The sequence below is a fragment of the Microtus pennsylvanicus genome, chromosome 4 (genome assembly GCF_037038515.1).
Source record: "Microtus pennsylvanicus isolate mMicPen1 chromosome 4, mMicPen1.hap1, whole genome shotgun sequence".
Classification (NCBI taxonomy): domain Eukaryota; kingdom Metazoa; phylum Chordata; class Mammalia; order Rodentia; family Cricetidae; genus Microtus; species Microtus pennsylvanicus.
This window is the reverse complement of record NC_134582.1, coordinates 68355349-68563680: the sequence shown is the minus strand read 5'-3', so window position 1 is coordinate 68563680 and position 208332 is coordinate 68355349. Positions and strand designations below refer to the sequence as shown.

At 44.8% G+C, this 208332-nt stretch overlaps 2 protein-coding genes across 6 annotated transcripts; one reads left to right on the top strand and one right to left on the bottom strand.

The window, feature by feature from the left end:
- Positions 1-18085: 18085 nt before the first annotated feature.
- Positions 18086-162635, bottom strand: Slc35d4 (solute carrier family 35 member D4). Of its 4 annotated transcripts, XR_012910330.1 has the most exons (16): positions 162472-162627; positions 158915-158961; positions 152293-152370; positions 143143-143224; positions 133571-133648; positions 127269-127294; positions 123502-123553; positions 121785-121833; positions 118921-118966; positions 115089-115124; positions 108664-108698; positions 97802-97871; positions 93861-93954; positions 44222-44286; positions 21603-25511; positions 18086-18178 (listed from the first exon to the last, which is right to left on the bottom strand). XR_012910330.1 is itself a non-coding variant. In XM_075969289.1 (15 exons), exons 1-15 carry the CDS (start codon positions 162541-162543, stop codon positions 25451-25453), a joined length of 891 nt encoding a protein of 296 aa, XP_075825404.1. In that variant the 5' UTR covers positions 162544-162627; the 3' UTR covers positions 21297-25450. The 4 variants fall into 4 exon arrangements, 2 of the variants coding, with proteins under 2 accessions (XP_075825404.1, XP_075825405.1); XR_012910331.1 differs by lacking the exon at positions 152293-152370 and having other exon boundaries at positions 162472-162635; XM_075969289.1 differs by lacking the exon at positions 18086-18178 and having other exon boundaries at positions 21297-25511.
- A 15414-nt stretch (positions 162636-178049) lies between these two features.
- Riok3 (RIO kinase 3) lies at positions 178050-198953 on the top strand. Of its 2 annotated transcripts, XR_012910329.1 has the most exons (14): positions 178050-178474; positions 181938-182053; positions 182731-182876; positions 182963-183070; positions 183271-183380; positions 185822-185965; positions 189271-189398; positions 192734-192931; positions 193460-193619; positions 194788-194868; positions 194960-195049; positions 195822-195929; positions 196965-198381; positions 198742-198953. XR_012910329.1 is itself a non-coding variant. In XM_075969288.1 (13 exons), the coding sequence occupies exons 1-13, from the start codon at positions 178412-178414 to the stop codon at positions 197070-197072; spliced, it is 1560 nt and encodes a 519-aa protein (XP_075825403.1). In that variant the 5' UTR covers positions 178056-178411; the 3' UTR covers positions 197073-198953. The 2 variants fall into 2 exon arrangements, 1 of the variants encoding a protein (XP_075825403.1); XM_075969288.1 differs by having other exon boundaries at positions 178056-178474; positions 196965-198953.
- The last annotated feature ends 9379 nt before the right edge of the window (positions 198954-208332 follow it).

The window sequence follows — 208332 nt, the reverse complement described above, 5'->3', positions numbered from 1 at the left end:
CCCATCTTAGTGACTAGGGAGCAGGACCAGACTGAGGTTCCTTCCCCTCCTTGTTATTCCTTCCTGTTCCCATCATCCCTGCAACAGCAAATCAAACAGCTCCAATTCCTTATCTGTGGCTCTCTGACATTTCCTGTTCAGTGTTCAACTGCCAAGGCCTTTGCCCTCCAGGCCTGGTGGCCTCCGGTAACTCAGAAGAAGCCAGGCTGCCTGCTGCTCCTTTGCAAGAATCAAACAGGAAGAGAAGAGAAGAGGGGTGAGCTCAGGTGTTGTGCCCCTAGGGAAGCAGGGGGCTTGCAGAGGACACCCATGGGCGGGGCAGCCTGCAGTCATTACCCTGGGACTGATAAAGACAATGCTACCAGGTGAGGGCTCCTGCAGACAGGAGGAGAAAGCAAACACCAGTTTAGATAGGGATTCCCATAATTCAGACAAACGCTAGCTCAAACAAAAGGCGGCTTCCAGAAGTGCAATAGAAAGCAGAGCTGATAAGAGCTGCAAAGGATGAGCTGTCTGAGTTAAATGCTGCCTGGGGTGGGTGGTTCAATAGAACACTGAGCTGTTGCTGGGGATTAGAAGGTATGTCAGTAACACCATGGACAGACAGACAGACAGACAGACAGACAGACAGACAGACGGGGGTATGGCATGCCTGTAAGTGGCAGAGTCGCTCATGAGAATCAGAGCTCCCTGTGGATGAGACTTCCTCCTTGGTGACAGACAGGGAAGCTGGAACTACCTGAACAGCTGTCCTCCGGAAGCCCTTGGGTGGCGCCTGCCAGCTGAGTTGCCTGTGGCTTCTCTTTCTCTGTTCCCATGCAGAGAGTTGAGAGCCGGCCCTTGGCTTACTAATGCCAAGGCCCTCCACTTCCCCTCTGCCCAGCCAAGGAATCAGAGACAGCTTGAATACATGAAACCTCTCCCTGTCTGACACTTGGAAGAAGAGGTTCCCCATTCTGCCCTTTGTTCCCGAACACTCATCAAAGCTCCCAGCATGCTGTCTGTCTGTCTGTAAGTCTGTATGCGCATGGCATCAGTAACTCTTAAAAAAAAAAAAACCTCTTACCCAAGAGGACAATCTGCCTCAGTGTTCCCCTTGAGCCCAAAACCTGAAACCTTTTGATAGAGGTTTGCTGAAAGCCGGGTTTGAACCAGGGATCTTCACCATGTACAAGACAGTCAGCCCGACACAGTGACTGAAGCACCACCCTCATGGGGCGTCTAAGTCAGAGCCAGGTGGAGAATGCTGCCAGTCTGCCCTTGCTCACCCTGGAGAGCCTGGGATGGACTGGGAAGAGACATGACCCAGTAAGACCCAACTCTGCCCACTAAGGAGAGATGGTGGCCTGGCTGTTAGTTCAGGATTGATGGGGGCCAACTTGGAAATAAAAGAAACAGCTTGACATCAGCAGAGACAGATTGTCCCTTTATAGAACACCTGAAGGGCCACAGTCTTTCTGCAGAGTAGAGACTATGCCCACATGGTATGTTTGTGGGGTAGGGGTTGGGGGTTTTATAGGGTGGAAAGAGGACTTTGGGGATGGAAGATTCCACCTGCAGGCCAGTGACCTTGCAGTCTCAAGGAGGAAGACATCACTCAGAGATGTGTGAGCTTCCTACCAGGCACTGGCAGTCACAGGTGCCACCAGGGAAGCCAACTTTCCTGTCCAGAAAGTCTCCGTCTGCCTGAGGTCTTTAGATCATTAACCCCTCAGGGGTTGCCCCAGTCTTCCACTCTGCTGCCTGGTATACGTGGTCTCAGGACATTAAGTTTCATCCCTACCTAAGCTGTAGATGAACCTCAGACTGGGTATTATTACATGCAACCGGGTCAAGGGACCTTTTAGGTTCAGGTTCAAATCCCAGTTAAGCTCTTCTGGATGGGCACCCTAGCGACTCTCTAAGTCTGGGTCGCCTGGCAGTTCCACTCTACCCCAGAACGTCCCTGTCACACCCCAGGGCATGCCTCTGTCTACAGGACCAACATCACCCTGCTTCACTGGCTTCTTCCAGCTGTTTTGTCACTCGCTCCCCAGGCTGCTTGTCCCCTATGCTGGCAACCCACAGCCTGCTTCCCACCTAATCCCTCTTCCTCTCTACCTTACTCCGTTTCATTTCTTTGCACCTGCTTTAAGCCTGGGATTTCTTGTCCCATCTCTTGTCCTTCCTCAGTCTCTTTCTGGTCCTTGGCTTCTACCAGGCGTGGGAGTCCATTGAGGGTGATGTGTTCCCCACTGTCATGTCCTTCCCCTGTCCACAGTCCCACATCATACTCATCGGACCCACTAAATGCAAACTGACAGGCTGGACACTCTGAGCACACAGACACCTGTGGTCTCAACTGCACAGAGAGTCCTTTGGCCACTCACTTGGGAAGTCCCTACAAGGCCTTATTGTCTTTGGTGGTTAGGTGATTTCCATTGCCCTCTGAACATGTAAACATTTGGGTTTAACACACTTTCTCTGAATGGTCCCTAGAGTTCTCATGCTGCCACAGCCTGGCCTCAGTGAGATACCCAGGAAGGTGTGCAAACCCAGCCTGGCCTCAGTGAGATACCCAGGAAGGTGTGCAAACCCAGCCTGGCCTCAGTGAGATACCCAGGAAGGTGTGCAAACCCAGCCTGGCCTCAGTGAGATACCCAGGAAGGTGTGCAAACCCAGCCTGGCCTCAGTGAGACACCCAGGAAGGTGTGCAAACGCCGCCTGGCCTCAGTGAGACACCCCAAAAGGTGCTCTAACCCAGCCTGGCCTCAGTGAGACACCTGTGTGAACCCAGCTGTTCCAGGATGCTTAGACTCTGCTCTCAGTTTTCCACAGAGACTGAATATGATTCTTCAGAAAGCCTTTAAAAAAAAAAGACACGAAATCAAGACCTACAGGGGAAAGAATGGGAAGAGATGATTATTCATTCTCAATACTTTTTCTCATTGAAAAATTTCATCTCTAGATCCTATTGGCCTAAAATCTGAGCTAAGAGATATGGTTCTTACTGTAGCCAAAAGAAGCTTCCACAGGAGGCTGGGGAGCTGGCCCAACTGTTAAAAATGTTAGTTGTTTTTGCAGGGGACCCAGGTACTGTTTCTAGTACCCACAAGGTGCCTCACAACCATCTATGACTCCAGTACCAGGAGGTCCGATGCCGCCTTCTGACATCTAACCTGGCGTACATATGGTATACATACATGTAGGCAAAATACTCATGCACATAAAATAAATCTAAAAACAAAGTTTCCAGAGACCAGTTTACTCTTCTAGAGCAGACCCTTTGCTGGGCGATAAGGAGGCATTTGATGAGCACATGTCAATGTGGTCCTCAGAGTCACCTGGGGACTTGTAGAAAGCAGGCTTCTATGACCCCAGACTCTCTGGAGGTGCCATCTGGATATTTGTCGTCCCCAGGCGGCATTTTTCCCTTCCCAAGCTTGACAACCATAGCCATAAAGGTGTTGAGGTGTCCTAACAAAACTCACAGAAGGCAGTCAGAGACTCTGATGTCAGCAGGGCTTCTCATGTATGCCAGAAGTCAGAGCACCCAAGTTGGAACCCAAGATTCCAAGGAGCCAGGCTCCTAGCCCACAAGTCACAGTTTGTATTTTTAGAAGCAATGCAGATGAGTTGCTTCTCTGACATTAATCTCTGTAGCAGGGCATATGGGGGTGGGGTAACAGATTCTATACCTCTTTTCTCCCTGAGTACTGGAGGATGGAGGGAGAAGAAAAATCATAGGCAAAATAGATTTTGGTACCTAATATGCCACATAGGGAGACACAACCAGCCAAACAGAAAAAAAAAAGCCAATGGGAAATAAATCCTTTTGTCCTAGACTGGGAGTTTGTTTTTTTGTTTTTTGTTGTTTTTTTTTTTTTGGTTATAATGCTAATGCTAAAGTCTCCAGAACCCAAACTCTGAGCCTTTGGAAGCCTCTCAGAGGGGATGGAGATACTCTGGGTCCAGAGCTCCAGACTGTACGAGAGATGCATGGCTGAAGCAGTGTGAATGCACACCCGTGCCCAGGAGAAGGGAGCCTGCAGGGGCAGTGCGGGAATGCAGTGACTGAGCACAGCCAATCAAAGTTGACTATGGGTTCATACCCAGAACCATTGCTCTAGAAACCCAGCCCCCAGCCAGGAGCAACCATTGCCCAGGGCCTTTATTTGCACACCTAACCTCTGAAGGACAGCTGCACATGGGAACAGCCATAGCCTGCCATCTCACAGTCTGTGCTACAGCTGGCTGCCCTGGCTGCTGCTCCCTTACAGTGCACACAGTGACTGGAGAGCTGGCTTAGCAGTTAAGAGCACCAGCTGCTCTTCCAGCGGACCCAAGGTCCAATTTCCAGCATCCACATAAGCTAACAATTATCTGTAACTCCAAGATCTGACACCCTTACACAGACATACATGCAGGCAAAACACCAATGCACATAAAATAAAAATAAATTATAAAACAAAAAAAGAAACAAAAAGAACTTGCTCTCTTCTTCTCTGATTTGACTTGGATGAATCCTTCCATGGTCAGTGAGTCCGCCCACCACAGAAAGAAGGGGCAGTTAAGAGAAGACCCAGCCCCAAGTCTTGAGAGACAGTAATGTCTTATGATAGGGCAGACATGAAGGCATCAGCAAAGAAGAGAACGAGTGGGGAGAACGGGGGAGAGTGACGGGGACAATGAGTGAGAGGGTCACAGAAGCCAGGAGGAGAAAGCTGGAGAGATGCGGTCAAGAGATGAGGGAGTCTCAACTTGAGTCAAAGCTGAGAACACTGCTAAGGATTTTCATGAACACTACCCTAGAGGTGTGAACCCAAACCACAGCATGTGGGACGGAACTAGGGACGGAGGAGTGAGGTCAGCAAACAGAGCTACCGCTCTTGGGGCAAAGTTTTCTGTGGACAGGAGAAAGCTGGAGAATAAGTTTGAAGCTGGGAACCAAACTTCAACTTTCACTATCAGTCTGGACACAGAGAAGGGAAACTTCCGCCCATACGAACCTGGCTTTGCAGTTCTGCAGTCTTAGCTCACGTGACTTTACTGCTGTCTTAGCTCATATTGCTTTATAGTTCGGAACTGGCCTATTAAGTACACGGTGTACTTGTCTACTTCAGACACTCACCAAAGATCCATCAACTCATCAATGAAACTAGCAGACAGTCTGCACCCAAAGAAACTTTGAATCCATGAGTTACAGTCCCCAATCCTGAATTCCTGCTTTGAAAGATTTACCTAGAACCAGACCCAAATCTTACCTCTCTTTCCCACTCTGAACCAAGCCCAAACTTTGCTGTTCTTTTCTACTCCTGAACAACTCAAACTTCATCTTGTTGATGTGGCTACTGGGGACTTGAAGGGCCACATACAACAAAGGTGAATGGAGAGAAAGCTTCTGTGTTTTCTAAACAGGGCAGATGGGAGGGTTTTTAAATCCAATGGAGAAGCAGGTTAAGTAACTTAAAAAGATATCCCTGGAGTTCTGAGGAGAGAGAAGACTTGGAATCGAGATGATCCAAAGCAGGGGGTTAATGTCAAAGAGGGAAGATGGCACTCCTCAGCCATGAACAGAGGAAATGGGGTGGAGGCATTCATCTGACACCTTCTGCTCTTCTTTCAGCAAAGTGTGAGGCCCCTCTGAGCAGAAGAGAGCCAAGGCCTGAGACACAGAGAACACCTGTCATAATTAGGGGGAAGGGGGTTATGGGCTCCTAAGAAGGTGTGTATTCCTAGAGCTGGTGTGGGACAATTCTGTATTCTGTCAATTATGTTTTAAATAAATGCTGATTGGCCAGTAGACAGGCAGGAAGTATAGGTGGGACAACCAGACAGGAAGTAGAGGCGGGGCAATGAGAACAGGAGTATTCTGGGAAGAAGGAAGCTTCCTCCGCTGTCCTGCCCAGACCACTGAAGAAGCAGGATGTGACCTGCCCCGCTGAAAAAAGTACTGAGCCATGTGACTAACATAGATAAGAATAATGGGTTAATATAAGCTACAAGAGCTAATAAAAAGCCTGAACTAATGGGCCAATCAGTTTATAGTCTTATGGAGACCTCTGTGTGATTTTCTTGGGACTTGATGGCTATGGGAACAGGGCAGGACAAAAACCCCAACAAGCCTGGCCCTCATATTACATAGAGGTGCTGGAGACAGCATGTCCTGTTCTAGAACTTCCTGAGTTAACAGATAACAAGGGCTTCTGGGTTACTACGTTCCCATCTTGCCTTGGATATAGCATTTCCAATAGATTTTAAAGATATTAAATACATTATTAGTGTTGGGATGATCCAATGCCAAGCATTCTGCAACCAACCTGTAGTCCCAGCCCTTGGTTTTCTGAGACACTTCCACACCTGTCTAAAGTCACCTTACACACAATTTACTCTGTCTCCTAAAGCCAATCATGAGGATGAGTGTCACAGGGACAACAGTGGCATTTGCTGTTTGGTTCCTGTAGTGGTTTGAATGACAAATATCCCCTCAGGTATTTGAACACTACCCTCTAAGTTGGTAGCACTATTTAGGGAGGTTGTACCTTGCTGGAGGAAACCCATCAGTGGGGACAGTGAAATGATTAAAAAACGAGAGGCGAAGAGAGTACCTTTGCCAGCCTCCCACGGTATGCCCCTAAGAGACACACAATAGAGTTAGTGCATGAGGTTTACTGGGGGAGGGGGGGAAGGAGTGGGGACATGAGAGAGGCAGACAGACAGGGAAGAGGCAAGAAATAAGAAAGTCAAGAGAAGCAAGTGACTGAGCTGTGCCTGGTGGACCCTTCAAAGGGGTGTGCATGTCACGCAGCTGCTGGTGGAGGCAGAGGCAGGCTGGGAAACTCATTCTTCCCCTTTGATTATTATAAAAAGATGAGGAAATAGGAAGGGGTGGTGGGTGGTGAGGCGGAAATGGGGGCACCATGTTCTTTAGAGTGCTTCCAGTTGTCTGGGGGTGTCAGCATCTTTGAGGGACCTGAGAAAGCTAGGATGCTGGGTACTTCCTGGGATAGCTGGCTATTCTAGTCACTGTCCAGGCTCTGTGAGACCACCCAGTACTAGAAAACTGCCGGCTTGGTTCAGCAGTCTGGGCCACCTGGGGCAGCCTCTCTGAAGCTGTCCTGGATGAAGATTTTGAGGAGACGCTTGGATTTGGTAGGATGCTGGCAGGACAGAAGATAAAGTTAAGTTTAGGAGGAAATTTTTTCTTAGGTCCTGGAAATTGAGGCAGAAGAGTCCCAAGACCAAGGAAAAGTGGGAAGGCTTTGAACATGCACAGCCTCACCCCACTTCCAGTTCGCTCTCTCTGTTTTCTGATCTCTCAGCTCCCTGCTCTGGCTGCATGCTGCCATTTCTCCTCACCATTATGGTTGTGGTGTTAATCACAGCAGAAGAACTAATACAGTTACTGTGTGCAGGTAAAAAGGCAAAGTGCCACACACACACACACACACACACACACACACACACACACACACACTTTCTCCACTTAATTCTCTCAATAAAGCAAAGAGGGAAAATTACCTTCCCCCCTTTGACAGTGTAAACTCAGTGAGTTTAGACTCTATGCCAAAGCAGATGCCCAGGAAGCTGCTCACCCCCAGAGGCAGCCCTGGCCTCACTTGATCAAGACAACCGGCAAAGACCATGGAGGATGAGGAGACAGAAAATTCTTAAGGAGGAAATTCTGCTTTGCTACTGAATAAAAATGAATTCTTTGCCTAGGGACAAGGCAGAATTTACTCCCACAGAGTTCCCCCAAAAGGGGTAGGGAGTTGGCTAACTATAACCCAAGCTTCCCCAGGCGAGTCTGAGCAGACACTGCCCTTCCTCTGGCTGTCAAGCAGCTTTCTTTCAACTTACCCACACTCTTAGGGTCCCCGTCTCTAAGGCTTCTTGAGGTGTCCTCCCCAGCTTTAACTGGCACTCAGTGTTTTCTGTAAATAATGTTGCTTCCATACTTGGCTCTACAAGGCAACTAAATACAGGATGAAAGCCTGGAATCTCTGCTTCTATTTGTATCTGCCTCCTGTACTCTGGTCCACCTGTTCCCTCTGCATGGAGGAACCTTACTCACTCAAGGTGTAGATACCCAGTGCACTTGGGCAAGTCACTGTTCTAACCCTGCAGTCACCTTTATCCTAGAGATAGCAGGGTCTATAGGCAATACAGCCTACACTCAACAACAATTTACAGTGGAAAGGCTAGCCCTGCATAGATCGTCCTGTAAGACCCTAGGCTAGCCCTTGGTGAGATGGTCCTGTAAGACTCTCTGGTGCCCTCTGGGAAAGACAGATTACCTGAAGGTCTACAACACAGGATCAAGGCAGAGACAATGGCAGGCAAGGCCACACCTTGGCCATAGCAGAATTTAAACACACCATTTGGCCTGCCCTGATTCTTGTTAGTACACAGGTCTGACCCAAAAGACAGTGATCGCTTTAAAAGGCCAGATCCCACAGTCTGAAGAGACCAGGCCATGCCTCCTGGCAGCTCTCCCTGGAAAAGAGTCAGGAAGCTGTCAGTGCATAGCCTACAGCAGCCCCTGATTTGTGGTCCTAACCTCTCCCTGGTTCCTCCATGCTCTTCTTCACCTACCCTACGTTATACTAAATCACATGGTGTGAAGATTCTGGCCACCCCAAAAAGGTCATGAAAGGCCAGATTTCTTTATTTTGGGGAATTGATATAGAGATTATGGAGAATTTGGTGGGGGGGGTCCCCCAAAGTTAGTCCACTCTCCCACACCCATGCTTACTTCTAATTAAGCTCTTTTTCAGCCTTTAACGGGAAAAGTCTCCTTCGTAGATATAGTGGCTCAAGTACTGAAAGCAAGTAATTGTTCTGTTTGTCCTTTGTGTCATGTTACAGCAGTCTTTTGCCTTCTTCCCCCATTTTTGGATTGGGGTGTATAAGCATATGGAAAATAAATGTAGGTGTACTCTTCAGTATTCACTGGATTGCCCTCCCGGCTCTATCCTATGTCTCTGTATTTCTATCTCCATTCCTCCTATCTAATTTTTCTAATCCACATGCCCACCCTGACATTGTGAACCCTGCTGAGTATGGACCCCAACAGATGTCACCTCAATGTCACACCACAACAGGGTAGTGTGAGTGTGTGTGTGATGTGCGTGCTGTATGTGGTGTTTGTATAGTGGGTGTGTGATGTGCACACATGTGTGTATGGGGTGTGAAGGGGCAGCAGAATGTGGAAAGTTGGTGATATCTACAGGCACCTCATCTTCTCACAGCCCTCATGCATGGGCAGCTACCTACAGACCCTCTGACTCCTCCAGGGTTTTTCTGGTCCTCAGGGAATGATTGGATTCCAAGTTGCTCACAACTCAGCAATTAAAACAGTGATTATATAAGGAGCTTTGGAAGACAGATTGGGTGGGACACTGTTTAAGGTTCCTCAAAGAAGAGGAAGAGTGTGTCTTGGGGCTGTTAAGACATACTTGAGGAAGCCACCTGACAGCCATGGTTAGTCAGGGGTGCCTGACTACAGGATAAATTATTAAGAACAAGTCGAGTGAAAAGTCAGAAAAGAATGAAGGGGTTCTGGAAACCTCTCCTGGAGAAGAAGAGAGGAGTTAATTAGAATAAGTTGATTTGATGGTAAGAAGGGATGAATGCATCCCAAGGTCAGGGTATGTGGTCCAACTCTTGACATGTGACAAAGGAAACAGGTTGGACATTACTGTAAGTGCAACTCCCCTGTCCTCCGTGGACAGCTTCTCTGATGTCTGCAACTCCCTTGTCCTCCATTGACATCTTCTCTGATGTCGGCAACTCCCCTGTCCTCCATTGACAGCTTCTCTGATGTGTGGAAACACTTGGTAAGAATAAGGAAAAGGGCAGGACCCTATCTGTGTGTGGTGTCTGGAGTTAAAGTAGAATACTGATCACCTGGAGAGGGGAGGAGAAGGGCAAAAAGAAGTACTATTCGGTGTGTGTAGAGCTCTGTCTGGGATTCTGGAAATGGTGATGGCTGTGTAATATTTTATGTACACCTAGTGCCACTGCACTGTACTAAATTCTGAATTAAGAACTAAGGGCCACTCCCCCCAGTAACGGAGGAGTATTCCCCTTACTCCATATCCTCTCCAGCATAAGATTTCATTAGAGTTTTTGATCTTAGCCATTCTGACAGGTGTTTTGATTTGCCTTTCCCTGATGACTAAGGATGCTGAACAATTCTTTAAGCGCCTTTAAGCCATTTGAAATTCTTCTGTTGAGAATTCTGTTTAGATCAGTACCCTGTTTTTAAATTGGATTATTTGTTATTTTGATGTTTAGTTTCTTGAGTTCTTTGTATATTTTGGAGATTGGCCATCTGTCAGATGTTGGGTTGGTGAAAATTTTTTTTTCAATTCTGTAGGTTGCCATTTTCTCTTGTTGACTGTGTCATGTGCCTTACAGGAGCTTCTCAGTTTCAGGAGATCCCATTTATTTATTGTTGATCTCAGTGTCTATGCTACTGGTGTTTAGGACGTGGTCTTCTGTGCCCATGTGTTGAAGGGTACTTCCCACTTTCTCTTCTATGAGGCTCAGTGTGGTTGGATTTACGTTGAGGTCTTTGATCCTTTTGGACTTGAGTTTTGTGCATGGGATTAGATATGGATCTATTTTCATTCTTCTACATGTTGACATCCAGTTATGTCAGCACCATTTGTTGAAGATGCTTTCTTTTTCCCATTGCTAGTGGGAGTGCAAACTTGTTAAGCCTCTTTAGAAAGCAGTATGGTGGTTTCTCAGAAAATTGGGAATCAATCTACTTTAAAACCGAGCAATGTCACTCTTGGGCATCTACCCAAAGAATGCACACTCATACCACACCACAAGGTCATTTGCTGAACTATGTTCATAGCAGCATTATTTGTAATAGCCAGAACCTAGAAACAACCTAGATGCCCCTCAACCAAAGAATGGATAAAGAAAATGTGGTACATTTACACAATGGAATACTACTCAGTGGTAAAAAAAAAAACAATGACACCTTGAAATTTGCAGGCAAATGGATGGAACTAGAAAAAGAAAACCACCCTGAATGAGGTAACCCAGACACAGACAAAAACACAGTATGTACTCACTCATAAGTGGATATTAGACATAAAGCAAACGATAACTAGCCTACAATTCACAACCCCAGAGAAGCCAAGAAACAAGGAGGACACTAAGAGAGACATACATGGATCCCCCTGGGTAGAGAAAGTAGACAAGATCTTCTCAGTAAATTGGGAGTGCAGAAGAAGCAGGGAGTGTGGAAGTGGAGTGGGGATAGGAGAAGGGGTGGTGGGAGGAGAACATGAGGGATTGGAAAGGTCAAGCTGGGGGAAGGACAGAGAGGGAGAGCAAGGAAAAATATATCTTGATAAAGGAAGCCATTATGGGGCTAGCAAGAAACCTGGCACTAGGGAAATTCCCAGAAATACACAAGGATGACCCTCAGCTAAGAAGCTAAGCAATAGATTAAGCTGTAAGGGGAACCTTAACTTCTCCTGTAGTCAGATTGATGACTACCTTAATTGTCATCATAGAATCTACATCCAGTAACTGATGCAGAGCTCCACAGCTAAGCACTGGGTCAAGTTCCTGGAGTCCAGTTGAAGAGAGGAGGGAGGAGCAATATGAGCAAAGGGGTCAAGACCATGATGGGGAAGACCACAGAAACAGCTGACCTGAGCTCACTGACTCTGGACTGGCAGCAGGAGAACTTGCATATGAACAAACTAGGCCCTCTGAATATGGGTGACAGTCGTGTGGCTTGGGCAGGACAGCCTGAGGGATCAGGATTTATCCCTAGTGCATGAACTGGTTTTTTGGAACCTTGGAGAGATACCTTGCTCAGCCTAGATTCAGGAGGAGGGCGTTGGTCCTGCCTCAAGTGGATGGGGGTGGCGCGAGGGAAAGGTGGGAAGAGTGTGAGAAGGGGAGGGAGTGGGAACTAGGATTGGTATGAAAAATAAGAGTGTTTTAAAAATAAAAAAAAGAACTCAGGATCAATGAGATGGTTCAAGGGATAAGAGCACCCACTGCCAAGTGTGATGACATGAGTTCAGTCCCAGGAACCCATATGGTAGGAGGAGAGAATCAATTCCCAAGAAGTTGTTCTCTGATCTCCACATGTGAGCATACACATAGACACAGGTTTGTGCGCATGCACACATGCATGTACACACACATATACAGTAAATAAATATAAAAACATTTTTAAAGGGGCTAGAGAGATGGCTCAGTGGTTAAGTGCTTGCTGTTCTTCAAAAGAAACTGACTTCATGTCCCAGCATTCACACTACCCAAAGTTTACACTACCCAGTGCTCACACCACCCAGCACTCACACTACCCAAGTAGCTCATAGGTGTTGCCTATGACTCCAGCTTCAGGATCTGAAACCTTCTTCTGGCATCCATAGGCATCTACATATATCACATATACTTGCAAAACCATAAAAAACAAACAGGAAAAAGATAATAAAAAGGCTGAGATACATCTTAGTAGTAGAAAGCTTTGCTTAGCATGTACAAGGCTATGAATTCATACTCCAATACTTCAAAACAAATAAAACATAAATGGCTGAGCTGCCAGAGAAGCTGCATGGGACAGCAATAAGTTCAGGAGCAGCATGGGCTCCAGACAGAAGAGCATCGCAGGCTGGTGTTCCGTGTCCCATGCTGGGTTTTGATGGATCAGCATCGCAGGCTGGTGTTCCATGTCCCGTGTTGTAGAGTTCTGATGGATCAGACCAGCAGTTGCAGCTCAGCCTCACATGTGGTCACTTTGCAAAACTTGGAATGTAGGACTCAATTGTTGTCCAGTGTGAAATATACTGTGTGAAAAAATGTCGCTGTGATTAGTTTACTAAAGAAGTTGATTGGCTAATAGCTCAAAGGATAAGGTTATGGGGAAAGCCAAACATAGAATTCTAGGAAGAAGAAGATTGTAGTCTAGAGTCACCAGCAGATGCAGAGAGAAGCAAAATGGCATGCCATGCTGAGAAAAGGTACCATGAACACAGCAAAGCATAGATAAGAAATATGGGTTAATTTAAAATTTAAGAGTTAGCTAATAACAAACCTGAGCTATTGACTAAGCATTTGTAATTAATAGTAAGTCTCCAGGTCAGTTATTATTTGGGAACTGACAGGTGGGAAAGAAATGTCTGCCAACAGCCTAGCTGAAGCAAACTGCTAAGTCTTGGTTGCTGTCTGGTGGCTGAGGGGGTAACACAGACAGCTTGCAAACCTACACCTTTCTTAACTGTTTTCAGGGCTGGCCATGAAAGAGAGATGCGAGGCAGTGAGGAAGTGTGTGAGAGGCCTTGGGTTTGACACCCCCCCAACACTGCACAGGTACACACATGCCTGCATGAGGTCTGGAAAACACACATGTATACTCTGTACTTAACTCTGAGTAGAGTTTTTTAACAGTCCTCTGCTGCCCTTAACCTTTATTCTTCCTATGTATTGCCAATCAGAATGCTACAATCCCAGCCTTCTAAATCTTAGTTGCTTAAACTAAAAGTCATCTTATTTCCCATGAGTCTTGGACAGGCCCAGTCACAGGTCTTTTGTCTGCTGAGGGTTGGCTGAGCTAGGTTAGCGTTGGCTTGGAGGCTGTTCTGCTCCTTTCCACAGGGCCTCTCACCCTCCACCTAATGCAGGCAACAGGTTTTCCTTTCTGTTCAGAGAGAGTAGGAAGTCACCCGGAAAGGCAGATCTAGTTTCCCACCCTTTTCTCTTATTTCCTCGGTTCCCATGATGGTTTCATCACTCTGGGTGGATTGGCCTTCTAGGTAATCTGGCCAGTAACTGGGATGAAAGTCATACTGCCCACCTTGAATCTCGATGCTAAGTAACTTCATATAATTCCATGTGTTCTTGTTGACTTAGCCAGCTGTAGCCTTAATGACCATGGTTGGGGATATCTCTGCTTCTAAGAGTACTAGAGGGGTGCTGGACACTCAAGAGTCACTTTCTCAGACCCAGGGAAATGTTCACAGTGACCAAAGGGGGAACTCACCTAGTTGACGCTGTTGGATGGAATGCTGAGTGGTCAGTTAACTGGAAGATGAGTCTATTGCAGATGGACTAGAGATAAGGGATAGGGTCCTAGTGTGGCTCAGACCAGAAGGGAAGAGCACAGGCACCAAGGGAGTATATCCCAGGTTTTTGCACCAAAATACAAGTCTCCTGTATCACTGACCACTTGACCTGGTCAAGCATGGAAGCCTTCACTGCATGTGAGGGGACAGCCTGGAAAGAGTCATCACTGACACAGCCATCTAGAGACACGGGCCTGGTGAGGTTCTCGAAACCCAAAGAAACGAAGAATATGATATGGAGCCCCAAAAACTAATACACACATCAAAGTCAAGACTCAGGAAAAAGCAGGAGACTGGGAATTTATTAGAAAGGACAGGGTAAGACCTATCCTTTCCTGAGTCTAAATGCTCGAAGCAGCAGCCACCATCTTAGCCACCCACCCTGCATCTGTGGACTGACTGCTTATGAGGCTCTACCTATGCAGATGCAGTGTGAAATGACTGAGCTGCATCTTTGTTGCAAGATATCTGATCACACTGTGAAACCTGAGACTGTATCAGGGGGCAGAGCCAGCATCCAGCAGACAAGAATTAGCCATAGAGAGTATGGAGGGGCCAGGAAGATAAGCAATCACAGAGAAATCCACCAGAGCAGTGAATGAGAGACCAAGGCTCGAAACCCTGGCCTGGTGAGTGATGCTCAGAAAGAAGCCAGCTGCTAGCTTCCCACTTAGAGCCTTTTAAAGACCCAGTGCTGATACTTAGCTTCTGTCCTGCAGATCAACCAGGCAAACAGTGCCTGGATAAGGCTCTGAAACCTTGCTCTCCCTGAGGCCGAGTCTCCAGTGTGAAGACAAATGGGAGCAGAAGCCTAGCCTTGGAAGCCAGCCCTCAACAGAAAGCAGGAAATAAATGACTCAAATGTTCCCTCTGGCTCAGGCAATTGTTCAAATGAGCTCTGCCCACAGCTGCCAAGGGAGGAGAGGGGTGCCCCTCAGACCTGTCCTGGCTGAGGGGAGGGTGTCCCTCAGGGCTGTCCTGGCTGAGGGGAGGGTGTCCCTCAGGCCTGTCCTGGCTGAGAAGAGGTGTCCCTCAGGCCTGTCCTGGCTGAGGGGAGGGTGCCCCTCAGGCCTGTCCTGGCTGAGGGGAGGGTGTCCCTCAGGCCTGTCCTGGCTGAGGAGATGGTGTCCCTCAGGCCTGTCCTAGCTGAGGAGAGGGTATCCCTCAGGCCTGTCCTGGCTGAGGGGAGGGGTGTCCCTCAGGCCTGTCCTGGCTGACGGGAGGGTGTCCCTCAGGGCTATTGTGGCTGATGGGAGGGTGTCCCTCAGGGCTATTGTGGCTGATGGGAGGGTGTCCCTCAGGGCTATTGTGGCTGAGGGGAGGGTGTCCCTCAGGCCTGTCCTGGCTGAACACATAGTGAATAGAGGAAGAGGTGAACCAATCTGCTTCATCCACAGTAGTCCACTGCCAGTCAGACAGACAGAAGGAAGAAGCCAACTCCTAGCAAAAGCACAGAATCCCCAGCTCACTGGGGATGAGGAATGTCTCTACCAGGACCTGCCCCTGGTGTGCTATCCAGGTCAGAGGCCTGCAGATGCCCCACAGGTTGCAGGAATCCAAGGTCGACTGTATGTTTGTTCAGGATGCAGCCATACAGGGTCTCAGAAACAACCTGAAGCATGGGAAGTTCCTTTGGCTGACTGCTTTCATGTGTGACTCTAATCTCGGCCTACTAGTATATAACATGAATTCCAATTGAAATCTCAAGGTCCAAATCAGGAGCAGAAGGAGAGAGAGCACGAGCAAGGAACTCAGGACCGGGAGGGGTGCACCCACACACTGAGACAATGGGGATGTTCTATCGGGAACTCACCAAGGCCTTCTGGCCTGGGTCTGAAAAAGCCTGGGATAAAACCGGACTCACTGAACATAGCAGACAATGAGGACTACTGAGAACTCAAGAACAATGGCAATGGGGTTTTTATCCTACTGCACGTACTGGCTTTGTGGGAGCCTAGGCAGTTTGGATGCTCACCTTACTAGACCTGGATGGAGGTGGGTGGTCCTTGGACTTCCCACAGGGCAGGGAACCCTGACTGCTCTTTGGGCTGATGAGGGAGGGGAACTTGATTGGGGGAGGGGGAGGGAAATGGGAGGCGGTGTCGGGGAAGAGACAGAAATCTTAAATAAATAAATAAATAAATAGGAAAAAACAAAAAAAATAATAAAAGCTCAGAGTCAGCTATGGGGTGAAAGCTGAAGGATCAGAGAAGCAGAGCAGTCAGTCACTGGAGTTCTTACCTGCTGTGAGACAATGCTCCTGTACACTGTAAAGATTTGTCACTCATATTGGTTTAATAAAATGGTGATTGGCCAGTAGCCAGGCAGGAAGTATAGCCAGGCAGGTGGGGTGACTAGAGTAAGAGAATTCTGGGAAGAGGAAAGGCAGAGATGCAGTCATCAGTTAGACACAGAGGAAACAAGACGAGAATGCCTTACTGAGAAAAGATACCAAGTCACGTGCCCAAACGTAGACAAGAATTATGGGTTAATTTAAGTTATAAGAACTAGTCATTAATAAGGCTGAGCTAATAGGACAAACAATTTACAATTAATATCAGCCCCTGTGTGTGGGACCAGGCAGAACAGAACCTTTCATCTACACTTATCTCTACCAATTTTTTCATCAAGATCACTCAATTTCTGGTCCAGATTTTTCATAGATGCTTTATACTTTTGAACATTTGCTTTCCGGGAAGTTTTCAGCTCCTTCAATGATATCAGATGATTCAGCTCTTTTTCTTTTTCTTGCTCCAAGCTTGCAATCTGTTCATTTAATGCTTTGTTTTCTGGTGCTAATGACTCCACCTTGGATGCATCTACCTTATATAAATCCTTCAGTTTCTACTGCAGCTCTGCATTCATCTCTTCAAAGCTGTCAGCACTGGTCATGAAACTCTCATGGAATTTTATGGTGTAGTTCAAAAACTATGTTTAATTATGTATAATTCCATCTTTAGCTTCTTCTCCCCAAGGCTGCCCATCATCAAATAAAGGTGAGCTTCCTTTCATGGCACAATAAATCTTGATACAGTCTACTAGCCACACCAAGGCTGCCACAATTTGAGGCCAGGTATGAGGGGCTCCCACTGTATACATGGAACTCTTAGACAGTGCAAAGGGATGCCCAAGGTTTTTAAAAATTCTTGGAACCTCTTTTTCAAATTTTGTAATAGAAAACTAATAGGCACAGGAAGCCATAAAGAAAGGCAAAGATCTCCAGAAGATCTTTAGATGATGGGGCTTGTTGAGACTTCATGAATACACTACATACATTACCATTTTCTGTAAGAAACGCACAGTGCCATCAAATACATTGTTGAATGAACACTTTATCATTAAGTAGTCTTGAATCTTTGATTTTTCTAGAAAATATACCAAGTTGACTGAAGAAGGACACTAAAAAGAAATCCCACACTAGCTCAGAATTGAGTATAATAAAGGGTTATTTATTTAGGGGTAGACTCACAGATTACAGTTCTGTGCATGAACGGGGAACAAGAACTGAATCACACTGCCAAAGAGAGGGCAAACACATGCTTTACATAGGCATATATAGTATAAGAGGCCACGCCCAAGAGGGCGGGTAACTTAAAGGCTACTGGCTGTAGGAATTCCTACAACAGTTGACTATTCCTGGATCCATGTCCACTAGTTCTTTTACAAAATATAAAGACTTTTCTTTCAGATGTAGGTTTATTTGTACTCAGCTTTCCAAAGGTTGTTCTCTCTTTGTTTTGAGGGGGGTATGAAGGTTTATCAAGGTTTAGGGATCTTAACTCCTATAGAGAGAGACAGCCAGCACCACTGGTGAAAACTTCATGCCTATAAGGTTTCTCCTGGCTTCTTAATGAGACCTAGCACCCAACTTTCTGCAAACTGCACAACTGAACACAAGTATGGTAACCAAAATAAGAGGTTCTCCACCAACCAAGGGTCATTTCCATTTTAAAATTTCCGCTAGCTTAACAAAACATGGAAACCTGGATATTCTTCCACTTCTCTTCTTTCTTCTTCAAAGAACTCAGATTGGATGCAATGATAGTCATACCAAAACTTGCTGGCCTCGGGGTGACTCCAACGTGGGGGACTACCTGCCATTAAAAAACATGAAAACACATATCAACAACAAAGGTTTTAAAAGACTTTTTATAATGTGGCAACAAGCCAAGGAAATTATAAGGAAATGTTCTACTTGTTCTTTACACAACCAAACAACACTACCTGTAGGAAGTAATGCAAAGGGTACTCAAAGAAATGAAATATGGCAGATGGATGTGTTCCATTTTGTAGAATTTGATAAATTAAAATATGTACATAACACCACTGGTACCTATTCAGGTTTCCAATGGGCAACTGCTTTGAGCTTGGAAAAAGCTGATTTGGTAATCACATATTTGCTAGAAGTTATGGACATCTTATATATACTTGTACAAACAAAGACAGACAGTGTCCAGCATTTGTCACTAAGAAAATGAAGCAGGTTGTTGCTTATTATACTATAAAGCATATTACAGGTATACCACACAATCCTACAGGGCAGGCAATTACAGAAAGATCAAATCAAACTCTATAGGATATGCTAAATAAACATAAAGGAGTAATAAAGATCCCCAGAAATATATTGTATAATGCTTTATTAACTGTGAATTTTCTAAATACTAATGAGAAAGGAACAACAGGTGCCGAGAGACATTGGATAATAGGAAAAACTAAGGAATTAAATCAGATATACTTTAAAGACATCTGAAGAAAAGGGACAAATCATCCAGAAAAAAATATCCAATGAAAAAGAGTAAAATGTCCTGTTAGTATATCACATTTTCAACAGGATAAAACTACATAAATCCTCCCAAATGTTTGTGTCTGCTATTCTCTATAGACACAAAAAGCAAATGATCTTTATGTAGTCCTAGTCCAATTAAAGATTAAAGCTGGATTTAGAGTTGGAGTGTGGCTCTCTCCTTCTCTAAACCCAAGTGTGCTTGTTAAAGTAAGATTCAAAATCTATCTCATATCAGAACTACCTGATATGAAACAGAAGAAAAACCAAAATTAAGGGACTATTATTGCCACTAATCTCATAATTCTTTTGGTTTCAATTTGACTCTTTAACAGCTTTTCTTAAAGTATAAGTATTATCTCAAAATTTATAACTAGATGAGATAATACAGTCTCACAAACTACTCTAGCCAGGACTTGAGACAAGCTCTGAACTTTCCTATTACTCAGAGACTGGACAACAAATGATATAGCTGCTTCTTCCAGGACTTGACAATTAACTCAAATTTTTTTTCAAGATTCTCTAAATATGCCATCACCCCCAGACAGTAGGAAGTAAAATTAAGAAGATGTCATCACCCCCAGACAACAGGAAGTAAATTAAGAATATAACACCCACATTCCCAAAGGGCAGGATGGATAGTTTTTGGTCTTTTATTGGATTATGGATATTTTTCATTAACCAAACCAAGGGGATTGGTTACAAGTTGCTATTGGTAATGATCAGGAAAAAAGCTAAACAAGGGAGATTAGATTCAGGGTTCTTGTTTTGAAAAGGAAAAAAAAGGGGATACAGATATGATAGGATAAAAGGTTAGATTATTGAATCGACTCTGAAAAGAAAAAAGGGAGGATATAGATATGATAAGATAAAAAGGTAGATTATTTAATCTATTTTTTAAAAAGCAACTACTAGTTTTAAATATTTTACATTGTATTTTGTATTCTGTAAATAAATTTTGCATATGATACAAATTTGAGATTAATTTTGTTAAAACATATTGTACATACATTTCTATTCTTGTTCAAGGTATTATACCTATACAGCTCAACTAACAATGTAATGCAAATGTCTAGTTCTTGAAAGTTATTATTATCAACTGTTTAGGATGATAATGAAATGTAGGCTAGTAATTAGTCACCTATTATAATCAAACTTGTAGTCACATTGGGTTTGCTTTCAAGGTCAAACAGAGACATATATTAAATAGACAGATCATCTTCAAAAACTTAAGAGATCTACAGAATACGGCATTTAATATGTTTTAATAACATAATTGTTTATGACAATGAGACATTTTCTGCTCCTGATAGTACCAATCTACTACAGAGACAATGATGAGCATTAAAGAAATTCCACATGAATTTATTTTCTTTGTGGCAAAAGTATGCCACTGGGCAAGAAAATGTCATTGCTTTGACATTATGCTGTTCTAATTGGGGCAAGCAGGGCAAAGCAGTGGCTACCAAACCTTGCCAAGATAAGATAGGACAGTCTTTCAGAACTCCTACTTCATGAAAAATTCTGTCGAATATCCTAATCCTGTAGTCTGAAGATGGATGCCCCAACATTGCAGTGGAATGACTGTCCAGGCAATAAGCTGTTTCTGTCATTTCTCACATTTTTTTTAGAAGTTTCTTGCTTATACTTTCTGCTTATTCAGTTAATATTATTTCCTTTTTGGGTCTCTCATGGAGTTGAAGACTAGATAGTTATAGTTTTCCTTGTTTACCAGACTCAGAAAAGAAATTTATTAAAGAAATGTAAAGTATATAAGGTTGAGAGACATAAAAAGATAATTTTGAGGTGATAATGCAAGTTAGAATAGAAAGTGAATTAGGTATAAGACTATGGACTCACCAACATAGGGCAGATAATGGAACACTTTCTCCGAATTTATCAAATGCAGATGAACTAGACATTGTTGATGCATTTATTGTATATAATTATTATGTTTATTGTATATAGTTTTTCTTATAATAGCTATAGCCTCTCTTTTAATTTTAGACAAAAAAGGAAAAAGTGATATTTTGTGTTTTAACAAAATAAAGCTTGCCTGAATATCAGAGTGCAAAGTTAAGCCACTAGAGGCCAGGGAGTGATGATGCACACCTTCAATCCCAGGACTCAGGAAACAGAGGCAGAGGGATCTCTGTTAGTTTTAGGCTACACTGGACCACCCAAGATTGAATCTGTCAAAAAGAAAAACAGAGCTCACATAAAGGTGATCCCAGCACTTGGGATCCCATACCTTTAATGCCAGCACTAGGGAGGAGTAATATGGCTGAGCAGAGAGAGGAATATAAGGTGGGAGGAGACAGGAGCAGTGTGGTCTGAGTGAGGCAGCAGTCTGAGGACAGGATCGCCCCTTTGGTCTGAGCATTAGTAGAGAATTCGCGCTACAGTAGCAGCTGGCCTTGTGGAGATTTCCTGTTCAGGCTGGGACAAGAAGTCTTGTCAGTGTTGGGAAGAGCAGACACATAACACATGCTTGCCCTGAAGCCTGATAGACAGACAGACAGACAGACAGACACACACACACACACATACACACACACAAACACATACACGATTTATCATTTCCCATCCCTATACTCAGATCACAGCAGCCAACACTGCCCTCCCTTGAGTATACACTCCAGATAAGTAACTTTAGTTTGACAGATTTGGACCTTTTTAGCTGATGCCCAGTACCCCAGAGTTCCCAAGGCAGTAAGCAAATAACCAGTGCTTACCTTGCAGTATTCTTCAGTGTCCGCTGCTGTTAGGAGGTCATCCACCTACTGCAGGAGAGTGACTGTGAGTGTGTCCTCCAGTATTCCCTTCGTCAAAGATGGTTGGGGAGTTTTTGAACCCTTGAGGGACCTGAACCAAGTCAGTTGTCCATTGTATCCCTTCACTGGAGTTAGTCAGCCACAAGGCCCTGAAAGTGGTGGAAGGGCCTAAGCTGGAGCTCAAGTCATTTGCATCCAGCAGTCTGAGACGAGAAGACCGGCTTGACTTCAGGGCCAATCTGAGCTACAGTAGGAGACCCGTTTAAAAACAAGGTGCAGCAGCAAAAACCCTAAGAACTCAGCTCCCAGGGACGCCATCAATCATTTCTACAGTTGTCCCCTGTTGATTTTTTTTTTAAAAAAAGGAAAAAATAGGCAAATTATCAAGAAAATAAGTGGTTTATTTTTCTTTATAGCCATATTAGTGCAGTTTAATACACAACCACACAGAATCTTGCCTTTCTCAAAAGAAAGCATATTCTTTATTGGTGCAATTCAAATAAAATCCACACTGGCTTTTCAATGGAGCTGGAGTCAGGGATGATAGTGTGCCCCTTTATTACAGTACTGGGGAGGCAGAAGCTTAGTTCAAAGCTAGCCTGGCCTGGACCTCCAGCAGGACAACCATGGCTACATAGCAGAGACCCTGCCTCAATAAACAAACAAATAAAGCTGGTAAGGATTAAGAACTAAATAGGCATGATGACATAAGGACTGTGGATACTACGGAGCCCTGGGCCAGACAGCCGCAGTAGAGCTCTAGGGGTAATGCAGTGTAGGGAAGCCCCACCTGGGTCACTGAGCATGAGAATGGGGCTACACAGATGGAAGCTGGGGGTCGGTGTGCTGAAGGAGCAACTGGTCCTCTGTCTCTCTCTGTCATCACAGTACAAACATACTCAAGGAAGAAGACACAATGGGACTCCGGAATGTGATTTCAGTGAGGCTGAGTGCTTTATGATTGGAGCTGAGGACTCTCCAACCGCTTAGCTGACATTTAGAAGGACGGGCATAGGATGACGTTTGGACAGCCACCGTTTGCAAACTGGGGGTAGAGGTGGCAAGCAGAGAATTTTAGGGGAATTAAAATGAGGAAAATTCTAAGCCCAGATTCTCCATTTGATGTACATGATATTACTACATACTTCCTAGTTGCTACACTAGATGAAGAGCAGAAATGAGTTCTAGACTGGAAACATGCTCGGCAGGTAAGAGCATGTGACACTCATGCAGAGGGCAAAAGTTTGTCTCCCAGCACCCACGTCAAGCAGCTCACACCTTCCTGTAATTCCATCTGCCTTGGATGGATATTCTCTTCCAGCCTCTTTGGGGCACCTGCACTCACTGTGCACACACTTATTGTAATGATCTGTCCTGTCCCTTTAAGAGACAAGCCATGCCCACTTCCTCCCCTGTCCACTGAGGCAGGCAGATCTTCCTTCCTGCTTGCAGCCTGAGTCTCTTCCTTTTCCATTTCCCTCTCCCTTCTGTCTCTCCCCATTTCTCCCGTCCCCCTCTGTTTCTCTCTCTCCCTCTCTGCTCTTCCCCCCTCCTTTCCCCCTCCATAACCCACTAAATAAATATCCAACCTCGCTCTGCATGGCATGCCTATCCATGTCTCTGTGTCTTGCCTTGCCGCATGGCTTCCTGCCCGGGACCAGCGCCTTCAGAGGCCTGCTTGGAGAACTGTGCTGTCCTGCCTAGGACTGGCTGTTCTCAGGACCTGCTGCCTGCTGCAGTCACTAAGGAACCTGTAGCATTTTTACTTAATCCATTACATACATAATTTAAAATAAAATTGTATTTTAAAAGCAGGTTGTAGGCCTTGAGTGTTGGCTCAGCGGTTAAGGGCACTTGTTGTGCTTGCACAGCACACAGGTCACACATGGCAGCTCACTACTGTGTGTGACACTACTTTAGGCATACACATGGTACACAGCACACATACAACAACAGAATAAATAAATCTAAAAAATACTCTAGGAAAGTGAATTGCAAACCACATAAGCATCAAGTCTTGGGACATTTTCACCTTAAGTGATAAGCTAAGACCAGAACAAGATGAACTAAAGATTCTCACATCCTGAATACATAAATCCATCCTATTGTTTCATTTTATTGTTTTCCAACAAACTGGAAAAAACATTCAGTGATAATGGAGTTGGCTTCACTCTTCCTGGGACTGAGCCTAGGACAAGGAGTAGGTTTTCAGAGCCCCAGGGGGTAGGATCTCCTACACTCCAGGGCTGGCGAAGTGACTTCAGTATGACCCAAACTCTCTGACACTTGCCAGAATCAAGTATCTGTAAAAAATCATCTGATCTACATGGGAAGTAGAAAAAAACAAGATCTCCTGAGTAAACTGGGAGCATGGGGATAAGGGGAGAGGGCAGATGGGGAAGAAAAGAAGGGAGTAAAGAAAAACATATAGCTCAATAAAAACAATAAATTTTTTTAAAAAAATCAGGATCAGAATCAGAAACCTGGTTTTGTTTCATTTTAAACAAGGTCTCATTTTATAGCCTTGGCTGGCCTGGAATTTTCTGTGTAGACAAAACTGACCGCAAATTCACAGAAATCCTCCTGCCTCTGCTTCCCAACACCTGGTACTAAAGGTGTGTGTGCCACCAAACCTGGTCAGAACCAAAACTTGGAATCAGTGTCAGCAATGTAAGTTTTAATGAGCCTTCTGGATGATTCTGTTGTACACTAAAGTTTGAGAACACTGCAAAAAACTAATAAATGACAATTTTATTGATCCTATAAAAAAGTATTTGTAAAATCAGTGAGAAGAAATATCTAGATTGAAGCATTATTTTCTTAAGCCTTAGTAGATTCAGAGTCAAGCGACTATTTTGTGTAAAATAGCTTCTCCTCAGTAGTAAGGTGTGGGACTTTACTCCAATCATTAATCTGGTGTGAGAGATAAAATCCAGTAGTCAATGCCTTGAGATCTCATCTGTGATATGAAGGAATTGCATTATTGTTCATTAAAAAACTTTAAGGAACAAAACCTAGGCATAGGAATGCATGCTTACAGTCTCAGCCCTCAGAACACAGAGCAGGTAAGACATTGGAGACCCACCTGGGCCACCAAGGACTCAGAAGGCTTCAGGTAATTGATTTAATCACCAGCCTAACCTAACAGATTCTACAGAACTCACCACATTCTGACAAATTCACAAGAACCAAAAGAAATTTAGAAACCAGAAGTAAATCTGCATCAACCACAAAAGCCCTCCACTCACAACACTGTCTAAAGATCTTTCTTGGTATCTCACTTGGTCCAGAACTCTGCTCAGCCCCCAACCCTGCCCTGCCCTACATGACTCTCAGGAGCATTCATGCCTTGTTTTCTGTGGGTGGGCATGGGCTCCAGGTAAACCAGAAAAAATCAAGGGGGAAAGAGACTCCAAAATGGAAAGACATAAAACACCACAAAAAAAATGCAATAAGACTCCATGGGGCTGTAACCTCATATTCAGGACAGTGTTTGCTGGAAGTCCTGGTGTCCAGACGCTGTGTCCATCCAGACGACACGGCCGTCCCATTAAGATCCCCTGCCTCCTGATTCTGCAGAACTGGGTCCTGCATGAGAAGATGTAAGATGGGTCCTTTCTCTGCAGCGGTGCAGAGCCCCTGTGAAATCCTTCCCTCGGTAATGAGAAAGTGGGGTGTTTGAGTCCTCAGCAAACACCGAGTTCAGCTTGGTTCCACTCTCTGAGTTCTTTCTATGTTCCTTAAGAGGGAGGCCCGAGTGCTGTGTTCTTCTGCAGCAGATGAGTGTTCCCTTTCCTTGACCATCTCCATCAGGAACTTCTCCGCTCTGAGAAAACCAGCAGGGCCTCGCCAAGTCCACCAAGCAGGAAGCTGCAAACAGTAGCATACGGTCAGTTTCCTCACCCTGTGCCCTACTAAAACTGCCTGGCACCCATAAACAGCTAGGAAAAGTGATGTGCCCCACGACTACCAGCCCAGGCAAGCCTGGCTCCAGGCACAGCCCAGGAACCATCATACCACATAAGGGGAAAACATCAGTTACATGGTGAGAGGTAAGAGGTCTGGCAGGCCTCCTCAGGGAAGGGAGGGTACCCACATATCCTGACCAGTCAACACTCTGAAGGAAAACCATGAGAAGGACTTCTCATGACTCCTTGGATGCTAGAAGCTAAAGGGCATGGGGGAATGTGAAATTATGTACACAAAGCCTTACACTAGGAAGGGCGTGGCTTCTGAACTTAGGCTAACAACAGTTACAGATGAGCACATACATGGGAATCATGACCTTCCCACCAGCACAGAAAGAGATGTATGTAGGGCTGGAGACATGGCTCAGTGGTTAAGAGCATTGCCTGCTCTTCCAAAGGTCCTGAGTTCAATTCCCAGCAACCACATGGTGGCTCACAACCATCTGTAAAGAGGTCTGGTGCCCTCTTCTGGCCTTCAGGCATACAGACAGATTATTGTATACATAATAAATAAATAAATAAATAAATAAATGAATAAATAAATAAATAATTTTAAAAAAGAGAGAGATGTATGTAGTCAGCAATGAAAGCCAAGACACATGAGCAAGTCAGCCAGGAGAAGAGTGAATATTTAACATGCCTAAAATTTAATACAGCCAGAGATCTCTCAATTTTCTATTTTAAACTTGTTGGTAGACAATCTGGTATCTGTTGCTCTTCTGGGGACTGGGCTGGGGCACTGCTAAGGGATTACAATGGTGGGTCCTGGCAGAGAAAGGCTTTTCAGAGGTGCCTGCCAACCTTCAGTTACACCATTTCTTCTGTCCTTCCTTTCTATCTTCTCAGCCGATATCCCAGCTATCTTATACAAATTCAGCACACACATACTCATCATGGTACCTTTATATTTCTAACGTGTCTGGGGTGCTGAGTACATGAAACACATTACTGTTATGGTAAAAACCTATATGGTGATGCTGACACACAGGGAATCTGTACCACTTTGCACTTTTAGAACAAGAATGAACTATGTAAGAGAATGTAGAAGCAATAAACTTATAATCACACAGACATGAGTTCAGATTTATTTAAGCCTTCATTTCCCTACCTGGTCTATGGGAGCAGACCACACAGGACAGTGTAAAGACTTGAAGATAACATTTGAAGCTATATACCCCTGTGCTTGGCCTATAATAGACTACCAATAACACATGGCTTCTCCTGGAGCAGTAATCCCTGCCTTGGTGGCAGTATGCTACCCAATTTCTGCTGGAAATATCTAATGAGGGACATGCATGTTGCACAAGTGAGTGGCCATGGGTACATCACTGAACTCAACCTCTATGGACCTCTTTCCTAGGGGAGACACTGGGTCAGCTCTAAAAACCAAGACATGGCACCTCCTCACATTGTTGTACCTCACAATGAGTCTGCTCTGCAAGGCAAGAGAAAAAAGGACTACTCTTTTACCACATTAGAGACTGGGAAAATTCCTCTCGCTCTGGGTTAGCACATAGGAGTACTGGCCCAGGAGCCAGTCACACCCCTCTATGAGACAAATGGTAGAGATGGAGCAGAAGAGGAAGATGTTCCGAGTGGGAATATTATGTCCCTCTTTCCTGCAGACACCATCTTAAATAGTGAGAAAAACGCAAACACTTTATTTACCTCACAGAAATAGAGCTGGAACTGGTGTCTTAGTAACCGTGTACACCTATGAAGACTTTCATAATCACCACTATAGGACTGCTTTAGTAACCCAGAAATGGTCTAACTTTCAAAAGACCATACCTAGAAATACCTATTTGTGAACATAGGGAGCTTGTTTGGATCTTATCTAGTTTGAGGCCATAGAAGCTATAAAGATTCTGTATAGTGATATTTTATTTATGTTTTAACAAATAAAGCTTGCCTGAAGATCAGAGTGCAGAGCTAAGCCACTAGAGGCCAGGGAGTGGTGGCATACACCTTTAATCCCAGGACTCAGGAAACAGAGGCAGAGGGATCCCTGTTAGTTTTAGGCTAGCCTGGACCACACAAGATCGAATCCGTCAAAAAGAGAAACAGAGTTCACACAAAAGTGATCCCAGCACTTGGGATCCCACACCTTTAATCCCAGCATTAGGGAGGTGGAAACCAATGTGATATGGCTGGGCAGAGAGGGGACTATAAGGCAGGAGGAGACAGGAGCTCAGTGCAGTGTGAGGTTTGGTGGAGAACGATGGAGTCTGGAGATGCAGTCTGAGGACAGGATCACCAGTTTGGTCTAAGCATTGGTGGAGGTAAAAGAATTCTCTAGTGGCTGGCTGCTCTGCTTCTCTATCTTCAGCATTAACCCCTATATATGGCTCTGAGTTTTCATTATTAATATCAATTAGAATTCGGGCTACATCTGACATACAACTTTGGGGGCACAAATTCATGAAAAAAAAAGCCACTTGCCTGTGGCCTTGCGGTCACCAGCATAGGCCAGAGCTCTACATGGCCAGAGTCACCACCCTGCTACTTAGGTTTTCATTTCCCCTCTTCTGGTGGACTTTCCCTGGACCCTTTTCTTGGCTGCCAAACTACGTAGCTGCCGTGAAATCCAGTCAGGCTTTCACTGTTCTATGCAGCAGCAGCACTCAGTCACAAGTCCATCAACATCATTGGAAGATTTGGAGAAAATTTAGAATTCTTAAAGGGAGGAATTAGTTAAAAGAGTTTTTCCCATATTTAAAAATGGAAAAGACAATTACGTTAAAGAAAGTTATGTCTATGTATAATTATGCAATGCATGACTTAAAAATAGAACAATTAAATGAAGGTATAATCAACTTAACTGGGATTGACATACTGTTAATTATCAGTTTGATAATCCTCGTTGTCGTTTTGATAATTCTTGGTTTATCTCTTATAACATTGTTTGGTATGAGTGCCAAGATAAAAGCCTTTAAAAAACTTAATAAAACAGATCATAAAGATATTCAAACAAAGACAGAGGAATTTAATAGAGAACCAATTTCAGCATTGCATCATAAGATTAGAGAAGACCAGCCTAAGGTTTTCAAACAACCAACCTCATTATATCCAGAACTTTATAGGAATTGCCAAATGATAGAGGCTCTATAAGAGCTGATTGGACTCCTGTGGCAATGCCAGATTTAAGGAGATTCAAGGATGTGATAATCTCATATAGCATGCATTTACCATTTGTGAAGAAGCAAATGTTAAACTCATGGTCAACCTGTAATAGAATTATCCCTAAAGACTAGAGAGACTTGGCTATAGCAGTCTTGAAGCCTGGTCCACAATTACAATGGAGGACCTGGTTCAAAGATGAGGCTAAGACCATTGAAGAACAGAGTAGAGCTAGAAGTATGGAAATCCCCCAAGATCAACTTCTTGGAGGAGATTATGCTAAAGAAAAGCAATCCCTATATGATGGCCACATCCACATCCTGGCTTTATGCTGTGCAGCAGCTTGGAACGCTGGGGGCAGAATTGAAGAAGTAGGAAAGAAGATTGAGTCGATTACCAAGGTTACACAGGGCCCAAAAGAAACCTTCGCTGATTTCTTGCTGGGGGCAGAATTGAAGAAGTAGGAAAGAAGATTGAGTCGATTACCAAGGTCACACAGGGCCCAAAAGAAACCTTTGCTGATTTCTTACAAAGACTGACATCAGTAGTATAATAGAATAATAACAAATTCAGAAGCTAGACAAATAATAATTGAATCTCTGGCTTTTGAAAATTCTAATTCTCAATGCAAAAGTATAATTAGGCCTTTAAAGGCAAGATCAGTGCCCCTGGAGGAAATGGATCATTTGAATCTAATGACAATGATCATGTTTGGATAGGAGAGGTGATTTTCAGAAGTTTGAGGAAAAATCAAAATGTCAAGTGTTTCCATTGTGGCAAACAAGGTCACCTTAAAAGGGACTGTAAACAGAATGTTCCTAGAAAAAAAATGTTTTTATTAAGCATAATCCAAACAGAACACCCCTCCTTTCTGAATTATGCAGAAGGTGTGGCAAAGGCAGATATTGTATTAATGAATGTATATCAACAAAAGGCATTCAAGGTAATCCATTGCTGTTGGAAAACTCATTAACGGGCCTCTTGCAGGCCCCTATGCTAAATCCGGTTCAGTTGCTTCTTGTCATCAGGGAGGAAACTCCTTCTCAGAGCAATTAAAGAACCTAATGAAAATTGGGAACTTGGGGTAGGGGTGGAATGGGTGTAAGGGGAGATGGGGAGAGAGAAATGAGAAGGGGAGGATGGGGAGAGCTTGGGGGAATTGGATGGTTGGGATAGAGGAAGGGTAGATATGGGAGCAGGGAAGTATATATCTTAATTAAGGGAGACATTTTAGGGTTGGTGAGAGACTTGACTCTAGAGGGGTTCCCAGGTGTCTAAGGAGATGTCCCCAGTTTGTTCCTTGGGCAGCTGAAGAGAGGGCACCTGAAATGACCCTATCCTATAGCCACACTGATGAATATCTTGCATATCACCATAGAACCTTTATCTGCAATGGATGGAGATAGAGACAGAGACCCACATTGGAGCACTGGACTGAGCTCCCAAGGTCCAAATGAGGAGCAGAGGAGGGAGAACATGAGCAAGGAAGTCAGGACACTGAGACAGTGGGGCTTATCTAATGGGAGCTCACCAAGGCCAGCTGGACTGGGACTGATGGAGCATGTGATCAAACCGGACTCTCTGGATGTGGCTGACAATAAGGGCTGACTGAGAAGCCAAGGACAATGGCACTGGGTTTTGCTTCTATTGCATGTACTGGCTTTGTGGGAGCCTAGTCTGTTTGGGTGCTCACCTTCCTAGACCTGGATGGAGGGGGGAGGACCTTGAACTTCCCACAGGGCAGGGAACCCTGACTGCTCTTTGGACTGGAAGGGGAAGGTAGGGGAACTGGGGGGAGGGGGAGGGACATGGGAGGAGGTGGAAATTTTTAATAAAAAAAAAAGAACCTAATGCCTATTGTAGGAAACCATACTGCTCTGGATGATAGAAAAGCTACAGAAGAGAGAACAAAAACTTTAGGAAAAACCATAAAGTGGGTATTTTGGCAAATTTCAATAAATGAACAAAAACCAAAATTAAAATTACAAATAAACCGCATTGTCATTGAAGGTCTGATAGACACAGGTGCAGATGTAAGAATAAATGCACCATAATCTTGGCATTCAAATTGGCCTCTTCAGGAAGTAAATGTTTAGCTTTTAGGGATTAGAAGTTTATCTCAGGTAAAACAACATGAGATGGCTGGAATGTATTGGACCAGAAGCACAGAGAGGAATATTAAAGACAATGTTACTAACATAGCAATAAATATGTGGGGACATGATTTGTTATAGAAATAGAATACTCACAGGCCGGGCGGTGGTGGCGCACGCCTTTAATCCCAGCACTCGGGAGACAGAGGCAGGCGGATCTCTGTGAGTTTGAGACCAGCCTGGTCTACAAGAGCTAGTTCCAGGACAGGCTCCAAAACCACAGAGAAACCCTGTCTCGAAAAACAAACAAACAAACAAAAAAGAATACTCACATTAACATTCCCCCAATTTTAGAAACAAACCATAAATTAATGTATGTTTCTGGGAAAAATATTTGTAGGTATTATAAAGAATAGCCACTGACCGTTCAGAGCACAACAGCTGCTAATCTTTCAAAGACATCAACAGCCCTATCTTTAAAATGGCTGACAGTTAAGCCTGTATAGGTTACACAATGGCTTTAACAACAGAGAAAATGCACACTGTAGAACAGCTGGTACAGGAGCAGTTAAATGCTCAGCATATTGAAGAATTAATCAGCCCTGTAATTTTCCTGTATGTGTTTTTAAAAAGAAATCTGGAAAATAGAGTGGTAACATATCTAAGAGCTGTTAACAAGGTGATTCAGCCAATGGGCTCTCTACAGTCTGACATTCCTTTGCCTTCTCTATTGCCTGAAGGATGACCTCTTATAGTTACTGACTCAAAAGATTGTTTCTTCACTAAACCTTTACAAGAAAAAGACAGAAAACTTTGCCTTCACCATGCCTACTTACAATAATTCTCAGCCTGCTAAGAGATATAAATGGAAGTTTCTCACACGTGGAATGTTAAGTAGTACCACCCTGTGTCAATATTTTGTAAGTTAGCCATAGGGAATGATAAATAAACAATTTTCTGGATGTATAGTTTACCATTACATGGACAACATTTTATTATCTGATTCAAATGTACATCCTTTAGAATGAATGTTTCAAGAGGTAAAGAAAAATTTGTCTTGTAGGGGATTATAAATTGCTCCTAAAAATTTCTATTCATTATTTAGGCTATAAAATAGGTTTACAGAAAATTAGCTCCAAAAAGTGTAAATTAGGAGAGATCAATTGCAGACTCTTAATGACTTTGAAAGATTGGCAGGAAAAATTTCCTATCTACGGTTCACTTTTGGAATAGCTCCTAATGAACTGATGAGTACTTTGGTCAAAACCTTAGATGGTGACAAGGACTTAAACAGTCCTGGAAATTATCAGCAGAAGCTGACAGAGAATTGACTTTGGTGGACGAAAAATTACAGAATGCACATGTGGATCATGTGGATCCAAAGCTTACCTGCATTCTGGTCATATTTCCCTGTAAGCATTCCACTACAGGAATTTTAATGCAGAGGGAAGATATTATCTTAGAGTGTATTTTTTTTACCACACAAGCCAAGTAAAGAATTAAAAACTTATGTGGAAAAAAGTCTCTGAGTTAATTCTGAAAGAAAAACTGAGACTTCGTCAATTAGCAGAAAATGTAGTACGGTATGGGCAGAAAGTGAACCCTGACAATGAGCTTGCAGTCATCTTTGGGGAGAGATCAACAACAAATATCCCCAAAGCAAGAAAGCACAACTTATAAAGAGAGCTAACTGGGATCCTTCCTCACATTGTACAGGGAACACCAATATCTGGAGCCCCTACAGTCTATACTGATGCAAATAAATCAGGAAAGGCAGATTATAAATCAGAAAACTTAAGTAAAGTGGATCTAAGCCCTTATGATTCTGTCTAAAAGTCAGAATTTTATTATATTCTCATGGTACTAATAGATTTTATGGAACCTCTCAACATAGTTACTGATTCACAATATGCAGAAAGATTTGTTTTGCATATTGAAAGCACCGAAATTATGCCAGAGGATATAGAATTGACTTTATTATTTTTCCAGTTATAAGAAATAATCAAGAATAGGAACCATCCCATATATACAGAGAGAGAGTATATATTCCATCATATAGTACAAGGTCATATAGTACAAGTAATGCAGAAATTGATCAATTATTGATTACAATTATGCTGAAGGCTGTTGAACTAGGAGTGACGGGCTGCTTTCCCGGCACCCGGCCGCCCTCATGGCTAAGAGCAGCGGGTCAGGCTGCGTCCCACCACCCGGCTAGCTTTACCTGAAATAATTACATGGAAACTGTATTCTTTTAAACACCGCTTGGCCTATTTCTATCTAGCCTCTTCTAGGCTTGCTCTCGCACCTGGACTAGCCCATTTCTAATAATCTGCTGTAGCCCACGAGCTGGCTTACCAGGAATGATCTTAACCTGCATCTGCCTGGAGTGGGAGAATCATGGCGACTCCTGACTCAGCTTCTTTCTCCCAGCCTTCTGTTCTGTTTACTCCACATACCTATGTTTTAACCTATGAGGGACAGCCAAGCAGTTTCTTTATTGCTTAACCAATGAAATCAACAGATTGATATATGACACTCCCACATCAGAAGGCCACAGAATTTCATTTAAAAATCATGTCAATAACAAAGGTTTTAAAAAAGACTTTTCTATCATGTGGCAACAAGCCAAGGAAATTATAAGGAAATGCCCTATTTGTTCTTCATACAACCAAACTCTACTACCTGCAGAAAATAACCCAAAGAGTACTCAAAGGAATGAAGTATGGCAGATGGATGTGTTACATTTTGTAGAATTTGGAAAACTAAAATATATACACTACACCATTGATACCTATTCAGGTTTTCAATGGGCATCTGCTTTGAATTTGGAAAAGGCTGATTTGGTATCACACATTTGCTAGAAGTTATGGTCATCCAAAGGTCTGATCTCCAAAATATATAAAGAAATCAAGAAACTAGACCGTAAAAGGCTAATCAATCCAATTATAAAATGGGGCACTGAGCTGAACAGAGAATTCTCAACAGAAGAACTTCAAATGGCCAAAAGACACTTAAGGTCATGCTCAACTTCCCTAGCGATCAGGGAAATGCAAATCAAGACAACTTTAAGATATCATCTTACACCTGTCAGAATGGCTAAAATAAAAAACACCAATGATAGCCTTTGCTGGAGAGGTTGTGGAGAAAGGGGGACACTCACCCATTGCTGGTGGGAATGCAAACTTGTGCAACCACTCTGGAAAGCAGTGTTTCAGTTTCTCAGGAAATTCGGAATCAACCTACCCCTGGATCCAGCAATACCACTCTTGGGAATATACCCAAGAGAGGCCCTAACATACAACAAAAGTATATGCTCAACTATGTTCATGGCAGCATTGTTTGTAATAGCCAGAACCTGGAAACAACCTAGATGCCCTTCAACGGAAGAATGGATGAAGAAAGTATGGAATATATACATATTAGAGTATTACTCAGCAGTAAAAAACAATGACTTCTTGAATTTTGCATACAAATGGATGGAAATAGAAAACACTATCCTGAGTGAGGTAAGCCAGACCCAAAAAGATGAACATGGGATGTACTCACTCATATTTGGTTTCTAGCCATAAATAAAGGACATTGGGCTTATAATGCATGTTCCTAGAGAAGCTAAGTAAGAAGGTGAACCCAAAGACAAACACATAGGCATCCTCATGAATATTAACCTTCATCAGGCAATGAAAGGAGACAGAGACAGAGGAGCACGGGACAGAAATCTCAAGGTCCAAATCAGGAGCAGAAGGAGACGGAGCACGAGCAAGGAACTCAGGACCGCGAGGGGTGCACCCACACACTGAGACAATGGGGATGTTCTATCGGGAACTCACCAAGGCCAGCTGGCCTGGGTCTGAAAAAGCATGGGACAAATCCGGACTGGCTGAACATAGAGGACAATGAGGAATACTGAGAACTCAAGAACAATCGCAGTGGGGTTTTGATCCTACTACATGTACTGGCTTTGTGGGAGCCTAGGCAGTTTGGATGCTCACCTTACTAGACCTGGATAGAGGTGGGCGGTCCTTGGGGTTCCCACAGGTTAGGGAACCCTGATTGCTCGTCGAGCAGATGAGGGAGGGTGACTTGATCGGGGGAGGGGGAGGGAAATGGGAGGCGGTTGCGGGGAGGAAGCAGAAATCCTTAATAAATAAATAAATTTTAAAAAAAAGAAGTTATGGTCATCATAGGTATACCTGTACAAATAAAGACACACAATGCTCCAGCATATATCACTAAGAAAATGAAACAGGTTTTTGCTTATTATAATATAAAGCACATCAATATATATCACACAATCCTACAGGACAGGCAGTTATAGAAAGATCAAATCAAACTCTAAAAGATATGTTAAATAAACATAAATGGATGATAAAGACCCCCCAGAAACAGATTTCAAATGCAATTATAAATTACTAACTTTGAATTTTCTAAATGTTAATGAGTAAGGAACAACAGCTGCTGAGAGACATTGAATAATAAAAAAAAAACAGAATTAAAACAGCCGATATACTTTAAAGACGTGTTGAGGTCAGAATGGAAACCAGAACATGTATTATGTTGTGGAAGAGTTTTGCTTTTGTTTCCAAGATAGAGATAAAGGAAAAGAAGAGATATAGAGACAATAAAAACTGATAAAGGTTTAGATTGAAACAAGAGATACCTCTGAATTAGAAGAGATGATACTTCATCCACAGCATGGCTGTTAATTTAAACTAACCTATAAAACTAACAAATGCTTTTCATTTGATCAGATATAACTTGCCAAAAGAGAACTGCTCCAAAATTAGGGTTGGGGAAGAGTTTTGTTTCTGTCTTTTGAGGAGAATAAAGGTATCCAGCTAAGGAATCTGAAGATCACTGAACAAATGAGACATCTGAAGAAAAAGACAAATCATTCAGAAAAAGTAACTCAGGGAGCAAATTGGCCTATTGGTATATCACATCTCTAACAGGATAAAATTTCATAAATCTTTCCACGTGTGTGTCTGATGTTCTCTGCAGACATATAATGTAAATGCTGTTTTTGTAGTTCCAGCCCAATTAAAAATTAAAACTGGCTTAGAGTTGGAATGTGGCTCTCTTCTTCTCTAAACCCAAGCTTGCTTATTAGAATAAAATCCAAAATCTCTGTTTCATGTCAGAAGAGCCACCTGATATGGGACAGAAGAAAAACAAAAATTTAAGGACTATTTTATTGCCACTAATCTTATAATCCTTTGGTTTTATATTTGACTCTTTGACAGATTTTCTTAAGATATAATTATTATATCAAAATTTATTAGATTAATATATATAGGTTTTAAAGTTTTTGTCATGATATTAATGGTCATATAGAGCACTAACTATTTCTAGAAAAAGACTTCATCTACCTTCTTGTACATGATTTCATGTTTAAGTCTCTGTCAGGTTTTTTTTTTTCAGTGAAACATGATTATACCTAATAGCAACCTTAGAAATCTCAAAAAGGAGGATGGGGTCCCACAACAACAATTCCACCAGGAATATGATAACACCAACAAGCTGAAAAATACCACCTAAAGATTATCTTTGGACTACAAACTGCTCAGAACAATTTCAAGGTGGCTAGCTGAGATGATCCAGCCTCACAGGCTACTCTAGCCAGGATTGGAGACAAGTCCTATTCTTTCCCATTATGAAGAGACTGGACAACAAATGACAGAACTGCCTCTCCCAGAACTTCACAATTAACCCAAAATTTTTCTTTACAAGATCCTTAAAAAATGTCATTGCCCCCAGACAGCTGGAAGTGAATTTAAGAATATGATGCCCACATTCCCAAGTAGTGGGTTGGGTGGTTTTTGGTCATTCAATGGATTATGGATATTTGTCATTGTTTAAGGGGACTGGTTACATGTTGCTATTGGTAATGGTCAGGAAAAGAGCTAAACAAAGGAGATTAGATTCAGGGTTCCTGTTGTGAAAATAAAAGAGGAAGCTACAGATATGATAGGATAAAAAAGTAAATTATTGAATCTACTTTTAAAAAGCAACTACTAGTTTTAAATATTTTACATTGGATTGGACTTTTGTATATTATATGTAAATTTTGTATATTGATACAAATTCAAGATTAGTTTTGTTAGAACATACTGTACCTACTGTACCTACATTTCTATTCTTGTTCAAGGTTTTGTACCTATACAGCTCTATTAACAATGAAATGCAAATTTCTAGTTCTTGGAAGTTATTATTAACAACTATTTAGAATAATAAGGAAATACAGGTTAGTAATTAGCCACCTATTATAACTGAACTTGTAGACATATTAGGTATGTCCCCAAGGTCAAATAGAGATATATCAGAGATCTACAGAATATGGCATTTAAGATGTTTTAATAATATAGGTTCTTTTTTTTTTATAATAATGAGACAGATCTTCTCCTGGCAGCACCAGTCTACTTCAGAGAATATAATGGGCACTGAAGAAACTCCACATGGAGTTTACTTTCTTTGTGACATAAGTTAGCCACTGGGCAAGAAAATCCCTTGCCTCGACTGCTGACGTTATGCTGTCCAAACTGGACAAGCAGGACACTAAAGAAAGTGACTACAAAATACTGTCAAGACAAAGCAGAACAGTCCTTCCAAAATTCTGCTTTATAGGAAAGTCTATTAATTATTCTAGGCCCGTAGGCTGAGGATGGACGCCCCAATGTTGCAGAAGAACCTTGGGTGACTGACCAGGCGGCCAGCTGTTTCTGTCATTACTCACAGTTTTTGGAAGTTGATTGCTTGCACTTCCTGTTTACTCAGTTAATATTGTTTCCTTCTCAGGTCTCTTAAGGAGTTAAAGACTAAATAGTTATCATTATAGTTTTCCTTATTTACCAGACTCAGAAAAGAAACTCACTAAAGAGGTGTAAAGTGTATAATGTTGAGAGACATCAAAAGATAGTTTTGGATGGTGATGCAAGTTATCATAGAAAGTAAATTAGGTACAAGACTTTGGGCTCACTATGATAGGATAGATAATGGAGTATTTTCTCTCAATTTGTCAAATGCAAATGGACTAGACATTGTTGATGTACTTATTGCCTATATATATTACATATAGTTATAGTATTTATTGTATATAGTTTTTCTTTTATTAGTTATATCCTTTTTTATTTTAGACAAAAAGGGGGAATGCAGTGATATTCTGTTTGTGTTTTAACAAATAAAGCTTGCCTGAAGATCAGAGTGCAGAGTTAAGCCACTAGAGGCCAGGGAGTGATGACACACACCTTTAATCCCAGAACTCAGGAAACAGAGGAAAGTTTAAGGCTACCCTGGACCATACAAGACTGGATCTGTCGAAAAGAGAAACAGAGCTCACACAAAGGTGATCCCAGCACTTGGGATCCCACATCTTTAATCCCAGCACTAGGGAGGTAGAAACAGGAGTAATATGGCTAGACAGAGAGAGGATTATAAGGCAGAAGGAGACAGGAGCTCAGTGCAGTCTGAGGTTTGGTAGAGATAGATGGAGTCTGGAGATGCAGTCTGAGGTACAGTCTGAAACAGTTAGCCAGAGGAGACAGTCTGAGGACAGGATCACCCCTTCGGTCTGAGCATTGGTAGAAATAAAAGAATTCTCTAGTGGCTGGCTGCTCTGCTTCTTTGATATGTGACTCTGGGCTTTTATTATTAGTAGCAATTAGAATTCGTACTACAATTCTGTCACTTGTCCACTTTGGTAAATGAAGGGGGCAGGAAGCCCTTCTTTGCCCTCGTGAGCTCTTCTTGAAAGCCCTTTCTTCACCTGAAGTAGTTCTGCTGTTCCTCCCATTCAAGAACATACACATTACCTCCTGTCCCTGGACAAGCACACACACACAGCAGCCTGACAGAAAGGCTGCATGGAGCTCTGTTGGGGGACAATTTCATTTTAAACACTTCTCACTAATCCTCCTTAATCACCAGGAATGAACCAAGGCAGTGCTGGCCCTTGGCCAGCTGTTCTCCTACAGCCCGGGAACAAAGCCCGAGTCTAATAACCTCACATTCCTCCCTTTGGCAGAGAGACTTTATGAAGCACCCAAGGAGCTTAGTGATTGGTAAAATGAAAACAAACCTTGCTTCATTTACTGTGCAGAGAGCAAAGAGGTGGACTTTGATGCTGTGTTCTAACCAGCAGGAGCAGCTCACACGGGGTCCTGGAGTCTTCATGGCATTAAAACTATTTAAGTCAAAGCTTGAGGGAAGTGTTTGCAAACCTTGTAATCCTCACCATTCCTGAAATAAACTCGCTTCACTGAGTAAACGCATAACCTCAGGCTGTAGAGCACACACGGCCAGAAACGCCCATTCCAAGTGTCTCTTCCAGAGCGTTGTTTCAGATGCTTTCCAGACTTTCCCCTGTGGGTATCAAAGGCCTTGTCTCATCTTACAACTATTATTGTGGCTACCTGGCTAGTTCCTACTAAACTCAACAGACAGACAATATTTTCCATCAGATACAAACCCAGCACAAAGATATATCTCCAATGAATCACCAAATTGTTAAACATGTTCCCCATCTCACATCTATACTCCAACTACTTGGTTTTTCCTCCCTTCTACCCTACTAAAATGTATTTCCCTAACATCTCATTCCCTTGCAAATAAAATTCACAACCTGATAAAGTATTATACATGTGAAAAAATAATGGACTTTTTTTTTTTGACAGTGTGTTATGTAGCCCAAACTTCAAGTCACGACATAGGCAAGAATACAGCATACCTAGTTTAACGTAGCACTGGGGATGGAACCCAGGGTTTTGCTTAAGCTTAGGCAGGCACACTACTGATGGAGACACATCCGTAGCCCTTAATTTTACCTTTTTAAATGAAATGCCAACATTAATTCAAACGGGAAACTGATGTTTCATTCACTATAGTCCTAAAGGGTTTAGAGAATAGACATTCTCCCCTGGCTCCTAAATTCATTTTCTGTTTACCAAGGCTTGAGTAGTCTCCAGGAAGGGGATCTAAAATCAGAGGGAGAGCATGTCTTGATTCAAAGATAACTGAAAACATTTTCTTTCTTTCTTTTTAGACAGGCTTTCTCTATGTAGTCCTGGCTGTCCTGGAACTCACTCGGTAGACCAGGCTGGTCTCGAACTCAGAGATCTGCCTGCCTCTGGAGTGCTGGGATTAAAGGTGAGCGCCATCGATGCCTGGCTGAAAATCCTTTTCTTTGTTTTGGGTCTGAATAAGTCTCCAAGGCTAGTCTCAGTTTGTAATCTTCCTGTGTCGGCCACCCGAGTGTTGGGGTTTTTGAGCATGTGCATAACGTCACACCCAGCTCTTTCCAATCATTTTCTGAATATCCTTGATGTTCATGAGGTTTGTACTGAGATAAAGTCTGAGCCATTGTCATGACTGGCAGCCTGGGAGAGATGGCAGCCCCAGGGAATGACAGGCAGAAGTGAAGGGTTGTCATGGAATCCTTGGAAGGAAGCAGGTACACTGTGGTCATTCCGCACAGTCTTACACTCGAATCATTCCAACGAGCACTGCACACATCTGGGGGCAGGTGGGAGGGACAAGATACACATCTGGCTGTCATACAAAGCCACACCCAGGGTGCCTGGGTGATGCTGCCAAGAACTTGGGCTGATTCAGTCCCCTAATGAGGAGATGGGCAAATTCCTTAGCATCGTGTTGAAAAGTCAGATATTCATTTGCAGGAACCTTGAGACCGGTGATTCTGTCTCCAGGGAGCACTGCCCAGTGCCCTAAAAACATTCTCCATTATAAATGAGAGGTGCTACTAGCTCTAGTAGGGTAGAGGTCAGGTTTGCTTTATGACATCCAACAAGGCACAGGATGGTACCTCACAACAAAGAATTATGTGGCCCCAAACACCAATAGTGCCAAGAGTGAACATTTTGATTTTATTTATTTATTTATTTTGGTTTTGCAAGGCAGGATTTCTCTGTGTAACTTTAGAGCCTGTCCTGGAACTCGCCCTGTAGACCAGGCTGGCCTTGAATTCACAGAGATCCACCTGCCTCTGCCTCCTAAATGCTGGGATTAAAGACATACACCACCACAACCTGGCCTGATCTTATTTTTAGTTTTTTACATTAATGTATCTATTCTGTGCGTGTGAGCATGAGTGCATGCATGCTATGGCACACGTGTGAATGTCAGAGACAATGTGTGGCAGCTGGATCGGCACCTCTGTTCACCAAGCTGTCTTGCCAACCCAGAAACCCTGCTCTAGATGGCCTAATCTGAGCAGCTAAGATGCTGCCCTCGCAGGAGAAGAGACTAGCCCTGCTCACCAGAGAGCACCTTCCTGCCCGTGCTCACCAGAGAGCACCTTCCTGCCCATGCTCCCCAGAGAGCACCTTCCTGCCCATGCTCAACAGAGAGCACCTTCCAGGCCAATTATCCGTGCACTCCAGCGGCTGCAGCTCATTGCGGGCTACCATTTCCAAAGGAGTATGGGAATCTGGATTTGCAGGAAGAAAACACCTAATTTCTAAAATTTGATAATCAATCAAAACATAAGAAACAACAACTGTACAGGAAAATGCATAGATCTAAAACATTTTAAAAATCCAAGCCCTGTAACCCCTGCCCTTCATGACTTTGGATTAGTTTAAATTTCCAGGGGACAAAGACTAGCCAGTCCCATCTGGAAACCCAGAGCTGGCCTAGCACTGGGCCATGCTTGAACTCACACAATGTGTGGACCAACCGCCCGGGTGAGAGGCAGAAGGCAGAATTACAGCTTGACATTCTCCTTCTGGAGGTTCACTTTGTGGCTGGAAAATTCTTTGCGGCTAAAAACCAACCCTAATCTCAAGAGTTGTAACAACCCAGGGATTTTCAAAGCCAAGGTTCCTTTTGCAATAGATACACATATTGCTTCCTTGATTGGGTCCAAATGACCTTTCTTTTCATTTTGCCCAGGGTATAACCTCAATTCCACAGACAGAAGCAGCCTGGAGACAGAGTTCCTTCCAGACAACCGCCTTGCTGCTTGCCGGAGAGCAACTGGTTTCTCACTGAACTCAGCCTCACTCTGATTTCTCGCACTCAGCTCAACACCCAGGTTTCTTTGGTTCATTGAAATTCTATACAAAATATGAAGGTGTGCACGTAAGAAAGAAAAATACTGTCAAGAATTTCGGCTAGCACCATGGAGACAGAAAGATAAACACTTATGCCAGCTTCCCTGGGTCTCCTTTATGGGCTTTAACCTTGCAGACTGACTTGTACTGATGACAAGGCTTTGCCTGTGCTTGCTGGTCCCAGAGTCTGGGGAACTTTGGACACACTAAGGTCTGAGTTTGAATTCCAGTATGATATCACCTTATCTATAAAGCTCTGAGGAAAATCGGTTAAATACCACGCTGCCCTATCTACTGTCCATGTCCAACCATCACCGAAGAAACACTCCACTGCCCAACCACCACGTTCTTTATGGTTGGCTGTTACTATCACCGAATAAGTAGCCCCTATGTTTAAACACTGTCACTAATCTATGGCAGTACTGGGAAGGGCAGGAACCTTTCAGAAGCAGGGTCTCCCAGCACTCGGGGGGCAGAGGCAGGTGGATCTCTGTGAGTTTGATGCCAGTCTGGGCTACAAAGCAAGTATCAGGACAGGAGCCAAGGCTACACAGAGAAATCCTGTCTCAAAACAACAGTAACAATGTGTGAACAAGTAAGAATAAAATAAAGAGGAAAAGAAGAAGGAAGGCGGAGGAGTGTTTCCTCATTTTTACCCTTCTGTTATTGTCCAGACAGGAAATGTCACTGAGAAAGGACAAGAATTCCTTACCCTGTGTGCTCACTTTTGTCTGCCTAGGGTGACTCAGGCAGGGATTTGCCATTGGACAGGGGAACGAGTATCTGTGGACACCACAGAAGTAGCAAGTCTGGCTGTCACTGAAGGACAGTTCCTAACCCATACACAAGGCAAAGCCAGCAAGGTGGCCAGGACAGACCAATTTATCAGGATTACTTTGGTACCAACAAGAGAAAAACTTTCCCGCCCACCCAGAATGGGACTGTGCTTAGGTAAGGCTCAGTAACCTAAAGATGATGTAAGACTACACAAGAGGATATGAATAGGTTAAATGGAAACACCGCACCACTTTATGTAGGAGACATGGACACCAGCTCCCAGATCATGATACAGAGACTCATTATTAGTTTTGAATGCTTGGGCTAGCTTAGGCTCATATCTGGCTAGCTATTTTAACTTAAATTAGCCCGTATCAAAATCTCCTGAGTAAATTGGGAGCATGGGGACCGTGAAAGAGGGTAGAAGGGGAGGGGAGAGAATGGAAAGGGAGTGGAGAAAAAAGTATGGCTCAATTAAAAAAATATAATACATTACATACATACATACATACATACATACATACATTAGCCTGTCTCTCTTTATCTACCTTTTGCATTGGGGCTTTTTGCCTTTCTTCCTTTTGTGTATCTTACTTTCATTGCTTCTCATGTCTGTCTGGCAACTGCCTTGCTTCTGGCCCCAGGCATGTTGCCCTCTCTCCTCATTCTCTTCTCTCTCTATTCTTGCTCTTCCTCTCTCGAGTCTAGATTTCTCCTCCTATGTATCCTTCCTGCTTGCCAGCCCTGCCTATCCATTTCCTGCCTAGCTAATGGCCCTGTTCATTTCTCATTAGACCAATCAGATGCCTTAGGCAGGCAAGGTGAAACAATGCAATATTTCTTTACGTAATTAGACACACATCCTTACATTGTTAAACAAATGCAGCATAAACAAATGTAACACATCTTTACATAGTTAAATATTCCACAACAGGTATTTGTAAAGGCTTCTGGGACAGCCAATTATTCCCTTCTTAGACACCAAGGTATCAATGATGGCAACCCTGAGATAGATGAGTGGCTAACAGGCATTCTGGTGATATGCTGAGCTTAATAGTAGTTATCTAGATATAGAATCTTCATTTGAAAATGTTGATATATAAGAACATGCTGTTTAAGTGTACAATACTGTGTACAATACTGTATATCATGAGTTGTGCAAGAGTAAGAGTGTGCTCTTTTGAATGTCAATTCACACACTGATAACAGTTGAAAAATAAAGAATCAGGGCTTGCTTTCTCATTTCTGCCACCCCAGCATCTGATAGACTGAGACAGGAGGATTAATGCTAGTTCAAGGCCAACCTGGGCTACAGTATGAGATGTAGGTTAGAGAAGAGTGCTTGCCTAGCACATGAGTACTCCCTAGTACTGCAATCAATCAATCAATCAATCAATCAACCAACCAATAATTCAATGACTAAATAAAAGAGGGAAGGCTTTACTAACATAAAACTTTTCTCAGGATAAGATATCTACTTAGCACACATTCTTGCTTCATTTGAGCAGAAATCAATACCGTGATGAATGTGTGTCTTCTCTCTGCAGAGAACTTACCAGCCCACAGTTGCACTGGTTAGGACCACATCAAACAGCAAGAGTGACAAGCCAGCTGTGATGACCTGCAATACAACAAACGCCATCAGATCAGTAGGAGTCTGGGAGGCTCCCATGTCATTTCTCCCACGCTTTGAAAGGACTGTCTCTGACATCAGTCACCCCTGTCCATAGGCCTCTGCATTTAGCACGGCCTCTAGTCGAAAAGCATGATGTGGAAATGCTATGTCCTGTAGTCTACTGGAATCCCCAAAGAAGCACTGAGTTTTAAACCACTCAGAAGAGAGGTGCAGTTGCCAAAGTCACAGAGAAGCTGCATCAACAGTATTTCCCTTGTCTCAACGCACAGCACCCAGCTCCAGGGTCATGACGATCACAAGCCTGTGCCCAGATCCTCAGGGAAACACTCATCTGTCCACACAGCTTCAGCTCTCTTCCCCTTCTAATACCCTGGTCTTTCTAGACTGCGACATGCTTTCTTAGAACCCAGGTGCTTCATGGCAGAAGAGAGCAGTTGAATCTGTAATTATCTGGATCACAGAAGCCAAGGTAGAAGGGAGAGGTTAGGCCTACACCTTTTAGAGCAAGGAGACTCAGGAATGGCGGCCATGGGGTCCAGACTCTGGAGTGTGTCTCGGAACAGTTGTCATGGAATGAGTGTGAACCAATGACCCAACTCAGTCCACACTTAGAATGTCTGTGTGAAGCCAGTTCTGAATTCTGAAGGTCAGAGGAGTTACTTGGAGGAAAGTAACCCTAAGGGACCTGCTTTCTTGCAGTGAGAGAGTGGGGTGCAGCTGCTGCTGAGAGCCATGCAAGCTGGGAGTGCTCAGAAATCTCAGCTACACCCCCATCCCCACCATGGGGATGCCCTGCATGTTCCAGAGGCCTTTTTGGGTGTCACAGTTGGGAACAAGGCAGAAAGAAGATGGCCAGGGTGGGTTTAATAAGCCCCTCCTCGTGCACTGTCTTACATTTGACATGGTTCTTCTCCATGTGTGGTCAAAATTCAAAACTGAGCTATCTTGCAGGTGAGATGTCTGATTTTGGAAATAAGGCATGCTACCTGTACAAATGTGTTTACCACCTCCCCACTTTCCAGTAGAGGACAAAGCTGAGGACGGTAAAGGCTAGCCCTAACCTGGAACCCTGGACCTAGAGTTTCTGAAGGCAGTGACCTTTAAGGACCACAGTCCCACCATGCCCTCCATTTCTACCTACCAAAAGTGTTTCATTTGCACATTCCCCAAATATATTTCATCTAGGTTTTCCCATGTATCTGTTTGGAGAAATATAGTTTTATACGGTGTATGTCTGCTTTTGCTCTCTTCCTTTTTATTCACACTTTTATTGCCATTTTCTCTCCATTTGTTTTCATTCCACAATCTTGAACAAAATTAACAATCCTGATAATCCCTCTTTTCTTTCAAAACATTTATTATTTCCCGGAACAGTGCTAACAAGGACATGTTTCCCGGCACTGACAGGAGGGGAAACTGCAGTCTGCAATGGTTATCAGCTACACTGTCAGTTGGTACACTGCAGTCTGCGATGGTTATCAGCTACGCTTCAGCTTGGGACACTGCAGTCTGTGATGGCTCTCAGCTTGGGACACTGCAGTCTGCGATGGTTATCAGCTACGCTTCAGCTTGGGACACTGCAGTCTGCGATGGTTATCAGCTACGCTTCAGCTTGGGACACTGCAGTCTGCGATGGTTATCAGCTACACTGTCAGTTGGTACACTGCAGTCTGCGATGGTTATCAGCTACGCTTCAGCTTGGGACACTGCAGTCTGCAATGGTTATTAGCTACACTGTCAGTTGGTACACTGCAGTCTGCGATGGTTATCAGCTACACTGTCAGCCTGGGACACTGCAGTCTGCGATGGTTATCAGCTACACTGTCAGCCTGGGACACTGCAGTCTGCGATGGTTATCAGCTACACTGTCAGCCTGGGACACTGCAGTCTGCGATGGTTATCAGCTACACTGTCAGCCTGGGACACTGCAGTCTGCGATGGCTCTCAGCTACGCTGTCAGCTTGGGACACTGCAGTCTGCGATGGCTGTTCCACTGCAGCAGTGGAACCCAGCTTACATCTGTTTTCCCTCTTTCTCCACTACTGCCTGCACCTCATTTTCCTCTTTTCAGAAAAAAGTACATTTATTGAGTACAGTGTGTATGTATGTATGTATGTATGTGGGCATCACAGTCCATGTATAAAGTGGATGGTTCTGGGGTCTGAACTTAGGTGGCCAGGCATGGCAGCAAGTGGTTCTGCCCTCTGAGCCATCTTGCTGGTCTTCCAGCCGTCTTTATCACCTCTTGGAGGCTTCCTTTGCCCATCTTCTCTGCCTGTTCTCTGATCTACTCTTCATGTGACTTAGTCATGACTAAGAAAAGGGAGGCATCCCTTGTCAGGGAATATTTTCCACTAGGTCTGTGCCTGGCACCTCCACACAGTTCTGGAGCTGAGCAGCAGTCCTGTCTGCTGGGACTTGGGCAGCTGGCCTGACTGTGCCTGTGAACTGTGCCTTTTGCCAAGAAAAACATGGCTTAAAATTTTAAAACCAGTCCTGACTTGAAAATCAGTCTGCTCTAACAGCCATACTGGTGCCCTTGCCCCTGCTCCTTCCTGGAAATGTTTGTGCAACCTCCCGGCTTCCTCTTGAGCCACATTTCCAGGCTCCCCCTAAGTTTTCTTTTTCAATAAGCAAGACCGCTGATGGCTGTGATGTGCGCTGACATGCCATAAATCAGTGTGGCTTGTTTCTGTCAAGACTGCAGTGGCAGGCTTGCCTGGCAGGCTACTGTGGAGCTGAGCAGGCTGCTTTCCCATCCACTCCATAAGAACCATCAGGGCTTGGTTCTCACACCTTCTTTTCCTTCCATCACTAATCCTAGCAGGGCAACCTCTCAGAAAGGTGGATGCTGGCAGCCAGGTAGTTGGGCCTGTGTGACCAGTGAACAGTTCCCAAAGCCTGACCTCTCCATGACTGAGGGTCAAATTCATGTCTGCTCAATGTGATATGTTTCTGTACACAGGGCTGCTCACTCCTAATCCTACCTATGAGGAAGTAAACGCCAGTAGCTGAATGCTCTATGCCAGAATATAAAATGGCTCAAGTGTAGTCACTAAGGGCAATACCTAAGCAACAGAAGGACCTCCCTTGACTGATGGATGGAGGGCCTGTAACTCAGAGGTAGCGTGTGACTTGCCCCAGGGACTTTGAGGCTTGTGGCAGTGAGAGTAAAACCAAAGCCTTGTCTCCTAGCTCAACCTTCTCTCATAGCTAGGAACTCAAGAAAGGCTCACACAAGTCACATGTGGCTTTAAGAAACCGCTGAAAGGTTGGGGAGACACTAAATTGATAAAACGCCTCACAAGCATGTGGATCTTACTGAAGTCCACAGGATCCATGTAAAAGCTGGCATGGTTGGCATAGTGGTAGATGCTTGTAAACCCAGTGGTCTTGAGATAGGCACACACAGGCAGGTTCCCTAGAGCTCACACACCAGCCTGCTTGACCTACCTGGTGAGTTCCAGGTCAATAAGAGATCGTGTCTCAAATAAATAATAGAAAAGCACTTGAAAAATGACACCTGAGGTTGTTCTCAGATCTACACACCCATATCCACAAGCACACAATACATGTGAGCATCTACATACACATATGAACACACAAGAGTTCATTGAAAGCAAATTCTCATTTCCACACATGATGTTTACAGTGACATCATTCACAAAAGGCAGAGTCAGGAGCAACCAAAATGTCTGTTGAGAGATGATGACCAGGTAAAGAAAGTAACTCACAATAGAGAATCACTCAGCTTTGAAAAAGAGAAAAAAAATGTGATGCATATTTCAATGTGGATATTAGGCCAAGTGAAATCAGAATCCACTCAAAGTTATCTGTCATAAAACTCATGAAGGCAGAAAGGAGAATGATAGTTTCCATGGCCTAGAGGAGCCCAGAAGGGAGAGTTACTGTTGAATTAGCCATTATAAATAAATAATATATAATATGTATATTATATATAATAAATAAATAATTCATTCAGAATTTTAGTTTGGAAAGAAGAAAAATTATTGAGAAAGATAGTAGTGATGGTCATACAATAGTATAAATCTATTTAATGCTATTGGACTAGTCAGTCATTCATGGTGGTTTTAATAAGAATGGCTCCATAGGCTCATGTTTGAATACTTGATTACTAGAGAGTAGCATTATTTGAAAGGATTAGAAGGATTAGGAGTTGTGTTCTTGTTAAAGCAAGTGTGTCACTGGGGGTATGAGAGTTCAAAAGTCCATGTCAAGTCCCGAGTCTCTTTCTAAGCCTGCTTCCCAGGTTGTAGCTCTCAGCCACTGCTACCGTGCCATGGGTGTGGCCATGTTCCCCGCCATGACGATAATGGGCTAACTTCCTGACACTGTAAGCAAGTCCCACTTAAATGCTTTCTTTTGTAAGAGCTGCCTTGGCCCTGGAGTCTCTTCACAGCAACAACAGTAATGAGAATGGTTAAGTTACAGAAGGCAGGCTCAGCAGTCAAAGCGTTTACTGTGCAAGTGTAGGGATCTGAGCTCAGATCCCCAGAACCCACGTAATTGTCAGGTGAACATATCATCCTGCCTGTACTTCCATACAAACGGTGACACAGATCCCCAGAACCCACATAATTGTCAGGTGAACATGTCATCCTGCCTGTACTTCCATACAAACGGTGACACAGATCCCCAGAACCCACATAATTGTCAGGTGAACATATCATCCTGCCTGTACTTCCATACAAACGGTGACACAGATCCCCAGAACCCACGTAATTGTCAGGTGAACATATCATCCTGCCTGTACTTCCATACAAACGGTGACACAGGATCCCCAGAACCCACGTAATTGTCAGGTGAACATATCATCCTGCCTGTACTTCCATACAAACGGTGACACAGGATCCCCAAAACCCACATAATTGTCAGGTGAACATATCATCCTGCCTGTACTTCCATACAAACGGTGACACAGGATCCCCAAAACCCACATAATTGTCAGGTGAACATATCATCCTGCCTGTACTTCCATACAAACGGTGACACAGATCCCCAGAACCCACATAATTTTCAGGTGAACATATCATCCTGCCTGTGCTTCCATACAAACGGTGACACAGATCCCCAGAACCCACGTAATTGTCAGGTGAACATGTCATCCTGCCTGTACTTCCATACAAACGGTGACACAGATCCCCAGAACCCATGTAATTGTCAGGTGAACATATCATCCTGCCTGTACTTCCATACAAACAGTGACACAGGATCCCCAGAACCCACGTAATTGTCAGGTGAACATATCATCCTGCCTGTACTTCCATACAAACAGTGACACAGGATCCCCAGAACCCATGTAATTGTCAGGTGAACATATCATCCTGCCTGTACTTCCATACAAACGGTGACACGGGATCCCCAGAACAAGCTGGCTGGCACGATCAGCCTCGAGGTTGACTGAGAGACCTTGCCTCTGTGAATAAGGGGAAAATGCAGTAGAGGATGACTTCCCACGTTGCCCTTGGCCCTCTACATGTTCAGGCACACACATATACATGAACAATGGAAAGAAAAAGAAAGGCTAAGACAATAAATCTATGTTTATCAGAGAGACAACAGAGAATTTAGTTCCCAGCTCCGCAGTGCCAACCTGTCACAGAGCAGTCATGCTAACAGACAGCAAGCACAATTTTTCTTGCCCCTCTCCTATTGTTTGCTAAGTACCAGTTGTGGGAAGGCATTGATTCTGATGCCTGCTTGTACCAGGGGCATCTTGAATGTCTTGATTTTTTTCTGCTATAACAGAATGTGTAATTTACAAAGAAAAAAATTAAGAAGGATATGGTGGCACACGCCTGCAATCAAACTTGGCCATGGTAGTTGAAGGCAAACAAAACCCATGGTTTAATATCTATCTATCTATCTATCTATCTATCTATCTATCTATCTATCTATCATCTATCTATCTATCTATCTATCTATCTATCTATCTATCTATCTATCTATCTTCAGGGTGGAGGAACATGTGCCACAGTTCACTTGTGGGCGTCAGAGGACAAGTTGCAGGAGTTGACTCTCTTCTTCCACCATGTAGGTTTTGGGAATTAATTCAAGTTGTCAGCCTTTTCAGAAGCAAGCATTTTTTGTTTGTTTGTTTTTTAAGAAACAGGGTTGTAGCCATGCCTTTACTGGAACTTACTTTATAGACCAGGCTGGCCTTGAACTCACAGAGATCCCCCTGCCTCTGCCTCCTGAGTGCTGGGATAAAAGGTGTGTGCCACGACAACTGCAGAAGCAAGTACCTTTACCAGTTATGACCGTTAGTTTTAACTATTACTTGATACAAGGCCTGGGTTAGGTTAGCCTGTGGGCATGTCTGTGGGGTCTTATGTTAACTAAGATGGGAAAACCTGCCCACTTGTTGGGGGCACCATTCTCTGGGCAAGGATTGGAAAGGAACACAAGTAGGCACACATTCATTCTTTTCTGTTCTTGAGTGTGGACACAATGTGGCTGGCTATCTCAAGACACCCGTGCGGTCTCACAGGCAATAACCTGAAATCATGGTTTATAAACCCTTTCCCTCCAAGTGGCTTTTATCAGAGTATTCTATCACAGCATCATGAAATGAAACTGAGACACCCAGTGGGCTCTGTCACTAGTTCCCATAACCTGCCATAAAAATCTAAAACTAAGGCCAGGGTTAGTGGATAAAGCACTTGCTGTGCAAGACTGGAGTTCAGATTCCCATAACCCATGGAAAGCCAGGAAAGCGTGATGACCACCTTTAATCCTAGTATCTGGTGGGTAAAGATGGCATCCTTGGGGCAGACTGGCTACTCAACTAAGCAAGCCAGAATTGGTAAGCTCACGGTTCAGCAAGAGACCATGACTGAACAAAAAAGTGGGAATGAATGAGGAAGACAGCATCAGCCTCTGACTACCACACATACACATAAGTATGCGTATACACCCTCCTCTCTCTCTCTCTCTCTCTCTCTCTCTCTCTCTCTCTCTCTCTCTCTCTCTCTCTCTCTCTCTCTGTCACACACACACACACACACACACACGCAAAACGAACACAAAACCCAGAGCACAGACCTGTTTGGTTCACAGTGGGCCTGGAGGTTAGGGGGTTCAAGAATGTGCCAACAGCATCTAGAGTGGCCTCCATGCTATGCCATGATATGACATAAGGGCAATCAAGACAGGGCAAAGAAACTGAATCAAATTCAACCTTTTTCTCAAGAGCCCATGATAACCACTTCCAGAACAGCATCACCTATGAGGGAAAGCCTTGTGAACCTGCAATGGCATTAAATTTTATCATGCATTTGGAGGGGACTGTCAAACTACAGAGCTAGTGACCTGGGGAGTTATCACTGGGGCTGAGAACATGGGGGTGTTCCTCATGCTCCATCTTATACTGTGCGTCCCCAGGCTACCTGGTCCATAGAATGGGATGCATCCTTTACAGTGACTCTAGAGCCGCCTCAGTTTCCCTCCTAGTACTCCACACTTTCTCTGTTCTCCAACCCAGAGGAGACGCTTTCTAGCCTGCTTGGCTCTGGTCAGTCCTTGGTCTCTGGATTACAATCATAAACCAGAATCCTGGGACTGAACTCCTAGAAGGGCACCCAATCTGAGTTCTAATCATGACTACTTGACTACATCTGAAATGAGGGATTTTTTTTTCTTGCTTAACTTGAAGTAGGAAGCTCCACTTCTAATCCTGATCTTGAGATGGGAAGACACAAGCCGTTAATCACACCTTTCTTCTGGGCCACACCTTCTGCTCAAAGCCTATATAAGGACATGGAAGAAGGGAGGCTCTTGCTCTTTGTCTGCTGGCCCTAGCCTTGTTAGCAAGTGCACTCCTTCACTGACGTTAGAGCCTACATCTTCGGGACTCAGCATCTACTGAAGATCCCGAGACATCCAGCTTGTGGACTGAGCAACTTCTGGATTCTTGGACTTTCTGTTCACAGGCAACCATGGTTGGATTAGCTGGACCACAGCCTGTGAGTCATTCAAATAAATCCTCCTTCTATATACAGAGAGTCACTCTGTTCTGTTACTCTAGAGAACCCTAGATTTCTGACCCTATATCCTACCTGCTATTTTCAGAAATAATGAAACTCTTATCCGTTTTGGATCTCCCAAATTTCACTGTCTCTGCTCTTTCCTTGCCCTGGACTTTAGGAAAGCACAGGTCTCATGTCCAGGGCTAGGTAAGTTGTCCATGTTCCTTATTGAACAGTTGGTTGGTCTCCAGCTACATCAGGGAAACCTTTCACCTGAGCAGCAGGCAGTTCCTGTGCCGTTCACACACAGTCGTGATTAGAACTGAGCTTCCGATATTCCTGAGCTGAGTTCAGAGGTTAAGGACCCTACTGGAGTAACCATCTTTCAACCTTTTCAATACCTCCAGTCACCTTTCATGCAATAATATGGCTGAAGTTACAAGAAAGCACCTCAAATGAACTACATTCTGTCCTTCAAAAGTGTCAGGAAAAGCATCTGCCTTCCTCTAAGAGCTCCTGAAGTGGCTAAAGCTGCCCCTTGCGGAAGGCTTTCAGCTGCTCTCAGAATTTGCCATCTAGAAGATGTAAGAAATGGTCATTAATGCTAATTGCTGTTCCTGCTTTTAAAAAGCAGTTTTAGAGACACGGGTTTTTTCCCAAAGAAGAAAGGATCTTGTCAGCTGTGCATGTCCCTGAAGCCCTGAGTAATAAGCACCACGTCCCACCTCAGGCGCAGCCCGAGCCAGCAGCAGCAGGACTCACTGCAACACACAGCGTCAGGCTTTGATCTTCTTGGCTTTGTCAATGGATATCATAACTTTTGTGTTATTTAAACAAATTTTGCTATTTAAAGTGGATCAAGTTTGTTTTTCAAACATTCATTTCAAACCCAAGGTGGGGTGGGGTTAGGGAAGATCAGTGAGATAATTGGGGGAAAAGTTGGAGATTCCGAGTCCCTGTCTGTTGTTACTTAGATACACATGACTCCTTTGGCTGTTGTTTTTGAGACAAGATCTCACTATGTAGCAGGCTGACCTGGAACTCACTATGTAGATAAGGCTGGCTGTGAACTCCCGAGGGTCAGGCTGCCTCTGCCTCCTGAGAGCTGAGGTTAAAGGTGCGTGTACTATGCCCAGCTGTCACAACTCTGAAGAAGAAAAGTAATACACACATTGCCTGCTTCTATCCCAGACACCCCTCAGCTAGTTCCCCAGACAGTTTCTGGGCATCACGCTTTCCTCAGTATGTTCCCCTGCTGAAGCCATCTCAAAGCCCTCCCTACGCAATTCCTGCTCACCTCCCAAGAGTCCATCCCTAGAGAGCCTTTCCTGAACTTGACCCCATGCATGTGTCGTTTCTTCTCTGGGTTTCCATGGTCCCTTGTCACACACATGCCATACACATACCAACATGGTCTGCTCCCCCTAAGCAGTGTGTGTGCTAATCAGCTGTGTATTCTCAGATGCTAACAACAGAGATCTGCATGGGACAGACGCCTCGTGAGCTTCGTGTGACTGCACTGGATCATCAGAGCCGGGAGAATAGTCTGTGACGTCACAACACTGATCAGTTAAAATCCTTCACAGATGTGGGGTGACTAAGATACCCCCGGTCCCTCACTGCTGACTAATTATCTCCACAGAAAGGGTTGAGATCACCCTAATGCCAAGTCAAACATGGCAGGAAAGGTTCTTACGGAGTCCTGGACTAACTGTGGCAGCGGGATGCAGGAATGCAGTCTCACTGTTGGGTTTCATGGGTGCAAACTAGGAGGGAGCATTTCTCAAAGGAAGGCATGGAAAGTTCTGACAGATGGACAGACAGAACAAAAGGTATCTTTGTCTTCTTTCCATGTATATTTTACATATGTCTGTCCATGTGTGTATGTGTGTGTCTGTGCGTGTGTCCATGTGTGTGTGTGTGCAGGCCAGAGACTGATATCATGTATTTTCCTCTTTCACCTTATTCTTTGAGGCAGTGTCTCTTAACCAAACAGAGCTCGCCAGTATAGCCAGTTGCTGGACAGTTTGTTCTTGGGATCCCCTGCCTCTGCCTTCTGAGGTTAGAAATACAGGTGAGCTATCATGATCACCTAGCATATATGGGAATCCAATGCTTGTCCTCATGATGTGTGGCAAGTGCTTTAACCCCCGAGACATTTCCCCAGTTCCAAAGTGTAGTTCCAGACAAGCTGCACCAGTGTCATCTGAGAGCTTGCAGGAAGTGCAGCAGTTTAGACCCCATCCCTACAGAACGTGCTCAGGGGACAGTACGCACACTCAGAATGGGAGTCTGTTCCAACGGCCTCCAGCTGCTCTGCCACACCTCCAGGGACAAGATGAGCATTCTCAAAGCATCTGTCCAGGGCTGCAGAGCCTTAAAGGTCACTGACAAACAGTCCTGGAGTCTGTCCTGCTGAGTCACATAGGAATGCCCCAAATCAAGCTTATTGCTAAGTTCAAGTGGAAATCTAATATGATATTAATAACTTTCTGGGCAGCAGTGGCACATGTCTTTAATCTCAGCACTGGGGAGACAGAGGCAGACAGATTTCTGAGTTCAAGGCCAGCCTGGTCTACAAAGCAAGTTCTAGGACAGCCAAGGCTACACAGAGAAACCCTGTCTTTAAAAAAAAATATTTAATGTGCCAGAATTTGTTGACTCCCCATGAGAGCCCTTACCCACTGGGAGGAGTGGACGGAGCGTGGGCAGAGGGAGAGGTGATGGGGTGGGAGGAGGAGTGGACGGAGCGTGGGCAGAGGGAGAGGTGATGGGGTGGGAGGAGTGGACGGAGCGTGGGCAGAGGGAGAGGTGATGGGGTGGGAGGAGTGGACGGAGCGTGGGCAGAGGGAGAGGTGATGGGGTGGGGTGGGAGGAGTGGACGGAGCGTGGGCAGAGGGAGAGGTGATGGGGTGGGGTGGGAGGAGTGGACGGAGCATGGGCAGAGGGAGAGGTGATGGGGTGGGAGGAGGAGTGGACGGAGTGTGGGCAGAGGGAGAGGTGATGGGGTGGGGTGGGAGGAGTGGACGGAGCGTGGGCAGAGGGAGAGGTGATGGGGTGGGAGGAGTGGACGGAGCATGGGCAGAGGGAGAGGTGATGGGGTGGGAGGAGGAGTGGACGGAGTGTGGGCAGAGGGAGAGGTGATGGGGTGGGGTGGGAGGAGTGGACGGAGCGTGGGCAGAGGGAGAGGTGATGGGGTGGGAGGAGTGGACGGAGCATGGGCAGAGGGAGAGGTGATGGGGTGGGAGGAGTGGACGGAGCGTGGGCAGAGGGAGAGGTGATGGGGTGGGAGGAGTGGACGGAGTGTGGGCAGAGGGAGAGGTGATGGGGTGGGAGGAGGAGTGGACGGAGTGTGGGCAGAGGGACAGGTGATGGGGTGGGAGGAGTGGACGGAGTGTGGGCAGAGGGAGAGGTGATGGGGTGGGAGGAGTGGACGGAGTGTGGGCAGAGGGAGAGGTGATGGGGTGGGGTGGGAGGAGTGGACGGAGTGTGGGCAGAGGGACAGGTGATGGGGTGGGAGGAGTGGACGGAGTGTGGGCAGAGGGAGAGGTGATGGGGTGGGGTGGGAGGAGTGGACGGAGTGTGGGCAGAGGGAGAGGTGATGGGGTGGGGTGGGAGGAGTGGACGGAGAGTGGGCAGAGGGAGAGGTGATGGGGTGGGAGGAGTGGACGGAGCATGGGCAGAGGGAGAGGTGATGGGGTGGGAGGAGTGGACGGAGCGTGGGCAGAGGGACAGGTGATGGGGTGGGGTGGGAGGAGTGGACGGAGTGTGGGCAGAGGGAGAGGTGATGGGGTGGGAGGAGTGGACGGAGTGTGGGCAGAGGGACAGGTGATGGGGTGGGAGGAGTGGACGGAGTGTGGGCAGAGGGAGAGGTGATGGGGTGGGAGGAGGAGCAGGGGAAGAGCTGTGGTTGGAATGTAAAATAAAATTTAAAAAAATAAAGAAAATTTAAAAAGAAATTCAAACTATTCAGAATAACCAAAAAACTAATACTTTAAATTTTAAAAACTAATAATAAATTACAAAATAACTTAAGAGCAGGCTTTTTGCACCCCCACAGAGACACCCAAGGAATTCTTCTATGTTCTCCAGATGGAACCATAGCTAAGACTAGGAAATTATTTGACATTCATTAAATATCCAAATAATCCTTACTATTCACCCTGTGACTATTACTATGGCCAGTATTAACTATTAATGAGCAACAACTCTCACTAACTTGCAGACCTGACTATTAATAGTACTTGATATTGTTCACTAAAATATATGGGTTGTTCACTTCACCAACCTTGTAAGCACAGTGGTGTTGAGAACAGAGATGAACAAAATGAGGTTGAGCCAATGAAGGGGAGACAATTTTACTGCAGAGAAACATTTTTCAAATGCCTGTATTTTATAAGAGAAGAAATCAAAGAACAGAACTGGGGAAATGTGGTATGGATTTCTAGGTTGAGGTGAGGAAGAAAGCAACCAATGTAAGGGGAGTGAAATGCCCAGGAGAACCAGGGTCAGGACCCTGTTCCAGTCCTATGGTGGAGGGAGGGGACCCCACTGTACAGATGAACAAACTGGGTCCACAGCAGACAACCACCCCAGATCACAGCACAGTTTCTTGAGTCCTGGGCCAAGCTCCCTCTGCTTGCAGCAGCAAGGTGACCTTCCATGGTAGCTTTGTTTAACCCTAATAATATCAACGTGCCTGGGCGTTCTCAATCTTTGCTATCTACGCAAAATATTATGGAAAGTCAAAAAAAATGAAATCCCAGTGTACCCTGTCCTTTTCCTTTGGAACTGTTGTTGCTTTTCAAGACAGTGTTCTCCCTGTAGCCCTGGTTCTCAGACTCACAGAGATCCGCCTGCCTCTGCCTCCTGAGTGCTGGGATTAAAGGTGTGTGCCACCACTGCCTGGCTTCATCAGGACTTTTTAGGGCCAGGTTTGACAATCTTAAGAAATTCTTCTATGAGTCTTATAACGAGATAGAGGTAGATTCCTGATTACTGATATATTACTAATTTAAGTGTTGCTATATTAGTAATTTGAGTAAAAGATCCATACAGTTGTCAACAGCACAGAACCACTTGGTAACACAGATGTGTAAGGCAGACTTGGTAAGACAAGCCATCATGAGTACTGTCCCTGTCAATGCTGTGGGCTCCCTCACTACACCCTTTTATCCCAGGCTTTTTCAGACCCAGGCCAGCTGGCCTTGGTGAGTTCCCGAGAGAACATCCCCATTGTCTCAGTGTGTGGGTGCACCCCTCCCGGTCCTGAGTTCCTTGCTCGTGCTCTCTCTCCTTCTGCTCCTGATTTGGACCTTGAGATTTCAGTCCGGTGCTCCAATGTGGGTCTCTGTCTCTGTCTCCTTTCATCGCCTGCTGGAGGTTAATATCCAGAAGGATGTCTATATGTTTTTCTTTGGGTTCACCTTCTTATTTAGGTTCTCTAGGATCACTAATTATAGGCTCAATGTCCTTTATTTATGGCTAGAAATCAAATATAGTGAGTACATCCCATGTTCCTCTTTTTGGGTCTGGCTTACCTCACTCAGGATAGTGTTTTCTATTTCCGTCCATTTGCATGCAAAAATCAAGAAGTCCTTGTTTTTTACTGCTGAGTAATACTCTAATATGTATATATTCCATACTTTCTTCATCCATTCTCCCATTGAAGGGCATCTAGGTTGTTTTCAGGTTCTGGCTATTACAAACAATGCTGCTATGAACATAGTTGAGCATATACTTTTGTTGTATGATAGGGCCTCTCTTGGGTATATTCCCAAGAGTGGTATTGCTGGGTCCAGGGGTAGGTTGATCCCGAATTTCCTGAGAAACCGCCATACTGCTTTTCAGAGTGGTTGCACAAGTTTGCATTCCCACCAGCAATGGATGAGTGTACCCCTTTCTCCACAACCTCTCCAGCAAAGGCTATCATTGGTGTTTTTTATTTTAGCCATTCTGACAGGTGTAAGATGGTATCTTAAAGTTGTCTTGATTTGCATTTCCCTGATCGCTAAGGAAGTTGAGCATGACCTTAAGTGTCTTTTGGCCAATTGAACTTCTTCTGTTGAGAATTCTCTGTTCAGCTCATTGCCCCATTTTATAATTGGGTTGATTAGCCTTTTACGTCTAGTTTCTTGAGTTCTTTATATATTTTGGAGATCAGACCTTTGTCAGTTACGGGGTTGGTGAAGATCTTCTCTCAGTCAGTAGGTTGCCTTTTTATCTTAGTGATAGTGTCCTTTGCTTTACAGAAGCTTCTCAGTTTCAGTAGGTCCCATTTATTCAATTTGTTAAAAAAAAAATCAGGAGAACAACTCCCAAGATGGACCCTTGGGCTCCACATGCGTATTCACACTCACCCCATGCCGGAGTCTCTGGCAGAAAGGGTGGGGACAGAGCTCCTGAGGAGACTCACACACTGAGTCAGGAATATGTCCAAGCAGGATCTCATTTTATTGCATCAGGCAGGAACTTACATAGGGCTGAGGTAGAGGGTGGGAATCTTGAAATGGGCTGAGGAGGAGTAAGGAAAAAGGACCAATAATATCTGTCACGTTAGCAGTGGCTGGGCAGAGGCAGTTTTGGTTCAAACAAACGCACCCATTTTCTCGACACTTACAAGATATATTGAACCTGTACTCTACTTTTCCAAATGTATCTTAAGGCAGTGATAAATCATGGTTTTGAAACAAACAAAAACTATAAAAATACATACAGCAGAGTGTCCCCCTCCCTGTCTGCCCAGTTCTCACTTCTTGCCACAGACAATCGTGTTTATTACTTAAGGTTTTTTTCTGTGCATATAATTCAGTATAAACACAAATTATGGGTTTGCTTTTGTTTTTGTTTATACAAAGAAAGCTGGCATGGTACACATATGGCTTGACTTGCTGTTTATACTTGGGGGTTTTCTCTTGGCAATTTGCTGAGAGTATCCATATGTTTTCTTTTTTCTTATTCACATAATTTATAAGTTTTAAAAGATGGACTATTCTGAGAAGCTTGATGAACTCGTGAGTTCTTCTGCTGGGGACACGAATCATGCCCCACCCCAGCATGTCTCCACCACCCTCCCATCTACACGCCTGTTAGTAACTGTCTCAGTTAACAGATGCATGGTCATAGCGTTTCCATCCTTACATTCAATTTGCTATTATTTACAGAATAGTGGCTCCAAAGCAAAAGTATAGTGATGCTGGCAATTTTATTGAGATATATTTTAATAATTGTCCTGTATATTACTGTTGTTATTACTTCCTGCTGCTAACTAATAATAGTTTAATTTATTCAGCTTTACATGAGGTATGTATGGATAGGAAACAATGTAGTATATGAGGTTTGGTACTATCTGTGGCTTCAGGTTATATTCTGGGGGTCTTGAGATGTATCCCCACAAATAAGGGGGAGGCTACTGTACCAGGGCAAAGAGCATACACATTTGCAAGTATAAAATGTCACTTCAGTGGGCATTGATGGCATATGCCTTTAATCCCAGCACTTGGGAGGCCGAGGTAGGTGGATCTCTGTGAGTTAGAGAACAGCCTGGTCTACACAGCGAGTTCCAGGACAGGCTCCAAAGCTACACAGAGAAACTCTGTCCCCAAAAAACAAACAAAAAACATCACTTCAGAGTTTTGTGGAGATAAATCAATACCCCTAAAATACAATGGATTAACTCTTGGGTTTGTTCCCTATTAAGCATGTATAAAACCATGGTATTGCCAACAGCTAACACATCTATCTGTCTAGACTTTCTGGGACTTTGTGACATACTTATGAAATCCAAAAAGAGCACTGGCACTGGAATGGCCGGTGCAGGTCTAGTCTGTCTGTAGCTGACGAGAAGACAACGTAACACTGGAGGCTCTCAGTACGCATGCCAACTCGTTTCCTGCCTGCCGTGAGGATTTGAAAGTACAGACCTGGTACGGAACACAAGGCAGCTGCTAAGCATTAACTGCCAGTCAGAGACCTCCAAATAACACAGGGTATGGCCATGCTCTTAGTTACCCCAGGACTAATGGTAAGACCCTACAGTCTGATTTCAGGGCATAGAGAAGTCAAGCAAACCGGTATTGAAACTTTCCTTCCTGCTGACTGGCTTTCACAACGCTGGAAGGTGACAGCGGAGGCCACTAGGGAGAAAAGACACCACCAGTGTTACTCAGCAGTGCGGCCTGTACAATACCCTGCCAGACAAGGTGTGCCTGCCAGTGTCACAGTGGCATGAAGTGATGGCTTCACCAACTGTTCTGTATTGAATCTCAGGCCTGTTACAAAGAAAGAAATTCAGGCTTCATACTATAAGCCTGGTCAAAAGCTTGTAGCTTACAAGGGAGGAAGCTACTACAGTTGTTTTGCTTCCTAAATATTTGTGCTTATGCCCATAGGTCAGTGCTGCCTTCAGCCTTGGCCAGAGAAGCTTCTCTTGGCAATGACCCAAGTTAATGCAGAGACTCCTAGCTAGTCAAAGTGCTGAGAATTAAGGGTCTATTGAGTACCCAGCCCTTACTGGGACATCTCTATCAACTCTCCACTCCTAAGGCTCAGGGGACACCACAGAAGAGGGGCAGAAAGAATGTAAGAGCCACCGGATGGGAAGCAACACTGTGAAATGCTGTCTTTGGGCAGGGACATGGCCACTGCACCCACAGACACACTGTAGCTGTGATTTAACCAGAACAGGGTAAGTCAACAAGACAGTCCACATTCCCACGGGCAACATGGCTGGACTCAGTAAGTAGTAGCTAAACAAAGACACGAAGGGGTGAGGAGGAAGTGTAGGGGTATCTGGGGCATCAGGAGAGCACGTGTATAAAACTGTCAAAGAATTAAAAAAACATTTTAAAAGATATTCTTTAAAAAATAAAACAAAAGAGCTAACAGAGCTGGAGAGATGACTCAGAGGTTAGAAAGCACTGGCTGCAAGTCCCAGCATTTTGGAGGCAGAGGCAGGTGGATCTCTGTGAGTTGGCAGCCAGCCTAGTCTACAAAGAGAGCTCTAGGAGAGCCAGGGCTACACAGAGAAAACCCTGTCTCTGGGAGTGGGGTGGGGGCTAACTGTTGGACAGCTTGTCATGCAGACAGGGAAGGTGGGAAAGAGGTCTCAGGTGATACAGTCAGTTTCTTTCTTTCCTTCTATTCTACCGAGGTGTGTATGCAGTGCCAGACATTGTGCCTAATACCCAGCAAAGCCTGGTGCACTGGACATACTAGTCTCAAGCCATCACTTGCCTGGTCTGGCCTCTGATAAGCAAAGAACCCCTTGGGCTGAGTGAATGTACAGACTTTCCCATCTCAGGCCAGTCACTGAGTGCTGTGAACAAGTCATTCACTGAGCTAGGCTTCCATTTCTTCAACCACGCTAAGACAGATGGAAAGTCCCCAAAGTCACATAAAAACCAGCAGGTAAATATGGATATAACACAGTTGCAGAATGCTTGCCTGGCATGCATTTGATTACAAGTATTGCAAAAATAAAAGCAATCAGACAAATAAACAGAGTGGCAGAGAATAAAGTTACAAAGGAAAGCTCAGTGTTTGGAACACTCAAATTCCAGTTCTCAGAATGCTAAGACAGGAGAATCATGAGTTTGAGGCCAGTTTGGGCCACACAGAAAGACTCTGTATCTGAAAAACAAAAACAACAAAGCAAAACTAGAGATATGGGGCTGGAGCCATGAGTGCACCCTTGCAGAGGACCTGAGTTCAACTCCTGGCGTCCATTTCACAGGGGGTAGTGATGTGGCTACTGCATGCTTGTTTCTCACTGGCCTTAGATGTCTGAGTTTGCATGTTCCACGTGTCTTGGTAGTAGCTCAGCTGTTATTACAACTAGCTGCCTGGGCTCAGAACGTGCCCTGGGCTTCACTGAATCTAGTATGACAAAAAGTTATTTTATGCTGTTCTACCTTATTAAACAAAAACAGCTAAGGTATTTGGCATGGCTAAAATCTGTAACAAAAGTTAACTTTGAATTAGTGACTCCAAATTGTAACTGCTCTGAGAAACAACATGTGGGCAGAAGCCACTAAGTACAAACACAGCAGTCAACATTTTTACTAAGGACAAAGAAGAGGGAGGTCATATGACTTCAGTGTCATGATGTAGCATCCTTCTGTATATGTGTTGCTTTCATTAGTTGATGAATAAAGCTGTTTCAGTCACTGGCTTAGCTGAGTAAAGCTAGGTGGGAAGCTCAACCAGAGATAGAGAGTGTAGGCAGAGTCAAGGAGATACCATGTAGCCACTAAAGGAGTAACATACCATTCTGGTAAGCCACAGCTTTGTGGCAATACACAATGGGTTAAGATGTAAGGGCTAGCTAGGAATATGCCTGAGTCATTGTCCAAACAGTGTTGCAATTAATATAATTTCTGTGTGATTATTCAGGTCTGGAAAGCTGGGGGCAAAAAGCACAGACACCATTTACATAATGGTGCTCAACATGGGGCTCGAACCCATGACCCTGAGATTAAGCGTCTCATGCTGGATGTTTTTAGCATGTGTTTTTTGCTTGGCGTTGTTCATGTTGGTTGCAGTTCTATTTTTGTGTGTTTTCGCCTTTTCTTTTTCCTGGACAATACTTGATATTTGTTCTTATGGTATATAGTTCTATATTAGGTTTAGAACCCTCTTATTCAGACAAAAGGGAGAGGTTGTGGGAATTAATTCAGCCAACAGCCTTTTGGGTATCAGCCCATTAGGGTGTGGTCTGAGGTGCCATAAGAGCAGACAAGAAGAGTGCTCATGCTCTCTCTTTCTTGGTTGGTGGTCAGAGTTCGGTTTGCAGCTTCCAGTGCCCACAGAGGACCATGGCTCTCTACCCTTACTGTGAGTTTTTTTCCCCAAACAAATAAATACTTGTTACCCTTTATTATAGGCTCTTGTGGATGTCCTTAATTACACCTACACCACCATCTTTAATGAAGGCGACCACATGGAGGGGGCCCCACCAAGAAGACATTAGCTCTCTGTTATATTTTAGATTAGGATGTAAGTCTGTATGATAATTCCTGTCCTGTCCTAAAATCAAGGTTTATGAAAGACAGGATTTAAAACAATGCTGGTTTACTGAGGCCAACTATTTACAATGTGAAACCTTGGTTTTGCCTTCCATGGATTATGATTATGCTCTGTCTCAGGACCACAGCTGAACATTAGAGACTGAGATACCCCCATTTTATGATGCCTAAACAGTCTGACAAAAGGGTCTCTCCTTATCTAAGGTCTATTCAGGCTAACAAAGACCAATTTAAAACTATATACCTTGGTATATTGTGCTTAACATTAGTAAGCTGTAGCTTATTTGACAAACTAAGTCATGCAAAAAACTGATAGATTTCCCAGTTTAACACACCCCAATGTTACAACCACCCTGCAGCTCATTAGTTCATTAGTTAAGTTTCTGTTAAAAATGCAGGCAGGTTTGCCTCATTCACAGACTTCATAGTACAGAATAGACAGGTTTCAGATGTAACTTAGGAGGTTCAGAGTTTAACACCAATAAATGCAGTTTTGATAAACTGATAGAGCGCTGACCAGAGCTTTAAGCTTCTGTGGGTTTTACTGGCCCAGCCTTTAGGGCTGCATACGGGCTTTTTCAGCATGACTGTGTTGTCTGCAGCCACATATAACAGAACTCAACTGAAATGCCAGCTCCTCCCCCTCTGAAACAAGTTAGCATCTGAGAGGGTATGGAAGCCTGAAGGCGTGTTCAACTCTGTTCCTGCTCCCCTGCACCTCAACATCCTTCCCTCCCCCTCCTTTGTGTGTTCTACCTCTTTTGTTCAGTAAATTTCCTCCAGCTGTCTTCTAAGCATAGATTTAAAGGTGTGTTTCATCAGGCTAAAGCCAGGCCGATTTAGGAATCATTTTCATGCCTTTTAACCCAAAGACATAGCCTTTTGCTATGACAACAAGATGTAAATCTGTTAGAGCTGTTTTGCAGGTACCTGCATGTTCCTGGGGAAAGAGATCTGCTACTATATCAAGAAATCTGGTCTTACGTATCAGTCTCTAGACAGATCCATTCCTCCCGCCAGAGAGTGTCAAGGCCAACCCACAGGGGGTCCTCCAGATACACCAACCCCTGTACCAGCTCTGACGACACCAACCGGGCAAGGATTGGCAGGTTGACTTCCCTCACATGCCCACTCATAAAAAGCTTCATTATCTTTTAACTCTTGCTGATAGCTTTACAGGATGAATAGAGGCATTCCCCACCTCCAGGGAAACAGCAGATGTGACTCCTGGAACACACCATCCCTCGATTTGGCATGCCATTTTCCCAAGCTCCTGGGACATTAGTGCTGGTACCACCTCTCCAGGCTCAAGCAGACACGTATCCAGCAACTGGGACCTGGTTTTCCAGGACGTTCCAGTAAAGGGCAAATCTGCTCCTGTGTCTTGCTCGTTCACCCTTGCCTCTTCGGCACAATTCTTTCTGGCAGTCTTCATTGTAGGGGGCGGGTTTGCCTCGGGCAAATGTATACTGATAAATCGGCTCGTCTTTTTTTTTCCTGCCTCCTGTGCTACACGGGAACCTTGGTTCTGTAAGTTTATTTAACCATTAAAGCTGTATATATTCTTTAATATTTGCCTGCATTTATTTACGCCGATACACTTCACTCTTCCCATGGCTAGCCTTGTTCATAGGGCCCGTGTTAATAATCTGTTTTCTCTCCCAGCAACCTGCCTTCTCTGCTTCCTCAAGAAACAGATTCCTGAGGTCTCCAAGGTGATAGCTAACTGAATGCTTCTTCACCCAAAACTCTTGCTAAGTAAGCATGAGCTCCCCAACTTCCCATCCCCATGCTGTCCCATGCCTGCAGGAAATAGCCAGACTTGAACCCAAGGAGTCTGGGATGTTAGGGTGGAAGGTCCTCCTCACCCCCTCCTCCCTCTCTCCAAGCCCTGCCCCCTTTCAAAAAAGCCAACCAAGAGGCAGCTCCTCCCTCAAGATGCTGAAGATCAAGACCTACAGGGTATTTAAACTGCCTTCTAGAGAACAGTCTCCTTTCTGGGGACCTAAAAATCACCCGGGAGCATATTACTCTTTAAGCCTGGACTTTTAATTCTTAATTCCATTTGATTTGGATTACTATGTCAGCAGAGGGGCTTAATATTGGGGTACAGAAACCTTTTGGGTAGCTTAAGGCTACCTGTAACTCTAGCTGCAGGAGGACTGGATGCCTCTGGCCCATGCAGGCACTGCACTCAGGTGCACACACCCACACAGAGGAACAGGACTAAGAATAATAACTTACACTGGTGTGGAGGCACACACCTCCAATCTCAGCACTCAGGTGGAAGAGGCAAGTGGATCTCTGTAGCCTGGCCTACAGAGTGAGTTCTGGGACAGCCAAAGCTACATAGTGAGACCCTATCTCAAAACAAATAAAACAATAAAATAAGCCATTAAAAAAAAGCAGATAGGAAAGACAGATGACAGACAGGTAGATGACAGGTCAGTAGATAGATAGGACAATAAGTGTTCTCTAAAATATCGATTGTGGTGAAATCAATAAGCTTCATCTTCTTGTCACTGGGTCTCTACATTTCTCATCAGTTTTAGGGGTTCTCCTTTTTAAATTGTACATTAGGTTCTGGCTTTGGTCTAGTTTTTGTTTTCTGTTTAATTTTATGTATATGGGTGTTTTGCCTGTGTGTGTGCACCGCCATGTTTGTGCCTGGTGTCAGGCATCCTTAAGAGGCCAGAAGATGCCATGAATCCCCTTGAACTGGAGCTACAGATGGTTGTAAGCCACCATGTGGGTGCTAGGAATTGAACCCAGCTCCTCCGGGGGTGAAGCCAGGGCTCTTATTGCTCCGGCTCCTTGTTTTCATTTTTGTGAGACAGAGTCTCACACATCCTGAGCTGGCCTAGACCTTGCCACGCAGCAAGTTCTGAGAATGACCTTGAATTGACCCTCTTTGTCTCCACCTTCCAAATGCTGGGATCACCGTGTACAGCCATCTTCTTCAGTGCAAGTTTTCCCTTTTAATAAAGGGAGTAATTCCTTTCTAAAGCTTTTTCCCACACATCATGGTTCAAAATTAAGTCATAAAAGTTATCTGTTTCAGTAATGGATAACATACCCTATGGCATACTATACCGATGGGAAAATTCAAAGCCTAGGAAGGAACCACACGATCTGCACTCTGATGCTTAACCCTGTCGGGGCATACTGACACGATACTGAGTGAAGGATGGCTGGGTCCCGTAGCTGCGTGGGTACAGGATGTGCTCCTGGATCCCGTGGCAGGCTCTTTCTTTCCACCAGCTTCCACCAGCTCTTGGCTTTCTAGAGTATTTTCTACATCATATAGCTATGTACAAAAGAATTTCAACAACCAGGTGCAGGCATCCATGACAAGTCTTCCCTCCACCAGACCCACATGGCAGTCTCACCAGGTCCCCTCCACCAGACCCACACGGCAGTCTCACCAGGTCCCCTCCACCAGACCCACACGGCAGTCTCACCAGGTCCCCTCCACCAGACCACATGGCAGTCTCACCAGGTCCCCTCCACCAGACCACATGGCAGTCTCACCAGGTCCCCTCCACCAGACCCACATGGCAGTCTCACCAGGTCCCCTCTCTCCAATGTCACTCACAGCTTGGTGAGGGAGAATTGTTTGTATTTTGTCAATCATGTTTTAAATAAACACTGATTGGCCAGGCAGGAAGTATAGGCGGGTCAACCAGACAGAAAGTAGAGGCAGGGTGATGAGAACAGGAGAATTCTAGGAAGGAAGAATTCCATCCCACCACTCCTGCCCAGACCACCGAAGAAGCAAGATGTGATACCCTGCTGAGAAAGGTGCCGAGCCATGTGGCTAACATAGACTAGAATAATGGGCCGACATAAGTTATAAGAACTAATATGAAGCCTGAGCAAATGGGCCAATCAGTTTATAACCTAATGTAGACTCTCTGTGTGATTTTTCTTGGGACCTAATGACTGTGGGAACCAGGCAGGACAGAAACCCCAACAAGCAGGCCCTACATGTTACAGAATGGCACCCAACGTCCGACCTGCATGTTACAACAGCTCACAGGATAGAGCAGAACCAACACTGAGTACTTCAAGGAGAGCCACAGGATTTAAGTCTTGAGACCTGGTTTCAAGTCTGAGCGCCTTCATCCAAATGCATACAAACTATGTGACATCTTCCTATCTCCATCCCCAAAAGGGGTACAAGGTTTGAACCACACAACTATAATTAAAATCAAATAAGAAAGGTGTGTTAAAGCACCTGTCACACAGCCTAGCCAAAAGTGAGACCTAGTGAGTGGCAGTTGTGATAGTTCCTTGTAACTTCATCTTATATTCCAAAAGTGGGAGGTGGACCTGAGGGAACATCTGCTTTGGGTTCAGGCAGTGGTTAGGTATTCCTATCTATGGAGCTAAAAAATCCTCTTATGTTTCGCCCATAGGCAGAAGGCCCTAGGATGTCTGTTTATTAGGGAACACAAGAAAGATGTCATCTCGAATATCTTGCATATCACCATAGAACCTTCATCTGGCGATGGATGGAGATAGAGACAGAGACCCACACTGGAGCACTGGACTGAGCTCCCAAGGTCCCAATGAGGAGCGGAAGGAGGGAGAAGATGAGCAAGGAAGTCAGGACCACGAGGGGTGCACCCACCCACTGAGACAGTGGGGCTGATCTATTTGGAGCTCACCAAGGCCAGCTGGACTATGACTGAAAAAGCATGGGATAAAACCGGACTCTCTGAACATGGCGAGCAATGAGGGCTGATGAGAAGCCAAGGACAATGGCATGGGGTTTTGATCCTACTTCATGTTCTGGCTTTGTGGGAGCCTAGCCAGTTTGGATGCTCACCTTCCTAGACACGGACGGAGGGGGGAGGACCTTGGACTTTCCACAGGGCAGGGAACCCTGACTGCTCTTTGGACTGGAGAGGGAGGGGGAGAGGAGTGGGGGGAGGGGAAGAAGGGTGGGAGGAGGGGGAGGGAAATGGGAGGCTGGGAGGAGGCTGAAACTTTTTTTTCCTTTTCTCAATAAAATAAAAAAAAAAGAAAGATGTCATCAATCTTCATATGGCAGGGAGGTGCTAAAGAGCAAAGCCCCTGCCCCTTCCTAAAAGGAAAATCAATAACTTGTAGAATGGATCCAAACTGCGGAGCAGAAGTTGGATTTCAGGCTTGCCTTGATTGGTCATTCCCCATATCCTCAGGGGGTCTTGTCCCCTTCCCATTTCTCCTACAAAAGCTGGCAGGCCACCTCTCGTTGACATCATTACCCAAACACATCATGATGTGTGCCGACAGCCCAGCAGGCTGGGGCTAGGAGAGTTGTCAACGAAAAAGCTTGTTTTACAAAGAATCTGATCCTAACTCCAAAGCACAGAAGCCTGAGAGGCAGGAGAAGAGCACTCTGACCACACAGCAAGCCTGAGGCCACCCCAGGGAGGTGCACCAGGGAGAGGCACCACCGGGAACACGGTGTTTGCTTTGTTAACCACTGAGCCTGAGAGAATGGCAGGCAAGCAGCATTCTTTAAGCAACCCCAGCCCCCGACAGAAGAGTGTGCCTGCCATCCCAGCTCTGCACCTGTGCAGCTGAGCCAAACAACACACATTTCTGCCATGCCATGGGAACTCTGAGCTCACCTCTTCACCTTAGACCTGAGTTATTTGTTAGAGACATTTTCCAGTCATGGCATTTGGAAGACATGGTGGTGAGTAGCCAGACTAGCAAGGCTCCAACCTAAAATACCTTCCTTTCCCCAACAGGAAACACCCAGACGGCAATGTCAAAACAAGAGGTAGGAGTTAGTTGTTAAGGAGCCGGGCTACAGAACAAGTGTGGCAAAGGCTTCAGGGCAGGAGAGCACAAGGAGGGCAGCACATGTGAAAATGTCAGAATGAAACCTAATACTTTACATGCTAATTTAAATATATGTTCAGCTGGGCGGTGGTGGCACACGCCTTAATCCCAGCACTCAGGAGGCAGAGGCAGGAGGATCTCTGTGAGTTTGAGGCCAGCTTGGTCTACAAGTTCCAGGACAGGCTCCAAAGCTACAGGGAAACCCTGTCTCAAAAACAACAACAAAATTCAAAACAGCTTTTTTGAAATATAATGAACTTGTCATAAAATTCCCCCTGTGAAAGGGCACAGTTCAAACATGTCCATTGTCCTGAGTTGTGTGGCCAACACAGTCTCACTGCACAGCGCTGGACTTGTCTTCCCTTTGCCTGTGTATGCACTCGGGGTGTGGCAGCTGGCTTACAATGGAAACGCTGTTGGGTATTACCACATCCTACCCAGCACGCTGGTCTTTCCCACTGCATCAGTGTCTGTGTCCCGTCTTGGCTCCCACTTCCTCAGCACCAGCTTACAGGAATAAAAGCTGATTCCCACTAGGGAATCCAAGCATATTTAGAGACAAGGAAGCATGTTCTTAAACATTAGGGAAAGAGATTGTAGGAGAGACCCAGCCAATCACTTTACTTGGGGGCAAGTACCCCCGAGACTATTTTTTACTTATAAAGATTGTGGGCGTGCTCCCAGCCACCCCTTCTGCTTTCCTGTTCACCCTGGGAACCTCTGGTTCTGTAAGTCTATTTCCCCATTAAAGCTGTATATATTTTTACAATATGTCTGCATTCATTTTACGCCAATAAGAGATAAATTAGGTCCCTGAGTTACTTGAAAAAAATTAATGTATTTTAAAACTGTATAGTACGGCTTGGAATTTCCTTGGTAATTTTTGGTAGTTTTAAACCCTCAGACACTAGAGTGGTGCTAGGACAGGGTGGCAACTTCCTACATACATAAGGCTCCAAAGCATAATCCAAAATGTAAGCCAGCATTTCAAACCTCAGATGAGGGGAAATCTCATTTTCTTCAAATAACAAAAACAGTTTACTTCTCTAATTCTTGCAACATTTCCATGAAGTATACACAATTATTTCTACTTTGCAGATGAGAAAACTGGTGTATGCAGAACGTAATTTTTTGTTGTTGTTTGTTAACGTGTTTTTCTGCTTCTAAGCTATGGGCTATAGGCTACTCTCTCCTGTGTCCTCACCCTGGCCTGGAATATGAGAGGCCACTTCTGGTGGTCTGAATAAGAATGGCCCTCACAGGCTCAGATATTTGAATGCTTAGTCATCAGGAAGCGAAGAAGGGTTAAGAAGTGCGCCCTTGTTGGAAGAAGTGTGTAACGGGGGTGGGGGGTGGGGGGTGGGGGGTGGACTTTGGGATCACTCTCCACCTGCTGCCCACAGATCCAAATGCAGGACTCTCAGCCTTCTCTGGCACAGTGTCTGCCTGTGTGCTGCCATGCCCCGCTATGATGACGATGAACAAACACCACCCAATCAGATGCTTTCCGTTCTTAGAGCTGCTGTGGTCATGGTATCTCTTCACAGCAACAGAACACTGACTAAGACAGCTGGATGAGCTTGTCGATAGAACACTTTTCCAACGAGCTACCTGAGAAATAAAACTTACTCTCCTGAGAATCAGGAGCTGGGAAGTGCCAGACCAGCTTCAGCTGTGTCTTAGTGCACTATGACCATGGCAACTAAAAAGAAAGGAGAGCAGTTAACTGGGGCTTGCTTACAGTTTAGAGGCTTATTGCATCACTGTCATGGCAGGGAGCATGGCAACATCCAGGGAGACACGGTGCTGGAGAAGAATGACAGTTCTATACCCGGATCCACAGGCAGAGAGAGACACTGGGCTTGGCTTGAGTATTTGAAACCTTGAAGCCTATCCCCAGTGACACACTTCTGTCAACAAGGCCACACCTACTTCAGCAAGACCACACCTACTCCAACAAGGCCACACCCACTCCAACAAGGCCACACCCACTCCAACAAGGCCACACCTACTCCAACAAGGCCACATCTACTCCAACAAGGCCACACCCACTCCAACAAGGCCACACCTACTCCAACAAGACCACATCTCTTAATCCCTGTCAAATAACACCACTCCCTAATAATCAAGTAAGCATTCAAATGTATGAGTCTATGTGGGCCATTTCTAGTCACACCACCAAAGCCTGTCTCAACAAAACAAAACAAAACATCACAAAGCAGAGTGGGCACTGAAACCAGCTGGGCGTTGTCTGAGGGGGAGAAGAGCCACTAGACAACTCAGGAAAGGAGGTAAGGGAAATGGAAGCCAAGTGACCACAACCAGCTTCATGGAAGTTTCAGAAAGAATCCCACAGGGCAGGGGTACTCCAGAAGAGGAAACATCTGCTATCATCAGCTCAAGACAGGCTGGGCATCACAGGGATCCAAGACAGTGCTTCCTCGCTGCAGTGGGGCGAGCCCCTCTTCTGCCTGCTAGAGTGCACAAGACAAAGAAAGGCAACACGTGACACCTGTGCGGGATGAGACTCAATCACTGCCAGGAGCTTTTCCCTTGAATCCTAACATTCTAAAGGTGCAAAGAAGAAAGGGGAGGGCTCAAAGTGGCCCACCAAATGGCGGCAAATGTGTGGCAATCTGGAAGAGCAAGGCAGATACAGACGCAATAAGATTTCTAAGGAGGGCAAGCCTGTAAGATGTCTCAGTGGACAAAGATGCTTGCCAACCAACCAGAGAACCTGAATTCAGTCCCTGGGACAGTATGGGAAGAGCAGAGTACTGACTCCTGTGGGCTGTCCCTCACCTTCATAGGAGAGCCATGGCATGTACCTTCACACATACACAAATAAATAATTAAAATATATGATTCTATTTTTATAGGGGGAGAACAAGGCCTGGCATGAGAACCTCCTTCAAAGACGACAAACCCTCCTGCTGGGGGCTAAGACAGGAACAAAGTTAATGACAGATGGGGGAGTCTCTAAGATGACAGACTCCACGTGCTGAGAAATAATCTAACCCAGTGTGGTTAACATGCACACACTGAGAAATAATCTAACCCAGTGTGGTTAACATGCACACACTGAGAAATAATCTAACCCAGTGTGGTTAACATGCACACACTGAGAAATAATCTAACACACTGTGGCAGATGTGCACACACTGAGAAATAATCTAACCCAGTGTGGTTAACATGCACACACTGAGAAATAATCTAACCCAGTGTGGTTAACATGCACACACTGAGAAATAATCTAACACATTGTGGCAGATGTGCACACACTGAGAAATAATCTAACACATTGTGGCAGATGTGCACACACTGAGAAATAATCTAACACACTGTGGCAGATGTGCACACACTGAGAAATAATCTAACCCAGTGTGGCTAACATGCACACACTGAGAAATAATCTAACACACTGTGGCAGATGTGCACACACTGAGAAATAATCTAACACATTGTGGCAGATGTCCACACACTGAGAAATAATCTAACCCAGTGTGGCTAACATGCACACACTGAGAAATAATCTAACACAGTGTGGCAGATGTGCACACACTGAGAAATAATCTAACACAGTGTGGCAGATGTGCACACACTGAGAAATAATCTAACACAGTGTGGCAGATGTGCACACACTGAGAAATAATCTAACACACTGTGTCACATGTCCACACACTGAGAAATAATCTAACACACTGTGTCACATGTCCACACACTGAGAAATAATCTAACACACTGTGTCACATGTCCACACACTGAGAAATAATCTAACACACTGTGTCACATGTCCACACACTGAGAAATAATCTAACACATTGTGTCACATGTCCACACACTGAGAAATAATCTAACCCAGTGTGGTTAACATGCACACACTGAGAAATAATCTAACACATTGTGGCAGATGTGCACACACTGAGAAATAATCTAACACATTGTGGCAGATGTGCACACACTGAGAAATAATCTAACACACTGTGGCAGATGTGCACACACTGAGAAATAATCTAACCCAGTGTGGCTAACATGCACACACTGAGAAATAATCTAACACACTGTGGCAGATGTGCACACACTGAGAAATAATCTAACACATTGTGGCAGATGTCCACACACTGAGAAATAATCTAACCCAGTGTGGCTAACATGCACACACTGAGAAATAATCTAACACAGTGTGGCAGATGTGCACACACTGAGAAATAATCTAACACAGTGTGGCAGATGTGCACACACTGAGAAATAATCTAACACAGTGTGGCAGATGTGCACACACTGAGAAATAATCTAACACACTGTGTCACATGTCCACACACTGAGAAATAATCTAACACACTGTGTCACATGTCCACACACTGAGAAATAATCTAACACACTGTGTCACATGTCCACACACTGAGAAATAATCTAACACACTGTGTCACATGTCCACACACTGAGAAATAATCTAACACATTGTGTCACATGTCCACACACTGAGAAATAATCTAACCCAGTGTGGTTAACATGCACACACTGAGAAATAATCTAACACATTGTGTCACATGTCCACACACTGAGAAATAATCTAACCCAGTGTGGTTAACATGCACACACTGAGAAATAATCTAACACAGTGTGGCAGATGTGCACACACTGAGAAATAATCTAACACACTGTGGCAGATGTGCACACACTGAGAAATAATCTAACACATTGTGGCAGATGTGCACACACTGAGAAATAATCTAACCCAGTGTGGTTAACATGCACACACTGAGAAATAATCTAACACACGGTGGCAGATGTCACATATTTTGCTCCTTTTCAGAGAAAAGCGAGGAAATTGTGTAAGGACTGGCTTAACCAATGGCTCCTGACCCCATTTTCGCCAGAGGAGTCCAAGAGTGCTCAATCGGCTTATTTCGACACTGCTCCCTGGAAGCTTGTTTGTTTGGTACTCTTTGATGATTAATCACAGCCCCCACCCCACGATGGGAAGTTTCACAAATGTATCAAAATAAAAGACCAGTGTTGTTATTTTAAGTTATCTAGGATATGAGGCCCACCCAGAGAAACCTCACAGTCAGGACATTTACAAAATTAACTGTCTTCCTTAGTAAATAAGAAGCGAATTCCTTCAGGTCAAAAGTTGTGAAACCCAGAATTGCCATCATACTTTTGCAACACAGAACCCTGAGAAGATGGATGGCACTAAAAATAGCCTGGGGGAGGGTGTAAAGCACAGAAGATAAACAGCCACCTTACCCAGAGCACCAAACACCGCAAATTGGCACCCACTTCTGCAGATACATTTGACAATAGGAAACAGAACCTGGCTTTTTTTTTTTTTTCTCAAATCCAGAACAGTATTTCCCTCCCAGGGATTCTCTTGGAAAATCTTGCTCATAAGCAAATGATTCCTAGGTAACTGGCCACGGTGCTGAGTGTTTCCATACGCTTCCCCACGAAGAGTCCCTCCCTAACATGCCACTCCACATTCCTGTGCCTCCCTGGCAATGTCATGGAAAGGTTTCGACAGGCTGCTGGTATTGCCGAGCTAGAGACTGCAAAGGAAATTATGCCGCTGCCTCTAGGCTTAAATTTTCCATGAAAAACTGTTCTCATTGCCACGGAGGCTTAGCCAGTGAACAAGAAAGATGATTTAATTAAGAGACAGCCATAATTAGATTTTTTTTTTCAGTACACTCTTTCAACATAAAAGTTACATTACAGCAGAGCTTCATTTTACTGCATGGCTTATTTTCATCAGAGCATTCCAGAACACACAGAAATGGTGACTTAAACTCAAAGGAACAGAAGAAAAGGAATATTAGAGTAAGAACACCCATCGTCAAATAAGCTTTGAAATGTGGTGTAAGCGGGGAGATATGCTTGAAAAAACTGAGGAAGCAAGAAGAGCCATAAACACATGGGCACAGGAAGAATAAACCTCACTTGTGATGACACCTGAGGTGAGGAAAGACAGAGCTAGCCTGGTCAACTGACAGACAGTGGAGGAAAGACAGAGCTAGCCTGGTCAACTGACAGACAGTGGAGGAAAGACAGAGCTAGCCTGGTCAACTGACAGACAGCAGAGGAAAGACAGAGCTAGCCTGGTCAACTGACAGACAGCGGAAGACATAGGAGGATAACAAAAAAAGTAACAGTGGTAACTCACACAGTGGGTGGAAGAGAGTGCTTCAAACCTAAGAACCAACTCAGAACCTGAAGACATGGCTGCTTGTCATTTCCTCGGACATGCCAAGAATAAGGTAACAGCCAAGAATAAAGCTTGGGACTTCCTATAAACACCTCAGGTAGAAACTAAAACATCAGGGGCTGAGGAGACAGCTCAGTGGGTAATGGACCTGGGTTCAGATCTCCAGTGCTCATGTGAAGTTGGCTGTGGCAGGGCATACCTATAACGCCAGTACTTACGTATGTAAATACTGAGAGCTGCCGGCCAGCTGGTCAGCTGAGTGAGAGAGGGAGTGACCTGGGCCAGAGCAGGCCTCGGACAGTGAACTCCACCAGAGCAGGAGCAGATCCAGACGAGGGTCATTAGGGAAGCAGGACTGGGCCAGCAACCTAGGCCAGTGTGGGCCTGAGGTGGTGATCTCCATGGGAGCAGGAGCAGATCCAGACAAGGAACATTTGTGGACCAGGACTGAGCCAGCAACCTGGGCCAGAGCAGACCTGAGACAGCGAACTCCACAGGAGCAGGTACAGAAAAGAACCACTGAGCAAGTGAGCCAGAGCCAGAGACCACTGTGGGCCTGGACCTTCAAGGGAATAGACCCCTGTGAGTCTGGGTGTGAGTCTGGGACCTCTGAGGGAGTAGTTCTGAGCACAGACCTCTGTGGGTCCAGGCGTCAGTCTGGGATGTCAAAGGGAGTAGTCAGGAACCAGAAACCTCTGTGGGTCCCAGGGAGAGTCTGGGACCTCTGAGGAAGTGGGCCTGAGCCAGGCCCTCCACAGGTCTGGGTGCCTGTGAGCCTGGGACCTCCAAGGGAGTAAATCAAAACCAGAAACCTTTACAGGACCAACCCCAAGCCAGGGACCTCTGCAGTAATGGATCCAGATCAGGAACATTTACAGAAACAGGTATAAGCCAACAATCTAGGCTAGAGCAGGCCTGAGACAGCAAACTCCAAGGGAGTGGAGCAAAACCCGGGAATGCTAAGCAATCTCCAGGAATAAGAAGTGAGCAACAGGGTAACTAGAACTGTGGCAATGACTGTACCCCAAGGAACAACCATCTGAGCCTTGGATTCACTGGCACCTAGAAGATTAATCAACAGAATCACAGACAGCCACAACCACACCTATCAGAGGAAAACATGAGTAAAAAAAGGTAAGAACACACACTACACCACAAAGAGCAACACGACACCAGTAAAACCTAAAGACCCTACAACAGCAAGACTTGAACAACCAAATATAGATAAAGTGAAGAAAATGACCTTAAAAAATAACTTCAGGAGAATGTTTGGAACTCTTAAAGAGGAAATGAGAAATTCCCTCAAAGAAATGGAGGGAAAGACAAACAAAAATTGGAAGCCATCAGCAAATCCCTTAAGAAAACCAAGAAAATTCAATCAAACATATGAAAGAAACTATTTAGGACTTGAAAGCTGAAATAGAGACAATAAAGAAAACACAAGCCGAGGGGATTATAGAAACAGAAATCATGAGAAAACAAACAGGAACCACAAACGCAAGAATGAACAGCAGAATACAAGAGATGGAAGAGAGAATCTCAAATACTGAAGATACAATAGATGAAATATTGAAAAGAAAACATGAAATGTATGAAAAGCTTAACCCAAAATATCCAGGAAATATGGGACACCATGAAAAGGCCAAACCTAAGAATAATAGGTATAGAAGAAGGAGAAGTTCAACTCAAAAGCACAAAAAATATATTTAACAAAATCATAGAAAACCACTTTCCCAACCTAAAGAAAGATATGCCTATGAAGATACAAGAAGCTTACAGAACACTAAACAGACTGGATCAAAAAAAAAAGTCTCCTTGAAACATAATAATCAAAATACTATGTCTGATGCAGGGTTGGTGAAGATCTTCTCCCATTCAGTAGGTTGCCTTTTTGTCTTAATGACTGTGTCCTTTGTATTGCAAAAGCTTCTCAATTTCAGGAGGTCCCATTTATTCATTGTTGCTCTTATTGTCTATGCTACTGGGGTTATATGTAGGAAGTGGTCTCCTGTGCCCATGTGTTGCAGACAACTTCCCACTTTCTCTTCTATCAGGTTCAGTGTGGTCAGATTTATATTGAGGTCTTTAATCCATTTAGACTTGAGTTTTGTGCATGGTGATTGATATGGATCTATTTTCATTCTTCTACAGGTTGACATCCAGTTACGCCAGCACTATTTGTTAAAGATGCTTTCTTTCTTCCATTGTATAATTTTAGCTCCTTTGTTGAAAATCAGGCAGTCATAGATTTGTGGGTTAATATCCGGGTCTTCGATTCAATTCCATCTATGCCCCAAATACAAGGGCACTCTCATATGTAAAAGAAACATGTCTAAAGCTTAAATCATACATTAAACCCCACACACTAATAGTGGGAAACTTCAACACTCCACTCTCACCACTGGACAGGTAAGTCAGACAAAAAATTAACAGAGAAATAAGGGAAATACAGATGTTGTGACTCAAATGGATTTAACAGACATCTATAAAATATTCCATCCAATCAGAAAAGAATATAACTTCTTCTCAGCACCTCAAGGAACCTTCTCAAAAATTGACCATATACTCAGTAACAAAACAAACCTCAACAAACACAAAAAATTGGGATAATCCTGTGTATCTTATCAGATTACCATGGCTTAAAATGAGAATTCAACAGCAATACTAATTCCATAAAGTCCACAAACACATGGGAATTAAACAATGCTCACCTGAATCATCAATGGGTAAAGGAAGAAATATAGGGAGAAATTAAAGACTTTCTAAAATTCAATGAAAATAATCACATAACATATCCAAATTTATGGGACATAAAGCAGTGATAAGAGGAACGTTCATAGCACTAAATGCCTACATAAAGAAGCTGGAAAAATCCCACACTAGTGAATTAACAGAATGTTTGAAAACTTTAAAACAAAAATAAGCAAACTCACCCAAGAGAACTAGAGGGCAGGAAATATTCAAATTGAGAGCTGAAATCAACAAAATAGAAACAAAGAAAATAATACAAAGAATCAATGAGACAAAGAGTTGGTTCTTCGAGAAAATCAACAAAATAGACAAACCTTTATCCAAACTAACCAAAAGGCAGAGACAGAATATCCAAATTAACAAAATCAGAAATGAAAAGGGGGAAATAACAGACATGGAGGAAATACAGACAATCATCAGGTCATATTTCAAAAACCTGTACTCCACAAAATTGGAAAATTTAAAGGAAATGGACAACTTTCTGGATAAATATCACTTACCAAAATTAAATCAAGACCAGATGAGCAAATTAAACAGACCTATAACTACTGAAGAAATAGAAACAGTCATCAAAAGTCTCCCACAAAAAAAAAAAAAATCCCAGGTCCAGATGGTTTCAGCTCAGAATTCTACAAGATTTTCAGAGGAAAACTAATACGAATACTCCTCAAATTATTAGAAATAATATTGCCAAACGCTTTTTGTGAGGCTACAATTACCCTGATACCCAAACCACATAAAGACATTACTAAGAAAGAGAATTACAGACCAATTTCACTCATGAACATTGATGCAAATATACTAAATAAAATACTAGCAAATCGAATCCAAGAACACATCAGAATCATCATCCATCATGAGCAAGTCAGCTTCATCCCAGAGATGCAGGGATGGTTCAACATACAAAAATCTGTCAATGTAACCCACTATATAAACAAACTGAAAAATAAAAACCAAATGATCAGCCGGGCGGTTGTGGCGCACGCCTTTAATCCCAGCACTCGGGAGGAAGAGGCAGGCGAATCCCTGGGAGTTCGAGGCCAGCCTGGTCTACAAGAGCTAGTTCCAGGACAGGCACCAAAGCTACAGAGAAACCCTGTCTCAAAAAAACAAACAAACAAACAAACAAACAAACAAACAAACAAATGATCATCTCATTAGATGCCGAAAAAGCTTTTGACAAAATACAACATCCCTTCATGATAAAGGTCTTGGAGAGAGCAGGAATACAAGGAACATACCTAAACATAATAAAGGCAATATACAACAAGCCAACAACCAACATCAAAATAAATGGAGAGAAACTCCCAGAGATTCCACTGAAATCAGGAACAAGAACAAGGTTGTCCACTCTCTCCATATCTATTCAATACAGTTCTTGAGGTCTTAGCTAGAGCAATAAGACACTAAAAGAGATCAAGGGATTCAAATGGGAAAAGAAGAAGTTAAACTCTGACTATATGCTGATGATATGATAGCTTACATAAGCGACCCCAAAAATTCTATCAAGGAACTTCTACAACTCATAAACACTTTCAGCAATGTAGCAGTATACAAGATTAACTCAGAAAAATCAGTAGTCCTCCTGTACACAGATGATAAAATCACTGAGAAAGAAATCAGAGAAAAATCACCCTTCACAATAGACACAAATAGCATAAAATATCTCAGAGTAACTCTAACCAAACAAGTGGAAAACTTGTATGACAAGAACTTTAAATCTTCGAAGAAAGAAATTGAAAAAGACACCAAAAAGTGGAAAGATCTCCTGGCTCTTGGGTAGGTAGAATTAACATAGTAAAAACGGTAATCTTACAAAAAGCAATCTACAGATTCAGTGCAATACCCATCAAAATCCTAGCAAAATTCTCATAGACCTCAAAAGAATGGTACTCAACTTCATATGGAAAAGCAAAAAACTTAGGATAGCCAAAACAATATTGTACAATAAAAGAACTTCTGGAGATATCACAATCCCTGACTTCAAACTACTACAGAGCTACAGTACTGAAAACAGCCTGGTATTGGCATAAGAACAGACTGGAGGACCAATGGAACCGAATCGTGAACCCAGATATTAATCCACACACCTTCGAACACATGATTTTTGACAAAGAAGCAAAAAATATCAAATGAAAAAAAGAAAACATATGTAACAAATGGTGCTGGCATAACTGGATATCAACATGTAGAAGAATGAAGATAGACCCATATCTATCACCATGCACAAAACTCAGGTGCTAATGGATCAAAGACCTCAACATAAAGCCAGCTACACTGAATCTCATAGAAGAGAAAATGGGAAGTACACTTGAACACACTGGCATGGGGAACCACTTCCTAAATATAACCCCAGCAGCACAGACACTGAGAGAAACAATTAATAAATGGGACCTCCTGAAACTGAAAAGCTTCTGTAAAGCAAAGGACATGGTCAACAAGACAAAATGGCAGCCTATAGAATGGAAAAAAAATCTTTACTAACCCCACATCAGACAGAAGTCTGATCTCCAAAATATACAAAGAACTCAAGAGCCGGGCGGGGGTGGCGCACGCCTTTAATCCCAGCACTCGGGAGGCAGAGGCAGGCGGATCTCTGTGAGTTCGAGACCAGCCTGGTCTACAAGAGCTAGTTCCAGGACAGGCTCCAAAACCACAGAGAAACCCTGTCTCGAAAAACCAAAAAAAAAAAAAAACCAAAAAAAAAAAAAACAACAAAGAACTCAAGAAATTGATCATCAAAAGAACAAATAATCCAATTTTAAAAATAGAATACAGACCTAAACAGAAAACTCTCAACAGAGGAATCTAAAATGGCTGAAAGACACTTCAGAAAATTCTCAGGCCGGGCGATGGTGGCGCACGCCTTTAATCCCAGCACTCGGGAGGCAGAGGCAGGCGGATCTCTGTGAGTTCGAGACCAGCCTGGTCTACAGAGCTAGTTCCAGGACAGGCTCCAAAGCCACAGAGAAACCCTGTCCCAAAAAACCAAAAAAAAAAAAAATGCTCAACATCCTTAGCCATCAGAGAAATGCAAATAAAAACAACTGAGATTCCATCTTACACCTGTAAGAATGGCCAAGATCAAAAACACTGATGACAACTTATGCTGGAGAGGTTGTGGGGAAAAGGGAACACTCCTGCATTGCTGGTGGGAATGCAAGCTAGTACAGCTGCTTTGGATGTCAGTGTGGCAATTTTTCAGAAAATTAGGAAACAACCTTTCTCAAAACCCAGTAATACCACTTTTGGGTATATATTCAAAGGATGCTCAATCATGCCACAAAGACATGTGCTCAACTATGTTCATAGCATCTTTGTTTGTCATAGCCAGAACCTGGAAACAACCTAAATGCCCCTCGACTGAAGAATGGATAAGGAAAATGTGGTACATTTACACAATGGAGTACTACACAGCAGAAAACAAAGACATCTTGAATTTTGCAAGCAAATGGATTGAGCTAAAAAAAAAACACAACATCATTTTGAGTAAGGTAACCCAGACCCAGAAAGACAATTATCACATGTACTCACTCATGTTTTTAAACATAAAGCAAAGAAAACCAGCCTACAAATCATAATCCCAGAGAACCTAGACAACAATGAGGAGATTAAAAGAGACATACATAGATCTAATCTACATGGAAAGTAGAAAAAGGCAAGATCTCCTGAGTAAATTGGGAGCATGGGGACCTTGGAAGAGAGTTGAAGAAGAGGGGAGAGGCAGGGATGGGAGCAGAGAAAAATGTAGAGCTCAATAAAAATCAATAAAAAAAGAAAGAAAAAGAAATAGACAGGACACCCATCATCAACTCTGGGCTCCCTACTCATACATGGGCATGCACACACATCCATGTGCACACATAAATAAGTACATGAAATCAATAAAAAGTAAAAATTTCTATTATTAAGATATCAGAAAGCTTGCATGATTCCCCTATTAAAACAACTCAGCCTTTTCTGTGTGATGTATGTGTCTGTCTGTTTCTCTGTGTGTGCATATACATGTGCAGGTGTCCCATGTCTACATGCGTATGGAGTCTTAGTGGTAAATGTTGGGTATCTTGTCACATTTTTTTTTAGTTTAGGGGCTACTGAGCTAGATCAGCAGTTAAGAGCACTCGCTCTTGCATAAGACCCAGGTTCAATTCTTAGCACCCACATGAAGGCTCCCAACCATCTGTAATAACTCCAGTTGCAAGGGATCTACCTCTGGCCTCTACAATACATACACACAGGCAAAACACTCATACACATAAAGAAATATAACCTTTTAAAAACTTAGTTTTATCTAGCCCATTGACATATTGAAGTCTCCTGCCTAGTTCACTATCTTGGCAACAGGTCACAAAATATGTCGGCATGCCCCCTCGAAAAAAGAGAAAGTATCTGTGCTGTGGCCTTCACCTGCAAGAAAGTCTGAGACAGAAAGTCGGAGCTCAGAAAACCTCCTGTGTACATCAAAATGTTATCAGGATAAATTTTCTAGCAGCATTTGCCCTCCCCCCCTTAATAGAAACTCTTACATGGGAGTTTAAACCAGGGTGGCAGTCACGTTATCCACAAGGAGATGTTCTTATGGAGATAGCTTTGAAGACTCCCAGGCGATGCCAGCATATCATTAAGACTAGACAGTGATCACAGAGCAGCCAACTGGGGGTCTCCATGGAAACCAGCAAAAATACATTTTCAAATGCACAGTGACTGTTTTGGATCAATGACTCTTTATATAAGTTTAGAATGCTGTGAATGGCGCATCAATGACTTCTTTGTTGGGCAATCTCAGTTTAGGCTGTGAGAAGCCTTGTTCTTATGGATGCTGCATTCGGAGCAACAGTGTAGCAGGCAGTAAATCCACACCACAAACCAGCAAACACAATCGTAAACTCACAGCCAGGAAACCACTGATCAACTTTGTGAAAGGACTGAACCAGCGTTTGACAGAGCCAAGGACCTGCCCAGGGCTGGCTCTCACCAGTCTAGAGCTGTCGGGTGGCATTCAATGCCCTCAATAAGGTAGAAATTAGTGTTGTGCTTATTCACTGAAAAGGACACAATTCGTACACCTGAGACTAGGTGAAAATTAAGTCTTTATTTAGGTCTCTATTGTCCTCCACAAGGCTGTTTGCTATTCCCGTGTGTATCAGTTCATTCAATGTGCTCTGAACCAGCAAGAGCTCATATTGTAGTACCTTCCAGTTTTACAATGTTTCCTTCGTATGAAGAGCATACTATCCAAAGAGCAACGTGAGGGAACTGCCTTCTAAGAGTGAATTCTGACTATCTGAGTTAAGGACAAAAGTCCCAATAAACCCCTGACACCAAACTCTTCCACAAGAGAAGGTTAGACCAAGTGACAGGGACAGAAGAAAGTCCCACTGTGGAGTGATATATTCCAGTAAGTTCTTATAAACCTGGCAAATGTTTTATTGAGTAGATATCATGATTCTCAACACTAGCAGTTCCCTGTACAGAGCTATGTCAGATGTAAAGGCTTCAGCGAGGTGGTTACTGCAATCCTGCCAGCTCTGAGCTGTCTTTAGATGCCCTGCAGTCCAGACTGTGCTTTATGGGGGAAAGACCTGAGGGTTTCAGGGGGACACCACTGTAGTAGGCTCCTGTATTTACGGTGGCACTGTTTTGGGAGGAGGAACATCAATAGGGGAAATTGGCTACATGTGCAGGTTTTGAGGTTTAGATCCTAGCCCCACTTCCTCTCCAATAACTGCTTCCTGTTCCATGGAGAAATGGAAATTTGCTGCCATGTCTTCCCCATCATGAAGGCCTGTGTTCTCCCAAACTGTAAGCCAAAATAAACCCTTCCTGCCTTACCATGTTCTGTTGAGTATTTGATCACAGCAATGAGCAAAGTAACCAATATTGGTATCTTGTCCATCATAGCTGCTATGACTAATGACCAGAGACTGGGGTGCTTATAGATGGCATAACTGTACTTCTTACTCTTCTGAGGACTGTCCAGTGTAGATCAGGATGCTGGTGGGTTCTGTGTCCTGGGAGAGCTGCTTCCTTCTTCTGTGTTCTCACAGTGCATGGGCAAAGCAGCTCCACGGAACATTTTATTTTGAGACAGGATCCCACTCTGTAGCCCTGGATGGCCTGAAACTGGTCACATAGACCAGGCTGGCCTCAAACTCAGAGATCTGCCTGCCTCTGTCTCCTGGGTGCAAGGATTAAAGATATGAGTCACCATGACTGACTGGTGCCCCTTTAATAAGGCCACTGATGTCACTCAGAAGGACTCTGCCTTCATAATCTTACCATGTGCTAAAGTTATACCTATGAACATCACCTTAGAGATTAGGATTTCAAACTATGAATTTTAGGGTGGGGCACACACATTTCATATCATAGATGAGAAGTTCGATGAATAGTGGGAAGAGTCAAGGAGTGAGCACTCTTCTCCCCCTCCCTCCCTCCCCAACCCTGGAATTCCACACCCCTGTCCCACACCTCTCAAGATGGAGACTAAAGTTCTGTCTGCCTCCTTCTCATCTACCACCATCTCTGCCAAGGCTCGTGGGTAAAAGGCTTTCTGGTTTCTCCAGGACAGCCCCACCCTCCAGGTTCTTCCACAAACTATTGATACCAGTCTTCCCCACTTCCCCTCATTCTCTGGCTTCCATCATTCTTACACCCAAGTCCTTCTTCTAGAAAACACATCTCATCATGAGATCAGGCTATCACCCTCTTGACCACAGCTCACAGCCTGGTACTTCTTCAGGGAGTTAGGAGCCATCTTCTTTCCTACTTTGCCCTTGACTGCTTCCCCAAAGGCTGCCAATGTCCTCGCTCTATTTTTTTCAACCTGTTCTCTTAACAGCGCTTCTCACAGCCCTTCCTGGCCTTCCTTCCACCCTCTGCTGTCACTAGGGACCTGACCATTATGGTTCCTAGCACCTGCACGTCTCCCAAGCTAAGTGCCTGCCTGCGTTCTTCTATTCCTCTCTTTCCTCTCCCAGTGACCGCTTCCAGTCCTGCACTGTTTGATGCAGGATCTAAGTTCTCACCCACTTCTCCAGGTTTCCAACCCGAAGCAGCTCTAGTTAGATGCTTGGCTGCAATGTGCATCTGTCTAGAAGAGCTCACCAGCTTTACTCCCTGCAGTCTCGTTGTTGCCCTCTGTCTGTCATGCCATGAATGCTACAAACCTTGGCAGCATCCAGGCTTCTCTGGATCCATCGTTATTGGTGTTTTACAACTATCATCACCCACGCCATCTGTTCTAACATGGTCTAGTCCTTATTTCATCATGTCCCGTAGCAATCATATGATAGATGGATTAAAATTTACTTTCTTTCAAATTTTCAGGCAGATCTGACTCCCAACGTTTTTATTCCTGCCACTGAAGTTTTGGTTTACCTCTGGTCTGAATGCTGGAAGCTCAGTTCCTTCTAGGATCTGTTTCTACATTAACATGCCCAAGCATTGTTTACCATCCAGCAGCTGGTCCAGAGTCCACAATGGGCTCTACAGAGCAGCTTCTTTGCACTGCCATCTGACTTTCCCCAAGTTTCCTATGCCTCCGCCGACTCCTCCTCTAACCAACTCACAGTCGCCCACCTGCTCATCCTGCCTTGCTGCTCCTGCAGCTCATCCTGCCTTGCTGCTCCTGCAGCTCCTCCTGCCTTACTGCTCCTGCAGCTCCTCCTGCCTTGCTGCTCCTGCAGCTCCTCCTGCCTTGCTGCTCCTGCAGCTCCTCCTGCCTTGCTGCTCCTGCAGCTCCTCCTGCCTTACTGCTCCTGCAGCTCCTCCTGCCTTACTGCTCCTGCAGCTCATCTTGCCTGGCTCCTGCTCCTTTCTTCAACCTTGCCTGGGAAACCATGACTCTCAGGGTCTTTCAGCCACTCCTTTGCTAGCCAGATTGGCATCATTGCCCAACTCACCCTTATCTATTCTGCGTTATAACAGGCCTTGGACATGCACTGAACACAGCTAATGCATTCCTCCTTCCTTGTGTCTGTCACTCTCCAAAGACTTCCCTAAAGAAATGTTTAGTAATGGTAGAATCACGTACAACAGGGGTCTGTTGAAAGAGAAGCTATAGCCTTCATATCATATCACATCTTCACGTTACATCTAAAATCTTTCAGGATTGCTAACTGCTTCAGGCTGGTAGTAAAATAGAATAAGAAAGAATTTCAGAGCCAAATGAGGCGCACGCACACCAAGGCTACAGCAAGCACTGCAGGGACGGTCTCTCCCCGTGCTGATGGCCTCCCACGGCTCTGGGAAGCAGAGCATGAGAGCTGCATCACGAACTGACTGACGCCCAAGCAGCTGGCCACAGGCTGGATTATTTGAGGCGGGAGCCCCACCCAAAGTCAGGGTCATCTGATGTCGGAAGATTCATAGGCCATGTTGTAGTGCCAGCCCACAGAGAAGGACATGGAAAAAGGAAGGTTTTACTCTAATGTCTGCTTGCCCCCACTCTCACATTTCCTTCACTGGTGTTAGAACGTAATTCTTTGGGATTACAACATGGACTGAAAACTGGCAGCTGTCTAGTCCTCCCTGGGACTCCAGCACCTGACGGGAACTGCTAAGACATCTGATTGCGGACTGAACAACGGCCATCCTTTCCTAAAGGAGCCAGCTATGGTTCAACGACTCAGACCACATCCTTACTGATATATAGATAAATATTAGTTCATTCTACCAGTTCTGTTCCTTACAGAGCCCTGACTAATACAGTCTGAGTCCTGCATATATGAAATGTAATTCCACCAAAAAACAAACCAACATCAACAACCAGAAGGCCAGTGAAATATTCCATGGGTAAAGGCACGGCCATCAAACCTGATGACCTCAGTCAATCCCAAGACTCAAATGGTGGAAGGGAAGAATCGACTCCCACACGTTGTCCTCTGGCCTCCACATGTGCATATGTGTGCTCATACACAGATATAAGAATCACAGGCGTTAAAAAATATCACCTATAATCCCAGCAATGGGAAGGCAGAGGCAGGCAGAATTCTGTGAGTTCGAGGCTAGCCACCTGGTCTACAGAGCTAATTCTAGGACAGCCAGGGCTACACAGAGAAACCCTGTTTCAAAAAACAAACAAACAAAAACAAGACAAAGAAACAAAAATATCATATCTGATATTGAAGGTTTGATGGAGGAAGGTCATTGGCTAATAAAGGAACTGCCTTGGCCCATTTTATTGGTTAGAACATAGGTAGGTGGAGTAAACAGAATAGAACGCTGGGAGGAAGAGGAAGTGAGCTCAGACTCCACAGCTCTCCTCTCTGGAGCAGATGCCTCAGAGAGACGCCATGCCCCAGCTCCGACCCAGGATGAACTTAGGCTAGAATCTTCCCGGTAAGACCGGTGCTCACAGATTATTAGAGATGGGTTGATCGGGATATCAGAATTAGCCAGTAAGGGCTAGAGCTAAAGGGCCAAGCAGTGATTAAAAGAATACAGTGTCCGCGTAATTATTTCAGGGCATAAGCTAGCCGAGCAGGCGGCTGGGGTGTTGGGGATGCAGCCCCGCCGCTCCATATTACTACAAAGGTTGGCCAAAAGGCCATGGCTTAGGAGATCATAGGGTTGAAAAATTATTATTATTTGGTTTTTCAAACTCACTCTGTAGATAATTCTGCCCTCAAAAGCTGGAATCTCTGTGAGTTCAAGGCCAGCTAGATTCTACAGGGCCAAGTTCCAGGACAGCTAAGACTACACAAAGAAACTCTATCTTGAAAAACAACATCAAAACAAAAGAGTTTAGTTCAACAGTAAAGCTCCTGTCTGTATGTTTAAGACTCTGGGATCAATCCCTAGATAAACAAAATAAAAACAAGCCAAACAAACAATACCTTAAACTGAATCAGAAGATCTATCAGCAAAAGTATTTCCCAAGGGCCATTAAAAGGACAGACTTGGTTTTATAAGCCGCAGCTGGCTGATGACAATGGCGTTAGCTCCTGGGGAGCCCAGTGTTACACAAAGCTGGCTTTGAAAGGTGCTGCTGCCACTGGGGATGCCTTGCCTTTCCTGGATCATCATCACTAAAAACTCACTCCAACCTCGGCTGCTTCTTTCCAACGACTGAGGACCCAAGCAGTTTGAACTGAAAAGCATGAGATAAGGCACTACCCAAACTGGGAAGAATTCTCACACAGGTTTAAATCTGCTGGAAAGACCCACTAAGAGTGGCAACTCAGGCTGTGCCCTCCTTACACACCCACACGTCACTGTCACATGGTTCTCTTGAATCCATTCACGTTTTCTGGTTCAGTCCTTTGTACTCCCAGTGAGAAAAGAGCTCAGACTTTGCCCGTGCATTAGATTTCACATGCTCAGTTTACTCAGAGAAGAGACTTTTCTCTTTCCAAAGGTTGCTAAGCACTATAATGCTTTCTGGATCTTAAAGTATTTCTCAGATTCCAAGAGAGGAAAATGATAATCATGACAGAAACATTACTGAAGCCAGGCATGGTGCTGATACCCTTAATCCTAACACTCAAGAGCAGAGGCAGGATGTTCTGTGAGTGTGAGGCCAGCCTGTTTACACAAGGAGTTCCAGACCACCAGTTAGGGTTATACAACGAGACCCTGTCTCAAGAAGAAAACAGAGATAGAGATAGAGATAGAGATAGAGATAGAGATAGAGATAGAGAGAGAGAGAGAGAGAGAGAGAGAGAGAGAGAGAGAGAGAGAGAGAGAGGAGAAAGAAAGGAAGAAAGCAAGCATGCAAGTAATTGCTGATATGACAACCTCTTGAACAATGATTGAGAAAGAATACTATTTTAGAGCCAGGAACAAGGCCTCTCAACCTGGGTCTACAAGTTTTTTGAGGAATCCAAATTCTCCTCTAGCACCACAGGGCCATCCTTTTGGGTCACTTTCTGAAAACACTGGCGGTCACGATGACATAACCAGGCAATGCTGTCTCACCAAGTACAGTTGTGGTATGTTACAAACGCCAGTGCATTTAGACATGCAGCTGGTCCAGGAGATGGGTATACTTGGCCGCTAAGAACACAGATATAACATGTGATAGAAAAGTTGTGTGATGGGGGTGGGTAACAGATGTACTGAAGAGGGAGAGAAAGAGAGAGCTTATCTGAAGCTGCCAAGAACCTTAATGGTTCACCTAATCTAATCCTCTACACTTAAGGATTGGCATCAAACCACAAGAATAAGTTTAAAAAAAAAATGCCTTTCTCCCAGAATTGGGGGAAAAGTTATAAACTTCCTTTCAAGTTGTGAAAAAAAAAAAAAGCAAAGGAAATTCTCAGAGACCAGTGGTCAAACAGGCGAAACTATACACAGATAAACTCCATCACATCGTAAAAGCCAGAATGAATGCCATGTTCTACAGCCCGTAAGGAAGGTTTTGCGAGCCACAAAACCTAGCATCGAAATGAAAGCTGTGGCTTTTTTTAAAATGTGATGACTTTTAAATAGTTTTTTAAAGATTTGTTTATTTTATGCACATCGATGTTTCGCCTGTACACATGACTGTGTGAAAGTGTCAGATTCCCTAGAATTGGAGTTACAGGTGGTTATAAGCTGTCATGTGGGTGCTGGGAATTGAACCCAGGTCCTCTGGAAGAGCAGCCAGTTCTCTTAACCACTGAGCCAGCTCTCTAGTCCCAATGTGATGATTTTTAGTAAGCAAATTTAGTAAGTTACTATGTGATTATGCAACCATTACTACAATGTGACTCTAGGTCATTTCCATCCCACAAACCACAACTTCTTTAAACCTATATAGGTTTCTGCTCCATGAAAAACCTTCAATATACTCTGTCTGTATAATTTTGCGTTTTTCTGACATTTTACACAAAAGGAATAATATATGTATTACTTTGTGACTATGTTTTTCCACTTAGCAGAATGCTTCTAAGAGTCATCTGTATTATAGCATATATTAATAGCTCATTTCTTGCTACTGTTTAATAGCATTCTACCACATGCATCGATATCTTGTTTATCCATCCACTAAGAAACTCACATCTACATTCTTTACGTGTTTTGGTTTTATTATTAATGTGACCATAAACACCAAAGTATAGGGTTTTTGATGGGTGTGCATTTTCATTCCTCGTGAGCATTTTTTGGGCATAGAGGTCCTGCATGGTTGTCAGTTTGCCTGATGGAAAGCACTGAGATGTTTTTCAAAGAGCCTGAATAAATGTCTATGAGGATTCTGGCTCTGCCTCATTCTCAGAGTCAGCTCCTAGTAGCCCTGATGCAAGGTGTGTCTCTTCTGGAGACTATGCAGCTGGATCTTGCCTTTTAAAAATACAATCTGACAACCTCTGCCCTTTTTAAAGATTCATTTATGCAAAATTCAAGAAGTCCTTGTTTTTTACTGCTGAGTAATACTCTAATATGTATATATTCCATACTTTCTTCATCCATTCTTCCGTTGAAGGGCATCTAGGTTGTTTCCAGGTTCTGGCTATTACAAACAATGCTGCCATGAACATAGTTGAGCATATACTTTTGTTGTATGATAGGGCCTCTCTTGGGTATATTCCCAAGAGTGGTATTGCTGGATCCAGGGGTAGGTTGATTCCGAATTAACTGAGAAACCGAAACACTGCTTTCCAGAGTGGTTTGAATTTTGCATACAAATGAATGGAAATAGAAAACACTATCCTGAGTGAGGTAAGCCAGACCCAAAAAGAGGAACATGGGATGTACTCACTCATATTTGGTTTCTAGTCATAAATAAAGGACATTGAGCTTATAATGCATGTTCCTAGAGAAGCTAAATAAGAAGGTGAACCCAAAGACAAACACATAGGCATCCTCATGAATATTAACCTTCATCAGGCGATGAAAGGAGACAGAGACAGAGGAGCATGGGACAGAAATCTCAAGGTCCAAATCAGGAGCAGAAGGAGACGGAGCACGAGCAAGGAACTCAGGACCGTGAGGGGTGCACCCACACACTGAGACAATGGGGATGTTCTATCGGGAACTCACCAAGGCCAGCTGGCCTGGGTCTGAAAAAGCATGGGATAAATCCGGACTAGCTGAACATAGAGGACAATGAGGAATACTGAGAACTCAAGAACAATCGCAGTGGGTTTTTGATCCTACTGCACGTACTGGCTTTGGGGGAGCCTAGGCAGTTTGGATGCTCACCTTAGGAGACCTGGATAGAGGTGGGCGGTCCTTGGGCTTCCCACAGGTCAGGGAACCCTGATTGCTCTTCGAGCAGATGAGGGAGGATGACTTGATCGGGGGAGGGGGAGGAAAATGGGAGGCGGTTGCGGGGAGGAGGCAGAAATCCTTAATAAATAAATACATTTTAAAAAAAGATTCATTTATTTTTATTCTTTGTGTTTGAGTGCTTTGCCTGCAAGTATGTTTAAGCACCACATTCATTCATGGTGTCCACAAAGGCCAGAAGAGGGTGTCAGATCCCCTGGAACTGCACTTACAGGTGGTTGCGAGCCACCATGTGGATGCTGGGAATCAAACCTGTGTCCTCGCAAGAGTAGTCAGAGTTCCCAACCTCTGAGCCATCTTTCCATCCCTTTAAAAGGGACATTTAGTCTATTAATATTTAATGTAACTATTGATATTGCCACTAGCATCACATCTCTCAGTCTTTATTTATTTGGGAATGTCTTTATTTCTCCCATATCTGATGGACAGTTTTGCTATGTATTAAGTCCCTGGTTGCATATGTCTTTTTTTCCTTTAGCAGGTTGAATGTGGCCTCCTCTTGCTGCCTCTGGCCTCCAGGTTTTTGTTTGGAGGCTTGTTTGCTATTTTTCATTAATTGCACTGATTTCTTCCATGTGTGCTGAATGCTTTTTCCTCGATATGTTTAACATATTCTATTTGTCTTTTAACAGTCTGATTATAATTTGTTTAGGTAACATGCTGTTTTTGTTTGTTTTCAGGACTTACTGAATTTTTATGTCTTCCATAAGATCTGGAAGTTTCATCCATTATTCACCTAAATACTTTTCTGTCTCTGATTCTTCCTCTCCCAAGACGGTTTTTATATATAAGCTGATGTGTGTGATGTCTCACAGGTCTCTGGAGTGCTGCTTACACTTTCCAATTAATTTTTTTCTTTGTAGTAAATGTTTTCTTCTCTCTTTCACAGTTCGCTTTTTCTATCGTCCCAATCTGCTGAGTCCCTCTATAGAAATCTCATTGCAGTTTATGTTCAACCGGTTATTCCCTAATTCCCTGTGACTAACACTCCAAATTCATGGCTCTTCCCTCTGATCTCACACGGCTGTAGTCCCACCCTGAGTGTCCTGAAGGAGCCACTTTGCAATGTTCTGAGCTAACTCTACATCTGAAGCAGATAAGCCAGTTCCCACTGACTTTTCCCATAGGCCATAATTTGCTTCTCTAAATGTCTTTAATTTTTTGGGTGAATGCTGTGCTTTCTAGGTAATATGTGGTAGCAACTCTAAGCTCTGACATTTCCCACATCTTATTACTGCAGTTGCTTGTTCTGCTTGTTCAGTGATCTTCCTAAAACAAGTGTGAAATCTGCCTCGCCAAAAGGTGCAGCGCTGATGTTCTCACTAATGTTGTTATTCTTCACGCTAGTGTAACTGGTGTCCTGGCCAGGACCAGAAAGAGGCTTTTGTTCAAATATCATGAGCCAGAAGATCTTGTCTCTGCTTCTACGCAGCAGGAGAGGATGTTTGAACCTCAGGCAGTTTTCCTGTCTGCCTTGGCTTGTACCTTCCTCTGACTCTTTTAGCCAGGGATGTGTGGGTGTGTCTGAGTCTGTTCCGCCTCTGGTGTGTTCCTAGACACAGAAGCATTGGGTGTGAGACGTATGGTGGGCTCCAGAGCTCACAAAGCTCCTACAGAGGTCAGCAGCAAGACCTCTGTCCACAGCACTCCAGTGAGGCCTATAAACTCAAGACAGTGGAACTACTAGCTTCTCCTGTTCACTTCTGACCAAAATGGCCACCCAAATGAACAATGCCCCAAACAGAGCGTGTGACCTCTAGAAGGAGGGACGCTAATTTTCATGGCTCCCCATCACACTGGCGGAGCGGGGCAGCGGCAGGCAAGGACACTGTGAATTCACTCCGTCCCTACCAAGAACAAACACTTCTGCTTTTGGAGCATGAAAATGGAGACTTTGGACAATGTTATCCCAGCTTTCAGCTTGTTTTCGAGACTCTGTCAACTTCCTCCCTCTCTCGTGCTTAAGATCTCAGGCAGCCTCCCCATTCTACCAAGAACAACAAATACTGTTAAAGGCAGGCCATGTATGTAGGTGACATCTCCACTGTGCAATCTCATTTCCAGAGAAAACAAAAGCAACAGAAAAAATACAGATGGCTGAAGACAGGGGCTCCAATAACTAACTTATCTTAGTTCGATGGAGGTCCTAAGCCCCTAAGAACTGTCTACGTTCTTCAGACAGGAGGGGAAAGAGAGCGTTTCTGTTGCCATGGTGCTTCACACAGTCGCCTTCTTCTCTGGAGCCTTCCCAGCCCACCCGCCTCTCCCTTAGTCAGTCAGCCCTGGTCACTGTGATACACAAAAGCTCCTCTTGTAACAATCCTAGTCTTGAAGGCTCCTGAAGTCTCTCCTTCTGGCCATCTGTCGGCTTTCCTCAACCACCTTTTAGGAATGTGGTGAGGTGAGCGGTCTCAGAAATTATCACCAGGTACAAGTCACTAAAAACGGTTTCCTAAAGATCCCCCTTGACACAACCCACGCTGAGAAGGCTGGCCACACAGGCTTCTGAGGTAGACTTTCCCAGCCCCTCTCTCTTACCTTAGCAAAGAAAATCCAGGCTGCGCACTGCCCTGGGGCCAGAACGCTTTTCAGCTTTACTGTGCTGAGCATGAGAAAGAATCCTAAAACTCCGCTGAAAGGAGAAAACACCCTGTTAGTGAGGCAGCCTTCCTTCAGCTACAGCCAGTCACTCTGGCTATCTACCTCCACCCTCGAGCCAGACCCTCCCCCCCCTCCCCAGGGGCTGTGACTACAGCTCGCGCCCATCAATGTCTACTTTCTGAGCATGTCACAACCTCCATCACAGCTGTGTCTTCTAGTACCCCGATGAAAACAAGTTTAGAGACCGGAACCTCTACTTGCCTAAACAGAGATGAGAGTATTTCACTGGCAGTTGAGAGAGGCTCAGAAACCTGGCTGTCATGACAGAAGATATGTAAATGGGCATTGTCATGGTTTCAGTATTAAGATTCCATCACAGATGTAAATACTGCTAGGGGAGGGGCTGTGGGGATGAGGATGCATCATGAGCTCTCCGATTTTGGATTAGTCCTTTTATGGAGTCATCATTTGAAGGCGTAATTGAGAGATAATGGAAACATGAGGAGGTGGGACCTGGTCAGAAGTGCGCCCCTGGAGGTGCATCCATGGCTCCCAGCCCTTCCTTTCTGATCTCCTTTCTGCTTCAGGAGGCAAACACCTCTTCTACTGTATCCTGCCAGCGTTAAAGAATTAATATGCCTTCCCAGAGAGAAACTGTTCACTTAGAGTTTAAGAGAGGAAAATCTTCACACACACACACACACACACACACACACACACTCGCACGCACGCACGCATGCGTCAGCTGCAGTTACTGCTCAAGGAACAGCCAGTCTCAAACAGAAGGTCTTACTAACTTATACGCACTCCAGGCTTACGCATTTTACATATGCTGTCATCCTTAAATCTCTTGTAGGTCCCAGCCCCAGGTTACTCTTTGAACAATTTAAACACACAAGAGACTGAAAGCCTGGCAAATGGGCAGATGGGACATTCACACAGCAAAGAAGGCCATAATCGTTAAGTACGCCAGCTGGGTTTTTTTCCCTGTGAGTAGTTGTTATATGGGGTCATCTTGTCCACCAGGCAGAACTACACTTTTCCTGTCAGTAGGGCACAAGGACCTTACTAACAGGCACGGGGACTTAACGGTAGCTGTAACCCTCCCTGCACTACCCCCTTGAGCTGCTGGTGGAGGCATGATGGCGGCCAGCCGTGTCGAACAAACATGTCATCCTAGCATGGTGAGGCCTGCCTACCTCTAATGGGCCTGGGGAGCTTCAGGGGCAGTATTCCCTTAGCTAAATTCTACATTGTGTGATTTAATGTCTCTTAAGCAAATCTTTTAGAAAACTCTCTATTGCCAGTTCTATGACTCCTACATCACCTCACAGGAGGACATAACAGGATCAGTCTCCCTCAGGCTCAAAGTGAGGGAACCAGACAACCTGGGGCAGACATGTGAGCCAAGAGCCAAAAAAGATATTTTGATGTTTGAATATTTCTCTTAGACACCTGTCACAGCACCAAAGTCTAAAGCAGTCATCAAAGAGTTGGAGCGGGATGTTCTAGGGTGCACGTCGCTGAGGAACACAGAAAGACAGCCAGTGTTCTGAGTTATCCTCTTGGTTGCTTCCACCCCAGCAGCCAGGAACCAAATCCCGGGTGTGTCCAATCTCCCAAACCTCCTCGTATCCTTGGGTTTTGCCCTCCCCGTCCAGCTCCAGCCGAAGGGCGTGAGCATAGCCTGTTCCCTCCACACAGACCTGACTAGGATGAGCTTGTCTCTGCTGTGTAGAGAAACGCCCAGTGCTTCCCTCCCATTGCTTGGTTTGCTGGTTTGTAAACAATTTCTGAACTGTGGCTACTTTATCTCTATCCTCTGTCCAGCTCTTCTACCCCTTTGATATGGGGAATATCCCTCTGAAAAACAGAGAGGGGATCTCTAAAGTGAAGAACCCCAGGAGAGAGAAAGATCTGTTTCAGGGGTCTCTAGTCATGGCTATCTCTTTCCCCTGAGGTAAGCATCATCCCCCTCTGAGCTTTCCCAGGACTTCCTGAAGGTAACACTCCTACTCTGAGAAATAGCCATGGAGGAACTATTGAAATGATGTGGGAAAACAGTACACACTTTTTTTTTTGGTTTTTCGAGACAGGGTACACTTTTAAAAACGTCAGCCTTGCTCTGACGGCAGATGGGTAAAAAGACAGTTAAGACAATTCAAGCAAAGATCAACATCTCTTAAAATAAAAGGACCTGATCTAACGCATTGAGTTGGGGGAAAGCTGTCAATGGTACAGGACCAGAAACAGCCAGAGCGTGTCTCCACAGAGCCAATGCCAGGGAGCTGTGAAAACGCTTCTGTTCCAGTAACTAAACCAGTGTTGACCATGCCCCAGAACCCATCTGCCCAGTCACACTCAAGGACACCAATTCCAGGTTCCCCGGGCAGCAAGAGCTCCATTGTGAAAGCTCTGCTCTTGGGCAGGCGAATGGCTAGTCAAGCTGACGGGAGCACTGTTGAATTTCCCTGAAGCTTTCCAGGGTGAGAAAGAAAATCTTCACAAGGTTCAAATTAGGAGAGTCTATAATATTGCCCCATTGCCTTAAAACACCTGAGGAACATGACATACTCATTCCAGAAGCAGTACGTAGCTACACCTCAACTTAAAAGAAAAATGATTTATCTGTTCTATTATTTTCTGTGTATGAGTGTTTTGCCTCCATGTAGTCATGTGCACTTTGGGACTAGAGTTACAGATGGTTCTAAGACACCATGGCACTGGGAATTGAACCCTGGTCCTCTGCAGCAAAAGCTCCTAATCGCTGAGCCAGCTCTCCAGTCTCTACATCTCAACTTCTCACCTTTCTGTGCGGGGATAGACAGCACGGTTTTTATTCATGGTTGAGAATTTTGGTTTTGTTTGTTTTTTCTTGACTAATGACAGCACGAACTGAACTGTGCCATGCACAGGCACTGTCCAAAGCATACCCCTCTATTGATTAGTATAAAAGCCTGTAAAAAACAATCTTTCTCCCTGGAGGAGTGAAGACAAGTTAAAATCCTGCATAAGATCCTCGGCAGGGCCAGGATTCAACATCAACAGTTTGGAGATTTTTCTTACAGCTGACCTGAGAAGATACTGATAATGGCCCCTATTATCTGGGCCAGGTATGATGCTTAGGAACTTATACATATTCGAGTCACACAATATTGGTATTACTGTTCTTTGTCACAGATTAAAAAACAAAAACTTGGGAGGATCAGATAATCTGCCCAGAGGCCACACAACTGGCAAACTAGCAACCACCAACCCCTGGGTTGGCCCAGGTCTCCTCTTTCCCTCCTGGCAAAATGCAAGCTTGAGACTGTACCTAAAGCCTCCCCAGCCCTCACCACTCAAGACTTTGTCTAGAAATGGCGGGGCAGGACGACAATGAAGAACTTGGTCTCCATCCTTGAGTCCTTCCCAAAGCCAGTTTAGCGTCTAGACTTAAACTAATTGCCGGTTTCTACCATGTACTTCTGAGTCTTGGAGTTCCACTGAGGGTTTCTGCAGATTGGCTCTGGCAGCAAGAAAAAAGCCAAGATCAAAATGGCGAGGACACAAACATCCCTTGAACTGAATCAATTTCGTTAGTTTTGTGCCCTGAAGTTCTGTGTGGTAGTTGTGGAGGGGAAGGGTGGGAAGCCCAGCTCTTCGGCAAGCTTGAAAACCACAGTCCTGGCTGAGGCACAGGCCTGCACAGGCCAAGGTCTGCAGGACTCAGGCTGGCACTGAACATGTGTGAGTGTTCGGAATGCCTGCTGGAGACAGAGCTGCTTCCCAGAGTGCCTCCTTCCGCACCTCAGTTGGCTCACCGTATTATGCTGGCCTGCACAGAGATGAAGACACAGCTAACAGCACAGAAAACACGTGATGTGGCACAAGATTACCTGGCACAGCAGCTGCCGTGGAATCTGTAGAAAGACAGGAACGGAAAGTCCGCGGCACTGAAGAGGTCACCTAAAGAGCACAGCAACGGTGATGCGATGGTCCACACAGCTCCCCAGACCCCACCCAGCTACTTTGGGAAACAAGATGGTATCTTCTGCACCATCCATTCAGCCCTCCAACTCTCATGTCCCTAAGAATCTTCTACTTCCTCCTGCTTATAATAAAGTAATGACAGTGACAATCTAGTGAGAGCCTGCTTTGTGCAAAACCCTGTGTGACATGTGGTGACCTATCTCTTACTCCTTGTCGTGACTCCGAGAGGTTCTGGTACCCCACTCTAGTTCAGAGAAGGGACGCAGCTTAAACTGTGGAAGTGTGGAACTGTGGGGGCAGAGTGCACACCCAGGTCAACCCAAGCCTTAGATCTCTGGCAGCAGCAGCAGCCCACACAAGGGACAGCAGAGGAGGAGAGTCTTTTTAAAGATTCTTTTCTTCTTTTTTTTGTTTTTTGGCTTTATGTTAAAAAAAGATCATGAATGCATTTGCTGACATCTTTTTCATGTTAGTGTTTAATTACCACACAACAGTGACTGTGCAAACTCATTTTAGCTTAAGCCCAAAGGGTGCATTTATTTCTTGTGAAGTAAGTTCATTCTTTTAGTTCCACTTTTAGTACAAGAGGAAATAATCACACATATTGGCTGCTTCTCCCTGGAATTTGAACTTGGTCACAAACAAGAAGTCAGGAGATTAAAAAAGCAGAAAGCCTTCCAAAAATGTCTTGAGAAAAGGAATTAAGCATTTCCACAGTGGACAGATTAATCCTTTCAAATCTGGAGTTTCTGACACTGCAGGGGCCTGGCTCTCTGGGGCCTGGGCTTTGGTGTGGGTCTGTCCTGGGCCGCTGGGGGACTGAGCTGACATTCCAGCATCCCTTGCCGCAGGCAGAGCCTTGTGGTGGAGCTGTGAACACTTCCTTCCTTCACCACTTACACCAATGAGTCGAGTATTTCACAGACAGCTCAGCAGTAGCGTGTTTGCCTAGCACACTCAGGACCCTGGTGCCATCAGAGGAACATGCACAAACATGCATGCACGCATGCTGAAACATATTTCTGAACAAAAGTCAGTGAGCTGCCACACTTCTGTAAAGTCCCCTAAGTGATCTCAAATGATTCAACTGAAAGCTCCAAATTCTGTAACTCTGAGAGCTTGCATGTTTTAAGATTAAGATCAACCTTCACTTATGCGCATGTGTGTCTAAAGAAAAGCGTTCCCAGGGCTTTGGTTTTCATGCGGCCCATCAAAGGTCAGGGTTCTCACTGTTTTTAGGTCACCATTGCACTGAGTGTCTCTACCTTCCGACTGAAGCCCATGTTAGTAAAGTCTCAGCCCTCCAGCTTCCACATCTCTGACATTCTGCTATTGCCTCCTGCTGAGAATAAAGTAATGACAGTGACCATCTAGTGAGAGCCTGCTTTGTGCAAAGTCCTGTGTGACATGTGGTGACTTATCTCTTGCTCCTTGTTGTGACTCCGAGAGGTTCTGGTACCCCACTCTAGTTCAGAGAAGGGACACAGTTAAAAGTGTGTGACTGTGGAACTGTGGGGGCAGAGGGCACACCCAGGCCAACCCAGGCCTTAGAGCTCTGGCAGCAGCAGCAGCCCACACAACGGGGAGTATAAAAGAGAAGGAACCTGCCTTTATCCACCAGCTTCAGAACTTTAGTGTATCATGCACGTGCTACATCCCAAGGTTCTCTTCTGCAGAGGACGACAACTAAGATAACCCTGGGACAGTGGCCCTGCTCAGGCATGTGGAGGGGACATCCCTGGAGAATTTGTTCTGTCTCTTCTGCAGCAGCTGGCCCTTGGACTTTGCCCAGTCTTCCAGTGTGGGAGGAACTGCAGTGCAGCCAGGGAATAATGAGGGATGGCGGAGAGGGTGATCAAGATCCAGGGCCTTGAGACTCCTCTGGAAGAACCTCCTCTTGACATCCCATCTTTCATCATAAATGTTCCAGCCGGGTAAGCCAGTGAGGGTACACGGGTAATATAGGTAGCCAAAGCCAGGCTCTGGAAGGGAGTCTAAAGAACAAAAAGGATGTTGGGGGTAGATGAAGAGGGAGAAGAATAGCAAGAGTGATGGATAATGCAGAGAGGAGGGAAGGGAATAACAAGAGGGATGGATGGGGTAGAGGGGAGGGAGGGGAATAACAAGAGTGATGGATAAGGCAGAGACGAGGGAAGGGAATAACAAGAGGGATGATGGGGATAGAGGGGAAGGAGGGAAATAACAAGAGGGATGGCTGGGGTAGAGGGGAGGGAGGGGAATAAAGAACAAATCTCAGTCTTAAGAGAAGACTCTTCTTAAGAAGAGTCCCAGCTAAGTCGGTCGGTGGTGGCACGCGCCTTTAATCCCAGCACTTGGCAGAGGCAGGCAGATCTCTGTGAGTTCAAAGCCAGCCTAGTCTATGAAGTGAGTTCCAGGACAGCCAGAGTTGTTACACAGAGAAACCCTGTCTTCCCCATCCCAAAAAAAGAACCCTGCCAGCTAGATGATAATCACTACCCAGATGACAAAAGCCACTCCTGTAAGGGAGTAAGGAAGAGAGAGAAGCAAAAATGTCGGATGAAAGAATAGCCTGCCTTTATCCTTAGGTCATTTCTCAAACCATCATATTTATGCACAGCATCTACTTGTCTGCACACCTCGGCTGCCCCACCACCTAGAACTACCAATCCTTCGAGAGCAGGGACTCCATCTCGCACATCCCGGTAGCGACTCTAAGTCAGCCTTACAAAGACACCTCGGCAAGCACCACTGAAAGACGGGCACCTGAAGGACTGGGTGCTGCTGTAGGCCAGATGTGTTCTAGACTCCACTGTGTGGCCCGCAATTTCCAGCTGACTCTCAATGCATCCCTTTTGGTGCCCTCAATCTTTCCCTTACTAAAGCAAGTATTTTTTTCATTTTTATTTTTCTATAAAATGTATTCTGATCATGGTTTTCCCACCCTCATCTCCTCCCACATCATCCCCACTTCCTTACTCATCTAACTCTGATGTAGGAGGGCCTTCTGTTTATGTGTTGCTTTCACTGGTTAATGAATAAAGAAACTGCTTTGGCCTGACAGGGCAGAACTTAGGTATGCAGAGAAGACAGAACGGAATGCTGGGAAGAAGGGCAGAGTGAGAGAGAGCCGCCATGGATCTCCTGCCTGAGACAGATGCTAGTTAGAATCTTGTCGGTAAGCCTCAGTCACGTGGCAATACACAGATTAATAAAAATGGGTTAAATTAATATGTAAGAATTAGCCAATAAGAAACTAGAGCTAATGGGCCAAGCACTGTTTTAATGAATACAGTTTATGTATGGTTATTTTGGGTGTAAGCTAACCGGGCTGCCGGGACAAACAAGGGGCCCTGCTCCTTGTGACATAACTCCACTTCTTTCTCTCTCTAGAAAACAAACCGGCAAATTAAATAAATAAACAAGAACTAAAAAAAGAAAAGAAAAATCAAAAGCACAAGAAACACACACACAGGGGGTTCCAGAACAGTTAGAACCATGTAGACTAGGCTAACCTCAAACTCACAGAGATCCACCTTCCTCCACTTCACTGGTTCTGTGAGTAAAGGGTACACCACCACAACAGGCAAAAGGGAGGCTTTTAAACAGAGAGGGGAGTCTATCTGTTTTTGAACAGCCAAGGTCAGTAACACCGATATAAATACCACAAGGAGGTTACAGAGTGTAGCTTGCCCAAGCCCAGGAGTGCTCCATCTGGGAGCCTGTGAACATGTGAAGATGCTGGGGGCTAAAGATGGACCAACTGTTAAGCACTTCCTGCTCTTACAGAGGACCCAGGTTTGATTCCCAACACTCACCTCAGAAGGCTTACAACCCCTGTAGCCCAGGAACTCGCCTCTGTAGGTGCATACACCCATGTGTTGTACATACATAAACTCGAGCAATGCACATAAAATACTAATCATCTTTAAATTAAAAAACACAAAACCCTTGTGCTACTCTGTCTGAGCTACATGGCACAGGCACCAAATAAGTGATTGGGGGCTGACCCATGCCTGCTGGCAGCTACATGAGGCCTCTGTAATCAAGGGTGAGTAGCGGGCTAGGTTCCAGCCGGCACTTTGCTGAGCAGAGGACAGGAACCCCACTTCTCTGAAGGTTACAGAGCACAAAATTGCAACATGAAGTGAAGGCCTGAGGTAAACTTGCTGTCTCCCCATCTCAGGCCTGGAACTGGCCAGGAATGGGGTGGGGTCGCCTCTAGAGGGTGGCCAGTGCAGCTGCTTTACCTCACCAGGGGCATCCCATGGACCGAGGTCATTGGTGGCTCATATTCCTGCTCTTCTGGGGGCTTTAAAGTCTCTTTTTAAACCCACAGCAGATGGCCCCATAAGAATACAAAGTGCAAACTTCTAAACATGGGGTGAATGTCTCTACTACTGGTCAAAAAGCTTAAAGAGAAAGGAGTGGGGGGTCTTCTCAATTGTGGTTCTAAGATTCTTGAACCCTCTCAGTAAATTGTGAGGTCAAAGGCTCGAGGAACAGGTTGGCTCCATCTCCCCAGATCCAAAAGAAATGTACTGCTCTGGGCACGCAAGCTACCTGCTTGCTTCCTTGCACCTAAAAGGCACTTCCAGGAACACTCATCCTTCAGCCACTCAGAAACAAGGGAGAGCAGGAGCAGGAACTCCATGAGGATAGCTTCCCCCACTAGACCAAGTCAGACTGAGCCCTCCTGCTGTGCTGGGGGAAGCAACAAACGGCACTAACACTGTGATAGTGACACAGTGTTAGTTAAATGTACAGCTGCTCTAAGCGCCAACAAGTCTATTAGCTGTTTTATCTGCTCAACTTTATAATTAGTGGTAAACAACCCTTAGAAAATGTGGTTTAAATGAAAATGGCTCCTATAGGCTCATAGGGACCGGCACTGTTGGCAGGCGTGGCTTTGTTGGAAGAAGTTTGTCCCTGGGGGTGGGCTCTGGTGTTTGAGAGTTTGACCAGGCCCAGGGTCACTCTCTCTTTCTGCTGCCCGAGGATCCTTCTCCAGCACCATGCTGCCTTGCCATGATGATAACGGACTAAACCTCTGCAACTGTAAGCCAGCCTCAATGAAATGTTTTCCTTTCTAAGAGCTGCCATGGTCATAGTGTCTCTTCACAGCCATGGAAACCCTAAGACAGAAAACACCACCGGGATTGATTTAAAGTTAATGGAATGGACTCCCAAGGGGTGGTGCACATTCTGAATGTGATGTTAGTGTTAACTGTCAACTTGACAGAGCCTAGGATTCTCTGGGAAACGGCTTCTGGCATGCTTGCAGGAGATTCATTATGTGTACTGAGATGAGAAGACTGGCCACTGTGGGTGGCACATTCCCTGGCTGGGATCCTCGACTGTACAAATGGAGAAAGAGACGACCTGAGCTGCATCAGGCATTCACAGTTCCTCCTGACTGCCGATGGGATGTGTCCAGCCCCTTCCCTTCCACACAGTGTTGGGCAATGTCTTTCAACAGGAGACAGAATAAATCCTTATTCCTGGTTTGTGACAAAACCAGGAGAAGAAACTAAGACACTGTACTAACATTTTTCATACCAAAGTCCTATCTTAACGTCTCTGTCATCTGCTCTAGGAAACAAGAATAAGCACTGACTACTCCTCAGTGACTGTGCAGTGACGGCTACTGAGCTGATGAAGCCCTTACCTGCATTTCTTAATGAGCTTCACTATTCTAGCCAAGAGATTCCCTACTCAGAAATCCTCAGCTCAGTAGGTAATCAAGGCAAACCATCATCGCTGCTAAGGTTTGAAGTCTATGGAACTCCCCAGATAGGAGAAAGGAGAAGCAAACACATTCATTCTTAAGGCACCTTGATACACAATTTGAAAAAGTTCAAAAAAAAATAGCAAACATGATATTGATATTGATTAGCACACACAGAGACACCCCCCCCTTTTTAAGTTTTTTGAGACAGGGTTTCTTTGTGTAACCCTGACTGTTCTGCAGACCAGCCTGGCCTGGAGCTCAGAGATCCTCCTGCCTCTGTCTCCTAAGCACTAGAATTAAAGGCATGCACCACCACCACCCAGCCGGTCAGAGCACTTTTATAGAAAGAATAAAGTTTGTAGCTAAGAAGATGGCTCAGTCAGTAAGGTGCTTGCCACACAAGTACCCATCTTTAAAAAGAAAAAAGGCATGGTGGCATGTGTCTGTAGTCCTAGGAATCAGTGAGCCCCAGATAAAAGTGAGAGATCCTGTCTCAAAGGAACAACATGGATGATGTCCTGAGAAATGGCATCCAAAGTTGGCCTGTCAGTCATTCACATACTCACACATGTGCACATCTGCACACACATTAGCATGCATACATATGCACACATACATGCGTACATACATACAAAAAGAAGACACCTTTATATTACTCAATCAACATGCGAGGAAGGCAGTGTGGTTTACAGTGTCCCAAGAATTAGATCGTGAACTTGCTACTAGTACACAGAGAAGGATCTAGCTTCTGAATGCTGCCGGCATTTACTCACCATCCCACATCTACCTTTGCCAGGGGGTTTGCAGGACCCTCCTATGACACTAGGCATCCAGGACTTTGGAAATTTGGGGGCATTCATTTCCTAGGAGTTTCAGGTATTTATAGCAAGGGAAGTCGAGGTTATCCTTGCTGTTGACATAAGAGACACAGCCAATTTTAGCTCTGCAAAAATCCTTCTCCTGATTTAAATTTCCTATACTCAGCCTCTTTAATGACACTACTTTGGTTAGTATGAAGTCACAGATGGACTCCTTCTATATGACGAGCTTACATGTGTCACACTGGTCTCTATAACTCAGTGATACTAATCTAGATCAACCCTCATTTACCATGCAATGGTTTAAAGTCTGAAGAGCAAATGGAAAGCAAACCTCAGGGGCAGGGGTGGTGGTTCCCCACCCCCCCTCTCTTGTTCTAGGGATTGAACCCCAAAGTTTACAGGTGCTAAGCGAGTTCTGCACCTCCAAGCCCTGACAAACAAAATCTGAAGGAAAATTATTCCTCTTCCAGTGTGACCACACTCCAAATTATTTCTCAAATTAGACTTTTCTTTTTGTCTCTGACATACCTTCTGATTGAGACAGAATTCATACCATAAAATTCACCCTTTGAAAATGTACACTTTCCAGGGTTCAGCGTAGCCACAGCTCTGAAGCCATCACTACTGTGTAATCATAGAGCATTTGCACACCCTCTTTTCAGAGACTGATGATCACTGAAGATAATTCTCTGTGCAAACCACTCTAAACTCAGACAGCTGACCCAGACAGTAGCAGTCCATCCAAGGCATTTTTATATTGACCTGAAAACTTAGCAGTAACTCAAGGTAAAAGGCTGGATCGGTGGCCAGGACAGATGAACTATCACCAGCATCTATGTTTGAAAACTAAAGCAGCTGCAGGAAGCGAGGCCCAAGTGTCCTAGAAATGTATTCACTTGCTCAGGACATTTCATAATAACATACAGGGGCCCCAGGAAAGCAGAAATTAAGAACAGGATCACGACGGCAGATGCCCTCAGCTCCGGTCCCCTCCTACACACCTGCTGGGCCTCATCTTGGTCATGACCACAAGGTCAGGTGCCCTCAGCTCCAGGTCCCCTCCTACACACCTGCCTGGCCTCATCTTGGTCACAGCACTCAACTCCTCTGAGCTTCCACTCCCTTACTTGCAGATTTGGGTAGCACTAGGGATTATTGTTGAAATCCCTCCCAGCTCTGATGATTGTGTGATATATTTAAAGCATAATCTCACCAGGTGGTAGTGTTGCATGCCTTTAATTCTAGCACTCTAGGAGGCAGAGGCAGGTGGATCTCTGAACTGGAGACCAGTCTGGTCTACAGAGTAAGTTCCAGGACAGCCAAGGCTGCACAGAAAAATCTTGTCTCAAAAAAAAAAATCAAAAGAAAAGAAGAAAAAGAAAAAAAAAGCATAATCTCTTAGCTGAAGGACAAACAGATCTCGATGGACTGGAAAAAAATACACACAAATCCACCGAGACTAACTCAGGGATAAAAGAACAGGGAGGCTGGGAGATCCTGTGAGTGGAACTTTCCATCTGAAAGGCAAGAGGCACCTTAAACATCTGTAAGGCCCAAAGCCAGAAAAGAGGTGGCTGAGAAGACAGATGAGAAAAGCACTTAGTACTGACAGTTTTGTGGGATACGCGGTGCTTTCAATACGTGACAATGGTGAGGGCATTCAGCAGGGTCCTAGGTAGCGGTACCGTTGCTGTGATAGAACACCATCTGCTGTGATGACCAGAAGCAAGTCCCTCTAAAACCCATGCTCAAGAAGAACCTACCTTGTGCAGTAAAAGGAGGATTTTTTTAAAAAGTAATGAGAAGTGGGGTCTCTGAGAGACGAGCTATGGTGAAATGGGGTAACGGGGTGAGGGCACTGCCCCCCCACAATTTAACACTGCCTGACTTAGTGTTTGTTTGTTTCCTTTCTTTAAAAAAAAAAATTTCGAGACAGGGTTTTTTCTGTATAACTGCTCTGGCTGTCCTAGAACTCAATTTATAGAGCAGGCTGGCCTCTAACTCATAGAGATCCACCTGCCTCTGTCCCTAGGTGCTGGGATTAAAGGTATGCACCCTCACCACCGGTTGAAATGAAAGCATTCTAAAGTAACATCATTTTAATAGAATTCTTATTCTCTTTACTTATTTCTCTTCCCAACCTGGCTGCACCAATTCCATCCTCTTCCTGGGCCTGGCCTCTTACTTACCTTCTTAATTAGTCCATGGATGGTTGGCCTGCTAGGGCCCAGCCCTCACCCTAGAAACCCCAGTGACCCAACAAGAAACAAGTGGCCCTGTGACCTGCCTGGACCAGAACTGGAACTAAAATAAACCTCTTTTTACAAGATAATTTACCCTTGGGGGTTGGAGAGATGGCTCAGAGGTTAAGAGCACTGGCTGCTCTTCTAGAGGTCCTGAGTTCAGTTCCCAGCATCTACATGGTGGCTCACGACCTCTGTAATGAGATCTGGTGACTTCTGGCCTGCAGGCATATATGCAGGCAAAACACTGTATACATAATAAATAAATATTTTTTTAAAAGATAATTTACCCAGTCTGTGGTTTTGTGTTACTAGCAATAGAAAACAGCTAATAGTACTTCAAAACCGTCCACGGAAAAAACAAACTGCGTGACAGAGCAGAGCATTTGGGGAAATTCCTAAACCTGAAAAACAACCTCAGAGCAGCAGAGGCAACAACAACATAAAGATAATTTGAGAACCAACTCTTTACTCCAGCATTAAAAAGATCGGGTGGCAACTATGACAAGAAATTATATTAAAATGGTGCTGGCAGGGAGAGCAGGCGGGACTCTACACTGGCAACCAAGTCTGATTAGCTGAATCCGGTCCTCAGAAGCTACATGTTGAGAACCACCTGCTGCTGAGTGTGCTCTCTGGCTGCAACACACAGTGAAAAATACACAAATGCACACACACGCAGTGCACACACACATATACATAGACACAAACACACACACGCAGGTGTACACACACATATACATAGACACAAACACACACACGCAGGCGCTCACACACACACTAGACACAAACACACACACAGACACATAGACACAAACACACACACGCAGGTGCACACACACATATACATAGACACAAACACACACACAGGTGTACACACACACATATACGTAGACACAAACACACACACACGCAGGCGCTCACACACACACTAGACACAAACACACACAGACACATAGACACAAACACACACACGCAGGTGCACACACACATATACGTAGACACAAACACACACACACACACCAGGTGCACACACACTAGACACAAACACACACACATACACACAAACATACACACACAAAAAAAGGTACATTTTAAATGATACTAACTAGAAATAGAATAAATTTGAACTGTTTCGCCAAATACTTTAAAACTAGCACAGAAGAACAGCTCTGGGTAGCCAGGGAAGAGATCTCAGAAGAGTGCAAAAAAAAAAAAAAACAAGTGACAGCTCTGTCTGTACTGCACTCCCTCCCTCTCCCTCCATCCCTCTCCTTCTCTCTCTCCCCCTCCCTCAGTCTCCTTCCCCCTCTCTCCTTCTCTCCCTCTATTTCCCTCTCACCCTGTTCCTCTCTCCCTCTCTCTTTCTCTCTCCCTCCCTCTCTTCCTCTCTCTCCCTCTCCCTCTCTCCCTCCCTCCCTCTCTCTTCTTCCCTCCCCCTCACACACACACACATTTTATTCAGCCATAAAGGAAAATATTATGTGAAATGGACAGAACTAGAGATCATTGTATCACATTTCTTTCTCACATGCGGATTCCAGGCTTAAAACATATAAACCCACACACATGACATGAAAGCATGAAGGAAGTAGACTATTTGGGGAAGAAGAGACAGTGGAAGTGGCCCAGGGAGGACAAGGGACAGTAGCAGGGTGCGGTCATTAGTGAAGGACAGTAATATCTTTGTATGTGTCATAACAGAACCTACTACTTTGTAGGCTAATTAAAATTTTCAAAGTTCAAAATATAAGGTAAAACTTTTTTTAAAAAAAAATAGGGATAAGAATAAACTCATGGGCAATAAATCCTCTTCCTGTTTTGCAGTGATGGACCCAGGGCCCTAAACGTGCTAGAGAAGTACTCCACCGTTGAGTCACTCTGCCCCCATCTATGGAGCATTCACAACCTCATATCTGTCACACAGTCTTCAGAGACAGCAGGCTCCGAGCCCTGAGTGGACAGGGACTATAAGTGAGCAACAGAGTGCTTACCTGTGGGATGAGACGCCACTGCCAGGAGAGCCACACTGGAAAACAAAACATAAAGTTCAGCAAAGCAAGCAAGAACACTTTCTCGAGCACACAAAATGCATTAAAAATACACATTTCCTGTGGGCAAGAGGGCTCCTGCTTAGGACAAGAAGGGTCTCATGCCCTCCTTCACCTGTCACTTTCCCTGACCCTGGCTGGCCTATTATAATGCTCATTATTTTACAATGATTATTTGAAAGCTAAACAAAGCAAGTTCCAAGCTACAAATAGGTTGCAATCTAAAGCGAGCTGTTGAGTGTGAGCTAAGAATATTTTTGTCGTAAGATGAGCTGCGTAGCCAAGCACTGGGCCGAGCTCTGGGAGTCCACTTGAAGAGAGGAAGGAGGAATTTTACAGTCAGGGGCTGGGGTCAAGATCATGACAGGAAACCCACAGAGACAGTTGACCTGAACTAGTGGGAGCACATGAACTCTGAACCGACAGCTAGGGAGTCGGCATGGGACTGACCTAGGCCCTCTGAACGAGGGTGACAGTTGTATAGCTTGGGCTGTTTGTGGGGCCCCTAGCAATGGGATCAGGACCTGTCCCTGCTTAAACTGGCTTTTGGAGACTTAGTCCTCACGCTGGATGCCTTGCCCAGCCTTGATGGGAGGGCGGGGGGGGGGGGGGAGCTTAGTCCTTCCTCAATGTGATGTGTCATGCTTTCTTTTTTTTTTTATTGATTTTATTGAACTCTACATTTTTCTCTGCTCCCCTCCCTGCCTCTCCCCTCCCCTTCAACCCTCTCCCATGGTCCCTATGCTCCCAGTTTACTCAGGAGATCTTGTCTTTTACTACTTTCCATGTAGATCAGATCCATGCATGTCTCTCTTGGGGGGCCATCCTTTCTTGACTACCATAGGAGGCCTGCCCCTTTCTGAACAGAGGAGGAGGAGGTGTGGGGGATAGATGGGAGGTAGGGGGAGGGAATGGGAAGAGAGGAGGGAGGGGAAAGTGTGGTTGATATGTAAAATAAATGAAAAAATTTGATAAAAAAAAAAGATGAGCTGTGTACATTCACAAATGTATCATTCGTCCACTGCACAGCTGAAAACTCCCTAAGCAGATACTCAATAGAGCCAAGTGCTGAGGGACACGAAGGAGGGGGTCTCTGGTGTGGGCCATGTTCAGTCAATAGAGCCAAGTGCTGAGAGACAGGAAGGAGGGCGTCTCTGGTGTGGGTCAATCTCACATAACATCATTTCTCTGGAAGCCTCTCCACCTCCCTGGACTCCTACTGCTCCCTGAAGCCCAGCTGCAAAGGGCTGAATTCTCACCTTCTGCTGCTGCTGCTGCATTTAGCAGAATTCCCTGTCATCTGGGCAACTGATCTAGATACAGGATAGGGATAAAATTTATTGTCTAAGCCTGGCAGTGGTAGCACGTGCCTTTAATCTCAGCACTCAGGAAGCAGAGGTAGACGGATCTCTGTGAGTTCAAGATCAGCCTGGTCTACAGAGTGAGTTCCAGGACAGTTAGGGCTACACATAGAAACCCTATTTCCACTGAGACAATGGGGATGTTCTATCGGGAACTCACCAAGGCCAGCTGGCCTGGGTCTGAAAAAGCATGGGATAAATTTGGACTAGCTGAACATAGCGGACAATGAGGAAGAATCATCAGTGGGTTTTTGATCCTACTGCACGTACTGGCTTTGGGGGAGCCTGGGCAGTTTGGATGCTCACCTTACTAGACCTGGATAGAGGTGGGCGGTCCTTGGGCTTCCCAGAGGTCAGGGAACCCTGATTGCTCTTCGAGCAGATGAGGGAGGGGGACTTGATCGGGGGAGGGGGAGGGAAATGGGAGGCGGTGGCGGGGAGGAGGCAGAAATCCTTAATAAATAAATAAATAAATAAAAGAACCCCCCCAAAAAGAAACCCTATTTCAAAAAACCAAAACAAACAAACAAACAAACCTTGCTATATAAGTGTAAGATCTGGGTTTCCACAGATAGGAAGGCTGCTCAGGTCTACACCCTGGCTGTATCACAGAGTAACCCAACATCCTGGTTTATATCACAGTCTTCAAGGACAGCATGTGGGCATTTCTGATTTTCCAGACTCTCCCTCTAAAACACAGGGTCAAGCTGACCCCAGGGACTGGCTTCGAGATGCTAGCTAGCTAAGCCCCTGCTGATGAGCAGTATTTACCTTATCTATGCTCTTGATTGTTTTAATGGAATGCTCTCAGAACAGCAGGGGTGGGAAAAGAAGACTCATGGGAAAGTGGAGGGATCAAGCCCTGCATCCCATTATTTAAGAACCTATAGATGGTAAGACAGGATTTATACATGGTCATAAATACACACATGTGCACATGCGCGCGCGCACACACACACACACACACACTACAGAACTGATGATGCCTAGTCCTCTGCATGGGCTCTGTACATCTCTTCGCATATACCCTTCATTATTTTAACTCTTTGGTCACACTTTCAGGAGTTATTGCTCAATAGCAGTATAACGGAACCCTTTTCCACCCCAAAGTGTCTCCTAAGACTTGCCATGGACCTTAAATACGATCAGGATCACTCCATTCAGTTGAGTTGACTCTCTAAACCCTCTTTGCAATTCCACAAACCCAGCCTTGCCCCACGCGTGTGCTGTGCCCTCCGGGGAGCAGAACATATTTTACTCCTCTTGGGATTCCAAGCAACCAGGCATACAGCTGATCCTCAATATGGGTTCTGATGGGCTTAAACTGTATCTGTGGTAAGAATATGTCTGAAGAAAAATGTAACTTGAAACCCCTTAGAGTTCTAAGATTATAAATTACATACAAAGGCTAAAGAGGAAAATGTGCTAATATAAAAATTATGCTAGTATATAATACCTGATGAATAGCAGATCTTTTTAAAACCTACTCCTTGATAAAATATTTACTGAGTGCTAAATGTGTATTCGTGTGTTTGTAACTGTTGTCTGTGTGTAATGTGTCTATCTGTGTGTGTGTTTATCTCTGTCTGTTGTGTGTGATGTCTGCGTGTGTGCACATGTTTGTCTGTGTCTGCGTGTGTGTGTCTGGTGTGGGAGGTCCTTCTGCATATGTGTTGCTTTTATTGGTTAATGAATAAAGAAGCTGACTTGGCCTGTGATAGGGCAGAACAGAACTAGCCGGGGGACTATACTGAATGTTGGGAGAAAGAAGGTGGAGTCAGGAGATGCCCATGGAGCCACCAGAGGGGAACAGCACAAACTGCCAGCTGGAACATTGCTGTAGGCCATGAGCCTCGCGGTAAAATATAAACTAATAGAAATGGGTTAAATTAAGATGTTAGAGGATAGCCAAGAAGAAGTTAGAGCTAATAGGCCAAGCGGTGATTTAAATAATATAATTTCTGTGTGATTATTTCAGGTCTAAGCAGCCGGGAACGAACAAGGGGCTCCCTCCAACATCTGTCTCTCTGCATGTGCCCTGTGTGTCTCTGTGAGTGCATGTGTGTGTGTGTGCACGCGTGCGTGTGTGTGCGTGTGTGTTACTGCTGATTGAACCTAGTGCTCCATATGCACACTAGGCAAGTACTCTACTGTTGAGCTATAACTTCATCCCTATTTTTACTGTTGAGTTTTAAAGTCTCACTAAGTTGCCCAGGCTACCCCTGAACTCACTTTGCACCAGGACGGACACTAAACTTGGGATCACCCTGCCTCAATGTCCTCAGTAGCTAAACATCGGCCTGAGCCATTGGGCCTGGCCAGGAACTGTCCTAGTAATAGAATGAAACAGTAAACGGGACAGAAAGCATCTCGGTGCTTACAGGACATAGGCTGGGACGACCTAGGGGAACCATGGATCTCCAAACACTAGCCTGCATGTTTTCTGTCTCACTGAGTCACTCCCCATTGACAGACTTGTGCATAATCTTACCTGGAGAGCAAAGAAGTAGAGAATGTGTCAACAACATTATAGTAATTTTATGTTTTATGCATTGGGGGAACTCAAGATTCTAAGGAATTTACAATACAAGGACACTCTCATGTACTACCTAAATTCTCCAAAATGCAGATAGACTAACCTGCATTTAGAAGCTTCAGTTATTTTCAGCTCTCTGGCCAATCTTTCCCTGTACGGTGGCCTTATTCATTCAACTGAACCGAAGGGGGGGGGGGAGGCATTAGCCCTCTCCTTATTCCTACGCTGTACTTCTCAGGGGAAGAACCGTGTCTTATTTCCCTCTGGGTCTTAAGCAGTACAAGGCATACAACAGACGCTCACAATGGGTTCTGATGCAGACAATCACTTCTAGGTGTGTCGACAGTGGCAGCACATGGTGGGAGCAGCAACAAGTCAGAGTCAGCAGCAAATTCACTCAGTGGAGGAAGAATATCTGCCAGAGACTGAGAATCCTACACCTATTGCATCTCCCAAAATATTGAGAGACCAAAACAAGCCTCTCCCTTGGTGGACTACTCTCCACGCTTGCCTGGACAGGGACAACCCATAAATCTGAGCAGAGTGCAGATTTTCCAGCATCGAGCAGCAGTGGCCAACTGATCAGTGGTTCCCGCCGGCTGTGAGGGCCCACGCCTTTAATCCCAGCACTCAGGAGGAAGAGGCAGGCGGATCTCTGTGAGTTCAAAGCCAGCCTGGTCTACAGAGTGACTTTCAGGACAGCAGCAGCTGTTTCACAGAGAACCCTGTCTTGAAAAAAAAAAAGAAGGGGGGGGAGAGGGAAGGAGGAGAGACTGAGGGAGGGAACGAAGAAGTGGTCCTCATTATGATTCAAATATCTTTGCCACTTACTGAAGAAAAAAAATCTAGACAGAGTTAGGGCTCTATTGGAGTGTGCCACAGCCTCAGCCTGGAAGACCTGGGTACCAGGGTTGTAGGCAATAAATATCCTCATACCAGATGGAGGAAGAAAGGACAGAATAAAGAACTGAGGACCACAGGGGCTTACTTTTCGGTGTTGCTATACCTCTGTTGCATGGCATGTATCTTCTGTAGAACTATTTCCGACAGCTCAACACCTGGGAAATACTTTTCTTTTCAGTGCTGGGGATTAAACCCAAAGCCTAGTGCATGCTGGGTACTTTACCATTGAACTGTAGCCCTGGAAAACACATTGAAATACCAAGAACCACTGGCAATTTTTTGGAAAAGGGGAGAGACAGGCAGATCCCAGGGGCTTGCCTGCCAGCCTGCCAGCCAGCCTAGCTGCAATGACAAGCTCCGGGTTAGGTGAGAGACCCTCTCTCACAAAATAAGGTAAACGACAGAGGGAGAGCCCGGAAGTTGACCTCATACAAACACACAGCACAGCAGCATGAATAAATGAAGTTTTTTGTTTTGTTTTTGCTGAGTATAAAGGTAACAAACAGCCATGCTCAGAGTAAGTTTTACATTCAAAACAGTGCTATAGGGGCTGGAGAGCTGGCTCAATGGTTAGTGCGTAATGCTCTTACAGAGGACCTGAATTCAATTCCCAGCACCCATATCATGAGGCTCACAAACACCTGTAACTCTAACTCCAGAAGATCTTCCGGCCTCTGCCAGTATTGTTTTCATGTGCACGCACGTGTGAACAAACACAGACAACCTAACAAAAATCAAAATACTAAAGGGCGTTTTAACAACTGCTGGGTTGAGTTTCTCTGAGATGGAGCTGCAGGGGATGCTGAACGCCAAGGGATTCCATCAGAAATCACCACCACCAAGTGCTGAGGTAGACATCTAACATGGTCCTCTCGCTGCAAGTCTGGACGTCAGGCACTCTTGGATCCTCAGCAGCAAGTCTCAGTTTCTCAGCCAAGTCTGCAGCAGGTAGCCTGAGGCTGCTAAAGCCCAAGACCCATCCTGACTATCCCATATAGCAGGATGACCCATCCCCTGATTTGCTGGGGTACAGGCGCACACAGGAGTCCATATGCCATACTTAAAAGTTACACAGTAAGCTTCAGACCTGACTAACCACCTTAACAAATACACCATGAAAAGAGCCAAAAGTCTAGATTAAATTTATAATTCTGAGAGTGTCTGAAGCTCACATCAGTGGGATCTGGCCTCTGGCGCTCTGCTCGTACCCTCGTGTGTGTGTGTGTGTGTGTGTGTGTGTGTGTGTGTGTGTGTGTGTGTGTAGACAAGAGCTAAGCTCAGAACTACTTGTAAAAGGAATTCAGGATGCAGTCTGGAAGCAAAGGTGTGGGCACCTTCAGGGGGAAGTATGGAACCCTCTGAAGCTCAGGCAAACAGGCTTTTCTTGCTTTGGCTAAGAACAACCATTTGGATTCTTCAGACTGTGATCAACTCACAACATTTTAAACTGGCTTTCCTAGCAAGCCAACTTGTTTAAAATTCACTAATCAAAATATTATCGGAAAATCAAAAACTCATCTCTAACCAGGATACACGTTATTCTTGAAAAGACGTAAATTCTGTCTTACCTGAATATATAGTTCAAGTACTGCTGGTCAATGTCACTGAAAAATTGAAGAGAGAAAAAGAGAAGACTCATAATAAAAAGAATTTTTAAATCTATAAATGGTCATTTTACTGTATTAATAAATTCTACCTCTAAGTTACTAATTTTATAAATTATCAAAGGAGAAGGAGCATTTCACATTCAATTCTTGTCATTTGACCTGAAGTGACTTTAAATTTCACACAGCTCATTGAACATGGAGAGCTGGTGCCTACATGGAGTCCTCAGCCCATGTTCTCATCTCTTTGGTGAGGGAAGGGACTCTGCAAACTACGGAAAGAGAAATGTGGACACCAACCTTTGACCTACAATCTGTCCTGTCTGCACAATATGCTAGTGCAATCAGTGGTGGCACAGAACTGTGGGAACAGCCAACCAATGTCTGATTTGACTTCAGGCCCACTCCATAGAAGGAACCAGAGATTAGACAGTCCTAAGGTAAAACTTAATGTAAAACCAAAGACAACTGGCAGATAGATGGATGGATGGATGGATGGATAGATAGATAGATAGATAGATAGATAGATAGATAGATAGATAGATAGACAGACAGACAGACAATAGGTAGATAGATAGATAGATGATAGACGATGGTAGATAGATAGATAGATAGATAGATAGATAGATAGATAGATAGATAGATAGACAGACAGACAGATGATAGAGACAGACAGATAGATGATAGAGATAGTCGACAGACAGACAGATGATAGAGATAGATAGAAAGTCAGATTGATAACAGAGATAAATAGATAGAGATAGATTAGATAGGTGATAGACAGATGATACATACATAGATAGAGATAGATAGATAGATAGATAGATAGATAGATTAGATAGGTGATAGATAGATGATAGATAGATTAGATAGGTGATAGACAGACAGATAGATGATAGATGGATAGATAGATAGATAGATAGATAGATAGATAGACGATAGATAAATAGATAAGATAGGTGATAGACAGATAGTAGATAGATAGATAGATAGATAGATAGATAGATAGATAGATAGACAGACGATAGATAGATAGATAGATAGATAGATAGATAGATAGATAGATAGATAGATAGAACTGATTCCTGGTGATATTCTGCTATAGTCATAGATCAGTGCCTTGTCCAGTCTTCATCAGAGAGGCTTCCTCCAGCAGGAGATGGGAACAGATCCAGAGACCCACAACCAGACATTATGCAGAGTTTAAATTGGAGGTCTCTACCAAATCCGTCCCCTCAGAGCTCAAGGAACTCCATGGAAGAGGTGGCAGAAAGACTGTAAGACCCAGAGACACAGCAACACCAGGAGAACAAAGGCCTCTGAATCAACTAAGCAAGGTGCACATGAGCTCACGGAGACTGAGGCAGCAAGCGCAAGGCCTACACAGGTCTGCACCAGGTCCTCTGTGTATATAATATATAATATATTACATTGTAGCTATTAGTTTGGTGTTTTTATGGGACTCTTGAGAAAAATGAATGAGTCTCTGACTCTTGTACCTACTTTTGGGACTTTTTCCCTCCTGTTGGGTTGCTGTGTCCAACTTCAATATGAAAGTTTTTTATTCATCTTACTGTATTTTATTTTGCCATGTTTGGTTATTATCTCTTAGAAATCTGTTCTATTTTAATGAGAGAGAGAGAGAAAGGGAATGGATCCTCCTTTCTCACACAATATATCCTAATTATAGTTTCTCCCAGTTTCTCCACACCTCCTCTCTATCTCATACACTCCTTCAATGAAAGAAAGAAGGAAGGAAGGAACAAAGGAAGGGAGGAAGGGAGGGTGGGAGGGAGGGAGGGAGGAAAATTAGAAGCTAAATTACTGACATGGTAAAACTCAGAAGAAAATAAACCAGACAAACTAACCAACTGCTGTGGGATAATGCTCTTGTACATTATTTGTCACTCATATTGGTTTAATAAAGTGCTGATTGGTCAGTAGTCAAGCAGGAAGTATAGGTGGAGCAACCAAACTAAGAGAATTCTAGGAAGAGGGAAGGCAAAGAGTCAGTTACCAGGCAGATGCAGAAGAAGCAAGATGAGAATGCCTCACTGAGAAAAGGTACTAAGCCACATTAAACACAGACAAGAATTATGGGTTAATTTACGTTGTAAGACCTGGTTAATAATAATCCTGAGCTAATTTGTCAAACAGTTTATAATTAATATAAGCTCTATGTGTTTCTTTGGGACTGAACAGCTGCAGGACCAGGCAGGACAGAAACTTATGCCTACACCCAACACATTTCAGGATCAAACAAAGTATATTCTTATTTCAAGTTAGTTATCCAGGTAAGTAAAGAATGAACCAGTTCCCTCAAACTAGGAGTAAGATTAGAATGAAAAAGCCCACTATAGCACTGGACATGCATGTGACTGTCAAGAAACAGGAAATACAAATTCTAAACCCCTTCCATAATGGGCCCATTCCTTTTGAACACAGTTGCCAGTTTAGAGCTAATACACACCTCACCTGGGTCAGTTGCTTCCCATTTATGTGTTCACTACTTTCAAGAGAGTCATTATCAACTCTATCAACCATCATGGACTGCTGGATGCCCTGGCTTTCAGGGCTGGTTTCCTTAGCAGACAAAAATCCAGGGCCATGACATGGCTCAGCTGGTATTGCTGTTCTGAGGCCCTTGTTTTGCTCTCTCGGGACTGATGCGAGAAGGAGAAAACTGACTCCCAAAAGCTGTCTTTTTGTTGGGTGGTGGTGTCCCACGCAATTAATCCCAGCACTCAGGGGGCAGAGGCAGGCAGATCTCTGTGAGTTCGAGGCCAGCCTGGGCTACAGATTGAGTTCCAGGACAGGTTCCAAAGCTACAAAAAAAAATCCTGTCTCAAAACAAAAACAAAAACAAAAAACCAAAAAACAAGCTGTCTTCTCGCCTACATACAAACCATGGCATAAACCTCACATATGCATACACAGTATTTCTCTTTTAAAATCAAGAGTATACAAGTACAAAATTCAGCTAAAACCTTCTATCTCAGTGTATGTTCTAACACTACATGGTACTTACTTAAAGAACCATGTGCTATTCATCCAACCTCAGATTTAAGTGGGCATCATGTACTTTGAGTGGCTTTGTTTTTTCTGAGACATGGTTTCTCTATGGAGCCTAGTCAAGCCTTGAACTCTAGATTCTCCTGCCAAAGACAAATTTAGTGGTATTCACAACCGCACCTGGCTCTGCTGGCTTCTGGCTGCAAAAATACTTCATTCAAAGAACAAAAGGCAACCCAAGAAATAAAAGTCACAGGGGCAGGGCCTAGGGGCAGGAGTCATCCCCTAGGCCTTCTTCTCCGGACCTCCAGGCATCTCTACACCCAGAGGCCAGCTGGCCAGTCTCAGGCCCCAGCTCGGTGGAAACAAGAATTCTTTCCTTTTACTTAAATTTTAATTTTTTTTTAAATTTTACACTCACCAAGACTGTTTCATTGGCTACCTACAATGACTGGAAACTAGGGAGACTTCCAGATATAAAAACTGAGTCAGATTTCAGGGGCAGTGGAATCAAGAACACAGAAGTTGCCCTTCTGAGCTAGGTACTGTCAAGTGGCACCCTGAAAAACTAAAAGTACGGGCGTTTCATTAAATCACCACCTAGATGGCTGTGCCTAAAGAATAGGAGACTTCCTTGCCTCTGCACATATTGTTAAAGGCTGGTGACAATCGGCCAAGAGGTAAGTGGCCCAATGAACAACGAGAGATGGCTTAGAGGGAAGACTGTATCATATGTGGGTCACATCTCTTTAGTCAACCAACTCCCCAGATGTTAAGAACTCACCTTAACACGCTGGGCTTCTGGGATTTCCGAAGTATTCTGTAAGCCCCTAGAAAATAAGGGACACAAGTCATTGGTACCTTCTGTTTAAAGAGCTGCCTACACTTCCAGAAAAGCAGAAAATCCACAGGGAAAGGCAGCTGGGCTCCCCAGACCCCAAAAGAGTGCTGGTCCCTTCTCCCTATGTTGTCAGTTCCAAAGATGGGAGGAGAAAGACCACTGGCCCACATCATCGTGGTCAAATTAATTAAAGCAAGCAATTAACTAAAGCAAGCTTTTTTATATATGGGCTGCCTCCTCCTAAGGAGGGGTTTGAGAGGTCAGCAGCAGACATAAAGAATATAAGGTTTCTATAGCTTAGCGGTAAGGGAATTCCAATGGGAGATTTGGTGGGATTACAGGAAGAGAATATAAGCATAACAAGTTAATCATAACAACCTCCAGAAACAGAGACATGATTGCATGGTGGTCATAACAAGGTAGTCATAACAACCTCCAGAAACAGAGACATGATAGCATGGTGGTCATAACAAGGTAGTCATAACAACCTCCAGAAACAGAGACATGATAGCATGGTGGTCATAACAAGGTAGTCATAACAACCTCCAGAAACAGAGACATGATAGCATGGTGGTCATAACAAGGTAGTCATAACAACCTCCAGAAACAGAGACATGATAGCATGGTGGTCATAACAAGGTAGTCATAACAACCTCCAGAAACAGAGACATGATAGCATGGTGGTCATAACAAGGTAGTCATAACAACCTCCAGAAACAGAGACATGATAGCATGGTGGTCATAACAAGGTAGTCATAACAACCTCCAGAAACAGAGACATGATAGCATGGTGGTCATAACAAGGTAGTCATAACAACCTCCAGAAACAGAGACATGATAGCATGGTGGTCATAACAAGGTAGTCATAACAACCTCCAGAAACAGAGACATGATTGCATGGTGGTCATAACAAGGTAGTCATAACAACCTCCAGAAACAGAGACATGATTGCATGGTGGTCATAACAAGGTAGTCATAACAACCTCCAGAAACAGAGACATGATAGCATGGTGGTCATAACAAGGTAGTCATAACAACCTCCAGAAACAGAGACATGATAGCATGGTGGTCATAACAAGGTAGTCATAACAACCTCCAGAAACAGAGACATGATTGCATGGTGGTCATAACAAGGTAGTCATAACAACCTCCAGAAACAGAGACATGATAGCATGGTGGTCATAACAAGGTAGTCATAACAACCTCCAGAAACAGAGACATGATAGCATGGTGGTCATAACAAGGTAGTCATAACAACCTCCAGAAACAGAGACATGATAGCATGGTGGTCATAACAAGGTAGTCATAACAACCTCCAGAAACAGAGACATGATAGCATGGTGGTCATAACAAGGTAGTCATAACAACCTCCAGAAACAGAGACATGATAGCATGGTGGTCATAACAAGGTAGTCATAACAACCTCCAGAAACAGAGACATGATTGCATGGTGGTCATAATAAGGTAGTCATAAGAACCCTTTTGAAAGAAGATAGGCTTGCTAAATGGTTATAGACAATTTTTTGAAACAAAGACATAATTGCCATTCCTGGAAAAGGCACTATAGAACCATTTGTAGCTAAGGTTACAGCTGTGACATAGTCCAATTCTGGAAAAAAAGAGGTTTAATCATACATAGGAATGAGCCTAGTTTGTCTTTGCTATAAGTGGCTTTTAAGCCTAAGATGGAGACAAGCTGGTTCATCAATTTCACAGGGAAAGGCCCCAAAAGGGCGCTGGCCCCTTCTCCCTCTTTCATACACTGACAGGAGGAAATGAACCGAAGGGTTGCAGGAATACAAATCCCATGACCAGGTCAGTCACTGCGGTTGCCAGGGGAAGCACTTGACCAAGAGTGACCAGGTGGTCCAGGTGGCACTGCTAACAGCAAGTTCCACTTCCTTCCCATGATGCCCATAAAGAAGGAAACCTATGAGATTTTTTATTGCAACAAAACCAAACAAGATACACTGAACTCATGACTTGAAATAAATTAGATTGTCTTTTGATTTCATCTTTTGGTTTTTTGTTTGCTACTGGAAGAATTTTAGACATGACATTCTGATTGTCTCTCAGGAAGCCTACATGTTCAGAAATGAGTTCCAGATGGACTACATAGAAGGATTTCCAGTGGCTTAGATAAAGCAAGCATTCCTTTGAAACTTGTGAAACAAGTTTTCCATCCCAAAAAGGAGTCCTTCCCAGCAGCTACTGAGCTTCCTTAAATCCACATTTGTCCACTCCTGTACTGTGGTGCTTTCTCCCTGTCTCAAGCATTCTTCTCTCTCTCTCTCTCTCTCTCTCTCTCTCTCTCTCTCTCTCTCTCTCTCTGCTATGCTCTTTCTCTCCATAGCTCTACTCTTCTCTCTGCTCTCCCAATTCCCTAGTCCTGGCCATGTCCAACCTGCTTTACTTCTCTCTGCTGTGGCCCCTTCCAGATGCCTCTGAATAGTTTCTCTCTTACCCACAATAAAAATCTTGCCCCTAATAGGGTGGTCGCATCAGTAGTTTCTTTACTGAGTCTCCTCGCATACACTAAGTCTGCCGTTTTTACGGAAGAACAACTAACATTACAAGTAAAACCCAAACCAAGGAGAGTTTGACACAAAAGAGAAGTTATGTTGGAAATAGAAATACCTGAGGAGAAGTCCAAAGTAGAAAAAGAAAAATCTAGAAAATTTCCACTTAACTTTAACCTTAATATCTTAATTAATTTCCCTATTGTATAGGGTCACTTAAAAAATGGCTACACAATAAGAGCTTAATAACAGTCCTCAACCATTTAAATAAACACTTTAAAAACTCACCTACACAAAATAAGTGAATGACAGCCCAAGAATATCCATCTGCATCAAACTGTAACACAGAATTAAAAAGAAAAGGAAAAGCTAAGTTATAGACAAACAGAAATTTGTACAGCGGGCAGGAGCCAAGTGAAGAGCGAGCTTAAGGCTCCGGAGCCTCTTTTCCAGACCTAGAATCAGCTCATCTCCCCAGACATCTTCCTGGGTTCTCCACTGTCCCCTCTGTCCCCCACCAATGTGTTAGAATGTAAATCCATGACATCCAAACACTTGTATGACTGTCCTGGTAAAAAATGGAGACAAGCCATTGTCTCTTCCCTTAAGAGGTAATCTGGTTGGGTGGGTCCACGACCTGGCAGGGAACTACCCACAGAAATGCAGGACCACTCTAGGAAAGCTGGCTCACCTTAAAACATGCTAAACGAACAAATGGAATAATTATTCTTTTAAAGACTTACTGTTTACTTCCCAGCACAGTCCCTACTGGCTGCAATGGGGTTCAGCTGTCTTCCACCTTTCTAACTCAGAAAGATGCTGTGCTAGTTTGAATGTAATTGGCCCCATAAGCTCACAGCGAGTGGCATTAATAGGAAATGTGGCTTGGTTGCAGTTGTGTGACCTTGTAGGAGGAAGTGTGTCACTCTGGGAGTGGGCGTTGAGTTCTCCCATGCCCAAACTACTCCTAATGTCAGAGATCATGTGCTGTTGCCTGCAGAATGTCTGCCTACACTCTGCCATGTCCCACCATGATGATAATGGACTGAACCTCTGAACTGTAAGCCACCCCAGTTCAATGTTTTCCTTTATAAGAGTTGCCGTGGTCATGGTTCTCTTCACAGCAATAGAAACCCTAACCAAGACAGATGTAATTTTGTCCTTTTTTCTCTTTCGCCAGATACTGGCCAGAACCTACATATGCTTTTTCTGACACTTGGGTTTTCTGATTCTTTCTTCAATGCTCCACTCCTCCTCAACCATGGTGGCTGCCTGCCACCCTGTGGCTGACCTCCACACCAGCCAGGTCCCCCTCACCTCCCACCCCCACCCCAATTCTCTCCAGGGTTCTCTGCAGGTGACAAAGTATATAAATCATTGCCACAGAGCCCACCATAAGGCAAGTCCCCATAAATGTTTGTTACTGCTAGGGCCCCTGAGCCTCTTAGGTTCTTCCCAGCCTTATTATCTCCCCCTGTCATGATGATCTGTTGCCATGGCCTGTTTCCCTCTCCTTTGCTCTAAACAGCCTCCAGTGTCTGCTGAAACACACTAATGTACGTATCCTTGGAGCCCAGCTCAGTACCTGACCATTGGTAGAGTCTTGATAATGCCAGGGAAGAAAGGGGGGAAAGGTAAGAAAGGAAAATCTAGCAATGAGATGATCACTAGGGCTGAAATGTGTCTCTAAGGGCCTCCTAAGATAAACAGCCTGGGCCCAGGATGTCAGTGAAAACCACTCTGCAGAGGAAGAAGGAAAATCAACTGTGATTGATTGCTCAAAGCTGGGGTGACTCGGGTGAGGGATCACAGGTTCCCAAGGCTGGTCAGACAATGACATGCTGCCCACAGCCACTGTTGAAGGCCTGGAGAAGGTGGCCATCCTGGTAGCGTCTGACCATCTCTGCAGGGCCAGGCTATTGTTCTGAAAGAAAGGCAGAGAACACTAAATGTCTGATGTGAGCTACGAAAGGCTTTGACGGTGCCGTGAGTTCACTCGACTTACCTGTGCGTCCTGGAAGGGAAGGCACCCTGCAGCAGCCGCAAGGAAGAGGGCACTGTGAACAGGCAGATAAAACAGGCAACGTCAGCTTTCAACATCAAAGCATGTCTCAGAGAGTGTAGGGCTGGGGAGGGGAGACACACGCATCCACTGGAAGCTCTGAGACCACCCAGGTACTCTGACCACCTGAGAGTCCCGCTATCTGTACCTCACAGTCACGTGCTCTGCTGACAGCTGGGCACTTCCTCCTCTGTGACTCAGCTGGCTTGTCCCTAAAGCCCAGTATTCACAGAGTTCCTGAAAACTAGAGTTGGCTTACCCCAAAAGTGTTCCTGTTCATCACAGATCCCCCCAGATACGAAAGAGGCAAACTGGGAGATCAGATCACAACCATGTCAACTACTAAATGAATGCGCGTGGAAAGTACATTATGTCTTATCCACCGCTACTAATAACTGATCTCAAGATCTCTAATAATAGGGCATATCCATCATGTGCTCTTGACAAGGTGCCCTCAGGACACGGTGTCGAGTCTGTGGCTTTGAACTGAGCCATGAGGAAATGATACACAAATGTTGGAGACCAGGCTGGCTGAGAAGGCAGAAGCACTTGTCCCCAGACCTGATGGCCACTCATGGTGGAAGGAAAGAACTAACCCCAGTAAGTTGTCCTTTGACCTCCACACATCACACACGCTTCGGTACAATCACATGTGTGCACAACACACACACATACACATCACAATAAATAATTGTAGTTTTAAAAACTTTTAATGGGAAGGCAAGTAAAAAAACTACAGAAAACGGTTGAAGAACTGACCAAGATTAAAGGATATGCAGGACACGTGCCACTCTGGAGGGGAAACCGTTACAAAACACAAATGGTCAAACAAAAGCATCAGATGGATGCCAGGCTTCCAATGTCACTGGTCATGTCAGGGGTGGCTGACATTAGGAGACATACAAAGTATTTAAGAACAGGGTTATGGCTATACAATTTGTTCTCAAGTAGATCAGAAAAATATGAATAATGAAATACATATTCTTACATACATTAAGTTATATTTATATATATGGGTTCATGTATATATGAGATATATGTGTGTATGTATATGAGATATATATGCATAGTATTTAGTTTAATAAAAATATTACAATAAAAAATTAAAACTTTAATCTTTATTTCCCAGATAAAAAGTTTTTTAAGAAAAACCTCTTATAATCCTGAAATACAGGTGAGGAACCACAGAGCTGGGATTGGCTTCACGGTCATCCAGGAGTGAAGCAGTGGGTGGATCTGTAAGCTAGAGCCACTGAACTGGGAAACACAGAAACTTGATTATATTATTCTGTCTAATTTCTACTGACTATTGTTTAAAACGTTCTCTTACAAAACCCCATCACAGCTGGGCAGTGGTGGCACATGTCCTTAATCCCAGCACTCGGTAGGCAGAGGCAGGCAGATCTCCCAAATTCAAGGCCAGCCTGGTCTACAGAGTGAGTTCCAAGACAGCCAGGGCTACACAGAGAAACCCCGTCTAGAAAAACAAAAACAAACAAACAGCAAGGACAAAATCCACAGCCAATCAGAGGTATTTTCAGAACGCTCCTGGCTGCAAGCTTTGTCTAACAATTCTCTCCAAAGCACAAGCCTCTGCTCTGCTCTGTCTCTAGTCTCTGCTCTGGCCATTGTATAAAGACAACAACACAGCCCTGGGCACCTTCTCTGCTAACAATTTGTTACACCGAATGACAAGTAAAAGAGGTCACAGGCATTTTGTACAACGGTGGCATTCAGTACAGATGCTGTCATCTTCACCTGGAAAAATTTTTATTTCATTTGTTGTTTCAGTAATGGGGCCTGACCCACACATGCTAAGCAAGGGCTCCACCCCTGAGCTATACCAGCCCCGCTTTTACTTTTATCATGAGACAGGATCTCCAACCATGCCAAGCTGACTTTGAACCTGCAATTCTTGTGCCTCAGCCTTCTGACAAGTTGGTATTACAGGGTTTTCTATGCCACCATATGTGACTTTCAGGAGATGTTTACATATGGCATTATCAAGCATTTTATGCCAATGTTATCTATGTACAAAATTCTATATTCTTTTTATAGATCACATACATATATACATGTACAAACACGCACACCCATGTAACATACAACAACCTGAACAAGTCACAACTCAGCACATGATGATGACCCACCCCAGTGGTCCTCCTGACTGATATGTGGCTGTATACTGTACCCAGACTTGCTATTTGAGCACTAGGCAGAAGGAGGCCCTGAAGATCCCTCATAGCTAGACCCTACCTTTGGGAAGGTCAGAACAACATAGGCCAGCCTGTGGCCCAGAAGCCTTGGCACTCAGCCTACCCTCCTGATACCATGGTGAATTTTCAGTGTCCTAGAGGACAATAATGGCAAACAGGAGTGGGGACTGTTAGCGGCTTTCTTGGTCAGCACAGAACAGGCTGGTTTTAGTGGGAAGGAGAATCCTGATGGGCTTGAGGGCTGACTCAAGGAGTGGAAGGCCACACGGGAGATGAGCAGGACCAGGAGTGTACATGCATGCGCAGGCTAGAGGTCATGCCTCAGGAATGATCCACGTTGCTGGGTTTTTCTTAGATTTATTTTATTCTGGTGTGGGAGAACTGTCTATATTCTGTCAATTATGCTTTAAATAAATGCTGATTGGCCAGTAGCCAGGCAGGAAGTATAGGCAGGACAACCAGACAGGAAGTAGAGGCAGGTCAATGAGAACAGGAGAATTCTGGGAAGAAGGAAGCGCTCTCTTCAGTCCTGTCCAGACACCAAAGAAGCAGGATGTGACCTGCCCCGCTGAAAAAGGTACGGAGCCATGTGGCTAACATAGGTAAGAATAATGGGTTAATATATGTTACAAGAGATAATAATAAGCCTGAGCTAATGTGCTAATCAGTTTATAACTTATGGAGACATCTATGTGATTTTCTCTGGGACTAAACAGCTGGGGAACTGAGCAGACAGAAACCTCAGTCAACATTATTCATATGATGTTTACTTACATATATGTCTGTGCACCAGATGCATGCCTGGTGCCTGAGGAAGTGGTGAGCCTCCATGTGGGTGCTGGGACTCAAACCAGGTCCTTCACAAGAACAAGTGCTCTTAACCACTGAGTGAGCTCTCAAGCCCAGATCCACTTTGTTTTTTGAAACAGGGTCTCAAAACCATGCCTTTCCCATTATATCACACACTGGAATTACAAGGCTTTTAAAATGGAGCTGGGGATTGATCATGGGCATCGTGCTATTGTGCTTGTGTGGTAAGCACTAAGAACTGAGCAATCCCACCACCACTCCGGTTTTGTTTATTTTTAGATTTTAAGTTGTTTCCATATTTTTCATTTGGTTCATCACTACTACTGCAAAATTAGTGAAGTTTTGTGTACTCAGCATAGAAATATAATATGGGTTGGTTTTTCCCCTTGCAAGAAAATATTGCACCCTTTTGATCCCAGCACTCGGGAGGTAGAGGCAGGAGGAGCTCTGTGAGTTTAAGGCCAGCCTGACCTACATAGTGAGTTGCAAGACAGCCAGGACTACCCAGAGATACCCTATCTCCAAAAAAGAAAATATTGCAAAAAGGAAAAAATAATTTTAAAAATAAGAAACAAAGTACAAATATATGACTGCTGATAAGAAATTCCTCCTTCAACTGTTTCCCAACAGTTTACATCAGGTCTACTCGGACATCCTTGGGGTGTTTGTTTTCTTTTAACTTACCTACAGATCTTTGTGGGCGATGTTTTCTGTATGAAAGAGAAAAGACATAATACATTAGTCTTTCCAAACTCCTTCACTTCCTTCAACAAAAATATTTAGATTAAAAGCAAATAAATTATTAAACCAATTTTTAGGGGGCTTAAGAGCTCACTGCCAGGGGCTGGAGAGAAGGCTTAGCAGTTAAGAGCTCTGGTGGCTCTTCCAAAGGTCCCGAGTTCGATTCCCAGCATCCACACAGTGACTTACAACTATCTATAACAGCAGTCCTGTGGGATCCAATGTCCTTTTCTGGGGCACATGCATGCAGACAAAATTTCCATATACATAAAATATATAAGTAAATAAATCTTTTCTCTTTTAAAGAGAGCTTGCTGCCCTAGTGTTTCCTGCTGCTTCCTGTTGCTTAGACAAAGAATGACAGGTGGCGGCAGAGTCCTCTGCAAAGCACTCTGACCACGGGTACAGTGTTTGTTTATGAACTAGATGATGTCGGTGTCAATTTTCAAATCTTACCCACAAATCCAAGGACATGGAGAGAAATCAATGTGATCTACATCTGAAAAGAAACTAATCTCCTGTTCAACTTCTAGACTCTGTGTATGTATTCATTTGTTTACTGACTTTTTAAAAAATATTATTATTTAAGTGTGTGTGTGACTTTACATGCACCACTTGCAGATGCCCATAGAGGCCGGAGCTGGAGTTACAAGGTGACTGAGTGTAAGACACTCAGAGTGGGTGCTGGAAACCAAACGCAGGTCCTCTGAGAAGGCAGAAAGGAGTCAAAACCTCTAAGCCATATTTCCTGTCAGAGCTAATGGTTTTGGGAAAAGAATTAGTCTTGTTATATTTCCCAGGCTGTCCTTGAACTCCTAAACTCAACCGATCCTGCCTCAGCCTCCTGTGTAGCAGTAACTCCAAGCAAGCATCATTGTGCACAGCTACTCCTGTGTCTCCCTAAAGATCCCTTTCACTCAACCGGCTCTGACTGGGCAATGTTGGACATTCTCCGGACTAACAGAAATTCTGGAAACAGAAATGGGGATAAGGAGCATTTATCTCACCCTCAGAGAGAAGGAAGAAACAGCAGGTTGGGAGAGTGTAAACCCGGCACTTAAAGTGCCTTGAAATGAGGAACTTCTAACCTGGACTCTCTCTGTCTTTTTAATCAGATCAAGTAAAATTAACCCATGGCACAGAAGAGTAAAGTTTTAGCAGAGTCACACAGATTTTTCTGCTTTATGATGAAATAGGAGGAAGAACGACAGCTTAAATCTGGCTATTTCAGGATCATTTTAGTATCTGGGACAAGCTACAACTTCTGACGCCTGTTCAGATCGAGTGTTGCTTAGAACAGTGCTGCAGCCAGGCACAGAGACACACCCCTGTCATCCCAGCCCGAGAGAAGAGAGAGAGCACTGACAAATGTGGTCTGCTCTTCAGGATACATTAAGTTTTCACGTGCTGGTAAGTGATCACATTTTTGTTCTTTTAATAAGCAGCTTCTATTCGAGAACAAAGCTATGACTTGTATCTTTGGGGTCTTTTGAACAAGCATGGCTGTGCTGCCCCCTAGTGGGTAGAGTGCCTGGGCTCATAAGACCTGCATCTTCGATCTTGTTATTGTAAAATGTGCTGTCTTTCAAGCTATATTAGAAGCTAAAGATAGTGGAGCCCTCACAAGTCTAGCTGAAAGCAAGCATGGAGGGCACGGGTTGTGGGGCCAGTCTACCTTTGCTAAGAATAGCATGTCTTCCCAGCAACCACTGCAGGGTTTACCATGCAGCGATCCAGTTCCTAACAGGTCAGCCTCTTAGGTTTTTTTTTTTTTAATTAAATTAACTCCCCCCCCCCCATTTTACCTAGTCTGGGCTTTGTTTCTTTCGGTACAGGGTATCATGTATCCCAGGTTGGCTTTGAACTCCCTCACCTTCCAGTGCTGGGATTCAGGAGTGTACCACCACACCCAATTATTTTGTTTTCATGAGGCACACTCTGTATCTCAGACTGGCCTGGAACTCACTATATAGCTTAAGCTGGTCTTGAACTCAAAATAACTTTCCTGCCTCAGCCTCCTGAGAACTGGGATTACAGGTATAAGCTACCATGCCCGGATCTTTTTTAAATTTCACACCCTTTCAGACAGACTAAAGAGGCTGAGAAACAGTGATAACGCAATCGAAGCTCACTGCACAGCGCCATTCCCCTAGGGCTCTGAGAACAACTTGGTCATTACTGTAAGGCATTCTCATTTTCAGGGCCTTGCTCCAGAAATAAGTACTCCCAATATCTCAGGGTTTGGGGTTACAAAATGCAACTCCTTAGAAGTCCTATCTCAGCTAATTATGGTAGCACAGGTGTATAGCTTCAGTTCTTGGGAGACTGAGACAGGAGAGCTGTAAGATCAAGGCCAGCTAGAACTACACAGTGAGAACGACCCCAGTTCCGAGGAGAAATGGTCACATGACAACAATTACAATAAGATATAATCCAGATATCACTGTGGATAGTCTAATTTCCTGCAAGCACGGATTCGAGTGTGCCGGGCTTTACCTGTATTGTCTAGTGTAATTATGGGTCAACAGACAAGACGAGAAGGAAATTGGGGAAGAGGCTGTCCAAAGTCTTGGGGTTTGGGCTCCACATTCTTGTTCTGTACCCGACTCTGTAATGGCACAGCCTGCCTGCCAGTTCTTCAGTGATAACCTCTCTGACCTTTAGCCACCAGCCTTCAATGGCTTCCTCTGCCTACCTGAAGTGTAGAAAACCCCAGCCATCCCATGTAGCTCACTGGAAAGGCTTCCCTGTGGTTCCCACATATGGCTGCAGCCCACATATGATCCTCGGGGCATCAGAGCCCACGTGTTAACGTCAGCTCTTCCCTACTCAACTCCGAGCTTTACAACGGTCGTGAATGCACTTTCCTCTCTCAACTTCGGGCCTGGCAGAATGTTTGCTGTTTAGTACAAACAACACACGATGAAAAGCAAGCCAACAGAGGCAGTATTCTAACACACCGGGCCATGAGGCTAATCCCACAAGCCACCATCCCCTTCCAGCCAGAGCCAGCAGGGGAGGGGCGGCACAACAGAGAGAGAACACACAGAATGAGCTGTGGATGGTGGAAATGAACTGCAGGCTCTATACCAAGTAAACTCTCGTAATCTGGGAATGATATCAGGAGGAGTCAGTTTTACTCTCTGGAGTTTATAAATTTATATATAACGGTAAAGCCAACTCTCCTCATAATTTTTTACATTTATTATTAGTGGGGGGCACATCAGCAGGTCTGGGGACAGCTCATGGCAGTCAGTTCTCTTCCACTGTGTAGGTTCCAAGACTCAAACTTCGTTGTATAGCTCGGAGGCAGCCCTTACCCAAAGAGACCCCTCAGTGGCCCTGACTGTAACATCTGACAGCGTGTGAGGAAGACAGCGCTGTGTCCGTCACGGAAATATACCCTTCCAGGTTCTCAGCTATAATGACGTAGAACATATCACACAACAAGGAGGTGGCACAGGTGGCATTTCAGGTCCTGGGCTACAGAGTGCGACCTTGTCTCCAGGATACCAGATCTGTTGGTACAGACCTGGAGTCCCAGAACTGTGGAGGCAGAAGCACAGGGATCAAGAGTTCAAGGCCAAGTGCTGAGGAGGCAGAGGCAGGGAGAGCTCTGTGGTCCAAGCCCATGGGTCTACAGAGTGAGCTTCAGACCAGGTAGAGCTACAAAATGAGACTCTGACTCGAAAAAAAAATCAAAACAAAGGAACAAACGGAAGTCCAGAAATCTTCATCTCAAAGAAGATTTTAATGACAAAGTGCTAAGAAACCACCTACGTGTGAGCAAACAGGGACTGGCTCACACACACTCATCCAACATGGAGCAGCAACAGCAGTAGGCTGTCTGAGACTTGACAGATGAAAAGCCATTGTGTCAGTACATCTATATGTGTACAAGGAAAATGTCTGTAAAAATACAGGCTTTTCTGGTGTTTTTCCTTTGCATTTCCTACAGCTGCTTATATCTTACTACCTTCACTATGGAGAGAGGTTTGTGGGTTTTCTGAGAGACAGGGTCTCGCACATCCTGCATAACCAGGTATGACCCCAACCTTCTGATCTACTTGACAACTGCCAGGACCACAGGCACACGCCACCACAACCAGGGCTTCAGATGAGCTAAGGACACTACCAGCTGAGTTATGTCCCCAGCCAAAGGCTTGTGACTAAAATTCTCACCCACTTGCTTGCTTCGCCATTTACTCTGATCAGAACTGGTGCTAGCTGGGTGTGTTGTACACACCTCAGGGTTAGAGTTTCAAGGTCATCCTCAGCTACACTGTGAGTAGAGGTTTGAAACAGCCTGGGCTAACACCCTGTCTCAAAGGAAAAGAAAGAAATGGCTTGTTGGTTTGTGTGACTACGGAAATAGAGTTAAAGACTCTAAATATTCTGTGTTCCCTAGTTACTATTACTAATTCTTTCATCTTGAAGCCTGATCCTAATTTGCAAGTAAAGAAGGGTCAGAAAAGTCCTGGGGTTGCTCTCTCACTTGACTTGATGCCCTCATCTGTAGAATCTTCCTGACCAAACCAGGAAGCAGAAATCTGTCGGGGTACAGGCCTTCATTTCTAAACTCATGGCTTAAAAACCTGAGTGACGTGATTCAGCCCCCACCCCAAAAAAAGCTCAGAAACTGAACTTGAACCTCAGAAGCCCTGGGGCTTGCTCCTGGGGTATAAAGAGGTTTATCATAGGGCTCTGCTCCGAGGGAGGGGAGTCAAAGGAAGTAAACTAGGGATGTAGAGAAAATAATGCCCTGTCACCAAACCATAACACACACACACACATGCACCTGAAAAAGGTTGGGGGGCTGTAGCTCAATGGTAGGGTGCTTGGAGAGCATGCATGAAGTTCTGGGTTCCATCTCCAGCACCACAAACATGGATATGGTGGAACACATGCATAGCCCTTAGCTACAGAGCAAGTTACAGGCTAGCCTGAGGTACACGAGAAGGGCATCTTGGGCCCTAAACTAACCACAGAGTCAACATGTAAAGTGATGACAGATATTCTTAGCCGTGTCTCTATGACCCAAAACTAACAAAGCCAAACTCACAGTAACAAACACAGTTACCCATCTCCTATCTCAAATACCTATCCTGAGTTTGAGACTGCATAGGGCAACCTTCAGACTGCATAGTTAAAACCAACAGTAATGGTTTGTACGGTCATTTTTTAACTTCATTGGCCTGAGGAGGTAAAATGTGATTTCTGTGCCCAAGGCTCATGTCACGGGGCAGAAGCCTCGATGGGCAAAGGCTTGGTGGACTGCCTGCTCCTTCACTCACCTCCCTGGTCCTCCCTCATTGCCTCGTCCTTAGAGGTCTGGCTTCATTACTCTTCATTACTGTTTGCTGATCTTTCTGCTGGTCCCTTAGTCTTTCTTTCTGTCTGGGAAGATGCTCCAACACAGGCATCCTTAACTGTAGCTCTATTCATTCAAAGACTCGGGTGATCTTCTAGTTCCTTCCAGTGTCAGATAAGGCTAGGCCTTGAAAGAAGAGTCAGTCTCCGCTAGCGAGCAAAGGCCAGCACCTTGTATGACACTCAGCTGTGGGCTTCCTTGTGCTGTTGCGACCAGCTACAAGTGAGAGTGGTTTCCCACACCAAATTCTGTGTCCTGAAGGTCTGGTTCTTCCCTGGCCTGAGGTCCAGCTGCACTGCCCATCATCAAGCAAGATGGGTCCCCTGAATCAGTGACCACTGCCAGGCAGTCTCACTGGAACTGGTGGGAGAAAAGGGCTTACATTTGGGCCATGTGCTGGCTGGTTTTAACGTCAACTTAACCCAAGCTAAGGGAACCTCCATTGAGAAGAATCCTCCACAAGATTGGGCTTCAGGCAAGCCTATAGGGCATTTTCATAATTAGTGATTGATGTGAGAGGGCCCAGCCCATTGTGGGTGGAGCCACCCCTAGGCTGGTGGTCCTGGGTTCTCTAAGAAAGCAGGTGGAGTAAGCCAGGGAAGCAAGCCAGTGAGCAGCACCCCTCCACGGCCTCCAGGTTCCTGCCTCCAGGTTCCTGCCCTCGCTACTGCCCTCACTTCCAGTTGTTTCTGGTGTTTCATCAGAGCAACAGGAACCATAACTAGGACAGGCTACCGAGTGAAAAGCAGGTCTCTGACGTTTAAAGTAAGGGCTGTGTAACCCTAACTAGGACAGGCTACCGAGTGAAAAGCAGGTCTCTGACGTTTAAAGTAAGGGCTGTGAAACATTTTTTTAAGGCAGTTTGCTTATTTACCTCTTTCCAGACACACTTCTGGTACCCGCAGATGAGAACTTCAGCTACATTATGCAAAATGAAAAACACAGGAACAGCCTGAAAGCAAACAGAATAGCAAGCATCAAAATACGTTCTCCCATCTTTCAGTTACTTGACTTTTGTTTAAAAATAAGGTGTGTGGGAACATGCAGCCTTCAGTCTCTCCAGCAGAGAATCTTCTAGGCCAGCACTTTGCTGAAGTATTCTTCATTCTTCCTCCAAGATTTATTTATTTATTCTATGAGTAGGTTTTCTGCATGCATATTTGTGTACCATGTGTAGGCACGGCTAGTGGAAGCCAGAAGGTATCAGATTCACTGGAACTGGAGTTACAGAAGTGGGAGCCACTATATTGATGCTAACAACAGTGCCCGGGTTCTCTGCAAGAGCAGCAAGTGCTCTTAACCACTGAGTTGTCTCTCTAGCCCTTGAAGTATTAATTTTGGTGGGGTGTATGTCAAGGTTCCTCTCCTATGGGGTTTTCATCCTCAGACTTAAGTACCTCCTCTGTATCATGCACCACGCCAGGTGCAGAGCACAAATCCCATGAGCATGGTGGACACACTGTCCCCAGCATGCAGGAGCTCAGGTGGCTCCTGCAAGACACAGTGAGCCTAGCGAGGGAAGAGCAAGCCTTCATGGTGGAAATGAGGTCTTAAAACACAGAAGTGAGCAGCTTTATCATGTGATAGGGTGACCTGGAGCTGATCAAGCTAAGAATTTTAAAATAGACTTTTTGACTAGTTGATGACAAAGAAGTGACCATGGCTTTTGGTTTCTTGACTATGAATCCAGAAATGAGATTAAGTTTGGGGTTGAGAATTTAGAACTTTGGAGTTGAACTATGGACCCAGAGGAGGTTTAACTGTCTAATTACACACTGTGGGCAGTTGTCTCCGTCTCCCTTGGCCTGGCTGACCAGCAGCTGCAACGGGACCTGTCTGTAGGCATAAAACTGATTCCAAGCACACAGATAACAAGCACATGGATAATGTCACATGATTAACAGCTCCAAGTTGCCCCAGGATTGTTTATTTTGGAGGCAGGATCTATGAGCTATACAGCCCAGGCTGGCCTCCTAGAGGTGAGATTACAAGCACACAGCTCAACACCCAGTGTGCTAACAGTCAGCAATCATTGACTTTGCATTGTTCCTTAACCCTCTTCCAAAGCAGATGACACTGTAGCTATGAGCCTCACAGACAAGGCAGACAAAGTCTCTGAAACTTCCAGGCAAGCTGCTCTGCTGTGACATTTAAATCCCAACAGGGATGTAAATCCCAGTGACCCTGCCACTGTCCAGGTTCAACAGGACTAGTATGAACCAGATCCTGACAGCTAGTTAGAGGTGTGCCTTATCCTGTGATTCTAGCACTCAGGAGGCTAAGGCAGGAGGATCACTGCTGGTTCATGGCCAGCCTGGGCTACAGAGTGAGTTACAGGCCAGCCTGGGCTACAGAGTGAGTTACAAGCCAGCCTGGGCTACAGAATGAGGTACAGGCCAGCCTGGGCTACAGAGTGAGATGCTGTGACAAAAAAAAAAAAACAAAGCAAATCGTGGCAGCAATAAAACTGCTAAGCTCTAAAACGGGTGAGCTCTAACCAAAGCTGTGTTGTTTTAAAGGAGGTATCACTGATTCTTCCTTACGTTTTAAATCTAAGTTTCTCAAGCCATTTTTCCTACTGAAAAGCTAACAGATTAGAGACAGCCAGCCCACAGCTGACCAGTTAAACTGTATCCCCAGGGCAGAGATCGACCAAAAGCAAAGCCAACGCTTCCTTGGCCTCTAGCTGCAAAATCCTCCCTCGAAACCCTGCTGTTTTGGTTCTAGAGGCTTGCTGTTGCCTGATGCCTTGGGAACACCAAAGCATTTCCCCCATTGCTGGGTCCAAATATTCAAAGAGAAAGTTAAGAGAGTATGGTTTATTCTGGCTCACAGTTTGAGGGGATCCCGTCCATCATGACTGACAGGGAAGGAAGGCATGTAGCACCATCAGCAGCAAGAGGTAGCTAGTCACACTGCCTCTGTAGTCAGTGTTCTGGTTCCTGCTCTATTGCTGTGATAAGACACATGACCACAGCAACTTATACGGCAGGCTTGCTTACAGTTTCAGAGGGTTAGAGTCATGATCAACCATCATGGAAGGGAGCATGGCAGCAGGCAGGCAGCCATGGCGCTGGAGCAGCAGCTGAGAACTCACATCTGGAGGCAACAACCATGAGGCAGAGAGAGTTAACTAGGAATGGCATGGGCTTTTGAAACCCAAAGCCCACCCACCTGCTGTGGGACAATGGTCTTGTATCCTGTCACTTGTATTATTTTAATAAAATGCTGATTGGCTGGTAGCCAGGCAGGAAGTATAGGTCAGGCGACCAGGCAGGAAGTATAGGTCAGGCGACCAGGCAGGAAGTAGAAGTGGGGTGATAAGAACAGGAGAATTCTGGGAAAAGGAAATGGTGAGTCTGCAGTTGTCATCCAGACACAGATGAAGCAGGATGAGAATGCCTTGCTGATGAAAGGTACCAAGCCACATGTCTAACACAGACAAGAATTATGGGTTAATACAAGTTATGAAAGTTAGTAAGGGAAGTAGACAAAGACAAGATCTCCTGAGTAAATTGGCAGCATGGGGACCTTGGGAGAGGGCTGAAGGGGAAGGGAAAGACAGGGAGGGGAGCAGAGAAAAATGTAGAGCTCAATTTAAAAAAAAAGAGCTAATAAGAAGCCTGAGCTACTAGACCAACCAGTTTATAATAAATGTAGACCTCTGTGCATTTCTTTGGGACCAGGTGGGACAGAAACATCTGTCAACAAACACCCCAGTGACACAACTTCTAGTCCTTCCTTAACAGTTCCACCAACTGGGGACATTCAGACATATGAGCCTATGGGGGTCATTCTCATTCAGACCACCACAGTCAGGAAAGTGACCCACTTCCTTTAGCAAAGATCCACCTCCTAAAGGTTCTGTGGCCTTGAAATACAGTGGCACGTGTTGGGGTCCAAAAGTGATTGGATACAGGAGTCTATAGGGGTATTTCCCACTCAGCCACACACTGCCCTTTATTACCCTCATAGGCTTAACTTCGGCAGGACCTACGTGGGTTAAATTAGACAAAAATTATGATATGTGGCGACAGTAGTAACAGTAGGTAGAAAACACTGAGTGTTTACCGTACACCAGACGACCCCTGCTGCACACTCACCATTAACATCCCCACTACACTGACGAGAAAACTGAGGGGCAGATTGCTTCTGGTTCTTAACCTGCTATTAATTGCTTAAAACCACTTTATCTGAGTTGTCATCATTGAAGTTGCCAAGGCTTGACCCAAAGACGTACGTGCTAGGCAAGGTTCTACTCTGAGCCACACCCCAGCTGAGGCCACTCTAGATATTTGTTTCCCCTATGGAGGACCGAGGGAGTTTATTTTTATACCCTTATGACTTTGGGGATGATCTCAACAAGACAAGTTCCTATCATCAGCCACCATAGAGCCCAAATCATGATTATGAAAACAAATCTGCCAAATGTAATTGATCACGTTGTACCTCTGGCCATTTCATTTAATTATATGGGTGTATAATCCACAACTAAGTAATTAATATTTCACCCACGTGCAAATGAAATTCTTTGATATGAAGATTAAATTGTTAACTATGAACTTAGAAGTTTGTCATTATTCTCATGCTTCCTGGGATACAATTTTGAAGTCTCAGAAAAATTTCCCATAGAAAACCCTGGTCCTGACCACAGGCATGGCCTTTGGTCAATCTATAGAGGTATAGATGACCCTAAGTCAAGCACGCTCCTGGGTTAGCTTCTCCTTATTAGTATTATTACATTTTAGTTATTTCTGTGTATGGAGGGAGTGGGTGAGTGTGTGACCTCAAGAAGAGATCAAAGGACAGCCTACAGGAGGTAATTCTCTCCCCACTAAGTGGATCCCAGGGATTGAACTCAGGTCTTCAGCCTATAGGAGGTAATTCTCTCCCCTCTAAGTGGATCCCAGGGATTGAACTCAGGTCCTCAGCCTACAGGAGGTAATTCTCTCTCCACCAAGTAGGTCCCAGGGATTGAACTCAGGTCCTCAGCCTACAGGAGGTAATTCTCTCTCCACCAAGCGGGTCCCAGGGATTGAATTTGGTTCTTCTGCCTACAGGAGTCAATTCTGTCTCCACCAAGCGGGTGCCAGGGATTGAACTCAGGTCCTCAGCCTATAGGAAGTAATTCTTTCTCCACCAAGCAGGTCCCAGGGATTGAACTCGGGTCCTCAGGAGGTAATTTTCTTTCTCCAACAACTAGGGTACTCAGGTTTACTGGCAGGCACATCTACCTGCTGAGGCATCTCACTGGCTCCCTACGTTAGCTTCTTAATTTCTGTAAAAGAATGACAGTCCTGTTTCTTCTCTTTAGATGATTTTTAAATATGTAGATATGTCCTTAATGTATTCTATAAAACAATTGCATGCAGGCAGGCCCTCTCCATAGAAAGCAATCTTGAAGATATTTGTTTTTTAAGAGTGCATCTTACACTGTAACCCAGATCATCTTGTAATTCACTATATATCCCTGAATGGCTTTAAATTCTTGGCAATCCTGCATTGACATGTTAGAATTACAGGTATGTGCCACTACACCTGGCAATTTTTAGTTGTTTTTTTTTTTTCATGAACCGCCACACTGTTCTGCACAGCAGCCACACTATTCCCAGTTTCTGACAGCAATGCCTGAGCATCCAGATTTCCCCACATCCTTACCAGCACTTGTGGTTGGCAACAGTCACCCCGATGGGAATGAAGCAGGGTCACCAAGAGTTAGTATCTGCACTTTCCTTTTTCTTCACACAAACTATACTTAACATCTGTGGGTGTTTCCCTGCATATATGTCTGTGGACAAGTGCATGCCTGGTGCCTACAGGAACAAGTGTCTATGGGGCGCTCAGCCACATGCGGCTCCTCTCTCACACCTCTGCACAGAACTTGGGGCCATCACTGAGGGATCCTGAGACCAGTGAAGATTGAACGGAAAGAGTGTCTGGACATGACAGGAGCCCACAGCAGCTGCCACCAATGCATACATCAGGCATGCCCGCGCACCTCTGTCATCCCAGCACTCAGGAGGTGTTGGTGGGAGAATCAGAAGTTCAAGGTCATCCTCGGCTACACAGAGTTTGAGCCTGGGGCAGATGAAATAAAAAGATAACAATGACAACAAACAGCTTTGGGATGCTCTCTTCTCTTCTAACCTCTACAGAATCAGTCAGCTGTAGTGTGGTGTGGGGAACCCACAAAGAACTCCTCCATGGGGCCCTGCAAAGCTAACTCAGCTCCCGGATGCCGTACATCAGCCTTGAAGCTTTGTCAGATCTACTCAAAAGTGTTTCGTATAAAAATACACCCACGATTTTAACTGCACGCATCCCCAAGTCTTCCTGGATTTGTTAATTGGCAGGCTGGCAGCAGAACTGTGAGGGCTGTTCTCCATCCAACACAAACTGTCTGAGTGCCCGGTGTTTATCCAGCCGGGGAATGTCTACGCAGCAATGGAAAAGCAAAGAACGGAAAAGATGCTGGGTCGAATTCTCTCACTGAACAACAGGTGTCTCCTACTCACTGTCCTCCCACTTCCAGTGGGTATATGGAGTGGGAGTTCTTTCTCTATCAGGTCTGAACTGAGCAGCTTCTCTTTGCCTGTTAGACAAGGCCATAGATGCTCTAGGTTAGTCCTCTCAACTGTCAGGCTCGGGAACTCACATGAAAGCGGAAGTCAATTGGTTAAACTAGAATGTAATTCAACTTCTTCAAAAAGTTCTGTTGTAAACCATAAGACAGCTCAACTGAATGGTGTACTTTAGGGCTGCAGTTGGTGTAAACCCTGTAACCAAAGAGCAAGCTAAAGACAGGCTTGCCCAGAAATTATCTTCCTGACACCGTTCTAAAGTGCAGAGCCCTGACTGCTGAGAACAGACTGAATGGAGATTTCAGGTGGGTTTTCTGAGGGATTTTAGCCATCAGATATTTGAGTCCCTTGTTAAGCAAGGTGCCTGAACCTGAGAACAGCCGCACCCTCTTCTTAGTCTGGCCACCCCACCGCAGACTGAGCCCGGAGCCTCTGTCTCCTCCCGTCTGTGCTCCACGCTTCTTCGGCTGCAGTGGGAGATGGCAAAGCTAAGGTGCATGGCAGACTAGGAAACACGGCCTCACCCTCCTAACAAGTCTGCAGAACAGCCATGGGCAGTGACCACAAGGACCCAATCTAAGTGAAGTCTGGGACTCAGATAAGAGCCATAAGGAAGACAGTCTCCTTATGAACGGAGAGGAGGTCAGGCTGAGGTGATCGGCACTGACGCTGGACAGATACCCTGTGGAAGTGCAAGACAGCAGTGGATTGTCTGGGTATGTCACTCCCTCTGGATCCTGCCAGGCCTGAAGTGAGTCTCTATCCTAAAACTTACTTACACGAACCAGTACCCTTCCTGACTGCCTAGACTAGAGTGGGCTTTGGAACAAAGTAAAAAGATTACGTAGTCAGAGAGTCCATGGCACACACGTGTACTCACACAGATTCTAATTGCCAGGTTCTGTGGTACATGGGCTGCACAGAAAGACAAAGTCCAGGCTGGAGAGAGGACTCAGCAGTTAAGAGACCTGATTCTTCCAGAGAACACAGGTTCAATTCCCAGCACCCACATGGCAGCTCACAATGACTGCAGTTTCAGTTCCAGAGGATCTGACACCCACACACAGACACACATGCAGGTAAAACACCAATGCACATTTTAAAAAAATTATTTAAAAAATTTAAAAAGCCTTTTTTTAAAAAAAAGTCCATATGCATTAGTTCTTAAGGAGACCAATCTGAAAAGGACAACATACGACACATCAGAGGAGCTGCCACTCTGTGGGGACTGGAGGCAGGACTCTACACCTGCGCCTCTTCCTCCATTAGGTCATCACTTGCCCAGTGACTATGACTCACATAAAGATATAAAGTAGAGCCGGAGGGATGGTTCAGTGGATAAAGCGCTCAATGCATAAGCATGAGGACTCGAGTTCAGATTTCCTAAAACTACCTAAAAGCCAGGTGTGAAGGGGCACATCTGTACCCTAAAAGTCAGGTGTGAAGGGGCACATCTGTACCCTAAAAGCCAGGTGTGAAGGGGCACATCTGTACCCTAAAAGTCAGGTGTGAAGGGGCACATCTGTACCCTAAAAGCCAGGTGTGAAGGGGCACATCTGTACCCTAAAAGTCAGGTGTGAAGGGGCACATCTGTACCCTAAAAGCCAGGTGTGAAGGGGCACATCTGTACCCTAAAAGTCAGGTGTGAAGGGGCACATCTGTACCCTAAAAGCCAGGTGTGAAGGGGCACATCTGTACCCTAAAAGTCAGGTGTGAAGGGGCACATCTGTACCCTAAAAGTCAGGTGTGAAGGGGCACATCTGTACCCTAAAAGTCAGGTGTGAAGGGGCACATCTGTACCCTAAAAGTCAGGTGTGAAGGGGCACATCTGTACCCTAAAAGCCAGGTGTGAAGGGGCACATCTGTACCCTAAAAGTCAGGTGTGAAGGGGCACATCTGTACCCTAAAAGCCAGGTGTGAAGGAGCACATCTGTAACCTAAAAGCCAGGTATGATGGTGCACATATGTAATCGCAGTGGTAGAAAGGGTGGAGGTAGGCAGATCCCAGGGTCTCACTACCCAGCTGTGTGTGTGTGTGATAGAAGATTCCTATTGTTGACCTCTAAAATCCACACATGCACACACATATAGTGATATTTTATTTATGTTTTAATAAAGGTTGCCTGAAGATCAGAAAAGCAAAACAGCCAAGCCACTAGAGAAATCTTACCTCTACCAAGGCTGGGCGACTGCAGACTGAACCCTGAGCCTCCATCTCCTCAACAGTATAAATCATGAAAGAAATGATTTAACTTCCAAATTACTTTCTCAACTGCTATTTTATAACTCTGAAGCTGTCCGAACAATATTGTTACCCAGCTAAACAGACTTTGTTGGTTTTACATCTGAGAACTCAAGAACTAACATAACAGCGAACACTATAAAAAGACTAAATTATTTTGCAAATTCTGTACTTTTCCAAAAGGCAGATACAGTTATTTTCTGATAAATAAAAATAGAAGTTGATAAGGTGAGAGGAGGCTTTAATACCATCTTGATTTCTAAGTCCATGTGGTTTTAATGGACTGCAGTGTAGAGTTCCGGATGATGCATTTGGAAACCACACAGTTGAGGAGCTCGGTCCTGAAGCAGGGGGATGAGGAACAGGAGACAGAATGGACAGTTCATGTGACTAGTCCCCCCAGATACTGCTTCACTCTTTCCCACACTTGTCTTCACAGCTGCATCCAGCATCCCCTGGACCATTTTATCAATGGACAGTTCATGTGACTAGTCCCCCGGGATACTGCTCCACTCCATCCCACATCTGTGTTCACAGCTGCATCCAGCATCCCCTGGACCATTTTATCAATGCAACCGGTGCTGTTGGACTTTCTGTAAGTCACCAGCTCCCAAATCGTGACACAAGGACTTCTTATCAGTTATGAGAGTGTTGCCTTAGGCTACTTCCCATCTACCTCTTAAAACGTAATTAACCCGTTTATATTAACTATGTTCCGACACGCGGCTCATTGCCTCCCTTCCATACTGTACATCCCATTTCCTCTGGGACTGGCTCATGAATTCCACCTCTCTTCTTCCCAGAGTTCCTATCTCTGCCCAGAATCCCACCGCCTATCCTTTCCGGCTTAGTTATTGGTCATTCAGCTCTTTATTAAATCAATCAGAAAGTGCCTTGGCAGAGACACATCTTCACAGTATACAAAAAGGCAGCCCAGTTCCGACTCCTCAGCAGCAGGCACAGGGTCTTGCTCAAGTGAGGCTGGACTGCGGCAAACTTCACAGCTGTTGCTACTGTGTCTCTCTTTGCCCACCTCCGCCTTGTGAGAAAGCTGGCCCTGTCGTATCCTCTAATTAAAAAGATGCTTCATGTTATCTCAGGCCCAGGTTTCTCTGTCAGAGTTTGGATATCAAGGGTCCCCTCAAAAGGGCTCACACACTGCAGGCTTGGTCCCCAGGTAGTGGTACTTGTTTGGGAAAGCCTGGAAACTATAGGCAGCAAGACCTCCGGTAAGTTACTGGGGACAGGCCTTTGAAAGTTACTTCTGGTCCTCCATCTTCTATCTCACTGTCCCCACCTGTCCTGGGGTGAATAGCTCAACCACATCCTCCATTGCTTGATGCTCAACCTCACCACAGGCCCAACACCTAAGAGGCAAGGACTCAGTCTGGGACCCTCTGAAACAGTGAGCCAAAATATATTTCCTTAAGTTGTTCCCTTGGTGTTTTGATTACAGCTACAGTAAGCTGACCAACAGCTCTGTTCTCTGATCTAATTTTACATTCCAGCTGATGTTGGCCCCCACAGATGCCAGGTGCAATAAATTAAAACACAAAAGGCAACAAGGAAAGAGGGGTTGTGTACCCCCCCCACACACACACATACACACATTCTAATACTTACCAGTCTGGACAAAGCTCTGGACCCTGCATAGATTATACCCACTGACAGCACTGAAGCAGGAAGCCATGCCAAAACATTAGATCTGAAAAGAGGGGGAGAAATTATAATGCTTTTACTACTTCATGTTTGAAAAGACCTCGCTGGATGGGTTGACCCTCAGAGGCACCAATGTCTTCCAACAAGGTTGTCTAAATATCCTTGGGGGACCCGATAAGTGAGATGTGTTCTTTACTCGCTGAGAGAGCAGACACACACACACACACACACACACAACACACACATCTAATATATAATTGTCATGTAACATCTACTTAGCATTCAGGAAACCTCCAAAATGAGCATGGACAGGCCTTGCCGCAGGCTCAGGAGAGGACACAACTGACTTTCTCCAACGGTGAAAATTTTCAAGCACATCAGTAATTTTTTTTTAATGTGTGAATGTTCTGCATGTACACCTGAAAGTCAGAAGAGGGCGCAAGATCCTACCACAGATGGCTGTGAGCCACTATGTGGGTGCTGGGACTTGAACTTAGGACCTCTAGAAGAGCTCTTAACCCCTGAACCATCTCTTCAGCCCCCCAAATAAAACTTTTTAAAAGACTGTTTACCTAAGATATTTCAAACAGCTCCAAGGAATCACAACTTTAAACCAAAAAATTAGAAAAAAATGGTTTTTAAATAATAAACCTCAGGAATTCAGGTGGTCATATTCTGGCAAGGTACATGGTCTGCGAACGTGAGGATCTGTGTAAGATCCCCAGGACCCATGTAAAATCTGGGTGTGCTGGTGCACCCTGTAATCCAGTGCTGGCATGACAAGAGGACCTTTGGAGCTTGCTAGTCAGAATGCTGAATCTGAGGGTTCCACATTTAATGGGAGACCTGTCTCAAAAAAATAAAAGGTGGCCTTTAATCCCAGCACTTAGGAAGCAGTGGCAGGCGGCTCTCTGTGAGTTTGAGGCAAGTCTGGTCTACAGAGCTAGTGCCAGGACAGCCAGGGCTACTCAGAGAAACCCTGTCTCGAAAAACCAAAAAGATAAGAAAAAAGGTAGACAGTGATTGACGAAGACACTCACAGTCAACTCTGGCCTGTGCACACACATGCACAAGAATGTGCACAGGTAGACATGTGTATGGTTAAGACTACCAACCAAACACTTTTAATTTCTTACAGAGGGAAAGCATCCCCATATGTTCATTTTGCACTGGACTTTGAGTCCATCAACCACATGCCGTATCCATAAGGAAGTCCTACCCTCTCACAGAGAGGTATAGGAAGTGCAGCTTAGAACAGGCATTGGATAAACCAGAACTGCCAATCACGTAGACCTTTAACGGAAGGATGCCTGGTCACCTGGGATGCCAGAGGAAAAAGTGGTCAATCAACCCAGTGATTTTCCTGCTATTCTATGAGCCAGCCTTTCTGAATCCCCCAAAATCCTGAGCACTGTTCAGGCCCTAATCCTAGCTTAGTCTCCCAGTGAATAGAGCGCATCCCTCTGAAAGAGGCACCAGGTTCTCTGCATCCTCCACCAATAGAATCTACCTTTTCACTTATCACAGATCCTTCCTCTGGCCCTAGCCCTGTTCTCTATTTATAAGCCAATAGAATCCATTCTTATTGCAAAGGCCATCAGCCACAACTTCTACTATGTTTAAATATGTAAGGAAAACAGACGACAGGCTCAGATCCCAGAGTGTAGTTGGTTGTATTACTTTGTACTCCTGCTCTTTAGTTCTTTGGGGGGCCTGCTGCCCAGTGTCCAATAAATACACAGGGAGGCTTATTCTTTCTTATAAATGCCCAAACTTAGCTTGGCTTGTTTCTACCCACCTTTTGCCTCTGGGCTTTTACCTGTCTCTGTTTCTGTATAACTATCTTTACTTCTTACTCCATGTCTTCTTACTTACTTCTTACTGTGTGGTGGGTGACTGCCCTTTCTTTTCTCACTCCTTGATCCCTCTCCTTGTTCTCTTGCTCCTTCTTCTCTTTTTCTCCTTCTATTTATTCTCTCTGCCTTCCAGCCCCACCTATCCTTTCTCCTACCTTGCTATTGGCCATTCAGCTCTTTGTTATACCAATTGGGTGCTTCAGACAGGCCAAGTAACACAGCTTCACAGAATTAAACAAATGCAACATAAAAGAATGCAACGGGCTGGAGAGATGGCTCAGAGTTTAAGAGCACTGCTTGCTCTTCCAAAGGTCCTGAGTTCAATTACCAGCAACCACATGGTGGCTCACAACCATCTGTAATGAGGTCTGGTTCCCTCTTCTGGCCCACAGGCAGGCAAACCACTGTATACTTAATAAATAAATGAATCTTTTAGAAAAAAAAGAATGCAACACATCTTTGTATCATTAAACAAATGTTTTACAGCATAAACAAATGTAACACATCTTAATATTCTACAACAACTGGAGACCTTGACTGAGTACTGGCAATGAAGGCACTGTCAGCAAGGCAGTGCTGGTGCATACCTTTAATCCCAGAACTTGGGAGGAAGAGGTTGGTAGATCTCTGTGAGTCTGAGGCCAGCCTGTTCTACAGAGCTAGTTTCAGGACAACGAGGGCTACACAAAGAAACCCTATCTTGAAAAAACAAAAGGGGGGGATAGAGCTGCCCCGAGTTTTCATTCTTATCTTTCCCCAGTTCACTTTCCTGCCAGTGGAAATAGCTGCAGGAACTCCCAACAGAAAGACATTGTGCTGGGAAGTGAGCTGACATCAATAGCACTGAGGCTGTGGTGTTGACACCATGCCTGCTGCTCCACCTTCTTCTCTGCCTCCGGCCTGAGACCAGGCAGCCTGGCTACTGACTCTCACTACCAACTTCCCTTCATCTTCTAAGGTCTAAGGGACTCCCTCCTCTGCCATTTTTGCCAGATCACGGGTAGGAGCTTATGGAGTTGAGGGAGAAGAAGAGGGAGAGGGTGAGATAGTCCCATAGAACAGGAGAGTCCCAGAAATAGGGCTCCTTTCAAGCTGCTAGTCTGGGGGGGGGGGCTTTTAAAAGAACTTATAGCAGAAACTAGAGTGGGTGTGGGAGGAGGGTGAGCTGTTAGTCCAGGGCCCAATGAGGTGGGTACCCAGGAGCCTTCTCTCACTTCCAGTCACACAATCACCAAGGCCACAATCAGGCGTACTTATTTAGGAGTGTGCAGGCTAATTTTATGTCATCTTGACACAGGTTAGAGTCAGCTGAGAGGAGGGAACCCCAATTGAGAAAATGCCTCTATAAGATCCAGCTATAGGGAAGCCTGCAGGATATTTTCTCAATTAGTGATTGATGGGGAGGGCCCCGCCCATTGTGGGTGGAGCCATTGCTGGCCTGGTGGTCCTGGGTTCTATAAGACAGTGGACTGAGGAAGCCATGAGGAACAAGCCAGTAAGCAGCTCCCCTCCATGGCCTCTGCACCAGTCACTGCCTCCAGGATCCTGCCCTGCTTGAGTTCCTGTCCTGCCTTCCTTCAGTGATGGACTATGATATGAAACCATAAGCCAAATAAACCCTTTCCTCCCAAACTTGCTTTTGGTCATGGTGTTTCAATGAAGCAATAGTAATCCCAACTAAGACCAGGAGATAGCAAAGAAACAGAAAGCAGAACCCTCTCTTGACGTTCTGAGAACTGCTGATTTGGGGTCCTTGCCCCCCTTGACCAGTTTCTATCCCTGTTCTTATCAAAAGCTGTCCTCTCACACAGATGCACACTAACTAACCCCTGGTCAGGTTCCTACTGAACAGTCAGTAAATACAAGGCGAGAATCTCAAGTCAAGCCTACCCAGCCTAGGCCTTCAATCATGTCTCTGCACTATGCCCACACACCCATTGTCCACTACTGGGAGACAAGGCTATCGACAGTACGCTGCAAGTAAAAGAGCTAACAGAGATGTTCTCCATTATCACAGTCCTGCCTGCAAAAATAGATGTCTACAGCCCCAACAAAAAGATGAACAGAGAGAGGAGCATGCCACCCCACCCTCAGGGGCCAAGAGATACTGCAGATGGTGGCCATTCCCCTAGGAAAAGGCTTTCCCAATTCTCACTTGTCACACTAGGCTTACAAGGATCAGAAGCAACAACACGAACCCACAGCAGGCCATGCGCCAGAAGCGCAGGACTGAACCAGCAAGCAGAGTGCTGATGAGAAGGATGAGGGTGTTTAAGTCGCGCAGGCAGCTGGCTTGGCTGCAGCAGCCCAGGGCTTTGGAATGTAAGGTCAGTAAAGTCCCAGACCTCTGTACTCAAGTCCCTCTTAAAATAAACAAAGGAAACTCCTGCTGAGTTACAGACTCCAAGAAATGAATCTGCACTGCTCACTGTGGATGTGAGGGGAAGAAAACAACCCTAAGGAATGTCTTATGTGCTGATCCCTACTCCGAAATACAAAAACACAACTTCAACCGGATACAGAAGAGACTCCTGGGAGACGGAGCAGGGAGGCTCAGGGAGATGCTCCAAACATCCAGCCCAGGCACTGACCCGCCATCTCACTTGGGGCTAACAGGAAAGAGCAAGTTGTGCTCATGAGACAGTGGCTGCCCCTCAGCCAAAAGGGGTGCAGGAATTTTCCTGAGAACTTCAGACACCTTCAGAGGTGTAACTGGCCTGGCAGGGATGAAGACATTCAAGGGACACCTGTGTCCCTGACTTTATCAGACTGTTCAAACGACAAATTCCTTCAGGAAATTGGAATTAGCTAGAACTCTCAAGCTGGAGAAACAGAATGCCTAGGCCAGCCAGAGGAGAAACTTTTTCTACCAGAGAAAAATGTACAACCTGCCAGACGACCTACAGAAGATAGAACGAGAAGTCAAAAGTGGGCACGGCCACCCATTGCCAGGACTGCTATCTTAGCTATTTTAATTGGTTTACTGAGGGCAGATGCTGAACATGTGTTACTGGAGCACAGGCTGTGGCTCTAATCCATAACAGCTGGCTCTGGGGATGCTTGGCTGCTCTGAGCAGTGAGAAAATGCCATCCTCCACCATGCTGTAGGCCTAGTGTGGTACACACCTATTGTTGGTAAACCAAGACCCAACCACACTCCAGAGACAGATGCTCCCTGAGCCTGCAGCAGCTCAGCACCAGAAGCCGTGCCGTCACCACCCAGCAAATGTGACACACTGTTACCAGAGTCCGGTATCCTTTATAAAGCCTGCACCTGCACAGCTTCTCTTCCTTTTCCACCCTCTCTCAGGCGACCTTTCATGTTTCCCCACATACCCTGCCCCAATAAATCTCTTTTATGAGGTTTATTATGCAGCGTGATATTTGCGACATTCCTTGGCCCTCCAATCACCCAGGAGGCAGAGGCAGTGGATCCCTGTGAGTTCAAAGCCAGCCTGGTCTACACAGCAAATTCCAAGCTACCCAGGGCTACACAGCATGTTCCAGGCCAGCCAGGGCTACACAATGAGACCCTGTCTCAAAACCAAAAAAAAAAAAAAAAAACCAACACTGCAATTATAATCCAGGCCATGCCCAAAAGGGAAGACCTGGGAAGTACACTCCCAACGTCCAAATGTCACATATACTAACATTTTGACAATAATGGGATCCTGTTGCACATACCATCTCATAACCTACTTAATTTCACAATTTCCCATGGCAAAAAGCCAAACCCAATTTACTGATAATTGAATTAATGACCATTAACGTGCATTAATAATAACTGAACAATACCAATGGCTAGTGAGTGGCGCATGCCTTTAACCCCAGCACTGGAGAGGGAGAGGCAGGAGGATCTCTGGGAGTGTGAGGTCACTCCGGTCTATGGAGGTTTTAAGGTTTTTTTACTCTCCCAATGCTGTGTGAGTATTCTTGAATATATTATTTCCTCACGTGTGTGATTTTTTAATAGTGTTCAGGATAAACTCCCAGAAGCGCTACTGAAAGATGCAGGCCCTGAAGTTTAACTTGTAGAGGGCTACTCTGAACATCAGGAACAGAGGCGCTGCCTGCCCCCACTTTTAATCCATCATCTGGAGGCTTTGGCTTGTATGTCTGTTAATTCTCTCATTTCCTTACCCACATAGGAAACAAAGCAAATTTATAGTCTGTGGTGATCCTGGCAGGGTCTCAGGTCCCTTTGGCATCTGGGCCTCTCAGGAATTGCTGAGCCCATGAGTATGTTCATGCGCACATTTACATGCGTGTGTGTGTGTGTGCATGAGGGTAGCGATGGGAAGCAACTCCTGGCTCTGCCACGCCCCATCACTGACATGTGAATCCTAGGTCTGTTTTCCATCTGCAGGCCACCTGCCACCACCAAGAACTGTGTGAAGTTATGGAATGTGTTGGCATACATCATAAAACTGTTGTCACTGAGATGAAGCTAATTAAATTAAATCACTGTTTTTCAAATAGAGCATGCCTCATTGAGAGAACATCTGCTCCCTGCAAACACTGCAATGTTTTGTTATGGGTGCCTGGAGGGCTCCTCAAATGGAATTCTCAAAAATCCTGTATTCTGCTGACATCTAGTGGACCTAAAAATAGCCTCCAGGCATGAAAATAAGAAGGTTCATAAGTGGACCACTGGCATGGCCTAGAATAGTAACCGCCTACCACTGTAAAGTCAATACTTGTCTTACAAGCAAAAGGATCTCACGTATTTTTTCTATTCTGTGTGTATGTATGTGTACATGTTTGCATGTGTGCACATGTGTGCGTGTGAAGGCCAAAGGTCAGCCTCTGACGTCTTCCTCAGCCGTTCTGCACCTTGCTGTCTCCTGAGGCAGGGCCTCTCACTGAAGCTGGATGTCACAGACTCTGCAAGGCTGGCTGACCAATGAGTTCCACCCTGCCCCTGCCAGTGTTGGGGTTACAGTGAGTCCCACCCTGCCCCTGCCAGTGTTGGGGTTACAGTGAGTCCCACCCTCTCCTGCCAGTGTTGGGGTTACAGTGAGTTCCACCCTGTGCCTGCCAGTATTGGGGTTACAGTGAGTCCCACCCTCTCCTGCCAGTGTTGGGGTTACAGTGAGTTCCACCCTGTGCCTGCCAGTGTTGGGGTTACAATGAGTCCCACCCTGCCCCTGCCAGTGTTGGGGTTACAATGAGTCCCACCCTCTCCTGCCAGTGTTGGGGTTACAGTGAGTCCCACCCTCTCCTGCCAGTGTTGGGGTTACAGTGAGTTCCACCCTCTCCTGCCAGTGTTGGGGTTACAGTGAGTCCCACCCTGCCCCTGCCAGTGTTGGGGTTACAGTGAGTCCCACCCTGCCCCTGCCAGTGTTGGGGTTACAGTGAGTTCCACCCTGTGCCTGCCAGTGTTGGGGTTACAGTGAGTTCCACCCTGTGCCTGCCAGTGTTGGGGTTACAATGAGTCCCACCCTGCCCCTGCCAGTGTTGGGGTTACAGTGAGTTCCACCCTCTCCTGCCAGTGTTGGGGTTACAGTGAGTCCCACCCTCTCCTGCCAGTGTTGGGGTTACAATGAGTCCCACCCTGCCCCTGCCAGTGTTGGGGTTACAGTGAGTCCCACCCTGCCCCTGCCAGTTTTGGGGTTACAGTGAGTTCCACCCTCTCCTGCCAGTGTTGGGGTTACAGTGAGTTCCACCCTGCCCCTGCCAGTGTTGGGGTTACAGTGAGTTCCACCCTCTCCTGCCAATGTTGGGGTTACAGTGAGTCCCACCCTGCCCCTGCCAGTGTTGGGGTTACAGTGAGTTCCACCCTCTCCTGCCAGTGTTGGGGTTACAGTGAGTTCCACCCTCTCCTGCCAGTGTTGGGGTTACAGTGAGTTCCACCCTGCCCCTGCCAGTGTTGGGGTTACAGTGAGTCCCACCCTGCCCCTGCCAGTGTTGGGGTTACAGTGAGTTCCACCCTCTCCTGCCAGTGTTGGGGTTACAGTGAGTCCCACCCTCTCCTGCCAGTGTTGGGGTTACAATGAGTCCCACCCTGCCCCTGCCAGTGTTGGGGTTACAGTGAGTTCCACCCTCTCCTGCCAGTGTTGGGGTTACAGTGAGTTCCACCCTGCCCCTGCCAGTGTTGGGGTTACAGTGAGTCCCACCCTCTCCTGCCAGTGTTGGGGTTACAGTGAGTCCCACCCTGCCCCTGCCAGTGTTGGGGTTACAGTGAGTTCCACCCTGCCCCTGCCAGTGTTGGGGTTACAGTGAGTTCCACCCTCTCCTGCCAGTGTTGGGGTTACAGTGAGTTCCACCCTGCCCCTGCCAGTGTTGGGGTTACAGGCATGCACTTCATTATTTTTTAGTTCACTACTTAGGGCAAAAGTAAGATTTAATAAGCCACTCTTCTAGACTAGATCAGTATCTTATACACAAATTATAAAATAATAAAGTGAGAGATAATGGATAAAAAGAAGCCATTTATCTAAGAGAGGTGCATGCGAGAATTTGGAGGGAGGAAAGCAAAGAGGGAAATGATGTAATTAAATTATAATCTCAAAAAAATTAAAAAATTTTTAAATAAAAATAATTTAAAAAAATTGAAAGGCCATGAGTTGTTTTCCATGCACTCTGTTTCCTGCTTGTAAACCAAGATGTGAGCTCTAAGCTCTTCCTCCACCAAGCCTCTGCACAGACATCATGGATTCTAACCTTTCCAAATGGTAAGCCCCAAATAAACCCTTCCTACTGTAGCTGCTTTGGTCCTGGTGTTACCACAGCAACAGAAAGTGACGAATACATTGGTATTGTTCTTAACTGCTTTGTAAGTAGAAAATAATAATAAAAACTCCCACTGGGCAGTGAGTGGCACAAGTCTTTAATCCCAGCACTCAGGAGGCAGAAACAGGTGGATCTCAGTGAGTTCAAGGCCAGCCTAGTCTATAGGGTGAGTTCCAGGACAGGCTCCAAAGCTACAGAGAAACCTTGCCTCAAAAAAACCAACCAAACAAACAAACAAAAAATTTCCCAAAAGATATTTAAAGCTCTTCAGTAAGCTCTCTGTAGTGATCTTTAGCCCTAAGACAAAGGCGAATTAATATGGTATTGTGGCTGCATCTGATAATTTAATCTCATATTACTGACACTGTTCAAGATTTATCTTACTATAAAATCACTGAATCTCAAGGTTGGAAAGGAACTAAGAGACCAAACAACTCAAGCATGCATCCAAGTTTCCTGGTGGTAAAATAGATATGTAAAGCAAGTGTACATGAGTCATGAGCCAGTCACAAAGAGGCTATGATACCTTAAACTGCTGTTGAGCTCCACACAACCCAGTTTCCATGACATATGAAGCAAAAGTCCACCGATGAGTGTCTGCCACCTGGAACGGATGAATGTCCAGATGAGTTACTCCAGGCCTACAGAGCCCAGTGCCATCCGGCCAGGACAGACCTGCTGATGGCCGCTAATACGTATCTGCAACCCTTCTACACCTCGCTTTCCCCGTTTTCCCAGCTCTTCTCTAATTCTGTAGACAATGTCCCATCTCTACTCCTTCGAATCCAGCTCTCCAATACGTGCTGATATTCTTATTTGCCTCTTCTTCTAGACATTTCCTGAACCTCACTCATAGCCACAGATATGGATGACTTCCAGATCCCTGTTCTCGTCCAGATACTTGCACCCTGAAATTCCATAGCCTCACAATCATGTCACATGCGAAATGCTGTCTTAGACATTTCCTGAGCCTGGTCATCATCCTACTGCCCTCAGTCAGCCAGCTGCGGTAGCGCCTCAACCTTCTTCCTAGCCCTTCCTCTGGCTTCACTGCCCTCATCTACTTGGCAAAATCGTCATAATTTTATTTTTCCCCATAACAGTGTTCACATCCTAAGCCACCTCCCTAGTTTTTGTTGTAATTTAGTCTTTCCTACGGTGCATCCGGCCCTTGGTGGTATGGGACAATTCTGTATTCTGTCAATTACGTTTTAAATAAACGCTGATTGGTCAGTAGCCAGGCAGGAAGTATAGGTGGGACAACCAGACAGAAAGTAGAGGCGGAAAAAGAAGAACAGTAGTATTCTGGGAAGAAGGAAGCTCTTTCTGCAGTCCTGCCCAGACCACGGAAGAAGCAGGATGTGACCTGCCCCGCTGTAAAAGGTACTGAGCCATGTGGCTTAGATAAGAACAGTGGGTTAATATACGTTACAAGAGTTAATAAGAAGCCTGAGCTAATGGGCCAATCAGTTTATAATTAATATAGACCTCTGCGTAATTTTCTCTGGGGGCTTACCGGCTATGGGAACTGGGTAGGACATAAACCCCAACAAGCCGGTCCTCATGTGACACCTTAGCGTCCTATAAAGACCCCCCCCCAGGGTTGTCCCCACCATCCATTCTCTACCTTGTAGCAGTTTTTTCTAAGCAGCTAATTAAACCATGTCACTGATTTGATTTAAAAATGGTTGATTCTTCCTCAGCCCTTAGCCTCTTCACAGCCCCATACACCTGGGGTCATGAAGTTCACTAGAGGAACAGTGCTCTTAGCAATATAGTCAGGGGCAGCATGTGTTAGAACATTGCCCTCTCCCACTGTGCAAAGCACATCAAAATGCCAAACAAACCGGGCATGGTGGGACATAACTGTAACCCCAGCACTTGGGAGGCTGTCAGGGAGAGATGGCTCTGTGGTTAAGAGTGTTCTCTTCTCTCCCAGAGGGCCCACTTCAGATCCCAGCACCAAGCTGGGGCTCATAGCTGCCAGTTCCAGGAGACCCAATGGCCTCCTCAGTCACCACACACACACACACACACACACACACACACACACACACACACACTTACAAAACTAAACCTTTAAAAAGGGAGAGGGTTGTGAGTTCACCGGCATCTCCTGGAGATGATAGGCAATAATTACAAGTATTCTCTTCAGTGGTGTTTCTTATCCTTATTCTAGGGCTCTAAGTAGTATTCAACTTCTAGAGCTACCCAAATGCAGCAAGTTCCCATGTCCCCTTTAAATATTGCACCCATAAAGGAGCCCCTGTTTGCGAAGCCACCCATGCATCTCGAAGACTCATGGTGGGTCCAGGACTCCCTCAGCCTCGCGCAGCTCACGTCCTCCTGACAGGTCTTAGTACTGCGCTTCTACTTTCCAGTGATTGTAATCTGGACATTCTAATTTACCATGATCATGGCCATGTCACATCCATGTCCAGGGGTCATATATGACGGCACTCTGACCTCTTAGGTCACTCTCAGTGTTCAGCTTAGTCACCTCTATACTCTAGATGACTCATATATTTTATGACTGTATTTTAGTCCCAAATGACCTGAGACACCTCACCTCAGAAATGACTGTATCTTACCTATGTGTTACAATACTAACTGAGAACCCTTGGTCTCCAGGACAAAGTCTCTTATACGTGACTCCCAGCCCTCGTGATTTGGGCCAGTCCCCTCCCCCCAGGAGATGCTCTCACTCTGCCTTGGGGATTCCCAAGGCACACAGCCTGCAACCTTGAAATATGCCAGGCTATTTCCCTCTTTATAGAATTTGTGGGTACTACCCCATTACCCATAGTAGCCCCCTTTTCCTCATGCGTTAGGAGGCAACTGGTCAGTAGTAAGAACTATCGCTTCGCTGCCAACCAAGAATGGAGCAACTAGCTCATGCCATGAACCAGCCTGCTCTAAGAGTGGAGGTCTGAACCTGGTCCATTCGCCCCAGAGACATGTAGTAGTGTTTGGAGACTTTTTTAAGACAAGGTTTCTCTGTGTAGCCCCGGTTGTTCTTGAACTCACTCTAGACCCAGCTGGCCTTGAGCTCACAGAGCTCTGCCTGCTGAGTTCTGGGATTAAATGCGCTCACTCATCACTTCCCCTCAGCTTATATTTACATTTATGTTTATATTTAATATTTATTATTTTATGTGCTTGTGTAGTATGTCTGCAGTCCCTTTGGAGGTAAGGCATGGACGTAGGATCCTCTGGAACTGGAGTTACAGATAGTTATGAGCTACCATGTAGGTGCCAGGAACTGAACCCTGGTTTTTCACAAGAGCAATGAGTGCAGTGGTGGCGCACGCCTTTAATCCCAGCACTCAGAAGGCAGAGGCAGGGGGATCTCTGAGTTTGAGGTCTCCCTGATCCATACAGTGAGTTCTAGGTCAGGGCTACACAGATAAATCCTGTCTCGAACAACAACAATAACAACAACAACAATGTGGTAAGATGGCCGAGCAGGTGACAGTGCTCCCACATGGCGGAAGGAGAGAGCCGACTCCTGGAAGTTGTCCTCTGACCTCCACCCCTCAACTCTGGCACATGTACACACAACAATAAATAGGTACAAATAAAAGTAAAATTTAAAAAGAGCAATGAGCAAGCACTCTCAACCACAAAGTCATTTCTCCATCTCCCAAACATATTTTAAAAAGAAGCACAAAGGATGAGGTCTATGCACATTTAAATGGCATAATGCTTTAAAAAAAATTAGCCCTAGGGCTTCCCCTAAAGAATTCACAAAAGCTACCCAAAAGGGCCCATAGGAGACGAACTATATATTGTTTTAAGGATCCAAGGGCAAAAGGGAGGATTAAGCGATAAATGGGCATATTAAAAGCTGGTTAACTATTGAGGAGGTACGATTTTCTCAGAGTGACCATATGCTTAAGTAAACTGACAAGAGCTAGAAGCTTTATCAAACTTCTAGGAATAGCTAGCTACATGGTATCTCCATGAATTAAAATAATCATAAATGGAAATGTGATATAAGTGATCACAAAAGAAACATGTTTATCAATAAAATAAAGCATTTAAGTAGTAAAATTATAAATAAAAGGTAAAAAGCAAATTGCAAAAAAATTTACAATGAATATCATGATCAAGAGGTTGTACACTTTTATTTAATTTTTTATTTTATTTTGTGTGTGTGTGCGTGTGTGTGCACGCCCAAGGGAACCAGAAGAGGACATCAGATTCCCTGGACCTGAAGTTACAAGTAGTCTCAAGTTGGCCTGATATGAATGCCGGGAGCTGAATTCTGCTCCTTTCAAGCACTTTTGAAGTCAGCGTCTCCAGCCCTGGTGGTTATACCCTTAAAAATGTAAAAAAAAAAAAAAAAAAAAAAAAAAAGTACTAAAATCAGGTCTGGTGGCTCAGGCTGAGGCAAGATCACAAGTTCAAAGCCTGCCTGAGCTACAGACTGAGTTTAAAGCCAGCCTGAGTAACTAAGCAAAGCTTTAAGGGCTGGTGGTATCGATGGGTAGTAAAGAGCATCTCGTAGGCCCAATCACCTGTACCAAACACAAAATGCACCAAATTAATAAGAAAAATGCTACACCCTCAGTGAAACTAGGTGGGCAAAAGGCACAAATAGAAATTCACTGAAAACAAATACTAAGCACAAGAAAACTATCTGACTTCATGAATAAGTTAATTTGTGAACAAAAGTATGTTATTTGTGCATGCAATCTGGAGAAAGGAAAAAATAAAGAGTCATACCGGTTGGATATGGTATTACAGAAACGTACATAAGCATGCAAGGTTAGACGGTAAACTGGGGCTGGATAGATGACTCAGTGGTTAGGAACACTGGCTCAGTTCCCAGAACCCACAACAGGCTATAATCCTAGCTCCAGGAGTTCTGATGCCCTCTTCTGAACTCTGGGGACAGCAAGAACATGGTATACATACATACATACATACATACATACATACATACATACAGGCAAAACATTCATGCACATGAAACAAAATAAATCTTTAAAAAAAGAAATTTATAAAATATTTTTAAAAACGATTTGTTATCAGGCATGGTGGCCCATGCCTTTAATTCCAGCACTTAAGAGGTAGTGGCAGACAGGCAAACTCAGTAAGTTTGAGGCTAACATGTTCTACATAGCGAGTTCCAGGACAGCCAGTCAGAACTATGTAGAGAGACCCTGTCTCAAAAAAATAAATAAGAGAAAAGAATGAGGGAGGGAGGGAGGGAGGGAGGGAGGGAGGGAGGGAGTGAGGGAGGGAGGGAGTGAGGGAGGGAGGGAAGGAGGGAGGGAGGGAGGGAAGGAGGGAAGGAGGGAAGGAGGGAGAAGAAAGCTAAAGAAGTTTGTAGGACCCAGGCATGAGAAGCTTAACAGGAGCAGAGCACCCAGAGGAAGTTCTTAACTTCCAACCATCATCACCTGCCGGTGTAGGACCCAGCAGTGATGAGCTTAAAGGAGGCCTGGATCTCAGTAGTTTACCCTGAGGCAATACCTGGTTGCAGGAAGGACCACAAACTGAGATTACCCAGACACCAGGCCATCCAAAGGAAATTCCTAATGTTCAAAGGAAATTCCTAATGTTCCAACCATTGTAGATAGGATCACCTGCCAGCACACATCCCTCAGGACACCCCTAGACAATCAGGTGTCCTGAACCTTGGAAATCCCTCACCTCCACCTTTACTACTATAAAAACCCAACTAGAACTGAGCTCAGGGCTCTCCGATTGATTTATTCCAATATGTTGGACACAGGATAGCCCGAGTTTGCAAACTTGTTTAGAATAAAGGCTCTTTGCTTTTACATACGAGACTCAGTCTCCTTGTTGGTTTTGGGGAAACTTTGCGAACCTGGGCATAACAGTTCTTATACCAAATTTCTTAAGTGGGAATATCCAGAAAGTCATTCCAAGTTTTACAGGATCACATACAAAAATGTCTGAGGCTTTCAGGCTTCCTGGGGAGGGACATGAGTCAGTGTCTGCTGAAGAGAAAAATCCAACAGGTCCATTTTATCTGGTGTGAATCCTGGCCTAACGGCACTGCTTTCAGGCTTCCTGGGGAAGGACATGAGTCAGTGTCTGCTGAAGAGAAAAAATCAACAGGTCCAGTCTATCTGGTGTGGATCCTGGCCTAACGGCACCGAGACTTCAATGACCGCTATCTGAGTTGCTCTTCAGAAGGACTCGGGGCCTTTGCACAGACACACCTAGCAAACCAGGAAGGTCCCAGATGGCTGAGAAGCGCTCAGGTTCCTTCAAAAACGTGGTTTTGATAGGCAGAACCTAGCTTGCTAAATTAGGTGTCTCTTGTGTAACAATAAAGAGGCTTTTACAAAGCCACAAGGCAGTTAGTCATCAGAAGCTATTTCCCTGCTGCTGCTGCTGTTGCTAGGGCATTAAGCAAGCTGGGGTGACCTTAGTAACACAGAACACCAAAAGCCTGCTAACAAAATGGGTAAACTATAGTGTCTCTAGCTGCTGCTGAACCTATGTGTTCAGTTGGAGCCTCCAGGCTGCCCCTGTAAGCTCAGGAAAGCCCGGGTCCTCCTGCTCAGAGAGTTCCACATTTGCTGCCCCTGTAAGCTCAGGAAAGCCAGGGTCCTCCTGCTCAGAGAGGTCCACATTTGCATCAGCTGCTCATGTTTTTGATTTTACCATACGTGGGCACAGACCCAGCTTGTGGAGAAACATCAACACCCCTCACCTACAATCTAGAAAACTTCCCTGGCCTGGTTCTCTGAGGTCAGTGAACCTGCCCTGGAGTTGCTTTGCTCACTTCAGCTGCTGTTACACTTCTTCAATTTGGCTTGATCTGGCCTGGGGAGGGAGGAGGGAGAAAACCTAGTATAGTTCCTAAAACTGTTTTAAAGAACTCTCTAAGACATTGTTGGACATTTCCTACAAATGCATATGCAGGGAGTTGAAGATATTTGCCCTGGGAGCTGGAAAGATGAGTGGTTAAGAATACTTGCTGCCCTTGCAGAGATCTAGAATTTGATTCCCAACACTCATGACAGATGGCTCACAACTACCCGGAACTCCAGCTACAATGCCTTCTTCTGGCCTCCAAAGGTTCTTCATTCATGTGTCATATACACACAAATACACGCAAACATACAGATTTTAAAAAACAAAATCTGGGGGGGGGAGATACTCACCCTTGGAATAATGTAGGATAGGTGAATTTCAGGACCGACAGGACATACTGAAAACAAACACAAGACTGATGAACATTTTGAATGACAGAGAATAAATAGAGCATATAATAATAATCCTATTGAAGAAATCTGAGTATTCTATATAAAGGCCTTCATTTCCCCCAAGTCTGAATGGGCAAAAGAATGGCCCTCTAAGTTATACTGAAGGGAACTGCTGGGGTAAGATTATATTTTTGTTTTGTTACTGTTTGCTTGTTTGTTCTTTATATATATATATTTTTTTTTAAATTTATTTATTTATTAAGGATTTCTGCCTCCTCCCCGCAACCGCCTCCCATTTCCCTCTCCCTCCCCCGATCAAGTCACCCTCCCTCATCTGCTCGAAGAGCAATCAGGGTTCCCTGACCTGTGGGAAGCCCAAGGACCGACCACCTCTATCCAGGTCTCCTAAGGTGAGCATCCAAACTGCCTAGGCTCCCCCAAAGCCAGTACGTGCAGTAGGATCAAAAACCCACTGCGATTGTTCTTGAGTTCTCAGTATTCCTCATTGTCCGCTATGTTCAGCTAGTTTGTTCTTAAAACAGGATCTTATCTGTAACCCACCCTGGCCTAGAACGTGCAGTGTAGCCCGCCCTGACCTAGAACTTGCCATGTAACCCAGGATCCAAGTAATCCTTTGGCCCTGGCTTGCTAAGTACTGGAATTACAGGTATACCCTGATTCTTTTTTAATTCTTTGTTGTGTATAATTTATTGATATAATATACATATGTGTACATGTTCATATGTGTGATTGTGGCTTAGCACATGAGTGGAGGTCAGAGGACAACCTTAGATGTTATTCTGCCTTCCACCTTGCTTGAGATAGGTCTTTTGCTATTCACCATTGCATATGCTGGGCTAACTGACCCATGAGCTGCTTCCTATCTTGCTACAGGAGTGTAGACACACACTGTCACATCAGGCTTCCCTTGTGTCTGCCTCCTATCTTGTTTTAGGGGTACAGACACACGCTATTACATCAGGCTTCTAGTGGGCTCTAGGGATCTGAACTCAGGTCCTCATACTAGTGAGGCAAGCACTTTTACCTGAACACCTCTTCAGCTTTCTATAAGTCTTTTAATCAGATTTATAGACCTTTATAATGGAGGGATTGTATTTTGTCTTTGGAGATATCTTTTTCTAGCATAAACACTTTATTTATTTATGGTCTAAAGCCATTAAATACTTTAGGAAAGGACTCTGTTAATTCTCCACACTATCTTTAAAAAAAAATTAAAATGATGCAGCCAAGCCAGGTGCAGTGACACACCCCTTCAAGCCCAGTGCTGAAGAGGCAGATGCAGGAGGAGCTCTGTGAAGTCAAGGCCAGCCTGATCTACAAAGCTAGCTCCAGGTCAGCTGAAGATACAGTGAGACCCTCTCTCAAAAGAAAGGAGAGAAGAAAAGGAAAAGCAAAGTAGGGAAGGAGAGCGGGGAGGGGGGAAAAAGGGAGGGATTAAATAGTAAGAACCAATGGTATTGAGGATGTTCACAGAAGTATCTTCCCTGGCCTATCCAAAACTCTCCCTGAATAAGTTCCTACATGTTCCGATTACAGATCACTTCCTGTACTGCGTTCACTTGCATCATTCAGTGTGCCCCACCCTATTTTTCCCTGATGCTTCTATTCTGAACTAGAGAAAGGATGAAGAGAGGCCTGGGCATGGCCTGAACACCTACAACAACCTTAATTATAATACCAGTATTTTCTCAATGTGTTGTGTGCTTAGCTTTAGTTCACAAACTGAGGGAGATCTAAGATGCTGACGCTCCGGTGGGGTGTAGGTCAGTGGCTGAGCATATATCTAACACGTGAAGCCCTGGGTTCTGTCCCTAGTATAACAAAATAAAACAAAGTACTGAAGCTCTCATCTCTTTTTTTTTAAAGAGGCAAAAGCCTCTGAGTTTGAGATCCAAGACAGCCAATCTCAAAAAACAAGAAAGGAAGGAAAGAAGGGAGGAAGGAGGGAGGGAGGAAGGAGGGAAGGAGGGAGGGGGGAGGGAGGGAGGGAGGGAGGGAGGGAGGGAGGAAAGAAGGAAGGAAGGAAGGAAGGAAGGAAGGAAGGAAGGAAGGAAGGAAGGAAGGAAGGAAGGAAAAGGAAAGAAAGAAGTCTATTGGTTGGTAAATGGCTCAGAGGTTAATAATGCTTACAGATCTTGAAAAAGACCCCTCTTAGATCCCAGCATCCACATTGGTTGGCTCACAACTACCTTTAACTCCATCTCTGAGAGCGCCAATGTCTCTGACCTCCTCAGGCATCTATCCTCACAGACACATACACACACACACACGCAATTAAAAATAAAAAAATAAATATTTTTAAAAAGAAGTCTCTGACAAATTGAACTTTAGCTCTAAAACGTCTCTGAGCTAGGTAATCCCCGCACTCAGGAGGCAGAAGGAAGATTCCAACCCAGCCTTGATCACACAGCAAGGCCCTATCTTAATGGGGAAGAGGGTAGGGCTGGTGAGATGGCACTAACCACCAAATCTAATGAATGACCTGAGTACACTCTGAACTGACTTCTGCAAGATGCCCTCTGACCTCTACCGGTGTCCCATGGTAGGTACACCCTAACACATACAAACATTAAATAAATAGACAAAGGCTGGAGAGATGGCTTGGCAGTGAAGAACTACCTACTGGCTACTCTTCCAGAGGATCTAAACACATGACAGCTCTCACAACCATCTGTAACTCCAGTTCCAGAATATCATATGCAGTCTAGGCTCTGCACACTGCAACACACGCTGCACAGACATACATGCAAGCGAAACAGCCATATGCATAAAATAAAAATAAATCTTTTTAAAAATTAAAATAATAATAAATAATAGCTGGGCGTGGCGGTCCCACTATAAATCCCACAGAACTTGGGCGGTAGAGGCAGGAGCATCCACTAAACTCAAGGCAACTTCCCACTCTTATCAAAATAGGAGTTTCTGCCTCTCAAAATTTTAAACCCTTGGATATAGCGGAAATACTTGAAAAGGAGATAAAGACTAAATGAGTCAATCTGTGGAGTAAGGGCTGATAATCTTTTACACTGCTTCTGGAACTTTGGGTCCTGGGGCAGAAGGCTCTTGGGGGCGGGGCAGAATGTTTCTACCTTCAGTTCCTCTTTCACTGAGGGAAGAGCAGAATCTGTTAGCTTTCTGATTGTTTGCGTATGTATGTATTTATTAACTTGAGACAGGGGTTCAAGTAACCCAAGCTGGCCTCAAACTCGCAAGGTAGCTGAGGATGACCTTGAAGCCCGCATCCTCCTGCCTACACCTTCCAAGAGCTGAGAGTGTAGGTGAGTGTTGGGGATGGAGCCCGAGGCTTTGCGCACGCACGGCCACATCCTCCTCTTGAAGACAATCCTCCAAGTCGGAAACGAAGTTCCGGGGAGGCGGACTCAGAGTCGGTTTCCTCGCGGTCCCCATCCGGACCAGACAGCCCGGGGCAGCTTCTGTGACTTGGACCGCACGGCTCGCAGCCCACGCGCAGTCACGGCTGCCCGCACGCTCACCTTGTTCGTGAGGTGAGAAGCCAGGTAGCAGGTGCAAAAGGTGACGCCGAGCAGGGAGCGCCTCCCGATCATCTGTCAACTCGCTCGGCTCCCCAGGACAGGCTGCGCCCACCGGCCAGACCCCACCCAGCCGCCCCGTCTCTGCCGCCTTGCCACGAGGCTCCGCTCCGCCAATCAGCGAGCAGCTCGCCCGGGCGCCGCCTCCTTAAAGGGGCCGCTCCTGCTAAGACACCTCAGCTTCGCCTCCGGCCCCGGGTCCTCTGAAAGGCGAGACCTTTCTAGCTGCCGGTGGTAGAAAATGGTGGAAAAGAAAGTAAGCTGCTCTTTCAGAGGTCCTGAGTTCAACTCCCAGCAACCACATGGTGGTTCACAGTCATCTATAGTGGGAGTGGGATCTGATGCCCTTTTCCAGCAATAAAGTTGTATATGAATATAGAGCACTCGTACATAAAATAAATAAATCTGTTTGCGGGTTTTTTGTTGTTTTGTTTTTGTTTTTTAGTTTTTTGAAACAGGCTTTCTCTGTGAAACAGTCCTGGATGTTCCAAAACTCACTTTATAGACAATGCTGGCCTCGAACTCACATAGGTCTACCTGCTTCTGCCTCCCAAGTACTGAAATTAAAGGTGTGTGCCACCATCACCTGGCAAATAAATAAATCTCAAAAAAATATTATTGTTGTTCCTAAACACATCCAGAAATTCCAATCAAGTGAAACAGAAGAAACCCAGAGCGTATGACAGCTTAAAAAGTTTCTACCACAGGACATGGTGGCAAACACCTTTAATCCCTGGCAGAGGAAGACAGATCTCTGAGTTCGAGTCCAGCCTGGTCTACGGAACAAGTTTCAGGACAGCCAGAGGTACACAGAGAAACCCTGTCTTAAAAAACCAAGAAGAAAAAGAAATGAATGTTTCTATCCTAAGTCACAGAACATGTAACTCATATTAGCTTAAATAACAGCAATGTGTTGGTTCATTTAGAGAGTACAAAGTCCTTGTGCTCACAGATAAGCACCAGGGATGTTAAACATGCAGAGCTGTCTCTAAAAAGGAAGAGATGTATAAACTGTTTCCTGCCCAGAAGGCTGGTGTCTTACTTAGGGTTTCTATTGCTGTGAAGAGACACCATGACGCCGGCAACTTTTATAAAGAAAACGTTTAATTGGGAGGATGGCTTAAGTTCAGAGGTTCAGTCAGTTATCATCACGGCAGGGAGCATGGCGGCGCACAGGCAGAGGTGGTGCTGGAGTCGTATCTCAGGGTCCTACATCTTGCAAGCAATCAGAAATTGACTGGGGCAGTAGGCAGTATCCTAAGCATAGGAAATCTCAAAGCCTATCCCAACAATGACACACCTCCTCTAACAAGGTCATACTCACTTCAACAAATCCACTAATAGTGCCACTCCAAAAAAAAAAAAAGAATAGATGTGGTTAATACCTGGTGACCTCTGCATTATCTGTACCGCCAGGCTACACCTGACCGCCCACAGACTTTTACAAACAGAACCTGAGGTAGTTAATAGCCTAGCGTACTTTGTGCTAGCTGTGTGATGGAAACCACACCAGGTTCTCCCCCAGACCCTCAAGATGACACATGTAGTCTATACAGCCTGACTATATGGAAGAGGTGATGTGTACTTTGAAGGGAGTTTCAATATAATTATGCCTTAAACTTTGTTGTGCATGCAGGATTGTGTTATACCAGGAAACTTTTTCCCAAACTGTACTGTACTTAAATATGCCTAAAATAAAGTGTCCAGTGTAAGACTCTAGAAGATTGAGCCAGCACAAGCTATTGAGTTGAGTTGAGTTGAACCCGAGTTCCTTCTGGCCTTACATGAATCATTGCTCTGCTGCCCTGGTGTTCGCAGAGACCCAGAGGTTCAATGCGTGAACAACTGAAAAATCCACTAGGAAAAAGAGAGAGAGAGAGAGAGAGAGAGAGAGAGAGAGAGAGAGAGAGAGAGAGAGAAGAGGGGAGAGGCAGGGAGGCAAGGAAGGAGGAAGAAGGGAAGCCTAGAGTCAGACAAGCTTCTAGTACAGTCTGCTCCAGATATTCGACAATGGGGACTAGAATGATCACAGACACACGCTTCATTTAAATCCTTAGATGTCTGGGATAATGTTTTAGTACCCTGTGTGAAGATGTGTCTGCTCTTCCTCACCTGCCTAAGGCATTTTCTGATTAGTTTAATAAAGAGCTGAATAGCCAATAGCTAGGCAGAAGAGAACAGGTAGTGCTTCCAGGGAGAGATAGAAAGCCTGGGAAAGAATCTGAGGCTCAGGAGATTCGCCAGCCAGACACAAAGGAAGTAGGTCATGTGGTACTGAGGAGAGCTAACAAAACACACGGCAAAATGTAGCTTAATATAAATAGGTTAATTTAAGTTTTAAGAGCTAGTTGGGAATAAGCCTGAGCTAAGGCCAAGCTTTTATAATTAATAAAAGTCTCCACATATTATTCAGGAGCTGGGGTCCAAAGAAACACCTGCAGGGCTTTGGATTTGGTTTTGCACCATCATTGTCAACAGTGACCATTCGTCCTCCTACAGGCTTCCTAGTGCGGGTGATAAGCTCTACAGCAGCCAACTATGTTAGTTAGCGCTTCCATCTCGGCAACAAATCTCTGGAAAGATTGATTTGGGCGCAGTTTGTCCTGACTGGGGGTGTGACAGCAGAGCAAATCTGGGCAACAGTACCCATGCCCGGGAGCCTGCCCTTCTTCCCTCCTTCTTTCCAGCCCTAACCCTGTGAGGAACGCTGCCTGCTCGGCCTCCTCTCGGCTGACCTTTCCTAGAAATGCTTCACAGAATACTTGAGGCATGCTCTCCTCACCCTGCTGACAGTCAAGGTTACCCATCACATTGACCAGCAAAGGTGGCTCAGCAGGTATTGTAAAGACATTTCTTCAAAAACCTGGCAACTTAAGTCCAATCCCTGAAACTCATGTAAAGGTGGAAGGAGAGAACCAATTCCCACAAGTTTGACACTTTTAATTTTTATTGAGCTCTCCATTTTTCTCTGCTCCCCTCCCTATCTCTCCCCTCCCCTTCAACCCTCTCTCAAGGTCCCCAGCTCCCAATTTACCCAGGAGATCTTGTCTCTTTCTTTCTTTCTTTCTTTCTTTCTTTCTTTCTTTCTTTCTTTCTTTCTTTCTTTTTTTGTTTTGTGGGGTTTTTTTTTGGTGTTTGTTTTCTGTTTTTTTGGGGTTTTTTGGTTTTTTTCGAGACAAGGTTTCTCTGTATCTTTGTTGCCTGTCCTGGAACTAGTTCTTGTAGACCAGGCTGGCCTGGAACTCAGAAAGATCCACCTGCCTCTGCCTCCCGAGTGCTGGGATTAAAGGCGTGCACCACCACCGCCCGGCTAGATCTTGTCTTTTTCTACTTTCCAAGTAGATTAGATCCATGTAAGTCTCTCTTAGGATCCTCATTGTTGTCTAGGTTCTCTGGGATTGTGATTTGTGGGCTGTTTTTCTTTGCTTTATGTTTTAAAACCACTTATGAGTGAGTACATGTGATAATTGTCTTTCTGTATCTGGGTTATCTCACTCAAAATGTGTTTTCTAGCTCCATCCATTTGCCTGCAAAATTCAAGATGTCATTTTGTGTGTGTGTGTGTGTGTGTGTGTGTGTGTGTGTTACTCCTTTGTGTAAATGTACCACATTTTCCTTATCCATTCTTCAGTTGAGAGGCATTTAGGTTGTTTCCAGGTTCTAGCTATGGCAAACAATACTGCTATGAACATAGTTGAGCACATGTCTGTAGTGATATGAGCCGCGTGGCCACTTCCTGCTGCCCAGCTCCCGCATGGCTAGATTAACCCGAAATAACAACATGCAAATTGTATTCTTTTAAACACTGGCTGGCCCATTAGTTCTAGCCTCTTATTGGCTAATTCTCACATCTTGCTTTAACCCATATTTAATAATCTGTGTTGCACTACGAGGTGCGGCTTACCAGGAAAGATCTTAACCTGCATCTGTGTCGGGTGGGAGAATCATGGCGACTGACTTCACTGCCTTCTTCCCAGCATCCTGTTCTGTTTACTCCGCCTACCTAATTTTCTGTCCTATTAAAGGGCCAAGGCAGTTTCTTTATTTAACCAATGAAATCAACACAAAACAGAAGACTCTCCCATATCACATGTTCTTGTGGCACGATTGAGCATCCTTTGGGTATATACCCAAAAGTGGTATTACTGGGTCTTGAGGAAGGGTGTTTCCTAATTTTCTTAGACATCACCACACTGACATCCAAAGGGGCTGTACCAGCTTGCACTCCCACCAGCAATGCAGAAGTGTTCCCTTTACCCCACATCCTCTCCAGCATAAGTTGTCATCAGTGTTTTTGATCTTGGCCATTCTTACAGGTATAAGATGGAATCTCAAAGTTGTTTTGATTTGCATTTCTCTGATGACTAAGAATGTTGAACATTTCCTTAAGTGTCTTTCAGCTATTTTAGATTCTTCTATTGAGAATTCTCTGTTTAGGTCTGTACTCCATTTTTTTTATTGGATTATGTGTTCTTTTGATGACCAATTTTTTGAGTTCTTTGTATATTTTGGAGATCAGACCTCTGTCTGATGTGGAGTTAGTGAAGATCTTCTCCCATTCTGTAGGCTGTTGTTTTGTCTTGTTAATCATGTCCTTTGCTTTACAGAAGCTTTTCAGTAGCTTTTCAGTTTCAGGAGGTTCCATTTATTGTTTCTCTCAGTGTCTCTGCTGCTAGGGTTATATTTAGGAAGTGGTCTCCTGTGCCAATGAGTTCAAGTGTACTTCCCACTTTCTCTTCTATAAGGTTCAGTGTGGCTGACTTTATGTTGAGGTCTTTGATCCATGTGGGTATGAATTTTGTGTGTGGTGATAGATATGATCTATTTTCATTTTTCTACATGTTGATATCCAGTTATGCCATCACCACTTGTTAAATATGCTTTCTTTTTTCCATTTAATATTTTTTTTTGCTTCTTTATCAAAGATCAGGTGTTCGAAGATGTATGGATTGATATCCGAGTCTTCTATTCGATTCCATTGGTCCTCCTGTTTGTTCTTATGCCAATATCAGGCTGTTTTCAGTACTGTAGCTCTGTAGTAGAGTTTGAAGTCAGGGATTGTGATGCCTCCAGACCTCCTCTCTATCTTAAGCTGAAACAAAATGGCAGCGGTTGCCCCTAACAAAGATGATGCCAAGGTCACGAGGTCTAAACACAGAGGAACCAAGGGATTTTCAACAGACAGAAATAACAAGAGACATAGAGGATGCATAGAACATACATTTAAACAGAATCATATCTGTGTGGCCACACCATTCACACATTATTTTATACAAGAAATATACGGGAAAATTCCTCCACGGCGGGTGCAGGCAGTGAGGGCTGAGACTGAAATAGTTGCCTCATGGACCCGACCAGTTTTGCCAGCTTCTGTGGGACCCGCAGCAGTAGTGGTGGCAGAGACAGGGCTCTGTGACCAGATAGAACAGGTAGACAGGCCTGGTCATTGTGGGAGGCAGCCCAGAGAAGGGAAAAGAAGACAGGTATGAGTTGGCATGGCTGGATAGAAACTTTTCCATCTGCCTGTTTGCTGACAGAAATTAATCTCCCGTGTTGGGGGTCTACCATTAGACAGCCACTGTAGGTTGTTATTTAGGGGTACATAGGCCATTTTCCATAGCTGGGGAAGGGACGTGAGACAAGATCCAACAGCAAATTTATTTTAGGCATCCCTAAAATAATGTGAGGATCAAGCAGATTGGTTCGAACCAGGCCAAGCCCCGTCAGCACAGGGACTGGGGTCCAGGATCACTCCGAGTGGCCCAAAGGACAATAGTCCAAGACTAAGGACAACAGTCTGGTACAAAAAACTAGATCCCGGTCCTCAGCTGTGGGGAATTACCAGAGATGAACTTCAGCAAACGCTGACCTGGAGGAGGGGACAGAGATGGAGCGGACAGGAAGTTGGAAAGTGGTCTGGGTCCAGGATCCCCATGGGCAGGAGGGAACATGGAGAGAGCCTGGTCAAGTCACACACCAATGTTATAATTTATGGTGCAGTGTAGGTGATCCTGGAAGGTCCCGCTGCGGGTAGGAGAGGCTGCAGTTGGGAAACCAACAGATATCCATGCAGAGAGAGCTTGGGTATAAAGTTAATGGGGATTGGGAGGATATAAGGGTAAGGGAGTTATGGAGGGGAGAGAGAGAGCGAGCAAGAGAGAGACAGAGAGAGACACAGTGAGAGAGAGATAGAGAGAGGGGGGGAAGAGGGGGAAGGTAGAGGCAGAGACTGCCTCTTCAGAAGAAGAAAGGACAGAAAGAGAGAGAGAAGAGAGGAGGCAGGAGATCAGCTTGTCTTGGCAGGAAGGGGGAAACTGGAGCGGGCAGAGCTTGTTTCTTAAAGGGACAGCGTGCCCAGGTGACAGGGCAGGCCAGCATAATTAAAATTATAACAGTAGTTATGTGGCCCAGGGCAGCTTAGCCACACATATGGGGCCCAGGTCACACAGTTGCCATGACAGGCTTCATTAAAAACCAGCCAAGGGGCTGGAGAGATGGCTCAGAGGTTAAGAGCATTGCCTGCTCTTCCAAAGGTCCTAAGTTCAATTCCCAGCAACCACATGGTGGCTCACAACCATCTGTAATGGGGTCTGGTGCCCTCTTCTGGCCTGCAGGCATACATTCAGACAGAATATTGTATACATAATAAATAAATAAATATTGCCGGGCGATGGTGGCGCACGCCTTTAATCCCAGCACTCGGGAGGCAGAGGCAGGCGGATCTCTGTGAGTTCGAGACCAGCCTGGTCTACAGAGCTAGTTCCAGGACAGGCTCCAAAGCCACAGAGAAACCCTGTCTCGAAAAAACCAAATAAATAAATAAATAAATAAAAACCAGCCAAGAAAGTAGACTTGAGTTTTAATTCACCTGCAGGCAGCACATAGTTCCAGAAAAAGCCACAAGCTGACACCACCCTGGGTCAGGCCAGCTTCTAAGGGCAAACACCTGACATTCCAAACACCCCAACTGTTAGATAAGATTAGATAAGAACACTAGATGTCCTTGAGCCCAGCACACACCTATCCCCCTTTTGCCAAGACACCCCTAGACAAATGCTAGTCAATCAGGGTTCTGAACCCTAAACATTCCCTCACCCCCCCCCATCCTCTACTGTGATAAAACCCTACCCTCCCGTCTGCACATTTGTACAGTTGGACACAGGGGGTCAAAGCTTGAGCTTGAAAAAGGGGTTTGTTTTTGCATAAGAAGGGCCCAGACCCTCCCCCAGCACCCTTCCTCCTCCCCCAGCTTTGGCAGCCATGGCATGGCAGGCCTCAGGAAAGACCCAGCAAGATGTAGGTGTAATGGTCTGTCCTGTCCCTTTACATCCAGTCCACTCCCTCTCCCGTCCACTGCCGAGGTGGGCAGATCTTCCTTCTTTTTCCATCTCCCAAAGAGGTAGCTCCTGCAGTGGCTGCTCTCTCTCTGCTCTTTTCCCTTCTCCTCTTCCCCTCTTTCCTTTCCCCTCCATACCCCACTAAATAAATACTTTCTCTGAATGGTGTGCCTATCCATCTTGCTCTCTCACCCACCATGCAGCTCCCTGCCTGGGACCCTGCTGCCTTCATGGCCTTCCGTGGTCTCAGGACCCACTGCCCAGTGCTGCCCCTCGGGGACCTGCAGCATTTTACCTAAACTCAGAAGACTCTCCTGCTCCTTCTCCTGGGGTCAGAATCCGGAGCCGGGTATTTTTCCCACAACAACCATGTGTCCCATCTGCCTGAACGTGGACCTCTACACACACCAGCAGCTTCAGTGGTGAGTTTTTCCCTTTCAGCCCCCAACCACAGCCTTCACGGCTACGGTTGAGCCCTTTGTTGCTTTCCATAGCTAAAAACGTGACCAGACAACCCGGGGTCAGTCCTCCCACGCTAGCACTGAACAGGCTGTGTGGTGCACTAGATTGGGGACCCAGAGCCACTCTGATTTTTCTTTCTCTTTTCTTTTTCTTTTCTTTTAGACTATTGTAAGTGGTCCCCGCCATAAGAGACCACTAGAAACAGCCTCTAGGCCTCTCCGGCTTCCGAGTGGCCTGGACCAAAGCCAGTCAGGCTTTAACACCCTGCCTTTTACAGGCCCTGCGGTGTTCGCTGCCATTTCATACCTCACCTGTAAAGAAGGATGCTCTTCTATAGGCCCAGTGGGTTTTTTTTGGTGGGTTTTCCTGTCTTCAGCTATGGTATAAACCCTCAAACTACACTCTGCCAATGTTCCACCAGCTCTGTTTTTCCCTGCCATAGCTGCCAACAAGATTGGTCCAATCCACAAGGCAGCTGTTTTCAATTCCAGCCTTTGCTCCCCACCGTGGCTTGTGGCATGGCAACTCCACGACAGGACGGATCACACCTCTAGTCTCTCGTTATTTTGTTTAAAACCCCCACAGCTCAAAAACTGTGGCTTTTCTATACATGAGATCACTACCATTTTGACTGAGGGCAGGTGACTTCACCACCATCTTAACTGAGAGCCAGGTCAGGTGACCAAGTTCTACCATCTTTACTGAGGTATTCCTTGCCTGGGTCCCTGGTGTTAACTCTGTTACATGGATGGCCTTACTGCCATCTTAACTGAGGTTAGGTGACTTCACCACCATCTTAACTGAAAGCCAGCCAGGTCAGGTGACCAAGTCCCACCATCTTTACTGAGGTATTCCCTGCCTGATTCCCCCATGTTGACTCTGTTACCTGTATGTTTTGTGCAGTGGCATGCCTTTGGTACGGCCCACCAAGAGCATCCACTTCGCCCAATTCCTGTTCACTGTGTGTGCGCACACTTGAAACTTAAATGCACCTATGTTTAGTGTTAAATGTTATAATTGTCTGTTCATTGCATCTCATTTCAGACAACAAAAACAATGTCTCATGTTTAAAATTAGTATGTACTTTTAAGTCTCTTACAAAAAATACTATATATGTAATCCAATCCTTATTTAAATTAAGCTATTCTCTACTATTGTCAGCTCTGCCGTTAACCTTCTCTTGTAAGCAGTTTTTTCTTCTGTCTTTTACAAGTATGAATTGTAGTAATATGAACGGCGGCGGGGCTGCATCCCGACACCCGCCTGCCCGGCTAGCTTATGCCCCGAAATAATTACACGGAAACTGTATTCTTTTAAACACTGCTTGGCCCTTAGCTCTAGCCCTTACTGGCTAATTCTGATATTCCAATCAACCCATCTCTAACAATCTGTGAGCACCAGTCTTACCGGGAAGATTCTAGCCTAAGTCCATCCTGGGTCGGAGCTTCATAGCGTGCGTCTTCCCTGGAGCAGGTAGCATGGCGTCTCTCCTGCGTCTGCTCCGGAGAGGAGAGCTGCGGAGTCTGACCTCACTTCCTCTTCCTCCCAGCGTTCTGTTCTGTTTACTCCACCCACCTAAGGGTGGACCTATCCAATGGGCCTAGCAGTTTCTTTATTGCTTAGCCAATGAAATCAACAGATTGATATATGACACTCCCACATCACTTCCCCTTTTTCTGTTTAAACAAAAAAAGAAAGGCTTTAACTTTAACATAGCAAAATTACATATAACAAAACAGTTATCAAGTAAAAGCTACATCAGAAACATTTATACATATAACAAAATTGACCGTAAATCTCTATCAATAAAGCAAAATCTATACTAATGCAAATTATTCATGTCTATATCATATCCCCCTTTAAATGTAAAAGAACATTTATAAACCATATTTGGGAACATGGGCGCAGTTTTTTCTCTCCAAACTGCTTCCTGCTGAATGGGGGCGTCGTTAATTAGGTCTTTCATGGTATAACCTGTGTGCTAGTTTCATCTCAGTTGGCAGTTGAGCAAAGCAATTTTCTGAAGATGTTCACAGCAACCCTTCAGGAGGACGTGGTCCATCATACCAAATCAGAATAGAAGAAATCCATAGAGTCTCATCCTCTGTGAAAACAAAAGAAGAATCTCTTTTCCAAAGTATCATATCCTTAGATCCAAATTCTGAAATCATACCCTCATGATATTCGTTCTGGTTCCACTGGGCAGCCCATATAATGAAATGTCTCTCTGTACTTAGCTCCTTCACAGTCAAAAATTTTAAAGAAAACACAATGTACATAATCCAGACTCTCTGTGAATTTTCCATCTTTACGCGGCTTATTTTTATTTATATCTATAACTATCTGTACTCTGTCTCTTTAAAGACTTTACTTTTACTTTTTTCTTTTTAAACCATTAACTTTATTCTCTATATTCTTTTTCTTCTCTCTCCCAAGCCAACGTACATTCATCCAACAGTGTGACTCATTTAGTGGTCTGAATCTGTCCTATTGTGAATCTGCAATTTTTTACTATCCAGGAGCACTTTTGATTTGCGCCTTTAAATCACTAGGCGCTTAAGAATCTAAGCTGTGACATTCCTAAGTTAACTTTTTGCTTTTTGAGCGTACATCTATAGACCAGGCTGTCTTTGAACTCTCAGAGATCCGCCTGTCTCTGCCTCCCAGGCATTGGGATTAAAGGTGTTTGCTACTACTTGAACTCACAGAGATCTGTTTGTCTCTGCCTTTTAGGCACTGGAATTAAAGGCGTGTGCTACCACACCTTGAAGTCACAGAGGTTTACTTTAAGAATTTTAACTTTTAGTCTGCATATATTTTTAACACACAGTAAACCATTTAGAAATTTTCATTGTCTTTGAATCTCTCTTTACTGTATATCTCTCTTTTTCTGACCACATGAGTCTTTAATTTACCAAACAATCTCAGTAGGACTAAAGCCGTGGCTTTGACGGCTGGATCCTTAGCTTTCCAGCCTCATGGCTGAGGTACTGGCTGTAGCCCTGTTTATAGCCACAACTGGCATTTCAAGGTCCCTGCCAGCCAGCAAGCTACAACAGACAACACTCAAGTCCTCTCTCAGTAGCCGGCCCTCCTGCCTCAAACAGTCAGAGTTTGCCCTGGCAGGATGGCCCAGAAAGCCGGCATTTTAAAACAACACAGGTTTGTTCCTGCTGCTGAGTCAGGAAAATTTCAAAATGGAGGACATACCATTTTGTGCTAGCTCTGGGGTCACCAGGTAGGAGCGGCACTCAGCACTTTAATTCTGAGACTGAGCACGCAGCACAGAAATTCTTTTCATCCAAGTTACATCCAAATCTGACACACAGAGCACTGCGCAGTCTGAAAACACGTCCCTGTATGGCGGCAGGAATCCGCCATGCTCTTCCGCCTGCCTAAGCCTGATTCTGCCTTCTGCCCAGGAGCAGGCAGGGAGCTCTGAGTCATCTTCATGGTCTCAGAGCACTCTCCTTCCGATCCCAAGCGGGAACACAAACATAAAGCCAGAGTTTGCACTGGCGGCACAGCCCCGGGAAGCCACACTTTAAAATAACGCAGCTTTTTTTTCTGCTGCTGTTGCTGAATCAGGAAATCTCTCTACAGCACGCCACCAACAAACAGCAAAAATCTGTGTTAAATGCTCTCTCCCTTATTTTTAAGCCTTCTCAGGTTTTTTAAGTGGGTTTAGTTAGCCACACGTCTGGGCGTCATTTGTAGTAATATGGAGCGGTGGCAGGGCTGCGTCCCCAACACCCCAAGCCGTCTGCCCGGCTAGCTTATGCCCCGAAATAATTACACGGAAACTGTATTCTTTTAAACACTGCTTGGCCCTTAGCTCTAGCCCTTACTGGCTAATTCTGATATTCCAATCAACCCATCTCTAACAATCTGTGAGCACCGGTCTTACCGGGAAGATTCTAGCCTAAGTCCATCCTGGGTCGGAGCTTCATAGCGTGCGTCTTCCCTGGAGCAGGTAGCATGGCGTCTCTCCTGCGTCTGCTCCGGAGAGGAGAGCTGCGGAGTCTGACCTCACTTCCTCTTCCTCCCAGCGTTCTGTTCTGTTTACTCCACCCACCTAAGGGTGGACCTATCCAATGGGCCTAGCAGTTTCTTTATTGCTTAGCCAATGAAATCAACAGATTGATATATGACACTCCCACATCAATGAATCTTACCTGTTAAGTTGAGAGCCAATACAGTCAAGCTCGGACCCAGCTCTCCAGACAGATTCTACAGTATAGTTAGAACTCATCTATACCTGGTAAACAGCCCTCAACTGTTCAGAGATCTGGGGAATATGGCATTTAAATATTTACTTATTAAAAAAATTCATAGCGCCGGGCGATGGTGGCGCATGCCTTTAATCCCAGCACTGGGGAGGCAGAGGCAGGCGGATCTCTGGGAGTTCGAGACCAGCCTGGTCTACAAAAGCTAGTTCCAGGACAGGAACCAAAAAGCTACAGAGAAACCCTGTCTCGAAAAATCCAAAAAATAAAAATTAAAAAACTTAAAAAATTCATAGCAAAAGGAGACAGGTTGGCTCCTAGCAGCAGCACTCTATTTCCTCCAAAAAAAAAGGGCAAAAGACAAATGGGCACAAAACAATGTCCATCCCCAATTTGCTTCAACTGTCAAGTGCTGACCACTGGGAAAAACTGCCTTTCATCTAAACTGAAGATATCCAGATATGGACAGAATCACTGGAATCAACAGCCTAGCTGCTCAGGTCAAGGTAGGCTTGTCTTCCTACAGATTTTTTAGCCCACAGGATCTTCTGGAGCCTGGCAGGCCTTGCACTAAACAGTAAAAGGCAGTAAGACCCTCAGTGACAATGGAGGACCCTAAGGAGTAGCTCTGGGTACCAATCAAGTTTTTTTTTTTATCAATAACTCAAGTAAAATTTCATCCTTCTCAAAGATCTCTGATACAGTTCGACAGCTGAGAGGTTTTGTCAGTTTAAAAGGACAACCTCACCAAACAAATTTCATCAAAATACAAGTTATTAAGGTGTGTACCTGCAAGTTATAAAGGTTTGAGGACAAATATAAGTTATCAAAATTCTCTCTCACACCTTCAGTCTTAAAGATACTTTTTATTATGCAAAAATATCTGTCACAGTCATTCTGATATAAATATGCTGCTGTTTAAAACTTATGTTTTCACAAACCCAAAAAAGTTCTTGTGAGTTCCAGGAAGCTGAATTTAAGGATCCACCTTAAACAGGTCAGATACACCCCTCTCAATTCCCTGGTCCTAAAAAATTTTTTTTTCTAAACTTAACTTTGTCCTGTTCTACCAATATCTTAAACAGGTGTAAGAGACACCAGACAGTCCCATATCACAATGGACAGGAACAAAGAGACCAGCTATGCCAATATATGACCAGCACCCAGCTTTCTCAGGTACCCCCCCCCAAGATGATGCCCACAAATAAGCAGGAAGTCATCTTGGGAATCCGCCACCCCAATTCCTTTAACCTGTTGTGCATAACCTCCCACCTTTTTATTATAAATGAAATGGGAATGTAATGGTCTGTCCTGTCCCTTTAAGAGACAAGCCATGCCCACTCCCTCCCTGTCTACCTCCTAGGCAGGCAGATTTTGCTCCACTTCAAGCCTGCAAGTCTCTTTCTATCTCTCTCCCAAAGAGGTAGCTCCTGCAGTGGCTTCTCTCCCCTATCCCACCCCCCACTCCCCACCTCCCCTCCTGCTTTGTTTCTTTTTCTCTCTCTGGTGCAGCTTCCTGCCTGGGATCTGGCTGCCTTTGTGGCCTGCTGTGGTCTCAGGACCAGCCACCCAGTGCTGCCACTCAGGGACCTGCGGCATTTTTTCTTAAACCATTACAGTAGGCCCCTCACTCAGCAAAATGTGCTGAGCCCCCAATCTTGTCCTAATTACTGGGAAGAAACTGCCAGGCATCTTCCACGTAGTTAAGATGCAATCAGAAGTTAGCTGGGGGCTCTAGATGCGCTTTACTGATAATGGCGGATGGAAGTAACTGCCCCCACCATGGCCCCTAGGTACAGCTGCAGCTGACCAGTCAGCTCAGGACAGGTTTCCCCAGCCTGGAGGTGCGCCAATCCTGAGGCTGTTACTGTGCAGCTAGCAGACCCCCAGATGCCTCCTTTGCTCTACCCCCAATATATATGTGTGTGTGTGTGTGTGTGTGTGTGTGTGTGTGTGTGTGTGTGTGTGTGACCTGCCCCAGTGCAACTTGGGGTCCCTCCTGCTCCACCTGGATGGACACTGGAGGACCCAAGTTTGTTGTAGCCCACTCCAACAGAAAATCATCAGGGCCCTAAAGCTTAAGAAACGTTAGACTGAGAGAAATTGAGGCAAAAAACACAGGACATATTTGGGGGCTGCCAGCTTACCCTGGCCAGACTTGAGTTTATTTCAGAGTTTGCTTATATACAAAAGCAGAACAAAGCACAGCACAGTCAGTGTCTGACCACAGGACCATTCCTGGCCTGAGTGAGCAGTCTCCAATCTAACAAGTGCTTGCTGCTCAGAAGCAGCCTCACTTTCTTTCCTGATGTTCCTGAGGTTTGGCGTCAGCAGTGTTTCTTCTACTAGACAGAGTGTTCTTTTCTCATGGGCAAAATTCTCTTTCCCATGGGGTAATCAGAACTTTCTCACAGCCTCAAGGATTCAGGCAGAGCAGGCAGCTTGAACTCAATGACTTTTTGAAGTCATAATTGATTGCAGATGGAAACTGAGTCACTTGTGGGCCACCACATGAGTTAACTCATAATTAAATGGACTCTTTGCTTTTGCATCAGATTGGTCTCTTGGTGGTTTTGAGGATCCAGACTCTGGGCACAACACATACAGATTCGGACTCCTTGGTGGTCTTTGGGAGACTCTGAGATCTGGGCATAACAGTAGTGTTCTTCACTATAGTTCAAGCCATTGTTACTGCTGGCCCTTGGCCATCCACTCCCTGAGATCGCCAAGCTCCCTGACCACACCACCTACTAGCCTCACGGCTTAACACACTGAGAAAATATGTCAAGGCAAGTCTAGGCAGCCCTCGCTCACCCACTGACAAGCTAGCCTTCCCCATTGCCATCTACCCACCACACAGCTGTCAGAAATATTTGGTAACCAAGCTGCAAGCAGTGCACTCGCTTTTAATGTCGTTTTCCTGCTTGCTATTTATTTTGTTATAGCTAGTTTTGTGCTCTATTTTATCTTGGCACTTGTGATTTGAACCTGAACAACACCCCAAAGCGCATGAGTTGAAAGTCTAGGTGACCAGCTAGAGGGGCCATATAATCTCCAAACCGAGTTACTCTATTTCTATGTGCCTGTTTCATTTTCAGTAAACTTGAGGGAAGGATACTCTTTTCCTCAAGGTCGGGTTGGGATTAAAACACTGCCCAGTGCTTGGACGTAGTGCCAAATAACGCTTATGCTCATCCAGTCATTTTGTGAATTTCTCGACAAAATTGAGAATCGCAAATTTTATTATGCCGTCTTATTTTTTGCTCAGTGTTATTCCACATATTTAGCAGTTTTTCTCATTCCACACCTGCCCCTAAATGACTACTGCAACATCCTCAATCCCTAAGAATTCCTTTTCCCTCTTTAAACCTGCTAGTTCCGACCCCCGAATCCGTTCCAGTTTCGAATTATCCCGGGAAATAAAGGATGAGCAGAGACAGCTTGGCCTGAGCGTTGGGAGGCCACGCTGCCTGGATTACGTAGATTCGGTGACTGGGAGGAGGAAGGGACGGGCAGGCGGTGCCCGCACCCGGAGTACCAGCTCAGAGAAGCCACACCTAGCGCCGCGGTGCCAGGATCGAGTCAACACAAACCCGACCTTTGAACCCCGACGAGCCCGAGGTGCAGAGACCGGAAGTAATGCCTCCCTGGGCGAGCGACCAATAAGAAGTGAGAGCCCCAGCGAGGAGGGCGGAAAAGGAGCGGTCCAGTTCCGGAGGCGGCCACCGCCGCCGCCATCTGTCACCGCACCACCGGCACCGGCAGCGGGTTGCTAGTGCCCCGCCCGTGTCCTCGGCGGAGCCCGCTCCTCGTCCTGTCACCTCTCGGCTTCGTTCTCGTCCTCGCTTTCTTCCCGGAATGGATCTGGTCGGAGTGTCTTCACCTGAGCCCGGACCCGCGGCAGCCTGGGGACCCAGTAAGGTGAGCGGTGGTCGCGGCACCCGCGGGATGCTGGTCTCCGATGCCGGAGAGGCGCCTCGGCAAACCGTGGGGACCGCCCCGGGTGGTCGGGACTCTGGCTGGGTCTGTGCTTGCCGTCTCCATTTGTCGCCTGCCGTGAGCAGACCGCCCCGCACCTAGTACGTCGGCCCTACCCCGAGAAAGCTGGCAGAAAATTGCTTTAGGAAGGTGTTGTCTTCAGAAGGCTACGGTTATCCCAGTTCGGTAATTTCTTGTTTCTAAAATGGTAAAGATAAAAACGTAGGTGCGCCTTCCCGTTCCAACTACAGAAGGCAGTAATACTGTAAAATGATTATGAATTTTCATGATCTGCCATAGGCTTGGCTTCCCCGTACTGCTCGAATGGCAAACTTAGGTTCTTTTTTGTTCACGTCTGATTTTGGTCATCTGTTGGGATGATCCTGAGTGTGTCATTGCTTAGAATGGAAAGAACGCAGTCAATTGCTGAAAACAGTAGGCTTCATTTTAGGTTTGTATGCCTCAGCTGTAAGATCCTGAAAGGGGTCCAGCGTTTTAAACCCCGGGAGAGTAATTAATTCACATAGTAATATTATTGGAGCATACTTTTTACAGAAAAGGAATAATTAATTAATTAGAGTTTTTTTGTTTTTGCTGTGTGTGTGTGTGTGTGTGACAGGATTTCTCTGTGTATACCTGACTGTCCTGGAAAACTTGCTCTGTGGATCCAGGCTGGCCTTGAACTCACAGAGATTCGCCTGAGGGCTGGGATTGAAGGCAGGCGTGGGTCATCACCTCCAGGCTCAACTGTTAAGTTTTTAAAAAGTTGATTTTATAAGTTTATAAACCTGCAGGAAGAGTCAAATATTCTGTTGGTAAATGTGCTTACATCTTGATGTCATTTTCCCCATTTGTGTGTGAGACTCTGAGCTTGGATGAGGTCAAGATTAACAGACATAAAAAGATAAAATTAGACAGACCACAAAAATACAGGCCAGATTCTTTCAATTTCTCCAGTTAAACACCCACAGAGGTTGTAGGAAAAGTTCAGTGAAAACATTGTACCCTGAGAAATGTTTCACTTCCAAAATAATTAATACCGGATACATGATGCCCATCATCTTCTTATCTAAGTGTATATCTAAGTATAAAATCCCATTTTCATCATTTCTCAAAAATTATGTTCCTGGAATTTATTGGTAGTTTGCTGGGTAGACCGACTACCAAAACCAGGCCTGTCTCATCACTTAACCATTTCCTTTTCTAATCAGTGGAGAACCGAGTGAGGAGTGAGTGCCTAAGGAGGAAGAGACTTGAGAATATTGTTTTATCTGTCTGCCTGTTCGGCTGTTCTGGAGCGTGCTCTGTAGATCAGGTTGGGCTTGAACTCTGCCTACCTCTACCTCCCAAATTCTGAAATTAAAGGCATAGACCACTGCCACCCAGCTTTGTTTTACATTTTTAAAAAATCACTACTGTTTGGTACTTTTTTGTTTGTTTGTTCGTTTTGAGACAGGTTTTCTCTGTAGCTTTGGAGCCAGTCCTGGAACTCACTTTATAGATCAGGCTGGTCTCAAACTCACAGAGATCCTATCTGCCTCTGCCTCCCGAGTGCTGGCATTAAAGGTGTGCGCCACCACTGCCCGACTCGAGAATAATTCAAAAGGTGAAAGATTTTAACTCACGGTTTCAGAGACTGTGGTTACTTGGCTGTGTCATGACTTGGCATGTCATGGAAGTCAGTGCTGTTGTTCCTGTAGTGGCCAAGTGACCAGGAAAGAGAATAGAAAGAACCCTTATGGTCTACTTGTCTCTGGAAGAATCCTCACGGACACCCAGAGGAGAGAATCTAGGCATTTCTTAATCTGATTATATTGACAGTCACAATTGACCTCAGATGTACCCGGAAATGAAAAGGGGCAGGAGGTGGTTACTACTTACTGTTCGTCATTGTCCCGTTGTGATGAGAATCATGACCGGGAGAGTACAGTCATCTGCTTTTGGAGCCTGGACTATGGAACTGTCAGACTAAGAATTTCACATGCATTGTGAGGGCCAACGGAAGCCATGTTCTACACATTACAGAGAACTTCAGTCAACCTTCAGAAAGTCTCTGTTCTTTCCTGGTGGTCCTTCTATAAGGAGGGACCAGCTAGTTCTACAATGGCTGGTGTCATTGTGTGCAAGGGGCCATGTTCACCTCTCTGTCTCAGGCTGAGTGCAGACCAAACTTGCTCTGGTTCCCTCGGGCATGAAATAGTTGTCATTTGGGCTGGAGAGATGGCTCAGAGGTTAAGAACACTGACTGCTCTGCCAGAGATGGCAGGCAGGATATTTGCCGCATCACCGTGGTTAGATAGTTCTGTGGCTGATAGAGATGTCACTGTTAATCCTGAAGTCGACTTTTAAGGGATGAATTCACTTTCTTTATACCAAGGAAGATAGTGAAAGCAACAAAAAGTTTAGCTAAGGAAATATAACTAGTAAAATCTAAGACATGGAATTGTAGAAAGTGGAATCCAGACAAGGAGTAGATGATGAGTAAGATGTTTTAGGAAAATATGAAATAAATCTAGAATCTGTGTTTTAAGAAAGCAGTGAAAGTGGTGTCTTTAAGGGAGAATCCCAAGGAATACTACTCTTTTGTGATCATACTTTGACAAGCCTTAATCTCAGACCCTGAAGTTTAGAAATACAGTTTTTGTGTCACGTTCTTGGTTTGTTTTAGCGTACTCAGACATCTTAAGGAAGATTGACACTTTTTAAAATAGACGTGTTCTCATGCTTAAATTGGAATTAGGCATAACTTCTGAGTGGGATTTGAATTGTATTCGTTGGTAAGATTAATTATTTTTTTCTTTCTGAGATGGCCTTGCTCTGTAGCTCCAACCCCACAGCAGTCCCTTTCCATCTGCTCCTCAGCACTGGGGTTACAGGGGTGCACCATATGGCTGGTGGTGTGTCTATCCCCATATGAAAATCTACTAGGGAAGCTAAATCATAAGCAGAAAGGTGTTTGGGAACTCCTTGCCTGGTGGGCAATGCAGTGTAATAGCCTGGTACTTTCTAACCTTGAGAGCATGCCTGTTTACGTTTACTGCTACCCTCCATAGGATTTGCACTGGGGGCTGACCGTATGGCTCGGTGAGTAAAGGCACCTGCTGCCACCCTGACAGTCTGATTTCAGTCCAGTTCCTGGGACTCACATGGTAGAAGGAAAGAATCAACTCCACAAGTTGTCCTTTGACCTCACTTGCATTGTGGCTTAGATACGGAAGAGTAAATGAGTGAAAATGTAACTTTAAAAAAAATAGATTTGTGCTGAGAGATGCTTTCTTTTAAGGTGAGTTTTGTAAATATCTAATTACTTGTTTGGGTCATTTTAATTAGTTTAATTCTCAAAAGATAACCTCATTTTCGAGTTTTTAAATCATTATCACAAAGTTTTGTCTCTTTTGTTAAATAGTGCCCGTGGGCTACCCCTCAAAACACAGCGTCCTGTCCGCTGACCGAGGTGATGAGTGAAGAGTTGGCCAAAGAGCTACAGCTGGAAGAAGAAGCGGCTGCTTTCCCCGAAGTTGTGTACGTGACACTCAGCACTTGCTCTAACAAAGCTTTAGACTTTAGCTTCTGACTGAGAACTGCCCTTACAAATGAGTAAGAGTGCACCCAGAAAGCAGTGCAGAAGAAACTCTACTGAATTTCACTCCTGATCCTCAGTACGGATTGAGTAGCCACCCAGAAAGTGTCAGGTCTTAGAGCATTTCAGATCAGGAATACTTAACTGAGTCTATCGTTCCAAAATCTGAAAAATTCAAAACCATAAGTACTTTTCATCCCAAGCAATTCAGATGAAGAGATTCTGAGTCTGCATTATCTTAGACAGACCACTCTTTCTTTAGGTTTTGTTCCTGTTACTGCAACAGTTGAGCTACTGAGGTGTAGTTTTCTAGTGTTGTTTGTCTCTTCATTAGTTTTTTCTCTACTTTGATTAGACCACAGATGAAAAGCATTCTGGGTCTCAATATGGATTTCCCACAGACCCTTAGGTCTCCCCCGTCTCTCTCACCTCGCTGGGGCTCCCTCAGAGTTGCCATGGGTCTGAAGCTAGCCAGGTGAACAGGAGCTGGGAAATGGTCTGGGAGATTCTCACCCTTCTTCACTGCGATGTCAGCATTGCAAAGACGCTTTCTACTCTGATAGTCAGTAGCTGTTAGCACAGCACACCGGCTCAGCTTGTATCACCTTATTTTCAATAGTGTTGCCGAAGGACCATTCATTTCTGGAGAAAACGTTGACACTTCCAGTGACCTAATGCTGGCTCAGATGCTACAGATGGAATTTGACAGAGAATATGATGCTCAGCTTAGGCGTGAAGAAAAGAAGTTCAATGGTGACAGCAAAGGTACCTTATTGTGACGTTTCCATTGGGTGGTAGGAGATGCTCATACACACTCCCAAATAAACAGTCAACTGTTTTTACCTTTTAAGTTTCCATTTCGTTTGAAAACTATCGAAAAGTGCATCCTTTTGAAGACAGTGACAGCTCTGAAGACGAGGTTGACTGGCAGGATACTCGGGATGATCCCTACAGACCAGGTGCTTTTTGTTTCTGGGGTACAGTTGGGAAGGGTAGAGATTAAGTGTCCCCATGAACTTGTGTAGATATGTTTAGATTTGAATCTCATTTGATAATTCACTTTATTAGATTCAGGTGTCTCTCCAGTGCTGAATGTAAGACTTTACTCTTTGCTGTTTTTATATTTTTGGCTTTTCTTTTTTTATATTTCTGTCTTTAGCAAAGCCAATTCCTACTCCAAAAAAGGGCTTTATTGGAAAAGGAAAAGACATCACCACTAAGCATGATGAAGTAGTATGTGGGAGAAAGAACACAGCAAGAATGGAAAATGTAAGTTAGAGAAAGTATTATCTCTCAATCAAGAGTTTAAATATATTTTAAAAACAGCATTCTAGACCAGGTCTGGTGGGGCACACCTTTAATCCCAGCACTTGGGAGGCAAAGATGGTGGTCTACATAGTGAGTTGCAGGCCAGCCAGAGATACTTTGTGAGACCCTGTCTTAAAACACAAAAGCAAGCCGGGCGGTGGTGGCGCACGCCTTTAATCCCAGCACTCAGGAGGCAGAGGCAGGTGGATCTCTGTGAGTTCGAGACCAGCCTGGTCGACAAGAGCTAGTTCCAGGATAGGCTCCAAAACCACAGAGAAACCCTGTCTAGAAAAACAAAACAAAACAAAACAAAAAAACCACAAAAGCAAACAAACCAATAGTATTCTGCATAGAGTATAGTAAATTTCTAAGTTTATTTTATTTATTTCATATGGGCCTCACGCCATAGTCGGGCTGGCCTCAGACTCATGATCCCCTTGCCACCTCTGTGCTGGTCATCACATCAGATGCAGAGATGCTTTAGAGGATTGCATAATTCTGAAAACTCCGTCACTGAAAGTACAGAGACTGTGAGGATAGTTTCAAAACCCAATTGAGTTACAAGATTCTAGAATTTAGAGGTAAAGCTGAGCACAGTGGCATGGGCTGTAAGCTAACCTTGGGAGGGAGGGAGAGAAGGAGGGGAAGGGACTCAAGGTCATCCTCGGCTGACAAGGCTAGCCTGGGCTACGTGAGTCCCTGTCTTTAAAGAGAGAATGAATGAATGAATTCTTAGTCCTTAGTACATTATTTTTTATAAAATTGTATTTTATAAATGCTTTTCATCTGTGGTCTAATCAAAGCAGAGAAAAAAACTAATGAAGAGGCAAACAACACTAGAATACAGAACACAGCAGTGGTGAGGGGACGAGAACTATAAGGAAGACGTGTGTACTTTGTATATAGAACACAGTGGTGAGGGGACGAGAACTATAAGGAAGACGTGTGTACTTTGTAGGCTTTGTGACTTTGGTACTTGTGCTCGGCTGCAGTGCCTTGTGCCTGCTGAGCAAGCCACTGAACTCCACTCCCACCCAGCACCATGCTTTTGGAACTACCTTTCTAAAGTTAAAAATAATATTTTTTATTTAAAAAAATATGTTTCTGAGGGGCTAGGGAGATGACGCAGTGGTTAAGAGCACTTGTTCTTCCAGAGGACCCAAGTTTGATTCCTAGCACCCACATCAGGTGGCTCACAACCACCTATAAACTCCAGCTCCAGGAGAGCTGATGCCTCTGGCCTCTGTGGACATTCACATGTGCTTACGTACCTACTTATGATTAAGAATAAATCTTAAAACTAAAAAGCTTGAGGGATGGAGAGAGAGAGCTCAGCAGTTAAGAGTACTCCTGCAAAGGACTGGATTTATTTCCCAGGACCCATCTGGTGGCTCGCAAGCATCCTTAACTCTAGTTCTAGATGATCTGATGTTTTTTTTTTTGGCTTCCATGGGCCCCAGGCATGCACGTAGTGCACATATAAATACGCAGGCAAAACAAGCATCCACGTACAGTTTTTTTAAGTTGTGTTTCTGTTTTATTTGTGTCTGTAGTGAGGTATGTGTATATGAGGGAGGGAGAGAGGCCAGAAGAGGGTGCTAGGTCTGGAGCTGGAGTTACAGATTGTTTTGAACCTGTTGACATGGGTGCTGGCGACTGACTCAGGTCCTCTGGAAAAACAACAAGGGTTCTTAACTGGGGAGCCACTTCTCCAGTCCCAAATAAGTAAAATCTTTTTAAAAAGCATTCTCTTTCATAAATTCTGTGGTCAGTAAGAAATACGCAGACCTTAGTGTACACGTTCATTAAGGAAATACCTTATCAGTATGGCTGTGTTGTATCTTGTCTGGAATGTTCTGTGGCCCTGGAACAGTGTTCTGTTCAGCAGGACTTTGTGATGACAGAAGGTTGCTTTTCTCTGTCTTTGCTACTAAGCACTTGGTGCAACTAAGGAACTGAATTTAATTAACTCAAATAGCCATGGGTTGGCTAGCAGCTGCCTACGTGTGCTGTGCAGCTCTGTAGTCATCACTAAGGCGATTGGTGTAGTTTGCTGTAGCAACTTAGTCTTCAAAAATAATTATGGAATTATATTTCTTTGGTAAGGTCAGTGTAGGCTTTATAATATAACATTGTTCATTGGCTTAAAAACAAGGTACTAAGCAAATGCTGAGAGTCGTTCACTTGAGCTGTGGTAAGGTTTTTCTCTGCATAGAGTATGCCTTCCTTTGGTGTTGCTCCTCTTTGTGTCAGGGAGCTGTGTCCCCTGTGGTGCCTGTGGGTCCTGTTTTGGCATGAAGTCCTGTGCTGAGCGGGAAATCTACAAGACTGACCTCGCACTGCTGTTTTCAGCACCATTCCTGCATAAAAATATTGAATTGCTAATTTTCTGTCTTTGTCAGTTTGCACCTGGCTTTCAGGTAGGGGATGGAATTGGAATGGATTTAAAACTATCCAACCACGTTTTCAATGCTTTGAAACAACATGCCTACTCGGAAGAGCGCCGGAGTGCCCGTGTCCACGAGAAGAAGGAACATTCTACCGCTGTAAGCATTCTTAGCACTCCGTCACTTTGGGGAAACTCGTGTTAGAAACTACTGTTTGTGGGGGAAGAACAAAACAAAGCTTCATGATCCGCCCTCCCCTCCCTGCCCTCCCCCACTCTGCTGAAATCGGCTTTTCAAATCAATCCTACCCAGTGACTTTGCTTTTTGGCATTTTTTTACTTAACATAATAGTTAATCAGTTATTCCAAACCCACATGATGTTTCCAGTTTCTAGAAGTCCTGCTGCCAGGCACCTAGGATTTGGCATAGGAGGTGAAGCCACTCTTCCTGTATGACCCTCACATGGAAGCAGTGCCCAGAACAGCACCATAGCTCAGCCTCCAGGAGTGATGCCATCTGTAGTGGGCTCACCTTCTAGTGCACCCCAGGAGCCAGGTGTGATGGCCCAGGTGGTGTGGTTCAGGTAACTATTAGACACATCCTGGGCCGCGCTGTTACCAGAGGCTTCAGTGGAAGTAGTAATATTAAGCTTCAAGCCCTGACATCACTTACCACGTCCCTTGAGGAACCTGTGCAGCTTAGCAGAGGCAGTTGGTGGCCCTTGATTTCCTATGCTTCCACAAGTTTCAGAGTGTGTCCAGGACCTGTATGAGGTTAACCCTGCTAGTGTTTAGTAAAATGGGGAAGCAGCTCAGGCCTGCCAGTGGCTAGGCTGGTCAAGGAGTTCAAATTGAACCGAGATGGCTCATGTCTATAATCTCAGCACTTTGTATCTGGAGACTAACACAGGAGTATTGATTGTCATGTGTTTGAGACTATCCTAAATTCAAAAGTGAATTTACTAACCTCTTAAAAAAGCTGTGCGAGGGCTGGAGATGGCTCAGTGGACATAAGGACACATATTGTTCTTGCAGAGGCTCAGGGTTTGACTGCCAGCGCCCACATCGGGCAGCTCACAACTGCTTGCTTGTAACTCCAGCTCCAAGGGATGGCTATTATTATTATTATTATTAATAACAACAACAAAACAAAAATTTAAATATAATTAAAAATGATACTACCGAGAAAACTACTTAAAGTAAGTTGGTAAAATAAAATTTTAATTAAACCCGTGTTTGGGTTTGATGTGTTTTAACTTCCAGTTTATTTTTTAAGGACAGAATGTGAAAGTAATAGCCAAAGAGCCCTTCTTCAAGGCTCAGGAGGTAGGGGACCACATAGGGTATACAGGGCAGGATGTCACAAGTTTGATACTGGATCAGGACTGGAAGGGAGTAGCTGTTGTCTCACAGCCTCAAAATACTCCAGAGGTGTTGAGTGAGTTCTATCTTTATAAAGCTAGAAAAGGGACCTGGGTGGGGCGGGGTCTGGGGAGCAGCACACTGACGTAGTAAGAAGGAGACAGCAGGTAAATTGATCTCCTCGCTCCTCTAGCCCCTTCTCATGCTCTGTTTCTGAAGGGGAGCTGTGGGGATGGCCTCCCATTCTGTTTTCTCCTCTGGGGCTAATTGTTTATCTCGGGACAAAATTAGAGGTTACCAGGGCTCAGGGGGAACATTCTAATGGGCAGGAGTGTGTCTTGTGGCTCCTGAATTTGATATCAAACATTCCTGGAGCCACAGTGCCACCCAGGACCCATCACTGTCTCTGTACCTTGTCTACATTAGCATCCTTCCTGGAAGAGGAAGAACGGATGAGTATAAACGCATAGTGCAGGACTCCAGGGTTGGTTTTCCTTGAGAGACTCCTTTCCCGCAGCGGGGAGACAGCTAGAAAGCCGGGAGCGCTGTCTATGAGAAGGAGGTGAAGCCGCTCTGCTGGCGGGGGGGTGGGGCTGCTGCATCACTGAGCTTACGGTGAACTGGAGGAGGACAGTGTGGAGGCACAACAGATGCATATTCATCTCCAGATGCTCTCGGAGCAGGCGGGGTGGGCCTGGCCAGGGAGTCACTTACACACAGTCTTTGCCTTATGTCCACATTCAAACACTCCATCCATCTCGAGCGCCGTGCTCTGCCATCTTGGGTTTTGTCCTTCATTGGCTCCTGACCTTTGAAAATGGGTTACCATGGCACTGCTGTCAGCACATAACATCCCTTTGGAGCTATTCCTCAAGAATCTCTGACCCATGAAATACACGAAGGAGGGAGAGTGAGAAGTCTCTAGAAAATGAAACCCTCAATAAAGAAGAAGACTGTCACTCTCCAACGTCCGAACCTCCTAAACCTGATCAGCCTCTAAAGGTGATGCCAGCCCCTCCACCAAAGGAGAATGCGTGCGGGAAGCTAAGCTCCAACCCTCCTGCTCGATCTCAGCTCAGACAGAGCAGCTGTCCCTACAAGTGGCGGAGGGAAAGTAGCTCCAATTCAGCTCTCTGCGGACGGACCGAGGGAAGATGGAAATAAAGTAGGTGGGGTGAGTGTCCTAAGAGGCCAAACTGGGAGCTCCAGCCGCGGTCCTGGGATGGAGGGAACAGAGACCACTGGAAGGAGTTGAACCAGTAAGAAGGCAACAAAGATCAAGACTCGAGATCTGCACCTGAGCCAGGGAGACCTGAGGAGAGCCCAGCCTCTAGGTTCAGCTCTGCAAGCAAGTATGCTGCTCTCTGTGGATGGTGAAGATGAGACCGAGGAAGACAACCACACTGAGTAGACCTCCACACACTGTGCTTTCTTCTGGTCTCCACCCCGGAACACTCAAGGGCAAATCAAACCTCTATCCAGACAAGGGGGAAAAAAACCTCACCATCTCCTGGAGACCTTTCTTAACTTTTTTTAATGAAATGAAATTGTTTCACATGCTGCTGCAGCCTTTTAAAGTACTGAAGTAACTGGAGAATCACCATCGTAGCCCGAGAGATGTGGCTCCTGCTTTTGAATGGGGAGGTTGTAATGTGTTCTGAGGATACCAAGCGGCTACCTGTGGCTAGTGCCTGGAGCTCCATTCAGCAGGACTGTAGTGACAGACAAAGTGGCGTCAGTTAGGCAGTGGAGAGCACAACGAAGAGTGAGATTTCTACCTTTTAGCTCGTACCCTGTGATGGCACCTATGAATTCCCATCATCTGAGTAAATTTCCCATCCTTGAAAAGGTTAAAAAAAAAAAGAAGAAGAATCTCTGACCCCTGAGGTTGTCTGCCACAGAAACAGTGACTCTATGGTCCAGACTTGTGACTGTAACCAAACTCAACTCTTTAGCCTCATGGCGCTGGAGCTGAAATCCAGGGGCTTCTGAGAAAGAACTGTATTGTGATCATGCTCTTTTAAGAACCTGATTTCATGTACCCTTTAAAAAGGGAATCTTTTATGACGATCATTTTCATTTACTGTACTTTATCTCTTACAGGAAAAAGCAGTTGATCCTAAGACACGCTTACTGATGTATAAAATGGTCAACTCTGGATTGCTGGAGACAATCACTGGCTGTATAAGTACTGGAAAAGAATCTGTTGTCTTTCATGCCTATGGAGGGAGGTAAATGAACAAACACCGTTCTCCTCAGGACTGACAGATTATGTATAATCAAACTTATGCTGCCTAGCAAGTAGAGTCATTATTGTAGAAAGTTTAGACATTACTTTTTATTTGTTTTGTATTTAAAACAACTCAAGTGCATACTGATCAAGTCTTTGCCTTTCACTTTCTTTTCTTTCTTTTTTTTTTTTAAGTTTTTGAAATAATGATAGAGCTCGTGTTTAGCATACATAAGGCCCTGGGTTCAATCCCCAGCGTCATAAAAAGGAAGGTGGTATGGGAAGGACTGTGCACTTTTATACTTCCGAGACTGACCCTCATTTCATGGGATCTTTGTGGGGTTCAATGAGATCTTATTTCAGAATTCCTAGTATTAATCCTAGGAAGCATTTATTTTTTCCTTTATAATTTTGAGTGCAATCTTTCAGAAGTTTGTATGCATTTGTTTACTTAGCTTAGGCAGTAATCTTTTCCCCCAGTTAACATACTTTTGACTTTTAGGTATTGGTAGACTGTATATTTCTAGACTGTATTATACCTTTAAAGTTTTATTTTTATTTATGTGTATGCATCCCACTGACTGTAATAGGCCAGGAGGCATGGATTCCCTGGAGCTGGTGTTGAAGGTGGTTGTGAGCCGCTTCCTCTGGAACTGGAAGCGTAGCAAGTCCTCTTGACCTCTGAACCATCTCTCCATCCCCACACCATGCTATTTTAAGTGACATTACTGTAATATATAGGAAAATCCTTGAACTTAAGTGTATTTTACAGCTATACCCTTAAGCTAAATTCCTAATGAAATTGCTGTGGAAACGCTGTATGCCATTTTTCCCTTTTTTTGTTAAATGGTTAGTAGAAGACTCTACTGAATGGAGAGCTGGATTTGTTCCGTTTTACATCCTGAGCTGGCTAGTGTGTCAAGTAATGTTATTGGATTTCATGGTTTTTTCTTGTTTTTTTTTCATATATGAAAATTTTGATTAAAAGTTAAACAGTATATTTTCTTGGGGCTGGAGAGTTGGCTTAGGATAAAGTGCTTGCTGGGCAAGTGTGCAGACTGGAGTCGCCTGTGTTCCTGTGGTAGGATGGGGTGCAGACAGGAGAACCCCCCAGAGCTCGCCTGTGCTCCTGTGGTAGGATGGGGTGCAGACAGGAGAGCCCCCCAGAGCTCGCCTGTGCTCCTGTGGTAGGATGGGGTGCAGACAGGAGAACCCCCCAGAGCTCACCTGTGCTCCTGTAGTAGGATGGGGTGCAGACAGGAGAACCCGGGAGCTCACCTGTGTTCATGGGGTGCAGACAGGAGGACCCTGGAAAAGGCTAGTTGAAGTACATAGCACACCATCTTCAGCTGCTTCTCTATAGCGATTACTATATGTGTATTAGTCAGGCTTCTTTAAAGAAGCAGAAATGATAGAATTATACACATACACATATGTATATATTTTAAAGAGAGATGATTTATTAGAGTTCCTCGCAAGCTCTGGTCTGTTAGTGGAACAATGGCTGTTTCCCGATGGATAGGCCAAGCACCTGGTAGTTGTTGGGCCCAGGAGACTGATGTCTCTGCTGTCTCGATCTGGCGCTGGAGTCCCTGGGAATCCCAGAGAGCAGCTGCTCTTCAGTCTGCCTTGGCATCATGAAGTGGGTTCTGACACCAGGGAAGGGATGCCTCAGCAGCAGGGGGTGAACTTGCCAGGAGTGAGGGCAAGCAGGCCTTCCTTGTCCTTTCTGTGGGCTGCCTCCAGGAGTGTGGTTCAGATTTGGGGTGGGTCGTTCTCTTTAAATGATCTGATCAAGAAAATCCCTCACAGGTGCTCCCAGCTGCTTGGGTTTCTGTTGATGACAAATATAGTGAAGTTGACAACCAAGATTGGTCACCACTGTGTGTGTCCTCAGCTCTAGAAAGACAGCAGTTGTCCTGGGACGGGTGGGGAGGGAGGGAGTCAGCCACAGACTTGGAGTAAAGGCTTCAGCTCTGTCTATAATTGTATTACATAATTTCCATTTTGTGCTAATCAACATGTATACTTTTACCTGACAGTAAATGTTAGAAGTACAGGAATAGCATGGTCTAAACACAGTAGATGTGGTTAAGAAGGGTCTTAAGCTGGGCAAACGAAGCCAGACAGGATACACATAGGTAGTCCCAGCTTCTTAGGAATTTAGAATGCACTTGAGCAACAGCAAGACCTTATTCTAGAGAGAGAAGGAGCTGGCCATGTTGGTACATACCCTAATCACAGACAGGATTTCAAGGACCAGGTAGAGAAAGGTGAATGTCCTCCACAGAGGACATGGCCATGGATTTGACGAGGCACAGGAAGAGAAGAGCTTGCTAAAGGACTCTGATGTTTTGAGGCTGAATGGAGAAGTAACTGTGAGAGTGTAGTACAGAAAGAGGTTGCTGGTTAATTTGATTCCAGTCTCTGGAAGCATTTCTTTTCTCTTCCAGCTTAGCATACCTGCAGGCATTTAGAAGTAAATGATACTATAATTCCATCCATCTCCTTCCTTTCCAATTAGCTCTGGGGAGTCAAACATCTTGAGTCAGCCCCAGCCTCTGCCTCTCTTGCTCCTCTTGAACTCTGGTCACTTGATCTTCATGAAGTGTGTTGTTGAGAGTACCAGTGCTTAGAAGCCTTCATGATTCCTGCTGACTTGGGAGAAATGTCTAAGCTCTTTGCAACTTGCCTGCCTCTTGCCTGAAAGAAGGAATTACTTGTAAAAGACTGCTCTAAGTGTTAATTTTGCTGAGTTTTGCTCCCAAAGCACCCAAGGTCATAATAGTTTGTTTTAGGAAGAATATTTCCTCATTATTTGTCAAGCTTGATTCTATAGTGATGAAATACAGAACATTATATTGTAGATTGATGAAAAGTATCTGGCAGTTCATTTGAAAGTATGTTTTATTAAAAGGAACAAAATCGGGGCTGGAGAAATGGCTCAGAGGTTAAGAACACTGGTTGTTCTTCCAGAGGTCCTGAGTTCAATTCCCAGCAACCATATAATGGCTCATAACCATCTGTAATGAGGTCTAGTGCCCTTTTCTGGCATAAAGGTGTACATGCAGGAGGAACATTGTATACATAATAAATCTTTTAAAAAAAGAAAAATAAAATCAGCTAGGAGCAACAGTGTCTGTCTGAGGTTCCAGAGCCCAATGCTTTATTAAAATAAAACTTGAAGTTTTTTGTTTTTTTTTTTTTTTTTTTAAAAAAAAAAGGCAAAATAGGATGACAGTTTGAAACAAAGTAGGCATACTTGAGTGGAATGGAGTCTGAGACCGTCTTACTGTGCGCCCGCCGGTAACTTGCTGGCTTTGTTCTTCCTTTCAGCCTGGAGGATGACAAGGAAGATGGTACAGCTATACCAACCGAATGTGCCATCAAGGTATTTAAAACAACCCTTAATGAGTTTAAGAATCGTGACAAGTACATTAAAGATGATTTCAGGTTTAAAGATCGCTTCAGTAAACTAAATCCACGTAAGATCATCCGCATGTGGGCAGAGAAGGAAATGCACAATCTGACAAGGTAAAGAGAGCAGCGGTGCTGCAGGTGCCCTTGGGATTCCCTTTGTGTCAGGGCTGCTACCCAGGCCAGACCCATGCTGTCTTTTGAGCTGATTTACAGAAATAACAAGGGCTGTGGCTTCCTAGTGCTTCCCAAGGCTTTTGTCAGAAAGCATCTCCATACTTTGAACCAAAATTCATATTTTGTAATGCAAAGCCATTTTCCTTTCTTCATTGACACTCAAGGCAAACTAAGGTGTCATCTGCCCAGATATCCTGTCATTTGTATGAAAGCTGTCTGTTGAATAGTCTGTCTGGAGACTCCCAGCACAGGCAGAGCACCTGCCACACCTGTGCCAACCTTTACACCATGCCATGCCACCTGTCAGCTTTCCTACCAGTGGGCTGTATCTTAGTGGTTTTGTGTTCCCATATCTCCTGTGTACAGTGTAGTACCAGCTCAACACAGGCCCTAGCTAGGTATTTGTTGAATTACTGGCATGTTTTCTCCTTCTGATCTTTATATTCTTAATCATTTCTTTCTATACAGAATGCAGAAAGCTGGAATTCCTTGCCCAACAGTTGTACAGCTTAAGAAGCATATTTTAGTTATGTCTTTCATTGGCCATGATCAAGTTCCAGCCCCTAAATTAAAAGAAGTGAAGCTTAGTAGTGAAGAAATGAAGGACGCCTACTATCAGACTCTCCATGTAAGTTGTGCCTTTATAGCTCCTTTGCACATTTCTTCCACCCAAGTTAGAGTGTACCTGTAGTCCCAGCTATTCGGGAGGCTGAGGGACTTGAACCCAGCTGTCCAAGGCCAACCTGGGGAGCACAGCACAAGAACCTATCTTAGTGATGGTAATAATTTTTAAAAATTATGGAATCATACTTTTGAAGCATAAGAAGGATAAACAGAATTTTATGAAGGATTGTTGACACTAAAGTTGTCTTTTAGACAGGCATGGTGGTGCTCACCTGTGCACTTGAAAAGACAGAGACAGGAGGATGGTCACAAGTTCGAGGCCAGCCTTGTCAAATAGACTATATATGAAGACACTGTCTAAGGGGTGGCACTAGAGAGATGATCAAGAGCACGTGGCCCTCTTGTAGAAGACAAGGTTTTTAGCGGGGCAGTGGTGGCGAATGCCTTTAATCCCAGCACTTGGGAGGTAGAGACAGGCGGATCTCTGTGTGTTCGAGGCCAGCCTGGTCTACAAGAGCTAGTTCCAGGACAGGCTCCAAAGCCACAGAGAAACCCTGTCTCGAAAAACCAAAAAAAAGACAAGGTTTGCTTCCCTGCACCAAAGTCAGGTGACTCACAACCACCTGTAGTTCTAGTTCCAGAGGATCTGATGCATATACAGTGCATTCAGGAACTCACCTCACAGACACACACAGCTAAAACAGCAACAGAAGGGCAGCGGCACTGGACTGTAGGAGAGAGAGGAGGCAAGTAAGGGTTTGGGTTGCAGCTATGACTCAGCTGTAGAATGCGTGTATGCATCTTTGGGTTCAGAGTAGTGTGACCAAAACAAAAATAAATACAAAAGGAAGGAAGAGTTTTGGTTTTTGTTGTTGTTGTTTTGGGTTTTTTTTAAATGTTTTTTGTTTTGTTTTGTTTTGCAAGATAGGGTTTCTCTGTATAGCCCTAACTGTCCTGGAACTCCCTCTGTAGACCAGGCTGACCTCAAAGTTACAGAGATCTGCCTGCCTCTGCCTCCTGAGTGCTGGGATTAGAGGCATCTCTGTCACCTAGGAAATAGGTTTTTAACTTATTTTTCTGGGAAGTATTTGTTGACACATTCATTTTAATTAGTAATTTAATTGATTTAATAGAGGAATATTAGAACTGTGCCTTCATTTCCCTTCTCACAGTTGATGCAGCAATTATATAACGAATGTACCCTTGTGCATGCTGACCTCAGCGAGTACAACATGCTGTGGCATGCTGGAAAGGTAAGGGGCACATTTCAGTTAATATGCAGGGACATTTTCTGGTGTAAACTAGTGAGTGTAAATCCATTAGTCTGTGCTTTGTGTTAACTAGGTCTGGTTAATTGACGTCAGCCAGTCTGTAGAGCCAACCCATCCTCATGGCCTGGAGTTCTTATTCCGGGACTGTAGGAATGTTTCACAGGTAAGTGCAAAGCATTGCCTTCTAAAGGATGTAACAAGTTCAAATATTTTTCTCCCAAGAAAACTATATTTGTAGAAATTGAAGGAATACCAGCTGCCTTGAGGATAAGGAGATAAAGAAGAATTTTTCAGAACTCACTTATTCATAGACTCTTGAGTCCATGACTCACGTGGCCTCCATTTCTAACAGATTAAGGTTTTGGTTCTTCTGCTGCTGTTTAAGGAGTGAGTAGACTTAATGCATGCATAATGCATAAACCAAAACTGGAACGTGGTAAACCTGCATACTTCTTCCCGTTTTTGTTCTTTGGAGGAGGACAGTCTCCTCAGTGGGACAGTGTCCCCTGTCTGCTTACTGTCACTTCAAGGTAGAGTGAAAACACTTTGAAATTCACTCCCTAAACACAGAGTTAGGTCCCATCTGGTTCCCATTTCTAAAGGAAAGGACTTGGTAGCAGCAGATGTAGTGAGAGAGTAACATTGTACTGTAGCTGACCTGTGCACCTGCTTAAACATTGTAAGTCATGGCATTTGGTGACTGCATGGCATCTGTCCACAGTCATTGTACACGGGGCACCACGTGTATAACTGAAGAAGAGATACCAGGAAGTGGAAGAGTTACTGAAGACAGACAATGTTGTGTAGAGCCTGGGCTAGTTAACCTTGAGAGAAACCTCAGTGGCTGCAAAATAGTGAAGGAGTGTAGTGCAGCTTGTGCATGCCCGCCTGTGAGAGCCTTGCGGGCGTTCTGACCGTTTGCGTGTCATCACTAGTTTTTCCAGAAAGGAGGAGTAAAGGAAGCCCTCAGTGAGTGGGAGCTCTTCAATGCTGTCTCTGGCTTGAACATCCTGGCCGACAACGAAGCTGACTTCTTAGCTGAGGTGAGTGGCTGGGGCACAGTTCGAGGAGCTCAGGGCTTGCCTGACACTCTTCCCCCAAACTTTGGATCTTCCTTCTCTCTACATGGTTCTTTTCAGACGTGAAATTTACTCCCTCCCCTGACACACACACACACCCTAAACGCATCTTCACAGAGTTCATCAGAGTTTGGCTAAAATGGGTGCTGGCAGGCTGGGTGTGGCGCACATCTTTAATCCCAACATTCAGGAGGCAAAGGCTGAGTTCCAGGGCTGCATGGCCTAATAGTACATAGTGTGTTCCATGCCAGGGGTCTAAAGAGAAAAGATGGGCAAGCACATTCCCAGCTCACTCTCACTTCTCCTGTTCGCTGACGGGAACACCTGTGTAATAGAAAAGAGTAATTCAAGGACTACCTCCCCTTAGCAGAATATAGTAAGCTACAAGTAGCCACATGTAGGTATGTGCCTTCATTGTAGTGCCAGAGCCACAGAAACAAAGAGGCAGAAAACCTGGTCTATATAGAGAGCTAAGCCAGTCAGGGATACATAGTGAGATGCTGTGTTTAAATAAATATATATCTCCACATAACATTGTGTGTGTGTGTTTAACAGTATCTCATTACTCCAGCATTTTGCCCACAAAGCAGAGAGTAGTTAGAGTCTGTTCTGGAATTCCCGTGTGTGACTTGAGTTTGGCTAAGCTCTGAAGGAGCTTAAGGCTAGGCAGGAAGTCACAGAAAGCTGGTAGCTCAGTCCGCTGGTGTAGACACTGCTGACTAGAAGCTTTACAGAGTGCCTAGCAAGACTAACTGGAGATTAGTTCCTGGCTTCATGAATGTATCAGCACTAACCCTGGTAAACAGGTGTATTTGCACACATCACACACAGGCACAGACAGGGTGGGGAGAGGAAGAAGGGAGGTAATAGAGAGAAATTCAAGACCAGCATTAGGAATGGCCGAGTGTTAGAGAGGAAAACCGCCACTGGTTGTTTTGGTTGGGTACATACATATAAAGTCGGAACTTGATGACTGGATTCGATGTATTGGTTCTGTAGATAGAAGCTTTGGAGAAAATGAATGAGGATCACGTTCAGAAGAACGGAAGGAAAGCAGCCTCGTTTCTGAAAGACGATGGAGGTCCACCTGTGTTGTCTACAGAATAGCACCTGTACCCTGCTCTCCACCAACAGCAGTGATCGCCAGCTGCCATAGCCAACGAGTGTGGGTGACTTAAATACCAAAGCAGGAGTGGACAGTGCTGCTCCTGCGCTTACCACTTGGAACCCAGGTGCCAGATGTGTGGAATTTTTAACTTGGCATTGAAAGAATAAAATGTCACTACCTCTCATCTCACAAAAAGGATAATATTCTTTAACAGGTATAGATGTCTAGTTGAAGGAGTTTGGATTATACACAGCTCATGTTATGAAATGTCTTGGTGAGAAATTTTCCGCGTAGGGAGTATTTCCGAGCGTGGGGAGCTATGAGGCGTTGACGGGAGGTTTGCTGGCTGCACCGTGCTCCTCACCTCCGGCTTTCTGTTGCATCTTTCCGTAAATGCTATCATTCTAGTTCTCAACTTCTCTTCCAGGCTGTGACTGGGATTTTAAAGACCTCTTGTGGGTGGTGGAAATGGGGATTTGGCTTCAGAAGGGATGGTGGAAATAGATATAAGCAATGTACCTTTTATTGGTATGTCATGAAAATGTATGGAATTCCACATTTCCATCGCATATCCAGGAAAATGACAGGTTTCTGAAACATAAGTATAGAAGGATTTTTTAACTAACTAAAATTTAACTTTTGGATTTTCTTCATTTATGTTAAGTGTTTGGGATATAACTCATCTACATTTTAATAAAAATGCAAAATATCTGAAAGGACAGAATATAAGAATCATATTTGATACATTTTAAGAAGGCAATGAAACAAATTTCAGTTTACAGTTTCCTAAAATTGTTCACATATTGATTGCTAGTTGTTTGCAGAGAAATAGAGCAAAGTAATGGGAGGTGTTCAATAAGTGCAGGACAAAGCTGTGTGCAGAACAAGTCAAGTGACGAGCTCCCCAGCTCACCAAGCTGTCTGCCCTGATGTGTCCTTACACTGGCTGGACTCTGACTGCTCTGAAAAAGCAAACAGTGGTTTGGCAGACATGGGTTGCTCGCTCTTACTTTATTTGCCTCTTTATTACCCCAGTTCCAGGAGTCAGGTTGGATCCACTACACAGCCTAACTCTGTCTGGTTATAAAGAGTAAAACTATAAATGTAATTTATGTTTGAAAGATTTTAACATTATTTTAAAATGCCAAATCTGTTTTTCTAGGACTATTTTGTTTCTGTGTGCTGCTTTCAGTTGCATTGCAGTGGAGTGGGACTTTAGTGACTCATCCCACGCTGAGATGGTTGCAGTGGAGTGGGACTTTAGTGACTCATCCCACACTGAGATGGTTGCAGTGGAGTGGGACTTTAGTGACTCATCCCACACTGAGATGGTTGCAGTGGAGTGGGAATTTAGTGACTCATCCCACGCTGAGATGGTTGCAGTGGAGTGGGACTTTAGTGACTCATCCCACACTGAGATGGTTGCAGTGGAGTGGGACTTTAGTGACTCATCCCACACTGAGATGTTGCAGTGGAGTGGGACTTTAGTGACTCATCCCACACTGAGATGGTTGCAGTGGAGTGGGACTTTAGTGACTCATCCCACACTGAGATGGTTGCAATGGAGTGGGACTTTAGTGACTCATCCCACACTGAGATGGTTGCAGTGGAGTGGGACTTTAGTGACTCATCCCACACTGAGATGGTTGCAGTAGAGTGGGACTTTAGTGACTCATCCCACGCTGAGATGGTTGCTACTTTGCAACAAAGATTTAAATGATGATTAATTATTTATTGGCTGTACAGAAATTCCAGAGAATTCACTTGAAACAATCATTTAAAACTTTGTTTTCTTTCTTGACATACTCATTTTCACACCATTGCTTGGAGTGTGCTGTGAACTTGCCTTTCCAGAAATTAAAAATGAAGAGATCATTTTAGACTTGGCTCATTGTGTGGTTTATTTCTATTCCTTATTTTAATGTCCTGGCACCAAGACCTTTCTGTAGCAAAGTAAGCAGTGCTATTTTAAATACACACACATGTTGATAGAGGTTTCTGTCCTGCCCAGTCCCGCAGCCATTCAGTCCCAAAGAAGTACACAGAGGTCTGTCTACATTAATTATAATCTGGGGATACTTTTTTTTTCCCTCTTGTGAGGTCGGAATATTTTTTACATAGCAGGAAAATGATATAGAAGATACTGGTTTGATAAATAATCCAGTAGAGTGTGTATATATAAATAACTAGGAATGCTTTGCCACACTTTATTGATATTGGATATAATTAACTATAAAAAATAAGTTTCCAGCATAAGGATGATTGGAGAGAATTTCTATTTCAGTAAAAAAAAATTCATTACTGGTTTCCTTGACATATACAAATAATTAGATCATATAACTTGAAAGGCAGAGGCAGACAGATCTCTGTCCATTTGAGGCCAACCTAGTTAACATAATGAGTTCAGGCTAGCCTAGGATACATAGTTACACCTGTCTCATAAACAAAAACAAACTAAAATATCCCAGCACTGTGGAGATGAGGCAGGAGGACTACTACAAGTTTGAGACCAGTCAGCCTTAGACTCTGCCTAAGACAACAAAATAAAATGGATAAACAGGTAAAATGAAGTCAGGGAGATGCTACATAGGCTGATTCCCATAGGAAGATGGAGACTGTAGTGGTTTGAATCAAAACACCCCATAGGCTTATATATGTGGATCCTTGGTACCCAGTTGGTGGATCTGTCTGGGAAAGATTAGGTGTGGCCTTGTTGGAGAAGGGATGGGCTCTCCAGACTGGCCATCAGAAGAGATTGCTGTCTGCACATTGAAGATCCAAGCATTTCTAACACTTAGAAATACGGAGATGACACTCATCAGATTACATTTATGGTTTATGGCAGCGTATATTTTTCTATTGGATTTTTGTAGGGCCTGCATTAAATTTTAGTAAGATTTGGGGCTAATGAGATGGCCCAGTGGGTAAAGGCACTTTTTACCAAGCCCGATAAACCTGAGTTTGATCTCTGGAATTCACCTGGTAGAAGGAGAAACACATATATGAGAAACAAACTGTTCAGCTGACTGCTAGTCATCTGAAGGGCTGACTGGAATTGGACAATCTACTTCCAAAGTGGCCCCACTCATGTATTGGAGGAAAAATTGCACCTATACTGTCCGGTGCTAGAGGTTTCGGTAGGAGAGTGTGCTGAGATACAATGGGGCCACGTTAACAGGAGAAACCACACCTACTTATTGACTGTACATTTTGCATGGCATAGAGTGCTCACCAAAAAACAAAGGCAAGGGGGCTGGAGAGATGACTCAGAGGTTAAGAGCACTGACTGTTCTTCCAGAGGTCCTGAGTTCAATTCCCAGCAACCACATGGTGGCTCACAGCCATCTATAATGAGATCTGGTGCCCTCTTCTGGCATGCAAGCATACATGGAAGGAATGTTGTATACATAATAAATAAATAAATCTTTAAAAAAAAAAGGCAAGCAGGTAAGAGTTAAACTAAGGTGCACCTTTAATCCTGGCAGGGGCAGGCAGATTTGTCTTAAAAGAAAAAAAAACAAGCTATTCTAAGTCATTGGACAAGCACCAAAGATACTCCTGAGTTGTTGAACAAATGCCAGTGTGTTTGAGTGAGTGAGAACAGGCTCATGTTTGAATGCTTGGTCCCCAGTCTGGGGACCTGTTTGGGAAGAGTTGGGAAGTGTGGCCTTGTTGGAGGAGCTGTGTCACTGGTGGTGGCCCCACACCAGACCCCAAAGTGTGTCTGCTGCCCTTGGGTCAGGATGTAAAACTCTCAACTACTGCTCCAGCACCATGCCTCTCCGCCATGATGATCACGGACTGACCCTCTAAAACTGAGCATGCTCCCAACTGTGTTGCCTTGGTCAAGCTGTCTCCTCGCAGTAATAGACTAGGAACCAGTAAGACAATCAGTAAGTGCGTGAGGAAAAGGAGACAAGGCAAGGGTGTTGTGGCAGTTTGATTCCAGTGACACTCCAAGACTTAAATAAAGCTTACCGTGACTCAGGGCAGAGCAGGTGACTGGAGCTGGCTGTAAGAAGCCAGCAATTTGAATAGAGAAATACACCGAAAGGAGAGGGTGGGGACTTGAGTTTAGTGAAGAGACTGTCTCTTGCTGGGTCTCCAGCCAAAAAACAAGGTCAGTTGGTTGCTTCTTGGCTCCTCTGATCTAGCAGGTTTTCACTTCATCTAACTTCCAACTCCTTGATGGCTAATAGAACAACAGAGATTGAGTTTAAACCTGCAGTCTTGGCAGAGTCTGGCACAAGACTGGTAGGCCCTCCAGACCTTGGCCTAAGTGGTCTGGCCAGCCGGGTGTTGACTGTGGGGCTGTGGGGTCACAGATGATAATTAAAACTTTAGCAGATTCATGTGCAGCTGCTAAGCCAACAGAAAAAAAAATTACAAGACTCAAAATGACTAGGAAGAGAAAGATTAGTTAACAAGGCTGGTGTGTACAGCTTTCTTCCAGCTTGACTTCCCACCTCGCGTCCTAAGAACCCTGCCCCATGCTTGGTTAATAAAAACCCTGAGACAGATATTGGGGTTCAACCTGAAGGTCAGAAAAGCAAAACATCCACTGGCTCTTAGCTCTACCTCTGTCCAAAATGGTGATCCTGCCTCCAGGAATCTCAGAATGAGACTTCTGAGAGCTGTCTTTTCTCATCTTACTTCCTCTTTAGGGCTGGGATTAAAGGCCTGTGCCACTACTGCTCGGTTTCTATGGCAAACTAGCGTGGTGGCTGGGATTAAAGGTGTGGTTACCACTGGCTGTTCTCTGATCTCCAGGCAAGCTTTATTAAAACACAAATGAAATATCACTACATTGTCCTCTTTTAGGAAGGTTACAAGTGTTTCTTGCAGCTGTTGCTGAATCAGCTTCTCAGAACAGCTGGCGGAGAGGGCCAGGGAGCCAGACAAGAGCCATGACAGGTTTCTAATGGCCCCTGTTAGAGACCAGGCCTTAGTTTCTGAACCGTTTCTGTACCCCAGTAAGCCTCTGCCGAAGCAACAGTCCAAACCAAATTAGAAAAAGTCCAGGTTTCGTGGATATAATGCTCCCTGATGGCTTTCCAGCCCCCACCAGAAAACCAGATGTCTGTTTTCTGGGGTGCAGTTTAAATACCCTGTGGGAGTGGTCTTGAGCATCTCTGGGGGAGGGGTCATCATTTGGTGGGCTTTCTAAGATGCTGGAGGGTTTGGAGACAGATGGGGAGGGGGCTTGGGGTGGAGCTTCCGCCGGAACTTTCCAGACTCTTTGGATATTTGGATGCCAGGGGCTGGGAGAAGCTTCCACCCGAACAGTTTCAGTTTACTGGAACTAGCTGGAGCTGAGCAAGTAATTCTTGGGAAAGTCACAACCCAGAGCAACCAATCAGAGGGCGCCCCAAAGTCTTGTTCAAGCTTAAGAGAATTAAAGTTAGCTTCTCAGGCCCTGCAGCCAACAAGCACCTAGTTACTGAGCTGCCAGCCAATTGTATAACAACCCATAAACTTTTTGTTTAAGCCCACTAATCAGCCCCCAGACTAACCTCCCCTCCCTGGCATTCCCCTTCAGGTTTCTCTTGCTGTTGCTCTGTGTCACCCCAAAATGTTGGAATTATAATAAAGCGGTCTTGCTTATTGCATACGCGACTGGTGATCTTTTATGGGACTTCTTGCTGACCGTGATACAGGCCTGTTGAGGGAGCTGCAGGCTGCGTTCCTGCCACCCCAGCTCCTGGCCGCCTGGCTAGCTTATACCCTGAAATAACAATACACAAATTGTATTCATTTAAACACTGCCTGGCCCATTAGCTCTAGCTTCTTACTGGCTAATTCTTATATCTGGACTAGCCCATTTCTAATAATCTGTGTAGCCCACGAGGTGGCTTACCAGGGAAAGATTCTAACCTACATCCATCCTGGGTTGGAGCTTCATTGTGTCTGCCCCAGAGAGGAGAGGAAATGGCATCTGAGCTCACTTCCTCTTCCTCCCAGCATTCTGTTCTGTTTACTCCACCCACCTAAAGGCTGGCCTATCAAATGGGCCGAGGCAGTTTCTTTATTAGCCAATGACCTTCCTCCATCACAGGCCAGACTGGCATGTTCGGGAGTGACATGTTTTACACCCTTTTGACTCTGGGACCGACTGAGCTACTTGTGGCTACTGGCAGGAGGCTCAGTCTTGAGAAGGCAGCAGTGTCTCCAGGGCCCTGCTTAAGCGTCCTTGTGATGTGGCAGCTGGTTCTCCCTATAGCAGTGGACACAGGACAGTAAGGGAGAAGTCACATGGGCTTTAAAAGGAATTGTTTTTGAGATCATAATTATATCATTTCCCCCTTCCTTTTCCTCTCTCCAAAATTCTCATATACCCCTTCTCACTCTCAAATTTATGGCCTCTTTCTCATTACTGTTGGGTCTCCTAGGGAAGCTGCACCCATAGTCTCATGAACATGACTATCCAAACATGAACTTGAACAAAGACACCAATAGATGTGTGAGCAAAAGTTCCAAGAGGAGGCTGTATCTTCCACTGAACCTGATTCTGTTACTCCCAGAGTTGATCAACTGAACGGAACTTCTCTGATTATGCAGAGGTTGGAATCCTGCAACCCAGAACAGCTCACAGTTTCCCTGCTACGGTCCACCTCCTCCACAGCTAGTCCTTACCTTTATCTGACCTAACATCCTTTGAAATGTATTGACTTAATGAAACCTAAGGATGTCTTCAGAGAGTATCTGGGCCATAGCACGTGTTTCCTCTCTCTTGCTTCAATCCACCTACCTAATGTTTCCACCAGTGCTTTTGTTTTTGTTTGTTTGTTTGTTTTAGACAGGGTTTCCCTGTGTAGCTCTGTCCTGGGACTCACTCTGTAGACCAGGCTGGCCTTGAACTCAGAGATCTGCCTGCCTCTGCCTCCCTAGTGCTTCTCAGTCCCACCAGTCATGCACCACCACCACCCAGCTCTACCAGTGTATTTTTAAAAAGTATCTTAATTCATGATTTTCTTTATTTTTACTACATAAATGACACTGCTTCCACATTGGAACATGGAATTTGAGGTAAGCTACAATTGTGTTCCTGGGCCACTGTCACTCATATTTGGTTTCAGAATAAGCTGTCTCATCTCCACTGAAGTTAGAGCTATGCTTTTTGTTTTGTTTTTCTTGCACAAATGTCGGCTATACTCTGAAATTACATTAAATCATGTACTATTCTGTTGGTTCATGGGGCAACCTAGTTAGTAATAAACCTGAGCTAAAGCTGAACATTTATAATTAATGTTGAACCTCTGAGTTGGTTATTTGGGAACTGGTGGGTGGGAAAGAAAAGTCTGCCTACAAATGATATCTAAGATGGGACTGGAATTTCCACATAAGAATTCTAAACACACAAAAGCTGAGTCAAGTGTGGCTCTTTGGTAACCGCCTATTCTTGGATAGGCTCTTTTTGCTAGCTGCAAGCAGAGGCACAGCTCCGTTAAGAGACAGACTCCTGGCCTCGGTGCTAGCAGCAAAAATAGGCGTGGCTCTTTTAAGAGGCCTTTTAAAATAGGGTTTATGAGCAGCAGGTGCTGCAGTGCTTGATGGCAGCATGGACCCCAAAACTCCCCTTGCCTCAATTGCTGTCAGTATTCTGTCCAAACTGGACCAGCAGGATGCAAAAGAAAGCAGCTGCCAAACCATGCCAAGACAAGGTAAGACAGTCCTTCAAAGTTCCCTGCTTCTCAGAAATGTCTATAGGCCAAAGTTGGAAGCTCCAAAGTTACAAAAGAACCTAGGGTGACTATTCAGGCGGCCAGTTGTCCCTATCACTATGTTACATTTCAACTCTCTGGGGTCTTTGATGGAGTTGAAGACTAGATAGCCATAATTAAGGTTTTTCTTAGTTATAATAAAAGGTAAATTAGATAGAAAATGTTGATACATAAAGAAAAGATAAATAATAGAGTGTTTTCTCTAATTTTGCAAAATATAAATGGACAGGATATTATAACTGTAATTCTTACCTGTTGTATATACTTTTACTATATTAAAGTTAAAAATAATTTTTTTTTTAGACAAAAAGAGGGAAATGTGGAATGTTAAGTTGTGAGCGTAGCCCCCACCCCCTCGTACCATCCTAGCCTCCAGGCCTGAGAGTTGTATTGGTCTGGACTCCAAATCCCAGCATGCCAGGGTATTTAAGTGAGCACATAAAGGAGAAACACATGGTCTCCCCCACCCCCATCATGGTGGCGTTTACAGCCTCCTGGTTCCCCCTCAGGGCCACCTGAGAATGCAGGAATCCCGTTAAACCTGGATATTTCTTAATTTGGCTTGTTGTGATCTGGCTTGATTGGGATTTTTGCATCAGCAAAGAGCTTGTGTTAGGAAAAATTTCTAACATGGAATATTTCTTTACTCTGTGTAAATTATTTTGTGATTGGTTTAATAAAGAAGCTGGACAGGATAAGGTTAGGCAGGAAAACCAGAAAAGAACACTGGGAAGAAGAAGGGTAGATTGAGAGGAGTAACCAGCAAGACACAGAAGAAACAGGAGGTGCAAGATGAAAGAGGCCCACCACATAGCAGAATGCGGGTTAATTTAAATTGTAAGACCTAGTTAGTAGCCTGGCAGTGGTGGCATTTAGGAGGCAGAGGCAGGTCGGTCTCAGTGAGTTCAAGGCCAACCTAGTCTACAAGCAATTCCAAGGACAGTCAGGACTGTCACAAGTCTATCCTCAACTCTAAAAGCCAGAATCATGTGACCAAAGCAACAAGTTCTGCTGCCTACTGGGGCTGGAACATGGCCCCCTCATTCAATTACATCTTCACTAGCTTTCTGTCCTTCACTGCCTAATCTTTCTCTGTTGATCAAGCTGGTTTCAAACTCAAGAAATTCGCCAGCCTCTGCCTTCCCAGTGCTAGGATTGAAGGTGTGCCCCCACCACACTCGGATTTAAGAATTTCTTAATTCCTTTTCACAAATTGGAAATTTAGCTGGGAAATCTTAGCCTGGGGTTACCACTCCCTGCATTCCATTTCCTAAAATCTATTTATCTCCTTGATTTAGCTCCATTCCCTTCCTGGTGCTCTTTTTTTCTTTTAAATGACTTATTTATTTTTATTTAAGGTGCACTGGTGTTTTGCCAAAATACACCCTGTATGGGTGTGTTGGATCGCCTGGGACAGGAGTTACACACACACACACACACACACACACACACACACACACACACACACACACAGTTATGAGCCACCATATGGGTGCTGGGAATTGTATCCAGATCCTCTGGAAGGATAGCTAGTGTTCTTAACCACTGAACTATCTTTCCAGCCCCTCCTGGCTCTTTTTCTTCTCAAAATTTACATTTTGTAATTTACTCTGCTCAGCTTGCTCCTTTTCATTATAGATTTTCATAAGCATGAACACTAATATCCACATGGCAGAGTCTATACTAGGTTGTTTTAAGTTCCCTCTGCCAATGGAATTAATCCAAACCTCTTCATCTTAGCCTTAGGCAGACTCTTCGGACAAGGGCAAAAGGCAGCCACTTTCTTCACCAAATATCACAAGAACAATCTCTAGGCAACACACTAAAATTCTCCTCTGAAACCTCTTGAGTGAGCCCCTGAAAGATCAAATAACTCTTAGTACTTTGTCTTCTGTGCTTCTACTAGTATGGTCCATTAAGTAGTGGTTAAAGCACTCCACTACTTCCATAGTCCAAAATGACCATGTCCAAATTCCTCCACACAATAGCATGGTCAGGCTATACTCCAGTACCTGGTACCAACTTCTGTCTAAGTTAGGGTTTCCACTGCTGTGAAGAGATACTTGACCATGGCAACTCTTATAAAGAAAACATTTAACTAGGGTGGCAGCTTACAATTTCTGAGGTTCAGTCCATTATCATCATGACCATAGCTGTTCGGACAGATATGGCGCTGGCTATATCTTGGCTTGTAGGCAAGAGTAAGTCAACAGAGACACTGGGTAATGTCTGAGACAAGCCACGCCCACTCCCCCACCACCACTGAGGCAAGCTGATCTTCATCTTCCAGCCTGAGCTCCTTCCTTTTCCATTTCCCTCTCTGCCTCCCTCTCAAAGAGGCAGCTTCTGTCTCTCCCCACTTCTTCCCTTCCCCCTTTCTGTTTCTCTCTTTCTCTCTCTGCCTCTCTGCTCTCTTCCCTTTCTCCATAACCCACTAAATAAATACCCAACCTCATTTAACATGGCGTGCCTATCCATGTCTCTGTCTCTCGTCCGCCACCAGCCGCCTTCAGGGACCTGTGATATGGTCTCGTGGCATGCCCGTCTGTCTGTCTCTCCTTGTGGGACTGGCTGCCCCATCGAGGTCTTTCACCTAACATGCGGCTCCCTGCCTGGGACTCATGGCCTACTGCAGCCACTCCAGGAACTGCACAGTCCCTGCCGGGGATTGGCTGTTCTCGGACCTGCTGCCCACTTAGAAACCTGTAGTGTTTCTGCTGCTGCAGCCTCTCGGGGATCCATAGCATTTTTATTTTTACCATTACACACTGGGCCATGCTTTTACACGGCGTGAAGATGTGTCTATGTTTTGCTTCATCTGCATAAGGCAGCTGATTGGTTTAATAAACTGCTGAATGGCCAATAGCTAGGCAGGAGAGGATAGGCAGGATTCCTAAAGAGAGAGAACTCCGAGGAAGGAAGCAGAGAGGTGGAATTTCACCAGTGAGACCTGGAGCATTGAACTCACAGTACTGAAGAGAGTAAGAGTCATGTGGCAAAATGTTGATTAATAGAAAAGGGTTATTTATATTATAAGTGCTAGTGGGTCAAGCCTAAGCTAAGGCGAAGCTTTCACAATTAATAAGATGTCACCATGTCATTATTTGGGAGTTGGTGGCCCAAAAGGAAGTCTGGCTACAGGGTGGCATCCTGAGCATAGGAACCCATCCCTACAGTGACACAGTACCTCCAATAAAGCCACACCCACGCCAACAAGATCACACTTCCTCTGAGATTATGGGGCCAATTACCTTCAAAACACCACAGGTACAAGGCTAAAAGCAGATGTCCCCAGAGTAGACATGAAAGGGAATCCTGTTTTAGTCTTGCTAAATGTATCAGAAACTCAATAGCAGGATATGAACCTTGAGGTGAGTTCGTCATAAACAAAATGGTTGCCTGGGCCAGATAATCTTCATGGACCTTTCTGTCTCCTTTATCCTCACATCTGTAGGAGAACTCCAACTTCATCCTCTCAGAGGTCTTGTTGGGTCAAGGAATTAATATTATTTTTATAAAGATTTATTTTTATTATTTT

Excerpts from the sequence above, each read along its gene's own strand:
- Slc35d4 (XM_075969289.1), bottom strand. The coding sequence starts at position 162,543 with ATGATCGGGAGGCGCTCCCTGCTCGGCGTCACCTTTTGCACCTGCTAC. Across the intron at positions 127,295-133,570 it reads AGAAGTGTGTCTGGAAAGAG|AAAACATCGCCCACAAAGAT; the intron begins GTAAATAAGCAA and ends TCTTTCATACAG. Across the intron at positions 118,967-121,784 it reads CATTCACTTATTTTGTGTAG|GGGCTTACAGAATACTTCGG; the intron begins GTGAGTTTTTAA and ends CTTATTTTCTAG.
- Riok3 (XM_075969288.1), top strand. The coding sequence starts at position 178,412 with ATGGATCTGGTCGGAGTGTCTTCACCTGAGCCCGGACCCGCGGCAGCC. Across the intron at positions 183,071-183,270 it reads GGATGATCCCTACAGACCAG|CAAAGCCAATTCCTACTCCA; the intron begins GTGCTTTTTGTT and ends TTCTGTCTTTAG. Across the intron at positions 193,620-194,787 it reads CCTACTATCAGACTCTCCAT|TTGATGCAGCAATTATATAA; the intron begins GTAAGTTGTGCC and ends CCCTTCTCACAG.